This window comes from Ambystoma mexicanum, chromosome 5p (genome assembly GCF_040938575.1).
Source record: "Ambystoma mexicanum isolate Mex_15411 chromosome 5p, UKY_AmexF1_1, whole genome shotgun sequence".
NCBI lineage: Eukaryota > Metazoa > Chordata > Amphibia > Caudata > Ambystomatidae > Ambystoma > Ambystoma mexicanum.
Genome location: NC_090930.1, coordinates 877,414,085 through 877,702,442, shown reverse-complemented (window position 1 = coordinate 877,702,442; position 288,358 = coordinate 877,414,085).

Below are 288,358 nucleotides of genomic sequence, written 5' to 3'. Positions count from 1 at the left end.
CCGATGGCACCAGCAACATCGCAACTCCCAGGGAGGCTAGCGCAGCCGGCGGCGCGGGATCCAATGCACCGGTGCCCCAGCTGCCCCCGCTGGCGTCCATGACCGGTGTGCCGCGCCGCTCAGGGTCCAACAGGAGCCGCCCTCCGGCCGCCACTGTAGGAGAACCGCTCGCCATGCTGGCGGTTATCTGCGCGCTGCACGCCAAGTCACACGCGCCCCGTGTCAGGGAAGCTGAGTGGATTGAGTCCCCAGTGGTTCCCTTGTTGCTTTCTTTGCTGTTTCGCGGGGGCAAGCTTCGGTTTTTTTGATGTTGTTCTTGGTTTTCGTCCTCATCCGCCCTTTGCTCTCTTGGAGGCGAGTTCCCTAAACTGATTGGGTCTCTATGGCAGCTCTTCATATTCCTCACCTTTGGGGTCGATTTCATGTAAGTATTTATGTTTTTAGTGTTTTTCGTGTGTTTAGTGCTTCTGAGTCGACAGAGACTCAGCTCAGTGTCCATATCTGTATCCCTATCCCCATCTGTGGCTATGACTGTGTCATCAGACTGTTCTTGTTCTCGCTCCTTTCTTACCTTTTTCATCTGTACAAGCTTTATTTGCCTTAGAGATTTCTTGTTTGGCTCCATACCTCGCTTGATCCTCGCGAATCCTGCGGACTCCTGCAGACTCCAACTCTCCTCACAACTCCGCTCACCGCTTCGCTCTGGGTGGGAGTTTTTAAGTCCTCCCACAATGGTAGTAGGCAGGATAGAAAGACTGTAGAGACTCCTGCAGACTCCAACTCTCCTCACAACTCCGCTCACCGCTTCGCTCTGTGTGGGAGTTTTTAAGTCCTCCCACAATGGTAGTAGGCAGGGTAGAAAGACTGTAGAGACTCCTGCAGACTCCAACTCTCCTCACAACTCCACTTTAATGGAAAAAACCTTTGTTAAAGGGACGTTATGGTTACAAGTAAAACCGAAATCCCCCCCCAGAAATTTGCCAGTTATGGTAAGTTAAGGAACCATAACTCACACTGCCACGCACTGCTAAGACTATCACCCAGGACATGAAAGATGGCATCACAAATGTCATTGTTGACATCACTGATGACATCACATATTAAAATAGTGTTGATGAACAGTCCCTACAAGGGGTATTGTTTATAATGTTGGTAACAAGATGTCAGGGGTCATCAGGAAATCTATCATAAACTACTTAATGTATTAAAGAATGTTCTGATCTAAAGAAAACATTATATTCAAGTATTGTCGTTAATACAGGAACCTAATCATTCATACACAATGGTTGCAACATGTACCAAAGAAGTACAATATTTTTAATCTGGTAATTTACAATAATAAAATAATAAATGCTATCTTATCGAAGTTTTGCGTAATGGTCAACTTTGAATAAATAGCTTACAATTTCAAACTTACGACACACTTGTGTTACTACAGAAAATACATAAGAACACCCATAATGCATACAAATTAAAGCAGCATACAGGGAAACAAAAGCAAGGAAGAAAGAAACAGCACCAAGAAATGTCTATAACATTTGGGTTGATTATCATATATGTAAATTAATTGTATGTATTTATTTATTTATTTTGCATTTTGGTTAATACAAACCTTTGCAAAAACACCTTTGTTACAATTGCATTACGTTTAATATCAGTACATATTTAAAACCTTTTCAAACATAGAAATCATTCAATTTAAATGATCATAACATTACAGTTCATGGTATCAATTCATATAAAAAGAAAGCATTGAGGCACTCAAGTCATCAGGTATTTCCTACCATTTCGCCTAACGTAATTCCCAAAATTCTTAAAATGGACACATCCAAAGGTAGTTCGCAGCTATTCAAGATCTTTCCCCAAAACCCCTCAGTATTATTTAGAGCTATATCAGGAACAAAGCAGAACAAGAGCTTACAGCGGGTTTTAGAGAAAGCAGAGCATTCCAATAACAGATGACGACTTGTTTCGCTATTGTGAGAGCAATGCCTACATACCCTCAATGATCGTTCAATTCCCAGTCTCACACCTGTAACTTCACTAGTAGAAATTACGTTCAATTTAAAACGTAAAGTCTCGCAACAATGTTTTCTTGACGGGTGCTGTTTCAGATAAAAGGGCATATCATTAAATGCTCTAATTTCATATTTAAAATGATAAAATAAGTGATACCCCAGAGCTGACTCTCTATTCTTTACCCAGTCAAGCTCGAACATAGTTTTCTTTTTGTCAACATGATCCACTACCAATTTGTCAAGGTACAAGTCGTAATCAGCCAACAATTTTGTACCTTAGTGGAACCATCCTCTTAAGACTCTCAAGGAGATGCAGAAAAGCACTGTACGTAACTCTGCTAATGTACTATTCAGAGGGGGGAGCAGGAGAGCTAGTAAAATTTCAATAGCTTCCAGTTGGCCCACACTTGCAGTGAAACTAAGCCCACCTCGTGTTTGATTACTGCTATTGGTGTCCCCCATGGAGGGGGAAGCAGCCTTTTCCATATCAATTCTACCCCAGTTATCTGACAGAAGACCCGATTTCACTCCATGCAAGAGATATGGGACTACTTTTTGGTGGTAATGTTTAATCATTGGGTTTGCTGAAAATCTACCAAACTTCCGATCAAACAACAAAGTTTAGAAGGTATTCAATTTAGATTTCTTCACCATAATCATTTTGTTTCAATCTCCTTGAATTGATTTCAACCCCTAAATATTTGAAATATTTAAATATTTCCAAGCGTTCTTTTGCTATTGCCCACTTGAATTTAAGTTTTTTTTTTCTTGCCATAATTTAGCACTTGCATTTTTCATTTTTTAACATTTTATTGCAAATCTAGTGCTGCAAAATATTCACTGGTCGCTGTTAAGTCCCCTTGTAGGCCTATGGGTGTCAAATCGAACAAAACAAAGTCATCAACATACACCAAATAATTCACTGATAGACTCCCCAGCTTTGGAGGGAAGTTTCTTATCTGTTTAAAGCTCTTTCCCAAGTCACAGGTATACAAGCTATATAAAAAATGGGCCAACACGCATCCCTGATGTAGCCCACAACAGCTGGCCACCCACCTCGTATAATTTCCTTTTTGGTCCAAGCTCACCCTCACCTTGGTATCTGTATGTGAAGCCATCAGGATGTCCACCAAGGTCACCGGGCATTGCATCTCCCTGAGATATTCCCACAGGCATTGTTGGTTTATTCAGTCAAAAGCTTGTGAGATATCTAGGAAGGCACAATAAATCACCCTTTTTTCTTGTTTGGCCTGTATCTACAGGAGGTTGATTACAAAACAATTGTGGGCAGTACTCAATCCCTGGCAGAAGCCAGATTGAAATTGATCGATTAGATTATTCTTTTTGCCCTCTCCTGCAGTTTCTCCAAAATGATAACCCAGAAGATTTTGCTAGAAGCATCTAGAAGGGAAACAGGGCGATAGTTGGATGGAATAGCCCTGTTTCCCTTCTTGTAAATGACAACAATGTTGGCCCTTTTCCAAGAGGGGGGTAAGCTTTTCATCCTGACAATTTAAAAGAATAGGACATGTAGAAAGCCTACCCAGAAAATGGGATTAGACTTAAGTGTAGCATTTGCTAGGCCTTCCGGGCCTGGGGAATTTGAAGTCTTACTTTTCTTAATGGCTACCTTTATTGCCTGCAGGTCGATTTCTGCCTGCTACAACTAATTTCTATTAAAAACAGGCATTTCCTCCACCCCCTCCTTTGAAACATTCATGGTACAAAAGTGGGGTTTCCACTCAGCTGACAGGATGGATTGGCTTTGCAGGGAACACTGGTGCATCAGCTCTTTAATCAGTCTCCAAAAAAGGCTGAATTTGTACAGTTGAGTGAGTACAGCATTGCCTCCGAATCATTTATATACAGCAATAACCGATGGCCCCTTACCCAGGTTTTATACTTGAGTCTCAGTAATCTTGCTCTATCTTCGTAATCGGACAGACTTTATCTTAACTGCCTCATTGCTTTATTGAGTTTCCTCTTTCGATCTGCAAACATGGTATCGTATGTATGTCTATACCCTTGCTTCTTTTTGGCCTTCTTGCCGTTCTCCCCATTTGGTCGATATAGATTTCCCAAGGCCCGTTGGATCGCTTTATCAAATGGGGCAGGATTATACAGTTCACCTTCGTCATTTGAGCTCATATAAAAAATACACTCATTGAATCGGTGCGATTGTGCTGGCTTCCACACTATTGCACGAATCCCTAAATTAACCTCTACTGCCACTTTACAATTATTACTTTAGGTATCATTCACAGCTTCCTGCATAGGTAAAACTAGCATGTGATGGTCACTAGATTTTTGTGGCTTTACTCTAAGGCTATCGCATCTCCAAAATAAGTATTCAGACACAAATACATAATCCCAGAGTGGATCTCAAGGGGCCATTTTCCCATCTAAATTTGGCATGATTGTCTTCCATTAAGTTTCTATTTACTATATAAGTCCCAAGATTTAAGTTCAGATCTTATTAACCTCCCTCTGCTCCTCGCCATTGAAGTTGCCTAATACAATTATTTATGCAGCCTCTTTTTCCAGGGCATTTGCTACGAGAGCTGAAAGCGCTCCAAAAATGTTTCAATCACTACAGATTTCAAGTTAAAATATATATTACATACATAACATCGGTTTGACAAAGTTCCACGATAACCCACCACTTTTGCTATTTGGATGTCCCTCCTATGTGTTTCTATATTAGCCATTCCTAACCCACTACCATTTTTCACAGCGCACAAGAGCCCTCCTACTGGGCAACCCCACACTCCCTGAGTAACATCTACTGTTAAAACCACATAGCCATCTATTATAGGACATGCTGTCAACCAAGACTCCTGTAAACATAGCACAGCACAATCAAGCAATAGAGAAAGGTCTGACTCCAAAGATATATAGCCTTTACAGTTCCACAAAGCCAAACAAAGGTCCACTGATCATCTGATAAAGGATTGGGGATTTTCCCCTCTGTGTAGTGCAGACAAGACCGTGGACCAATTATGCTCAGGTGATGTTCTGCCAGGATTTTCCTCGATTTATCTTCTCCTTTCTTGGGCTTGTATATTTATGACTACTGAGAGTGGGTTTCAAGTAATCAATTTTTGAATGGACAAAGAAGGTCAGAAGGGCTGAGATAATAAAAGTTCATTTGGGGCTGGTTTTGGGTCCACCAAGACCTGCACCACGTCATATCCCAGAGTTAAAAAAGATTCTAGTTCTGACAAAACCAATGTCCTAATCATTCTTGATGAGCAGTGTAGTGTAGTACTGCCGTTTCTTCCTATCCCCTCCTTTTCCCCACATTCATGGATATAGAAAGAGGCCATAACGCCCCCCCCGCATTGCTTAAACAATAACTTGACCTTCAGCCCATCTATACAATCCATTGCTGATGTTGCCTCATGAGACAAGGGGGCCTCCTTCTAATGTCAATGGGATGATAGACATCATCATGGCATTACCCAAAATTCTCGAAGAAAAAACAAACTTATGGTACATTTGGTCGCATTTCAGCTGTACAAAAACTTCATACAGCAGAATATTTTGATCAAATCCACCATACGGTACCATTGTAGTGAACAAGAGCAACAGGGGTTGCCGGCTGTCCCTAACACCCTTGTTTGGTACAATGGTACTGAGGGTTGTGGGGGTGCCCCCCACTTCATGTGCAAAAAGTTGTAAAATAATAATACAAAAAGAGAACCCTGTGGGGCTGGTTCCCAACCACATAAGTGAAGGGAACTGGTGTCGCAGGGGAATGGGGGGAGTAGGCGGCACACAACGAGGCATGCTGGCAACAGGTAAGTACGGGGGTTGGTGAGGGGTAGGTTAGTAGAATGCACCAGAAATCATGCATGATTTCACTGCAGTGCATTTCGAATTCGGCCTTTTCAAATTCAAGATTTTGCGATGCAGTGAATTCACACAGATCCCTTCATCATCACAACTTTCTACAATGTCAATGTCAACATTACATTCTTCTGAACTGCTTACGTCCATCTCACTCTCACTGGAATCTTCATCTACAATGCAATTTGCTAGTGAGCCCTTCGAAAAGGAGGAAGAATTTGTTGTGATTTTCTGACCATCTTGTTCAGCTGAAATCACGGACCATTGAATGTGCGTAATGGTCAAAGATGCAGGGTTGAACGTAGGTATTGCCTTACTCAACTGGGGTTGCCTCACTAGCATACGATCACCTTCTTTAAATGCGGCTGGTTTAGCACTTCTTTTGCTATCAGCTCTGAGGCGTCAGAAATGAGACAAAGTTGTAGTGTTCTAATTGTCAGACATTTTTATTAAACAGAAATGTGTTGGATAAACACCTTTGTAACCATATCCTAAAGAAAAGTTGACCTGCCTAGGAAACTAAAACTAAAGATCTGTCTTTCTCAAGTCGTTAGAAACTTAAAAACCATCCTTGTGTCCAAAACATTCCAATCTGACCCTCACACTAGAAACAAATAACTAGGGGTGCAAGGAAATGTCTCTGACTTATGTTTAGTGAAAAGTGTTCATAATCAAAATATAGAGATAAATCCAAAAAAAAGTGTTTTCCAAGGAGAAACCCTTTGATTCAGAGGGTGGTTCCCTTTCCCTAGATGTTTAGGTAGGATGGCAAACGTGCTTTCTTTGAACAACAGTTTCTTGCTATCACAAAAGTGTCTCTTTATCCAATGGTTCCTTTGATTCTTTATGCTAGATTCAGAAAGTTCTTGTTCAAGCAATACATTCCATGACATCCAGAACTTTCTTGGTTTCTTTGTACTGCATTCCCAAAGTTCTTGTGCATATACTAAATTCCACAATATGCTTTATTTAACTTCTCTTATACGTTGATGGATTGCCTGATGCACTCCCCAGCAGGCATCCTCTTGTGAGCTCCTCGGATTTCCTAGTATACTCCCCTGCCAGGTATCTTGCCAACATGTTAAAAGTCTTTGTACAACTCCAAGTGCCTGGTGTATTTATCTAACAGGACTTCTTCCATGTGCTTCTCTGATTCCCTAGTAGACCCCTTGCCGGGTATCTTGCAACACAGTCAAACTTTCCTCTACATGTTTGGTGGATCACCTGATATAACTCTGATGCCAGTAATCCTCTTCTAGGTTCTTAAGATCCCTCAGTATCCTCCCCTGTTATCTATCTTAGCACAGTTTCTAGACTGTTCTTTACAGCTTTAGTTTATTGCCTGGGATACTACTCTGCCAGAATCCTCTTATGCGTTCTTCAGAGCGCCTGGTATACTCCCCTGCCTGGCATCCTGCCACAGTTTTTGGACTTTTCATTAGAGCTTAGGTGGATTCCCTGGTATGTTGATCTGCCAGGAATCCTCTTCAGGGTTTTACAGATCCCTATTATACTTTCCTGCCAGGTAGTTTTCCGCGGTTCTTTACAGCTCTGGTGAATTGCCTGAGGTGAAATCCTCTGCCAGAATCCTCTTATGGGCTCTTCAGATCACCTGGTATACTCCCCTGCCTGGCCTCTTGCCACAGGTTTTAGACTTTTCTTTACAGCTTAGGTAGATTGCTGTTATAGTCATCTTCCAGGAATCCTCTTCAGGGTTCAATAGATCCCCTGGTATACTTCCCTGCCAGGTATCTTTCCCCAAATGTCAACTGTCTGTGGTATTCCTTTTCCCAGGACTTCTTTTTTCACTATGCCACAGCCACACCAATTTTGTTATGTTCAATATGTTTACTTAGGGTAACACTTGCTCCAGCTTTCCCCCACATTGACATCTCATGCATAGGTATTTGCTTCGGGTTTTGTTGCTGCACTTTATCTTGTCGGTATTCAAACATTCTTCTTGTTAGGCAATGCTTTAACATCGGGTCTTGTCTGCATTTAAACCACTTTTGAGCGTTGTCTCTATTAGAAATCTCCTATAATTCATTCACTTGATTGCATGCATGTCGGTTCGCCCCAGGGTCCCCAATGACTCTGGGTAGACTCACTAACAGTTTGCAGCATCTCCGACTTATGGCGTGTCTCTGCAGTGAAGTTTCCTCTCTTTGTCAGCTCCTTACACAATGCAGACGTTTCTCCAACGTTTGCTGCATCTCTGCAGTCACCTGCTGGATTCCCCCTGTGACTTGGATTGAAGAATGCTGATTCCTGGCACGACTGTAACATCAGGAGCTCTATTGCAGCTCCCAGTGCTTATGTGGTACTTTAGCTGTGCCTGCTGCACCTCTCCTTCCTTCACACCATGCCGGTATGTGTGACTGGTGTTCGTGAGCTGCCACATGGATGTTCCGTCTTCTCTCTGTCAGCTTACTCCTGCACGGTTCTTTCCCGTACTACTCCCTTGTTGAGAGTGGATGCCATTTTTAAATGTCTTGCATACTTTAGGTTCAGCCAAACAACTAGTCTGCACCTTAGATTTTGGGCTTTGCTTAGTCTGCACCAACTCCTCCCTCCTCTTCTTCGTCTCAGTACTTGAGGCTTTATGTCCATATATGTTATTGGATTTCTAAAATTATGTTTTTCAAATGTTTTATATAGAGAAACATCAGAAAAAGGCGATGTTATTTCTGTGTTGTGAATGTTTGAGGTATAAAGGAATTGTGTCTAGAGTGACACAAAGGAAGGGGTTTCTGATTTTTACAATAAGGGGGGATTGTGGTATGTCAACAAGCCTTTAAGAACTTGGGTATTATAGGGTATTCTTTAAGTGGAAGGGGAGAATACCATGTCTCGTCTGATGGAGTCATGACCTCCCCCGACAGCTCTCTCCTCCCATGTGATCCTCCCTCATGCATCTGCCTGGGGGTCAGTATCCGATATCGACTGCCGTCCCCATGAACGAGTGCCAGCCAGGCATGTCCTTCCACGTTCCAAACTTGATACATTTATTCACAATTTGGAGTAGCCAGTCTTTCAATGATTCTTAAATGATGTTGTCCATGGGGGGTCCTGAGGTGGCGCATGATGAGCGACATAGTTAATGTATTGATCAGCCTTTGTGACTTTTACATTGGGGACCATGTTAGTGGGTGCCTCGAGAAATAATCTGCTGGGTTATAGTCCTTCCCAGGCTTGTGAATGATATCAAATCGATATTCCTACAATTTCAGTCCTGATTGTGCTATGTGGGGTGGCATACTTACATTATGCTTGCCATATATAGTGATTAGAGCCTCATGGTCAGTAATAATGGAGAATCTAGTGCCATAAAGGAACACATGATAATGTTCACATGCCCACACAGCTGCAAGACTTTCCTTATCTGCTTTCAAGTTGGCTCGTTCTGTACCACTGAGGCTCCAAATTGCACTTGACACCTTGCATCATGGCATTGGTGACCATGTCTTATGTTGTGCCAGTATGGCCTCTAAACCCACAGGACTGGCAAACACTGTTAATTCTGTGCTCAGGTCTGGATCATAATAGGCCATGCATGTGGCCAAGGAAATACATTCTTATATCAGTCAGAACGATTCCTGGCACTCCAAGGAGCATATTAATGAATTGCTGTATTTCGTTAGTAAACCTAGGGGTGTGCTGATAGTCACAGTCTTTAATATATCTGGTGCAGTAACTCACCAGTCCTAGAAAGGATCAAACATCAGACACATTGGATGGGCTTGTAGAGGACACCAGTGCTTGCACCTTGACCTGGTCAGGTTGTAATCCTTTGGTGGAGAAGGCAGGACCAAAAAATGTCAATTTACCAAACTCAAACTTTCAGCATTAGGAGTTAGTGGGGCCTCTTCCAAAGCTGAGGCATTTATATCTAAATAACCCGAGGTAGGTGGAAAAAGTTGTTATGTATCATGCGGAAGAGTGCAATTCCAGTTGTTGATATACTTTATTCAGGTCAAGTTTTGGGCAGGCAGTCTCACCATGCAGTAGATGCATCATGTTAGTCATTCGGGGTGCCAAATGTCCTTCCTTCGGTTCCATGTGTTAAAATTGCAGCAAAAATGGCCGTTTACACAAAAAATCACATCAAAAAGGCTGTGGTTTTGCCGCCACAATACATGTAAAGGATGCAGAGGACACCCCCGCAACCCCCAGACCCATTATACCATTTGAGGTGAGCGGGGAACACCCCCGCAACACCTCCTCCCCTTAAATGGTATAATGGGGTACAACTTTACCGGGTCAAACACAGCATTTCTGCCGCGATTTTTTGTAACAGCGACATTTTTGCCGCAATTTTATCACTGCATACCCTTCCTTCAGGATTGATTGGTTAGAGATGTGCATGTCTATGCATAAACAAAGGCATCCATTTGCATCTTTCTTAGGCAGGGGCACTATTAACGACACCCATAGTGAGGGGCCGCAAATTGGCTTAGTAATGTCTTGATCCAGGAGAGTCTGGAGTTCTTGTTCAACTTGTGCATATCTGTTTAAAGGTAATGTTGAGCGACCGATGTTATGGCGTTATCTATTTGTAGCTTGATTTGTTAGTCCTTGTGCTTTCCCAAACCATGTTTTTGGCAACCGTACTGTAGTGTACGATGTGTATCACACTCATTAAAAAAGGTGGATTTAAAGCTGAGGATACTGCCTCCTGGGACTTACACTTTTATATCATAAACGTCCAGTTTAGCCTTTTTGCCTTAATAGGTACAAGTCACTGAAAATATACCTTTGCATGGAAGGGCAGACCTGGAGCCATATGGGTTGATGTCTGATTCGCATGTCAAAGAATCAGAGTATGCTACATGAATTTGTATAGCCTTCACTGATCACATTAACCGTGGCTCCTGTATCAATAAGGAAATCAAGTGTATTTCCATTGCGTTGTAACAAGAGAGTAAGACTGTGTTCGATGGCTGTGTTCGATTCCCAGTGCGAACACATATCCACGTTTTCTGTCGCCACTAGATGAGGAATCTGTATTTTCTTCTTAGTGCTGTCAGGTTCTTTCTGGAGACCTGCGAGTGCCACTAGGGCATATATGCCATCTGTCTGACAAATGTAAGTGATATGTCAGAGATTAAAGTTGTTCATCTGAAGATTGCTTGCGAGACTTCTTTAACTGGATTGTGGTGGTCTATTAGGACTGTTTCCACCGCGGTGTGTGCGAGGGTTCAAGGTATATGCCCTGCACACGAAGCTGAAGTGGTTTTCTTGACCAACACGTCACAGGTGTTCCCAATCGTTGGACACGCACCCTTATGTGGAAATTCATATCTGCATCAATAGCATGTGCTATTGTTTTAGGGTGTTCTCAGATTCTGATGTCCTGTTAAGCCATGGTTAGGATTTGCGGGGAGGATTCACACCCATCAATGATTTGCAATGAGGTTGTCCTCATTAGAGTAACTGTCAAAGTCGCAATGTTTTTTGCAAGTATGCAAGCTCACGACAAAATTATCCAGCTTTTCACCTTTATTCTGGTGTGTGGAGTGAAACACATGCCTTTCATAATTCACATTCTTGTGGGGTGCAAATTACCTGTTTACACTTACTTTTAAATCATGGAATACGGCAGTGACACCTCAGGCAGTTCATATATAATGTCTCTTATGTTTGGGATCATTGAATGCATCAACATGCCTCTTGCCGGTCTGTCATCACTTAGACCCAAATAATCCACAAAACATGGAAGTCCCTCACGCATTGCGCCAATCTGGGGCCTAGATTACTAGAATCAGTAATATCAAATTGATGAGGTGCTGTAATTGTAGTGCTTCTGATGTGGAGTCATGCATGCGAGAAGATGAGGGCGTGACATGAGTGGTTGAGGACACATTGTCGTTTAAAACATGGTCGACAACATGGTCGAAATAATTCTATTTTGACATCGTCAGAGATCATTATTGGCTGAAATCGCTGTACTGCACACTTAGTGAATCTGCTGCTGGAATAAGACCTGCCCCTGCAGTTCTGTTCCAGCCTTGATTCGTGTTTGGGAGCACAAGGAAATTATTCATCTTGTCCCTGAGCCCCTGGATTGGGACTCACAGCACACTGAGAGCCAAGACAGCCATTGAACTGCTTCGAGCCAAGTTTCAAGAGCGTTTTGACACATGCAACCCACCCGGACCCTCTGGTGCTTCCGTTTGCACTCTCCCAATCTTCACATCACTTGCACAGTACCAAGAAGTCTTGGTCGATGCTGCCGGACCACCAAGAATTGCAATAAGGTACTAATGACTGCTAACCGCCCCCTTGGTCCGTTTCTCGGCCTGAGAGACTGGGTTGCTCACTTTTTCCCATTTTACACCCAATGATATATACTTTTAAAGAACATTGGGGTTATTACTTGCCTTACACCCCGGAATCATTAGTCAGAGTGCTGCATCTTGCTATCTTTGCTTATTCTGTGTTCTTTCCTTCGGGGTGGGCTGTGTGTAGTGTTTTTCTAGTTAGTTATATTGTACATGGTGTATTTAATTAAAGCATATATATATATATATATATATATATATATATATTTACAGAACCTTGATTGGACATTCCATTATTTTGGACCGTTAAACTTCTCTGTTTGAGATGCTACTGAACCCCATTCACACCCCTCTTGAGAGTACAGACTTCCCTCGGCCCACATTAGCGCAGAAGTTGATTGTGTTGGCTCTTGGTTTGTGGAAGTGTGATGGCTAAAAGGGCATTTTAGCCCCTTTTCATGCCTGCACTCCTGAACGCGGCTCACATTGGCACCTGGTAAATAGCAGGCACATTTCATAGGACTCTGTTATGAAAGGCTACCCGCAAAGTGTCATTTTCAGGTTGCAATTCATTGTTTACGAAATGGGGCATAAAAGTGAAGAGCAAAGGTTATTTTGTGTTGATTCCCTCTTCACAATTGCTTTGTCAGAGATATACAGTGCAAGCAGGGGACCCCACAGCACGTAAGTGCTAATGTTGGTGGTCCCCAGCTTGCTATACGCACTTAATTGAAAATGACACTCACAGAGTCCTGTTCTGATGTGAGCAGTGGCATGATGAAATGCCATTGGGGTGTGGATTGTCTATTAAGGTATCTGCATTCCATTGTGGTTGTTACCTAAAGAGGAGGTACATTTTGATATGCACCAGTTCTGGGAGGGGCATGTGTGTCACTCACTTTGTAGCACAGAAGCAGGAGGCAGGGGAAATGGTTGTCAGGTTGCAAACATCTGGTCCTGATAGTAAGCTGTTAGTCAAAAGCACACATAAAACAGGCCAATTGAACAACTGAGCATCTGAGCTGAAGAGAAGAAAGGTGCAATCTAATCCCCAGACATAGTGGCCTTCAATATCCATTGAAGCATTACCCACAGCACAGAGGGGAAGACCAATTAGACCAATACCTTGGAAAGCCCTTGTGTCGAAACACCTGTCCGCTGCAATTAGAGGACAATTGGATCACAATAAACCTCATTAGCGCGACCAACTAGTATATTTTGTCAAACTATATACAACTTATGAGGCTTTGGGTTGAAGCTCCTCATACTAGTGACGCAGCACGCCACACTGTACGCAATTAGGGCCTAAAGCGCACCAAGAGGTGGTCATACCCTGTCTTTTGTAATCCTGCATCTACCTACAGGTCTGGAAAAGATCCAGGGCTATGCTAATGTTGGAACTGTCTGGACTAGCTAGCCTTTTGGTTGTAGCCCCTGAGCCATCCGGAGCTACAACCAAAAGACCTGGGGCTATAGCCCCCCCAAAAGCCCCTCCTAGCAATGCCTCTGCAGCCAGACTACAACATTAGTAATGGATCTAAGAATGTATTCTGCTCGCTTGCCTGTCACATGACCAGTTCAAAAATATGTCATTGAATTTAATAACAACCCGCAATTCCATGTGCCATGGGCGGAGTTGGCTTGTGCACTGAGAAGGTTCATTCTGGAAAGTGGGCATTCGTTAACTTCCACTCTTACCATGGAGAAAATGTGTGGCTCAAGTAGAAAGGACAGCTATTATTCCAGACGGCCCCAGAGCAATTATTTCCACAAGGTGGCATGCCATGATTGTGCCCAGGCAGCCTACGGCTCGTGCAGTCCAATTGGTCGACCATTGGGGAACAAAAGCTTACAAGCTATTGGCAACGAAGAAAAAGACGTTGCTCAACATTCTATTCAAGAACAAGAGTCTTTTCATTGCAACTCATACTGACCTCATTAAGTGCACTGCTTGGTATTGTCCCCAGCTATTACGAGCAGCCTTTCAAATGAGGCGAAACCAGATGGGCGGACTGACCGAGAGGCACTTTTTCAAAAACCACTCCGAAAATTGTTTGTTTTTGTTCAACAAAAAAAGTCTTTTTTATAAAAAGAAAAGAGTGTGCAACCCGCCATTGAATTATGATATCGGAAAATATTACCCACCATATAATTAACCACAAAATAGGCTCGCTCGCTGATTCGAAGCTGATGTCAGCTGTGTTTTTATATGCATATGTACTCTGTGCAGTCTGTGGTATTGGATGATATCTGGAAACACCGTTATTTTATGAATTACATTTTATCCCGGGCATGTAATGTTCACTTTATTAAAATGGCGGCTGGGTGTATCTGTGCAGCGCTGTGAGTGATAGAGTATATGGATCCTGGCGTTGTCTAGCTTTTCTGCCATCTGCTAAAAATTGTGTAGGTTCATTTCTACTTTACTCTTGCTGAACACTATATCAATTCCTGCAATTTATATATACGCTTTACTGTAAGTCTAACTCGATTACATGCAGTATGGTTCATATGTTGTGCTCATGGGAGTACACCAGTCTATAGGTTGCAATTAACATCCAGAAGTTATTGTAGAATGGTTTGACTAGTTGGGATTAATGTTAAAAGCATAACTCATCGTAAGTACTTTTCACTTTGCTAAATATACATAAAATGTTCATGAAATGCGACTTTCAGTTTATTTGCACCAAACACTTTAGAAAAGAGAATTTGATGAACCCACAAACTCACTGTTGTGTTTAGATTTCGGCGACCATGGCACACATAATGGCTACAATTACCAAGGTTGCCAATGTGGGGGATGCACAACAATGACCACATATTCAAGAAATTCTATATAATTCACACTCTTCAGATGCTCCGGGTTAAGTCTGTGGTTACAGGACCGCAACATACATTGCAAAAGCTCATTAAAGCCTAATGAGAAATCCCCAGGCACTCACAAGGACTAAACCATGTTCTTCTCAGATGAGTGTCTCCCTGTGTCAGTAAAACACTTTCTTTTTGCATGGAGTAACATGCTTTAAATATTGCCTTGCCTTGCCTTGGGTGTTGCTTTTGAAATGCTCATAACTAAACAGAACATTGATTTAAACTCAAGAATTGTTTTTCTAGTTGTTGTCTGATGCTGATTAATGTATCACTTTTGTCTGTCTCATAAAAATGAGGGCCACCAAAAATACACATTTTTATAAGTAAAGTATGCTTGCTGTAAATAGTGTGCAAGACTGTGTGTGGAGTTGGAGAAGGCCATTTGGCTTGTTTTCCTTGACTAGAACCATTGCACGAAGACTTTCTTTTCATAGTATGTGCGGGTTCAAATAGGGTATACAAATGATATATTTGAGATTAGACCATGCACTCAGAGGTGGACTGGCCTAAAGGGAACTTTGGAGATTTCCCGGGAGGCATCTGCACCCTGGGCATCTTTTGTGTGGTAACCTATTTTATTTCCACATTTTCTCACAGGAAAAGGGTAGGGCTTGCTGAAAATGTGTAATATGGGTCCACTTTGAACATGATTTCCAGGGCCTCTTTTGGTTTTTTGATTCTCAGTCCACACCTGCATGCACTTCATTAACACAATACGTTACTTACCAGCAAAATCAGTTCTTGGTTTCAGTTCAGATGTATGTTACACAGAATTAAGACAGCACTGCTACTAGTCTAACTTTAACATATACAATTCCTGAGTTTTGTTTGTTAAATCTCTCAACTTACCATCACTTTAAAACAACCTGTTCCCTCAATTCTGCTTTATTATAAGACCCCATATTTTAGTATATGGAGAGAAAAATTTGAATATTAGACACAATCAAAACATGTTCACCTCTGAGACTGAGGGAGAAGAGTGTCCAAGGACTTGGGTACATGCAGTGGTCAAGCTTCAACACTCGCCTGGCCTGGGGATCTCATATTGCTCTATCAAGACCTTGATAAAAGTATCCTTGACTCACTATTGGTACCCGGTTCTGAGGGAAATACAGGGTACGGGAGAACACATTTATTTTAAAAGCAATAACATGGCAAGAATGAATAATATAAGGACCAAAAGTTAATTTATTTATTTATTTTTGCATTTTTAAAGCACACAAAACCTAGAGGCATGAAGGTGCTGCTGCAGGAACCAGTTACATGTGGCCATTTAGGCAAGGAAGCTTACATTCGTAAAGATACAGTTGCATACAGACACAGGTAGAGGAATACAACAGTGTGCTACATGTAAGCGCACAGAAGGTGGTTCAGCCACTATGTGAACAACCAGGTCTTGAGGATTCTTCAGCTCTCAATGCATGAGGGAGGGAGTTCCATTGTTTGGTTGTAATGGAGAGAAAGCTTGAACCTCCCGCTTTGGCGCATTTGAATTTGGGCTGGACCAGCCGATGGGTGTAGGGAGTTCTATTAAGCTCAGGCGAGAAGGTCTTGGCAATTTTCTGGGACAAGTAAGGTGGAGCAGATCCCGAGATGCACCTGTGGGTGATGGAGAGGATCTTGAATCTGATCCTTTCTTGGATTGGGAGCCAATGGACGGCTCTTCGAGCAGTCGAAATGTCTTCCTTTTTTCACATATTAAGTGCAGCACAAAGGGCGTTATTTTGGATCAACTCTAGTTTCTGTAAATTGTGTGCCGACGTGCCATCAAAGATTACATTGCAGTACTCTAGCCTGGAACCTACCACTGCACTAGCGATCGTTAGGCAACTATCTGTGGATAGGAAAGATCTGGGGGTATTTATCAGTTTGGTAGTGTATGCTGCTGAGGGAGAGATCATATTCACCTGGAAAGTAAAGGATAGGGTGGCGTCATGGTATACTCACAACGTTTTCACTACTGGGGAGACAGGGATCTCCGTGCCATCAATGTCAAATGCTGAGTATCATGAGTCATGTTTTTTTTAGCTCTGAGAATGGGCCGACCAGAGGAGCTCAGTCTTTTTGTCATTCAGGCACAGGCCATGCATTACCATCCATGCTTGGATGGTCGTGTAGGCTGAGCTCAGGGTGTTGTGTCATTGGTGTAGCTTCCAGATAGAGGCAGAAGAATTTGCGGGTCAACAGCATAGTTTTTGTAGGCTATGCTGAGGGAGTCCAAGCGGTCAAAGAGTGGTTTGGTTAATATGTTATATAGCATGGGAGGGACACATGATCCTTGTGGAACGCCACATTTTATTGGGGCTGGTGGAGTATGTACATTTTCAGCAAAAACCTTCATAGCTTCCTTCTAGGAAGGAGGCAATCCAGGTCATAACTTCCATTGAAAATGATGCTGAGGTGGTTAGATGATGGCGAAGCATTTTGTGATTGACTCAGACAAAGGCTGCAGATAGGTCATGGAGGAGTAGCTGGGCAGGCTTCCCTTCATCCCCAAGCTCGTCAATCTGTTTTTTAAGGTCTAGAAGTGCTGACTCAGTGCTGCGGCCTGGCTGGAAGCCAGACTGTCTGACCCCCAAGATGTGGTTAGATTACAGGTGGTGCTGGATTTGGACATGCGCTACTCTGTCCAGGATTTTTAGTAAGTAGGGGACTGTGGTGAGTGACTGGTAGTTGTTAGGGAGGGCTGGGTCAAGGGTGTTTTTTTAATAGGGGTAGAACCCAATCTTCCTTGAGGCTAGAGGGGACTATGCATGCATCAAAAGAAAGAGGCATTCATGAAGGCTGTGATGAGTGGCGTAAGGGCTTCCACACAGTCTTTGATGAGAGTGGGAGGGAAGACATCCTCTTTACATCTAGAGGCTTAGAAACGCTAGGATGTGAAGAGTTTCGAGTTCTGTGAGTTTATGGAACAGTGGAAAGCTAAGGCTGTTGGTTACTGGAGGGCGAGTGTCCGTAGTGGTTTGTGGTGGGAGATTCAAGACGGATCGTTTGGCGATGATTTTGTTATGTAGAGTGTCTATTTTTTTAAACAGAGGCTTTTGAATATTAGTACACCATGCTTTGTCTTTCGCAAGGGTTGAAGGCAGGGTACTAGGAGTTTCAAGCTCTTTGAGAATGGTGAAAAGTTCCTTAGTGTCAGATTTGGCATTAGTAATCCTAGCATTGAAGGTGTTAGCTTTGGCCTGAATAATGGCTTGCTTATAAATGCGAGCCTTAGGGCATCTGAGGAAATATTTCCTAAGATGTTTCAGCAAGTCTTTCTTTCGCACAGAGTTCAAGGAGGTCAGGAGTGAACCACGAGTTAATGTGTCCTGCCAGTTTAGCTTTTTTAAGAGTTAGCGGGCCGATATTATCGACTGCAGGTTTTAGTTGAGATGTATAGGTCTGCTAGGGTATTGGGATCTTGAGAGCGGAGGTGCTCTTGTTTGAGCACTTTGAGGTGAGGAAGGATCAGATCTTTGGTAAGTTTATGAGCGCTGGATGCCATGGTTGGCGGTAGTGTTGTGGTGGTGGGTTTGGTGTGGTGGTTTAATGGGATTTCAAATGCAATGATTTGATGGTCAGACCATGGACAGGGAGTTTTCGATTTGATAGAGATGGGGCATCTCAGGTCAGCGACCCAGTCAAGGGTGCGGCATTTGTCATGGATCAGCAATCTGATGCAGTGGCTGAATCAGAGGGCATTCAAAGAGCTAGCCAAGGAGGAGGCTTGTAGGTCAGTGGGATCGTTCAGGATCAAGTTCAAGTCACCAAGGAGGATAACGCTTGATGAAGATTTGATGTTATCACCTACCATGTGTAGGAGGTCTACTTCGAAGGTAAGGGTATAGCCCGGTGGGTGGTAGATAAGATGGCCTGTGATTGTGGCGAGAGGAGAGGTAGACAACTTTACAGAAATTAGGTCACAGTTCTTGATGGATGTGTTGAATGGCCTTAGGTGGTTTTTGGCTATGATTGCGACTCCATTTATTTATTTATTTTTGCATTTTTAAAGTGCAGAAAACGTAGAGGCATCAAGGTGCTTTATCAGGAACCAGTCACTCTGCCGTTTAGTCTGTCATTCCTGAGGAGGGTGTACACTGCTGGAATAGCCAGTGAGAGGGCAGAACCTGAGGCTGCATCAAGCCATGTTTCCTGATCATGAGTGCATCAAGGTTGTCTGTTAAGATGAGGTCATGAATGTAAAGCGCATGGGCTGGTAAGGAGCAAGCATTTACCAAGGTGACTTTGAGAGCGAGCTTTGCAGGTTAGATGCATTTACTAACGTTAACGTCATGTGGTTGGCTTTCCTGACAATTAGTATTTGAGCCCTGACCAGGGTGCCACAAAGGTACAGCGGTAGATATAGGATCTATGTCATTTCAGACTCAGTGAGTGTCCCTGTCTGGTCTGGGAATGTTGGTCACTGGGCTAGCAGATTGCGTAGTAGGGTGGTTTTGCATAGGTATTGCAGTTGTGGGCAAGGGCATTATTATTGGGTACAAGGCAGGCAGTGACATTAGGGGCATCCACGCTAGGTGTAATGCAGCTAGTGACATTAACAATGGTGTTGCTAAAAGCGGGGCAAGTGATCACCTTGACAGCGTTTTTATTATGTGCACGGCAGTCTATGACAGTGATGGTAGTACAATTCATCGTGGGGTAGGCAGATATATTTGCAGCAAAGTTGTTTGGAGCAGCACATGGAATGGCATTGGTAACATTAAAGAGAGATGCAAGGCAGACGGTCACATTTGACACAGTGTTGTTAAATACATTTGCAACAAAGTTGTTTGGAGCAGGGCATTCAATGGCATTGGTAACAGTATGGGTAGATACAAAGCAGACAGTCACATTTGAGACAGTGTTGTTAGGTGCAAGGCAGGCAGTGACATTAGCAGCAATACTGTTCTGGCAGATAGTAACATTTCCCACACTGTTCTTTGGATACTGAGAGGTAGGTAAGTTAACCGCATTGTGGTAGTTAGTGGTTGGGTTATCTCTCAAGCACAGGTCCCAGTGACAGTCTTTGGACACACCATTTGTGTATTGGGGAAGTTAGCCTTTCCAGGCTGGCTAGATGCGGTAGATGAAAAAGTTACATTTTTGGTAGGCCGAAACCCGCAGTTATAGTGTGGTAATGTTGTAGCATAACTGTAAGGGGCTCATAAGGAGCAAGCCTGTTTCCGTGAGATAAACCCCAAGGGCGAGGTGGCTTTGTAGGAATGCACATCTTTGCTGTGACTTTTTGGAGAAGTGACCCGGCAGTAGTGAGTTCTCAGTCACAGGATGTTCAGCGATGAACAGGGATGGAGTAGGTTGTTTCAGGGCAGGCTGTATTAGACATGCTGGTGTCTGAGCCTGGTGTGCTGGTTGGAGCATCGCTCGTCTTTCCCCACATGGTATCAGCGGTGGGGACCAGCAGATCCTGAGGCTCTGTATCGGTTTGGCCGGATGGTGGGGCAGAGGGAAGTCACCTTATGGGGAGCATGCTGAACGGCATAAGGAAGGGTGTGGGCAAAGGGAGGCGGATATTGGGTGCACCTGAGAGACGGATTGTGAAAATGCGTGGCCTCAAGTTATCAGTAGGGAGTGCTCGTATGGAGGAGAGTTTTACCTCGCAGGGCATCCCTTCAAAATATATCTTGTAGACGCTCGGTGGGATTTTCAGATGTATCGGGAGGCAATCGGCTGTGAAAACTGCAGGCGGCATGAGCGGCACACTGCAGACACTGGTAAAGACTAAGCAAGGCCTTAATTACTGGCCTTCGCTTTGTGCTGATTGCGCCGGCCGGCTAGATGGCACACTCTCATTTGTTGTAGGGGGCATCCAATGGGAATAAATGCTCAGCAGAACCTCGCGTCTAATGCTGGAATTGTTGACCACGGCGGCGTCCATCTTCTCCATCCAAGACATCAAGTAGTGCTTGTGGAGGGAGAGTAGCAGAAGGGGGCACATTGTTCTCTGATTGTGTTCCTTCCTTAATACTGATAAAGTTAATAAAACATATTATTTAACTATCACTACAATTGGATAGCCCCAAGATGATGGATACAGGTTTTTAACACTTGGTTAGTGGTTCCATGCCCATGCCACAAGACGGATGTCCGACTAACAGACAAGAAAGACACAGTAACTTAAATGTAAGAACGGTATTGGGTATTTGTTACAGACTAGGCAAAATAGAAAACGGAACGCTGCTTCTTGCAAATGATACCTACAGGGTAAGATTCACCATTTGATCAGTTCCCTTTCTGCAAGTATCCCATCCTATTGACCTCTCACTGGGCCTCCCACTACCTAGTTGTATCATGAGCTGCGTACCTCAGCATACCACCTGCTATTGACTCCCCAGAAATGAATGTGGACTTAATGTGACTGCACACCGATGCACACTATCGCCCTCCCCACACCTACCATGCTCAGAAACTGCAGATTAGGAACCTGCACCATTGTCAGACACCCCACTCATATCACCAGCCTAATTACACCCAAAGTAAGATGAACACAGCCACATGATAGCTGGCCCTCTCCATCTCTCGCTAAGCCCCTCACCTCTCCTCCAAAAGTTCGCCAATCTAAACCGTGCTTAGACAAAAACCCACAATCACCAGATCTTAAATGCACTCTGCTCAATGTACGCACTCTCCCCTCTCACACTCTGGAAATAAATGATATGCTACTTAGTCAAGACCTAGACATTCTAGGCATCACTGAAACCTGGTTTCATGAGGCATTGGGGCCCTCCATCACTCTAGCCTTACCAGCAGGTTACACCATCCTAAAACAGGACAGGACATCCAAAATAGGAGGCGGTTGCACTAATCTACAAAGATGCCCTATCCATCAGGCCCATCGCTCACCTCTGGGAGGGTGGTGTAGATATCCTATCGGTCAAACTATCGCTGTCACCTAATAATACAATCAATATCCATGTCCTATATCGGCCACCAGGATTTCCTGCAGACTTCCAGGGAAACATCATCCATCTACTTAGTGACAACCTTAAAAAATCCACTAAATCTCTACTCCTAGGTGACCTAAACCTGGGATTCAATGACCCCCAATGACAAAGCCACTACCACACTTGCCAAAGACCTCTCAGATCTGGATTCACCCAAAAAATTCTTAGCCCTACCCACGACAAAGGTCGCTCACTTGACTGGGTTGTTAATCACAACTGTAATTCCTCTATCATGTCCAATCTTGCCTATCCATGGACGACTACAATTGCATTCAATTCCCTATCCCCAGAGCCTCTGGCACCAGAATCACCACTCCTGCCCCCACCACACTAGCAAGAAGCTTCAAGAAGCTTACTGCGGATAAGATCAGACCATATCACCTCCTTTCTCACAAGACCCAAATATCCTAGCTGATATCTTCAGGGACACCCTCACCAATGTAGTAAATTCCATAGCACCACTAGAATTTAAGAAGGAGATAAAGTATTTTGACTCAAACTCTTGGTTCACAGAAGAGCTTCAGACCCGGCAGTCAAACAAATGGTAGGCTCTTAACATCTGGCAATCTAACCCCAGTGACTCACCCAAAGATAACTTCAAATTGGCTGCTCTGCAGTACAAATCGGCCATCTTCACTGCCAAATCTAACTCATTCAATCTTCGAATATCTAATGCTAACTCACAAACCAAAAAACTATTCACCATCTTTAAGGAACTCACTGCACCTCCCACCAGCACTGATGAAATCATTAAGGGTGAAGCTTGGTGCGCAAGCATTCAAGCTGCAATGTTGAACAAAATATACCTCCTCTGAAATAAAATCCAGGCTCACTATAAAGCTTTACTAAGTCAGAAGAGGCCCTCACAGGCTACACCAGATCATAAAGAACACCATCTCCCTAAATTCGCCTTTAAGGACATCTCAGAATCTGAAGTTATAGACCTTCTCAAACACCTTAACCATCGCTATGCAAGGGAGACATTTGCCCCCCCCCCCCCAAGATCATAAAAGACTGTGCCGAGGACCTTGCCCCTCTTCTCACAGCCTTTATCAACTCCTCATTCAAAACGTCTCTTCTTTCGGCATCTCCCAACACTTCTACGCTGATGACACCCAACTCTTTCTTTCCTTCTCTTCCTTCACATCAGAACTTCACCACTCTGTTTCTTCCTGTCTCAAAGCCATAAAAAACTGGATGTCATTCCCCTTTCTTTCCCTCAATACGGACAACACTGAGGTGCTTTCTTTCCCTCCTAACGCTCTCTCCCCTTCCCCCTCCTTTCTTCCACTTTCAACCTTCCAACCTCCCCATCTTGACCCACGCCCGAAATCTTGGCCTCCATTTCGGCTCCTCTCTCTCCTTCTCCAACCACTTCTTTCTAACCTCTCGTGCCTGTTGACACCACCTCTTCAACATCCGCAAAAGATCCGCTCTTCTCTCACCTTCCATGCTTCTAAACTCCTAATCTCCTCCCTTATTTTCTCCCACCTCTTCTACTGCTCCCCTCTCCTCTTTGGACTCCCTGTCTCTCACCTGACTCCCGTAAAAATCCATCTACCATTCCTCTATCCATACTCTATGTTTTTTCGGCCCTCAAGACTCTATTTCTTCCTCTCTCTCTCAACTCGACTGGCTTCCCTTCCTCTCACAACTGCAATTTCTATTCCTCTCTCTTGTCTACAAATATCTCAATGACCTGCCCCCCACCTTTCTTCCCTCCTCTCATTTTACTCCCCCTCCCGCTCTCTCTGCTCAGCGGATCTCTACCTTCTCACTGTACCCCCAAACCCATGTGCCGCCTCACGCTTCTGCTCCTTCCAACTCTTGGCCCCCCTCCACTGGAACTCCCTACCGCTCTCCATCCGCTCCACCCTTACATACTCATCCTTCCACTCCTCCCTGAAAGCCCTTCTTCTTCACCCCCCCCGACTCCCCTTCCCCACCTCTCTCCCTGTCTAACCCCTGCCCCCGTCCCCCTCCCTTCTTCCCCCTTCCCCTATGACCTCAAATTGGTCACTGAAACCACTTAGGGGCGTTGGAGGTCACCAGCACACTCCCTCTCCCCTTCCCCTCCCCCTTACCCCTTCCTCCCACTCCCCTGACCTAAAAAAAACATTGTAACCCCCATCAACTACCCCCTCTTCCCTCCCCTTCCCCCACTCTCCCCTCCTTTAAGTAAATTGTTCTACATATTGTTCCAATGATTTGTTTCATGTTTGTAAATATGCTTCTTTCACTATTGTACCTGTTGTTATACTGTGAAGTGCTTTGGCTTAAAGCGCTATATAAACTCAATAAACATAAACATAAAACAGGCATCGTCCCTGACAGTCTTGAATAGGCATGGGTGTGCCCTCTCCTGAAAAAACATACGCTAGATCCTGGCCAGCCCAAAAACTACCGGCCCATACCCACCGTCCCGTTCTACTCAAAATACTGGACAAAGCGGCTTATAGCCAGATCCAACTACACCTGGAAACAAACTCCATCCTAGGAAAGAAACAGTCCGTGTTCCACAAAGGGCCCTGAAACTGCCTTATTAGACCTAAAGAACCAAATCCCTAAAATTCTGGATAAAGGCAAGCCTGCCCTCCTCCTACTCCTAGACTTCTCGGCTGCCTTCGATCTGCTAGACCATAAAACTCACCGCTCACCTTACACAAGCAGCACAATTCTCCAAACAAGCGACTTCCTGGATCTCTTCCTTCCTAGAAGGCAGAGCAATGAAAGTATTTCCAAACATAGCAAATGCAGCACCTACCACCATTCACTGCGGAGTCCCACAGGGATCATGTACCGCGCCAACGCTATACAATCTTTTTACAAAGCCCCTTTTTGATAAACTTGATGCACTTGGGATTGCATATACTAACTATGCGGATGATACCCAAGTAATTCTACCACAAAACAGGCTCATATGACCAAGACGCGGCAGTACTACGCCAAATCTACACCACTATCCAAGCATGGATGGGGGAAAATGGCCTATGCCTTAATGGAGATAAGACAGAGATTCTTATTCTTGGTCAAAAGACCACTCAAACCGAGCTAGAGCATCTTTATTCCAATTTTAACATAGACAACTCCATCATTCCCATACTATCATCCGTTAAGACACTAGGGGTTCACATTGATGCCATGCTATCTATGAACAAGCAAGTCAATGCCATTGTCTCGGCTTCTGCCTTAAGCACCAAACTCATCAATGCCATAAAACCCTTCCTAACCAAGTCCAATTGCCTCTCAATAGCCAGAGCCACCATAGGCGCTAAGTTAGATTACTGCAATGCTCTCTTAGCAGGCACCTCTAAAAAAACCTAAACAGACTCCAAATCACTCAAAACAATGCACTAAGAGCAGAACTTAGCATTCCGAGTAGAGACCACATCTCACAAGCCAGACAGGCAGCTCACCTGCTCCTGGTCATCAACGGCATCACTTTTAAAATACTCACTACTGCTCACAAATGCATCAACTCTACGGCACCCTCCTACCTATCAGAAACACTATATAGAACCATCTCAGCCCGACCAATCAGAAAACGCTACACCAATCAAATCAGCATCCCACACATCAACAGGGCTAAAGCATGAGGGCTAGGCTTCCCCTACATAGCACCTAAGTTATGGAACTCGCTCCCTACTTCCCTCAGAGCTGAAACTTCACTCCTCACCTTTCGGAGTAATCTGAAAACCTCCCTCTTCAACTAACACTCTCCCTTCATCTCTCCACACCATCATCATACCCCCTACATCTCCCCACACCATTAATTCATTGTATATTGCAAAATGTGTAAAATGTATACCGGCTCACTACTGTAACTAAACTCTGCTAACTGTCTGTAACAAGCCCCACGATGCCCATGGGCTTCTGTGCGCTCTACAAATATGAATAAATAAATAATATGGAATAAGCTGCGCTAAAGTGGCAGCATGCTCAAGGCAAACAGGAAATTCCAAATCAACTTGGTGAGCACTGAATCCCTGTGTGTATATACTTTGGACAGCTGCAAGTGATTTGGATGCTCCCTGTTTATGTTTGGGTTTATTATTTTTGTCTCTTGCCCCTCTAATTGTGCACATACCAGAAATGAGTATATGTATGTGTAAAAACGCAAATTCCTAGGAAACTTCTATATGGTTCCTCAGGTAAGCTTTATTCTAGGTAGATGTCAAGCTGTTACAGTGAACCACTGGGCCTCCACACCCAAGCTATGCTTCTCCAACTGCTAACTCCTGGTACTTTCACAATATCCTCATCGCTAGTGTAGAAAAGCAGATTACTAGGACAGTTCTATATGGTTCCTCAGGTAAGCTTTATTCTAGTTACATCATAAGCTGTTTGTAACGTTTACCTCTGGTGCCCTGTAGGAGCGCCTGGTCCGGACTTTCTGGAGTGTTCCCCCTCTACAATGGGATGAGATGCTGATATGATCCAGTCCACTCCCTTCCCACTTTCCACTGAATGGCTATAGCCCAGTGACCAGTGCAGTTGGGAGTGGCCTGGTAAGGTTTCCTGGACCCACTACTATTTCTTATGGAACGGTCTGTATGAGGACCTAAGGGCAAACAAGTGACAAGTTCAATGTGTGTCCTTATACTCTTCCCCCACCTTCCTTCTATTTTTCCAAGGTTCGCTGACTGACACTAGCCCCCTGGCTCACTGTTAATATGAAGCTGTGCTCCAACATCACCAGGAATGCAGTCAATCCAGTTACTTCAGCTGCGGCATATGTGATGCTCTGGTGAGTAATGTTCATAGGTGAGTATGTATTCTTTGTAAAGTGGTAAGTATCCCCTCTGTGTAGCTTGCAGCGCGGAATGCACGTAGGGTTAAGAAAGTTCAATCTTTGTTTCTGCTCTATTGTCTCTTTACAGCGCAGAGCGCAAGAACATGAGTTTTATGCTAATTTGTCTCTGCTTGCCTCCTCTTGCAGGTGCTGTGCGCGGTTCGCTGTGTCTGCTTGGAGCCATGATGCGAAAAGCCTCCTGAACATTGATCGAGTGCAGCAGGATGACAGTAGTCGCGGGTAAGCGGGTTTGCAGGGTTTCTATAAAGCGGATATTGCTAAGGTAACGCTTACTGTAGGTAAGTACGCTTGCGAAAAGCGTCCAGAAGATGAGCTGTCTGCAGAGTTCCACTGGAGCAGGTAATTCGGTGTACTGAAGTCCTCTGAGCATGTGTACTTGGAAAGTGTATAAGTAGTAAGCGTTACACTGCTTATATGATGAGCAGAAGAAGCGCTAAGCACAGGGTGTGGCCTGAAGTGTGGTTTTCAAGCCTCGGGCTGCACCCTGCACACTAGACCACCATGGATATCAGCAACATGAGCCATCTGGAGGCCATCTTAGGTTCTACCTCATATCCCAACTTGGCGGCCATGTTGCTGGGGGCTGCTAATGGTTCCCAATCGGTACCTGCGCCAACTGGCAACCCTTAAAGTCCAGGCTTTGCCCATGGTGTCCTGCCTGTTCCTAAGGCTATGTGTGGGTGTGCCCTGTCTGTTGGAGGGTTCATGACAGCACTCCCCTCCAAAGTCCCCCCAAGGAAAGCCAACCCCGGCCCTGGTCGATTTGGGTGGTTGCGGTGGTAGCAAGCTAATAAACGAGGCGCATGTATGTTAGCTGCTGGTTCCCAAGGTCTATCAAGCACACCATATCCCTTCCAGTCAACCACATAATGGAGTTTTCTCCTAATTATTTTGGAATCCAAGATATCTCAAACCTTGTACTCTTCTTCCCCACCCAGTACTTCCACTGGAGGAGGCCTAGTTACGGAGACCCGAGTTCCAGGCTGCACAGGTTTTATTAAAGAAATATGGTTAACAAGATGTATTGATAGGGAAACAGGCAACTCTAACTTAACTGGAACTGGGTTGATGATGGAAGTGATCGGGTATGGACCTATATATTTTGGATGGAACCTTTTTGGGCATTTCAATTGGATGTATTTCATGACTAACCATACTTTATCCCCTACATGATAGGTGAGTGCTTCGGTTCTCCTTTTGTCTGCAAAGCACTTATGTGTTGCTTTTGCGTCCTGTAAAGTTTTGGTAGCCTTTTTCAGGGTCTCATTAATACCGTTGTGTAAAGAAGTGATGGCCGGCATTTCTAATGGTGCAGGTGGATCGAAGACAGTGGTACGTGGAACCCTCCCTTGTAGAAAGAAGAAGGGTGAATAACCAGTAGAACTATGGATGGTGTTGTTGTATGTATAGTCTGCTGCCCAAAGAAGATCGACCCAACTCTTGTCTGTTTGTACAAACATCAGCGCAAATATTGTTCGATGGTTTGATTAGTTCTTTCGGTCTGGCTATCGGTTTGTAGATGGTGGCTGGTGGATAGCCGAATTTCAATTTGAGCTTTGGCACAACAACTCCTCCAGAATCGGGAAATTAATTGACTTCCTCTATCGGATATCACTGCTGATGGAAAACCATGTAGCCTAACTATATATGCCAAAAACACTTGCACCAGAGTTCCTGCATTTGGTAGGCCCTTTAGGGCAATAAAATGCAGCATCCTGGTCAGAAGGTCAACAAACACTAGGATCATGTTGTAGCCGTTGCATGGAGGAAATTCAGAGATGAAGTCTAGGGAGATTGTGTGCCAGGGAGCCAGTGGTTGGGGCAATGGGTGAAGTAACCCTTGTGGCTTGGTCTTGGGTGTTTTGTTCCTTGCGCAAACATTACACGTTTTCATATATTGTATAACATCTCTTCACCAAGGAGGCCACCAGAAATATTGTCGGATCTTGGCCATAGTTTTTGTAATTCCAGGGTGACTTGCTGTAAGCGTGTCATGATAAGTATGAAGGACCTTCTGTTGTGCTATGGAGCTTGGTAGATACAGGCACTTCTGAAAGTAAGGAAGTCTGTTGTCTTTAGTTCGTAGAGGATTCTGGGAAACCCATACCTGAAATTGATCTGGCTTCATAGACTGCTTGGCCTCACCCCAAAAGGAGGTGAGACTGAACTTGTAATTCCCAGCAATTTGTCTTCAGGAATTATTGCAACATGTGCGGGAAAATCATAAACGTCTTCCCCCTCCATGTCCCAGCCAATACGAGATAGGGCATCATCTTTCCTGTTTTTTGCTCCAGCGCAAAATGTTATTGTAAAGTCATATTCAGTAAAAAACTGAGCCCACCTCAGTTGATGAAGTGACTGTGCTGTGACAGTTTGTAGGTATTGCAAATTATGATCGTCGGTAAACACTGTGATGGTGTGACGTGCTCCCAACAGATGATGTCACCATTCTTTAAAGGCTGCCTTGAGGGCGAGTAACTCTTTCTCTGTTATTGCATAGTTCAGTTCAGCCAGAGAGAATGTCTTCGACCAGAATGCCACTGGATGCAACTGGGTAGTTTTCTCGTTGCAACAGCACGGCACCCATTTGCAACACTGGGCGCATCAGTTTCCACTATATACAGGAGTTCTGAATCAGGGTGTTTGAGTACAGGCGCAGTGGTAAACTGCTTTTTAAGGTGTATAAAGGCTTGTTCAGTCTCGATTGTCCACACAAAGGTCTTGTTTTTCCGAAGTAGTGATGTAATCGGATGTGCTGCGTTCTGCTATAAACCGCCGATAAAAATTGGTGAACCCCAGGAAGATCTGGACCGCTTTCACCGAAGTAGAGGATGGCCAATGAAGGATTGCTTCAACTTATTGTCCATTTGGACTCCCTGTGGAGTTAGGTTGAAGCAGAGGAACTCTACTTCGGTAACATGGAAGGCACATTTCTCTCATTTAGCATACAACTGATGTTGTTGTAGCTTTTCCAGGACCGCCTTTACATGTTTTACGTGTTCTTCCAGTGATGTTGAATAGATCAGAATGTCGTTTGTGTAGACCAGGGCACAGACATCTAAGAGTTCCCTCAGGACATCGTTCATAAAGAACTGGGAGACGGCTGGCGCGTTACATAGGCCAAAGGGCATAACAGTGTATTTGAACATCCCAAACTCAGTATGGAAGGCCGTCTCCCATTCTTCGCCAGCTCTTATTAGCACCAGATGGTAAGCCCCCTTTAGGTCTAATTTGATGTAGATTTTGGCACTTTTTACTTGTTCCAGAAGTACTGGAATAAGTGGTAGGGGATATTGGTTTTTGATTGTGATTTTGTTGAGTCCTCTGTAATCTATACAGGTCCTAAGGTCTCCCTCCTTCTTGGTTACGAAGAAGAGAGCCAAGGATACAGGTGCCTTTGAAGGCCGAAAAAACCCATTAGCCAGGTACTGGTCCAAGTATTCTATTAAGTGTTGGTTCTCCTTCTCACTGTAGGCATAGATGCGGCTGTATGGTGCTTGTGATCCTGGTATTAATTGCATTTGGCAGTCATAAGGCTGGTGCAGTGGTAATGTGTTGGCCTGTTCTTTCTGAAACACATCTTGGTAAGATTTGTACTCCAAAGTTATCTGTCCAATGATGCCAAGTAATACCTTTTGGTCTTGGTCTGGGGTATCGAGAGCGACAATCAGGGGAGAAGACCATCGTATGAGTTCACCAGTTTATGACTGGATTGTGACACTCTAACCAGGGCATGCCTAATATCAGCTGGAACTGGGGTGCGTTAATCAGATCAAATACTATACGTTACCAGTGGCCATCTTGACACAGCAGTTTGACTTCTCCCATACATTGGTTTACTGGACCAGATGACAGTTGCATTCCATCAACTGAGACTACGTTGTCGATTTTTCCTCTCTGTTGTATTGGTACGCCAATCCACAATGCCACAGTAAGGTCCATGTAGTTTCCTACCGCTCCACAGTCCACATACGCCTCAAGAGCATGCATCTGCTGTGGGTGATTTGGACAAAGGAGGATCACTGGTGTGGTAAGATGTGAGACCGTTGTAATCTTCTCCTTCCTCGACAAGCCGATCTCTAATTTTCTCGAGTTGCAGAGTTTTTCTGAAGGCTTAATTGGTTTGACTGGTCCGATGTCCATTTATCCCAGTGGTTTTTGTGGCAATTTACTGGGGCAATCCTTCAGGAAATGTCCTGCCTTGCTACAGTACAAGCAAAGTTGTTGCCATCGGCTTCTCTCCTTTCTTCTTTCGTTAATAGCCCTCTAATGCTACCTAATTGCATGGGTCCTGGCGAGTTCTCTGTAGATCGAGGTGGATTTTCTTGTGGGCTTACATACAATGGATGTGCTTTTGAGCGAGACAGATCATTCCTTCTTTCCTGTAGCCGATGGTCTAGTTGCACCACCAAGTCTATGAACATCCTTGAGTTCACTACGGAGACCCCGGTAAAATAGAGTAGTCCTTTTCACCTCAGGCCAATTTTTCTCTCCCTCCTTTACGCTCACACACAAAACCATGAAAGGGAACACACAGTGGACAAACTAACCCAATGCAACTCATAAAAGGCTAGGAGCGTCTTCCCCAGCATACTCTGTATCCATACCCGGAATGTGGTTCCCCTTTCTACACTTGCTGGCTTTAATGCAGCACTCGTCTAACATGTAGGAATGTGTTCACATCCCTATCAACTAAGGTAGGTGCAAACATGCACATTCTGACTAACTAGGATGAACTAACCCAGCTAAGAAAAGAGGCTAATAAGAGCAGAACTTAATGGCTCGATAATGCTTGAATTTTTGCGCAAAGGCACACTCCCACAAGGACTTGTAGAGCGCAACGAACCGAGACTCTTCCTGGTCAATGAGAATTTATTTCTGCAATGGAGTTATGTGGCCAACAAAAGTGGTTGCGATTGGATTATTCTAATAATAGACACTGCCACTGAAATGACCGAAAAGGTCCTTATAGATTTGAAAACACTTGAGGAAGAGATCCAAACGGTTGTGCCCTTAGACCTCTATAAAAAAAGAATACATTCATTATTTTTGGAAATGAATAACTTCAAAGAAGAGACTCTAAGAGACAGAGTCCGACGTATGAATAAGGACCTCACAAATTTTACCCACGAAAAGGCTTTCCGGTATACATAGGATAACTATTACGTGAATGAACAACTAGATGATGCATCTAGTAACATTGTGGATGCACAAAAGAAGAAATTCAGATTTAGAACTACTTTGTCAGTTCGAGTGACGGAAGTAACAATGGTGGCACAGCATCCAGTCGTGGCAGATACAACTACCCCCACCATGGATGATGCAATAACTCACATGGTACAAGGAACGGAAACCGTGGGAACCAAGGAAGAAGAGGTAACGGTGGCCAACATTTTTTGAGAGGGGCCCGGAAGCGTGGGATCTAGATCCGAGAATAACACGCAGCATGCAAGCATTATGGTGAACTTATCCACTTACTGCCCAACTGAAGAAGAAACAAGAGTCTTGAAAAGAGGGATGGGTTTTGTACCAACTAACTCACATGACCCCTTTATTTTCCATCAGGAGTTTTTCAAATTCATGAGAAAAATACACTTTTGCCATTATTATCAGGACAAAGATTCTGATCCCGGAAGACTCGGATACAGGCATTCAAAATAAATCATTGTTTTGCGTACCGGCTCAAGCACAAAGTGCAGAAGCACTAGTGTTCCAAAAGAGGGTCTTGCATGACCTGGATCTCCTCGAGAAAAAATCTAAGGGGAAAAGAACTTTCAGTAACATCAGTAAGAAAGAAAATGTAGCAATGAGGGATCTATTAAACAAAAGACAAATTGTCATCCGGAAAGCCGACAAGGGAGGAGCAATTGTATTACAAGATAGAGAAGTCTATATAAGAGAGTATAATAGACAACTCTTGGATCTCAATTGCTATGAACTCCTCACAGAAGACCTTACCCAAAGACTTCAAGAAACCATCTCGCTTAAAGTTACTAAAGCAAAGCAAATTAGATGGATCTTGCCGAAAGAAGCTGATTTTCTAATCAAGGACAATCCTCAAATCCCACAGTTCTATACGTTGCCTAAGATCCACAAGTCTATGCTAGACCCCCCTGGGAGGCCCATCATCTCAGGAGTCAACTTAGTGTTGGAGCCGCTGTCACGACTTGCAGATGCTTTTCTGCAACCAATGGTACGCTACATGGCCTCATACATACAAGACACCACCCAAATTATCAAAGAGGTGGAAGGGACACATTTTGATCCTGCTGTGGATATATTACTTGGGTTGGATGTGGTCGCCTTGTAGACTAGTATTCTACAGAAAGCATCGATCGAGATGCTCGAAGAGAGATTACTTCAAGGCCACGGTGCCAGAACAACACCCATTTCCTTTATACTTTGGTGTGTGGAAATAACCCAGATGGAGAACTATTTTCACTTTAATGGCAAATCTTTCTGAAAAATCCATGGGAGAGTTATGGGGCAACCGAGCATAGCCAATCTGTATATGGAGGCTTTTGAGCTCTCTAAAATCATGTGTAGCCAAAATCTGTATGTTAAAAATATACACACCTTGAGGCGCTACATAGATGGCATTGTAGTCATCTGGAATGGCACTGCCGAGGAGCTACAGAACTTTTGTCTCTGTATCAATGCACAGGACAGATTCTTGAGATTTACTTCCAACTTTAGCACACACGAGTCAAACATTTTAGACATCACAATTACACTTGATCCTATCAAGAAAACATTATTTGTGAAACCATTCAACATACTTTCAGGTAGGGATTCAGTCCTAGACTATACCAGTTTTCACCCAAAACATGTGAGGGACAATCTTCCCCAGGGACAATTTCTACATCTCAAAAGTAATAGCACGAACAAAGATGACTTTAAAAAAGTGGTGAATAAGATGAAGGAACGCATGGAACAACAGGGCTACCCAGTTGAAATCACGGAAAAAGCACTGAAGCGGCCCAGGAATAATCACAGAGACTCCTAATTGGAATATAAGGACCAGTCCACGAATAAGGATAATAACAACAAATTAGTCTTTGTGAATATGTTCAGTCATATATCTAATGCAATCAAATAGATAATCTCCAAAATTGGAATATTTTGGAAAAGAGTTCTCAGCCCATCGCTAGACCAATAATAGCGTCCAAGAGAAGATACATTTGAAAGATCATCTAACACGAAATGATATAAGTTGGAGACCCATTAAACAAATGACGTTACCTCAACAATGGGGTTTGCCAGAGATCATTGGCCAACATCCCTGTGGACACTACACCTGCTGCCGGTACACCATCAAGAGCACTGAGGAATACATTAGTTTGACATCATGATGGAAGCAAACTCAACATACTAATTGCAACTCCTCCATTATAGTATACATCATCTGGTGTCCTTGTAATAAAATCTACATCAGCAAAACAGGTAGGAAAATCAAATTGAGGATAGGCGGACATAGAAGTTGCCTAATAAATCAGACACCTAATTCACCACGGGTAGACCATTGGATTGAAAGAATACACCAACCTGAGGAATTAAAATGGTCCATATTATACAAAGTCAAACCGAGTTTGGATGGCAATCGAGATAAATACGTGCTTTTGAAAAAAGAGCAGCAGTTAATTTTTTTGACGAAAAGTATGCAGAAAGGTCTCAAAGAAAAAATAGTTTGGATGATTTCAGTTAGGTTCACCTTTGCATCAGCTAAATACGATGTCCTGACATGCCGTGAAACACAGTGTAGATGCTGTACAGTACATGATGCCCAGTTGATCTCTGTGGTCGGGCATGTTGAAGAAAGGAACACATATGCTGATAGACTCTCATTCAGCCTTCCGGAAAGCCATCAAAACAAGGCTGTTTGTCTGAAAGTGTTCTATTTCCATCTGTCATGTATCTCTGTGTATGCATCTAAACAACACCCATCTAATGTATTTTGTAACGAAACAATCTGTACTAAGCAATACTCTGTCTGGGCCGCATTCATGTAACCCTGAATCAATCCTTCTTTCGTCTCCTCATAGCGTCTCGATGCTTGTGGGCTGTAGTGCGCTCTACAAATCCAAAATATAAAAATAAATAAATATGCAGAATCTGTTGCCCTTCGAGTGACAGGGACCCATTGTACACACAGTACTATGCACGCATTTGATTGATTAGATCTGAGCACGGGGCTCAACACACGGTTCACCTCAGCGAAAACAAAATAAGATTGTAGCTTCAGTGAGTAAACCAAGGAGGTGTGTCCTCAACACACCCTATCAGGAAAGAGATTCATACTCCTGTTTCAAAAACCGTAAACGTGAGTGAAGCCGTTTGGTTTGCACGACTGAGATGACCAGACGGGTGCCACAACACACAGTAAGGAGCGCTCGACAGGTAAAGAATTTATTGGCTTACCTGGTAAAGATCGTCTGTCTCAGACCTCTCTTAGCTGAAAAAGACACTGGTTTTATCCTGTCGTAATATAGATACAGCGCAAGCCGAGCGGGTAAAATGCAATCGAGCGACTCAGGGACAGAGCTCCTTTCCCACCGATATCTTGGCTAGAGAACCATAGAGAGCCATCTCCAGCCGATAATGTGGTGTTACATGCTGTGTTGTGGTTTATATTGGGTTTTGGCTTTGCATTACACCCTCCCTCTTGTGTAAGGGAACTTGGGTTTGGTAGCTAGGATGGGGATTGGCTGTGGGGATCTGATCCTGCATACGATTTAACGTCTTGCTGTGGGACGCAGTAATGGCAAATTTCTCCCCTTGGGTGGCCTTCTTCCTGACTGCAACACCCTGCCCCTTGCTTCAGGCCTTTTTCTGGGGGAAGGGAACTTTCAGAGTCATAGTTCTCTCGGCCGAGGCAAGTCACTAGTGTCTGCTGGACCACAGCCAAAAAAACTGCATCTGTCATATTGGAATTCCTAACTCCTTCTTCCTCTTTAGGTTGCTGGTATAGGGAATGACTGGGAACCTTTCAGATTTCCTGGCTTAGCTTCTTTCACCTGGTAGATTTATGGGTGGATTCTGTACACCTCATGAGTAGAGTTAGCGTGAACGCACTTCCTGCTCCATGGGACCACCTCTCCTTGATTCCATTGAAGGGAAAATGACACCAGACTAAGGGTTTACAGAATGGCTAGGACTCCTGTCAGTGGAGATTTCTGAGTTAGGTGAAGTTGCTGGAATATGAGTTCTTCCGACCCCAGGTTTGTCTTGTAAAGGATCAATATGACCATTAAGTGTTCTGCCATTACCTTGTGACTCCACCCCGTTCAGGTTTTCCTGGGTATCTTCTCAAACTGACACCAGGCACATAATCCATTGGCTCATGGAGGCAACAAGTCCCTTTGGTCACGGCACTAGAAATTCCCTCTGTCAGGGAGAGGACATTGTCACAATAAGTCTAATAATTCGTTATCATGTTCATTCAGGGAAACCATACCACCTGAAGAGAAAACATCTGGGAGGAGAGAAGGCACAAGTAGCCCCTATAATAGGTGAACAGCCCAACCAATCAATGGGATTATTGTTGGCATTTATGTCAGGCAGCCAGTATGTAAAGTGCTGCGGTGTAGGAATTAGAAAGGAGATCTGGAAAACAGATGTAGGAAGCAAGTGAGCCTTTTGAGTGCTAATGTTATATCCCTTTTCAGTCTTGGACAGGAAAGGAACCAAGTTGCAAAATAAGTTGTCCAAATCATGCAAGGGACAGAAAAGACTTGAAAGGAGAAAGTTTGGGTTCATGCCTGTTAGCAGTGTAGACCAGAGCCTGACAGTGAACCACAAAATCAGAGAAAGAATAGTAGTGGGCTCCAGTCATGATGGCAACCCTTGTCTAGTGGCAACCTTTGTCTAGTGGATGAGAATAACATTTTTCTGTAATTTGGGAGTAATTGCTGCTGGTAAGCATTTTGAGTATCCTATGGAATTATTTGGAATTGCAGGTTTCACCCTGGTATGCATTTCTGGTATCCCCTAAGGCAAGGGGGATCACATGTTTTGCCTTGTATGTGTGGCACAGCGTATACTTTAGGAACACTAAGACAATTTTTGGTTGGGCGTGAGGAGATGATTTTATTACACCCTACTAGGCCTGGATGAACTTCCTAGCACAAACCTTTAATTAATTTTTTGACCAAATGGTTTAAAGTGAAATATGTGCTTGGAATTCCTTATCAGTGTCTAGCAGCTTTCAGAGAGGTAGGAGGACATTGCCGGAGACTGGCATAGGATATTTAGGGAAGGGGTAATACACTACAGGGCATTTTGAGTAGTTGAGGAGTAAGAAGTGCAGGTAGAGGCAGCTTGTGAATGAAGAAACAGAGAGTTAGAGTTGAGGTTGCTTTTGCTTACACAATGCTATGTGACACATATTAAGGACTTGAAGTGGGCAAATTAACTAAGTGCAGTCACCAGCGATTCAGTGGTGTGGGTGTTAGTGACTCTAGTGAGTGTCTGTCTCTTGAAGTGAGTGGATGAGACACCTTATATTGGGCAACGCCTGGGGTAGGAATAAGCAGAGCTGAGAACCCCTAATCACAACCATGGGAGAGAAACACTGGCATGGAGCAGTGATCTGGATGAGTAGTACATGGGGGTACCTTTTCTTTTCATATTAAATTTAACAGGTGGACATGCTCCCCATTTCCGGTCTTAGTGCTGCACCTTTGATATACATTTAATGAACCCCAATTATTTTGATATCAAATGTATTGACCCCCCATACTTTTTGATTGAGCCCAAACATTTTTAATTTTGTTTTTAGATACATAGAATATAAATGTTATATAACATTGGATATACATTCTATATATAGTATAGATGACTTAATTACATTCCAGATGTTTGATGGCATCTAAAAATAACCCTATCCAGTTGAGATCGCTTAATGAAGCAGTAACATCAAACTTTGATATAAATGTAATATACATTCTGCCGTGATGACTGCCCCATACCTTGGATGGTGGCCAAAAAAAACATAATTTTGTATTTTCTTTATACTAAAGTGTGTTTCCCAGTGCCTACACAAAAGCCTGAGTTATTGGCCTTGACAATGCTTGTCCTTGCAGGAATGCACTGGCATTTTAACACCAAATAGGCATTTGATTTCACTTTATACACATAGAGGCCGATTCGTGGAACAAATGTGTGCCGAAATTTGTGGCGCAAGCTGGCGCAAGCTGGCGCAAGCGTGAAAAAGCAAGCGCACGTGAACACGTGCGATTCATGGAAGGCCCTGTGCGTGTTTTTACCGGGATGTGGGCCAAAGTCATGGGTGGCGCACACGGGCGCACATGTCACTGTGACATCCTGAACTCCATGCGCGATGCGCACAGCGAAAGCGCACAACGTGTAGCGCACACACCAAAAAGGGGGCGGAACACGTGGAACGGGAACAGCGCATGAAAATTAAGGCGTAACTGGGGAAGTACTGCTGGGAAATACATGGAACACCCACATGCACGCGAACAACACGTATTCATGAAATTGAATATGGGAAACCGGCACATGCCAAAAGACAGGCACAAGCGTAAACACGTCTGCCACACAAAGTCAGGCGGAAACATCCTCGCGCAGTATAAAAGTGCACGCAAACAAAAAACACGTATATACAACTACGATGAATGTCCCATTTCTCCCAGCACTGATAGTGGGACACCGCAGGAGAGTAGAATAGCAAGGCCCTGCATTTCTTTGCCCAAGACCAACCTTTTGGGATGCCTGATGATGAGGTCTATGGCAGGTATAGGTTTCCAGCTCGTATCATCCTATACCTGGTCATTGAGTGGGAGGATGACCTCACATCACCCACTATGTGCTCCCAAGCACTGAGCCCCTTGGAAAAGGTGCTCAACATCCTGCATTTTTTGGCCACTGGGTCATTTCAGTGGACAACTACCATAGTTGTGGGTGTCTCACAGCCCACGCAGTCACACTGCCTACACCAGGTGTTGGCAATCATCACTGCGCACCCCTCAGTCCGCAGGCACATATACATGCCCAGAACACCCGCAGAAAGGCAGGCTGTGGTCCAGGACTTTTACAGGGTGGCACACTTCCCCAACGTGCTCGGTGCCGTAGATTGCACCCATGTGGCCCTACGTTCACCTAGGGCCACTGAGCACATCTACCGCAAGCGCAAGCACTGGCATTGCATCAACGTACAGGTTGTATGTGATGCCCATGGAATCATCATCTCTGTCTATGCAAACTATTCTGGGTCTACCCATGACAGTTTCATATACAGAATGTCCGCCCTGAGCCGGGACCTGGAAGCTGGGAAGCATGGCAAAACATGGCTCATTGGTGAGTACAAATGTCTGTGCACATGCATGCATGTCACACAGAGACAAATACAGAAACCCAACTAAAGACAACCATCCTCCCCTCCCTAAGGGACAGTGCCTGCCCTCTGAGCAACCACATGATGATGCCAATACGGAACCCCGCCACACCACCCCAGGTAAGATACAATGCTGCCCATATTGCAACCAGGGGCATAGCCGAGTGCACATTTGGAGTGCTCAAGTCATGCTCCCGCTCCCTTGACCGCTCTGGCGTGCAGCTTCTATATGCACCCCCAGTAGTGTGCAGGATCATTGTGGCAGCATGTGTTCTGCACATTGTTGCAACACAGCGCAGTGTACCGTGGGCATGGTGGTGCCCCCACATCCCCAACCACAGGCGCTGCTCATGGGAGGGGAAAGGGCACGTGGCGAGGCAGCCCAGACCCAGCTTGTGGCCACATTTTTCACCTAAACTCCCACCCCTGCAGAGTACACACAGGCCTGGCACATACCAGGTGACAATCGATGATGACAAAGAGACAGTCAACTGTCACAACCTTACCATCCTGAGAATGTTGCCACGGAAGTGCTACATTGTGTGCATCCCTAGCTACTTAAACATAACCAATCCTGTGTGACCAAAAGGAACACATGCAAGGTGTATATCACACCACCCCCTGCAAAACAGGCCATGACAATCAGTGGTATGTCAACACATCACCCTTGTCGGCCACACCATGACATGGCATGCAACAGCAAAAGAGCAAACCAAAAGCACAACATATGACCAATTAGATAAGAAGTGACATGTGATAAATGGAAACAGGCCTGAGACAATCACACCTGACATGGAATCAGATGAAATGACTGACCAACAACCTCCCACACATACAAAGTCATACACAAATGCATGCCACCAGCTGTACCATCAACAAAAGACAGAATGCCTGTTGGCATGCACATTAGCCAATCCAAATCTGCAAATCCCAAACCTGTGTGCTGTGTGTGTCTCCTGCAACACACCGCTCAGCACACAGCACAGTGAGCAGCCATTGTGTTGGGGATACACCTTGAGCATCATATAAAAAGGACAAGCAACAAAAATAACCCAGTGACGCATGTACACGATCCGCAAATGGTAAGTGATCATGCACTGCAGGGACACAGCATGCCAGAGAAGGCAATCTGTGTGCAGGTGTGGGCATTAAAGGGTGGTTGTATGTGTGGTGGAGCATTGTGTAAGTGTGTGTGTCGGTAGGGACATGCACTCAATGCATGCATGTGAAATCACGTTACCCTCAGTGTCCTGTACACATCACATGTGAACATTGGCCATGTGTACACCCTAGTATGTCAAACCAACACAATCCCCTTACACCTGAAAAGTAAACCAACACAGGAACAGCCATTGACCAGAACACATCATGTACATAGTACCCCACAATGAGAATGTCAGAGATTGTCCAAACACTGTAGCCCAAGCGTACTGTCTGACAACAAAAGCCCATGCCTCATTTACTCATCACCATGACCTTCAGAAGAACTGTGTCTGGGGTTTGTTGGCTTCTTCCTTCTAGTCTACCTGGCTTCAGGATCCCTCTACCCCTTGGTTTCCTTGTTCTTCCTTTCATGTAAATAGGGTCCAGTCATATCAGAGGCCACCTTGACTGGTAAAAATACCAATTTGCAGAGAACTCCAAGGAGCCAAACCCCCAAACCTGGGAAAAAGCCTGCAGCCACCAAAAAACCCTGGAAGAGTCTCCAGTAGATGACTTGAGGTTGCTGAATATGGCCAAGCACATGTCCAAGCAGAATGATAGAATAACTACCAAGGTAGCACACTTGAACAATGGTTCAACAGGATGGGTAGCAATTTCAGTACACAATAATCAGTGAGGATGCCACAACTGATGGGTAGTGTCACAGCTCCGGTCTCCAGGCGCAGGAGTGGCACGAAGCAACCACCCATCCGCGGTCTGGGCGCCTGCAAGGTAAAACTTACACAGGCCTCAGAGACCCCCACGGGGAAAGAGGGTTAGGGATCCGTTGGTTGGATAGGCATTGGTATTTAGGATAACTGGAAAGAGGGTCAGGAGAGGGGAGGTGTATGGGCAAGGGAAAATAGGGAAAATACAAAATACAACTATTGACAATTACACATACTCAATCAGAGAAACCATGTGCTTCATGCACATTGTATAAAATGGCTCAAAGGTGAGCCAAAGAGAGACTTATCTCCTGGGTGAGTGCTAGCCTCCTGCCTGCGCACTCTCAGGTCCGGTAACAGGAGCAGTTCAATGCTGCAAAGAGAGCGTGAGTTACTATTCTGTGTGTGTTTTCCCCACACACACATAACAACATTCATGCCTCGAACTTAGTGACTCCTCCTCAAACAAGCACTCTTGTCTGCTGCTTCATTCATATAGTTTTGCTTGCCCCGTGATGGTTTATACACTGTTAATGCGGTAAGGTAGCCTCAGGTGGCCCCACGTTAAATGGAAGACCATGTGTTAAGAGTCACACATGAAAGAATGGGACTTGGATGTGTTGCTAGCCGCGTGTGGCAAGGTGTGTCTTCAGTACAAGTTGCGTTCTGCCAGCCGCAGCTTTCTATACTCAGCGCACTTGGCTAATTGCATATGCTAATGATATGCACTGCACTTGAGTTTGTGCATTGCTGGGTGCCCCCCCTTGTGCCATATTATTTTGTGGATAGGAACGCTACTGCGCTAATAACTTAGATTCTCGGGAGCAGGGGGTTCTCGAGGATATCAGCGACGTCCCCTGCATGTGCCCCATACAACTTGGAAAGCTTCTTGACATTTTCTCCTTAGCGCGGCTTTGCTGTACAGTGCACGTCTTCCTCAACACCTGGCTAAGCTCCCCAGCGCTGTTGCTACTTAGCTTGTATGTGCGAGGGGCCTGGAGGAAGGTCGGCTGGGGTGTGGCCCCTCGTGCTGCTCCCCTTGCTCAGAGCTCTTGGAAACACGTCTGCTTCTGTTGGACATCTGAGCACAAGATCCGTGCTTCTGCTCACGCGCGCATGCACACGTGAGCCCCACCCAACGTCGGCAGGGTTTTGTAGTTCTTGGGCCAGTGTCTGCTGGGAAAGGTAGTCTGGAGTCTCCTTTTCCTGCAGAAAGGGCATAAAAGGCTTTTATAATGCTGTAATCTCTTCTGTGTGTGTGTCTTAATGCTGCTTGTTACTGGGCCATGACTGAGACCTACATCCGACCTCCTCCCACACAACCCCAGGATTTGTACGCTGACAGGTAGAGCTGGAACTTGAGTAGAAAAATAACCAAGGAGGCTGGCACAACTGGATGGTTGAGCTGAAACACAATCAATCCGTGATAGCATGAACAAAGAAAGGCAGAGAAAGCACAAGTATGGAAAGGCACAGTGAATGCGAGATAGCCGGAAACAGCTGACAGCAAGTTAAGAGCTACAACAGTTGAATAGCATTGGTAAAAGCAAAAACTCAACATAAAGGCATGGATGTAATAGATGAAAGACAGGAGGAGTGACAGAGAGATGCTGTTGAAGTGTACTGAGGCAAACCGAGGCAGTGTAAGAGTATGTGGAAATAACTGCCTGAGAGACGGGCAGACAGATATGCAACAAGGACAGTAGCAGGAAGAAAAACAGGGACTAAAGACAACATAGTGTGAAAAACAAGTAAAAGAGCTGTAGACCAGCAGGAAAACTGTGCCGTCAGGCAGCATCAAAGTCCAAGAGGGAAGACAGATACAACGTGCCGTCTAAACGTAACTGAGCGTAGTAGTATAGGCGGACATCTGAGTTGAGGACTGGACCATGAGTTGTGCCTCTTGAGTCACATTCCTAATGCATCCTCCTTTGCCACAATCCCCAGGGGCTGAACTCAACACGTACCAACTTGACATTGTCAACACCCGGCCCCCTCCCACCATCAGTGTGACTTTGACAGCTAAAGTGTGCAGGCTACCGTCGACAGCATAAAGTGCATCAAGCACGTATACAGGCAAGAAATTAACATACATCACAATCAACATCAATAAATGGACAGTTCAAAAATGTACTCTCCAAAATTGATTGCAGACATGCCGTGGAGAAAACATCCATTATCCCCACTAGGGGTGTAAACACAAGTAGTACAGCAGCAGACAGGCCACAGATATGACAAAAGTCCATTGCCCTTGTGTAAATGGTTGTCACACCGAACCATCCTTGCAAGCCCATGGATAGGGGAATCAGAAGTGGCATATGTGTCAGGACCCCAAGCCACAAACACATACACGAGACAAGCTTGAATGGGCCCACCTGGAACAGACAGTGTATGCTTTCAAAAGCCACAAAGCACCACACCATCACATGAATGCACAATAGACAAACAATTTTAAACTAATTAAACTATTAATAAAAAATGGCCACATATGACCCGGGGGGGGGAGGCACCCACGAGGGGGGAGGTAAAGGTGCACCTCAACACCCACATGCACTGATTATGAGATCAAAATAAAAACCTCCATGGGCTCAACGCCTGCAAGGCCCGACCTGAGTGGGAGATAAGTTGTTGTCTGAGTCCCCCTCTGGATGGAAGGCGGACGTGGCACAGTACCCTGACCACAACTATGTGCAGCTTGCCCCTCGTCGGCAGCAAGTCTGCGGGACTGGTAAGCCTGGTCCTGTGCAGTGATGACATGTAGGTCAGCCAGCATGCAGCACCTTACATGATACGCGTGATTCCTCTTGCAAGGTAGCACGTGTAACACAGAGTTCTTCCTGCATGGCCTCGCATGACATCCGGAGCACCTCCCGGCATGCACGTAGCTCAGCCGAGATGGTATTTTCAAGCTGTTCCAACCTCTCCTCTGACCGCTCCCTCTGGGACATATTGAGTTCATCCCTCAGGGCCTTCCTGTGTGCCTCTGCGTGAGCAGCAAGTGCTTGATGCAGAGACACCATTTCAGTCCGGCGTGCCCTGTCTGAGGCCGTCATGCCCAGCCTGAGCGAGCAGGCCGTGGACTGAGCTACCCACTGCTGGAGATCCACCTGCCTAGCAAGGGGGAGCATGGATTGGGCCACACGTTCCATTCTCTGAGTGATCTTATCAATAGCTGCCCCCTGTTATTCGGAATTGGCATACATGGATTGCTCCCATTCAGTATACCCTGGTGGCGCAGGGCCACCTGTTAAACGAATCTTCACGGGATCGTGGTTTACCTCTTTTTCCTGTAGACCGTGGAGTTGAGGTTGCCAGTCTGTCGAAGTCTTGATAGCCGATGAAAGAGTAACGCGAGGAATTAGCCCAATCCCCTCCTGACGGTATATGACAGGATGGCACTGAACCAACTCCCAACGCCACGGGTGGCACTTCTCAGGATTAGCGTGACGTCGGGACAGTGTTTCCACTGGCTGAGAAGGCTTGATGGAATCACCGATGAAAACGGAGAGGAACTCAGGAACTTCCAAGGCAGTAAGGCACAGGTACCGGCAGGGCACAAGACAGGCAAAGGAAAGCAAACTGCAAGAAGAAGCAGTACTGACAGGGGTCCCCACTACTACTAGGAACCCAGACGAAACCTCCTCCACCCTGAACCAGGGACTGGCTAGTAACGAAAATAAGGGAAGAAAGGGTAGGAGGACCAGTAAGTAAGAAGGAGTAAAGAGAAGAGGCAGGACTGAGCAGGAAAGGTAGACCTGGAAACTGGAGGACTGAAGACCTAGCACCAGGGCTCCAGCAGCGCATACACAGTAACAACCGCGTTGAGACGCGTTGTCCCTGTGTATGCGATGCCTATTTATGGTCCGGGGTCAAAATGAGGCTTGGAACGCATGTTCCGATGCTGCGCATGCGCGGGACGTCGAATACTGACGATCCGCGCATGCGCAGATCCTCGCAAGATGGCGGCGTCCACGGCGCCCATCCGAACCGCGGGTCGGCGTGAAGAGAGTCGCCACCGCGGGTACAGCCTCCATGAAGGAGGAGACTGCTGCGGCCGTGGACCAGGGACCCAGGTAAGTGGCGCCGACGCCCGCGAGCGAGCGCGCGGCGTGACACCATACCCCCTCCCGGACAACCCCGGAGCACCGGGCTTCCAAGGAAAGCGGAGATAGAAATCCCGAACCAGGCGCGGTGCATGCACGAAGGAGCGCGGTTCCCAAGTGCGGTCACAAGCTGGATAACCCTTCCAGCTGACCAGGAACTGCAGAACACCGCGCCAAATTCGTGAATCACAAATCTCCTGCACCTCAAATTCAGGGACCCCCCGAACCAATAGCGGAGCAGGACGGGAACAGGTACGACCCATAACATCGGGCACATAGGGCTTTAAAAGGGAAACATGAAAGACAGGATGGATCCTCCAAGAGCGAGGCAAAGACAAACGAAAGGCAACAGAGGAAATACGCTCAGAGACGCGGAAGGGACCAAAAAAGCGGGGGGCTAGTTTCACAGGTAAGTTGCGTACTGGTAGATTCTTGGAGGATAGCCAAACCATGTCCCCAACATGAAGGACAGGCTCCGGGCTCCGTCTCTTGTCAGCCTGCTCCTTCATATGTGCTTGTGCCGCTGCCAAGGTACTGGCCGCCAGACGATGTTGATCGCGGATCAGGGACACCAGGGCATCTGCGGAAGGAACGGTGCTGGGATACGTTGGATGAACAGGCAGCAGGCGAGGATGAAGACCAGTAGAGCAATAAAAGGGGCTGAGTCCAGTAGCGGAATGAACAGCGTTGTTGTAAGCTGCTTCCGCGGTGTCCAACCATTCCGACCAGTTGTCTTGGGTAGCATTGGCATAACAACGTAGGTATTGCTCAAGGGTCTGATTGGTACGTTCTGTCTGTCCATTAGTCTGCGGATGATAGCCGGAACTCAGGGCTCGCTGAATGTCCAAATGTCGACACAGTTGACCCCAAAAGGAAGAGATGTATTGAGACCCCCGGTCTGACAAGATCTTCTCCGGAAGACCATGAAGGCGATACACCTCATGTAGAAAACATCGTGCCATCTGAGATGCAGTGGGCAGCTTAGGAAAGGGCAAGAAATGAGCCGTCTTGGTGAAACAATCCACCACCACCATTATACAGGTAAATCCACCGGACAAGGGCAGGTCAATGATGAAATCCGTGGCGATGGTATGCCAAGGGTACGGAGGCGTAGGCGTGGGTTTCAGAAGGCCAATAGGCCTTTTGTGAGGAATCTTGGTCTGGGCACATACAGGACAGGAGTCCACGTATTGCTTTACCAGTGTAGCCCATCCAGGCCACCAGTACTGTCGTGCAACCAGTTCTTGTGTTGTGCGGACTCCACGGTGACCGCAAACGACGGAATCATGGCAATTCTGTAGAATGATTTTCTGGAGTTCCAATGTGGGAACGTACAGACGATCCTTGAAGAACAACAAGCCGTCACGTTCCTTAATGTCGGCACGTTGTAGTATCTGTGCTCTTGTGGGATCCGTACGTGTGGCCTCAACAAACTGTTGGAGCCGGGGAGTCAGCATCAATAGAAAATGTTTGGATGCAATCAAAGGTTCCGGTTCATTGACACCTTCAACGTTGTTTTCCAAAGAACGAGACAAGGCATCAGCCTTCGTGTTCTGGGAACAAGGAATGTACGTGACAGTGAAATCAAACTGTGAAAAGAAAAAGGCCCAACGAGCATGACGGGAAGTTCTGCATTGCAAAGAGCGCAGGAACTGTAGATTGCGGTGATCAGTGCGAACCACCACCGAGTACCTCCCACCCAGCAAGTGATGTCTCCATTCCTCGAAGGCAGCTTTTATTGCCAGTAGTTCCTTTTCTATCACTGCATAGTTTCTCTCGCTCACTGACAATTTCCTTGAGTAGTATGCCACCGGGTGTTCTGTTCCTGTGACTGCATCTTGCTGTAGTAAGACCGCACCGATTGCGTAGTCAGAAGCGTCTGTCTCAACCACAAATGGTTTTTCATCATCTGGATGTCTAAGAACAGGAGCCGACATGAAAGATTTCTTTAATTCCAGGAATGCCTCCTCGGCCCGCGTGTCCCAGATAAAGGGCACCTTGGTACTGGTCAGGCGAGTTAGACTGTTGGCCAGTTTAGAAAAGCGTGGGATGAAACGCCGATAAAAGTTAGCAAAGCCCAAGAACCTTTGAAGCGACTTCACGCCATGTGGTGGTTTCCATTCTTGTATAGCTTGCAGTTTTGCGGGATACATCTGTACTCCTGTGTTGCTGATCACATAACCCAGAAACTCCATGCTTTCCTTATGAAATTGACATTTTTCGATTTTGGCATACAGGCCGTTGTGTATTAACCTCTGGAGGACTTCCTGAACATGCACTACGTGTGCAGTACGAGAGTCAGAAAAAACCAATATGTCGTCAAGGTAAACCCAGACAGAAATCCCAATAAGGTCAGAAAAGACATCGTCCATGAACCGTTGAAAGACTGCCGGGGCATTGCAGAGTCCAAACGGCATCACCCTGTATTCGAAGTGACCAATAGGCGTTTTGAAGGCCGTCTTCCACTCATCTCCGTTCTTAATCCGCACCAAGTGATAGGCCCCTCTTAGATCCAGTTTGGTGAAGATCTGTGCTGATTTCAGAGATTCGATGATGTCCCGGATGAGTGGTAACGGGTACCTGTCTTTCCTCGTGATTTCGTTTAATTGACGATAGTCGATACAAGGGCGCAAAGTGCCCTCTTTCTTCTTGACGAAGAATAACGGGAATCCCGCAGGGGATTTGGAGGGTATAATGTAGCCTTTGTTCAGGCAATCCGTAATGTACTCCTGTAGGATGCCTTTCTCGAGTTGAGTCAACGAATAAATCTTGCCGTGGGGAATGATCGCACCAGGCAGAATGTCAATGGAACAATCAAAGTACCGATGAGGTGGTAATGGTATGTCTTCAGGCTTGGAGAACGCCTTGTGGTAGTCAGCATATTCATGAGGTACCGATTGAGTGGCACATAGACGAGTAGACACGTCAGCAGGATTGAGGGACTCCATAACTGCAGGAAAGGTTTCATGGATTACGCAATCACTAGGGCAACGTGTCGAAGTAAACATCAAAGAGCGAGCGGTCCAGTCGACCTGGGGATTGTGATACAACAACCATGGTAACCCCAGAACCACCGGAAAAGAGGGGGATTTGATGACGTCCAAGGAGATACGTTCGAGATGCCCTTCTACAGAGAGCCACAAGGGATCAGAGTGTTGGCAAACAGGACCCGAAGACAAAGTAGAACCATCGATCACCTCGACCACTGTAGGTCGTTCCTTGTTATGTAAACGGATCCCCTTGGCAATCGCAAATGAGGCATCGATGTAGTTGCCGGATGCTCCGCAATCCAAAAGGGCCCAGGTCTGCACACATTTTCCAAGCCAGGCAACACCGATTTTCAGGATCAACAAAGGTACTGAATTCATGGGAGGAAGGACGGAATCAGAAGGGCGGCCCATTGCTGCCTTTGCCTCAAACAACGGGCCTGTTAGTTTTCCTGTTTCTTCAGCGGGCGCAGCGGACAGGTGCCTAAAAAGTGGTCAGAACCACCGCAATACAGGCACAAATTCTTCTGTCGTCTTCTTTTCTTTTCGGTCTCGGACAACGGACCACGGACGGCACCCAACTGCATGGGTTCTGGACCTACTTCAGTAGAAACAGCTGGTCCGGGGTTCTGTGCAAGAGGAATCGGTTGATACCTGGCAGACCTGCGGCGTTCACTCCGTCGTTCGGTCAACCTGTGGTCAATGCGTAAGACTTGTTCCACCAAAGCAGGCAATGTTTCTGGCTCCGGAATGTGCAGTAATTCATCCTTGTACTCCTCCCCGACGAAACAAGGTTTTTTGAGTAATTTCAGGCCATTGTGAATCAGTTGCTAATTGTCGAAACCGACTGATGTAGCGGATTATGTCATCTGACCCTTGCTTGATCTCCATTAATTGATTCTGAGCCATGGCTGCCAAATTGGGTGGTTTAAAGACGTCCAAAAAGGCTTTCTCAAAGGCAGTGAAATCACCCAACAGAGGACTGTTAGTAGCGACTAGAGGTGCTGCCCAGGCGAGTGCATTGCCGGTCAGATTGCCAAGGATGTACCCGATCTTGGCCTTGTCTTGAGCAAAATGAGTCGATCTGAACTGGAAATGGATCCGACAATGAGTACAGAACTCAGCCACTCGACGCGGATCACCATCATACTTCATCGGAGTCGTGTAAGCCATGGAGTTCTCTGGCGGTGTGACAGGTTGTGCGGGACTAGCCAAACACCGATCCAATGCCTGTCTGAGGGTGTTGTTCTCCTGGCGGAGAGTGGTCATTTCAAGACGCATGGCACGCATTTCTTCACGTAGTTCCTGTATGTCGTCCATGTCGGAACTGGGGTTAAGGCGTCTCAATCTGTTAAACGAATCTTCACGGGATCGTGGTTTACCTCTTTTTCCTGTAGACCGTGGAGTTGAGGTTGCCAGTCTGTCGAAGTCTTGATAGCCGATGAAAGAGTAATGCGAGGAATTAGCCCAATCCCCTCCTGACGGTATATGACAGGATGGCACTGAACCAACTCCCAACGCCACGGGTGGCACTTCTCAGGATTAGCGTGACGTCGGGACAGTGTTTCCACTGGCTGAGAAGGCTTGATGGAATCACCGATGAAAACGGAGAGGAACTCAGGAACTTCCAAGGCAGTAAGGCACAGGTACCGGCAGGGCACAAGACAGGCAAAGGAAAGCAAACTGCAAGAAGAAGCAGTACTGACAGGGGTCCCCACTACTACTAGGAACCCAGACGAAACCTCCTCCACCCTGAACCAGGGACTGGCTAGTAACGAAAATAAGGGAAGAAAGGGTAGGAGGACCAGTAAGTAAGAAGGAGTAAAGAGAAGAGGCAGGACTGAGCAGGAAAGGTAGACCTGGAAACTGGAGGACTGAAGACCTAGCACCAGGGCTCCAGCAGCGCATACACAGTAACAACCGCGTTGAGACGCGTTGTCCCTGTGTATGCGATGCCTATTTATGGTCCGGGGTCAAAACGAGGCTTGGAACGCATGTTCCGATGCTGCGCATGCGCGGGACGTCGAATACTGACGATCCGCGCATGCGCAGATCCTCGCAAGATGGCGGCGTCCACGGCGCCCATCCGAACCGCGGGTCGGCGTGAAGAGAGTCGCCACCGCGGGTACAGCCTCCATGAAGGAGGAGACTGCTGCGGCCGTGGACCAGGGACCCAGGTAAGTGGCGCCGACGCCCGCGAGCGAGCGCGCGGCGTGACACCACCGCGCTGCCAGGTATGACACCCGCGGGGCCCAAGGAGCCATGGTACTCACTGGATTGGCACTGCCCGCTGCTGCAGGACTACATCCCTCCGTTGATGTGATGCCCCAGGCACATCAGCAACTGGTGTGGAGTGTGACCGTGTGTCCCAATCCACCACAGGTAGAGTTCCAACACCGTCTGACCCCTCAGTGCAGGTGTCGCGGACAGAAGATCGTCCACATCAGAATCACTCACCGTCGACGAATGGACATGACGCACATCCAACTCAACATCGTTGTCAGAGTGATCATCCGAGCTAGACTGATTGCTAGCCCTGGACACGATGGTCTGGAGCACAAGTGGGTCCTCATGGCCTACCACCCCACGACCCCCACTTGTGCTGGGTTGCTGATGTAATGGCAACCCTGTGTCAGGAATGACATCACCATCCTCTGGCTCCATTGTGTCATCATATGTAATGTGGAAAAAACAAACACGAGTACACATGTCAGAAGCACATAACCCACACACACATAGACATCACATTGAGAGCCAACACATGAAGCAGACATGTCACACACAAATGAAATTCTGGCATGCATCCAGTGGCATTGATATGCAAACACATCCCAAATGCAGATATGGATGTGTGTAAATAACGAAGCCTACACATGAACTGAATGAAGTAAATCACCTCCCTCACACACCACCTGTGTCAGGCACATGCCACAGGCAGAAAAGACAGATGGCAACAAAGAGATGGCACATACCATAAGCATGTCTGAACTCCCAAATGGCCACAGCTGCAGGTGAATCCAAACACAACATGACACACGTAATATGCATGCACATATGGATCACTAAATCATCATCACCAATATAGCTACACCCATCTGCAGCTTGGCCTGTACCTGGCGTCATGGGTCATGTAGACATAGTGAATGTCCCAAACAAAGCGAGGGCCTGCAACCCAACCAGGCATGAGGGACCATAATGCCCAGTACGGTTCGAGCTGCCGGCCATTACGGCTCCAGGACAGCCCTCAGGGCCTGATTGAGCACATTGTGCTTTGATTGTGCCCTAAACCATTATTCAGTGTGTCAAATCATCATGGCCAGGCCCCACCAGAATAGCTTAGTGGGCCTGGGCATACACATACTGCACGACAGTGCACCTTCAGAATTGTGCCAGTTGAACATAACGGGTGCAATGCTGAAATCTCAGCAGCATTAATGTTAATCAACTAATTTGGGAGTGGGTGCAGTGGATGGTTGCGTGCTTGTACTGGGGGTGGGGGGTTTGGGTTAGCATTAGGGCCATGGGTCTGTTTTGTTATGACGTGGTGTTTGGTGGGCCATGTGTCGGGGACTGCTGTCAGGTGCCTGTTAATGCGGGGTAGGTGGGGGGGACTTGAGTCGGGGCCTTCTGGCAGGTGCCTGTCAATGGGAGGTGGGTGGGTGGACATGAGTCGGGGCCTGCTGGCAGGTGCCCATCAATGGAGGGTGGGTGGGGGGGCATGAGTCAGAGCCTGCTGGCAGGTGCCCATCAATGGGGGGACATGAGTCGGGGCCAGCTGGCAGGTGCCTGTCAATGGGGGGAAGGGTGGGGGGGCATGAGTCGGGACCTGCTGGCAGGTGCCCGTCAATGGGGGGGTGCGAAATACATGAGTCGGGGCCAGCTGGCAGGTGCCTGTCAATGGGGGGTGGGTGGGGGGGACATGAGTCAGGGCCTGCTGGCAGGTACCCGTCAATGGGGGGTTGGGTGTGGGCATGAGTCGAGGCCTGCTGACAGGTATCCATCACTGGGGGTGGGGGGGACAAGAGTCGGGGCCTGCTGGCAGGTTGCCTCAATGGGGGTGGGGTGGGGGCATGAGTCAGGGCCTGCTGGCATGTAGCTGTCAATGGGGTTGGGGTGGGGGCATGAGTCGGGGCCTGCTGGCAGGTGCCCATCACTGGGGGTGGGGTGGGGGAAATGAATCGGGGCCTGCTCACAGGTGCCCATCACTGGGGGTGGGGGGGCATGAGTCAGGGCCTGCTGGCAGGTTGCCATCAATGAGGGTGGGTTGGGGGACATGAGTCGGGGCCTGCTGGCAGGTGCCCATAACTGGGGGTGGGGGACATGAGTCGGGGCCTGCCAGCGAAATGCGTGTAAAACTCCCTGCACACCCCCAGAATATGCGTACCCCGCTCGCGCAAGGCCGGTCACGTGTAAAACTCCCTGCGCACCCCTCGGAATATGCGTACCCCGCTCGCACCAGCAAAATCATGTGGAAAACTCCCTACGCAACCCTTGGAATACGCGTACCCCGCTCGCGCAAGTGAAATCGCGTGGAAAATTCCCCGCACTCCCCCAGAAAACACGTATCCCACTCGCACCAGTGAAATGGAGTGTAAAACTCCCTACGCAGCCCCAGAATACGCGTACCCCGCTCATGTAAGGCCGATCGCGTGTAAAACCCCCGCACACCCCCAGAATACATGCAAGCAGACCATCCACCCTCCCCATGAACACAGGCAGCCCATCACCCCTGGGCATGCCCCGCAGGCAGCCCTACCCCCCTGGGCATGCCCCGCAGTCTGCCCATCACCCCTGGGCATGTCTCACAGGCAGCTCATCCACCCTCCCCATGGCCCACAGGCAGCCCATCACCCCTGGGCATTACCCGCAGGCAGCCCATCCACCCTCTCCATGGCCCGCAGGCATCCCATCACCCCTGGGCATGCCCAAAGGCTGCCCATCTCCCCTGGGCATACCGCGCAGACAGCCCATCACCCCTGGGCATGCCCCACAGACTGCCCATCACCCCTGGGCATGCCGCACAGGCAGCCCATCACCCCAGTCCATGCCCCACAGGCAGCCCACACCACAGGGGGGACTTTTTCTTCGCGATTTTGCTGGTGTGAGCGGGCTACGCATATTCCAAGGGGTGCGCGGGAGTTTTCCATGCGATTTTGCTGGTGCAAGTGGGGTACACATATTCTGAGGGGTGCGCAGGGAGTTTTCCATGCATTTTCGCTGGCGTGAGCGGGGTACGCGTATTCTCAGGGGTGCGCTGGGAATTTTCCACATGATTTTGCTGGCGCTAGCGGGTTATGCATATTCCGAGGGGTGCATGGTGAGTTTTGCACGTGATTTCGCTGGCGCGAGCAGGGTTTGCCTAATCCGAGGGGTGTGCAGGGAGTTTTCCACGTGATTTTGCTGGTGCTTGAGGGCTGTGTGGCGTTTTTAGCATGTTTTTGTGGTTGGGGGCTGTATGCTGGTCAACTGGTCTTTGCACCATGTACAGGATTTGTGCAATGTTTTGGCACACGGGGCGGGGTTGGGGGCATAACTGGTGCTGCTGCAGCGTCCCTGCGCCACTCTGAGCCACGGCTGGTTATGGATGTTAGTATCCATGAATACACTGTGCGTCAAAATGGGTTTTGGCGCACGCGGCTGGCACAGAATGGCGCACGCTCCCTCTGTGCGCCAGCCACGTGCGCCACTTCTGCGCTAAATTCTATGAATTACCCACCAAAGTGTCTTCACCAGCCCTAGACAAAAGTCTGAGCTTCTGGCTTTGGCACTGCATGTTTCTTTTAAATAATTAAAATAATTTTCACCATGAAACTTTACATAAAAAACGATTGGCTTTAACAATACATGTTTCTTTTAAATAATTGTTACGTAAACTTGCGTTTTGTTTTCATACCTTTATAACAATCCACATTTTATTCATCAAAGAACAATGATTTCACTGTCATAAAATGATCACATCACATAAAACATTGTATAAAAAAACAACATATAAAAGAAACACAAGTAAACCAGTATATGTAGGTCTTATTCATCAAGTACAACAACGACCTCTGCATGACACTTCACACTGGGGGCTTTTTTTTTGTTTTTTACAAACAGTTGTTATATTTGTCCTATTGTCCTATTGTACGCTAAAGGAGCCCTACTTGTACAAGTTTCTGTCCACTACAAACATATAAATGTAGGACATTCATCCGGGGCAAACGTTGTCTTGTGTCTGTTGTGTTAAAATTCTGAAGTATTTTCAAATTCATCTTGAAAGGTTTTTGTATGGTACTCTGTTAATTAAAGACACTTTATTTAGTAATAATTACTTGAAATAGATCTTTTGAATAAATCTTTGAATTCCCCAATTCCTAAAGGGGTTTAGGCATGCTATCAAATTACACCCTCATGGGCAAATTGGACATGTATCCCAATCCTTTTATATCTTTTTGGAATTGTCAACCTGTCGCCTCTTTTTACTCTAGAAAATAACAAAAAAACTCAGTTCAGCCCAAAGATGGAAATCAAAGACACATACCTAATCAAGAGGTGATTGCCTTTTGCGCCCCAAAAAGCTTCCTCTTACCTGGGGTGCTAGTTATAATGTTGTCCCTCTGGGCCCAGTGGCCACGAATAATGATTTCAGTTCTGTGTTCTTATATCATACACAGTCCTGCTCCAGACTGGGAAGATAAAGATGGAACAAATCAGTACGATAGTTCCATATTGTTATGTCCAAACATTAGATTTCTCTGATAGTGTATATCATAATTACAAAGTATTTATCATGGTCACAGTATATGACTTACTTATATAAAGCTGTTGACTTTGGAAACCACATCAGGTGGAAATACCATCTGTATCTCAGGTATTCTCCTTCATCAATATCTGAAAATAAATGATGAGGGGATGTCTAGATTAGAATATTGGTTGAAATCTAAGCTGCTAGTTTAGCAGCTGATAGGTGCATACAATTCTACAACATTCCACTCACCTCTTGATTTCTCATCTATTTCTCAAAGGGATGTCACCAAACGGTTCGTCTACTTCACAATCTTTTAGAAAATTGCAGCTTCATGTTAATGTTAAAGGACATTTGTACCGCGCAATATCACCACTGAAGTGGTCCCCTGGCGATCTGGCGGCTCTGAAAGAGGAGGGGAGGTTGAGTTAGTGGGAGGAAGCAGGAAAAGTGCAAGAGAGCAGTGAGCCCTGTTGGCAGCCTCAGCCCGGTGCGTCCGTCATGTATACATGATGTGATGTCATGACGTGATATGTCATGATGTCATCACGTGCAATGTATCAGCGGTGTCTGTCATTCTGGCGGGAATGCTTGGTATTTTAGTTCAAATGTTGCAACCCATCTAGTTGCGTCATTTCAAGTGTAATGAGGTTCTGAATACTTGCTCAAACACATAAACCCCTCGATGCACACACACCATTGTTTGTTTCTGAACATTAACTCAAAAACTGGGGCACGCCGACTGGCTGTTGTTCATATAGAGGCCAACTTATATACCCTAAAATATACTTTTACAAATATTTGAAATCTCATGAAGGAGATACTTCAAATTACATCGAGGGAAATGGCAAAAGGGCATTTCAACATAACCCATTTCCAAATATCTTTCATATCATTTCCAAAGAAACACCACTGGGGTCTCTCACGCCTTGTATGTTCTTTCATTATTTCCTCATTCATTTTTCTTCTTAAAAGCTAGAGTATGCTTAATGCCTCAAAGTGGTTTTGAAAGACAAAATATGCTTTATAACTCAGAGTACCACAACATATCTTTACCATCTTGTAATTTACATCACATGCATTTGATAGAGATCACCTGTTTGCTGCCCATAGATCACCATCCATCACGTAGGCATTAATAACAATTATCATAGTCATTGTTAGACCCTGACCAGATTGATCCACCACAGAGACTATCTTCAGGCATTACGCCATTCCACATTCGTTCAAGCCGTGAATATGACTTTTAGGTAGAAAGATGAGTTTCTGTTCTAATTTTAATAATTTCTTATTAACCTCATCTTGTGACTCTCCCTTGATATGTTTAAGAATTGTCCAATTGAAATCATCATGGGTACGTTTTTCCTCCAAAAAATGTTTTACCAAACGAGCCTGCTCTACTCTATTTTTAATACAACTTCTGAGTTTGATCATCTTAGTTTTACACTTCCTATTGGTCTTGCCAATGTACATATACTGGCACAGACACCTGATCAGATAAATCACATTATTTGTGTTACAATTAGTGTGGTCTGTGATGGTCCATTCCTTGTCCAAACCTAGATCTACTGATGTCATTTTACTAGTTTGGGTGCACATCACACAATTTCCACATGGGTGGTGGCCTACCACAGGGGGTAACCCCCACAATCTTGTTTGTTGAGTTTCTCTATTTCTACAACAGATATAATTCCTCATAACCAAGTTACATTCAGTAGTACTCTTTTTGAATGCTACTAATGGTTTATCACAGTCTTTTTCCATGATTTTACTCCAATTCCTGTTAATAATCCCTTTGATTTTATGGGATACATTTCTGAAGGTGTTCACAAATACTAGGAGCTCTCCTTGGTTTCCTTCTCCTTATGTGTATGTTGTTGTTCCAATAGGGCCTCCCTATTATAATTAAATGTCCTTTTGGCCGCTCGGTTGACCAATGGGTAGGGGTACCCTCGTTGAACCAATTTGTCAATGAGTACATTTGCTCCATTCTCATAGGACTCGTTTGTGCTGCTATTTTTCTTGAGGTGTAAAAACTGTCCAAATGGTAGATTGTTCTTGATGAGCTGGGAATTATGACTATTATAGTGTAGTAGAGCATTTTTATCGGTACTTTTGTTATAAGATTATTTGGAAATGTCAAGATAATTAACTTGATTGTTACTCAAAATTGCAGTGAATTTCAAATAACTGTTCTGGTCATTTAGCCATTTCACAAAACTATTTGCATCTTCCTCATTGCCCTTCCATATAACAAACACGTCATCAATATATCTAGGCCAGCACAAAACGTTTTCTTGGAATAGGTTGAGAGCAGAGTAGAAAACGGTTTCTTCAAACAAATTTACTAACTTGGGAGCCATAGCGGCTCACATTGCTGTTCCCTCAATTTGTTTGTAATTTTGTCCCATGAATTGGAAAACGTTGTTGGTTAAGGCCATCTCGGTACACCATTTAATGAAAGAATTTGGCACAGGATGATTGTTGCTTCTTTTGAGTAAGATTTCTTTTACTACTTCAAGGGTAGCTTGTTGAGGTATGCTAGTATAAAGAGCCTGTATGTTAAGACACATCATAAGGTCTTCACAGGGGTTAAAGACATTTCCCTCAATTTTATTTACTGCATCTGTAGTATCTTTGACATAACATTTCATACTTGATATGAATGGTCTGAGATAGTAGTAAACATACTTAGACAACGGTTCTAACACAGAGTTTATCCCTGATACAATGGTTCTCCCAGGTTATTTTTCTAGATTTTTATAAATTCTTTGGAGAATATAAAACACAGGTACCCTGTCATTTTCTTTGATCAGATATTCCCCTTCTTGTTTACTGATGCTTATCCTTGCAGGAGTGCACTGGCATTTTAACATCAAATAGCTTTTGATTTCAGTTTATACACAAAGTGTCCTCACCAGCCCTAGACAAAAGTCTGAGCTTTTGGCTTTGGCACTGCACGTTTCTTTTAATTAATGAAAATAAATAGCACCATGAAACTTTACATTAAAAAAACTATTGGCTTTGACAATACATGTTTCTTTTAAATAATTAAAATGGCCGGTGCGATGGAGCTTTGCCATGCACACACCTACACAAAAGGCCAAACCATCAGCTTTGGCAACACTTGTTCCTTAAGGACTGGCCCACACCGGCTCCTCCTGGGATGCCGCAGTCCACATCCCCACCCCCATCTCAATAACCCCTTCACTTTAAAGTTGAATAGTGCTCTCACATCTTACCCCCAAAAGCCTCTTGAGTCAGGACCAGGAAATCATCACAGTGGTATTCGATTCCCAGATTCCCAGCTTCTGAACTTAAACATACAGTGTGCTCATATGCAAACGCCCCTTAACTCCAGGGGATCGCCATTCTGCCCTCTTTCAAAACACAATGAGCCAACAAGCAGTCTGTAAATGCCCCCTAGGCACTACATTAAGCTGGGAGTCGACATATATAACAGATAGGTGGCAGACAATGACAGAAACAACTTGCAGGCTTCACAAAAGCATATTTAATGATAAACTAATGTTTTAATCACCTTAACATCTTTGCAACTAAAGTTATTTCCTTGAACATTTATGTATAAGCACCCCCATGTTGTTTTCTTGGGACCAGAGCTGCTCAAGGACTACCAGCCTTTTACCAGACAGATATAAATGAAGTGAACAGCCCTGAAAACAGGCATGTCCTAAAATGTGTAAAATCCTGCCCACTTAGAGCCCATCTGACAAGGCTGAATCCAGGCCCTCAGAGCCGAATCTCAGATGTTTCTAACAAGCAAGAAGTGTTTGCTTTTGAGGCAAGGATTTCAGAGCATGGGCTGCTGTGGGGAGGAGATGGGGCAGTTTGGGCTGAAGCCTGCCTCTGCGTTATCTAGAGAATACAAATGTTATTTATTTTTAGCCAGCTATTTGCAGCATCTGACACAATACAGTGACTCAGGAAAAAAGATATTTCATAATCTGTGATATAATGTGCATTTTTACTGCATCAGCAATAGGATGCCTGGGGTTGGCTGATAAGAAAGGATTGATTTTGCTGAGTTTCCTCTGCATGACCCCACTTCGACTTCCATGATGTGTAGTGCCCAGGAAAATACACACAGTGGCTGCTTATCTGTAGTCATCAGGGGTGACTAGGCTATTTATATCTTCTGATACAATGACTCACTAAAGAAGCCAGCTATTTCCTAATTTAAGTTGCAACTTGTGAATTTTTGCAGGAATTTCTGCAGCTTCATCAGTAAATATACAGGGACAGGATACCTGTGACTTGTTGATAATTGTACAGTCCTAGTGCTTGTGTGCCCAGGAAGAAGCAGGATATAGGATGCCGGCCTTCACCCTGAAGCGCCATGAGGCTGGCGGTCTAAATCTGTGGCTTGAATTAAATGTGGAACTTTTGTTTAAAATGTGTTTTGACTTGTGAAATATTTAGAATGCTAAAGAACAAAGACATGTGCATGGCCACTGGCCTCGACCATTGTAATTTGTGCACAGTAATTATAGGTAATGTAGGGGGAGTACACAGTATTTGTAATATGGTGGAATTATATCATGGAAGTGTAAATGGTTTTCATGATCATGGTACAATTGAGGATACTGCTTATGGAATCTGTAGTTGTTTCTTTGTGAAGATAAAATATATAATACTGCCTAAGGATAGTTAGTTGCACATGGTAATAAGGTTGGAATCTCTGGTTCTATTTCTGTTAAACAAGATGGTTTAAATCCTTTAATTGCATGCAATTGTACATATAGATTTTTCAAACCTCAGAAATAGTAACTTGTATGTACTAGGTCTGGTAGAACATTAGTGCATGGTACACTGTTGTTGTATTAACCTGAAGTATTCATTGGGTCATTGGGAAATAAAATCCAGAGTGTATTAAAAAAAAACTATTTTATTTACTTACAACTTTTGGCATTTACATGGTTTTAAAGAATCTACATGTTACAATATACATGTGTGTCATAGCATGGATATATTATATGAGTTTAAGTGTGATGATAGGACGTTTGTTTGAAATGTGTTGTAATTAAGGGTATGTTTAAATTAGTTATATACTGTTGGCGTATTCTAACTATATTGGATTTTAAAAGTACTATTGTAGCATTATGGAAGCATTTAGATACCCATTGGCATATTCTAACTCTATTGGATTTTCCAAGTACTTTTGTAGTACTATGGATGTATTATGCAAGTATATCTGTGATATCATGTTTGCAGTATATTATAATGAAGGGTATGTTTAAAGTAGTTAGATACCCGTTGGCGTATTCTAACTGTGTCTTATACTATAGTTTAGTGAGTACATTGGGTTGAAGGAAAATTAAGTAGGCAGTTGTTAGACTTGCTGATAACCTTTGTTTTGGAGTAACGGAAGTGAAGTTACATTCAAACCAACCACTTGTTTTTTGACATATGCAGTATAGTGACCAGAAGTGGTTGTGGCACCAGTGTTGTAGATTATGTCTATTGTTGTGAAGGTTTTCTTGGCAAGAGATACTTGGCTGTGTGTAAAGCTAGTGAGCGCGAAGTTACATTAGGAATGTGTGTGGATCGTCCTGTCTATTTATGGTGAATTGTATCATTCCTGTACAGTATTCCAATTCTTGCCTGATACATGAAACACTGTAAGTGCTGTCAGGAACATTTGTGGCATTTCTATGAAGGACCAGCATTTTCAAACACAACTGGTTCTAGCCGATTAAGTAAATGCTGTGAACAATTGGTAGAGAAGATTGATGGCTACATTTGCATAGCAATTTACTCCAGTTGTGTTTCTGAATTTAAATGAACCAGAGAGTTGTGCCTCTGTATCCTAAGATGGGCCTGCAGTTGATTTTTGAGAAGAGACATTTGTCTATTTTTCTTCTGATAGACATTCAGTAGTTTTTGGACCAGAGGGTTTTGTGGTTGTATTATTTGATGGAGCAGACATTGTTCTTTGTTTTTTCAGTGGTATTGCAGGGAGATCAGGCATAGTTTATGTTTATATTAGTTTTCCTTTTAAAAGTTTTATTTTTTGAGATACTCATCTAGATGGGTGTGTACAGTGCACGTAGCCTGTTGTATTTCAGGATGTAAACAATGTCTGCATTGACTTTGTTTGGATCAAAGTTAACTAGGAATAGACCATTGCGTGTACAAAGACGTGAAAGTACAATGTAACTCAGACCTTCTTTGAAGACTGTGCTGCCAGTGTCAATCAATGTCTGATCTAAGGTTAGACTAGGGAATCTGTGAATAGTGACAGCGTATGTAAGAGATAGAGAGAATTGTTCTTTGCATAAATATATGTCTTTGAAAAGAAGGAAACATGCTATTGTGCAGCGTATTCTTTTCATTTCTGCAAGTTTGTCAAGGTGGATGTTGACAAACTGAATGTTGTTGAAATGTGGATATATTTGGAATCCAACAACTGTACCAATTGCTCCATTGGGCCTCATTACACGTTAGGCGGTAAACCATGGCGCTATTAGCGCCCTGGTTCATGCCGGTAATTTACTGGTACCGCCTTGGAGGAAAGGGGAATTACCGCCCTATTCCAAGGTTGGGAAGGCGGTAATTCCTCCTTCCTCCATTGCCCTTCCCCATTCCCATTTTTGCCCAATATGGGTTGCATTGCTTTTTGAACATTGTACCGTTGAATTGACTACAGCTTGCAAGGGTTGACATTAAGAACATGCATTTTATATTTTGTTGAGTTAATTGTTCCATGACATCAGGGGCAGATGTATTTTGGCTGTATAACTCATGGATTAGTCTAGTTTTTAAGATGGATTTTGCATCTTTAATAAGACTAGTTCTAATGCTTTTAAAATATTAGCATAGGTGAGATCTGCAGACTGACTTATGTTTTGAGTTAGTTCTTTGTAGAGAAAATGTTGCCAGAGATTTACATTTCCAACGTTGCTGAGTGCATTACAGCATTCTATGTGTCCTAATGTTTTGAAAATAAGTTGACTTTTTACAGGTGTTAACACTAGGAGGTCTCCGGAAACAATAATGTGTTTTCCTCAAAACAGTGCATTGCAGTTTGTTTTAGGACTTCTTGCATTCTGAGATCCATTAACCCTTTAAGTGCCAAGGGCGAGGTATCTCGTCCTTGACAGTGCACACGCAGTGCCAAGGACGAGATAGCTTGTCCTTTTCGGCACCTTGTTTTGAGCGATCCCTGCAAAGCCCAAAACCCTACTGCCCCATCTATGGGGGGTCCTGCCCCACCTTTTGTGGTGGCCCTCTCCCCCCCACCCCAAATGGACATGGGGTGTACCTCACGGAGCCGTTTGTAGGAGGCCCAGGGAGGCCTGCATGAGGTGTCCCTGCCACCCATTTGGGGTGGGGGGGAGAGGGCCACCACAAAAGGTGGGGCAGGACCCCCAGTAGATGGGGCAGTAGGGTTTGTGCACCCTGGGGGCAGCTTGCCACACTAATGTGGCCATCTGCACCAAGCGAAGTTGGGTAAACAAAAAAAATAATACAAATTCATAGGCTGCTTTTAAGGGGGGCTGAGGGGCACCCTAAATTGGCAGCGAATGATGTACTGCAACAGGGGGTGGCCCTGGATGTTAGTATCCATGAATACGCTGTGCGTCAAAATGGGTTTTGGCGCACGCGGCTGGCACAGACTGGCGCATGCTCCCTCTGTGCGCCAGCCACGTGCGCCACTTCTGCGCTAAATTCTATGAATTACCCACCAAAGTGTCTTCACCAGCCCTAGACAAAAGTCTGAGCTTCTGGCTTTGGCACTGCATGTTTCTTTTAAATAATTAAAATAATTTGCACCATGAAACTTTACATAAAAAACGATTGGCTTTAACAATACATGTTTCTTTTAAATAATTGTTACGTAAACTTGCGTTTTGTTTTCATACCTTTATAACAATCCACATTTTATTCATCAAAGAACAATGATTTCACTGTCATAAAATGATCACATCACATAAAACATTGTATAAAAAAACAACATATAAAAGAAACACAAGTAAACCAGTATATGTAGGTCTTATTCATCAAGTACAACAACGACCTCTGCATGACACTTCACACTGGGGGCTTTTTTTTTGTTTTTTACAAACAGTTGTTATATTTGTCCTATTGTCCTATTGTACGCTAAAGGAGCCCTACTTGTACAAGTTTCTGTCCACTACAAACATATAAATGTAGGACATTCATCCAGGGCAAACGTTGTCTTGTGTCTGTTGTGTTAAAATTCTGAAGTATTTTCAAATTCTTCTTGAAAGGTTTTTGTATGGTACTCTGTTAATTAAAGACACTTTATTTAGTAATAATTACTTGAAATAGATCTTTTGAATAAATCTTTGAATTCCCCAATTCCTAAAGGGGTTTAGGCATGCTATCAAATTACACCCTCATGGGCAAATTGGACATGTATCCCAATCCTTTTATATCTTTTTGGAATTGTCAAACTGTCGCCTCTTTTTACTCTAGAAAATAACAAAAAAACTCAGTTCAGCCCAAAGATGGAAATCAAAGACACATACCTAATCAAGAGGTGATTGCCTTTTGCGCCCCAAAAAGCTTCCTCTTACCTGGGGTGCTAGTTATAATGTTGTCCCTCTGGGCCCAGTGGCCACGAATAATGATTTCAGTTCTGTGTTCTTATATCATACACAGTCCTGCTCCAGACTGGGAAGATAAAGATGGAACAAATCAGTACGATAGTTCCATATTGTTATGTCCAAACATTAGATTTCTCTGATAGTGTATATCATAATTACAAAGTATTTATCATGGTCACAGTATATGACTTACTTATATAAAGCTGTTGACTTTGGAAACCACATCAGGTGGAAATACCATCTGTATCTCAGGTATTCTCCTTCATCAATATCTGAAAATAAATGATGAGTGGATGTCTAGATTAGAATATTGGTTGAAATCTAAGCTGCTAGTTTAGCAGCTGATAGGTGCATACAATTCTACAACATTCCACTCACCTCTTGATTTCTCATCTATTTCTCAAAGGGATGTCACCAAACGGTTCGTCTACTTCGCAATCTTTTAGAAAATTGCAGCTTCATGTTAATGTTAAAGGACATTTGTACCGCGCAATGTCACCACTGAAGTGGTCCCCTGGCGATCTGGCGGCTCTGAAAGAGGAGGGGAGGTTGAGTTAGTGGGAGGAAGCAGGAAAAGTGCAAGAGAGCAGTGAGCCCAGTTGGCAGCCTCAGCCCGGTGCGTCCGTCATGTATACATGATGTGATGTCATGACGTGATATGTCATGATGTCATCACGTGCAATGTATCAGCGGTGTCTGTCATTCTGGCGGGAATGCTTGGTATTTTAGTTCAAATGTTGCAACCCATCTAGTTGGGTCATTTCAAGTGTAATGAGGTTCTGAATACTTGCTCAAACACATAAACCCCTCGATGCACACACAACATTGTTTGTTTCTGAACATTAACTCAAAAACTGGGGCACGCCGACTGGCTGTTGTTCATATAGAGGCCAACTTATATACCCTAAAATATACTTTTACTAATATTTGAAATCTCATGAAGGAGATACTTCAAATTACATCGAGGGAAATGGCAAAAGGGCATTTCAACATAACCCATTTCCAAATATCTTTCATATCATTTCCAAAGAAACACCACTGGGGTCTCTCACGCCTTGTATGTTCTTTCATTATTTCCTCATTAATTTTTCTTCTTAAAAGCTAGAGTATGCTTAATGCCTCAAAGTGGTTTTGAAAGACAAAATATGCTTTATAACTCAGAGTACCACAACATATCTTTACCATCTTGTAATTTACATCACATGCATTTGATAGAGATCACCTGTTTGCTGCCCATAGATCACCATCCATCACGTAGGCATTAATAACAATTATCATAGTCATTGTTAGACCCTGACCAGATTGATCCACCACAGAGACTATCTTCAGGCATTACGCCATTCCACATTCGTTCAAGCCGTGAATATGACTTTTAGGTAGAAAGATGAGTTTCTGTTCTAATTTTAATAATTTCTTATTAACCTCATCTTGTGACTCTCCCTTGATATGTTTAAGAATTGTCCAATTGAAATCATCATGGGTACGTTTTTCCTCCAAAAAATGTTTTACCAAACGAGCCTGCTCTACTCTATTTTTAATACAACTTCTGAGTTTGATCATCTTAGTTTTACACTTCCTATTGGTCTTGCCAATGTACATATACTGGCACAGACACCTGATCAGATAAATCACATTATTTGTGTTACAATTAGTGTGGTCTGTGATGGTCCATTCCTTGTCCAAACCTAGATCTACTGATGTCATTTTACTAGTTTGGGTGCACATCACACAATTTCCACATGGGTGGTGGCCTACCACAGGGGGTAACCCCCACAATCTTGTTTGTTGAGTTTCTCTATTTCTACAACAGATATAATTCCTCATAACCAAGTTACATTCAGTAGTACTCTTTTTGAATGCTACTAATGGTTTATCACAGTCTTTTTCCATGATTTTACTCCAATTCCTGTTAATAATCCCTTTGATTTTATGGGATACATTTCTGAAGGTGTTCACAAATACTAGGAGCTCTCCTTGGTTTCCTTCTCCTTATGTGTATGTTGTTGTTCCAATAGGGCCTCCCTATTATAATTAAATGTCCTTTTGGCCGCTCGGTTGACCAATGGGTAGGGGTACCCTCGTTGAACCAATTTGTCAATGAGTACATTTGCTCCATTCTCATAGGACTCGTTTGTGCTGCTATTTTTCTTGAGGTGTAAAAACTGTCCAAATAGTAGATTGTTCTTGATGAGCTGGGAATTATGACTATTATAGTGTAGTAGAGCATTTTTATCGGTACTTTTGTTATAAGATTATTTGGAAATGTCAAGATAATTAACTTGATTGTTACTCAAAATTGCAGTGAATTTCAAATAACTGTTCTGCTCATTTAGCCATTTCACAAAACTATTTGCATCTTCCTCATTGCCCTTCCATATAACAAACACGTCATCAATATATCTAGGCCAGCACAAAACGTTTTCTTGGAATAGGTTGAGAGCAGAGTAGAAAACGGTTTCTTCAAACAAATTTACTAACTTGGGAGCCATAGCGGCTCACATTGCTGTTCCCTCAATTTGTTTGTAATTTTGTCCCATGAATTGGAAAACGTTGTTGGTTAAGGCCATCTCGGTACACCATTTAATTAAAGAATTTGGCACAGGATGATCGTTGCTTCTTTTGAGTAAGATTACTTTTACCACTTCAAGGGTAGCTTGTTGAGGTATGCTAGTATAAAGAGCCTGTATGTTAAGACACATCATAAGGTCTTCACAGGGGTTAAAGACATTTCCCTCAATTTTATTTATTGCATCTGTAGTATCTTTGACATAACATTTCATACTTGATATGAATGGTCTGAGATAGTAGTAAACATACTTAGACAACGGTTCTAACACAGAGTTTATCCCTGATACAATGGGTCTCCCAGGTTATTTTTCTAGATTTTTATAAATTCTTTGGAGAATATAAAACACAGGTACCCTGTCATTTTCTTTGATCAGATATTCCCCTTCTTGTTTACTGATGCTTATCCTTGCAGGAGTGCACTGGCATTTTAATACCAAATAGCTTTTGATTTCAGTTTATACACAAAGTGTCTTCACCAGCCCTAGACAAAAGTCTGAGCTTTTGGCTTTGGCACTGCACGTTTCTTTTAAATAATGAAAATAAATAGCACCATGAAACTTTACATTAAAAAAACTATTGGCTTTGACAATACATGTTTCTTTTAAATAATTAAAAAGGCCGGTGCGATGGAGCTTTGCCATGCACACACCTACACAAAAGGCCAAACCATCAGCTTTGGCAACACTTGTTCCTTAAGAACTGGCCCACACCGGCTCCTCCTGGGATGCCGCAGTCCACATCCCCACCCCCATCTCAATAACCCCTTCACTTTAAAGTTGAATAGTGCTCTCACGTCTTACCCCCAAAAGCCTCCTGAGTCAGGACCAGGAAACCATCACAGTGGTATTCGATTCCCAGATTCCCAGCTTCTGAACTTAAACATACAGTGTGCTCATATGCAAACGCCCCTTAACTCCAGGGGATCGCCATTCCGCCCTCTTTCAAAACACAATGAGCCAACAAGCAGTCTGTAAATGCCCCCTAGGCACTACATTAAGCTGGGAGTCGACATATATAACAGATAGGTGGCAGACAATGACAGAAACAACTTGCAGGCTTCACAAAAGCATATTTAATAATAAACGAATGTTTTAATCACCTTAACATCTTTGCAACTAAAGTTATTTCCTTGAACATTTATGTATAAGCACCCCCATGTTGTTTTCTTGGGACCAGAGCTGCTCAAGGACTACCAGCCTTTTACCAGACAGATATAAATGAAGTGAACAGCCCTGAAAACAGGCATGTCCTAAAATGTGTAAAATCCTTCCCACTTAGAGCCCATCTGACAAGGCTGAATCCAGGCCTTCAGAGCCGAATCTCAGATGTTTCTAACAAGCAAGAAGTGTTTGCTTTTGAGGCAAAGATTTCAGAGCATGGGCTGCTGTTAGGAGGAGATGGGGCAGTTTGGGCTGAAGCCTGCCTCTGCGTTATCTAGGGAATACAAATGTTATTTATTTTTAGCCAGCTATTTGCAGCATCTGACACAATACAGTGACTCAGGAAAAAAGATATTTCATAATCTGTGATATAATGTGCATTTTTACTGCATCAGCAATAGGATGCCTGGGGTTGGCTGATAAGAAAGGATTGATTTTGCTGAGTTTCCTCTGCATGACCCCACTTCGACTTCCATGATGTGTAGTGCCCAGGAAAATACACACAGTGGCTGCTTATCTGTAGTCATCAGGGGTGACTAGGCTATTTATATCTTCTGATACAATGACTCACTAAAGAAGCCAGCTATTTCCTAATTTAAGTTGCAACTTGTGAATTTTTGCAGGAATTTCTGCAGCTTCATCAGTAAATATACAGGGACAGGATACCTGTGACTTGTTGATAATTGTACAGTCCTAGTGCTTGTGTGCCCAGGAAGAAGCAGGAGATGGAATGCCGGCCTTGACCCTGAAGCGCCATGAGGCTGGCGGTCTAAATCTGTGGCTTGAATTAAATGTGGAACTTTTGTTTAAAATGTGTTTTGACTTGTGAAATATTTAGAATGCTAAAGAACAAAGACATGTGCATGGCCACTGGCCTCGACCATTGTAATTTGTGCACAGTAATTATAGGTAATGTAGGGGGAGTACACAGTATTTGTAATATGGTGGAATTATATCATGGAAGTGTAAATGGTTTTCATGATCAATGTACAATTGAGGATACTGCTTATGGAATCTGTAGTTGTTTCTTTGTGAAGATAAAATATATAATACTGCCTAAGGATAGTTAGTTGCACATGGTAATAAGGTTGGAATCTCTGGTTCTTTTTCTGTTAAACAAGATGGTTTAAATCCTTTAATTGCATGCAATTGTACATATAGATTTTTCAAACCTCAGAAATAGTAACTTGTATGTACTAGGTCTGGTAGAACATTAGTGCATGGTACACTGTTGTTGTATTAACCTGAAGTATTCATTGGGTCATTGGGAAATAAAATCCAGAGTGTATTAAAAAAACTATTTTATTTACTTACAACTTTTGGCATTTACATGGTTTTAAAGAATCTACATGTTACAATATACATGTGTGTCATAGCATGGATATATTATTTGAGTTTAAGTGTGATGATAGGACGTTTGTTTGAAATGTGTTGTAATTAAGGGTATGTTTAAAGTAGTTATATACCGTTGGCGTATTCTAACTATATTGGATTTTAAAAGTACTATTGTAGCATTATGGAAGCATTCAGATACCCATTGGCATATTCTAACTCTATTGGATTTTCCAAGCACTTTTGTAGTACTATGGATGTATTATGCAAGTATATCTGTGATATCATGTTTGCAGTATATTATAATGAAGGGTATGTTTAAAGTAGTTAGATACCCGTTGGCGTATTCTGTGTCTTTTACTATAGTTTAGTGAGTACATTTGGGTTGAAGGAAAATTAAGTAGGCAGTTGTTAGATTTGCTGATAACATATGTTTTGGAGTAACGGAAGTGAAGTTACATTCAAACCAACCACTTGTTTTTTGACATATGCAGTATAGTGACCAGAAGTGGTTGTGGCACCAGTGTTGTAGATTATGTCTATTGTTGTGAAGGTTTTCTTGGCAAGAGATACTTGGCTGTGTGTAAAGCTAGTGAGCGCAAAGTTACATTAGGAATGTGTGTGGATCGTCCTGTCTATTTATGGTGAATTGTATCATTCCTGTACAGTATTCCAATTCTTGCCTGATACATGAGACACTGTAAGTGCTGTCAGGAACATTTGTGGCATTTCTATGAAGGACCAGCATTTTCAAACACAACTGGTTCAAGCCGATTAAGTAAATGCTGTGAACGATTGGTAGAGAAGATTGATGGCTACATTTGCACAGCAATTTACTCCAGTTGTGTTTCTGAATTTAAATGGACCAGAGAGTTGTGCCTCTGTATCCTATGATGGGCCTGCAGTTGATTTTTGAGAAGAGACATTTGTCTATTTTTCTTCTGATAGACATTCAGTAGTTTTTGGACCAGAGGGTTTTGTGGTTGTATTATTTGATGGAGCAGACATTGTTCTTTGTTTTTTTAGTGGTATTGCAGGGAGATCTGGCATAGTTTATGTTTATATTAGTTTTCCTTTTAAAAGTTTTATTTTTTGAGATACTCATCTAGATGGGTGTGTACAGTGCACGTAGCCTGTTGTATTTCAGGATGTAAACAATGTCTGCATTGACTTTGTTTGGATCAAAGTTAACTAGGAATAGACCATTGCGTGTACAAATACGTGAAAGTACAATGTAACTCATACCTTCTTTGAAGACTGTGCTGCCAGTGTCAATCAATGTGTGATCTAAGGTTAGACTAGGCGATCTGTGAATAGTGACAGCGTATGTAAGAGATAGAGAGAATTGTTCTTTGCATAAATATATGTCTTTGAAAAGAAGGAAACATGCTATTGTGCAGCGTATTCTTTTCATTTCTGCAAGTTTGTCAAGGTGGATGTTGACAAACTGAATGTTGTTGAAATGTGGATATGTTTGGAATCCAACAACTGTACAAATTGCTCCATTGGGCCTCATTACACGTTAGGCGGTAAACCATGGCGCTATTAGCGCCCTGGTTCATGCCGGTAATTTACTGGTACCGCCTTGGAGGAAAGGGGAATTACCGCCCTATTCCAAGGTTGGGAAGGCGGTAATTCCTCCTTCCTCCATTGCCCTTCCCCATTCCCATTTTTGCCCACTATGGGTTGCATTGCTTTTTGAACATTGTACCGTTGAATTGACTACAGCTTGCAAGGGTTGACATTAAGAACGTGCATTTTATATTTTGTTGAGTTAATTGTTCCATGACATCAGGGGCAGATGTATTTTGCCTGTATAACTCATGGATTAGTCTAGTTTTTAAGATGGATTTTGCATCTTTAATAAGAAGACTAGTTGTAATGCTTTTAAAATGTTAGCATAGGTGAGATCTGCAGACTGACGTATGTTTTGAGTTAGTTCTTTGTAGAGAAAATGTTGCCAGAGATTTACATTTCCAACGTTGCTGAGTGCATTACAGCATTCTTTGTGTCCTAATGTTTTGAAAATAAGTTGACCTTTTACTGGTGTTAACACTAGGGGGTCTCCGGAAACAATAATGTGTTTTCCTCAGAACAGTGCATTGCAGTTTGTTTTTAGGACTTCTTGCATTCTGAGATCCATTAAAGCCAGCATGAGTCTGGAAACCATGCTTACTTCATCAATCATGGGCACTTTCATTTGTTTCTGAATTCTGTATATTTCAGTGGCAGCTTCTGCTGATAATCTTTAGTATTCTAATTTGTTTTAGTGTTCTTCTGGGAGGAGCAGTAGTCAGTGTAAAGTTACAGGTTCTATGTTGTAGGCAGCTAGACCTAGCTGAAAGGTTGGTGTTTGGAAATTATTATAGAAATGTGGTGATTATTTTGATTAAGAACGTTTTGCCAGAATCAGCTTCACCATTTGCATACAGGATCAGAGGTTTATAATTTTAACAGCTACCAGTTTTAGCTTAATGTTTAAAACCAAGTTCAATTTCTTCAGTGACTTCTTGATAAATGGTGAGTTGTTCATCATTTAGCTGTGATTTGAGCACTGACGAGTCTTCTTCAGATTGTTTTGATTAATACATGCTATTTTCTACCTCAGACAAGACTATGGGCCTCATTACGAGTTTTCCAGTCCGGATACAATGGTACCAGTAAGCTTACCGGTACTGTTGTATCCGGTCCAGCAAACTCCAAGTTGTGCTTGCAGGTTCCTTTCATTCCATCTGGTCTGACCTTGCGGAATGAAAGGCAACCACGAACACAGCATTTCGGATGCACAGGGACCGTTGATAACTCCATTCCCATTGAGCCCTATTGAGCTCAAATGGGAACAAGTAAATAGCTTCTCCATTCCCATTGAGCCCTATTGGGCTCAAATGGGAACGGGGAAGAATTTTCTTCGGCACCCAGGAATGGGCAAATACTGGGTCAAGGCAAGGCTGCAATGACCCAGTAATTGCCCATTTCTGGGCGCCGGAAAAAATGCAACTCCCGTGGCAGCCGTGCATGTTTTACAGACTCGGCTACCTCCAGGGTTGTAATTAAGCCCTATGTCTGCTTCAGTTAGAATGATTGGTTCTCCAGGTGGTTCTTGGCTTCCTGTAAGTGAAGCTTCACTGCCTTCAGGAGTGTCTTTATCTAGTAGATGTTCAATTTCTTCCTCTTGTTGGCGTTTGTTGTCCAACATTTGTTAATATTGTTTGAAATTGACATTTGTTATACTGCTTTCATTTGCATTAAATGCAGCTTCAAATGAGTCAACCTCACCTAGTAATTCTTCTTTTCTCCAAGGTCTGAAAAGTTTTAGTAAAGCAATGTAATACGGTCCTCTATGTTGCAGAGATTTAAATTATAACTTTATATGATTACATAGACTGGTTTTGAATATTTGCCAATTGTTGTATCTGGCATGACATTATTCTTGTAGTAGTTTTGGTCAATGTTGTACAGGCACATGTTTTCCAAAGCAGTACTTCTGTTTGAGTAGAATGTGTCAATTAAATCATTTTTTTTAAAAAAAATGACCTGCCTGTTGGGGTCATTTGTGGCTATTGTTTCTATCTCTTAGTAGGATTTTAGTACACTTTCTCATGATGAAGCTGGAGCAAGGTTTAGCTAGACAATGTTTTCAGATTTCCCATATAACGATGTAAAACAGTTTGCAAATTTGCATTTTCTATGGGAGAACATTTTTATACCGGATCTTTGCAATTTCTATGACAGTGTTTTGTCAGATGATATGTCATCCCATAGGTATTTTAGCTTTGTCTTCTCAGCCTTGGTGAGATAGGTTTTGACATATCATGCAACTGCAGTGGAATTATCTGCAATGTATTGTATGTCTATATTTACATTCCACAAAAGTGCAATGATTACATTGTAATCATTGATGTACATGGATGCTACCTTTTTTTAAATGTTGTATGTGTTTTTAGGGGATTTACCTTTGACTTTTTCTAAGAGCAGACATTAAGCTATTTACTTGTTCTTTTGTGCAAACTAGTCTAGGAAAGCTAAAGCGACATTTGGTATAGTATTTAGCTTTGTTTTTTTTATCGATGTCTGCAGTATTTGCCACATTTATGTTTTTAGAAGCATAAGATGTGTGTATGTAGGTCACTATATGTGGTTTTATGAAGACATTTCACAGGTAGAATATTTTCCAATAAATTGTAAAACAGTGGCATCACTGTCATGGGCAAATATGGGAGCATCTTTTATCCACAAAAGCATGTGGTTGTGTAGTGCTCCTCTGGATTGATATCCTTTTTTCCAAAAGAAGTGTTCCACTTCTATGAGTGGAGGGGTAGTGTTATTGCAGATGAAGTGCAGCATGGCAATGAAGTGATGGTGAAAGTACGTGGATAGATTCACTGGGTCAAGAGAACAAAGTTCTGTGGTATTTATATATATATATTCCCTCTTTTTTTTGGTTTGCACTATGTAAGAACTCATGCGAGTCATCCCATGCGTATTAAGCACAACTAAAAGTAACACACTATGTGGTTGGAACTATGTTCCTTAGCATACAACGTACATCAGTGTGATGTCAGAACCAGTATTCCTTTGCACCATGTATTTTTGCCAAGATATTTGCGATACTTGACTGAAACACTTCATCTTTGTCTTTGATCTTTTGAAGCAGTTGTGTAGCGAACATGTTTAAGAAATTAGAGCCTGTGTTTGATGTGTGTGCAACTCCATAAGATAGAGTTGCTATTTCACTTTCAAAGCGGAGGTGAAAAATGTATACTACATTTTGTCTGAATATTGGGTCTTCAGAATACTTTCATAAAGAGAGATATTCTAATGTGCTAATTTGTGTAAATCTTTCCTCATATCTTCCTCCTTTTCCTGTAGGAAAGAATAGAGGAAAAGAACGTGCTTCTACACTTTTTCTTCCATTTACTTATTGGGGATCCTATGGGTGGCACATTTTATATGTTTCTAATGCTTCTTCTATGGTGTCTTTGGAATATAGTGGGTGAATTGTATACTGGACTAAAATGTCGGCTGCAGTAACAAGATCTACATGTACAAATTGTCCAGTTTGTGGTGAATCTTCAATCATTTGGTTGGTTTCTCTTACGTTTTCATCTGTTTATATCTCTGTAGTATTCATTATTTTCTTTGAGATGTTGTAGGGCTTGTCTAACTTTGTTTAAGATGACTAGTTGTTGCCAATTTTTTTTTTTCTTTTGTTGTTACACCATTAACTAGTACACTATAAGATATCTATTGGCCCTCGGACTCCAACTGTGTAAAAATGTACTTTAAGCGATAATAGCTAATATACTACTTTGCCACACATGCCTTTTAGTAACTTGGATGGAGGCAATTTGGAAGTTTTCGGTTGAAGGTGTATTATAGCTTGAAATGGGTGTACTTTTTAGATTATAATGCTCTCATCCAATTTAAGTTGTTGAAGAGCTTTTAGAAGTGTGGAAATGTCTAAGTTATTAGTGAGAGCATGCAATGGCATTTGGTTATTGTCAAGCTTTGTATTGCAGTATGTGCCAACTATTGAGGGGTCTGTTATTTTATTTTCTTCTGTTAAATATAAGGCTTCTTAGAACCAATGGAATTCCTCATTGTCCTCTAATTTGTAGGCCATATCTACTATTTTTGTGCGTTTTATAAAAAGTTCTGCAACAACAGACACATACTTTGCCTGGTATTTCAGCAGATGTGTTTTGAAACATTGCTATTTCTTTTTTTATGTGTTTGTAAGGAGGCTGGTATATGCAAGGTTTTCACTAATGTTTTCTAAAGTTACTGAATTTTCTGAATTAACTTCAGTTCCAAATAATTTTCTTTGGATGTGCTCTATTTATCAAATGAGTTTTTGGCTGTTCCATGTAGGAGAATGTTATTTAAATGTTGGAGTTTTAGAGCAGGATTTATTGCATAGTACAGTATATCCACGAGGTTTTGTATAGTGGAATGGTGTGTTGCTAACATTTTGATGTGGTGGAAGGTTCTTTTGCAAGCAGTTACTGAAATGCAGGCTACTGAATGTCCTTGCAGTCCAGTGTGGATGGGTACTGGGCAGGAGTCCATGGTTTGTACAGTTAACTCCTATGAAAGGCTAACCCATTTCAAAACATAAGAGTGGATGGATGTGGTGGTGGAGGAGGTATTGGTTTTCTACTACATTCATTGTTCTAGTTCACCTGCTGATCAGTGCTGGTGTTCCTAAGCTTTGGGATGGAACACTGTTCACTCACAAGCACTGTTTGCAATGATCAATATAAGGTTATTTTAATGAAAACAACTGTGTGGTTGCTACCTTTTCTATGGATTCTTGGGTGTCCTGAATGGTCATGGTTACTGTTTCTATCTGTGTGACTGTTTTGTTTCCCAGGTTCTTCCAGTTTACTTAACTAACCCAATTCTTTCTTGTTCTGCATTTTTACTTTACCTACCCCATTCACTCTATTGTAATTCCTTGGTATAATTTCCCTTGTGTGTTCTCACCCAGTTTATATATGTATGTTCATTGATTATAGTAACAGTTTTTATACTTTTATTATACCTCTCTTGTGTTAGTGAATTAGAGATAGTAATGCACATTATGTTTGGAGAGAGTCATTTCTCAATGGGCTAGTGTGGCATTTGCAGGGAGAAGCCAATTGTGGCATAAGCAACACATGACTGTCATAACTGTAACATTGGGAGCAGTACATCCGGAACAGATGGAATTGACAATGCTGCAAAAGGTGAGGGTTCTTTCATTATCAGTGTCCCACTGAAACTACATGTTTTCAAACTTTGAAATGGAACATTTAAAGGTACACGTCTCAGTGTTTACCTGCACAAGGTGCATAGGATTTTCTCATTTTTTGAAACAGTGTTCTTTTATCTTGAAATATTTCTATCTGCAGTGGTCTTCCTGGAGGTTGTTTTTATGTGGGGTGAAAGAAACTGCAAAAAATGAAAGAAGATTTGTTTGTTTGTTTGTTTATTTATTTATAGCACGCACCAGACCCGAGGGTTTCAGGGCACGAGGACAATGATATTTTCAGCTTACAAGGTTACAATTTGTTTAAGTGCTAGTGTTTATACCTGTGTGATTGTTTTCTATCCCTTGTTCTCCAAGTTTACTTAACCTTGCCCTTTCACTGTCCTGCAACCACCCAGTATAACATGCTTTGCTTATTCTCTCCCAGTTTATGTATCTCTGTATGTGCATTGTAGTGGTAGTTGTTATACATTTATTGTTAGTTTGCTGTGTGTTTTATTGTAGTTTATCCATGTATGCACAAGTTTTCATTCCTGTAGTCCTTTTATGTTGTGGGGATGGATTGGGAACCTACACTATTTTGTGATGACTCATTGCAGTTGGGTCACACATACCATCTCCTTCTGTATTATTACCTAGGCTATGTACCTGTATCCTCTGTACCACTGTGCACCATACTGTCATTATTTGTGTCCAACCCATCATTTCCCTGTCTTTGAACTTCAGCCACCCAATTGTCCTGGTGTTCTGAAAAAGCCTTTTCCCAACCATCTAGGGAAGAAGCTCTCATCTTGATACAGCTGTGACAAGTTTTACACATTATCGAACAATTTGACATATCGGGTGCATGCAGGATGGGATGAGGTTGGGTGATAGTTGGTGGGCAGTAAGTAGTGATAATATTTGAACAATGTGGTGCAGATGATAAATCCTGGTTTGCTGATTTTGTTCCGTGCTCTTTGACGTTATGTTTCTTATGAGCAGAGGCATAGACAGGGTATGGCCTGAGGGGCAAGGCCCACCCAAAATCTGTAAATGCCCACTCAGCAGCGGTGTGTGGGCATTTACAGATATTTTTATCAGTGCAGTGGGTGGTGTAAAGCGCTCTATAAATCAATCAATCAATCAATCAACTACATTAGCGTCAGGTCCCATTTGCTAGACAATTGTGGCTACGCCTCTGCTTATGAGCCTTAGTATATGATTCTTTCACTTCATTCCAATGTATGCAGGCAGCATGTTGAATAAACGTTGAGGTTCCCAAACCTTGCAACAGTTTGTTTGAAGGATACCTCTGTAAATCCTTTCCACAGAATTTGCACATCACTTTTTCGATCTTCTTTTGGCTGTGTTGCTACTTTATCCGGTAAAAGTCGCACTGTCAGTAATTGTTTTCTGCACACATTGCTTTTCTTATGGAGGTAAAGCTGAAGCCACTCACCGCAGCTCAGTCTTACTTCAGTTTGATGCATTGTCAACTGTCTGTGGTGGTATTCATTCTGCTTTGTCAGATGAGTTTAAATGTCTAGCAGAGGAGGAAAATATAAAATCATAGAGATAGGAGAATGGGCCTCATAATAAGTTTGGCGGTAGGCTTACCGGTAAAGCTGGCAGGCTTCCGCCAAACTTGTGAAAATTTCTGGCGCCTGCGTATGGGCAATTACTGGGTCATTAAGGCCCTGCCGGACCCAGTAATTGCCCATTTGCGGGCACCAGCATTCTGAATGGTGCCGGTGCATCCCACATGCTATGCTCGCGGGTACCGGTACGCCCACCAGGTCAGACCCGGTGGGCGGGAACGCACCCGCGAGCAGAACTCGTAGTTTGCCAGTTCGGGAACCACGGTACCGCCAAACTTACCGGTACCGTAGTTCCCGGGCTGGCAAACTTGTAATGAGCCCCAATATTACAAAAAATACTTATGTTTCCACCTGTGTGTTTGTTTTCTATCCCATGTTCTCAAAGTTTACTTATCCCACCCTATATTTCTCTTGCACAAGTTTACTTACCCTACCTCATCCATTCTACTGCATCTACCTAGTATAATCTCCCCTGTTTATTCTTACTCAGTTTATATATTTGTGTTCATTTATTGTAATGAGGGTTTGATACTTATTATTATATGTTTCTTTTAATCCAAGTTGGAGTTCTTTCTCCCAATGACCCAATGATTAGTATGTGCAAAGCAAACAACGGTGTACTGTGCACAAATGTATCTTATATTGTGTATATATTGCACTATATATGAGGGTCAAAAAACGTATTTAATTGTTTTTCATGTAGTGACTTCTTTAACAAATTGTGCTTTCTTTTTGCAATTATGAATATAAAAGCAATTTTTATGGGTGTGATAGATATCTCATCTATGGATTCTTGGGTGTACTGATTAATCATTGGTACTGTTTCTATCTCTGTGACTGTTTTATTTCACATGTATGTATGATTATTTTCTATCCCTTTTCCCCAAGTTTACTTATTACACCCTATTCCCTCTTGTGCTAATTCAAAACAACCTTTGGTACACAAAATTGGGATGAAGTTGATGAAGACGTCTGGCAGATACATTGTCATTAGAAAGAAAAGATCCTGGGAAGGCCTCTCGCTCATTGAATTGGTACTGTTGGGGATGGGAGTAGCACATCTGTAGACACTTCATCAAAAGCCTCCTTTCTGAACCTCTCTAGAATTTCTGATGACTCTTCAAATTGAGTGCTCCTGTGCTGCAGGTGTTTCAAGACTTTGGCTGTTGGTAGCAGCACCTTTAATGTGTGGAGGTTGATTCTGCACAACCACCGCCCACACCTCCAGTGAATAGGGACAACCACATGTAAGCCAAAACAGGCTTCAGCCCAGCATACCATCCAGAAGTATGTTTTTTTAAAATCCAAGTTATATTTTGTTCCCAAAGATTCAATGATTAGTACGTGCAAAGAGAACAACAGTGTACTTTGCACCAATTTTATATCTTTTATTGTGTATACATTTGGGCTCATTATGACTCCAGCGGTAGCCGTGCTGTTAAAACCGGCAGGCTGCCACCGGACCCATAGTGACTTACTGGCGCCGGACTTGCCAGAATTACCGGGGCATTACAGCCCCGGTGTTCCTGTAAATCCGGTGCGAGCAATTCTGTAAATCCCAATTCCCAATTCCCATAGGACTCCACGGGAATTGGCACAGCGGAAACACCAGCACCATGTCGTAATGGTGCCAGTGTTTCCGTGCATCTCTGATTGGGGGTGCTGTTCTGCCTGCCAGGTCAGACCTGGCGGGTGGGACGGCACCCGCCCTCAGAACTTGTAGTTTGCCGGTGCGGGAAACGGTGCCGGTACAGTTCTACCGGCACCATTAATTCCGGAGCAGCAAATTTGTAATGAGGCTCATTGCACTACATTGGAGGGTAAATTATGTATTTAATTGTTTTTTATTTATTGTGTTCTTTAACTACTTGTTTTTACTTTTCTTTGCAGATAGAAGGATACTCTATACCTTTTCAATCTATACCTTGTGGACTGAAAAGAGTTTTTGATGACATACGCCCTGGGTAGCCCTAAGATAGGCGCAAGGCCGACAATGTCATTAGCATACGCTCAGGATATAGTCCTTGACTATACCGCAGTCGGCCTAAAGCAACTTCTGAAAGCTCTCAGTGAATATACTAGAATCAACGACCTACAAATTAACCCAAAGAAATCTAGAATTGTGTCTTTTAGAATACCTGGAAAGTTCATTTCCCATTTTAGGTGGTCAATTGGAGAGTATGTGATTCTAGTTGAGAATGATGTAGTATATTTGAGCTTTAAATTTTTCTAATTTCGGACCTTGGTACTGCTTGAGTCAGAACTGTATAAGAAAGTGCTGCAACTCTCCTGCCAGATCTCTAAGTTATTAGTCACATACTGTACATTTCTGCCTACCCCGCTAATAAGATTTTACACTGCAAAAGAACTGACAGCTATTCTTTATGGTATTGATGCAAGACCATTGTATGAGAAAGTAAATTGGACTAAAATTGATGAGGCAATTTGGAAGAGGTTGCTGAGGATTCCTCAGAGTTTGCCGATGGCGAGCTTGATATATGAGTTAAGTATCCAATCCATGCAAATGCAAGTGGAGTGGAGGCTAGTTTGGGTCTATGGATTGAAAATGCCCACACAAGAAAACTCTTTGCACAATGATGTATGCATGCAGATGGGTAGGGAGACTAGAACATTCCTGCAGAATTGAAAAAACCTGGTGATCAGAGTCTTATAGGAATGCAAGTGTTCTGTGGAAGATCTTGTCTTTAACCCGATGGGTGTGAAGAAGGCGATGGGTAGAACTGATTAAATCGGCACAAATGGAAATATGTCTAAGTTGACTTTGGCCACATCTCTTTCCCCATTTGATAAGCCAAGAGGATTCTTGGGTAGGTACCTAAGAGACTTTCCAAATTCTAGGTATAGGCAGGAGTTCTTGAGATTCCACCTAAATTTGATTAATACGGGAGAGATCTTGTCTAGTAATAAGGCTCTGCAAGGTCCTCATATCTGCCCTTTGTGTGAGAATTAGGGTAAGCAGTCACTTAAGCACATAATGATCTAATGTAAAAGCTCAAGGGAAACGAGAGTTAAGATACTCGGGCACTTTGTGGAGCGCAAGATACTCTATCCTTTGAGATGTTTGGGAGAGGCTGATTGCGGGGCATGAAGTCCAACTCACCATGTGTGTAGTAAGGGCTTCATAATGCCTTATTTGATCAATAATGGGCCAGGTTTTATTGAAATTAAATGTGCATTATGAGTCATTTAATGCCGTTTTAACCTTGTTGACTGTAATGCAATGTGAAGTTGTATGAAGATGAATTGTTTTTTTCCTTCCTTTTTCTTTTTTCTCTCTTATTTCTCTCTTATTTATCTTCTTTTCCTTTTTCATTGTCTTTTTTGTCATATTTGATGTTGCACTAATTGTGAAAAGTCGATAATTCGACTAGAACACAATAAAAAAGATACTAATGTTAACCCCATGTTCTATATCCTAACGACTATAAATACAGTGCTTTCCTTATCATCATCTAATTTACATAACTGCATGAGCAGTCATATACTGTAGTGATACCTTTTAACTACCATTGTTTCACTACTGACTCTTTCATCATTCCTATTTTATGCACAGATTTTCTTTCAAATCTTACAACCGCGCCTATACAAAAAGGGTGCAATTGGTTTATTTAGGATTGCGCCTAGCCAGAGCAAGGGCTGGGGTGTTTTCCCGCAGCTTACCAGCGCCCACCTGGTGTGCAGCATTGCTAGCCATGGGTAAAATTGACACCCTGTGCAGCAGCGGCTTCACACTAGCAAATGGCACGTCTAGTGTTTGTGGAAGTGTCTTAGCCGTGGGTATTAAGAGCTGAACAGGCAAGGATTCTCTATAGCCATGGCTATAACAAGCACATGCTTGGACGCGTCAACGCTTTTTGCCATTTCATTGGTTTTTGTGGTAGGTGTGGCTATTATTATAGCTGCATCTATTGAACTATACATTTTCTGTGCAATAATCATATTTTTCATGTGGATGATATAGCTCAGAATGATATGTGTGTTTGTTATTTATGTTCTTAGGTGTTCCCTTGTCTTATTTGAAGTTTTGAAGGTTGGCTTAGTTTGATTTTGAGGTTGTGGAAAATATACATGTAGCCGCAGCTACAAGGCAACCTTGGTAGCTGTGTCAAATACAGATGGCTACGAGAGATGATGGGCAGGGTTTTGTATGGGTTTCAGTTTTTGTAATTGGCTGCTGTTAATATTGTAAATGTGTACTTCTTTGTGATAGGTTGCAGTGAATATGTATCGTCCATTTTATTAGTTTTCTTACAATAAAGTCCTATTTTTCTGCTTTTGATTTTGTAACGTATAAAACCCATAATTTTTTCTACGTGTCTCATTTTGACTGCAGAACTCACATTGTGCTCATTGTGCAGTTCATGTTACCTGTGACAACATAGTATTGACATTTATCTCTTGTTTGGGGCTTTGTGATTTTTTTGTATCTTACTGTATTTGTTAACAATGAAGTGGTGCTACTGTTTCTGTAGAACATGGGTGGGATCAATTGTTGGAAGTTGTTTATTTTATTTTTTATTTGTATTTTTATTTATTTATGTGCATTTGTTTTACAATTGAACCTTAAGCACAATAAAAACATTCAAATATCACATATTTAAGAACAAAACAATGTTAGATGCTAGATAAAAGTTTCATATAAAGATAATACAATATGAGCGGAGTTGTGAGGCTGAGGTGTGAACCAGTCTGACCACATAGTTTTGTCCGGAAGGTGCTATTTCTTCTACCTGACACCGCGGAGCGGTGAAGCGGAGTTGTGAGGCTGAGGTGTGAGCCAGTCTGCAGCAGTCCGCTGCAGACGCGGAGCCGCTCCCGAATGGAACCCGAGGTACGTCCCCCCGTTGGTATCCAGGACCCGAGGGCTGTCAAATCTACCCTAAAAGATCGACGCCCGGCGAAGACAGCTAAGTCTGGCCGTGGGAAAGACACGAGCCCGGGTAGAAGGAGGAGCAAGTCAGACTCGGCATACAGACTGCCCGCGACCCCGTCAATTTTGGAGCCTATAGCAACAATTCCAAACATCAAAACATTCAAACGGACTACATATGGTTTGGGCGAAAATATCGCCGACATTTCTGACAAGAATGAAGACAACCTACCCGAGCCTCGCAGCACACTGGACGGCACAGACAGCTCAGCGGACCCGCTGGAAACGGGGGTGGCGTCGCATGGGCAGGAACAGGCCGAGCCCAGACTGCGAATGATGGTTCCAGAACACTTTCTGATACACAATGGACTAAAATTACAAATTGATATACAATAATTTAATAATTCATGTTAATTTTACTCTGTTTCTTAAAAGAATAGTTACAATCTATTTGTTTCAGCAGATCACTCATTTCTAAATAGATTGACCATTGGTTGTATATTAGATGCAAATGCAGAGCATAATGACTTCACCACGTAATGGATTACAATGTATTTCCCTCATTCCAAGTTTAACCTTATGATATACTTGATTGTCGAGATATTTAGTGAGATTTGGTTTGCATTAAATATCTTATACCACAATTGTTTAGGCATTAGTAATCTAAACTCACTCAAGTATCTGTGGAAATGTTAATTCCTCCAGATGGTTAAGCTTGTGCAATTGGTCAGGAGTTGTTCTAAAGTTTCATTCTCAGAAGGTAGGGTAAAAAATCTGCAGGAAGTATCTAAAGAGAGCTTTTTGGATCTTGTTTCTGGTAAAGCTTTTGCTGGCCATAGATTGAATCATAGTCACATAATATGTGTTCTATAATTTTAGTCCGGGAATATCTGAATATATGTGGGAACTTGGTGAAGTGGTTTACTTGTAAATTCCCACATTGAAAAGCTTTATATTGGTTGCATTTATCCCATAGTGTTATCCAATCATCGTCTCCAAATTTCTTTTTGGCCTGTTCAGGGTTCTGTATTAGTAAGGAGTGGTCTATCTCAGCATCTTTCATTATGGTCATACAGTATTCTTTCCAGGATTTCAGTGACTTGTCGTACTTCTCCTCTAATGCGTTAGCAAGTGCTGGTAATAAGGTTGGAACATGAGTATCAGTTGTTATACATTTTCTGTATAGAGCTAGAGTTTGCCATACCACTATTGATTGCATTGATATAATCTCAATTCACATCTATTTATTTCAATTTAGAAGCTTTTAGGTAGGGATAATATTGTTTCCCAATAAAGTGCCCCAATCAAATTCCAATTATTCTGATTATCTTACTCTGTGTGCTATATATGACTATTGGTATGATTTTATGTTTATAAAAAAACATAATTGGGGTGCACAAGAATTTGCCATTTAAAAAAAAAAAGTATTTTAGATTTGGAGGTTAAGGTGTCCATTTAGTGTTTAATTTCATTTTTACATGCCATATCCTTTAGGTTATCATTGATATATTGGCCAAGACATGTAAGCTCATGGACTCTTTCCATAGCTGGAATGTCAATTGTCCACTTATGTAATAAGTTTTTGTGTTTCTTCATAGTCATTACTAGAATATTGGTTTTCTGTATATTAATCATTAGAAAGTTATCTTCTGCATATGTTTGTAATCCAGTGAGTCTCCTTTGTAGTCCTATGGGAGTTTGATCCACTATCACTAGATAGTCCGCATAGAGTAACCACAAAATAGGAAAACCTCCCAGTTTGGATGGGAATGACCTTATTCTTTCCAACTGGATATTGACGCCTTTAATGTAACAATTAAATAATGTGGAAGCAAGTATGCATCCTTGTTTTAAGCATCTATGGGTAGATATGGGCTTAGATAGTAGGCCCTCTTGATTCAGTTTTATCTGAATTGATGTGTTTGTAGAGAATTGCTGAATCAACTTAAGTATGTAGTGTGGACAGCCTGCTTCTATCAACTTTTGCCATAAAAGTTCCCTAGAGATGGCATACAACACTTGTCTGAAATCAGTAAAGGCAAAATAAACTGGTTGATTAGTTAATATAACTTCGTTTTTGATTGCAGATAAGATCAATAGATTCACCATAGTGCCTAAACCTGCTTCAAAGTCAGATTGATATTTGTCAACTTGAATTGTATTTTTTATCCACTTATCCACTTACTGTAACTTATGTTGTTTATAACGGTACCGGTGCTACCATCATGTTCTGCTAACGGGTGTCGATACGGCCACCAGGTCGAACCTGGTGGCTGCAAGGGCAACTGCGAGCAGAACTCCTAGTATGTCAGTACGGTAGCAATAACGGTGCTGTTGTTGCCTTACCGCCATACTTGTAATGAGGCCCATTGTCTTCATTTGTTATTTGTTTTTTCTTTTAATCCTAGTGTTTAATTTCATGAAAAATATGTTTGATTGGTTCTATTTTTAAAGATACACTCATAAAGAATACAGGAATTGTATTGGTTGTGCAAACTCCTATTATGTAAAAAAGAAATAGAATTTGTATTCCATTGCAAAGTGCTCCAATAAATCCAGGCACACTATCAGCTTCAGCAATGCAATTTGAAGAATAGGTTTGTTGTGCTTACTATTTTCATCCGTTTTTTTCTGTTTTTATTTTTGTAAAAAAAGGGGATAAAAAAAGTTGCAACTGATTTTTTATATACATATTTGTAGTGGCAGCAATTGCTTTGGTGTTCTAAAATAGCTCTTCTGTAACCATGTATGGTGCGATCTCACACCATGATGTAGTAATCATATTTCAAACACAGGTGTGCAGATTGGGTATAGGTAGGATAGGAGGAGGTTGGGTCGAGGTGGCTGGAACAGAGGAAGCAATAGAAGTGGAAGAGAGTAACACAGACATGCTTTTCTACAGCAGATATCTGTCCACAGATTAAATGCCAGGGGTTTGTACATTTTGATGGAAATTAGTCTTCCTCCAGGGTTCCTCCACATTGTCATAATGGAACTGGATGAGGTGCTGAATCAAATTAGAGGTTGCAAAGGTTTGGGATGTTTTATTGGAAACATGCATCTGCAATAGTTTACAATAGGAAGCACACTGAACCTTTTTAATGTCCTTCTTATTCTATTGCTACTTGACATAAAAATACTGACAGCTGTCAGCGACAGTTTTCTGGGCACAATGGTTCTTCCATGGAGTTACGGCAAATATTTAGCATACCCATGCACATTTTCATAACTTTCATTGCATTTTCTTCTCTGTGCCAAGCATGTTTCCTGTAAGGTCTGTGCAAGTGATTCGCAAATTCCCCAAGAAGGTGGCAATGTCTAATTCAAATTAGATATATCCTTGGTGTTTATTTTAATCATATGTGAAATGTGTCAGAATGATATGTAGTGGAAGATTTTTAAGCTAGAGATTTATATAAAACTCAAACAAAACAGGACATGTAACAAATGTTTATTTTATACCAAACTGGTGTTTCATAAAAGAGGATGGGCAAAGTTTGAAAGAATGAATAAAAATTATTTTTTTTTTAGGTGTTTCCTTGATGAACGAGTTGCCAAATAATGTGCCCTGGCCTGTTGCAGCCTCAGATGTTGCTAGCTCACTCAGTTTAGGATACATTTTTATTAGTATGGACCATTTTCTTTCCATTGTGATTATACTGTTGGTATTATCCAGTAGGAATATGGCTTTCAGGGCTCATCTCTTCAGAACCATAGGGTCTGTGCCACCCCTTTCTCTTTCGCTTTATCAGCCAGGTGGAGTATCTTTGTAATTGGTTCCAACACATCCAGTAATTTATCTTGGCATGATTTCCAAGATCCATCAAGCATTTCTTGATGTGTTTATTATATTTGCCCATACAGGTGAGCGTTCTTTTGTTTATTTCAGGTGTTTCAGCAATTCCTTCTGGCAGATGTTGCCTGGGACACTAAGTCCCTAGTTTATTTCTGGCTTCTTTGGCCAGTGGTGTTCTCATCCTCCTCATCAGGTACACTGCTGTTTTCATTGGCGGCTCCCATTCTGAGGACCAGGGATGGATGAGAGTGTCTCGGTCAAAGTCATCTCCATTCTCCTCCTAATTCTCCTGGGTCTTTCTTTTCTTGAGAGCACTTTTTTCTTTATCTTCACTGTAGACGACATCATTTCTGCCTCCTCTTTACTGGACTGCTCCTGCCAGCTGACGTTTTCCTCAACCAAGCTGTGTGAGGATATTTTCTGGTTCCTGCTTTCTTTCATCCTCGACCACAGTGCTTTTCTCTTGCCACCTTTCTCCTTCCATGCCTGGAGGTGTGTGGCCATCATTTGCCCCCAAGTCTTTTTTCTTCCCCCTTTTTCTCTTCCAGGCTCGCCTATACCTGTGATCTCGTCCACGCCTTGGGAGAACATTAACCAATACTACATGAGGGATAGATGCTACAAACTATGTCTGAAACTAGCACCTTATGCTTTCATCCTCGACCACAGTGCTTTTCTCTTGCCACCTTTCTCCTTCCATGCCTGGAGGTGTGTGGCCATCATTTGTCCCCAAGTCTTTGTTCTTCCCACTTTTTCTCTTCCAGGCTCGCCTGTACCTGTGATCTCGTCCACGCCTTGGGAGAACTTTAACCAATACTACATGAGTGATAGATGCTACATACTATGTCTGAAACTAGCAACTTAATCCTTCTGGACGGTCTTCCCCATACTGGGCTGCATCTTTTTATGGCTTGCATGTGGTCTTACCTCTTCACTGGTGCTCTGAGGTGATTGTGCAGAATCAACTTCCACCCATTAAAGGTGCTGCCACCAACAGCCAGAGTCTTGAACCATCTGCAGCACTGAAGCACTCTATTCAACAAGTCATCAGAAATGCTGGAGGGGTTCAGAGAGGAGGCTTTTGATGAAGTGTCTACAGATGTACTGCTCTCATCTCCAACAGTACCACTTGGATGAGCGACAGGCCTTCCCAGGATCTTTTCCATCTGATGTACCAAATTTTGTTTTTAATTAGATCATAGAATTCATTTTGCTTCATCAAAAAGTTTAAGCTTCATTTCCCTCAATTCATAGAACTGACAAAGCACTCGACTTCTTCAGAGCCAACAAACTTCAGTGTGCAGTAGAAGCATTCTAAACCTTGTCCATATTTATTCACAAATATGAGAAAATAATCGTGATTGATGAGGTCTACTTTTAATGTAATTGACCATTTGAACCACTTTGTCCAAAGGTTTTCTTAATTCATTTCCAATGGTTTGCACGACTAGTATCCATTTTATGGGTAATTTAACTGCAATTTAATGAATATATATATGTAAATTCCATTTTAGTTTTAGCATGAACTAAATATGAAAATAAGAGGATTATTTGTAGCGTTTATGTTTCTTTGTTTCGCTCCAACACCGACAATCAGGTGTGTTCTACCACAAGACAGCACATGATGTTCAAGCAGCTAAGCCTTCTTGTTGATTTAACATTAGCTTTAACATTAGCTGTTTTAGGAAGTTGTGGGGAGGGGCAGAGGGGAGCAAATGTGAGTAAGGGAGCACCACGGTTTTCTTCCACACAATTCTCTGCATTTCATGCAACACCCCCACAATACTGACATTGACACAGTAATGTGTTGCAGCACACAGTTTGGAAAGCTTTGACCTACATGGATGAAGACTACAGTGGACAGACGGAAGTATTTTTGAGTGAAACAACAATTTTCCATAAAAGAGGCTGAAGACGTGCAATGCACTTTGTTTGAAAATATTCGGAGATGTGGCACTTCCAATGTTCCATGCTAAACTTTACCAACATCAGTGATGATCAATTATGTGGTAATGGTCCACTGGGACAGTGTGGATGATGAATATAGAAAAGCGCATCACCACCACAAAATGAAAATGCATTAACCTCATTCACTACATCGTCGACAAACAACACTTCATCTATCAGCACCTCCATATTTCACCAGAACAACTGCCATGAACACCCAACTCAAAACGGCAACTGCTGGTAGCTGAAATCCAACTGTTGCTATATTATTGGTATCTAATGTATGTTTAAGACCCAATCACACAATGCGGTGTATGATTGGACATCGTGCGCTGTTGACGTGTCTCTGCGTCTTCGTGCTTTGTGCGGCAGAGAATCAGAATCTGTGTTGTGTTTATGTGCCTGAACATGACTCTTAGCCGGGTCAATGAACTGACCAATCGCACGCTACGGTGCATTGATGCGGCTACGCCCATGCTGTATGACAAAATCCGTGCATGCAAAAGTGACCAAACAGGATGCATGGCAGTGCGTAACCGTGAATAATCACCCCACCCACAAAAAAAGTTTATCTTGATCACTGCTACTAGTGCTTGTTAGTGAAAGGTTTACCAAGTAACTGCAAGACCATTTGGTGCTTTAACCCTTTAATTGTTCCTTCTTTTTTACCCACTTTTACCCTAATCCTCTTTTCCCTTGTCTTGTCATTTGTTCAGTTTGTCTATTTATTGTTTTACTTTTTTTTTACTTTTTCATTTTTTGTGGCATTGTCTTTTTATTGATGTCATTGTTGTTATCTGGGTCCCCAATCCTTCACCACCCAGGTAGAAAGCCACAGGAATAAAAACCCCTGCAGACAGTTGGAGATATTTCAACGTCAAAGAACGCTGCTCTAGAAAGGAGGCAGAGGATATTCAGTGCACATTTTGCATGAAGACTCTAAGACGCGGACAATCAAATGTGCCATTACAAAACCTTGGAATATCTGTGATGATCAATCATCTGTTGAGAGTGCATTGGGATGATGTAGATGACACATATTGTAAATCACATGAACGCCACAAAACTAAAATGCATGGGGCTCATGCATTACGTGCACTGAAATCGGCACCACGTCCAGCACCTGATCCACCAGTGCAACACCACCGACACAGAATGAACCCTCGACTTCGTCAGCATTGTCAACTCCACATGTTCCAATTTTACTGGCTCCCAATGTCCAAGTTATGAGAGTCATGTGTGATCTATGCCACCAATGGGTAGCCATGGGATTGGGACAAGTTAATACCTGAATACCAGATTAATTGTCATCCTTATTTTTTTAAAGTGGCAGCCCCCCCTATGTTTATGAAAAATAAAAAAATACCCCCAAAAATATGTTCTTATTATTTAATTCACTTTGTTATATGTTTCTTCTTTATGTTTTTTTCCCCTGTTCCACCCCACTGTTTCCTTCCCCCAAAACAGCCCTTTTAATGGCCACCCTACAGAAATAGATTAAATTAAACACAGACTGCACAACTATATTACAATATCTATTGCAATTTATTTTGTGCAGTTTTAGTAACTAAAATCCCCCAAAATGTATATTTGTAACTGCATCAACTAATGAGGTATTTCCTTATTGCTTGATGCTGCCTGCCCAAGGAACCATGCTGGTGTTGCCTGACAATGAGAACTGTAAGTGGAGCAACTACCTCCACTTTTCTCAAGCCTAGAAATGCCCATATCACACCAGGAAAAGAGGATGAACTCATCTGCACACCAAAGTAAGCATTGCTAGGTGGCAATGCACCAGAAGCCTCCAATGCTAATTTTTTAGTTTTTAACAGTAATTACATTGTATGTAACAGATTACAGCAGTAATGGCATTAGACATAATATTCTTTAGAGGTTAGCTTACAAAAACGTTCAATTTCTATAACCATAGCCTACATTGTAATTAAGAGGCCATACTGTGCACATGCTGAATCTGTTGGCTGATGTAAACATCTGTGGATCGTTTGGATATGTATATACTAAGTGTCAGTAAATATTTAGAGCTTTATTTGCAATGCAAACATTGACACAGCTAGACACACTACCCATGACTAATCAGGAGACACTAGATTCCATATCCATGAGTTATCACCATACCCAAAGTAAATAACTTTATATTGATCATGGCTATCAGTCCTTCAAATAAACCATCTGGTATGAGCCCACAGGAACAATGTAAATGATGAATACTGAAAACAACCTTTTTTGTTGCATTATCTTTAACATCTTCCAATCTTTGTTGTTTTATATTTCCTCCCCTGATCGACATTTAAACTTGTCTGACAAACATATTAGCAGTGATGACGACGATGTTGTGTGGATCTCCAGTCCAACCCCACCCCAGAAGAAAGCAACTGCAATGAAGTCCATCGTAGATAGTTGATGTTACTTCAAAGTAACTGAACACTGTTCAAAAAAAGAAGCAGAGGATATCCAATGCACATTGTACAGAAAAACACTGAGATGTGTGTTCAAACCTTCTCTTTGAAAGCCTTGGAACATCAGTCCAAATAAACCATCTGTACAGATCCACTGGGACCATGTGGATGATGAGTACTGTAAATCCTGTGAGCACCACAAAATAAAAATACATGGGACTCATTCATTACGTCACAGAGAATCAGCACCACCTCTAGCAACGGCATCCACCAGTGGGACACAACCTACAGACAGTCAACCCTCAATTTCTGCAGATGTTGCTTCAATTCCACTTGTTGCTATATTACCAGCAGCCAATGTACCCATTATGAAGGTAATGTGCTACATATGCCACATTTGGTTTGCTATTAAAAGGATTTTAAAAATTAAATGTCTGCCATGGAAATGAAGACGAGTATCTTCTCCCTTTCTATGGCAGCCATTCGCGGAAGGAACACTGGGGGACATGGCGGCGACCAGTGCCTTGCCAGGTTGTTAAGGACCTGTCCAGGGCCAATCAGAGTGTTTGCATCACTTTGATTGTCCCTCATTGCGTACTAATTGTACTTTAAAATATCTACTTGGGTAACATTGGGAAAATGAACACATTCAAGATATAGTGGAAAATGAAAACTGTTACCTACAATGTAATTACTGTTGTCACCAGTGATGGCAATAGTGATACAATCTGTGATGTGAACAGTGATCTGATAGGACATGTAATTAGTGATGTTATCAGTGAGATCATCTGTGATGTCATCATTGTGGCCATAGGCTGCGCAACAGAGAGCACAAAGTTAAGGAGGCTTTAATTGAAGGTATATATTCAGTGAAAAAAACTTTGTTAAAGGGATGTTATGGTTAAGTTGCACTAAAAAGAACATATGAAATTCAGTGAAAAACATTAACGGATTGTTATGGTTACAAGTAAAACCGAAAACCCCCAGAAATGTGCCAGTTATTGTAAGCTAAGCAACCATAACTCAAACCACCACTGTTCACTGCTAAGACTAACACCCAGGAAATGAAAGATGACATCGCAAATGGCCTTGATGACATCACATTTTGATGAAAAGCCCCTACAAAAGGTTGTGTTTATAATGTTGGTAACAAGATGTCAGGGGGTGATTGGGAGACCTATCATGAACTACTTCATGTATCAAAGAATGTACTCATCGAAATAAAACATTATATTGGAGTGTTGTTGTTAATATAGGAACTTAATCATATATACAGATAGGCAACTGCCAACATATTAAACTTCCACATACCAACTGCCACTTAAGAATGTGCTAAACATCTTTTCCATCTGCTTTTCTTTTCTTTTACAAAAAAGTTACATTCAGTTCTGCTATAAATGCACATCTGCATTTTCTTATTTTCATGAAAATGCTCCTAAAAGAAACGTTTAAATGGTCAGCTTTTTATATTTTACATTCCGTATAAATGTCAGACTTTCCAACCTCACTCATTACATTCCTTACACTGCTACCATTCTCCACCTGCTTACACATATTTGTATACCACCAAAGTATCTATATACAACACTTCACCTTACATGTAAAGTACTATTCTTTCCCAACCTCTACTATAAGACACCAAACACTACTGCAACAACAATCCACCATTGTATTACCACTGGGCCACAGTTTGCCTATTCTTTAAAACACTGCAACACATTACAAATCGATTACACCACAAACACAGCACTTTTTTTAAATTAAAATTAGCAACATAATAATAAACTAGATATTCACCTTTTTTCTCACACCCATTTTTGCCCTGTTCCTTTTAATGTCCCAAACAGCACTACTCATACTCCAATTGTTCTAACAACATAGTTAACACACTTTAGTACACCACCCATAACACAACTAAATTAACTCTTTTTCCCAACAAACCCTCCTGCCGTCATAAATAACAACCTCGCTTACGTAAAGTACTTCTCCATTAACACATATTCCCACTAACTTTCTTTTACAATTACAGGAAAGGAAAAGATTGCCGAAGACAGCAACCAAAAAAAGATCACTCTTCGCATCGTAAAAAGTAAGTACATTAATATAGCATGTATACCTTTTTAATTGTAAAAATGTACTTTCACCATATATTAGCTTATAGTATTCTTTTTGAATCAACAACATTTATTTCAAACTTACTAATCATATTGCAACCCTCACACTCTTTCTATTCACATCTAAACACCACCATTATAACACCCACTGTTTTCCTATAAACATCATAATGTCCCCACTTATTTAATCACACCACCACTCCCTTACTCACTAACCTAAGCACATCACACCTGAACAGACTCTTACAACCTTCCCAACTACACCTATCATCCCACTACACAATCACACATCACTCTCTTCATCTCTACAATCACACCCACACACCCATCCACAATAAATGCATATACATGCCACAACTTTTAAACCCAAACTTTTTTTTCCAACAGACTGAACAGAATGCCTACTAAAAAGTAACTCTATAGAAAACAAAGAATAAAATACAGTAGATAAGAATAAATGCAAGCCACATAGTTATCCACCTCTAAAACAATGTATAGAAAACATTAAAACAAAACAGCTAGCAACCTCACTCAACAAAACTAAACCAGCAACCACTAAAAAAATAGATGTACAAACAAAATGAGACCTACTACTGAACCTAACCCTATATCTACCAATGTGAACGGAGCCACAGTAAAGCTTTCCAAAACATTTATATTACAAACAATGTTCTACTGTAGATTTCTTCACAATCTTATAAAGACAACTGAAAAGTCACAATCTACCCTTAAAAACGACAGCAGAAGACTAATCCTCGAAGCTCTTATTGACATTGCCTCTCTACTAAAGAGTAAGTTGTTTATATTAATTTCAAACAGAATGAAACCACTAACCAAATTAATCAATATATTACAAAAAGTACTTCTAAACATGCGCAATGTCAATATAGATTTTGTTTAACTTTTGTGAAGGTGAATGGATTCACACAAGTAGTACAAAACCATATTTCAATGGAGAGGCTTATAAACAAGAACAGAAAAAAACAATTGCCATAGACATTAATGGCCGAGGGTATTAAATAATAGAAGACTACATCATGGCAAAAAAAACCTTAGAGAAAAAACATCCACGCAGTTCAATGCAAAAGCACCTTCCACCACATCAAAATGTTAACAACACACTGCACTGCTATACAGAATCGTGTGCATAGACAATACTATGCAAAAAGTCCTGCTGTAGAACTACAACATTTAAATGATATGATATGATATGATATGGCATTTGTAACGCACCTATACACAAGTGTTTCAAGGCGCGACGAGGCAGGGGGGGGAACAAGGGGAAAGACAGACAACGATCCTACTAGGCCAGGTATCATTCAGACCGCGCAAGTGCAGGGGTAGAGGAAGGGAAAAGTGCAAGGGGAAGGGGAGGGGGAAGTGCAGTACAAGTAAGTAGAATAAAATAAATAAATAAATAGGGCCAGCTGGTGGCAAGTGCAAGGTAAGTGCAGGCAAGTGCTGGGAAGGGGGGGCTGTAGGGATACAGAGACAGTCCCGCAATGCAGGGGATGCAATGCCAGGGAGGCAGTGCAAGTGGAGAGTGGCTGGGCCCAGGACCGAAGTCGGTGAGAGTGACCCAGTTGCAGATTCAGTGCAATTTCAGTGTAGAATTTAGCAGGGGAGAGGGACAGAGAAAGCAGAAGCAAAGAGGAAGGTTTTGAGGTGCTTCCGGAACCAGAGATGGTTCTCCTCAAGTTTCAGGGAGGCAGGAAGGCTGTTCCAGAGGGAGGCCCCTGCCGCGGAGAGAGATCTACCCCCAGCTCGTTGCTTTGAGAAGCGGCTGACCCTGAGGGAGTTGGAGACGAATGAGTGAAGGGCTCGGGAAGGAAGATATTTAGGGAGAGAGAGTTGAGGTATTTTGGCCCCAGGCCCCAGAAGGCCTTGTGGATAATGCAGAGGGTTTTGAACTTAATCCTCGCAGCCACTGGGAGCCAGTGTAGAGATTTCAGTCCTGGAGAGATACGGTCCCTGGACTTGAGTGCCATTTTACTACATGGAACAGCCAAATAACTCCTCTGAGACATAGAGCACATCCAAAGTAAATAATTTGGAATTGAAGTTGATTTAGGAAATTCAGTAATTTCAGAAAATATTAGCGGAAACCTCCCAAACACCAACCTCCTAACAAACACATACAAAAAAATATTGCTAAGTTTCAAAACACATCTGCTGAAATACCAGACGAAGCATGTGTCTGTTGTCGCAGAACGTTTTATAAACAGAGCACCCATAGAGTAGATATGGCCTACAGAATAGCTGATAATGAGGAATCCTGTTGATTTCAATTAGCTTTATATCTAACAGCAGAAAATAAAAACAAAATAACTGACCCCTCAATAGTTTGCACGTATTGCAATTCAAAGCTTGACAATAACCAAATGCCATCATGTGCTATCACTAATATTCCCATTTCCAAAGGCTCTCCAAATCTTTAACTTGTATGGGATCATTATAATCCAAACAATACACCGATTGCAAGCTTTAATACGCCTTCAACCGAAAACAGCTAAATTGCCTGCATCTGAGTTACTAAAAGGCATCAGTGGCAAAGTAGTATATTTGCCATTAGATCTTAAAGAAACTGTAGAAACTCTAGGAGTACAACAGCCAACAGATCAATCTTTGATTGTACTAGTTAACTGTGTACCAACAAAAGACAAAATAATTGGCAACAACTAATCACTTAAATAAAGTTAGACAAGCCCTATAATATCTGAAAGAAAACAATGAATAGTACAAAAATATAAACATAGAGGAAAACTTAAGAGAAACCACCAAAATAATTAAAGATTCACCAGAAACTAGCCAATTGGAGAGTGCAGATCCTGTTACTACTGCCAAAACATTAAACCAGTATACAATTCACCCACTATGCTCCAAAGCCAACATTGAAGATGCATTAGAAACATATCAAGTGCATCAAGGCAAAGTACCCCCAATGAGCATATGGGCAAAACATGTAGAAGCACAATCTTTTCCTATACTCTTTCTTCCTGGAAAAGGGGGAAGATATGATGAAAGATACACACAAATCGGTGCATCAGAATATTGCTCTTTACAAATGTATTCTGAAGACCCCAGATTCAGACAAAATGTAGGATACATTTTCCACCTACCCTTCGAAAGTGAACTAGCAACTATATGTTCTAGAGTTGAACACACATTATAAACAGGCTCTAATTTTTTTAACATGTACGCTAACCAACTGTTTCAAAAGATAAAAGACAAAGATGAAGTTTTGCATTCAAGTATCACAAATCTCTTGGCAAACATGTGTGGTGCAATAGAATACTGGTCTGAAGTTATGCTGATGTATGTTGTATGCTAAGGGACATAGGCCCACCCACATGTATTGTTACTTTGAGGTGTACAGATTAGGCATGGGATAACTTGCACAACTTCTTACACATTGCAAACCAAAATAAAGATAGAATAGATATAGAAACACCAGGAGAACTGTGTGATCTTGAACCTGTCAATGTATCAAGGAACTTTTGCCATCACGTCATTGGCACGCTGCACTTCAGCTGCAATAAAACTACCCCTTCTTGAGAGAAGGGCAACACTTATTTTGGAGAAAAGAATAACAATACAGAGGAGCACCACATATCCACATGCTTTTGTGGATAAAAGATGCTCCCAGTGATGCCACTGTTTTACAGTTAATCAAAAAATATACATAAACCACACATAGTGACCTACGTACACACATTTTGCACTTCCATAAACATAACTGTCGCAAATACTGCCAACGTAGATATAAAAACAAAGTTACATACTATACCAAATGTTGCTTTGGCTTATCTAGAGCAGTTTGCAAAAAGGAAATTAAATAGCTTGATGTCTTCTGTTAGACACAGAGTAAAAGGCAAACACCCTAAAAACACATCCAACATAAAAAGCGACAACGCATTCTAATACATCAATGATTATAATGCAATTATTGCCCTCTTGTGGAATGCAAACATAGACATGAAATGCATTGCACACAATTCCACTGCAATTGCAAGAAATGTCACAGCCTATCTCACCAAAGCTGAAGACCTCTGGGATGACATATCATCTGACAAACCACTGTCACAAAAATTGTACAGGTTTGGTATAAAAATGCTCTGCATAGAGAATGAAGATGCTACGATGCTGAAGACCGTTTAACAGGTAGAGCCTTATATGGCAAATCTGAACACATTGTCTGGCTAAACCTTGCTCCTAAAAAGAGTACTAAAATTCTAGCAAGAGATTGAAACAACAGCCACAAATGATCCCAACAGTGGACATTTTAAAAACAATTTAATTGATACATACTACCCAAACAGCAGTCCTGCTTTCGAAACCACGTGCCTGTCCGGCATACCCCAAAACTACTCCTACAAAAACAATGTCTCATCAGATGACACAACTAGCAAATATTCAGTCTCAACTTATGAAGGAAGCCTAGTGAAACTTAACAAACCCAGCCTAATTAATCATATAACGTTATCATTTAAATCTCAGCAACATAGAGCACTTTATTACAAAGCCCTACTGCAACTTCTTAAACCTTGGAGAAATTATAAGCAATTATAATGCCACTATGACTCATTTGAAGCTGCATTCAAAGCAAATGAAAACAGTATAACAAATGTCAATTTCAAACAATACAGATAAATGTTGGACAATGAATGCCAACAAGAGGAAGAAATTAAAGCTCAACTCGATAAAGACACTCTTGAGAGCAGTCAACCTTCCCTTATAGGAAGCCAAGAACCACTTGGAGAATCAATCATTCTAAATGAAGCAGAAATAGCCTTCACTGGGGTATAAAATACCATTTATCAATCTAAATAATCTGAAGAAGACTTGTCAGTGCTGAAATCATTGAAGAAATGAAACATGATTTTAAACATGAAACTTAAACGTTTAGCTGCAAAAATGATAAACCTCTGCTCCTGTATGTAAGAGATGAGGTTCTGGTAAAACATTCTTAATTAAAATAATCCGCACATTTCTACAAAACTTAACAAACAACCACCTTTCAACTGTTGTAAAGCCCCCACAGGGTTAGCTTCCTACATAGGAGGTGTAACTTTACACTGACTACTGCTCCTCCCAGTAGAATTATAATAATTATAATTGGTTATTGACAACATGCATAATACCCAGAGATTTCTAAGCATGGACCTGGGGATCGAACCTGTGTTTCTCCTCATTGTCTTGCTTCCAAGGTGAGTGCGTTGCCCCTGAGCTGTCCTCCCGAGACTAACCAACACCAAAACAAATTAGAATACTACAAATTATCAGCAGAAGCTGCTAGCGTAGTACGCAGAATTCTTAAACAAATGTAAGTGCTCCTGATAGATGAAGTAAGCAGGGTTTCCAACCTCATGTTGGCTTTAATTCACCTCACTATGCAAGAAGTCCTAAAAACTAACTGCAAACAACTGTTTGGAGGAACACACGTTATTATTTTTGGAGACCTCCTAAAGTTAACAATAGTAAAATGTCAACCTATTTTCAAAACATTAGGACACAAATAATGCTCTAACACACTCGGCAGCATTGGAAATGTGAATTGTAACATTTTCACTACAGTGAACTTACTCAAAACATGCGTCAGTTTGAAGACCTCACATATGCTAACATTATAAAAAGCATTAGAACTGGTCTGCTTACTTAAGATGCAAAATCCATCTTAAATAGTAGACTAATCCATGTGCTATATGCTCCTGATGTCTTGGAACAATTAACTCAACAAAATATAAAATGCATGTCCTTAATGACAACCCTTGCAAGCTGTAGTCAATTCAACGAGACAATGGTAAAAAAAGAAATGCAACCCATACTGTATATTAGCTCCACAAACTAGAAGTGCAGAGCAAGACATTCCCTATGTGTGAACAAGCAACAGCACAACTAAATAGCTTAGAAAAATGTATCTCCAACACAGATGGATTAGGAAAACGATTAACTCTGTATAAACAGCAGAGTAATTTTAAACTGGAACCTTGATGTAGAACATGATTTCGCCAATGGAGCAATCGGTACAGTTATTGGCTTTCAAACATATCCACATGACAACATTCAGGTTGTCAACATCCACTTTGAGAAACTTCCAGAGATTAAATAAATTGGCCAAACAATAGCACATTTTCTTCTTTTCAAAGACGTACTTACGCAGAGAACAATTCTCTCTATCTCTTGCATATGCTGTCACTTTTCACAAAAAGCAAGGCCTAACCCTAGATCATGAATTGATTGACATTGGCAGCACAGTCTTTAATGAAGGTATGAGTTATGTAACACTTTCGCGTCTGCGTACACTCAATTGTCTATTCCTAGTTAACTTTGTTGCAAACAAAGTCAATGCTGACATTCCTTGCATACTAGAATACAACAGGTTAAGTGTTCTGTAATTCCCATCTAGAACTGTACCCTGTACCTCACAAAAGTGAACCTTTAAAAAGAAAACTAATACAAACACAACCTATAACAGATCTCCCAACAATATCGCTAAAGAAACAACGAGCAACTGCTTCTCCATTAAATAATACAACCACATTTCTAGTACAAACTCAACTACTCATCCATCAGAACACAAAAAGACAAATATATATTCTCAAAAAACAACTGCAGGCCCATCAAAGGATGGATGCAGAGGCACAACTCTCTTGGCCATTTAAAATAAGCAACACAACTGGAGTAAATTGCTATGCAATGTAACACTCAATCTTCTCTTCCAGTTACCACCAATTGTTCACAACATTTACTTAAACGGCTCGGACCAGTTGTTTTTGCAAATGCTCGTCCTTCATAGAAATGCAACAAATAATCCTGACAGCACTTACACTGTCTCAGGTATAAGGCAAGAATTGGACTACTGGGCAGGAATGGTAACATTTACCATAAACACTCAGGAAGATCCACAAGAATTACTAACGTATTTACTACAAGTACGGGAAAACAAAAACATCCCTATAAATAAAATCTTCCAGATTTCATACACGTGGAAACATACATGCACTCTCTGCAACCATGTTTCACAAGAGCACATCCCTAATGAACGATTTATATATGTATCCATACAAAATGTGAATCCATTCCATTTCATCAGCTTCCACAGAATGAAAATCATATTATGCCTTTTTTGCAATTCAGACAATCATTCCAGCATACAAATAAGCTCACATTGCCAATATGTCATACTAATGCTTCTAAGAAAGAATGCAGATGTACCAAAAATAACTGTAAGCTCACTACCTTTACACAAGGCTAAGTATATCTTGCCAAGAAGAGCTTCACAACAGAAGGCTTACTATAGCACACTGGTGCCACACTTTAGGTCACTATACTGTTTCTGTGAATAAATAAAAAGTAGTTGGTTTGAATGTAACAAAACCTCTGTTACTCCAAAACATAGCAAATCTAACAAATGCCTACTTAATATTCCTTCAACACAAATTTACTCACTGAACTGAGGTACAATAATCAGTTAGAATATGCCAACAGGTATCTAACTAAATCCATAATACTGCAATAGTACTTTTAAAAAGTCAAGATAGTTAGACTAAGCCAACAGGTATCTAACTACTTAAACACTACCCTTCATTGCAACACACTTCAAACAAACATTCTATCACACTTGCACTCACATAATTATAATATGTTTTTATCCTCTATGGATTCTTTTTCCCAATGACCCAATGATTATTTCATGTCAGTACAACAACAGTGTAACACACACTAATTATGTACCAAACATAGTACATATAATGTACTGTTTTTTAGGGTAAAAAAAATGTATATATACAATTGTATGCAATTAAAGCTTTTAAACTATCCTGCTTAACACATTATATTGTTTTTTCACAGAAAAAGAACCAGAGATTCCAGCTTTATTATTGTATGCAACTAAGTAGTCATAGCAAGTATAAACTAATACATATTCCATAAGCACTATCCTCAATTGTACTATAATCATAAATAGCATATACACTTCAAGTATATCATTCCACCATATTACAAATACTGTATACTTTCCCTACTCTACCTATAATTACCATACACATATTACCATAGTGTGTGGCAAGTGCCCACATTCTTTGGGGCACGGCTACAACCACCACAATATAATTAAACCATATAACAAGTACGTACAATACACCTTCAAATAACAAAACTCACCCAGAACCCCCTGCCATCCAAATGATATCCACGGACACCAAAATTGACAGTGGACTTGGCAGCATCTACAAACCTGTGGAACATTTATTTTGGCGGAATGATTACCATGCAGGGGAGGCTCTACATGTACATATGTTGTTGTGGATTAAAAGCACTTCTCAGCTTGGTAAAGAAAGTTACAGCTGTGTTTTATGGAGTGTATACAAAAATGTGTTCCTTGTTCCATCCCTACTCAGCATTTCAATGGTGATCTATGGAACAAGGTTGAAAGGTTTTAAAGGCACTTGTGTGGAAAGTACTATGAGGGTAAATGTAAAAGTAAATACAAGTACTACGCTCAGTGCAGATTTGAATTTCCTAGGTGCATTACACCAGTTGGCTGAGCAAATAGTCCTATATCATCTATTCGACAGCATGTGACTGGAAAGTCACCAACCACTTAAAATGATATTAGGAATGCCAATTCATAAATGATTACAATCCTGTCATTTCTCGGTTCTGGAATGCAAATACTGATGTACAGTATATTGCAGATAGTACCACAGCTGTTGCTTGCTATGTTACGAAATGCATGACAGCAGCGAAAAAGTGCAATGCAGCTGAAGTGTGGGCAGACGTATCAGCTGACAAAAGTCTTAGTCAAAAACTTCTATGCTTTGGTCTGAAGATGCTATCTCACAGAGAGTGTGGAAGCTACAAAGATGCAGATCAGCTTATTAGTTTGCCTCTGTGTGGACGTAGCATAAATGTAATATGGTTAAGTCTTAGCCTACCTACTACTGGAACTTGTGCACTAAAGCCTTTGAGTGAAATTCAACAGTTAGCTGAAGGAGTACCTGATAGTACAGAGATCTTGAAAACCAACTTAATTGATACCTATTATTCAAATAGGTCTGTCATGTTGGAAGATCATTGTTTGTGTGAAGTAGCAGAATGCTGCTCATATTGAAATATTGAAACAAACAATGACAGAGGATGATTTAAAGTACAATGATGTACTAATTGTCCAGTGAGACATGAAAAGGCACGTCTCATCAACCACATGAAACTGTCTGCCAAACACTAGAGAAAAGGGAATTGTTTTTGTCTTTTGCAGTTGTTCTTCCCATGGTATGCAGAGAGTGATTTGCTTGGAAGTTTTGAAACTTTTGAACAGCCATTTTTTTAAAAAAAAAAAGAAAATATTACATATCCATAGTTTAAACAGCAGTTAGAGCTACTGGAAAAAGAACTGTGCAAAGAAGAACTTTTGGCAGATGAATTGGCAAAAGAGACTCCTGAGTGCAGTCAAGGTTCTGCAGAAGGAAGTCAAATGTGTTAGGCGAGCCCATTATTCAACTGATGTTGAGCTCGCCATGGAAGAAGTAGAGACTGCAATACAAAATACTGCAGTTGCATACCCAAATTATGACACATTAATAAGTACACTAAATGAAGAGCAGAAAGAAGTTCATGGTAAAATCAAAAATAGGTTATTACATGGTTTACTATATGAGAAGCATGAATGTTTTGTGTCCAATGCAGACCTCTATTGAGTTTTGTTAGTGGATAAGTGGAACTAGAAAATATTTTTTAAATCATGCACTGAGAGCAATGATACAACATGTCACTGATTGCTCTCGCCCATGTGTTGCAACTGCTCCTACAGGCTAATGTGTTGTAACTGCTCCTAGAGGCTTACCAGCATTCAATATAGGTGGTGTTACTATACATCGATTGTTGATGCTACCAGTGGAGCATGATAAGACATTTGAATATCGAAAACATGCCTCAAATGCGCACAATAAGTAAGAAGAAATGTAAGAAAATGGAATGTGTTGATTGCAGGTTAATTGAGCACGGTATCTAACTTGATGCTAGCTTTCATTAACCTGTGAATGCATGTGGTCTTGAGGACTGATTATGATGTTTTGTTTTGAGAGAAACATGTCATTGTTTTGGGAGATTTGTTACAGTTAACTCCATTGAAAGGTCAACCAGACTTGCTGCAATCTGAAACTATAGGTAGCATTAGTAATGTGAACCTTTGGAATTACTTTGAATTCAAGGAACTTACCATTAATATGAGGCAATCTGCAGATTTATAATATATAGAAATGAAAAATAAGAAATGCATAAGTTTCCTTCAGGAGAATACAAAAACAGTCTTAAAAGGGAGACTGATTTCTAACATATTTCATGCAGGTTGCACTGGACCTGATGCCATGTTGAATCTTCAAGATAACATCATTTCTTGTGTAGCTTTGATGTGTACACTCACAGAGTCTGACAAGTGCAACTCTACTAGGCTGCTTTCTGATAAGTAAGACATTATAGAGATAAAATCGTGCAATGTTTTAGATGGGCAGTTTATGCTTCTAGAATTAGATAATAAAGTAAAGCACAATTAATTCAATTAGAGAAATCAATTTCAAAAACAGCAGGTCTAGAGTCCATTTTAAAATTGTGCATCAATTCTGAAGTAATTTCAAAGCAGAACTTCAATGTAGAAATCCTGTGAATAGAGCAATGGGATGAGTGGTTGCATTTCACACTTTTCCTCACAATACAAACATTGAACATTTTCTCTTGAGGTTTGATTGTGTTCAGTAATCTCACTTGATTTCTCATACCTTTGCACGCTTCATCGTTTGTAAGGCTATCTTTGTAAAAAGAGCACAATTTCCATTGTGCTCTGCGTATGTAATTACTGTGCTTGAATACCAAGGATTGACGTTAGAAGCATCATTGATTGACATTAGTCACAAAGTGTTTAAAGAAGGAATGTCATATGTGACACTGTCATGTGTAAAAAATATTGAAGGTGTGTTTTTGATAAACGTTGACAAATCTAAAGTGACAGCTGACATTCCATATATTGAAGAATATCATACATTACATGTTTTATATATTCCTCACCTTGAACTTCTTTCTAGTCTTGCAAACCATATAATATGGAATAATAAGCAAAAGGTAAAGCTACATTCAAACAAAGATGTTCCTCTTAAGTCTATAAAAGAAGACAATCTACAAGTGTTGGAAAGTCAATCAAACATGACATACTCCCACTGTAGATTTAGTAAATGCTTTGTGCATGTTTTTTCAAATAACACCACTGATGCAAGAAATAGCTTCAACAGCAGAGAAAAAATATTCAGAGAACTTTCTATTATTAAAGTATCAGCAGATGGAAGACCACACAACAACCATTCGACAATGTCAATCTGAATGTAAAGAGTGGACGAGAGCATTTTTCTGAAAATACTCCGAAAGATAGTCATTCATTTTGAATTACTATTTTTGAGATGTTAGAGCACAAAACAGTTAGTGGAGACTGATATCTAGCAATGTCTTATGAGTGGAGCCATGGGTGTTCACAATGTCACAAACAGGAAATTACTCAAAATCTTAAAGAAAGATTTCTGTATCTTCCTCTCCCAGATCAGAAAAGTGTGAATTTTTCTGATCTAGTAAAAAAGCAAACCATGAAATGAGATGCAGTGAGTATGCTTGTAATTTAGAACCAACACTGCAAACATTAATTTATAAACAGTACAATTTAATAATGTTTCAAAGATACAATATGGATGGGAGGAAAATTAGCACTGCTGTGTTATATTTTGTGAATAGGTTTCCTTTTGTAAAAAAGTATGTAACATGTGCAATTATTTTTCATGAGGGAGCATCAATTTACTGTGGAAATGTCACTACATGGGTAAATACAAAAGTAGATTGGCTTGCCTGCTATAACTCTATAGTAGGACACAAAGCTAGATTGCCAAAGGTTTACAGAATGCTTACTTATTGTTGCTAGTACCTAGGTTTTAAAGTATGTTGTATATTCATTATGAATATAAACATGCAATATGGACATTTAAAGAGGTAAAATAGGTAATAAGTAATTTCTAATAACTAAAGAATAGACATTTACTAGGATGCAACATAAAATCACTGCAAAACAAATGCATATAGTACCCAGTCAACATCTTATACATTTTAAAAAAAGAGCATTCTGCAATCTTCTTTTTTTTTCTCATGTAAAACACTATGTATATTTTAACATATGGGTGTACTTCCATGTAAAACCTCATAAAAATAGCATGTTGGAGTGCATGCAAAGATCACTATATCACACAGTCATTTCAGTTGCATCTGTGTCAGAACATCTTCCTAGTTTAACTAGTAGTTGGTGGATTCTCTGAAGTACCTCCAATTCAACCGTGCCTCTTTCTAGAAAAGTATGGAAATGTATGTTTACACTCTGGACTCTGGATTTTCTCCAAAATAAACTATTTAAAAATAAGATACTTTTTCATATATACAAGTTTAATTTTGCAATATACATTATTAAAAAAGTATCTTCTTATGTGTGTAGGTGGCCAAAATAAGGATGGACACAATTTAGAGAGCGTTAGTATACTACTAACTACATTTTAAGGTATGAGAAAAAAAGGAATCCACTCTACACCCTGGACCCCTAGTGTTATCTTCTTTCCAGGTGAACAACCAATTTGACTGCTAGTTCAGAATGGATGCCAAAATACCTATTTTCCAAGGCCCCTTGAGCTGCAACAGCTTGAGGAACATTGTATTGTTTAACCCCAGTTGGTGGAGTTCCTGAGTTACTTCAACATTTTAGTTTGTCATTTGGTTGACAAGTTCAGGAAGGTATTCTGCAGTTACATTCAAGCCCCTGTGTGCATGAAGGTATTACAAAAGCAGAGAATTTAATAAAAAAGAGATTGAAAGATGATTTATATATTGGTGAATGTTGTCATTAACTGCTTATGTGTGTTGGTGGCCAAAATAAGCATGCACACAGATTTTGCAAGAAGGATTCAAATTACATTTCAAAGATAGTTAGTATAGCTTGTAGTAAATATTCATGTATTTAAAAAAGGGAAGCGTTTGCTGTCTACCTATTATTTTAGATAATAGTATGACTATAAAAGCTTTACACTCAAAATAATTGTACAATGTTGGCATGTACATATATTCTTTTTGTAAAAGTGATGAAATGGTTACGTTATATTTCTCAATTTCCTTTTTAAGGTGGCATAAACTATTCACATTTTGTATGTTTAAAAATAAAGGACGTGTGTACAGACATGAAAGATTGGCTTTGTGCATATAGTTACATATTTACATATTGGTATGATGGTTTCATTGTACGCATATTCTGTAAAAAAAATGTTTCATTGATAAACTGGGACATTAAGTAGGGGAAAACTTTTTGAAAGATGTGCCTACAAAACTGCCTTTGGCTGGGGCACAAACCAATAAAATTGCTGCAAACCAGTTCGAATTTGGTGAAGCAGGACCAGGTTCACAGTAACTTCAATCATTATTGCAGCCGCCCTACCCCTGCACTGCTGTTGTAGCTATATAATGTGGGTTTATTGCAAAATGAATACCCACTAGGGGCATGGTCTTTGCCTCCCAGCCAGTTATGAGGCTCAGTGTGGGGGCTTTACCAAGCGGTAAAGCCCCTGCTCTGAGCCTCATCTGAGCTGGAGGCTGCCATCTCCAGCTACTGAATGAGGTCAATGCAACCCCGCACCCTGGTTCCCACCCCTTCCAGCCTCCCCCTTTTCCACATGTTTCATCCACTTTCCACCCCTGCTCCACTTACCTTCCGCTTCAATGTCCATCATTGGTGCTGGGAACAGTAGTGTTCCTGGCACGTCCCGACTGATGACTTGCCACCATGGAAAGGGAGAAGAGACTATGGGCCTCATTACGAGTTTGGAGGCAGCCATGGAGCCATTGCTCCATGGCTGCCTCCAAACTGGGCTCCTTTACCGGGTTCTTGCAATGGGGACTTACCGGGACATTCCGACATAGGAGGACCCGGTGAGTCCTCCTTGCAGGAACCATTCCCCATTCCCATTTGAGCCCGCATAGGGCTCAATGGGAATGGGGATGGAGGTAACAACGGGCACATTATAAGTGTCCCGTTGTTACCGTCCTCTTCCCCTCGCGGGACACGGAAAAGACGTTTGGTTTTACCAGACGTCTGACCCGGGTCCCACAAAAGGAACCTCGTAATACGCGCTCCCGGAATGAAGGGGGCCGGTCCCGTATCCGCCCCCTTCATTCCGGGAGCGCAAGAGTCGTAATGAGGCCCATATGTGTAATTCCCTTTTCCCCCGAATCCATGGCAGCCATCTCTTTTTGCATTTTTTTAAAAGTTGAGAAACACAAACGTGTCCTTTCTCAACTTTAAAAAGAGCCATTATTAGTACCCCTGTACAACATGCCACGGTACTAATAGCAATATTACCCCTGCAAGGGGGACATTACTGGACCAGGTAATGACCCGGGCAGCAGTTACAAGCCTGAGCAAATACATCTGCCTGAGCAAATACATCTAAGTATTGAGATAACATCATTGGGAAAAGCTGGAAATGTAAGTCATTTGGCATTTGAGGCACTATACCTGTGAGTGTGAATAGGAGTGGAACTAACGGAAAGCAGGGTCTGTAATGCAGCGGAAACAGGGAGCAACATTTTATGTTTTCAGAAAATGATCCAGAGAGATTCTTTAGAAAAACACATTATTTTAATGAATCAAAATATGAAAATGAATTCACGTATAAATGAACAATATACAGGAGGGGCAGATAGCAAAACTGAATGTTAATGGGCTTAACAAAATAAAAATCAGCCCCAAAAAAACAGGACAAACATCCCAAATGCACTCTCCTCATACACACATCATTCATGATGTCACTACCAAAAATAAACAGTTGAACAATAATATTCCCAAACAATGCAAACATATAAAAAACAAGCTTAAATGGGCAAAAGGAAAAAGGGAGATGTTTCAATTTTTCATATTTCCATTCTATGGGCCAAAACACTAATTTGCTGCAGCATTCTCCAGCTGGTTTCGACATATATGAATAATGTGTCATGTCTTCATCAGGGAATTGCTTCTAAACACAATAGAACCACGATAATAAATAAATGACTCTCTACTCCCCAATACCACATTACTTAAATACAGACTATTACAATGAAAAACCAGTTAATTCCTGTGTTTCCATTTCACTTTAAGGGTCTGGCTCAATTCACTAGAACAATCCCTGAAGAACCATAGCTAAACAGTGTGATGGTGACCCCTCTAATTGGTGCAAATAGGACAGCCTACGCCCCACAGACAAGACAACCCCCTACAACCCATGCAAGTGAGCATCGCCTCTTGAGTGCCAGGGTTAGCCACATCCACAGGGGTGGAAGGAGCCACAGGGGAGGAAGGATAGCTCAGGTGCAACGGGTTTGTCTTGGAAGCAAGACAACACGGTGCAACACAGGTTTGAATCCTGATCCCGCGCTTGGAAACCACTCACTGGTATTGAGCACAATATAAAGGAACAATTAAATCAAATTAATATAAATCAAAAAAACAATATATTGCTTGAAAGACAGTGAACAGGAGTGGGTCACAGCAAATGCTGCAGCAATGTTGCAGGATACAATTGAGAAATATTGTGCCAAACCACTGAGCGACCCACCTCTCATGTGTGCATCTGCACTTTTTAGTTCTGCAATATAGGCCCAATGTCCATAGAAATAGAAAACGGTTTTAACAATTTAACAGCAAGATCTGCACTTTGCAGTCACATTCTTGCAAGTTAAAGACAATGGCCCTCATTACGACCTTGGCGGAGGACCATGGTGCAATTTGCACCATGGTCCATGGCGCTAAGCTGCCAACATCCGCCATGGTGGTTGGCGGACTTACTGCCCCATTTCGAGGTTGGCGGGGCGGTAAGTCCCCAATCCCCATTTACCCTTCCCCATTCCCATTCCTGTCCCCATAGGGCATAATGGGAGTGGGGAAGGCGTTAATTACGCCACCGTAAATTACGGTGGCGTAATTAACTACAAGGTCCCTTAGCGCCATGGATTTTAACGCCTGCTAAAAGCAGGCGTTAAAATCACCATGGCGCTAAGGGAACTCGTACTCAGGCGGTAAGGTACGCCATGGTTTACGCCGGCGTAAACCCCTTTCCGCCAGGGTCGTAATGAGGGCCAATATAATAAATGTTGCTTAGTGAGTAGTTATAAAGCTACTCTGTACGAAAATGAGCTAGTTATTCTGCTGAATACATTAATAACATAACAGGAACAGGGCACTGTGCAGCTTTCATCAAATATAATTCGAAAGGCCTAATTTCCAGCTCCCAGGGCTTGCAGAAAGCCATTAGTTGGATCAGTAACCCCTGCATGGGATTTGGCAGCTGGCTCCATTACGTCTGGACGTTCTATTAAGGACTGTGGTGTGGATTTAATCCCGAAAAAGGAAAAATTATGGAGTGCCAAAGCTCCCAAGCCTTCCCAACTGCTCAGCTTTTTAGGTCAGCAATGCCAATGCAAACATGTCAATGTTTCTAGCAGACACAAAAGTGAAAGCAGCGGCTACAGGTGACTGTGGCGCTGGACACAACAGGGCATCGCCAAAGGAGCTGGTGAAGCCCCAAGGCCGTGATTCTGAGGTGCATGCAAATACCTTAAAAGCACCATATTCTGTTAAAGTGATAATGTGGTGACTCGTGGCTGACATCAAAGCCAGGACTTCTGCAAATGCCTGATATACTGTTTGACAACAGAGGAATGCAGGATAGGCACTGCGAGGTGGTTCTCCTTTCAAAAGCACTGGTTGTGCACATTAACTATGACACCTCTAAGGTGTCATTATCCTCGACTGCACCCTTTTCCCTGTCTTAAAATAGCATTTCCCAGACTGCAGCACCACTTTTATAAATCGCTGAAGACTTAAGGGCACTTCTGTAAATTAAAGTGGTAGTCTTTAAAAAAATGCTCCTACTGCGACTGATGCATATGTTTCTCCTACCCACAACGAGAGATTTTTGCAGCTTTTGCTGCAGGAAAGCGCAACATCCGGGACGTCATTTGGGGGTCACCAGGGTCTCCCTTGCTGCCCCTGTAATCTCCCTTGCTACCCCTAAAAAAAAATCATTCTTTTTTAGATGTAAGCTCCTGGGCTGGCTGTGGCCAGTGCTCTTTGTTTCTGGAGTGGCTGGCTTTCTTGTTCAGGCCTCTTAAGAACATAAAACAAAATAAAAAAACAGGGGGTTGCACTAGTGTAACACTTTGAGCAGTGACCCTAAATAAGAAAGAATAGGAATAACAAATAATTTGTCTTTCTGGAATTCGATACAACAATTGCTTGACTCCTTAAAGGTTTATTTCAGGCACACTTCAGGGGGTGAGTCCCTGATTTAGTCAGTTCTTAAACACCTCAACTCAGCATTTCATCCTTCTGAGGTCGATAAATGAGTACCAACCCAGGTTGTGTGATATTGTATGTATATTTGTTTTATATAAAGCACTCAAACATAAGTGCTTTAAAATAACACATCATTATCATTTGACCTTGGATGTCTGCTTGCGTTCACAGTAATGTGGTAATGTGGGCCTATACACACTGATATTAACGATACCTATGGAGATCCATTCTTGGATGACATGTATACCACGTTATACTGATGTCATAACCATATTTTTCATTGTGTACTTAGGAACAATCCTATGTGATGCCCCTTCCTGTTTTGTCAAGGGTCGAAAGGTCATGTTGCTGCGCTTCCTGTGATGCTACTTCGAGGTTGGGTCAAATGACATCACTTCCTGTTAGAAAAGGGTTATGTAATGTCACTTCCGCTACCTCAGGCATTTTGGTGAAATGACATCCCTGAGCAACATCTCCCCCCCAATCCAGGCACCCAACTCAGAGTGTCAATGCTGGAAACTGGAGGGAAACATGTCTGCTTGCCAGACAACTTTTATCACAAGCTCAGAATCGACCCATCAGTGGACTCCAGTTTCATGTATTACACGGGTCAGCCGAAATGATTCATATTAACACTTTTTTTATTACGAGCTTCCGAATTAACCACAATTAGCGACCACTTTTATTATCACAATAACCGTCTTAGAATCCTTCCCATAACTTAAATAAGCTATTAGAATGGAATTTATTATGCAAATAAACTTTTGGCAAACGATTTTCCCATCAACTTAGTTAATGGTTGTCCCTTACAATGATTTTTTAAGTAATGCAGGAAAAATATGCCCTTAGTAGTCAAGGGGTGCAAGCTCACACTTACAAAAAGGTTGAAAGAGGATTCTTAAATATCGAGGGTCTGTTTGAATTAGAGATGTGCAAATCTCCGCAGCGAAAAAAGATGCTGCACTGATTTTCAAAACTTGCTCTCAAAGTAGTCACCGACCCACGCAATTGCAAAACCGATGTCGGACTTAAACCCAGCCCTGTACCTCTTTTTGAATATTCATGAAATCGCTGTGCACATCCATTGCTCAAGATGGGTAATAAATCATATCTTTTCTGTACAAATGCAAAACGCAATGGTCATATGTGCATCTACACATACCAGGGCTGTTAATGAATCCCACAAATTAATGCATGTGATGGCACAACCTAGATTTGTATTTCTGAAACGGGTCTTAGTGATTCTGGTTTCCTTCAAATGTGTAGGAAAATAGATGTTCATACAACAATTATCTTCAAAGTAACATGCACAAGTCACTTATGACATGTATGGAGACTTGGGGACACAGGTATATTTCTGGACAACGGATATAGACATTGAGTGTAATACATCTACATCAGATAGGATTTAATCAAAACAAAAGTACAATTGAGAGAATAGTGGGTTGAATGCAATCCAGTGTTGGAATTATGAAAAAGTCTTGACCAGAGGGATTTATTTTACAGTTGGTAACAATGCCATATTAAAGTAAAAGCTGAGGCACATGTGTTAATGTGGTTATTTAGTAATAGCTATCCACAAATGGCCTCTGATCTGTTAACCATGGGATAGCCATTGATTTCATATTGCAGCCCACATTGTACCTCCTGGAATTTCAAGTGTTATGGTAGGGCTGTATATTGTTAACAATGTTAACATTTCCCTTCTCATGAAAACAAATGAATGCGCTCTAAGACAATTATAGGATGTGTGAGCCTGTGACGACTGTCCTTAATTATAATGATTTCCCCTGCTCTTATCAGTACATAGCTTTAACTGGAAAGGGCAATAGTCTAAAATGCAAAACTCAATATCCTGATCAGAAGATCATTGGTAATGTTTATAGATTGAAAACAATAATAGCCTTTGTGTGATTTTCTATTAAAAGTTAACATCCTCTTCTTAGCTTTGTAGTAGTAGATCTTTCAAATCCAGTAAATCCAATAACTAATTTTATTATCCTAATAAGTTTCCTTTATGTATGTTAATATCCTCTTATTAGCTTTCAAATACATTCTTTAATTCAAATAGATGCAATATTTCAGGTAATTTTACTTATATGTTTCTTTCTTTTTCAGCACTTTCCTCAATATAGGGAATCGATGTGATATATGAACGACATAATATAATTAGCAATCCATTAATTGTTTAGTTTTATAATTGTTTTTGTATTTGTTTTTCAAAAGATGCCCATCCATGTAGTATTTTGAGCTCTTCTATGTATCTTTACCAAGGTTGAATTTCCCAAGGAGACTGTCTCTGAGAGGACATCAAACGCGATGTTACATTACATGAAGGGCCATGTGGTTAAAATGTAGTGTAAAATAAACGTTCTTCATAGATTACCATCCTCAGACTAATGGCCTGGTTTAAAGGTTTAACAAAGCATTGAATAATATGAGCAGTGCTTTGACAGTGCCCCCACAAGCAAATAGTACCTCCTCCTACTAGGTTTCTTATTTGCATATAAAGAGGTAACAAGAGAAGGTGTTGGGTTGGGCTATTTGAGCTTCTCTTCGGTCAGACTGTGATAGGCCATTGGTATTATGTGAGAAAGGATGGGACTCTCCGAACTGCTGATGTAATGAACTGTGCTCTGGGGATCAGGTGGGGGATGGCAAACATGGTGACAAATGACAACCTGAAGACAAATCAGGCTCTAATTAATCTGTGGAATGTTTATATGCCATCTCAGTTGGTGTTGGAACTAGGGCAGAAACATGTGGTTAAAGTGCCTACAAGGCATATGGCTTTTATAAAATTGTTGGACTGTCCCCCTACAAAGTTGATTGACATCTGGGCAATGTCAACTACCTTATTGGTATGACTGTGCCCAGAGTTTTCCACATCAACAGGCTCAATCTATATATAAGGCACTACCAAAAGGTACCCATTCTCCGAACGGGTTCTGTGGACCTACATGAAAACATTCTCATAAATTGTTGAAAATCAATGATCCTGTAGGTCGCTGTTCTGATTTGCGTATTGCTTGATGTGCTTTGCACCCTGAAGTAAACTTCCCTTTGAATGGGCATGTGTGGCTGGCTGACATACCCCAGAGCAGACATTGGGGGAGGCGGTAGTTGATGTGCTGCTGCATACTGAGACCTACTATACTGCCTCCCCACCTGTTGCCTCACCCTGGCATGGTGCTGTTTGTTGTGGTGCATTGCAGTGCAAATGTCCAGAAACTGTGCATTCTAGGGTTGAGGTCAGGTCCTTTTATAACCACATTGATGTTTCTCTGATTTCAGGCAACCGTCTCATGTGTGAAGGTGCTGAAATCCAGGGAAAGGGGTGGGGAGTCCAAATGTTATGTAGTCAGTATTGTCCACAGGGTCGTAACAGGTAACTATGCAAAATTTGAGGCAGATTGGTGTAAATGTATGCAATTGTATCAGGAACATCGCTTCGCTAAGCCACAAACCCACAAAGAAGTTTAACTTTTTGCTGAAATCCAGGGAATGGGGTGGGGTGTCCAAATATCATGTAGCCAGTCTTGTCCGAAGGGTCTTAACAGGTAACAATACAGAATTTGGTGCTGATTGGCGAAACGGTGTGGAATTGTATAAGGAATAATGCTTTGCCAAGCCACAAACCCACACACAAATGTTGACTGTTGCTGAAATCCAGGGAATAAGGTGGGGTGCCCACATGGCATGTAGCCAGCGTTATCTATAGAGTTCTAACAGTATGCAACATTTGGTGCAGATTGGTGAAACAGTGTGGAATTATATAAGGAAAAATGCTTCACCATCCCACAAACAAACCTTCACATTTTCACTTTTATAAATTTAGATGATCACGTGGCTTATTTAGCTTTGGCCTCAAACCTGGAGAGGGAAGTGAGCCTCTCCCAGACCTCCTCCAGAGCAAAAAAAGATACTGTTAAGTGGAAGCAGTTACACTCTATTGCAACTTATTTCTAAGCAACAGGAAGACTACAACCTTTTGCTCCAGCCTTATATCTTCCCATTTTTACTCACTTGCTCCCTCCATCATCACCCTTTCTTTTCTATCCCACTTTCCTCCCACATATCCCCAATTGAATTCAGATTGACCTCTGCTCAGTCAACTCATCCTGTGTTCCTATTGATCCGTTCACACTCCCAACTCTTGTATTGTATGTAAGGGTATTTATTTAGGGGACAGTATGATTAGACCAGTAACACTTATAAAAGAAACTCACAAACAAAAGGGCTGTCGTATAACAGGAGCCTTACAATAGTAAGATGGGTGGTGAACAGTTGACTCTTAGGTGGTGAGGGAATGATGGAACATAGACCAGGGATGTTACAGACAAATAACAGGTTGATGTATTTGGGGCTGTTGTAGTGCAGGGCCTCTCTACAAATTAAGAGAATATTTGAAGGAGTGAATCATAGTTAAGCTTCTGTTGTGAGGAAGAAGATAGTTCCAGTGGAAAGGGGGGAAAGAGGGAGAAGAGGTATAAGTGAGAAGAGGCATGTTTGGGTGGGGAATAGAGAGATTATTGAGTGTACTAAAGAGAGGTGGACATGGTGGATCATACTAGGGTGTAGTATCAGAGGGGTAGGGGGTGCAAGGCCATTTAAAGATTTTAACACAAGTAGAAGGAACTTGTAGTGGGATCAGTGTTTGATGAGGGATAGGCTAAGAGTTTTAGTAGATAAGTGAGGTGGGCCACATTTTCCCAATATCTATAAATTCCATTTTTCTGCTGTCAATGTAAAAGGTGTGGGGTGGAAAAGGTGAAGATTACTGTGAAACATAACTTCGAAATAGTGTGCCTCACAGGAAGGAAAATGTACATTTGATGGGAATGTGATTGGTGATGAGTGGAAAGGTAGGGCACTGAAGGCAGGGAGATAGATTACTTTAGTCTCAGGGGACTTAAGCATTAGACAACAAAGTACCATCCAGTGAAGAATAGCAGACTGATAGCCAGAAAATTCGGTAATAGAGCTCTGGAATTAAATTAGGAGAAGAAGATCTGTGTACTAACAGCAAACCGTTATTAGGAGAATCCAAAGGTGGAAATAAAACACTTATTAGATGAGGTGAAAATTGTTTAAGTGTTATACCCTGGATTCAAAGGCTGGTGAGGATCAGACGGAACAAGGATTGATCAGTCATGTTGAAGGCAGCTGAGAGATCAAGAAATCTGAGTATGAATGATCATTTGTAGTGGTGTCCAGAGGTGAGAAAGCTTGAGACATGGTTGAGAGGTGCTTCCAGCACATGGTCACTTCAAACCCCAGATTGGAGTGGGTTACTGAGATTATCAGAGTGAAGGTAAGTGGACAACCTGTTGAAGACAAGATGTTTGAGAGTTTTTGAGTAGTGGCAGAGGAGAGATACAGGGCAGTAATCGGCAGGATTTTAAGAGTCAGTTGAGGAATTATTTAGTATGGGAAGGAAGGTTGCTATTCTGAAGCATTGGGAAATTGCCATGGGAGAGAGAGAAATTGAGCAGGGAGGAGAGATGGGAACAAGTGAGGAATGCCAGTTCTTTGATCATCTTGGGGAAAATGGTTCAGCCAGAACTCACAGGAAGAGTTAGCTGTCTTTGTGATTGGACAGGGGATAGACATGAAAGGTATGGCAGGTAGAGGGATAACAAGAGGTTGGGGGGATGGAAGGGCTGTCAGGGTGTCTCAGATTTTGTGATCTTAGAAAAGGCACAGTGGTCAGAGGAGATGGTGGCAGGAAATAGAGGCAAGTGCATGAGTTGGACTGTGGAGGAGAGTTTATGAGGGTGAGAGTGCAGAGTGGTGACACAGTTGATGAAGCAAGATGTTGTGGCTGAGTTAAAGGTTGCAAAGGAGAGCTCTGTTGTATGTTATGAGAAGAGGAGGACAGCAGTATTTGCATGATTTATGTTGATATATTGGAAAGGGACTCTACAAAGGCTATGCCGTCATCATTTCTAATTTGACCTTTGTACATAATTTCTGTTTGAAATTACAACCTTTCTTTTAAAGAAATACACATACTTGCTGCAGGCCTTACCCCATGGTGAAACATGACATAGTGATTGGAGATAGTGTTCTGGTAAAAGTGAGAGATCACATCAAAGAGGAAGTGATCAAGATGTTAGTACTTCGGGCAATAGAGCCCTCTACCAGTGTGTTGTTCTGGAAACAAAAGCAGCAACCAAAAACATACGGTTCTGTGTAGACTATTAAGGACTGAACCATGTCACTAAGACTTATGGACATACATGATGATGCAAAATGTGTATACACCTTTAACCTCACTTTAGGATATTGGCAAAGTAACCTGTCAGACAGTGCAAAGGAGAAACTGCATTTAGTACACCTGAAGGCATCTACCTATTCGGGGTAATGCCTTATGGTTGAAAGGTGTGTGAATCCTGGACTAAGTGGTTGGATTGAATAACATTTATCCTGTATTCGAATAACATAGCTGTCTTCAGTGCAGAGCAAGTGGGCCACCTTGAGAAAGTGTTGCAGACCATCAAGGGATCACATGCTAGTTTGGCCAGGGCTTAGATATCTACCATTGGCACAAGGTAGGTGGGGGTAGCATCCAAACTCTCTGCAGGAAGGTCAAGGCTGTAAAACACTCATAGACTTCTCACACTCAAACCCAGTCAAAACATGTTAAGGCTGACCGGATAGTACAGGAAGTTAATGGGCGTCTACTGTACCTACAAATGCAGAATTTCAGTTTTGGGTGTCTGTCTCTCTAACTTTCTGTCTCCACTAAACCTTTTGCTGGCTTCCTTGGCTGTTTTAACTTTCTTTTGTGGCTAGAAGGACTTTTGCAGAAGTTCCACGCCACTGCAATGCTTTTTCTGGTGGTATTTTCCTATGGCTACTAGTGCATGGCAGGGGTACTTTGTAAGGAGCCTGTTTTGATTCCAGAGGGATTTTATCACCCTGGAAGTGTGTTGTGGAGTAGGCTAGTAAAGACAGTGATTTAGTTTTTGCTACATCACGGTGCAGACACCTATAGTGCATTGTGGTATCTGGTGGTCATTGGGTACTAATTTGTTTTCAAACCAGTTCTGGGCCATTTTGTTTTCTTCTGACTCTTTATCTATGTGGACCATGGTCAAAGTGGCTGTTTTGTTGGTATAGGCTCATTCTAAGCTCACAAAGACGGTTCAATGTGATTTTTCATTAATTAATTTACAGAGAATGAATTTACAACGAAACTTTAATAACGAAAATATATTGAATATTTTTTTTTTATTTGGCCCCCCAAACCTCCCATGTACCCATGCTTTTAAACCCACCCCGAACCTCTCCCCGCCCGATTTAACCCCTTACCAGACCCCATGTATAGTTTAAACAAAAATGTGATATTCTTTCGTTGTTAATGTTTTCGTTGTAAATTCATTCTCTGTGTTTTATTCATTATAATAATTGGATACCCACGAGAACACCCTCAGATTCAGTTTAAAGTCTTCTAGACTTACCAATCTACCTCCAATGTGTGTGGGCCAGTATGATTTTTAAGGCCATCCTGGTTGAAAACCTTTGTGTGATTGCATGTGATGTGACTGGAGGGCTGTATTATCAGAGTGAGTCTGTTTGCTAACCTTTTATGAACTCCTTTGCTCCTTCTTTTAGGACTTGTATAGGCCCAGAACTCACATGTTAAGTTAGTTCATTATATTGTGCATTCTGGGGTGAATTGGAACGACTGCCCCATACTCTTACTGTTGTTTTCTTATTTACACCTGCATTGTGGTTTAGCTGCTAGGGACGTATTTGCCAATAATAATGAGGCAATACTAAATACATCCCTATCTGGCCCGGCATCTGCTCCATCCTGGCACAGGAGTGCCAGCAAGAAACATCTTATGCCGTCTGCAGCCACAGGTAAGCCCCTTTGGGCCCTAACAATTGAAGATAATTTGCCATGCTATCATGGCCGCAGGCATTGACAGGACCATTTCACTTGGTCTGGACCCCTTTGTTGTTACGCCTTTGCCCTCCACCCATTGACCCGCTGTGTTTTTTCAACAACTTCCTTTCAGGAGCCGGCAGGCGACGCTAGCCCCATAAAAGACCGTCATTTAAGGCTTGTTCTTCACTTCCCTGTCTGGCCCTGGCCCTGTCCAGCCATTCCCGCCGTCATCGCTGACTCCATTCATCATGTACGTCCGCTCACATCAATAATTGTACATCCCGCAGAATTCTTCAAAGACTTGTCAGCTACACTGACTGTCCCGTCCCGCTTTGTCTCTTCCGCCACCCGGCACAACTTCGAGTCAAGTATCTGGGATTGCAATTTCCCCCCCAACCTACAGCCCGACTCGCCTGCTACTTGCCCTGACCTATTTCAGGCTAGGGATGCTCAGGCAAACCTGCGTTCTCTTGTACCTTTCACACCCGGCCTGCACGCACATCGTATGCATCTAACTCCTATCTGAATTCGCCTGCTGAAATATGGATCCCGTTGGCTCGACCATCCGCTACAAACCTGACCAAATTCCCTCTCACTCTGATGTGGCCCCAATATGCCAGGCGCGGCTTTTCCAGGGTATGACACTATTACTGATGTTTCTTTCGCCTTTCAACATTCTTACTTCCTGTCCGGCACCAGTATATCACCATACTAGCCTATGCCCACTGGACATTTGTTTGTTGTGTTCTTACACACCTCCTGAGCATTTTTAAAGACATTGCTATCATTGCTTAACGTTGTTGTTTTTCATCATTATTTATCAATTGCTTCATGTGTTTACCTCTCCCATTACTAGCCTGCCGTGTCCACTACCATATTCTACCTGGTCCCTGTAGGCAGGACATGTGAGTTACACTCTCTTAGAAATGCTAATCCTGATTATATACAAACCTGATGTAACCCCTGTATTATGAGGTGAGGCTGCTTCAGTATGTGTTCTCACACCAATTATGTCTCTTATGCTTGTGTACACCCTGAGGTAGCCCCCGTACCATGAGGAGAGGCTTCTCCAGTATGTACTCTCACACCAATTATGTCTCTTATGCCTGTGTACACCCTGAGGTAGCCCCCGTACCATGAGGCGAGGCTTCTCCAGTATGTGTTCTCACACCAATTATGTCTCTTATGCTTGTGTACACCCTGAAGTAGCCCCCTGTACCATGAGGCGAGGCTTCTCCAGTATGTGTTTTCACACCAATGATGTCTCTTATGCTTGTGTACACCCTGAGGTCGCCCCCGTACCATGAGGCGAGGCTTCTCCAGTATGTGTTCTCACACCAATTATGTCTCTTATGCTTGTGTACATCCTGAGGTAGCCTCCGTACCATGAGGAGAGGCTTCTCCAGTATGCACTCTCACACCAATTATGTCTCTTGTGCTTGTGTACACCCTGAAGTAGCCCCCTGTACCATGAGGCGAGGCTTCTCCAATATGTGTTCTCACACCAATGATGTCTCTTATGCTTGTGTACACCCTGAGGTAGCCCCCGTACCATGAGGTGAGGCTTCTCCAGTATGTACCCTCACACCAATTAGGTATCTTAAGTATTGTTGTTTGCATCCTGAAGTAGCCCCCTGCTCCATGAGGCGTGGCTTTACCAGACTGTGCACACTCACTGATCATATCCTTATGCCTGTTTGCACACCTGACATAACCCCCAGCACCACGAGGCAAGGCTTTACCAGACCATGTACTCCTACTGATTTTGTCCTCATACCTATTTGCACATCTGTAGTAGCTCCCCCCGTACCATGAGGCATGGCTCTGCTACACTGTGTACTTCACTGTAGCTTTTATTCATGTTATAGCACTGTTTAACTGTACAATGCACGTTCTGTAAGTATTGCCTAGATGCCTCTGGGTTCTGTGTGCTGATATAAAAGCAAAACATAAATACATTAAATAAACATATTCAGAATATTATGTGTAATGTATATTAGTGTACATGTTCCTGACATTAATTGTATTGTGGAACCAGCCTATCCACTCCTACAAGTAAAGTATGACTGTTCTGCTAAATGACCCATTGAGAAGGTTTTGCTCTTGTATAAACCCTGTTTCCTAGTCAGAATAGGTCTCTTCACAGCCTTGACAAGAGGAACGTGGTGATGCCTCACTAAAAGTGTGATTGCAGCCTCTTACAGCAATCACCTCAAAAAAGTTCCAAAGAAGTTTGGACCGAGGAGTAGCCAAAGGCCTACCTCAGGCTGAAAGATGCCCTCTGTAGCGTTCTAAATCAATGGGGTGAAAATTCGTTTTAGAAACTCCTTTATTTGACTTGCAGTTCAAATCTCATCTGCCCATAAAACACCCTTGCCCTGTTCAAAATAATGAAAACTGCGAAGGAGCATGAAATGAAACAGTTCTAAAACTCAACTGTCCAAAGGATTGTCCACTAAAATGTTTTAGATCCTCAGAAGGAAATTAAATCAACACACAGCACCTTGCCTTAATGAAAGAAAACAACTAAAGAGATCAGAAATTAGGCTCAGACAAACATGACAAATGTGTAATTTGTTATAATAAACATTAAATAATAGCACACTCAATTTTGCAGGTAAATACAATATGACATGATATTAATATTAAAAATGCACACTAATATTTTGATCCACCCAGACCCTCATGTCTATCTAAGCGCCCACCCTTCAGAGTCACAAACATCTCTTCTACAGAAACCTCCTGAATGTAGTTCAAGGGCCACCCTCCCAAATCACCGTTGCTTCCTCTTTAGACTTACAGCACTGCTTATTGGTGGTATCCCCCAGGGGTGGACTGGCCCATAGGGAACTCTGGAGATTTCCCGGTGGGCCTCTGCACCCTGGTCCTCTTTTCTGTGGTATTTCCAAATTTTCTCATAGGAAAAGCATTGGGCTTGCTGAAAAGGTGTCATACAGGGCCACTTTGAACTTTATTTCCAGGGCCTCTTTTGGTCCCCAGTAATTATTTCCAGGGCCTCTTTTAGTTCCCAGTCCAGCCCTGGTATCCCCCATGCACACCCTTCCACCTCGAACTACACCACCTACAATGGAGGCAGAGACTGGCCTGTACCTACGCTGGACTTGCTTCAAAGCATGCTCTTGCATTCAAATATGGCACTTACAAACCACTCATATATTCAAAATACAGGAACATACAAACACACATTACTTTTGCGTTTGAAAATGTTTAATTGTTTAAAATGTACGAATATCCCAGCCTTCATTAAAAAAAAATTAAAAAAACATGTTGTAAGAAGGTGGCCACCCACGTGGAGAGATGAGGCAATGCTGCATCAGGGCAGCAAGGGCCCAAGGAAGATCCAGAAATGTAAGCCATCAGCAGCCACACAGCCTAAGATCTAGAGAGGTCTCAAAAATGTTCACTCTCAATGGCAAGACTCCCACAAGACACAACAAGCATCTGGTCCAAGACTGGAGAAAGGAACCCTGGATAACGTAAAGAAAACAAGTCTCCCACACCCCTTACAGGAACACCCCAAACTACCTCCTTAACACTGGGTCTGACTACTATCCCTACAAACCAAAACAGTTAGAGTTTGGGGGAAATGTGAGGGCTAAGAGCCAGCAGGTGTACAGTCGACAAGGAAGAGGTGGCCGGGCTGACCTGGCATGCACACAGCCATGCAGTGATAGAGAGGGGGACATCCATGTGGGACCATGGATATTCGATCTACAGAGGGGAAGTGCAGGCTATAGAAGAAGAAAACACCACAGTCATGGCATTGTTTGTGTCTACTAGAAGGAGATGCCAGGTGACAGTGACCCCAAGACATTCACTTGGGCCTAGTAAGGCTGTGAACCCCTATGTGTACACTTCATACATTGACACCAAGAAAGCTGTTTTGGAATGCATGAGCTCTGACATGGAAACCTACCATCAACAATTGAGTGTTGCCAGGTTTCAGTCCAGAGAAGCACTGTAACAACTCTACAATTCTACTTCAAAAAGGAGTGGGCTGACAAATTGCAACAACTCATAACCTCTAATCTTCATGATGTAGTATACAAATACCACTGCATAGTTCATAGAGTATCTACCTCCATCAATTCAGTGATGGGTTAACCAGAACCACAGACTGAGGCTCACAGGAGCCCTTAACATGGTATCTGCTTTAAAAACCAGAGTGGGCTAACTCCTGACCATAGGAAATGGGTACATATAGGACTCACAGTTCAATCATTTGCAGGCATGGTTAACCCTGCTGACGAACCAAGGATTGGAAAAGCATGGGAAGGACAGCCTCAGTTACCAGTCAGAGAGATGGGAGACCGCAGAGGGGAAGTTGAATCTTCAGAGCCAACCCAACACCCTTGGCAACCACAATGTTATGATTGTGGAGAATGTGGCCACATAACCCAGAAGTGCCCCAATCTACCTAAACTGGAGACAATGGACATCAGAGTATTTGACTGCTGCTTTATCAGAGAACTGACAAACCAGAGCTATGACTGATACTATCTGTATACATGTGAAGTCATAGTGGACAGGACCCCGTGCTTGTCCTGATAGACAGTGGAAGCTTCTAAACCACTATAAACACAATTGGGCCAAATTGTATAAGATAGGGTACCACCTGTATGCATCAGGTGCATACATGGGAATGTGAACCAGTATCTCTCCTATAAGCTACAGCTAAAAGGCCCAAAGTATTAAAAGGAGGTACTAACAGACATTCTCCCCTCTTTCTATCTGAACACTTAATGAGCAATTTCAATGTGCCTATGTTTAAGCACTGGATACAGGCAGCGGAAGAAGACTGGTTGGGTATCCTCCCATATGCCAAGGAAGGTATAGCTGCTCCACCCAACCTCGGACACACTTGATTGGGAAAAGAGATGAAAAGAAAGCCTGGAGGATTAATCAGGGAGAATTGTGGGATTAGACTGAAGGTCATGGCCAAACATCTTACCTTCTGGGTGGCCCAACCAGTGGGTGCAACTGTACAGCAGACCCGGGAACAAGCCAACGCCAACAAGTCTTCTAACCAACTTTAAAGACTTCATGAAGAAAACGTCCATGATGTCGGTGGATAATGGTCCATGGTTGCCAGACCATCAACCAACTGTGGGTACCCAATTCACATAGACATAAAATGTTACAGATGGTTCATTGAAATCTGGAGAGTGGTGACCAAGCAGCCAAAATAAACCTAGATAATACTGCACTTATATTATCTCAGAGGATACGCAGAAGCCTAGAAGTATTGCTCAATGTGCCCTTTGAGGCAATTACAGAACAAGCCAGTAATTCATAAGGCACCCCTCCAACCAATGGCCGTAATCAAGGAACCTTTTGATCAAATAGGATTGAACCTTGTAGGCTCCTTTAACCCTGCAGTGATGGCTACTAAACATACTAATTATCATGGGCCATGCCAGCCAGTATCCCGAAGCCTTCCATCTGAGAGGAACCTCCACTCAACAATTATGTAACATGTGTATCACTTTCTTCACCAGGATTGGGCTGCCTCGACAAATCATTTCAGACCAGCCTACACACTTCATGTCAAATATCCTCAATCAAATGTGCAGGACACTTGAGATCCACCACATTTGGAAATGTATATACCACCCACAAATCAACGGCCTGGCGGAATAGTACAAGCAAACAATAAAGTAAATGCTATAGAAAGCCATGGGCTCACAGGCTAATAACTGAGATAAAATCCTCTCCTTAACATTAATGGCCTTGAAAAGTACCCCCACAATCATACACTGGCCCTATGCCCTTCGAGCTTGTGTTTGGATGAAATTCCCTTCACCCTTTTGGAAATCCTAAGGGAGGAATGGGAAAAGGAAAATACAGATGAGAATGTGCTTGTTGAGTATGCAGGCAATCTTTAAAACCAAAATCTCAAAATGCACGAAGGACACACGAAAAGTGGTGGTATGATAGTAGCAGTTTATAAACCTTTCAGCCAGCGTGTAAGTGCCTGATCGTGAAGCCACCGGCATTCTCCAAAAGTCCTATTACCCAATTACCTGATGGATTAATCTTAACCTCTTGTAACGACTTCAGAAAAGTGAGCAATATCTACCATTACAAGTCCTATACCAAACCATGTATTGACAAAATGCTGGATCAGCTAGGAAAATCCAATTGCATAAGTACGACTGACATCACAAAGCGATACTTGCAAATTCTTCACTAAGTAGAAGAAAAAGGAAAAATCGCCTTCATCATCCCCTAGGTCCTCTACCAATTCTCATCCCCAAAATCCTCTACCATTTTTCTGTATTCGCATTTGCACTTAATGGCATCCCTTCCACCGTGCAACACTTGATGGATTTCATGCTGCAAAAATATGGGGAGTACACCCATCCTATCGGTGTGACATTATAGTTGTCAGCCCTGATTCAAAATCCATCTGACATACCTAGAACAGTACTGACAACCTTCAAGAAGTGGGTCTGAATATCAATTTCCAAAAGATCATCATAGACCGAAATTAAAGGAAACACCTGCAACGCACCATAGGCAAATGGTTGAATCACCCTCAACAGGAAAAAGTGGATGCTATCAAGTTGATTCAATTTTGCAGAGATTCAATTTCGCATGTGACTTTTTGGCATTTGCCATTAATGGCACTTTATCCCAGACTTTGGGATATTGGACACACCGCTAACCAACATGCAAAAAACATCAGAGAAAACCCTGAGAGCCACTTATCAAGGGACCGACAGCCTTTTTGGTCTCTGAAGGAAGCACTTACAAAAATCACATTTCTATAATTTCAAGACTTCCAACTCACTTTATTCTGGAAACAGTTGCCTTTTGTATCTGTCTATGGGATGTTGTATCTCTGGGGCTTATGAGTGACCTGAAACCAGTGGCGTAAATTAGCTGAAAACTACTACTACATCACAGAAAACTCCAAGACCTGTGGAACAAGTGGCTGACAAGCTTTTCGGTATCTTAAGGAAGCCCTGACAAGGATCCTAGTTCCATAATGTCTAGACAGCCAAGCTCTCTTTCTGGAGACAGTCACCTTTGGTATTTTCTTATGGACTGTTCTATCTCAGGGGCTTATGAGTGACCTGAAATCAGTGGAGTTCTTTAACCGAAAACTCCTTAACATTATCAGAATTACTCTACAATTGAACAATTATTCTTGGCCATTATATGGGCCCTCAAATTCTTGCAAGGCTACCTGTTGGGATGAATATTCACCATGACCAGGAAAGCCTTCACTGGCAATGTAACCTACAGATACTTCAGCGGTGCATAGCTCTACAACCATTTTCCTTTACAGTGTTTCACCACACCAGAAAATCTCAGACCAATGTCGACTGCCTGTCCTGCCCTACCTTTCCTGACTGAAGGAAACCATGGGGTACCCCCTAACTGAGAAAAGAGGTGTGTAGCAGGGTCTGCAGGGCAATAGGATGCCAGTGAGCATGAGCACTAGAAAAATACAGCTGTGTAATTGTGCTGCAGAAAGTGCCCCCAGGCGACGCAGAGATTAGTAAAATCAGCAACTGCACTGCCTGTGATCATGAGCAATCCTACAAATCAGGGAGGGGACTCCTGCAAGACACATGGAGCATCCAGTACAAATTCATAGAAAGGAACCTGAAATGTCACCAAGGAAACAAGTCCTCAATACCTCTCACAGAAAGCAGTCCAGCATACCTCCTTAAACACTGGGCCTGACTTCTCTCATCATGATCCAAAGCAGCCAGAATTCCAAGGAAGATATGGGAGGTTCCGGAGCTGGTGGATGGACAGCCACAAGGTGGCCAGGGAACAAGGCCTCTCAGTCACAAACTGCCCAGTCGAAACCCACACAGGATCAATCAGAGAGGGAAGAAACATGTTATGTTTCAGCCATTAATATAGAGCAACATTTCCTCAGAGGCAACTTGGCACTGGCAGTAAGTGGGTAAAACAGATGGGATTTTAAGGACCACCTAAAGGACAAATGGTTGTCCATAGTATGGAGTGACAGAGGAAGAGAGTTCCAAAGCATAGCATCTGCTATGGAAAAGGCTTGGCCACCGACACAAGAATATTTTACATGGAGAACTACAATTAGACAGGCATTGGCAGAGCAGAGAGACCGAGTAGGAACGTATGGGAAGAAATTATCCTGTAGATACTCCCAACCAGGGCCATGAAGAGCATATTGCGCCAGGCACACTGATTTAAATTGGATACGCTTAGCCACTGGGAGCCAATGGAGATAGCACAGAACAGGAGTGATGTGGGCACTCCTGGGCATCCCAGTGGCTACTGCCACAGCTGAGTTTGGCGTAATCCTGCAAATGCCAGATGAGATAGGTAGGTTGTGCCAGATAAAGAGAGTTACAATAGCCGAGTGAGGAAAAGACACACCAAGGGCCTTACATTTGTCCAGTATGAATGGGAGAACCTTGTGCAAGATATTCAACTGGAAGTAACCCTTCTGACACAGAGCACTGAACTGATTTTCATCAGAAAGAGAAGCCAAGATTTTTGCCCACAAGTCTTTTATAGCCACAACCGGAGTGGGAACAGGCCAAGAGAGGGGGGCCAGATGATCAGAAACCAGAAAGCCAAGCCCAAATGGGGGCCCACCACAAACACCTCGGCCTTGTCACTATTCAGCTTGAGACAGTTATTGCTCATCCACTCCCCACAGCACCCGGGCAGGCTCTAAGCCTGGACGCAGTATAAGCCTGGGTCAGGTCAAGGCACACAATAATTGTGCATCATCTGCCTAGGAGTAAGATAGGAAGCTGTGAGAGAAGAACAGCTTGGTAAAAGGCTGAGTGCAGATGTTAAACAAGATCTGGGAGATGGTGGATCCTTGAGGAACACCACAAAGAAGAGGCACAGGAGCAGAGCGAAAAAGGTGGAAGAGAAAGTGATTGAGCCCGGTCAGACAGTAAGGAACTAAACCCGGCCAGAACAGGACCCAGGATGCCAGCGCCCCCAAGACGCTTGAGCAGGAAGACATGATCAATGGTGTCAAAGGAGGCAGAGAGGTCAAGTAGAATCAATCCTCTCACACCGTCCTGATCCTGAAGACGTGTCAGATCATCAACAGCAGACGCTAGGACTCCCTTGGTGCCATGGTGCAACATGGTTGCTTCATGGGTATCTGACCTGTAGCGGGATAGGGTGTGGTATAAAGAACACATCACCATATCATGGACTTTTGTTTGTCTCCTAGTTGGAATATTGAAGAGGCAGCAAGAAAACTCCTAACCCATCAAGAGTGCAATGTTGCCCCTCAAGGCAACTGAACAATGGTAAAGCTTTACTGAACCCACTGATTAAATAAATAATGTATCAGCGGCAACTCGGGATGATCCGAATCTGCTCGAGCGATTCAACTGCTTGAAGCTGAAGCTCTAAATGGTTCAAACCATTTGATACAAAATGTGTGCCCCTCATGTAGATATGATTATTTCATCGTTCTACCCCGCTTGAATAAACCTTTATAGTAATATTGAATTCTGTGATACTTACTGGTTGCTAAAGGAAAGCTGCAATATGGCCATCATTTCCTGCCTGGAGCTATTTTGTTGTAGTGAGAGAAGAGGGACAGAGCTCTAGACCTTGTTCGGAACATCTAAGGCCATTCTTTCTCCAAATCACCATCTAGTTTTAAAAAATGCACTTTATTTTTGCAATTGAAATCTTTTATTTTATGACAAATAGTTTTTTTTGTTTTGGTTTGCTTTTGTAATACAAAGAAAATACATCAGATCATAGTTCATCGAGTCACTGCTTAGTCAGAAAACTACTGGGACCTTTTTGTGATGTATTACAGTAATTTTAGAACATTGTTCATAAAAGGCATTTTTTCTGTTATTTATTTTTAATTTCATTTTGAAACTAAATAGCCTTTAATTTAATCTGTTCCTTTGAGCTGTGAGTTGTTTAACTCTTTTGTACAAATATATTTTATTTTTCCATTTAATTTGTTTTGATTTCTTTTAGTTATCTATTACATTTACTTTGCTTTTATTCTGGATAAAAGGTAAATGCTGATGCGAGCCATTGTTTTGAGATTTCTCTTTTATTTCATTTGTTATTAAATGTTCTATTTTCCTGAAAAAAAGCTTTCATTTTACTTTTCTATACACAATAAAAACAGATGTTCAAAGGGATCTAGGGCCGAATTGGTATTTTATCTGGATAAAGATCTCTGTCGTTCAACGTAGAAGCTCTATAGAAACAGCTCATTCTTCTTCAGTTAATATTTGAAGCAATTTGTTTAGCAGGCAGCATATTTCCTTGTTCCTTTCATTCTCTTTATTTCAAAACCCTGTCCCTTGACCATTGAAAAACATGTAACTGGAAATAAAACATATCCTTCAAAAGTTGCTACTGGCTAGCAAATTGTCAAAGAACTGAGATATTTGAGAGAACAGCATTTCCACAGGCAAATGCCCTTGCAAAGTTTCAGAGTGCAGCTCCTCAGTGAGGGAGAGCTATAATAATTTGACAAAGAAGATTTTCTGTGAAGGAGTGCCATCAAATGTTGAGGGTGTGGGTCTTCAGTGAGGGAGTGCTATTACCATTTTTCTGCATGCAGCTTTTCTGTAAGTGGTAGCCATCATAGTTTTACAGAGATATGTTTGAATCAATAGTTTTCCAAGATTCAAAAAAGGTCTTACCAGAACCTAATCATTATATGTCTATATTTTGAAAAAGCTTAACCCAAATCAAACCAAAATGAATTATTGGCTCGAAATGGAGTGAGCCGATTCAAGACGTGTCTAAGTTGAATAGGACATTCATTGGCTCACCAAGATTCAACTTGTGAGCCATCCCAACAGAGGAACAAATGTCTTGAGCAGATTCAAACCATTTTTAGCACTCTTTGAAATGGTATTTGAGTCAAGCACTTTAAGGCTCGCCCATTCCTACCAGCAAACTCTCTCTGAGTTCTTCCGTACCATCCTTGTGCCTTCATACATGTTTATATGTTACCATCTGTGAATAAACCATTTTGAACTAAATTGCTTTTGGCATAATTTTCTGTTTATTGAGGGTTCAATTATTTCATGTTTAATCCGTTGAATTTGACTGTAATCTGATCATTTCAATAATAAATGAACAATGTGAGGCAATATCCTTCGCAAGTCTCTAGATTTGATGTCATCTGTCCACAGTGAGCACTTTATATTATAGTGCAGCCAGATTAATCTGAAGATGGAATAGGAGCAGACTTGTCCCAACTGCATAAGGAGGGTAGGACATTTCCTGTAATTGCCATCTGTCTCTTGCTTAAACATGCTACTTCCTCATTAATACATGTTTTGTTATGGAAAATGTACTTTGCAAATAATCCTGAATAAATGTTGCAGGAATTTAAAAAGAAATATATATTCAACATTTTGCCTAGCTGTAACCACCTAATGTGACTTTCACAGACTTGCGCTGTGCCGAATTTTGCCTACCTGTAACCACCTAATGTTACTTTCACAGACTTGCGCAGTGCCAAATTTTACCTACCTGCAACCACCTAATTTGGCATTCACAGCCTTGTGCTGTGTCTCATTTGTACCTTCCTGTAATTATCAAATGCGAACTTGCACTTTCTGTAACTAGTGCCTAGATGCCTCAGGGTTTTGAGCGCTGTAACAAATGCCAAATAAATAAATAAATAAATACAATAAATGGGGCATGTGTCAAGGGATTGCCAAAGTCGACCGAAATTATTTTAACATAGGTCCCCTCCAGACGAATGCCCAAGTATCGCCCTATGGCCCGAACTCTGTGCCATTCCAGCAATCACAGGTTGATCAGAACCGGGGAATTAGGTTGGCACAGACTCATGCCGATCCTGTCATCCCAGGCACCAGTACAGGCTTAGGAGAAGAATTTTCAGCTGAATGGGACAGTCAACCATTACACTGGAGCAAGTGTACTTGGAGGAAACCCTTTTTCGCATCCTGGTGCTCAAATGTATCAGGAATAGGCCAGACCCCAGGTATCTCTGATGTGTCCAATTCTATTGGTTACTACAGATCCGGAAGAGGAAGCCCAGATAGGTGTAAAGGTAGGTGAACAGCCATTTTCTTTCAGGATCGACAAAGGGCCAAAATATCCTGTATTAAAGAAGGTGGATTTCCCATATCAGGCAAAGCAATGGACACACAGGTATTTTATGGGGCTGTCCTATTGGTCCTGTACACTGAAGGTTTGCGTATCAAGGTAGGTAATCAAACTTTATCTGCTCCCTTGTTATACTGAAAATATACTCCAGCAAACCTTTTGGGAAGGGACCTCCTGAGCAAGCTTAATATGTTGATCACGTTTTCAAAGGACAGCATACTATGCTCAACTCCAGGATTGTACCCATGAAGAGAAGCATCACTTTTCCCCACGTATTGTAGCGACAGCATGATTAAGGAGGTACCAGTACATTCTGCATTATTCTTGTATGGGTAATGACAGTGCTGAGTAGGGTACCCAGAATAAGAGATCGGAAATGGTGGGTGGATAACCCTAGACTTTTTGTTCCGGTCTGCCGATTCGCAAGAGATAATGCTAGGGACTATTGTTACCATTCTTCTAGAAGCTGTGGTTGTGAAGAAGGACAGGGTGGTTCTTTCAGGCACCGATGAGGAAGGAGGCCAATGGCACACAGTGTTGTTTATTTATCTGACCTCAAGATTAAGAGACGTGTCCGGTGAGCAATTGTTTGAGGTCGTGGAAGACGCAGGTGAAATGGATTTTGGGATTGGGGTGCCTTGTCAGGTAATGGTGGAGCAAAGGGAGGTGCCACAGACTATATTAATCAAGAGAAAATCATTGCCATAATGGAAGGAGGATTTGGAGAAAGTGCTGAGTCACTTATGGACCAGTATGGACCAGTAATCCCTATGATGTGAGGCTATTGAAAAGTGTAGAGGAAGTGCAAATAACATTACAACAAGGAGCATGTTTACCAAGGGTTAGGCAATACCCAATGTCTAAGGAGGGAGATGAAGGGGTTTGTCAGACCACTATGGCGTTGTTAAAGCAAGGCATTATACAACCTTCTGTATCCCCATGTAACAAGGCCATTTAACCTGTGAAGAAGGTAAAGGGGTCTAGTTTGAGGATGGTTCCATATTTGTGGACTCTGAACAACATTGTTGAAACAGAATTTCTGGTGGTACCAAATCCTGCTACCATTCTATGTAACATCCCTACTGGGTCAACCCACTTCACAGTTATTGATTGGAAACATGCCCTTTTCTTGGTTCCTTTGCACCCCGATTCCCAGTACCTCGCAGCATTAACCTATGATGGACAGAGATTTGAACACACAAGGTAACCCCGGGGGTACTGTGAATCTCCAAGTGCTTTTAACAGAGTTATTCTGATGGATTTAGGGAACTTACAAATGTCCAGTACTGTAATTAAGCACATGGATGATTTACTTGTTCTTGGTGTTTCACAGGAACAGTGTAGAGCTAACTCATTCAGACTCCTCACACTGCTTGTGGACAAGGGGTACAAAGTGGACAAAGAAAAACTGCAATATTGTCAAACGGAAGTAGTGTATTTGGGACAGGTACTATCATCCAAAGGGAGAAGGGTAATGCCTGAGAGAGCCACCACAGTTCAGAACACGCCTCAACCAACAACAGTAAAACAGATGCATCAGTATTAGGGGCTGTTACTATTGTAGGTCTTGGATTTTCATCTACTCTAGTTACATGAGGCCCCTGCTGTAAGCTCTCAAGGAAGCACACAAAGAGAACAGTCCGATCGAGTGTTCAGAAGAAATGAGAACTTGTTTTCAGGAGCTCAAGGCTGCGATCAGTAATGCTCCAGTTTTGGCGACACAACATTACCAAAAGCCATTTTTTTCTTTTTTCACATACAGATGGGAAGGTCATGACAGCGGTCCTAACACATAAAACATCATTAGCTAACAAACCCATGGCCTATTATAGTGGGTTGTTAGACTCAGTTATACAGGGTCAGTTTTCGTGTGAGCAATCACTTTGCAATACAAAAGTCATCAGCCATTATTATGGGCTACCCGGTGACACTGTACGTGGAGCATGAAGTTTTTGTAATTTTGGCTACTCAGAGAGTTTCTAGATGCAAGGTTATTTTGTCAAATGCTTCCAAACAACCACTGATGTGTCACGTAGTAAACCCAGTGACTTTTTGGCTGACCCAGTGCAGCCTGTTGATGATGTTCATGATTGTGTGACGTATGAGGGAGATGAGAGAAAACGTACGTACAAGTGTTAAAGAAGATGCTTTGGAGACAGGAAGAACACTTTTTGTGGATGGATCATCAATGATTGTTCAGGGCACTGGTGAGAGACATACAGGAGCAACGGTTGAAAGTCTTGTGGGTGGTGATTACCGGGTGGAGGTGGAGAAGCGATTTCCATCACATTACTCTGCGCAAGCAGCCAAGTTGGTGGCACTTATAGAGCCTCTAGTAATGAGTAAGGGGAAGACAGTCACCATCTACTCTCACTCTACTTATGTTACCACAACAATACATTCTGGGTTATCGAGATGGCAGAGAAGAGGGTTTAGAAGATCTGATGGGACCCCATCCAGCATGCTACACTGCTCTCATGATGAATTGACGCGATAGTATGGACTATGGAGTTAAGGGTTGTTAAATGTGCTGTGCATACTAGTAAAATTGATTTTGTAGCACTTGGTAACAATGCTGTAGGCTGATCGGAAAAGGCTGCAGCTTAATTGCCCCTTCCAGATATTCCAAAAATTTAAATGATGTCCCAACAGGCACAATTGCCAGTCCCGTATACTGCAGACCCCTTGTTACAAATTGTTGAACTGCAGGGAAAAGCACCACAGGCAGAAAGGGAGCTTTGGGCGAAGAGTGGGTGTAAGCTCTCACCCCCAGATTTGTTGTGGAGGCAGGACCTGACGGGGAAGGTAGTGATGCCTATAGAGTTGCTTCTTGTGGCTTTGGAGCAACTACATTTCCTGGCACATACTCCTTGTGACAAATTGCAGCGGAACTTCAGGAGGCTTGGTTTGTGCCCAACCTCTCTAAGCAGGTGAGTAGGTGTATTGGTAATTGCACACTATGTAAGAAATTCAATACCATGAGGGTGGTAAGAGAGGTTTATACCCCGACCTTCAGGTCCTTTTAAGGAATTACATGTTGATTTCATTGATTTTTTTTTTTTAACTTCTTTTTATTGGTTTTACAACATAAAAGGAATGGGAGAGAACAGACAAAACAGAAACAAAAGTCACCCTCCCATTTTCCTTTCCCCCTTCCTCCCCCCCTCCCTCTCCCCAAAGGCTGCCGCAGTATGTTCGTGGTCCGTTGCCGCCTCGGGGCCGGCGCCGGCCGTTGTCAAGTTCGTAGCGGAGGGGCCGGTCTCCCGGTGGCCTCCCTCCTTTCCCTGGGAGTTTCCCTTGGTCCTGTCCTTGCATGTGTTTGCTGGTCTTTCCCAGTTGGATTTGCACTGTTCAGAGTCCGCGCTGGTCACGACCTCGTCTCTTTCTTCCCGTTAGTTCTCTTCCTCTGAATTATGTAGTGCCTCCCGACGTGGGCGGTTCAATTTCATCGTTTCCTGAGTCGCCTGGATCACTATTGTCAGTCGTATCATCCTCGCCTCCGCTGCCAAACAGGTCTTGCACCAGGGAGTTCCATGCTTGTAGTCTGGCTCCGCTGTCGCTCTCTCCCCTTTGTGTAGCTCTCGCCCAGACTGCCGTCTCTGCTATTGCCCATTTTTGTAGGTCGGCCCACCATCCTTCCTTCGAGGGGCCTTCGCTCTTGTTCCATGCCATCGCTATGCGGCGTTTCGCTAGTATTGTCATTAAATCCTTCATTTTTGCCACGTGTGTCATCTGCCGGTGCCCCCTTGGGAACAGGCCCAATAGGTATGTTGCTGGCGTTCTTGCTGGCATCCGTATGTCTGCTGTCAACGCCTTTTCTCTCACCGTGTTCCAGAAGTCTGCTATTTGCGGGCACGACCAGAACATGTGCACCATGTCGGCCTGTTCGTCTCCGCACCACGGGCAGCTCCGGGTTTGTCCTTCTCCCATCTTTGACATTCTCTTGGGAGTTAGATATGCTCTATGTACTATGTATATCTGCAGTTGTCTGAACCTGGCGTTTCTGGACACCTTTTTTGTGTACATGAGGACTTTGTTCCATTCCTCGTCTTCGAAGGGTTGTTGCAGTTCCTCTTCCCACTTCATCCGTGCTGTTAGTGTCTTTTTGTTGGTGTGTCCCAGTATTTGCTCATAGAGTCTGGACACCGTATGACCTCCTTCGGATATATCGTACCATGCCTCTAGTACCCCTTCGGTGTCCTCAGGCTCTGGCATAGTGCTCCACCTCTTCTTTATTGTCCGAACTAGGCTATTGTGCAGGATGAATTGGCCCCGTGTACATCTTGTTCGTCCATCAGGGTCTGGAATTCAGCCCACTGTCCGTCACGCCACAGGTCCCCAATTTGGGCCACACCTTTGTCTTCCCATTGTGCCCTGTACGTGGTCAGGCTGGCCACTCGGGTGTCCACCAGCCCCGCCAGTGGGATATGTCTTGAGCAGGGGTCTCGTATGCCCTGTGTCTTCCAGGCTCTTTTCCATAGTGTTCGGCCTAGTTGGGCTATTTTGGGTAGGTCTTTGGCTTGGGCGGCATTGCCCCATAATAATTCTCTCAGGTAATACCTCCGGAGTGTTGGCCCAATAATTATTGCATCTATTGAGGTCTCCTCGCCCAGCCATCGCACCACAAATTGGAGTTGTGCTGCCAAATAGTAATATTCAAAATCTGGGAGTTTGATGCCCCCCCACTCATAGCTTCTCTGTAGTGTGCTTAGTGCCACCCTGTTTCGCCCCCCTCCCCATAGGAAGGTTCTCGCCATAGTGTGTAGGCGCTTGAAGAGGGGCCTTGGTATGTTGTATGGGATGTTCGTGAAGTAATATAAGAGTCGGGGTAGGACTGTCATTTTTAGTAGTGCCGCCCGGCCTATCATGCCCAACGGTAGCGTCTGCCAGAATTTCATAGCCTTTTCAATTTTGTCTAAAGCTACTTGTGTGTTACCTGCGTGTGTTTCCATGGTGTCGTGATAGATGTCCACTCCCAGGTATTTGAAGGTGTTCGGGGCCCATGTGATGCCCAGAGGCGGTAATTGATCTGACGGCACTGCGCGTAGGCCTGCCAGGGGAAACAGCAAGGATTTTTCTCTGTTGACCACTATTCCAGATAACCTACCAAACGCGCGCAGCGCCTCTAGTAAGTCCTGCAGGTGGGTGCGTGGGTTCTGTATGTAAAGGAGTATATCGTCTGCGTATATGGATATCTGGTGTGTTTCCCCGTCTATCTCTATGCCCGTGTCTTTGTAATCCGTTCTTAGGAATACTGCGAACGGCTCCAGGGCCAGGATATATAACATTGGGGACAGGGGGCATCCCTGTTTTGTGCCTCGCTCTATGCCCCATTCCCTAGAAACTTGTCTACCCGTCTTGACTCTCGCTCTCGGGTCTTTGTATAGTAGTTCTATCCATCTTGTAAATCCTTGTCCAATCCCATAGTGGGTGAGCGTTCCCAGGAGCCAGTCCCATCCCACCGAATCGAATGCTTTGATTGCATCCAGTGAGGCTACAGCACACTCCCCTCCCTCCTTGTTTGTCCTTTCTATAACATAGTGGAGTCTGCGCAGGTTCCAGGACGTGTTCCGTTCTGGCACGTACCCTGTCTGGTCCGTGTGGATCAGGGTGGGTAGCACTCTTTTCAGGCGGTTGGCTAGTGCCGCCGTCAGGATCTTGGAGTCCTGGTTTATTAGGGAAATCGGTCTGTAGGAACCGCATTCAAGGGGGGGCTTGTCTGGTTTAAGGATCGGGATTATTATAGATTCTGACATACTACTCGGGAGTCTTCCTTTCTCGTATGCTTCTTCTAGTGTTTCTAGCAGTCTCGGGACTATGTCATTTTTATATTGTTTGTAAAATTCCCCCGGGAGCCCATCTGGCCCCGGAGATTTCCCTGTCGGGAGCTGGGCGATTACCTCCGTTAGTTCCTCTACAGTGAGAGGGGCGTCTAATATTTGGGCCTGCTCCTCCGTCAATTGTGGGAGTCTAATTTCCGCGAGGGCTTCCTTCAGGTCCCCCTCCTCTGCCTCCTGGACCCTGGAGTATAAGTCCTCGTAAAACTGCGAGAACACCTCGTTTATTCCCTCTTGGGATCTTATCACCTCTCCCTTTCTGTTCTGAATTTCATTAATTGGCTCCCGCTTAGTCTCCTGCTTGGTTAGCCAGGCCAGGAGTCTGCTAGGCTTGTCCCCCTCAGCATGTAGTTTCTGTATATATTTCCCATAGTCTAGCCGTCCCAATCTTTCCCAGGTCTCCACGCACTGTTGTCGCAGGGTGGTGAGGTTCTCTTGTTCCGCCCCCTTCTCCCCCGCTTGTCTCTCAGCCTTCTCGATTCTCCTTTCTAACTCATCTAGTTGTGCTAGGGTTTCTCGTCTGAGACCTCCCATTTTCCCCATCGCCTCCCCTCTGACTACCACCTTGAAGGCCTCCCAGACCGTTCCTGTGCTTTCCACACTACCCTCATTATGTTCAAAATAATCTTCTATTACGCTTTGGATGTGTTCCTGGAAGCCCGCGTCCAATAATGCCTCTGCCCTCAATCTCCATGTTGGTATAGGGGCTCTCCTGTGTGTGTGCGCCCATGTGATCGTCTGGGGGGCGTGGTCAGATAGGGTTCGCGCGTGTATGTGTGCCTCATTGAATTCCCCCAGTGTCTCCTTGCCCGTAAACAGGTAGTCTATCCGTGTGAATGTCTTGTGTGGGGCACTATAATGCGTGTATTCCCTCTCTTCCCCATGTACCTTCCTCCAGACGTCCCCGAGCCCGAGCCGGTCCAGTATCTGTTGTAGTGCTCTCGCTGGCGGCGCCGCTCTCTTGTGCTTATTGTCCGACCTGTCCAGCCGGGGGTCCAGTGTGCAATTATGGTCGCCTGCCCAAATCATCATTGCATTCCTGTACGGGGCCAGCCGGGGCGGGAGCGTTCTGAAGAAGGCTGTAGCGTCGTGGTTAGGGGCATAGGTGTTCACGAGGCATATCTCCCGATTTTCTAGCATCCCATGGACTACCAGGATTCTCCCTTCCGCGTCTTTCTCTTGGTTGATGAGCTGGAATGGGACGCCCGGGGCGACCCAGGTTATGACTCCTCTAGCGTAGTTGGAGTATGTTGCACTATACATCTGGCCTCCCCATTTTTTCTTTATTTTGGCCTGTTTTTCCGCCGTCAGGTGCGTCTCTTGCAACAGTGCAATGTGGGTCCTTGTTTTGTTCAACCAGGTATAAATCCTTAGCCTCTTGACATATGCGTTCATCCCCCTGACATTCCACGTGACAATTCTTAAGACATCTTGGTCCTTGTGGGGACTAGCGCTTGCGGCCTGTTCTTTCCCATGGGCTCGCTCAGTGTCTTATTCTCTCGGTGTATTCCTGCCGGGGATCTGTGTCCCTTCCTCTGGCTGTTGAGTTTTGAATCGTCCGTTCGTTTTCTCTCTCGGGTCGTTTCTCTCTCTGTTGGCCGCTCTTTGTTGTGGGCGGTCTTGCCTCGTGCTTTCCGCCAGCTTTTTGTTTGTGGGTACTGTCCCCTGAATTTGTTTTCCTTGCCGATTCTTTGTGTGTGACAACTGTTAGTTCCTCTTCCGCTCTCCTCCTTTCTTTGCGGGCTTTGCCTTAACTTCCCAACTGTTATAACTGTTAACCCAAATAACGTCAACAAACGCCCAGCCTCCCCTCCTCTGCTCGGGCTCCACCGCTTTCCAGGTGCCGCTTTTTCCTCCTCGGCCTTGCCTGTCGCGGCGTAGTGTCTTGAAACTGACACTATAAACATTGTTTTTACTGGGGCTTCTCTGTGGGTCTTGACGGTTCCCCTTCCCCGAGTCTTGTGCTCCCTTTGTAAGTCTCTTTACTGTGGGCTTTTCAACTTGGAGGCTGTCGGTTGCTCCTTTTCGTTACTTCCCGGTAGGGCATCTCTACCGTCTTGTTCTTGCTCCTATAGCGTTGGGTGTACTTGTCGTGCCCGGTTCTAGTCTCTATTTTGCCGGGGGTGGTTTCTGTTTCGCTCGTTCCTCTCTGCCGACTGTGGAATCCCACGCTGGTCCATCCACTCCTGGGCGTCGGTCGTTGTCTCGAAGATCTGTGTTTTTCCGTCATGCAGTATTTTTAGTTTGGCTGGATACAGCAGCATGAATTTCACCCCTGCCGCTCGAAGGCGCTCTTTGGTCTGCCAGAACTGGGCTCTCTGCTTTTGCACAAGTACCGTATAGTCTGGATATATCGTTATCCTGGCCCCGTTCCTTGTGATGTTCCCTCCTTCTCTCGAGAAAGTCAGGATTTTTTCCCTGTCCTTAAAGTTCATAATTTTTGCGATCATTGGTCTTGGTGGTGCTCCTGGGCGCGGTCTTCTAGTCAGCGCCCGGTGTGCCCTTTCTACCACGAAGCCTTGGGATAGGGTCTCTGCTCCCACTTCTTGGATCAGGAGGTTCTCTATGTAGTTCGTGGGGTCCCTTCCTTCCTCCCCCTCTGGCAGCCCCACTATTCGTACGTTGTTGCGCCGGGCCCTGCCTTCTGCGTCTTCAGCTCTGCGTTCTAGTATATTAATTCTTTCCAGTGCTTCCGACATTTGTGTTCGCGAGGCGGACACTTCCACTGAGTTGCTCTGTGCTTGTTGTTCCACTGTTGTCATCCTTTCCGCCAGGTTTCTCGTATCTTGTCTAAGGAGTCCCACATCTACCATCACTGCGTCCAACTTGCCTTCTATCGACGTCTTTAACGCCCCTATGGCTTCCAGTATGCTGCTTTCCACTTGCCTGATCTCTCCTTGCGTGGCGTATGACTCCGGCGTGTCTTTCTCCCCAGCCTCTGGCTGCTGGTCGTCGTTCTTCCGGGTGAATGTCTCCATGACTGTTTGTCTCCCTCTGCCGCTTTTAGGCTTGTCTGGCATGTTAGTACCCACTGCTCTTGGCCTGTAGTTGGGCCCTGTTCAGTCAGGTTTCGTTTGTGCTTCAGTGGGTCTTTGCTCAATTCTCACACTCGCTTCCACTCTTTCCTGCGTGTGTTGCCTTTTTAATAAGCGATTTCTCTCTGTGTCTTTACCCTCGTTGTCCGTTTGCCGTGTCTCTCTCCGGTGTTCTCTTCCCTCTCGCTTTTGGGTGGTTGGAGTCTGTGCCTTGCGTGAGGCGGCTCATCCCCCAGTTTCTGCCTGTGTGGGGGGGGTCTGTTTGTGCTGGATGGATTTGTGGTTCGTAGTGACTGTTACGTTCTCTCCCCCGCTTGCTGGTTATCTGTGAGGCAGCTGGTTGGGGTGGTGTCCGGGTCTATGTGTAATTCTTTTGCTCTCCTCGTTACGACGGCGGCTACCTTCTTCTCTTATGTCGTCTCTGTTAGGTCTCGGCTCTCCTGACCTGCCCCGCGGTCTGTCTCTTGTTCCCTGGGCCTGGTTCCTGTGTCTCGGCGTTACCTCCCTTCTCGGGATCTCCCGCTGCTTTGCCGGCTCTTCGCTGCTGCTAGTCACCTCTGCGTCGGCAGGGAAGGGCTCTTCTTCGGTCCGATCTGTGGGCCGCTTCCTGTCCGTGGGTCTCGACGCCTTCTTCCTTCCCAGTTTGGTGTCGCGCTGTTTCTGTAGTGCTGTCTCGGGCTCCTCTTCCTGTTGCTGCCGTCGGTGCCTTGTCTCGCTGCCGGTCGGGTGATGCTCCGATCCTGCTTGGGCTGGGCGTTGATCTGCTGTCTCCCTCGGTTCCGCTCCGGACTGGCAGGTAAGGGCTCTTCTTCAGCGATCCGGTCTGTGGGCCGCCTCGTATTCTTCACTGCTTCTCCTATCGGGTTCCGCTGCTGCTACGCACCTCTGCGTTGGCAGGGGAGGGTTCTTCTGGGTCTAGTCCGTGGGCCGCCTCTCGTTCTCCGCTGTCTCTCCTCTCGAGGTCCCTCGTTGCACTGCTGGGTCTCCGTCGTTGCTGCTCACTTCCGTGTCGGCCAGGAGAGGCTCTTCTGTGGTCCGGCCTATGGATCGCTCTTCGTTCTCCGTTTCCTCTCGTTGTGGGATCCCTCGTTGCTCTGCTGCTGCTCACCTCCGCTTCGGCGTGAGGGAATCTGCCTCGGTTCGGTCTGTGGGCCGCTTTCGATCCGTTCTGCCTCGCCTTCCGGGTTCTCCGGTTATTCTGCTGGGCCTCCGCTGCTTCTACACTCCTCCGCGTCAGGGGAGGGCTCTCTTGGTCCGGTCCACGGGTCGTCTCCCAGTCTCCGCCGCCTCGTCTCTCGGGGTCCCACGTCGCTCCGTTGGCTCTCCGCCGTTGACGCTCACCTCCGCTCTTCTGAGGCTCGGTCTATGGGTCGCCCCTCGCTTCCGCTGCCTCACCGCTCAGGTTCTTTCGTTGTTCCGCTAGGCCTCCGCTGCTGCTGCTCGTCTCCGCATCGGCTGGGGAAAGCTGTTCTCCAGCCCCGGTCCGTGGGCCGCTTCCTGTTCTTGAGCCGCGCCGTCTTCACCTTCTCTGGGTCGGTGTCGCGCGGCTATCTCCGCAGTTGGCGTCTCGGGTTTCTGCCACTCTGGTGGTACTTCGGTCCTGCCTGCGCTGGATGTTGATCGGCTATCTCGCCCGGTTCTACTCCTTCCCTTCGGCCTTCTTCGTGTGTTGGGACGCGGGTCTCTTTTTCAGCGTTGCGCGCCCGCCATTTTGTTGGTGTTGCCGCGCGTCTCTCCCTCTTCTCGTTTTCGCTCTTCTGGCCTCCGTTTTTCCTCGGGTCTTCTCCCGTGTGTGCCTTGGGTCTTCCGACGCCTTTTCCTGGCGTTTGTTCGGGTTTTTTTGTCCTAATATACGCCTTTCTCAGGATCTTTGGTCGGATCTGGTGGGAGCCTCTCGGAGTCTGCTCACTCTCGCATGGCCGCCAAGCCACGCCCCCATGTTGATTTCATTGATATGGTATAAAGGTGCAGCACCTATTGTTATTTAATTGTGGTGGTTTCTTCATTTTCCTGATGGCTTGAGGCTGGACCCTGCATGCACCCTGATGCCAAATCAGCGGCCAGATTCTTGGTAAGGGAGGTATTTCCACAGTGGGGTATTTGTGAAGTGTTAAGGTCCGATAATGTGATTCACTTCTTTAATGCTTTGTTCACTGAAATGACTTCACTTTTGGGGACACTGCACAGGTTGTGCTTGTGTACCACCCTCAGGCCAATGGGATTGGGGTGCATCTCAATAACTTGTTGAAAACTCAATTGTCAAAAATGTGTTCTGATTTGCATAAGTCATGGCTTTACTGCATTCTAATGACACTGTTTTGTTTGCGGAATAAGCCTGGAAAAGATCACCACCTCAACCCACCTGAGATGGTGACGGGTCATAGAATATTTACACCTCTCTCACCCGCACACATGTACTGATGCTCATAAGTCAGCAGAGATTGTTTGAAATGAATTTGGGGACTCTCTTATGGCTTTAACCAAGAGTGTCAGAATTGTGTCCTCACAGGTTAATGCATCTCACCAGCAAAACAAGATCAAAGGTGGCGTGGGACCAAACAAGCATCAGCATCCGTTTTTAATCCCCAGGGACTAACCCGGGGAGAGGGTCTTCGTTCACTCTTTTGTTCGTTGCTGGAATGACCGCCGATTCCACAGACCCCATAAGGGCATCTTCTCCACTCATATGGCTGTAAGAGTTGAATGATTTAAAACTTGGGTACACCTCCACGATGTTCGGGGAGACACTGGTATGCCACCACTGATGCCTGAGGAACAGGAGTAATAATTAAGTTAAGTAGAATCTAAGGAATCACGGTTCGTTCCAGCTGACATGGGGAGCCTATGAATTTTTTTAATAAATTGCCTTTTTTAATGAAATTGTCTTAAAGTGTATAGTTGTTTTAGTAGGAATTGGTTTTAGAAGGACAATGTGTTCAGCAATGTATAGAGTTCTTTCAATTTTTCTTTTGGGTCATATGTGTTGGATAACAATGTGGTCAGGGGGAGGCAACATTGAGACATTTGGGTAGAATGGACACACTATCAGAAATGCAACAAAGTTTTAAAATTGATTTTGCATCTGATGATCTTAATGGGACTTTAGAAATTGTAAATGATGCACACAGTTTTGCATCTGATAATATATGGTACCAGCACATGAAGGGAATGGGAAGGGATATAGTAACTGAGTCATGTTACATTTGCTCGCTCATTTCCCACTCCTCTGATGTTCCTAGATTATTTACTCCTGATGAGGTAGAAGTGGTAGATGCACATTGTTTGGTGCACCTAACCCTATGCAGGGTTCTAGGGCAGTTTCAGGGGAATCTATAGCAGCTTCTGTCCTTCCGATCGATGAAGAATGTTCAAACTAAACTGGGGAAGATCGGAAAGATGTTTATCGTATGCAAAGAGTGCAGCTTAACCTTGAGGGTTTGATACTTGTGAACTACAGATGGAAGCAATGGGTAATGAGTTGCAAGGCTGGAGGGATGGTGGGCTCTCTGAAGAAGGGGTGGCACAAACTAATTTGCCATGTGGAAAAGTTTGGAGAAAATATGTGAATTCCTTGACATGGCTCAAAGCGCCTGAGAAAACTCTTAAAATCCGGTTACATACACATTTTATTTTGTGTTTTAAGGGCGATGGCACAGTGCCTGTGGGCATAAATCAAAACTGTGGCACCACTCTGCATATTCCTGATTTGGCTGGAGGTACGGTGGCAATTCATGACTTACTACACACTTGTGCTAGTACAAACAATAGATATGAAGACTCACAATGCATACTCAAACGAAAAAAGATCACAACACTGGTGTTTCTATTGGCAAGCTCAGAATATGCGCACACCTCTGTACAACTGATACTTCATCAAAACATACTGCAAGGTATCATTGGTTAGGATACGAAGACACATGACATGATGTGAAACAATTAAATTCACTTCACTCCCGATTCACAATTCATGAAATGTTTTTATGAATTCATTTGAAAATCACCAATACAATTCTAAAAATCATAAGTGTATCGCAATATTGCAGTACATTACACAATAACCATATCCCATTCCCTGAAGACGCACTCCAAACATACCTCACTCATACACAAACAACTAAACATGGTTGCACAGAGGTGTGGGGATATTCAGAGCTTGCCAATAGAAACACTAGTGTTGTGTTTTTTTTTTCGTTTGAGTATATACATCGGTTCGTTCCTGGACAGATCACAACACAGAGATATACCTGGTATCCCCTGTTACTTTTGTTTGTTACGACTCACAATGCATACAAATCAGAGGCACATGCAGGGAAACTAAAGTAAGGAAGAAAGAAACAACATCATCAGAAAATGTTAATAACATTAAAGTTTATCTTCATGTATACAAATGAATTGTGTGTTTGAGGCCTGCTTATTGCCCCATGCATGTGCACCATGAGCTGAGGCAAACCCTAGGAAAGTACTTTAAGAACATATGACAAGGTTAACATCTAGATATATAGCACCTTTTGAAGTTTAATATTCTGACTGTCAGTTAACAGAACCACCTGGTCTAGATATGTAAGTGAACAGAAACAAGGGGTTCGGATGTGTGATCTCATCAAGGTTGTCATCAATGACTTTTGTGATGCCATCTTTGATGTTCTGAGTGTTAGTTTTAGCAGTGCATGGTGGTGGTGCGAGTTATGGTGGCTTAGCTTACCCTAACTGAGGTTTTTCGGTTTTACTTGTAACCATAACATCCCTTCAATAAAGTTTTCCATTGATACATATATATTTGACTTGTGATTGTATAAAATAATAATACAAATTGATGGTAGGTCTTTGTGATCTCAGTGAAGCACCAGATTCTTCTTTTTTATTGTTTAATGATTCTAAATCTACTGTTTAATTTTCTTTATAGTGCCAATGTATCAATCTAAGTGTTCTTCGCCAGAAATACGTTATCTCCTTTGTGACATATGTGTTATTTGAACAACCCGGGATCTCAGAAAACTTTCCCACTTGGTTTTGTGGGTCAACACTGTTTTCATCTGGGTCTATACTGTGAGCCACAATTGGTTGCTTCTTACATTTTCTTTGATTATTCAGATAATAGCTGAACTCAGCAAGCCAAAGTCTTCTGTGTTTCCGTTTTTTAAGGTGCTTTGATATTGGTGAATGTGAGATTTTCAGATGCAAGTGTGCAGGTGTGGAGGCTACAAAGCCGTCGAGGTTTGTTAGCTCCATTCACATGGTTTTCAACAAAAAGCTGGATAGCTGACCTTAAATTATATTCTGAAATTAACTTTGTGAGATACTGAATAGTCCTTAGGCGGTGGTCTCTGCTGTTTCACTCTCCCCTTCATTTCTCCTGTCATTCCACTCTTGCTGTGCTCTTCAACTTGAGGTTGTAGCATCCTGTATAGTTTCTCTGGCAAAGTATTCACGTTACTGAGGGTAGTCTAAGATTTTCTTTTACCAACACCAATTGATCTGCACTGGCAGACCCATGTTTCAGGTTTCCATAAACCTCCTTGTTTCTTCTTCCTCATTGTGCTTTGTTTGCCTACCAATTCCTAATTGAGATATCCTTCCCTCCTGGGCTCTGGCTTTCAATAGTGGAAACTGTCCTAGGTGCGGAGGGGATCATGTAAAATGTCCCTGGGGCTGGTGGGAGACTGTGCCACTAAGGCCTTTCACTTTGTGGCTTGGTGTTTTCCTGGTGCTACTGCTATCTCTGCAAATACGTCATTCTAGTTGGAATGTAAGGCATGTACAGGGGCATAGCAAAGTCCCCCACAACCTCTGCAGTGCGTGGTAGTGTATTTGGCCCACAACCACAGCTTCGGTAGGGATCACTCAAACTGCAGCCCTCCCGCCCCCCCTTCCAGTCACCCTGGACAAAACAAACACCTTTTAACTGAGCTCGTCTACTTCATAACTAAATGACTAGTGGTGTGACCGCAGAGAGCTGGCAGTTCAAACATAGTTAAATACAGAGTGAAATCCTGAAAGTCTTTGGATTGCATTTCGTTGTTGGTAAATGAACCATGACATGCTAAACATTGAGCTGCCTGCAGAACAATCTCTGGCACCAGTTTGAAGTCCGGTTGCAAGGAGCCTTGTCTTTCGAAAATAAAAAATAAAGAAATAGCAATAGATTCCTTTCGTCCTTTTTAACCTTTATTATATTAAGTTGTCTGTGTGTTTTTGACAGTGCCCACTGGATCATGGAGCCAAATAAAGCTTTGACATTTTGCTGCGTCGAACGCCCACATATTTATAAAATGTTAAGAGGCAATTTGCACATTTCTCAAAATAAATGATCGATGTCGGATTACAAGTAATAAAACATTTTTAGATTTCCTAGTTGCAGGAACACCTTGGAATCTGCTTTCTATTGTGAACCTGTCCATGGATTATACCATTCAAACAGTGACTCTGTTTATGCTGAGTCTGTAGCTCAGTGGGTTAGTGGATCCAGTTAAGGGATCTCTGTGGTGATCTTTATGGTCACATGTTCAAGTCCTGCGAGCTCCACTCAGCTGTTCTTCCTTCGGAGGTTAATAAAATGACCACCATTGAGTTGGGAAGCGATAAACATTTGTACACCCCAGGCTGATGGGGTTCTGTTAGCAGGACAATAAGAGTAATTCAATCTCCCAGTGATAATCGCTTTGCTCTGGGAGGTTTGGGGATCTCTGAAAGGAATAGATCACTTGTACCTTTTCTTAGTGGGTTTTGTTAGGCAGTAGGAGCAGGAGTGCAGTAGCCAAGCCAATGAGCCATGTTTTAGATGTGTTTAGTGGAATTTGGAGGAGCATGGTGATCCTCTTTGCAAGTGCATTAGATGTTAGTCCTTTTTGGTCTCTATTTGACTCACTGTTTCTGATTGTACAACAATTGCCACAAAGGTTTGCCTGTTCTTTGCCTGGTTTGTTTTCCCCATTGTGTCGTCACAAAAGTTTAAGCAAGAAAATAAAACATGTTCCCTTTTTGCATTGCTTCTCCTATTTGGCTATGTTTTTGTCCTACAGGCCCTGTGCCAAATCTTCCATGTGTTTCCCTAATCTTGACTTTAGCTCAACAAAAACAGAAAAAGAAGAAAAACTGTTTCCTTTTGTACTCCTACTTGTTTTGAAACTTAAAAATCCTTCCCAATTGTGTGTGAACCAGAGAACACTTCCTATGCTTTACTCACCTTGCTTTGTGTGTCTGAAACCCCCCTGTGAATCCATGTGTTTGCACTAGACAGTCACTTGTTCTCATCTTTATGCTATTGCACAGGCACCCTTCATGGGAAGGCCTCCACCATTTGTAAATGTGTTATTGTAAGTCATTTCCAATCGAATTCAACATCCCTGTTTTTCAAATAAATGGAATATAAATAATTGTCTTTGTTGTTTTTTTCCTTACAGTTTGTATAATTAAAGAAATTAAAACCATGAAGTTAGGCAGGATTTGGTATTTGAAACACAGCAAGGTGGTGGATGAAGTGAAGAGGAGGTTCAGTTCTCAAGGTTCACTGATGTTAATTTCCAGGTGGAAGACTAATGGTACAACACCTGTGGTAGTAGGCCAAGCAAGTGCCAGATGCCCACAACTTCAGCATGGGTTGCTTGAGATTGGAAGATACTTGAGGGGCAGCCCAGGAATAGCAATAGGAGAGAGGGCCCCGGCCACACCTTTAGTTCAAGCTGCTCCTTCCTCAGGAGAGAGGGTTTGCTATTGCCACATGGGGAGGAGAAGCAGAAAGGGCTAAGGAGGGTTTGCCACTGCCACAGAAGGAGGGGGTGGTGGAAAGAGAGGATATCAGAGGGAGCCATGCAGGCAATCCTTCTACCATATGTGAGGAAAGGAACTAACAAGTAACGAGGCATATGCAGTCTCTGGGTGGCCGTAGCTGACTTGATATAAGAGGGCATGAAAGATAAAAATACACTAGAGTTTTTATTGGGAAAGTCCCTAAACAACGTTGCAGTCAGGTAAGGCAATCAGCAGGGAGACTGTGTAGCAGAGGTGTGGGACTTCCTGAAGATGGAAAGGAATGGATGCAGGTGCGCCAGGAGATGGAAGAGCAGCAGTTGGAGGAGAAAGAGGTTGCCCCCAGAAGATGACTCAGGGGGAGGAAGAGACTGTGTCTTCTGCACATAAGCCTGCTCTTACATATTGGGCAGGGGAATGCACAGGTATTCATGGTCCAGTTTCAGGCAGGACAGGGAACATCCCAACCAAGGATCAAGACACTGTACTTCCCATTATGGGCCTTGGACCACTGTACCATGCTGAAGGGGAAGGCTGTGGGGGATGAAAGACCGTGATATATACAACATAACCACAGAAAACGTACGGTGGGGTGTTCATTTTTGGAAAGACAGCAATGCACAAACGTATGGAACGGAAGTATGATCTGACTATGCCTAAGGGTTGAATATCATCCCCCAAGGAAACCTATTCCACAGCACCCCACGTTAGTGTAGAGGGCAACAATGCAGTGTCCTGACAGTAGCGCACACTTGCTCATCACTGGTCCAGGACACAGAGGCACACAGAGACATCAGTTAGCCACACCTCTCAGCCTACCCTGCACCTCTACTCTCAGTACATTCTGTGCTAGTGCACCATCCACCAGCAGAGCCTTATTGACACTGCCACTACAGCCCGTTGCTGGTAGTGGTAGCCTCGTGTGTGTGGCTTTATGTGGACAGGCATGGATGAACCACCTGGAGCATCACGATGGCAAGTACTGCCTTTATTCCCAAATGACAATTATTCAGTGTGAGGTGATCCTTTAGGCTGGTGGTGGATACCACAAAGAAACACAGGAACAAGCACCAGTCCACCCTCTTCTGACTGGTCATTGGGAAAATGAGTAGTAGAAGGGCAAGTGGAGAGATTGCATTTAGAACCAGAAGGATTGTCTGCACAAAAATGTAAGATGCGGTTCTCCAAATGTGCAAGGGGGCACAATGAGTTACAGAAGATGCATTGCTGCACAGCAGTCTGTAGAGTTGTAAAGGGGGTGAACTAGGTCGAGTAAGATGTTAAGGAGCTAATTGAAGTTAAAGCTGCTAAAACAAACCGGAATCAAATGAATGGAGCAAAGGTTAGCATGTAATAGCACATGGCTGGGATTAGTGAAAATGTGACCCTGTCATAAAATCCTCTGTTGATAGACATTCAAGCTATTCTATTCCAACTCTTAATAATTGCTCGGTTTTTATATTCACTACACGCACATGTCTATTCGCTAAGAATGGGCCTCCAGTGTGATGTAATTGTTGACATGGTGGAGACATATGGAAAATGCATGGATGCTATTATTAACAGGGCTGGATAAAGTGGAAGGTAAGACATTCAAGATGGCGTGAAGTGATATCACTCAACAGATATTCTCGTGAGACTACTTAAACAAGATACCTTAGTTCTAGGATTTTTTATCCTGTTATTGTTGTCTTGGGGATGAGGGTGTGTTTTATAAAGCAATGGTTCCAATATCTGTAGTTTGGGGAAAGCAGAAGAAAGCTGTTCCTGACATAGTACATGGAAATGCACTACAACAAATTATTGCAGTCGAAAAATTGCCTCACATGTTTCTGGTCTGATTTATGTGCTCTGATATAACACCACAGCCTTGAGTAGCCCAGACATGCTCATGTTTATAAATCTCATTTAACAGGCAGAATGGAGAAAAATACCAGCGGTACTACAGTCTGCCCTGTTAGAAAGAGGAGTTCTGTGCATTTCTATAGTTGGAAAATAGCAGGAACAGGGCCAAACAAAAACCAGTAGTAACACAAATACTAATGACATCTATAACTGTTAGAGGTAGTTTCCGCAATAGCCAATCACAGGGTGAGGATGGTATGATAACTGGCGACTGGTGAGAGGACTGCAGTAGAGAGCGTCTTGCTTCATTCATGCCCTGTGCATCAAATGGAACCCCAAAGATGCGACATCCAACATGGCCCTACCCTCTGCCCGATATACAGCTTTATTGGACAGAGTACAAGTGTCAACATGTTTTTTTTCTTTGTCCTATTGTTTAAAAGACTTGTGTACTGTGGACATGTTTGCTGAACCAAATGCATGTGTCTTATTCGCATCTGCATGCAAAGGTGCTGGTGGTTGAGGTGGTGCTGTGGATGCAGCACACTGACATTTTGCACTTTGAGACCTGATAGGCTTTCTTTGAAAGGCCCTTTTCATACGTGGTAGAGGAGCATTGTTTCCCTCCTGTCTCATATGTGTATTTATTTATAAAGCAGCAGTGTGGCATGGTCCCACGCCTTCCCCTCATCGATATCACTGTATTCCGAAATCATGTGTTTCAGCCTAGACTGGGATGGTCAACTTTATCTTGGTCATATTCATGGATGTGTGCTGTTCTCCAAGCTATTCATAGACACATTCTGTAATTACTATACCCCTTCACACCCAGAGACCGTGCACTGCATGTAGCCCTTTGCCCGGAACCTTTAAATGCTTCGGATATGTCATCACTCCAAATGGCAGCTTATCTGTAGTTGCATTTAGAAAGCACATGTTGTACACTCAGTCATATAGCCATTGCACTCCCCTGCTTATAAGAACATATGGTTTTCTTTTATGCATTTTTATTTTCTACCTGTCTCTCAACTAAAGCCTTGTTTACATGCTTTGGGTACATTCTTTATAAATACTTGAATAATTTGTTGGACCAAGAATGTAACCTAATAAAACCATGGCATGACTGCCCCAAAACCTTTCTTTGCAGCTCTTCTAACCCCCACCAGTCTTAGGGAATAGAGGAATTTTATTAAATGTTTACTACAAAAATGCTCTTGACAGTGAAAGAACCTCCCCAAAAGGGGGACTGGACATAATGTATTTATGGCATTCATGGTGTTGCAACTAAGGACAGTGGGTGGTTCAGGATGTATGACTAACAGTGAAACTCTTTGCTTTTACTGGCCTTTCCTGGCAAAGTCTTGGTCCTCCCTGTTTTTTCATATGACCGCTTTTCAGGATCATCATAAAGCAACTGGATTGACTCGTACTGGCAAAATAAATTGTTCAAGTTCATAGAGTGGTGAAAAGTGGTTTCCTTTGAGACACCTAAGATACGGACCAGCCACATCTTTTTTCCAATAATATTGAAATGTCCAACGAGCTTGAAACACAGCAGAGTCAGATGAATAACCAGCCTGATCTTAAGGTGTGGACTGGCATGACGGAATGTTTCAATAGAGACACTGCATATTAATCAAGCAAAGCATTGTACTTCCATTACCTGGAGCACCCAGTGACATTAGCCATTAGGGATATTAGGCAGAAAAAGCTGTGGAAGCCTTTATTCACTCCTTTATTCATCTGCTATCCCCCAGAGCTCATCTTCAGTCTCATGAATATTGGTGAAACAAAATTGACTGGTATAAATTGCTCTTTAAGATCTCCTACCACCAATCTTACATGATTAGCATCCTTCTTTACATCCTCCTCTAACTGGATTAGCTAATGCTCCAGATGTTTCATAGTTTTTATTGATAATCTGCAACTGCTTATTCAAGAACGTTATTGTGAAGCCGTGAGGAAAAGATGTCTATAGGATTTCAACATCCAGCGAACCATTTAAAAAAAAAAAGTTATACTCAAGTGGATTTTTACCCATGTCAGCAAGCCACCAAGCACTCGCTCTCTCACTCCTTTAAAACCTTTGGTTACATAGCTCGAGAAACCTGGTTTATAGGAATTGTTGAGCAAACAGGCTTCCCTCATAGACTCCACCTCACTATATCAATAAAGGAATGCAGATTAGGATCTCCCAATATAGAGATTAGACAAGATTCGTTCCGTTCGAGGATCGTTAGGTCACTGCAACTTCAGTATGGTGTCGGTGCCAGACTGAGTGTGGTGAAGGGGGAGATATGATAATGATACAGAAGCTGTCAATCTTCTACTTCTCATTAGTTGTCAGAGTTGCTGTTGTTTGTCTTTTTTCAATCTGAAGGGAACATATAGTAGTAGCTTGCTGATGTTAATCATTTGGTTGGACATATCTTTGAAACTGAATCCGTGATCCCTCAAGTGCTGAGTATCTATAATCCAAAGTTAACACACACTCACAGACATAATCATGAAACAGCCATTGCTGTATTATATTATACTTAAAATTGCTTATCTCAGAGAATCGTATTGCCTTGAAAATGTCTTTGTGAATCGGTGATAAACAGCCTCTAGAATATCGAATCCAAAAACCATATTTATTGATTAAAATAATCGTCAAGCTCATAACTACCTTTAGTGAGTTTTGTAACGCCTGTAATGAAGATTGTTTGTTACAGGAAGGTTTCTGAAAGCTAACATCAAAAATGAAGATCCTTCCAATGCTTCAAAAAACTATAAAAAACCTGGTTCTTTAACCAATTCTAGACAGACGATGATTTACTGTAACTGTAATTAATGTGTCCATAGGTCGTAATCTACTTTTTCTGTTATATGTATGTACCTTGATTGCTGTCAAAGTATACTTAAGATGTCTGTAACTATGCCGTGATACCTCAGGGATTGGGCGTAAAATAAATGCAATAAATAAATAAATAATAATATTAAGTCTTTTGGATCTGTTGCTGAGAGAGGCGGATTGCTCTATAAAGTGTTAACTTCAGGCGGCAAGGGTCTTGTGGAAAAGCGTGAGTTTTTGGCTAGTTCCTAGTGTTATTTCCACAGTATCACAATAAAAACAATGGTGTTTAGCATAATTATAGTTGCATGTTGTTATTGATAAACATTGAATAGATGTAGGCAGATTAACCAAAGAAAGTTTTGAGTGCAGCACATTGATTGCGATTGACACACCATTGGATATTTAAGATTCAACAAACAGACATTCTAATGCATTCACTGCATCTGGTCTGTGTAGACCAATTATAGTTGGAGTTGTATTATATTCCTAAATCTAGAGAATTCCTCTCCCCGAATAATATGTGAGTATAGCATAGCTACTTAGCTCTTCAGTGATGCCATCTCTGTAGTGTACATGAGAAAAAAGACAAATCAGATTCCTGAGTACTTTGTGCAAAACGTGATTGGGTGTGACAAAAACCTTGTGTGTCAAATAAAGTTAATGGTTCAAAAAGATTATGAAAAGGCACAGTAGGAACCAAAGTTGACACTAATTGCGAGGAGGGCAATTGGTCCACTAGCTGAGGTTCACTTGCCAGAGGACAAAGAGGCTCTGTTGCAAGGTATGAGCAACATTTAACTTCTACTGTAACAGCATATAACTTGTTTCCCTCTTGATGTGGAGGGTGTGGGACCTCAGTGAACTTAAATATTTCTTCTTGGTAAAAAGCTTTAAGCTATCTTAATCAGGGAAAAGCTGTTGTTGATTGTTTTAATTGTGGATTATTGCTCACAGGATGTCCACATTCGCCATATTTGCAGGTTCACTAATGGAGTGTTACTGTTACTGAAATGCAAGAATTACTCTTCCCAATGTGGTGCTCAAGATGTTTGCCATAGCTAGCCTTCTCCCCTAAATTATGGAGTAAAACTTTGATCTAATTCATCAAGTTGTTTGCCTCAGTGATAGGTAAGGTCAACTGTGATCATTTACAAATATTAATGTATTATTTATGTATTTATTTATTTGGAGAAAGATGTGTGAAGTTGCTTTCCGCGTACCCACTAGTATCAGCTACGATCTGCTGATTATTGTCCTACCTTCCTCAAAAAGATTGATAAAACATTACAAAATTATAAGTCCAAAATGAGTCGTGTGCGTTAGAGGGGAATGCCCAATTGGCTCAAAGAGCAACCATATTCTGACATTGCTCCACCCCCCACCCGCACAAACTAGAACTCCAGAAATTATTAAGTAGTTACCAAGAAAGTTATTGCTTCTTCCCATAGCATAAATAGTAGTGTAATTAAGATGATTAACGTGTTCACTTCATTTACATTCAGGTTAAATATATAATTTTTGCTTCAATGAGTGAGATAATTATCCACTTCTAATTGATACACTATGGCCAGTCCAATAGTGTAACAAAATAAGGGGTGGGTGTTAAGAACTATTCACACAATGGAGGGAAGCATGTAACCTTATCCAAGATGGAGAGTTGCAAGGAAAAGCATTGATAATTAAGTGTTAGTTTAACCGAAAACAATACATCACCTCTCAACCTTACCACCGGTGCCGGTGAACGGCAGATTGTGTTTGCCCGTACTTCACTGCAGCTTCGCCGTAGACTGGTGAAATTATGGCTCAGATCATGTGGCACCTAGATGGATGCTACTTTCTTCTTTCACAGATAGGACACCATTGGGCAGGAATGCGGACCGCTCTTCAATGCGTGTTATCGCAGTTGGGTGAAATGACAGCTGGGATCATCTGGAGGGATCTTCCTTCCTATTCCCCTGTACAGGGATCTGGTGGGCATGAGTGTAGAAATCAGTATGCTAGACTAAACTAAGTTTACCCCATCCATCTCTCGAAATGCTTGAAAATCTTAAGGAAGCAAGTAATGTTTTCATCATGATCATCCTCCAAATGACGATTCAGAAGTCTACAGCATACTTTGGTAAAAAACGGCCCCTAGGTTGATTAAAAGGTATGCTCTAAATATTAAAAATTAATGAGAAAAATGTAAAAGCCTTGTGGAATGCCAAGATCTACAACACCACACTTTATTCCCAGAAATAGGGCAATTTAGTTAATCCCATTTCCTGACCCCTCCATCACGTCCCATAAACACTGCAGCAATAGGAAGTGGTCAACCGTGTTACATGTGTGGAGCAATCTAGTGGCATGCGCCTCTGCCTTGATCTAGAATCTGAGGTAGATTTTGCTTTACATGTAAAACAACAGGTTCTGTGCCTTTGTGGGTGCGAAAGCTGATCGCTGGTCAACCAGTAGACAAAGTTCATCCACTACCTCTGAAGGTTTTTGTGGACAAATCGACAAATTTTAGGTTCGATGGCACATTAGCAAGGGCTTTAATTTGCACAGAGCTCGTGATCTAAAGACTTTTTATTTTTTTTATTTTTTTAAATAAAATGGCCTTTTAATTGTGGCAGCAACTTAGACTCACTAATGGTGACATTAGCCAGTTTTGCAGTTCTACGGCTCTGATATTACATGCAATCTATAGTCACAGCAGAGGAACAGGGGTATCCTGGGCAGCTGGTCACATTAAGACGCCCACAATGATGATGGCTTCTGTGGCCATAATGGATTCAAATTCATGTTGATTACTAGGCCTCGGACTAAACACAGGTAGACGTATGGGTGCCAAATCTGAGGTTCCATTGGCAGTGTTCCTCTTCCTTGTGCTCCCTAAACTGAACTTGCTTGACTTTTTCATTCTTATATTCATGATGTTATCCCAAAAAAAGGTTTGGATTTGATTACACCAGGATATTGAGGGCTGAACACTAGTTGGTAAAGTGCAAGCTTTTTCTAATTTTCCCAAAATTGGAAACAGCTTGTTCGTAGAATGTGCAGCAGCCTCCATTTCTTCGATGTACAATGACTTATTTGCCGCTTACATAGCTTGTTTACAGGTGGTACGACGTTGACTGAGATTGTCACAGTCTGATCACTTTGTGTATTTCAATATCCTTCTTGTACTCCTGGGGGCAATTTAGAATTGGTTAAATCTGCCAGTAGGCCATTTGTTGCTTTAACACGGGAAATAATCAATATGGATTTAAGTTCTGCATCTTCATGTATGGCGTTAGACATCACAGAAGTGTATATGTGCACAACGTGTTCTGATGATGCAGCAATGTGCTTTATCTGATGATTGCTGTATGTTTCTGTTTGTCACTGAAGGAAATTAACACTTGTTTAGATATTTTGGAGTAGGGAGAAATAGATAGGGGTGCCCAATAAAATGGTGGCATGACCTGATGAATTCAATAAGATAACTGCCTGCTCAAAGGGAGTCATTTTGAAGGGATGCCACAAGTTTAAGCTGTGGCCCTAGATGTGAGCCAAAATGAAAGCCAAATCCCCATAGAGCATTATCCAGGAGGGTGGCATAAGTCAATGCAGCCATTAAAATCAATATTTAAGTCATCTAGTATGATGCAGGAAGTGGAAAGCTTCATCATTGATAGTAAACTGTCTAAATGTTGGAGCCACAGTTGGCGGGAACATAAGTGATAAGTTACTTAATAGAAAGGAGCCATGCACGATGACCTTAGTGCTCAGAAACTCACAAGAAGGAACCACCTCCTTTTATCTTGATTTGGGTGCCACTACTTATCTCTTCATGATCATATGCATTGGAATGTATCTCTATTGTCACCATCAACACTCCACCAGATAAGGGAGCACTTCTGGCTCTGATCCACTGTGTCAGCAAAAGATACAACCATTGCAAGAGTAAAAGACCACAACCATGAAGGTCTCTAGACAGACGGATGCTCTTTGCAATGTCTCACATGTATCGTATCAAGAACACAAGCTCCTGCTAGAGCACATATGGATATGTAGGGTGATGTGAAGGAAAAAAGTAGGAGTAACATAAAATGGGTGTCTAATCTCACCGAAGAACTGACCATCAAAAAAAAAAAATGTGAAGAAAAGGGACGAGGATGCTGCTCCTAACCTTCAAATGAAGAATACATTGAAATGCTGATAGACAACATTGATAAACCATCGACAAAGACCAGTTCAGTAAATACTGCATCACCGAAGCACTGCCCTTTTCCACTCTCCAGCCCCAAATACGGATGTTGCATTTGACCATAGCAGATACAAGTTTCTCCTTTAAAGTTCCAGAACATTTGATGCCGCCCACCGTATGATAAATCTGGTGGTTCTATTGTGGATGATAGCAACCATGGGGATGGTTTAGGTCCATATCTCAGTTCTGATGAACTCCTAAAAAGTGAGGGTAGGGCTCACCCGTTGAGAATGTGAGGCAGGATAAAAGTAACATTCTATTTACCTTGCCTTCACCACTCCTTACAACCACAGACTCCACTAAGAACTCATACTCACTGAGATTGTTAGTGGAAGCAACAGATCAAAGGAGCCATCACTGGCCATAACGTTCTGCCTTATAAACTCCAACCACTCTGTTATAATAAGGAACATTCAGTCAAGCTCATTGATCTTGCCAACAGCCTGAGGCACTCCAGCCCACCCAGTTATGACATTAAAGAAGATGCTGAAGGATCTGATCCTCGGAATACCTGGACACACATTGCCAGCTTTCTTCAAGGCTTCCTATCCAATTTGGGCCGATGGGGCTTACATTACAAATCACAAGGTGCTCATTGACCACGTCTACACCTAACTCTAAAGGCAACATTGACAGGCTGATTATGTTTCCGTGAGGACAGCACAAGTGCAACACAGTTGACTTGGGAACAGCCTTTGTTGAGGCTCTCGGAATACTTCATCATCTCAAAGTTGATAAATTTAATACGATAAGTGGGCAATAATGGGGTCACCCATTATTGCAGCGTTTAGGAACTAGCAAAGCCTGGTGTGCAATTATTATTGTTATTGTTATTATTGTTATTATTCTTATTATTCTTATTATTATTATACTACTACTTTGGCAATTTCCTTTCTCAACAGGACATGCTGCTAATGACGCACCCAAAAAAGCTAGTCAGATTTTCTAGAGCAGACTTCAGCCTGGAAGCTTTAGAAAGGCAATAGTTGTTCAGGTCTTACTTTGATACATTCCAGACTATCGCCCTCATTCCGAGTATAGTGGTAGTCATGGCGCTATTTGCGCCATGACTGCCTTCCATACCGGTACCGACTCCGATTTGGTTCAATGGGGACTTACCAGTCCATTCCGACCTTGGAGGGACCAGTAAGTCCCCATTCACCAAACCATTCCCCATTCCCATTTGAGCCCCCGTAGGGCTCAATGGGAATGGGGAGGCCGCAAATAACGGACCGGCGTATGCCAAGCCGTTATTTGCACCTAGGTCCCTTAACGGGTCCGTCCTTAACGCCTGGTCAGACCAGGCGTTAAGGAAGGGACCCGCTAAGGGACCTCGTAGTAGGGCGGTAAGGAATACCTTACCGCCCTACTCAGAATGAGGGCCTATCGGTGCCAAAGAATGTTTGCAGGTCCACCACGTTTTAAGTCACTCATACTGAACAAATATTACATGAATTGTCAATCGAATAAACGAGCAACAAACACTACTACAATGCAACATTTGTAGGGAAGGGGCACGCACTGAATGCTTTCTTATCAAGGATTTGGGGTGGAGGGATGACACATGGAGAATGTGGCAGGACGGAGCCAGCGTGGTTGTCATCAGAATGCAAGTGGGACGAGTAAGGGCTCATTTGTTGGGAACATTAGGGAGAGGTGGCGAAGTTTCTGGAGAAATGCACGAAAAGATAAGTGTTTGGGCGTGTTTTTTTCTGGAAAAAGGGGGGTGGGCTTGATTTTGTAGCTGCTATACTAAAGGACTACTGGAGGATAAAGGTAAGATACAACAATGAGCTTATGAGGTTGGCCGTTTCTGCTCAACTATTCTATGTCGTCATGGAAACTATCTGTCTCCCCCTGATAAGAAAAGATTAGAAAGTATGTGTGTCCAGCACAGTAAATGTTTGCAAAATGAGTAGCAATAATTCTATTTGACAAAGATGTTAAAATTAAAATAAAAAAACTATAGTTGTTGCAATTAAATAACAGATGTGTCATCAGAGGTGTGTGTGGCTGCTCTGTCCGTGGAAGAATAAGGAGGGAGTTTAGTTGGCCCTCCCTCCCTCACTGATGCTGCAACCAAAGGCCACACTGTATGTACTACCATTGCTGGCTGCAACATATCTGTTATCTTAAAATGCTTTCTCATTTAGTGCAAAGAGCAAAGTGCCAGCAGAGCAGAACACATGTAGCAGGAAAGCAAACGTGCTCATAGGATGTACGGTACACTACTCGTGCCCTAGATACATACAATGTATTTCCCTTCGCCAAGAAATAAAAACCAAACAGCGCCTTCTTAAATAACAGTTGGGATTTATTAAAGGGAAGCAAAACACTGCTTTCCGCAGACTGCACATGAAAATCATAGCTGCCATTCAAGTAGAGTTTGACAGCTTTTCACGTATGATGGAGGGCTGTGGGTTTCAGTTAATCCTGGTTTTAATGGTTCTTGTGTCAATGCTGTAACCCGACATGAACCTTGAACCTCCTTCCCAATCCCGCTTCTTTTGTGACTTCATCTTTGCACAGCCCTCACTGAGGAGATGCTTTATTTTATTTGGGATATTTACTGTATGCGAACCTAGCTGAGGGAAGCAACCTACGGATGTGCATTGGAAGGGTTACAGGAATCATTTCAATGGTTACAGAGAGGAACCGTTTTTACAGTATAGCATTTCATAAATGCATAACATTCACAGTCAGCGTGAACACCTAGCCGGGAGGAGGGGGGGGGGAGTGTTTAAATTGTGAGGGTGTTTGCCAGGACTCAGCCCGAACACTTATTTCTGAGGCCTGGCACTTATTTTCTCACTCAGTCTGATTATGATGAGAGTTTCTGTAAACTTTATTATTTTAAATCTCACTCAGTAGTTGTCACACAACAAGCAAAAACAGTGTGCACGAGGCGCAGTCTCTTCATTCATGATGATGCGTTCAAAGTATCACTCAAACATTCGCCTTAAACTAGTATGTTAAGTTATTTTATGTCGATTGGTATCTATAAATTGCACACCTGCCATGGGTAGTGCATCCGTCACCCGCAATAGCCGGTAGCAGTTGCAGGTTATACCCTAAATATGCGAACACTTTGGGGCGCAGCAGTAGAAGTTGCACCAGTGGTCCGGGAGTTGCCTGCCCTGATATGTACCAGAGGTGCTAGACAATATTTGGGGCCTGGTACATATTTTTATTTACAAATTAAGCACTGTGGGGGGGGGGGGGAACAAAAGTGCTCTTAAAGACGAGAATCTTGATTTCTTTTTGAATTGCATGAGAATGAGGGTGGGCCTCATGTTGATGGGTATAAGGTGCCATTGTCAGGATGCTTAGAGAAGGTTTGTTTGCTGTTTTTTGTTTGTATGTCTGCAGCTTTAGGCTGGCAAGGTCCTGGGTTCTGGTGATGCACTGACCACCAGCGCCAGTGATTTCTGTCTACATGCTAGAAGGGAGCATGCATGTTGTCAGTTTGTATGTGCATGAGCCAGTAGCCAGTGATGTTCAATGAACATGGCTGCTATGTTGTTTTATTTGCACAAATATTTGCTGAGGCAAGCTGTAGCGTGGAGGACACTTATCAGAGGTGCTACGGTTGTGGTGGTGGCTGACGAGCTGGTGTGAGAGGACCTGGATGTGTACGGTGGATTTAATGCTGGTATCTGGTTGAAAGGACTCGTTTTTCACAACAGGATAGTTGGTGCCATACTGTCTCAGGTTTGTTCACTCTGTGTTTTGAAAGATAGATGGCTTTCTGTGTGGTATTCCGCAAACTTGGAGCAAGGTGTCAGCAGCGGGAGGAATTGCATGAGGTTCATTACGGACAACCAGGCCTGGGCGGGGGACCGCTCATGTTGTGTATTAGGAGCAGGTGTTGTGCATTGCTGGGCTTCAGTTTGGAGTGGGTCTTGGACATCCTTGCCTCGATCAAGATGAGACTAACATCGAGATGGCAAATTGCTTCAATCAATGACATTTATAAATAGTGTTGCATATCGACTGCATATTTCTGCGTGTGGATGTTGTGGCTGATGTGGAAAGTGCCCATGGAATGCATGTGGATGTTGTACATCGTGGGTGAGAGGATGGACCACTTTGGGATGGTGATCAGGCGATCTCCATCTAGATAAACTGATGGATGTCTTCTAAGTAGGTTGTGAACCAGCTGAGAACGTTTGCTCATGCTGTTGTGCACTATGTGGATGTCGGCTTCATGCTCTACTTGTAGAAGGACGTGGGAAGATGATGGATTACTAGGAGTCGGTGGTGTCAGCCATGGAGGAAACAGAACATTGTGGCTGTCTCAATGCTACATCTGGCGGTGAAGCCTGCTGTATACGTCTGTAGGAGATTGTTGGCATGGGTGTGTGCTTGAAGTTGAGTGGTTAGAGCTCTTTAAATGATCTTGCCAAATAAATAAAATGTGCGCAATGGGGCTCTACTTGCTGATGTCATGGGGATCTTGGATTCATGAACAGAAAGATGTGTCCCTTTTTAATGGCAGTGGGGAAGGTGCCCCAAGTGAAGGATGCATTAAAGATTGCCAGGTTGGGATACACAGCTTCCCGGGTGTGTGTCTTGAGAAGGAAGATTAAAAGTTGCAACTCAGCTGAAGGTTGCTTTGTTGATTGCTAGTATCCTTGACAGGTCTTCTGCAGAGACTATTTCAAAGGTATATGTTGGGTGTGTTGTTGTTTTGCACATTGGGCCTAGCAGAAGGCGCTTCACTTGCCGAACCGCCCATTGCAAATGTGCGCAATGGGCGGTTTGGCAAGTGAAGCTGGATGAACAGCTGTAGGCTGGCCTACACAGCGGCTCAGGGTCAGGAATCGTTGTCTCAGTGCTGTCCGGTGGTTCTGCAGCACTAGGCGAGACATCTCAGATGTCCTTAAATGACTGTGGCTTGACAATTGTCAACATTGCAATGGGTTGCAACTGGAAGAACTCAACTGGCTTGAAAATCTCATTTAAGGCAGACGTTGGTAGATGTTCATCGAGGCACTTCTCCCAGCTTCTTCAATGGGCTTGTCTGCAATAGAATCAGCGCTTCATTGGATATTGTAAACTATGTCAATGACAAAGTTATAGATCCATCTTGCCACCACAGCTCTTTCCAGCATTCTTTAGCTACTGAGGGGACCACAACTGTAAATATTGGTTAGAAATATAATTGAAGCGAGGTGAAGCTACACAACATAAACAAATGATCCATTCACTTGTGTGAGCAGACAATATTGTGACAAATCAACTTCCGGGGCACCAGTGGTCCACAGGTGAATATCGGTTTCTAAACCATCAATCAACCCCACACCTCTAATACACCAGAGGGGCCCGAACAGATTGGAAAAACAAGCAAATTATAAACCTCCTTGTACAATTTTGCTAACGTGAACGGAACAACAGGCTTATCCCTGAATGGTCCTGGATCGTTAGTTATTTGCAACACAGCAAAAATACAGTTGTTACCCAATGATAAAAGGGACTGCCCAGGCAGGGTTGTATCAAAAATATCTACCTTATTATTATCACAACAGACAGTTATGATATGATATGATATGATATGGCATTTGTAACGCGCCTATACACAAGTGTTTCAAGGCGCGACGAGGCAGGGGGGGAACAAGGGGAGACAGACAGCGATCCTACTAGGCCAGGTGTCATTCAGATCGCGCAAGTGCAAAGGGTAGAGGGACAGGGAAAAGTGCAAGGGGGAAAGGGAGAGGGGAAAGTGCAGTACAGGGTTAATAGCATACAGCAAACAGGATAAATAACAAGGGCCAGCTGGTGGCAAGTGCTGGGAAGGGGGGCTGTAGGGATACAGACACAGTCCCGTAGTGCAGGGGTTGCCATGGAGGCAGTGCAGGGGAGAGTGGCTGGGCCAAGGACTGAGAACGGTGAGTGGCCCAGTTGCAGATTCAGTGCAGTTTCAGTAGTATTAGCAGGGGAGAGGGGGAGAGAAAGCGGAGGCAAAGAGGAAGGTTTTGAGGTGCTTCCGGAACCAGAGATGGTTCTCCTCAAGTTTCAGGGAGGCAGGAAGGCTGTTCCAGAGGGAGGCCCCTGCAGCGGAGAGAGATCTGCCTCCAACTCGTTGTTTGGAGAAGCGGCTGACCCTGAGGGAGTTGGAGGCGGATGAGCGAAGAGCTCGAGAAGAAAGATATTTAGGAAGAGAGAGTTAAAGGTATTTTGGCCCAAGGCCCCAGACGGCCTTGTGGACAATGCAGAGGGTTTTGAACTTGATCCTCACAGTCACTGGGAGCCAGTGCAGTGATTTCAGTCCTGGAGAGATATGGTACCTGGGCTTGAGGCCAAGGACAAGTCTTGCAGTCCTGTTCTGGATAAGTTGCAAAGGGTGGAAAGTAGAGCCGGGCAGATTTAGATAGAGCCTGTTACAGTAGTCCAGCTTCGAGAGAACCAGGGCTCTAGAGACAGTGAGCTTCTGGGGGAAGGAGAGGAAAGGAAGGATACCTCTGAGGAGGTGTAGCTGGTATTGTGACTTCTTAGAGATGTCGGATATGTGAGGAGAGAAGGAGAGTGTGGAGTCGAAGATAACCCCAAGGTTTTTTGCCTTGCAGGTAGGAGCAGGAAGAGGGCCAAGAGAGGCCGGCCAGAGAGCTGCAGGGAAGGAGGGAGTGGGTGTGGCGATGAGTAGAATCTCAGTCTTACTGGCATTAAGGCAGAGGTCGTTGGCAGCACACCATTCCTGGATAGCAGAAAGACAGTTAGAGATGGGGGAAGGAGAAGAGGAGGTCGAGGGAAGACTGAAAATGAGCTGAGTATCTTCCGCATAGCACTGAAAGTTGGGGCAGAGAGCAGCGATGCGGTGGGCGAGGAGTGCCAGATACTGGTTGAACAGCCAGGGAGAGAGGTTAGATCCCTGGGGGACACCACAGGTAGAGAAAAAGATGTCAGAGAGGAAAGACCCCAGTTGGACCTGGGAGGGTCGATTGGAGAGGAAAGAGGTCAGCCACGCCAGAGCCTGACCAGTGATACCCAGGTTATCACGGAGACGGTTGAGCAGGATGGTATGGTTGACAGTATCAAAGTCAGAAGAGAGAGCAAGCAAAATGAGAACACATGGAATGTTAGAGTCAAGGTTCGAGAGCAGGTCGTCACAGATGTTCAGTAGAGCAGTTTCCGTGCTTCTGGCAGCCCTGAAGCCAGACTGATGGTCATGAACACTACCAACAGATTCAGCATGGAGATTGAGCTGGGAGATGGCCAGTTTCTCCAGGAGCTTGCCCAGGAAGGGGGTGATAGAGATTGGGCGATAGTTAGCTGGGCAGGAAGGGTCAGAAGAGGGTTTCTTAAGAAGGGGGTGCACAAGGTGGGTCGGATGACCGAGAAGGAAGGTGGCAGTGATGGGGGTGGCTTTGCCTGTGGGGTAGGGAGGGTGAGGTGGGAGGAGAGGAGAAAGTGATCACTCCAGGAGAGAGGAGTGGAGAGAGGAACAGAGAGGGGAAGGTCAGAGGAGATCAGGGCATCAGGAGTGTGCCCTGCAGAATGAGTCGGCCCAGACGGGAGAATAGAGAGTGAGAGCGAGTTGCAGAGGTCTTGAAAGTGTCCAGAGGGGGGACAGGAGGTATCCAGGTGGATGTTGAAGTCACCAAGAAAGAGGAGTTGAGTGGTTGAGGACAGGAGTGAGGAGGAGAGGTCCGCCCACTCGGAGAGGAAGGAGGAAATTTGACCAGGTGGCCGATAGATAGTAGCCACGGTAAGGGAGTGGCTAGGAGAGAGAGAGTCGGCAGACAAGACATTCAAAAGAGGAGTAGGTCTGCGTGGGAGTAACAGTGGCAGGAATCCACTCAGGGAAGATAAGGGCCACACCCCCCCAGCACGGTTGGGCCTGGGCACGGAGAGGATCTTGTAACCGTCAGGTAGTAGTGTGTGAAAGGTGGTGACAGAGCTGGCCGTGAACCATGTCTCAGTGAGACAGAGTACGTCAAGGTCAAGTTCCTCAAGAAGGCGGCAGATGTCAGAGGAATGTTTGACGGCAGAGCGAGAGTTAAGAGTGGCAATGTGGAGAAGGTTGCCATCTTTGAAGGACTTCTTCCGGGGAGGGGTACAAATCAGAGGTACGCCCTGCGGAGGTGAAGAACGAGCAAGAGAGGGGGTGGGAGGGGAGGGTAGAGGCAAGGTAGCCGAGGACAGATTAGGGGGCACAGCAGGAGAGGAAAGGAAGTTGAAAGGAAGTTCTAGCAACACTACAAAATAAAACCCACCCTTTTATGGAATGCAGAGGACAGACAGTTTCAAACAAGGAAAAAGGGTGCACTCTGGATACTGACAGGAGGGTCGTCAGTATGGTTAATAACCATAACAGTTTAAGGTTACTTGGCTTCAGTACAAAGGGAGCAACTTGTCTTAATGTGTTTCTAGGGGCCTTCCAGGAAGGACCAGATGGACAGAACCACAATGTACCTTGTGCTGTAGGTGCAATTGGTGTCGACCGGTGTCGAGTCGGCTGCAGGGCGCTTCAGACGCGAGTCAGCTGCAGGTATCAAGCGGCAAGACGGTTCGGCAAGTGAAACTGGATGAACAGCTGTAGGCTGGCCTACACAGCGGCTCAGGGTCAGGAATCGTTGTCTCAGTGCTGTTCGGTGGTTCTGCAGCACTGGGCGAGACATCTCAGATGTCCTAAAATGACTGTGGCTTGACATACCTTAATGAACTAATCCTGGGGTCCCTACCAACAATCTCCTGTATGTGTGAGGTCATAACTAGAGTGCTTTGCAATAGGAAAGGTAAAGGGGCGAAAACAGGAACAAGGTTTGCTCCAGTACTAAAATGATGGAACCCTTCTCTCAACAGAAAGATCTCTGAACACACTCCCTTGTGATAGTAAGTTCCACCCATCTTCCTGTCTTTTGTGGATCAAAGGGTCTCTCTGGTTAATGGATCTCTCTGTGGTTCCTAATTTAATTGACAGTCTTCCTTGAAGCTGCAGCAAGAACAGACTCTCTGGCTTCTGAAAAACACATTCTCGTACCTTATGAATGGGGACCCCCATCGTAGTGGCCTATTGTAAATAACAGACCCAGACATGACAGTTCAGTGCTATTGATACTGAGAGGATGGAGCTGGCTTCCGGTTGGCACAGTTACATATGAAAGGTTGGGATTCCTGTCTCCTTTGTTAACCTCTGTAGCCCAGCCTCATTTGGGCCTGTTTGAAGTTCAATCTTAATGTATGTTAATCACTTCCACCAGATGTAGGGCTTAACAAAAGAGCAGGGTGGTGGATGCATGGAGCCTTTGTCAGTTAATTAGGCTGACCATGGCAGGGGGAAGGTTGGCCCTCCGCCTTCCTGGAGATGACTTTGTGCATTCTCGGTTGACACATTCCAACTTGATATGACTGGGGAGAATGGTGCCTGTAAATGTTGTCCAGCCTGCAGTAAACAGGTCTATGCTTTGTCATGGTGTGAGCATGGGAAAATGTGTGGGAAATGTGTGTGGATTAGCCCCACACATTTTCCCAAGGTTGGTCTACCATTATTCCTTTTAATTAAACATTTAAAATAAGCCCTGGTGAGCGCACACCCACCGTGCAGTGGGTCGAATCCCTCACAAATATTTAATACATTTCTGAATTTTTTGCAGTGTACCTTTTCAAGGGAATGCATTCTACAATGTTGCAGTGTTGTGCCCTGAGGTGTCTTACTCCATGCATAAATGCAAGAGGTTGCCATAACCAGGTAAGCCATGAGGGAAACAAGTGAGGGGGCAAGACACTAAATGGTGTGGCTTTAGGATGAAGACATGGGCCTGAGCTACACAATGATCTCCACTACTTGATGGAGAAGTCAAATTCTGAAAGCATGAAAAAGGAGTGCATTTTGCATTTTCCCGAATTCACACAAATCAAACACTGAATGCGCAAATTACTCGCATACCAATTTAAACATATGCAACAGAGGTAATTCTAACACACATGCCTCAACACATCCCTGATTCAAAAATGTAATTGTTTAGAGATGCACTCCTCCTGCTGCACCTTACCATTGGGATGCATCTGCCCAGTACCCACCCAGGCGAATGGGAATGTCCAAATCAGATCGTCATATTTTCAGTCTCTCACTTGCATGACAATGCCCAAAATGTAAACAATGATACATAACATGAGTAATTTGATTCATTTTTTTGTAATTACGTCATAAAACCGGTGAAAATGTGCAAAACTAGCGTTGCAGATGAAGGCTCTTTAAGCACTGTCATCTGCAATGCACAACCAAGAGCCCCATGTGTGTAACACAGGGAACCTGCTAACGTCACCCATTAGTGCATGAGCCAATCACTGCCTGGGTGTTTGAGACACACCAACACTCTCAGCCCAGTCCCACTTAGGCTCGGGAGTATAGCTCATGGCCAACTTGCTTGCCACGGAGCACACAGGTTCGATCCCCAGGTCCGCGCTTAGAAACCTCTGTGTGTTAAGCGCTTTATAAATGACTGCCCCGGGTCCGCGCTTAGAAACCTCTGTGTGTTTAGCGCTTTATAAATGACCTATCATACATAGGCAGTTAGTTTTCCTTTTTGAATAAGAGGTCCTGAATGTATACCCTGCAGGCTGCTTAATGCACTGAACATCCTGCACAATTTACACTATATGAATTGAGGTATAATGCAATAGCAATGAGGTAAACATAATAAGCACACATTTCTTACCTGTTATCCCAGATGTGCATCCGTATTCCATATTAACAGGGTGTTGTGCACCTGGTGCATTAAGAGCTCCCGTTGGGTGTCTTAGGTCAGCACTAAAAATGTTAATTACCTCTGGATGGAATAATAGAGCTGGGAACCAAGCACTTTCCCCAAGGTACCACTAGGAATTCACTTTTATACTAGTGATACCTAGTCTGGCCAACCATCCCTTATTTTCCAGGATTGTCCTGTTTAAAAGGTTTTATTTCAATATTCCACGTTCAACCTGAGCAGAATGGAGAAACATCTCTTGGTTGCCCTGTCTTCTCACCAGCATCACCAGAGAAGTGCAAGATGTGTTGCTCAGGCCTTGTCTATCTAGCTGCCTCTCCTCTACTGTGTGTCCAAGGACTATGGGCTCTTCTGCATGCTCAGGCAGCCCACATTTTGTGCTGACCTTTTTAGTTTCAGCTATAAGGTAGTGCTTTCGGGGCACCTATACGCCCAAACTATTGCATTAGCGTACAGGTAAGAGAAGATGGCATATGAGGAGGGACATAATGCTCCAGGTGTTGTTTGGTTCTTGCCTACCCATTGAATGCCCGTGGCCTGCTAATCCCTAAGGCCATTCCCACGCATGTTCTGCCTCTCCCCACCCAAAACACACCGTCCCTTGGATCTCATTGACCTAGACTTATCAAGCCTTAGCACCAAACTTTCACTGAAACTGTGTGTATGTTGTTCAAGGAAGTCTTCTGACTGCTAATGGTATAAATGGAGCTGTAACCACACTACTGGTGTTTAACCTGATCTGCCTTCAGCCATTCGATCTACACGCATAATGTCCTTCACTGAAGTCCTTCTAAAAACAAGCATTGGCAAATCCAACAGCTTTGGCTTGTCTATAGGTAGTCGACAGGCATTTGTCAGGCACTGCTATTTTATGCCCAAGTACTTGCCCCATTGTACAGCTACTTCTTTTAATTGCCAGTTACCACCATTACAGCAGTGCTTGGAAAATTACAACCTCATGTCTACACAAAATGAGAAAGTGTTGACATTGCCAAAGCTTGTTTTTTTGTAGAATATGTCTAACAAATCATCCATCCATGAGAATAGCTCGGCAGCATCCTATCCTATATATATACATATATACATTATCAGTGAAAACTCTTTGTTAAAGGGTTGTTTTTTATGTTACAAGTAAAACAGAAAACACCAAGAAATTCGCCAGTTATGGTAAGCTAATCAACCATAACTTGTGCCACCACCTTTCACTGCTAAGAATAACACCCAGAACATCAAAGATGATATCACAAATGTCATTGATGACATCATTGATGACCTCAAATATCTGGGCCACTTGTTTTTGTTCACTGAAATATCAAGGCCAGATGTTTTCTTTTCGCTGACAGTCACAACATGAACATTGAAAAGGTGCTATATGTCTAGACATTAACCCTCTCGTATGTTCTTGGAGTGCCTTCTCTAGGGTTTGCTCTCAGCTCATGGTGCACATACATGCGGCAATAAGTAGGCCTCAAACACACAATTAATTTGTATACACGAAGATGAACTTTAATGTAATTCACATTTTCTGGTGCTCTTGCTTCTTTCTTTCTTACTTTAGTTTCCCTTTATGTGCCTCTGATTTGTATGCATTGTGGGTCTTCGAATGCATTGTTTGTACTAACACAAGTGTGTAGTCATTCTTGAATTGTTAGCTATTCATTCCATGTTTAACATTACTGAAAACTCGGATTAAGTAGTACTCATTATTTTACTATCCAGAATTACCATATTAAAAATATTGTACTTGATTCCCTAGATTTTTGTATTAACAATAACACTCCAATGTAATGTGTTGTTTACATAAGTACATTTTGTAACACATTTAGTAGTTCATAGTAGGTCTCCCAATCACCCCTGCCATCTTGTAACCAACATTATAAACACAACCCCTTGTAGGGACTTTTCATCAAAATTAATTTAATATGTGATGTGATTAGGGATGTCATGAATGACATTTGCGATGTCATCTTTCATGTCCTGGGGGTTAGTCTTAGTAGTGCACGGTGGTGGCGCTAGTTATGGTTGCTTAGCTTATCATAACTGTTAAATATATGTGGGTTTTCAGTTTTACTTGTAACCATAACGTCCCTTTAACAATGTTTTTTCACTGAAGTTTATAGGTTTTTATTAGTGGAACTTAACCATAACGTCCCTTTAACAACTTGTTTCACTGAAGTCCATGGGTTTTTACCAGTGCACCGGAATTTGCTACAACTTCCTAATACAATACTTACCCCGATATAGCCACATTTTCGACCGATGTACAAAGTTTGAACTTAAAAATGTGGCATTTCCCACTCCTAGGAAAATTTTCAACACTTCTGTACACTTTTTGCAACTTTTTGCACTGTTTTTGCAATTAGCTATGTTCGTGAACATTTGACGTCACAGCCGACTTTCTGGACACTGTCATGTGACCTCGCGCATGCACAAGGCATGATGACGTGTTCGCAAATGCGTCCGCACTTTGCGAACGGGTCTGTGCTTCACGAACAGTTTGAAACTGCATTTTCATCTGATCTAGGACGTTTTAAACTGAAAATGCACACTTGCACAGCTCCTACACCTATTTTTACTGATTATCCATTTGCAGTCTAGGACACAGCACGTGCTTGGAAGAATATGGCATCAGCTATTGCCATCCCTCCTCACCAGGAGTCACCACCACCACTACCACGTGCTGGAGGGCCAAGACAACGGAAGAAGCACAATAATTCAGAAAACAATCAAGAGGACCAGGAAGATGAGGTAGAGGAAATGCCTACACCTAGCATCCAGAGAGAATCATGGGTGTGGCGGTTCTTTACCACAGTTGGGGGGTGTACCAAAGGCTAAAGCTACCAAGATTAAATGCACTAAGTGCTTAGTCATGGAAAACCTGGGCAGTAATCCAATGGAACCACCTCCATGTGGCGCCACACCAGTCCAACCACCGGGATGCTCTGAGAAAGGCTGTTCTTTCTCAGGAAGTAGAAGGCTGTTTTCCTCTACCTCATCTTCCTCAACCAATACTGCCACCACACATGCTACTCCTGTGTGGCAGCAGATCCCACCAGCTACCTTGCAAGGTAAAAAAGAGTCGGCTGATCCATACCTTTCGAAGACAACTGCACACTGTATATACTGCAACACACCACTCTAAAGTGCAATCAAGGAGCATGAGAAACACTGACCCCTACCTTATATTTAATGCATGCCCAACATATTCCCCTGTTTGCCTGCTTACTTCCTGGCCTCTCCTGCAAAAAAAAACAAATAAAAAACACCCCAAAAAAAGGTTCCTTTAGGAACCACCTTTCACGGTTAAAAAATAGAAGTAAAAAAATATAAGCTTATAGACTCCATCTAGTCTACATTTTTCAGTAAAGTAGTTAGACTCAATAACATTCCCATTAGCATTTCCACTATGCTAATGGTAATAATGTACAATTGTATAGGGAGAAAAAAAAAAAAAACCACTGAAAGAATTTCTGTCACAAATACTTTTCTCTAGCATCCAATAAGGAGCATAATCCAGGGCCCTTCATGACTATCCGTAGTCTCTGCAGTCCCCTTTCTAGACCATGCTTTATTAAAAAACCCAGATTGCATGGGCACACCATCGCAAAAGACAGCCCTTCTACCCTTTTCACTGTTATGTTTGTACCACTCTCTCTTTGCCTGCTTTGAAACTGTCACGCATATATCCACCGATTATTTAAAAAAAATTCTACAGATAAACCTATCAGCATATTAAACTTCCACACTCCAACTGCCACTTAGAAATGTTGTACAAATCGTTTTTGTATGCATTTCCCTTGCTTATCCAAGACAATTGTACCCATTGCTGCTGTAAATGCACATATGCATTGTGCAGTAAAAGAGAAATGCATGAATGGAAAGAGGACCAAGTCCTCATAGAAGCCCATAAGGAATGTACCAAGACATGTCAAAATGGGAGGCCACTAGCTACCTGCTGGTGCAAAGGAGTCCCAAGGTTGTGGTGCACAGCCGCCAGGCGGTACACCCACAAGGGTAGTGCTGAAGAGTGGAGGGGTGTACTGGTGCCGACTAGATGTAGGGCCTGAAACCTGTGAGGTTTATGAGGGACCAAGCCACCAGTGGCAGTGGCAGTGGTATGTGTTAGCAGGAAAGGGATGAGGTACAACAGGAACAAAAGCACAGGTTTCAGTAGTTTTCGGACCTTAAGGAAGTCCAGCTCAAGTATAAAAGGAGCAGGAAGGCTGTTTCAAAGAGAGGCACCACCCGAAGACACAGACATGCCTCCTGCTCTCTGTTTTAAAAAGATTTTCACAAGCAGAGTATTGGAGTTACAGCAGCGCAGTGCTGTAGTAGTGCAGTATTTAGGGAAACAAAGTTGGACATAAATGAGCAGGACCCAATGTACACATTTTTGTGTTGCAGCAATACTATCCCTGGGCTTCAGGCCAAGGATAAGTCTTGCAGCCCTAATCTAGATTAGCCGAAGGGGTTATAGAATGGGGCGGTCAAGGAAGAGGCTGTTGTACTAGTCCAGCCTACACAGTACGAGGACTCTACAGATGTTGAGCTTCTGGGGGAAGGTAATTAATTGTAGAATGCCTGTTAGGAGGTTAAGCTCAAACCATGGGCTTTATTTATAAACTCCAAATTGTAAGGATTAAAAGAGAGAAAAGATTTAAAGATATCCCCAAGATTCTTGGCCTCACAGAATGGGAAGAGTAGACAGCTGAAAGACAGCAGCCACCAGATAGGAGAAAAACAGGGAACAGGTGTCATAATAAGAGAGATCTCCATCTTACTGGCATTGAGACAGATATTAGCCGCACACAATGCCTCAATGGCGGTCAGACAATTAGGGATAAAAATCAAGGAGAACAAATTAGATAAAGGAAGTTTAAGGAAAGCTGTTTGTCATTAACATAACACTGGAAATGAGAAAAGAAGAAAGAGATCAGGTGATTCAGCGGGAAGAAATACATATGTAATTGCCACAATAATCGGATAAAACCCTAGGGTACTCTGCATGTACACAGTGAGGTGGTGGAGTACAAACAGCCCAGTTGCAGCAGAGAAGGGCGGTTAATGGGGAAAACAAATGAGCAAGTCCAGTGCCCGGTCCTTTTTGCTAAAGGTTTCATGTAACCATTTAATAAGGATACAATGGTTCACCATGTGAAAGGTGTACAAGACAGCAAGGAGCACTATCCTCAATTGTACTACAATCATAAATACTATATACACTTTAATTATACCATTCCACAAATACTGTATACTCCTCCTACATTAGCTATAATTACTATAAACATATTACTATAGTGTGTGTGGCCGGTGCCTTGATTCTTGGGGGCATGGCCTATGGCCATGCCCCCAAGAATTTGGGCACTGACCACAGCCACCACAATATAATTAAACCATATAACAAGTATGTACAATACACTTTCAAATAACAAAACTTGCCCTGAACCCTCTTCAATTGAAATCATGTCCACAGACACCAAATTTGACTGCGGACTCAGCGGCATGCGCAAACCCTTCTTTCACCATTACAAACAGCTCAATTTCATCTTTATTTCAATCCACTGCCCACTCCATGCCCTCTTTCAGCTATCAAATAACTCCAAATGTGTTTTCAAAACTGTTTGTTGTCAGCGCTGGCTGTGGACTGGGCGGTACCCGCACCCACAATTTTCATCTAGGGAAACAGCTCCATATCATCTTTATTACACCTCTCACCCTCTTCAGCCCCTCTTTCACCACCAAATAGCCCCAAATGTGTTTTCCAGATTTTTTCCCCACTGCACTGTCCACGGATTGAACATGTTAACTGTTTAAAAAATATGATGCACTTCACACATTTTACCATCCAATCAGCGGGTGCGTCCAATGTCTGGGGACATCACGAAGGACCCTGATTGGTCTAGAGGGTGTCCGTGGACTGAATAGGGAAGTGAGTGCGTGGACCGGACCCAGATATCACTATTTTTTTTACCTACATTTTTGGCTGTTTTTAAAACAATGAGTGGACGGATTTACACCAATTTGCAAAAGCACACTTTCGGGAGCAAGCCACTGCTCCTGGCGCAAATTTGATGAAAATCAAAACAGCGGTTTGAGCTGTAGGTGCGAGCAAACATTTGTTTCCATTGCGTCTATGAGGATTTCTACAAATGTTGGGACCCCTCCTAAAACTTTGTCCCCCCCCTTGATGAAACCACACCAAACGTTGCATAATCATAACGAGTGGGCCATATTTTTTTTGCAAAGTTTAGTGAGGATTGTTGCAAGGGGTGCAAAAAAGTGCTCTTTGTATGAGTTGAACAAGTTAACCATAACTACAGGGCTGCTACCGCAGGTCCTGTAATATATAAAAAAAAGGCTAAGGATGTTTTTGTAAGCTCTGCCCCTTAGACCCTTGCCAGATGGCAATTCCTCACACACAGTGATGGGACATTTCCAAATGAAAGACCCCCACACACTCCTCCAGTTACCTAACAATCTGTGTCTGCTACCAAGCCAAAGTGAGAAACACTCAGTACCTCTTATATATTAATTTATAATGTATATCCATGAGGCCTACAAAAACAGGTTTGATTCCATGTGGCTAGTCAGATATTCATAAAATCATGCAGATCAGCAAGCTGGACGTTTGTGAGTAATAATCGTTATTCCCGGGTGACCTTACCACACAATATTTTAGAATTTGTCTTCAACAGACCCCCAGCTAATAGCAGATTCACAATTGCTAAAACACGTGCAAAAATTGGATATTTCTTTTAAAGGTACAAAAAACTGCAGTTTTAAAAATAAATAAAAATAAAGTCATGCAAATATTGGACAAAAGAGAGGGGCTGTGGTGGGCCGGCGAGGGTTTGATGGGCCAGAATCCAGAGATGCAGCATTAGATCAAAGTCCAGGGAGGCAGTGGTGGGTCAGAGAAGGAGCAGTGGCCATTGGGACAGAGGCCTGATAGGGAGCATTGGGCATTAGATCAGAGTCCAGAGAAGTAGAAGTGGGCCAGAGTCTGTCGAGGGAGTGATTGGCCAAAGTTCAGACAGGGAGCGATTGGCCAGAGTCCAAATAGGGAGCAGTGGGCATTGGGCCAGAGCTCAGAGAAAGATTAGTGGGCATTGGGACAGAGTCCGGAGATGGAGTAGTGGGCCAGAGAGTGAGCGGTGGCCCAGAGTCCAGACAGGGAGTGATTGGCAAGAGTCCAGAGAAGGAGCAGTCCGACAGAGAGAGAGAGAGGGAGATCGAGAGATAGAGAGAGAGTGGTGTTCATTGGGCCAGGGGAAGAGGGAGCAAACAGCAGCTTGGGAGAGAAGATGGGAGGGAGAGCACAATAGAATGGGAGAAAGGACAAGGCATGCAGAAGGAGCAACAGAATGGTGGTATAGGGGGACAACAATGGGACAAGGAGCTAGTGAGAAAGAATTAACTACTGGAGAGTCCAAGAGGAACAGGAGTTTTTAAGGTATGTGATTGGGAGTGTGACAGATACTGGAGAGTTTGACTGCTACTCAGTGTGCAAAGGACTGGCAGAGTGAGAGGTATGCTAAGGTAAGTTGTGATGGAAAATTGTTAAATGTGAGGGGTGTTGGTGAGTATTAAGGGTGTGGGTTACTGGGAGACTGGGGGATTGGAGAGCATAGAAGGGGAATATTTCCATAATTACAAGTTATAACAACCATTAAGGTTAATAATATAAAACAGACCCTCCAGCTTATTGCGATTTTGCGATCCCGCAAAATGCCGCGAAAACGGCCGTTTTGCGCAAAATGCTGCAAAAATGGCCGTTTTGTGCAAAAACAGCATCTTTTAAAAAAAAATTTTTTTTTTTTCTTTTTTTTTTTAAGTAATCTGCAAAAATTACTGTTTTGAAAAAAAGAATCCTCAGGGTGCCAGGTGCTCAACTTTTTTTTTTTGTTTTTATTTACACAAGAAATGAAATCACTTGCGCCCCAAAAATTGCAGCCCAATCCACAAGGGACACATGAATGGGCACATTTTATATGCGCGCCCATTCAGATGGCCTTTTTCACCTCCTTGATCAAATAAAGTGGCGTTTCTGTCAATTTAAAAGCACATCCCTCATTTCCAAGCAAGATGCACTTTTAAATGTGCAGAAATTGTAGGCAACCCTACGCGCACGGGATGTGGGGCTGCCACTGCATGACAGGGTCTTTCCTGACCCTGTCATGCATTTCTTTCAAGGTATGAACCGCTGCTGAGTCGCTTGCATTTCTGTTCCTCAAACAGGATAAAAATGCATTTTTTGGGTCACATTTTACAGTGGCAGGCACCTAGAGTGCCTGTCCCTGTGAAAGGCGCTGGGAGCTTGCAGAACACTGTCGGGAGAGCGATTCTATTCAAAGTACTCCCCATTTTGATGACAAAAATCTATCGAATGTTACAATTTGACCAATTACGTGCAGTACTATTCGATCGATTTTTATAAATACTGAACATGTGTTGCGGGGGTGTCACCCGCTCCCCTTGTTTAGTATTTTTGGTCTAGGGTGGTTGCAGAAGTGTTTTCCCCTTTTTCCTCAAAATTGGAGGGGGGGACAGAAAAAAAAGGAAAATAACGAAAAAAGGACCCTGCAGAGTCGGATCCGACCCGCGTTAGAGGGACGGATCCGACCCGCGTTAGAGGGACGGATCTGGCACCGCAGGGTTGCAGGGGAAGCTGCAGCGACCAAGCGGTTAAGTAGGAGAGGGGGTCGGGTGGTGGTGAAAGGTACATTTTGGGTTGTTTGGCTGAAGTGCAAATCAATTTGCAGCAAAATTGACTACGGTCAATTCCGCCGCAAATAATTACACTTCGGTCAAACAACCCAGAACACCATTCAAGGCAGCTGCCAGCGCACAATTTGCGCTACAGCTCAAGCCTGTGGAAATGCGCCGGTCACCTTTGAGAATAAGGTGACCTGCTCATTTCCAAAAATGGGTTGTCTAAAAATAGCATATCCTCCGTTCTTTTTTTAAATGCCCCCTCATTTGAGGACCTGGGACAAAATCTGCATTTTAAAAAAAATAATAAAAATGGTTACACTATGAGAGAGAGGGAGAGTGATGGGTGAGATGTGAAGTGATGGGCAAGAAAGCAGAGGAAGAGCAGTGGGTCAGAGGAGGAAGTGCTGCACAAGAGAGCAGAGGAAGCAGTGATGCGGTGAGCCAGAAATCTGAGAGCGAGCAGAGGTACAGAAAGTAGAGGAAGCGGTTGGCCAGAAAGAGGCAGTGAGCTGCAGATTGGGAAAAAGGATGAGGGAAGAATGTGATAGAATGGGAGAAAAGATGCAAGATGCAGAAGCAGCACAAAAGAATGAAGGACTGTATATTGAGGGAGGAATTGTAGAGTGTAAGGTGTGAGTTGGGAGTATGATTTGGAGTGTGGCAGGGGCTGGGCAGTGCAGATTGTGACTTGACAGTGTGACATAGCACGTGAGTATTTGTATGACAGAGTGAGAGGTTAAGGAATGTAAGTTATGATGCAGAGTTGGTGAGATGTTTGTGGGTGTTTGGGGGATTGGAGAACATAGAAGGGGAATATTTTCAGCATTACAATTGATAATGATCAATTTAGTTAATACTATTAAATAGGCATGAACATTAAACCAGAAATGTAGCCAAATCAAACACTGTTCTGCCAAGCCAGAGACATCTGGGACTCTTCCTATTAAATTAATACAAAAGACACATAATAATGATACCCTGGCTCTCTTCTAGCCTTGCACTCTACCTATTTCCTGCAATGTGGCATCTTACACCCTCCAGTTAATACAAAATGTCCCGCAAAAATGCCGCAATAAATAAAGGTTTGTGCCGCAAAATTTGCCATTTCATGCCGCAAAATTTGCCATTTCATGCCGCAAAATCCTGGAAGGTCTGATAAAATAGACACAGACATCAAACAGAAAAGGTAGAGCAAAACAAACAATGTTTTGTCAAGCCTGACACATCTAGCTCTTTCAATCAAATTGATAGCAAAGACAAGATACAAATGGTTTAAATAATGGCAACCTGGTTCTCTAGCAGCCTGGTGCACACACTTCCTCCTTATTGCACCTTATTGCAGTCATTGAAAGCACAATCTTAAATATCTGTCCCATGTAAATCTTGAAAGTATGTGGTTAAGAGCCAACATTGCAGGGTGGGTTAAAATAATGGATTCTCTGCTAAATCAAAATGTTTGATCCCAGACAAAAATTGTAATAGGACGATGACTCAACTGCAAACATTTAAATCCTTAGACGTTCCCACTATGAAAGAAGATCACTTCCAAAGTGGCAGATGCAGTGATTAAAGAGACAAATTGTTCATGCTCCTCTGTTAGTTGCCCTTGAGACCGTCACCAATAATGATGTTATTGTTGTACTGGCTCTCCCTCTATACCATAACACTTGATTTGACATTCAGATATGTAGAGGAAGAGCCAAATACCCCTAGCAGGTGTGATGTCATCTTTGATTTCCTGGGTGTTAGTCTTAGCAGTGCACGGTGGTGGCGCGAGTTATGGTTGCTTAGCTTACCATAACATGTGATGTCATCAGTGATGTCATTAATGACATTTGTGATGCCATCTTTCATGTCCTGGGTGTTAGTGTTAGCAGAGGACAGTGGTGAGGGAAGTTATGGTCGCTTAGCCTACCATAACTGGCGAATTTCAGGTTTTTTTTGGTTTGGTTGAACCATAATGGCACGTTTGAAACTTTTTTAGTGAAGGGCACAGGTTTTAGGTAGGGCAACTTAACCATAACGTCCCTTTAGCAAAAAAATGTTTAGTGAATATATATCTGTATAGTGAAGCACTAGCCGAAACTTCACTGGTTTAGTTCAGGTGCGTTTGCTCGATTCAATCGAGGGAAAACATTTGCACCCCTCCATTTTACAAATTCACATGTTGCAACTGAGCTCCATGGTAGTGGCAAGGACATTGTCAGAATGGGGCATGGACGCCTATAACGATGGCTAGGTAGGTCTTGCTACCTTCTTTGACCACAGATTGGGAGAACCTGATTACCTTCCTCAAAAAAAAGGTTTCCATTGTTCCCCCTCCGCCCCCACTCCTGCCATGTTGAGTAATCACCGGGAGCAAAACCTAACTCATCACCAATTCGGTTCTCCTTCTGCGCCCTCAGACTTTATTCCAAAGCTCTGCAGTCACCTTGGTACCGGCGCATGGCTTCCATTCACTGGAGACGCACATGCCCTTGATAAGTATGAGTAAAAGTAGCTCTTCCCAAAAAATACATGCTCATGTTGTTGGATTAGAAGCAATTATGAGTGCGTCACAGACGGCGAGATGTGCTTCTTTATCTGGGCTTGACATGTTTCCACATTCCGACTCCCATTCAGAAAAATAGGGGTGTGGGAGGGGGCCTCCACGTTCGAACTACACAAATAAAACGTTCATTTTTCTTTAAAACATGATGTTAGTTGAGCGCATTTTCAGTCAGTTTTGCATGCTTAGGTTCGCAGGTATCGTTTTCTTTGTGCGCGCGTCGTGGCGGCCCATCGCGATAAATCACACGAGATCTCGGCCACTGATCTGCAGTATGAACTGCTAAAGAAAAGCAGGCCCAGGAGTGCAGGAGATGACCCCAGCAGAGCAAGATCTTTTTTCCTAGATGAGAAAAGCATTTTAACAGTGCTCGGCAGACGCTCAAAAACATCTTGATTCATTTGGAAAGTACTTGGTCTTACTCAACCTAGAGGAGCTCAAGTCTGAGCGGACGGCGGCAGTTTATTTATGTCCTGAGGGATGGCGTCAAACATGCTTTATCTTTTCTGCAGCCTGTGGGCTGGCCACAAAATAGTTGGAATAGCTGGGGAAGGTTTCTCAGTTCATAATAAAGCATTGCTCTTCCACTGATGGAACGGACATGATATCAAATCTGTCCCTTGTCATACAATCTAGACATAGGACCGCAGACTCAGCACTATGACACAAAGCATATCCCACATTTTCATTTATAACAAACATGCAATCCCAAAATTAGAGAAATATTTCAATCATGAAATCGTGGCACTGGACTGACCAGTTACTCTGGAACACTCGTTCAGGTTTATTTATTTATTTATTTTTAAATTTCTACAGCGCCTAAACCCTGAGGCATCAGGGCGCTGTTGCGAACCAGTTACGTGATACAAAAAGCTTCAACAGAGGAGTGTCATATCGCCCCTGACACACCAGCAGGGTAACAGTACAGAATGGAGCGGTAGTCCTAGGTTGTGTCTAAGAAGGACCTCTAGGCAAAAAGATAGGTTTTCGGGGCCTTGTGGAAGGCCCAATAGGAGTCTTCTGCTCTTAGTTCTGGTTATCAGCAAAAGGTTGCTAGCTTAGAATGTAAGTTTAATTGGTACCAATGCAAACTAGGAAGAGGTAAAGGAGGAAACCGACTCTTAACAATGTTACCACAGTTTCCCTTAGTATTTATTTGATGTATGCATATATGTAGCTTATGTAATTTAAATATTACAGCTGGTGGCATGCCATCCCTTACGGCTGTCAATACAGCTGGATTTAATTAGCTTATTGTACTGAAAATGCACAGAAAAGAACACCTTATTTAATGGTAATAGCATGAATAAATCAAATGCTAGGCAGGGAAAAAATGTACTTCGAGAAACAGTGGGCCTCATTACACGGATGGCAGTAAGGGTTTACCGGTACCAGTATTTTACCAGTACCAGTAAATCCTTACCGCCTTACTATGAGGTCCCTTTGCTGGTTGGGGAATTTAACGCCTGCTTTTTGCAGGCGTTAAAAACCAACCCGCAAAAGGACCAGGGAGCTAATTACGGTACCGCAATTTGCGGTAACGTAATTAGCGCCTTCCCCATTCCCATAGAGCCCTATGGGGAAAAAATGGGAATGGGGAAGGGCAATGTTGGAAGGGGGAATTACCGCCCCGCCAGACTTGGAATAGGGCGGTAATTCCCCTTTCCACCAAGGCGGTGCCGGTATTTTACCGGCATGAACCATGGCGCTAATAGCGCCATGGTTCACCGCCATCTGTGCAATGAGGCCCAGTGTGTCAGAATGTGAGTGTTTGGTGACCCCACCAACCCCACACCTCAGGTAGTTGTACCTGCAGTTGCTTTTTGACCTAGAACCAGGTCTGAGGTGATCCTAATTTTAGTTGTAATAAACATTATTTTTCCGTGAAATGTTGCTCTAGAATGGGGATTTTCTGGAGAAATTGAATTACTGTATGCAAATGAACAGTGCAACATAGCATAGTCCACATTACTGCTGAATACGTGTTCCACAGAAGCCAGATATGAGGATATGAAGATAGATTATTTTCAAATCTGATGCACATACTTTGTAAAAGAATTTAAAGCACTTTTAAAAAAGATGTGTGTCCATTTTTCTTGTTTTCTCCTTAGTTACCGTCAGTGCATCATCTTTATTTAAAGCGTACTCATTTATTTATTTTAGCACACTAAACCCAGAGGCATCAAGGCGCTGGTTACAGGAAATGTAAGTGCAGTCAAATCAAGTCCTCAGTAGAAGGTTCAGAAGCATTAAGTCCAAACTTAGAGAGAAGAGCAAAGTCGCTAACTGTTTCCCGAAGACCCATTATGATTGTTCAGATCTTCGAGTCAGCGGTAGAGAGTCCCAGTTTTTCAAGGCAATGACTGGGAAACTAGAGCCTCCTGCTCTAGTTATGTTATGTTATGGTAGTTGCCATTTATATAGCGCTTTATATATCATTGGTAGGACCTCAAAGCGCTGGTAGGTTGAACGCCCTCAGGAACACCGTAGTTCAGGTCAGTAGAGAGAGATGGAGTCGTGTGGTGTGTGCGTGCACTGGATATGTGTGCAGCTGGTGTAATTGTCGGATGGTAGCAGCTCCTAGGTATAGGTGGTGCTGATGCTATCATTTGGATGTGTGCAGTCTGGTGGGTGGAAATCCAGACTGGGTTCTGGCTGTGTTAGGCCTGAGGAACGCCTATGTGAGCCGCAAGGCCGGAATGTGCTCGGCTAGTTGAGTTTTATTAGGGTGATGAGGTGTTCATGGGGTAGTATTCGTATATGAGCAGCCAGGCCGAATTATCAGGGGTATAGCTGTGCTCTAGTTGAATGATGGTGTAGAGTAGAGAGTGACCGTAGTGGTGTGATATGGTGGTTAAGTTTGTTTGAATCTTGGGTTAATGAGTTGGCAGGTGTGGAAGGATCAGGTAGGTCTTGCTGATGATTGTGCTTTGCGGAATCTTTGAACAAGGTATCTGGTATACAAGCTCACAAATAATAAATGAACAGAAAAAAGCTCTGATTAACAAAAGAACTTTGCTTATCTCAATGCCATCCCTACAAAAGGAAAGATGAACATTTGCATTGCAATGTGCAAAATGACTACAGTGCCTGTTTGCATGTCTGAGCATATTTCCTTTTCAAATGGCCAAATTGGCTGCATCAGCCACACAGTTTGGCTTACTGCACAAAAACCCAGACTCATTTAAAAGTGGAAAAGGTCGCTTTAATGTGACAGGCCAAAGCTTACAATAAAACGCTTACCTGGCTCCATGGCCTTACAGACTAACGAAATATTTAAACAACCAATTAACTAATTACACCTTTTCATTTCCCCCAACAATTAAATAAGTAAATAAAGCCATTTCCTCCCTATCTGTCCCTTGGACCGTACCATCTCCTTACCCCTTTTCCAGGCATCCCGCTTTCTCCCTGGGGCCATGCCCCTCCAGGCTCAATACCTGTTCCCCCGGGGTGGCCCGCTTGTGCAAACAGCACCACCCCATCCTTTCCCGTGTCATTCCTCCATTGTGCTTCCCTCCCTCCACATCAAAAGGGGCCATACCCCCGGAGCCCAGACCCACTTCAATAACCTCTCAAACTCCCTTCTACACCAATCTCCCCCTTCCTATGACCTGCAGCCAGTCTGACCTGCCACATCAGCAACAGTAATTACATCACAACTTCTCTAATGCCCCGACCTGTCACACAAAACTACCAGCCCATCGCCCCTTATCCTACACCAAAAACCCCCAAACAACTCGCCCTGAGACGTAAAAAAACCCGTCCATACCAACATACAATGGTCCACCCCCCATTCAATAACCAAACCCCAGACTTAACCCAAAAAGAAAGGGGTGGGCGGGCGGGACAATCGCCAAGTCCAACCGTCACCTGCCTCCCGAACCTTCCCTGGCCCCTTAAATACCCCAGAGGGGCGCTCTGCCACCCACGGCCACTCGCTGGCCATGTGCAGCGCCAAAAACTTCCCCCGGGGGAAACACTTTGCGTTCCCCCCGGGGCCCCCTTTTCGACGCTGGCATGGCACCACTCCATCTTTGATATTGTTTCTGCTTCTTCTTTTGTGATGCTGTCTATCATTCCACCAGTAGGTGCTACTTGCCATTCAAAGCTGTGGAACGATTGTGAGGTAGGCATCCTTTTGAGCACATTCATTCAGACACTTGTTACAATCTTTAGCAACGAGGGCTGCGGGGCTGAACGCCTACCTGGGTTCTTGTGATTGACTGCGGTCCAGAGATTGAATCTAGTGTGAGCTTTATATAATGGGTGAAAACCTCATTATCAATTGGTGAACCCTCATTTAACTGGGTCCCAGTATTCAATCTGCTGATACATGTTTATATGTTCCGTAATCCATCAATTTTCCACCTGCAGCATTTGTTGAAGTATGTATTGTGCTTCCAGGTTTTGGTTCGACCCCTTTTTTTAAAAAGTTTTTTACTGTAAAGGTTATCTTATTGTTTTTGTATAATAATAGGTTGATGACTTCAAAATAAAATCACCAAAATACCTTTTTAAAAGGGTGTTCATTTGTGTATACTCTTCACACTTTAAGAATGTATAGTAAATAAAATATAGATGTCCGAAGAAAGTGGTCATTAACATTGCTTCCATTGTTGTGCCCCGTCCAACAAAGACGTTCAAGGTTTTGCGTGCGAGAAGGAGGGTGTGTGTCTGTGTGTCTGGAGATGCATAGTGAACTCCCCAATGTGTGCTTGGCAGCAGCTCCCAGCCCCTCCCTGTGGTTATGGATGGGGAAGAGGGCAGGCAAGACAGTTCCAAGCAAGTCTGCATATCATTGCCAGATTTTAACACCAAATGGCCAGGCGCTCACACCACTGTTTGGGACTGCACTCAAATGTGCCGGTATATAGTTCTCAGCCCTCATTGCATACTTACACCCTGGTTGATAAGGATGTACCCACAGACCTTCTGCCTGGTGTATTTTCAACCCACCCACTGCCCTGAATGTCTACTTGAATTCTCGCACAGCAAAGCAGCTTATTCACAACTGATAGGTTTCACTTTCCAAACTTGCCTTCGACATCTTTAAGTTACAATGTTAAAACAACTTCTCTATAAAATAAAATAAAATAACTGGTCATATAATTTTCAAAAACCTTCCGCAACTGCATTTTAAAAATTCTAGTATTAAATTCAAAATAATGCTCACATGAAATACATTACAATTCAATAAAATCGTCGGGAGAGATACACACAAAGTTTGCTTTCAAGAGCAACACGCTCTCTCGTCGAAGTTTCTATTACCCCCTGATGCCCTCCTGCCCCCCACCCAAAGTACAGTTTATGGTTTTTCCTGTATAGGCTCAGGAAAGTATGCCTTTGTGCTGTATTTGTTGACTTAACAACAGCACTTGACGGAGTGCCCGGGAAGTTCTGCGGGGTGTACTCATGGATGCTGGCATACCTAGGCAGCTCTTGAAGGCAATACAAATCCTTTACACAAATAATATGACAGCTGAATGCTGGAGCCTAGCAGAGGGAGAGTACCAAAACATTTCCGGGATAGAGAGGAGTGAGGCACAGCTATGTGCTGGCCCAGACCCTCTGTGGTGTCTTCATCAAAAGTGTGATTAAACCCCTACTGTTTTTAAAAGCTGAGCCCCCCTCCCCCTAAAACTGGAAACCAACCAGTGGCGGCTGCTATTATAGGGCGGCCGGGCGCCGCCCCCCCAGAAAAGAAAGAGAAAAGAAAGAGGAAGCTAAAAGAGATTCAATCAGAGAACTTCTCTGATTGAATCTCTTTTTTAGCTTGCATTTCCTTTGCCAACAGCCGGGGGCGCTGTGGCAAGGCAACACCTGAAGGGCTGGGCCCGGCTGCTTACACAGCAGGGCGCGTCCCGTTTTACTCTAATTTCTTTAATAGTAGAATGCGTGGAGCTCGTAGCTCCACGCACTCTTCGTAAACCCCTTTAATTAGAAGGCTGGCGGGGCGCTTCAGGGGTGGCCCCGCCGCCAGTCTAAAATGTGCGCAAACAGCGCACTAGGTCAGTCCCTCCCCTGCATGGACACAGTAATGTCATTGGCTGTTTGCCAGCCAATGACAACCCTTGCATTGGCTGGCAAACAGCCAATGACATTACTGTATCTATGCAGATCTCGTGCTGGTGCAGGGCGTGTGGGTGCGCTTGCGCCACCTTCACACTCTCCCCTGGATTCTTTGGAGTCAGACGAGTAACGATGCGAGCTCAGCTGCCCCTGACCCCTGAAGACCACCAGAGACAGCCTGGACCACGACGCGACGAGTTGCCGGTGGGTAAGTACCAGGTGGTCCTGTCCCAGATGTTGTTCTGTTTTCTTTTGGGCCTGGGGTCGGGGACGTGGTCCACGGCCACAGTCAGCAACACTGAAAGACGTGTAGGCCAGGGCCTACGGCTTTCAGTGTTGCTGACTGACTGTGACTGGGCCCGGCCTTGGTGGTAGCGGGCCCGGGCCTGCCTACCCCCAAGGTGGGGGCCAAGGCAGGGGCTGCCTGGCCTGGGCCTTTCTTTCCCCCGGTCCGTGGATCAAGGCCCTAGAGCCTTGGGCCACGGACAGCAAGGCAAGGCCCAGGCAGGCGTGCTGCTGCTGCCGGGCAGTGCCCGTGTAGAATCTTCAACATCCAATGTGCCGTTTTATATTTTCGGCATTTTTCGACAAAAATGCTGAAAATATAAAACGGCACAAGTAGAGCCCTGGGCTGCTGCTGCCTCAGGTGATGCAACGAGAGCGGGCAGGGCTTTAATGAGGCACACGCCCAACTAGTCCGGGCTTCTGCGGTGTGATTGCGGGAATCAGTATTCCCGCAATCCCGCATCCAGTCCCACACAAACAGTGTAGAAAAAAGAAAAAAGAAAAGAAAAAAAAATAATAATTTGGCTACAAGTGTTTGACAGTTAAAAGGGGCTTCTTGGTTATGTCACGTGTAACCCAGGTTCTCTGAATGGCATGTTATGACTCTAGTCAGTCTAGTGATGACAACAGTGTGTGCAATGGGCAAGAATTTGGCACAATGTATTGGGAGAGCTTAACTGGCAGCGTGATGTGTGTGTGTAAACTCAGCCCTGATGCAGAGTTACAGATGCATACAGCGCCGCTTCCTTCCTTCCGCTCACCTCTTAGCGCTATGGCCAGGCTTCAAGTGAAGGCATATTGCAGCTGTGCGATAGTTCGCGTGCACTCGCCGCCTCGAGATTTCTGTGAAGGCGCAGAGTCAGTGTGCGACTGCAGCTCTTTCAGCGGCACGCCGAGCCTGTAGATGTCACAAGCAGGGGTGGGGGCTGCAGCCAGACCGGTGCTCCAGGAGCTTGTGATTCACAAGTAACTTCTGAAAAGGCAATAGGCAGGGTCTGACAGCAGGCGTGAGGATGGGCTGTTGAGTCGATTGCCTTCATGACAATTGTGTTCCTTCGTAAATGGATCTGAGTGCAGTGCACCATTTTCCATCAAGTTGTTCGCTTCGCCTGATACTGGAATTCACTGGTGACAGCACTGCCTGGTACAGATTTGGCTTGCTCGCCCTCTGTGCGAGTCGAAGGTTGTTGTTGGTGCAGTACAATTGCTGGCTTAACTTACTAGCGCACATACCACATCATGCGTTGGATTTGAAATGGGGGGGGAAAAAAACTCCTGGCAAAGAGCGTGATGGCGATCTGCTCTTAAAAACGGGACCAGCACATTATGGGACAGAAAACAGTCATAGCGATTGTTCAATCAAACCAACCCGATTACAAACCCCTTCGCTCGCTCCAACTTCTAAGTTCACCTGCATGTGACGGGGAGCGGCTAATCATTAAACAGAGCATGTTCACCAAGTAGCAGCAGTATTTCTGCATAAACTCTCAACCAACTTGAGAAGTGGGCTAATTACAAGTTAACCTTCAAGCAGTGGGGTGAAAACTACTGCTTAGCGGTGGTAGTTAAAGCAAGGCCTGGGCCCACCTGCAACAGACACTGGGATCACAGCAAAATCATGTGTTTATAAATTCCCAAAAATATTATAATGAACAGAGGGCAAGGGTGAGTGTGCTACTCCGTAAACCCATGCGCATGTCGCTGGGGTATGGCTGCTGAAACAGCATTCACTGAAATCTTAAGATACGGCAGGGTGTTGTGGTTGTACACAAATCCACACGGCCGGGCTTTTTATTTTATTATTATTATTAGGAGGTGAATGGACACTAATCATTTAAAATCATATTGCTCGTATGATCATATCCACTGAGAGTGCTCAATCTGTGCTCAAACCCTAATGTTCAAGACCCATCATTTTCAGAACTGAACTGGCCTGATAGCCACGCAACGAAACGGCTAGTTCTTACCAACAGGGCACCCAGAGAAACCATTTGTACTGTTATGTGAGCTCAAAGGAAGGAGGGAAACTCATTTTGCCGCTATTGGTATGTGTGTGATACTCAAGGGCAATTGAAAATATCAATGCCCGACTGCCGTGCTGTTTATTGCAATCTGGCAATTTGCGTCTGTGAAGCCTGCTACTTTAAATAGCATTGGGTTTGCACATGAACATGCTTTTAGACAGGTGGACCCTGTGTGTATGTTACTATTTTCTTCTATGGCTTATATACTTTAAATCAGGATGATAGTTTGATGAAAATGTAAAGAAATAAAAATCATAGGAACACATTTAAAACAGTGTTTTTTTTTTAAGGAAGTGTGACATTTCAATTTTAAACGTGGATTTAATAAATGAAGCAAGCATTCGGCTTTGTTTGGCTTCAGCCGTATGATTGACACACTGTTAGATATTCGTCGGAATACTACATTTGCTTCTTGATACACATAAAATAGGTAATAATAATCCCAGCAGCCAGCAAAAGTTATGCATTACACCATAGTACCAGTTATTCTCAATACAAGCTGATGTAAAATACACCATCACACTTGCACACGTAAGAATAGTGTACCACCATTAATATGTAAAACCGAATGCTTTTTTCATATTTCGGTGGGTTTTTTGGACAGTAAATTGAACATTTTGTAGGCCCTTTTTTCCAAAAATTTTGTGGCGGGAGAGCCCCCCCCTGCTCCCTCCTTGGGGGGGGGTGGGCTTGGGCGCTTTGCGCGCTCGCTACTAAATTCACCCTTGCAAATTTACGCCCCACCAGCTTTAAAACTCACCAGCCGCCACTGAAACCAACTGTATATCTATTTTACTATTTGCTGATGATGCAATCTTACTTTCCATGACCCCTCGTTCTCTAAAGAAGCAACATACTGCCTTTAACGAATAGTGCTGTAATATGGGTCTCGAAATTAATCTAACAAAGACGAAAGCTATGGTTTTTCACCCCAAGCATAAGAAGCCCCACAAGCTTAATATGACCCTAGGTGACATCAGATTAGACCAATGACGATTACTTAGGTATTAAATGTCGCCTTTGGGCGAACCAGCCATGCAATATCCAGGTCTGCCTAATTACACAGCAATGCAGCTCTGACCCCAACACTAACATTTATAAAATGCAGGCGATATCGGCTGTAACGTATGGGGAGGAGCTGTTGGGATAATCAAAAATACATGAACTAGCTTTTATTGAGAATAGTTTCTTAAATTGAACACTGCTTCTCCAGAAGAGTAGACCAAATAAACCACTACACATGGAGACCAACCGGAATTTTATTGCAGTTGGTATAGCCCTAAAACCATTACTCATTGTATACGCACTTGGGTTTCTCCAGAACTTCTAAAATAGAGAGATGGTATACTTGTTATTTTATTATCGAATGTTGTCTAGTCACTTGCTTGGTTTTAGCACATGAAAACTATCCTAGTCTCCCTCCGTCTGCTGTACCTGTGGTGCTGCTCCAAGACATGACAACTGCGACTCTCTCAAATAAAGAAATTGTATACACTATACCTACAAACACACCACAAGGCTGAATGCAACCGACTGGCATTGGGACAGGGCTATTGTTTGAGCAAACTGGAGCCAATGTATGAAGAATATTTGGACTACATAACTCCACCTTTTGCTCGGTCCCTGTTCCTCAGGTTTTCAGCGGAGCATCCTACTCATTGTGGTTTTTACAAAATCCTGGAGCTCGCTACAACACACATACTGTCCGAATTGCAACACTATAGAAGAGATGATTCTTTTGTACTGAATATGGATTCACTATTCAGTCAGAAGTTCTTGGAACCTGAACTCAGGCTCCACAATGTCCGTGACACAAGTAATGCAATGGCCATCTGCAAATTAACATCATTTAGGTATGCGGGCTGGGCTGTTGCAAAGTATTTACACAGGGCATGGCTGAGAAGACATATATCCTTACAGAGATTCAGTCCAAATGTTTACCCTGTTATCACAATGGGAGATTGATCATTAAAAATCTTTCACATTGGTTCATTTAACATTGATCAAACATGCTAATCCAACTGACGCAGTAGGCACCTTGATTAGAAACGGTATAATTCTGCTCACTGCAGTACATTTGCGCTTGAAAATGAAAGCAGTATCTCCCAGCTGATTTAGATTTGCTTCTCTTTATCACAACAGGAAAATCTATCAAATATATTTTTGGGAGTAGTCGAAACATCATTGAGAAAGTGTGTTGCTCCTGAAAACAAACTTTTCGTTTATCTCTGCCTAAGACTTTATTGAATTACAATGAATTCCATGTGAGCGTTATTTCGAATACAATTTCAGAACTTTTAAAAGGTCGTGGAAGGATTATTTAGTATTGATAGAATATATTCATCTAATAGTTGTATAGATAACTTTGATTACCAATGGCACAATTATGCTCACTCCGCTAAATTAGCACTTTAAAATCGAAGCCGTATTTTGCACCTGACCTTGCTCTGCTTTCCTTTACCACAACAGGAAAACCCTGATCCGTTGTAATCCTTCCTCTTTTTTAATGTAAAGTCCTTACAGGTGCCAATGGTTACCACTCAAATTGCTATTGGACGTTTGGCAGCAGTTATCAATTTAAAACTGTGGGTGTGGCGGGGACTACAGCGCACACGTTTTGTGGGAGACTTAGGCACAGTCAACGCTAGACATTGGCATAGCAGCCCACCCACACGACTCTTGCAGCGCATTGGGGTACTGAAACGAGGTGTCCCTTACATCGGGAGCCCCTTACTGAGTGCTCTGGTATTACTAAGGTCATGACAAATAGTCAAAGTAAATTTTCTTGTGTGCAGTTACTTTACAAGTTGTGCAAGGAATTCATTTGAATGAGGGTGATTTACTCACCGGTTGAATTGTTTATATACTGTACAAAAGAGTGCGTTATTCACAGACTGCGTTTTATTTACAAGCTGAACCCTAGAGATGTTTTTACAATAAGCAGACTGCATGCATCTAATACGATGTGACCAAAATACATTTTTGCAGGGTGTCATGGTTTATGGTTCGGAGAATGTTTTGCGATGATAAGCGGCTTTTCACAGTGGCCACTGCTACGTCTGGGCATCAGGGTCATTATGCAGCCACCCACAATGTTTGATTAAAACATATACATCTTTCAGCTAGTGCAGCACACTGTGTGCACATTAGGCAGATTGATTACAATGTGCTTTATTTACGTGTGGTGGGTCAGGCCAGCCCAGGTGTCTTTGGAGCAGAATGCACTTCTTTTTGGTTTTGTAGCAGTGTAAAAGGAAACGGCATGCTCAGAGTGGCAGTGACCATGCTGTGCTGTGTAAAAGGAAACGGCATGCTCAGAGTGGCAGTGACCATGCTGTGCTGTGGTACAGTGCAATGCAAATGTCACCTTGTAGAAGACCACATTGTGATTGATGGGGATACGTTGATGTTCTTCTATGCCTCTCCTAGATTCATTTTCACAACATTGATGGTGAAGAGGTGCAAGAGTTCATCTCCAGGGGCTGGAGGTCAGTGGAGCTATGTTGAATCTCACCATCGTCAACACCTTCTTGAATTGGCCTTTTTTTCAATGTATTTTGATACTTTTGTTTTGATGTCCTCAAGTAATCAAAATACAGAAATAAACAAGAAAATAATACTAGTAACAGGTGTGGCTAATGGTCACATGTCTTTTCACCTAATTTCTTTCACCGAAGACATTTTTCCTCGAAATTTTGCATCTAAAACATTTACATCGAATGTCTATTAATATAACTAAAAGTGTTTATTAACCGAAAATAATACGGGTTCGATGAAATATAGAAGGGTATGAGGAAAGGACCGTATCTTAGTAAGTCTTGGGAACTGACAGTCGGAAACAACGGTTCCTTTGCATTCACCTGCTGTTCTGTGAGTGCTGAAGCCAGCTCAGTTTCAGTGATTATAAAGGAGTACAGGTTAGTGAGGATTCAGAGTAGTAGTAAATCAGAAAGGTGTATTATAATCGATATATAAAGCAAATAAGAAAATAAATACAAAATTGTCTCTTAAGGTAAAACATGTTTCTCTCTCATTTCATAGGGTATCAGAATGTCAGATCCAATGGAGTTAGTTGTTTCGAAAAAGGGGCAAAACACAACTTGTTTTTAAAGAATATACTTACAAGGAAAAAGAATTTAAGGAAAAAATATACTGGAAATTTTCAGATTACCATAACAACAAATGTAAAGGAAGGGCTGTAACCCATGGAGATAACCTAATCCACAAGGTGGAACAGAACCACCTACCGGATGGTGCTAAAATCTTAGTTTAAAAAACCATAACAGAAATGAGAGAGATAGTTGAACAAAATGTGGATGAATCAAGTGGCTTGGTGATTAAACGTGTATGCTCCCAACTCCCTTTTCACGTTGCTGGTCAGATGCCACAGATGAAAATCTTACAAAGGCAAATATGTAAGCATAGGCAGAAGAAAACCAACTTTCCCAAAGCACCGGAAAACTTTCAAGACATACAATTACCACCGGAAATGACAATAACTAAAAAAAAAGCAGGGGCTCTTATTGCTAAATAAAGAAAATAATGACCAAAGATTACTGATTTTTGGAACATCACAAAATGTGGATTACTTAAAAAACTGGAAACAGTGGCGTGTTGATGTAACATTCAAAGTATGTCCAAAGCCTTTTTCTCAATTTTAAACTATACATGCAATGATTGATTAAACCTATTTTTTTATTCATTTGTGAGAATATTTCCCCTAATTCACCAGAAATCATTGTTCTTAATTATGAAATACAGCAAATTAATGACATTTTTCCATCATGCACAATCCAGGGGTGTTTTTTTTTATTTTAAGCAATCAGAGTGGAGAAAATTACAGCAAAATGGCATGCAATCAAGGTACATAGATGATTTGGAATTCCAGCATAAGATAAAATTATTGTTTTCATTAGCATTTGTACCAACTGATCATGTTGAAGAATATTACAAACATTTGACAGAATCAGAATGTTTTAAGAATAATTAACAATACTTAGAATCACTGCTGGATTGTTTCTATACAACGTGGATAGGACAGTTAACAAGAAGCGGATCAAAGAGACGAGAGAGATTTGACAAAACAATATGGAATTGTTATCATGCAGTGGTGAAAAGACATGCAAAAACAAACAATAAAATAGAAGGGTGGCATAATGGATTGCGACAATCATTCAAAACGAATAATCAGAGCATGTGGTCATTTATCAAACATTTAAAAATCGAACATGCACACCAAGAAATGCAGTTTGCACAGTTTATGGGGCCGATTCATGGAACAATTGTGCACTGAATTCGGTGGTGCAAGCGTGAAAAATCCAGCGCATGCGTGCAAATCGCACGCAAGAGATTCATGGAAGTCTGTGCACGTGTTTTTCCAGGGAGCTGCGCCGAAACCACACGTGGCGCACACGAGCGCACACGTCACTGTGGCATGCCGAACGCCGTGCACGACGAGCGAAAGCGCACAACGTGTAGTGCACACACCAAAAAGGGGGCGGAACACGCGGAATGGGGAACAATGTGTGAAAATGAGGGCGTAACTGGGGAAGTACTGCTGGGAAATACATAGAACTCCCACACGCTCACGAACAACACGTAATCATGGAATGGAATAGGGGAAACCCGTGCACACTAAAAGACACGCACAGCCGGAAACACGTCCGCCACACGAAGGCAGGTGGAGGCATCCCCGCACAGTATAAAAGTGAACGCAAACAACAAACACGTATATATAGCTACGATGAATGTCCCATTTCTCGCAGCAGTGAACCTGGGACATCTCAGGAGGAGGAGAATAGCCAGGCCCCGCATTTTTTTGCACAGGACCAGACTTTTTGGGATGCTTGATGACCAGGTCTATGGCAGGTATATGTTTCCACGTCATATCATCCTAGACCTGGTCACTGAGTGGGAGGATGAGCTCACATCACCCTTCTTGTGCTCCCAAGCACTGAGCCCCTTGGAAAAGGTGCTCAATGTCCTGTATTTTTTGGCCACTGGGTCATTTCAGCAGACAACTGCCATAGTTGGGTGTGTCTCACAGGCCACACAGTCACGGTGCCTACACCAGGTGTTGACAATCATGACTGCGCGGTGCCCCTCAGTCCGCAGGCACATATACATGCCCAGAACACCCGCAGAAAGGCAAGCAGTGGTCCAGGACTTTTACAGGGTGGCACACTTCCCCAAAGTGCTTGCTGCCATAGAGTGCATCCATGTGGCCCTACATCCAACTAGGGCCACTGAGAACATCTACCGTAACCACAAGCACTGGCATTCCTTCAACGTACTGTTGTATGCGATGCCCATGGAATCATCACCTCTGTCTTTGCAAACAATCCTGGGTCTACCCATGACAGTTTCATATACAGAATATCCGTCCTGAGCGCGGACCTGAAGCTGGGAAGCATGGTGACACATGGCTCATTGGTGAGTACAAATGTATGTGCACATGCATGCATGTCACACACAGACAAATACACAAACCCAACTAATGACAACCATCCTCACCTCCCCAGGGGACAGTGCCTACCATCTGAGCAACCACATGATGACGCCAATATGGCACCCCCACCACACCACCCCAGGTAAGATACAACGCAGCCCATATTGCAACCAGGGGCATAGTGGAGCGCACATTGGGAGTGCTCAAGTCACGCTTCCGCTCCCTTGACCGCTCTGGCGGGCAGCTACTATATGCACCCCCAGTAGTGTGCAGGATCATTGTGGCAGCATGTGTCCTGCACAATGTTGCAACACAGCAGGGCGTACCGGTGGACATGGTGGTGCCCACAAATCCCCAACCACAGGCACAGGCACTGCTCATGGATGGGAAAAGGGCACATGGCGATGCAGCCCGTACCCAGCTTGTGGCCACATTTTTCACCTAAACTCCCACCCCTGTGGAGTGCACGCAGGCCTGGCATATACCAGGTGACAATCGATGACAAAGAGACAGTCAACTGTCACAACCTTACCACCATGAGAATGTTTCCATGGAAGTGCTACATTGTTTGCATCCCTAGCTACTTAAACATAACCAATCCGGTGTGACCAAAATGAACACGTGCAAGGTGCATATCACACCACCCCCTGCAAAACAGGCCATGAAACTCACTGGTATGTCACCCAAACCATCGAACCCCCATCACCCACGTCGGCCACACCATGACACAGCATGCAACAGCAAAAGAGCAAACCACAAGCACAACACATGACAAATTAGATTTGAAATGCCACGTGATAAATGGAAAGAGGCCTGAGACAATCACACCTTACATGGAATCAGATGAAATGACTGACCAACAACCTCTCACACATACAAAGTCATAAACAAATGTATGCCACCAGCGGTACCATCAACAAAAGACAGAATGCCTGTTGGCATGCACATTGGCCAATCCAAATCTGCAAATCCCAAAACCTGTGCTGTGTGTGTCCCTTGCAACACACCGCTCAGCACACAGCACATTGAGCAGCCATTGTGTTGGGGATACACCTTGAGCATCATATAAAAAGGACGAGCAACAAAAATAACCCAGTGACGCAGGTACACAATCCCCAAATGGTAAGTGATCATGCGCTGCAGGGACACAACATGGCAATCTGTGTGCACGTGTGGGCATGGAAGGGTGGTTATATGTGTGGTGGTGCATTGTGTAAGTGTGTGTGTCAGTAGGGACATGCACTCAATACATGCATGTGAAATGAAGTGACCCTCAGTGACCTGTACACATCACATGTGAACATTACCAATGTGGACACTCCAGTTTGTCAAACCACACCAATCCCCTAAACCAAACACAGGAACAGCCATTGACCAGCAGAAGACATCATGCACATAATACCCCACATTGACAATGTCTGAGAGTGCCCAATCACTGTAGCCCAAGCGTACTGTCTGACAACAAAAGCCCCTCCCTCATTTCCTCATCACCATGACCTTCAGAAAAACTGTCTCTGGGGTCCGTCAGCTTCTTCCTTCTAGTCTACATGGCTTCAGGATTCCTCCATCCCCTTGGTTTCCTTGTTCTTCCTTTCATGTCAATAGGGTCTAGCCCCCTCAGAGGCCACCTTGACCGGTAAAAATACCAAATCGCAGAGAACTCCAAGGAGCCAAACCCCCAAACCAGGGAAAAAGCCTCTACGCACCAAAAAACCCTGGAAGAGTCTCCAGTAGATGACTTGAAGTCGCAGAATATGGCCAAGCACATTTCCAAGCTGAATGATAGAATAACTTCCAAGGTTGCACAATTGAACAATGGTTCAACAGGATGGGTAGGAATTTGAGTACACAATAATCAAGGAGGATGCCACAACTGATGGGTAGAGCTGGAATTTGAGTAGGAAATAACCAAGGAGGGTGGCACAACTGGATGGTTGAGCTGAAACCCAATAAGTCCTTGATAGCGTGAACGAAAAAAAAAGGCAGAGACAGCACAAGTCTGGAAAGGCACAGTGAATGCAAGATAGCCGGAAACAGCTGACAGCAAGTTAAGAGCCGCAACAGTTGAATAGCATTGGTAAAAGTCCAAAGTCAACATAAAGGTATGGATGTAAGAGATGAAAGACAGGAGGAGCGAGAGAGAGATGCTTTGGAACAGAAGTGTACTGAGGCAAACCGAGGCAGTGTAAGAGTACGTGGAAATAACTTCCCGAGAGACGGGCGGACAGATCTGCAACAAGGACAGTAGCATGAAGAAAAACAGGGACTAAAGGCACCAGAGTGTGAAAAACAAGTAAAAGAGCTATAATCCAGTAGGAAACCTGCGCCGTCAGGCAGCAGCGAATTTCAAGAGGGAAGACAGATACAACATGCCGTCCAAATGGAATGGAGCAGAGAAGTAGTAAAGGTGGACATCTCATGTGAGGACTGGACCGTGAGTTGTGCTACTTGGGTCACATTCCTAATGCATCCTCCTTTGCCACGATCCCCAGGGGCTGAACTCAACATGTACCAACTTGACATTGGCACCACCCGGCCCCCTCCCACCATCAGTGGGACTTTGACAGCTAAAGAGTGCAGGCTACCGTCTACAGCATGAAGTGCATCAAGCACGTATACAGGCAAGAAATGAAAAAACATCACAATCAACTTCAATAAATGGACAGTTCAAAAATGTACTCACCAAAATTGATTGCAGACATGCCGTGGAGAAAACACACTAGGGGTGTAAACACAAGTAGTACAGCAGCAGACAGGCCACAGATATGACGAAAGTCCAATGCCCTTGTGTAAATTGTTGTCACACCGAACCATCCTTGCAAGCCTATGGCAAGGAGAAGCAGGAGTGGCATATATGTCTGGATCCCAAGCCACAAACACATACACGAGACAAGCTTGAATGGGCCCAGCTGGAACAGACAGTGGGCGGAGGCGATGATGTTGCGATAAAAAAAAAACTCCATGGGCTGAACGCCTGCACGGCCCCAACTGTGTGGGAGATAAGTCGTCGTCCTACTCACCCTCTGGATGGAAATCAGAAGGTGGAGGTGGCACAGTTCCCTGACCAGGCCTATGCGCAGCTTGCCCCTCGACAGCAGCAAGTCTGCGGGACTGGTAAACCCAGTCCTATGTGGCGATGGCATGTAGGTCAGCATGCAGCACCTCACGTGATACGAGTGCTTCCTCTTGCAAGGTAGCACGTTTAACACAGAGTTCTGCCTGAATGGCCTCGCATGACATCTGGTGCACCTCCCGGCATGCACGTGGCTCAGCCGAGATGGTATTCTCAAGCTGCTCCAACCTTTCCTCTGACCACTGCCTCTGGGACATGTTGAGCACACCCAGAGTGACTCTGAGGGATTCATGGTCATCCCTCAGGGCCTCCATGTGTGCCTCTGCGTGAGCAGCAAGTGCTTGACACAGAGACACCATTTCAGCCCGGTGTGCCCTTTATGAGGCCGCCATGCCCAGTCTGAGCGAGCGGGCCGGGGACTGCGCTGCCCGCTGCTGGAGCTCCACCTGCCTAGCAGGGGGAGCATGGATTGGGCCACATGTTCCATGCTCTGAGCGATCTTATCAATAGCTGCCCCCTGTTGTTCTGAATTGGCATACATGGATTGCCCCTACTCAGTATGCCCCGGTGGTGCACGGCCACCGCGTTGCCAGACATGACACCTGCGGGGCCCAAGGAGCCGCGGTCCTCGCTGGATTGGCATTGCCTCCGACTGCAGGACTACATCCCTCCATTGACATGATGCCCCAGGCACATCAGCAACTGGTGTGGAGTGTGACCGTGCGTCCCGATCCACCACAGGCGGAGGTTCCAACACTGTCTGACCCCTCAGTGACAGTGTCACAGACAGAAGATCGTCCACATCAGGATCACTCACCATCGACAAATGGACATGACGCGCATCCAACTCAACATGGTGCTCAGAGTGATCATCAGAGCTAGACTGATTGCCAGCCCTGGACACAATGGTCTGGAGCACAAGTGGGTTATCATGGTCAACCAAACCACGACCCCCACTTGTGCCAGGTTGCTGATGTAATAGGAACCCTGTGTCTGGAATGACATCACCATCCTCTGGCTCCATTGCGTCATCATCTGTACTGTGAAAAAAATAAACATGAGTACACATGTCAGAAGCACATAACCCACACACACACATAGACATCACATCAACAGCCAACACATGAAGCAGACATGTCACACACAACTGAAATTCCGGCATGCATCCAGTGGCATTGATATGCAAACGTATCCCAAAAGCAGAAACGGATGTGTGTAAATAGTGAAGCCTACACATGTACTGAATGTAGTATATTACCTCCATCACACACCACCTCTGTCAGGCACATATCACAGGCAGAAATGACAGATGGCAACAAAGAGATGGCATATACCATAAGCATGTCTGAACAGCCAAATTGCCACAGCTGCAAGTGAATCTAAACACACCATGACACACGTAATATGCATGTACACATGCATTACTAAATCATCATCACCAATATAGCTTCATCCATCTGCAGCTTGGCCTGTACCGGGCGTCATGTGCCATGTAAACATAGTGAATTACCCGAGCAAAGCGAGGGCCTGCAACCAGGCATGAGCGACCATAACGCTCAGTACGGTCTGAGCTGCCAGTCCATGAAGCCTCCAGAACACCCCTCAGGGCCTGATTCAGCACATTGTGCATTGATTCTTTTAAAAAAAATATTTTATAACAAAACACCAAACATTACAATAATTTGGACTTCCATGTTTAAGTTTAACCACATAACATTACAGAATACACTCTTCTGTCCTTCTCCCTCCCACCCCATTAACTCGAGCCCCTGTATCCATGTCATCAGCCAGTTCTTCTTCAGGCGGGTCTGTTGTCAGTGTCTTTTCCTTGTCATCATCACTGTAATCGGTCTGGGAGGGGCCCGCCATTGTAGCCACCAGTTGCCTCCATTCTATTAGGGGTCCCACCTCCTCCTCCCCTCCCCTGCTGACCGCTTCGAACCAAGTAGCCATTTCCGCCTCTGCCCACTTCATGAGGTCAGCCCACCACAACTCTATCCTAGGCCTATGGGCTGCCTTTCAGCACATTGCAATCCTCTGTTTGGCCAGGATGTAGACCAGGTCTTTCATCTTACTAATGTGCCTCAGATTACATGGTCTAGGAAAGCCCCCAAGCATGCGTGCCCAAGCCGACTCCACCTCCAGCATAATGCCCTTTCCTGCCAAGCATATCTTCAGTTCTGTCCAAAACCTTCCCACCTCCGAGCAAGCCCAGAACATGTTTAACATCCCAGCTTGCTCCTCCCCACACCTGGGGCATCTCTGAGTCAACCGGCCACCAAACATGGCAATCTTACTGGAAGTCATATATGCTCCATGTGTGTCATATAGTTGGATCTGCTGGAGCCTTGCGTTCCGGGAGATCTTCTTATGATACCTTTGGGCTCTATCCCATAGCCCATCCGACATGGGTTCTCCCACCTCTTCTTACCAAGCTTGCCTCAGTTGGAGCAATTCCTTCCCCACCTTGGACCCCAGTAGCTCATACATGCGGGATATCTCATGCCCACCCTCAGAGATGTCATATGTCGTCTCAATGGTGGCATCAGGTTGTTCTGCAAGCACTGCCGCTGGCCACTTTTCTCGCACTCGTTTAACGATTCTGGAGTAGGTAATGTGTTGCCCTTTATGCACCCCTGTGTCCTCTTTTAGTTTCTGGAATTCCAGTGCCTCCCCCTCCTACCATATATCTCCCAGGGTAGCCAGGCCCATCGGTTCCCAGTATCTGTGGACCCCTTTTATCAATTGCGGGTCTTCTCTGCATAGCGCCACCAGTGGCACCCGCATAGAAAACAGAGCCGGGTATCCTGCAATCTGCCATGCCCTGTTCCACACCTCCCAGCCAAGCACCAACAGCCTCGCCATCTCTAGTACCTTTGTTTTTGATAACCATACTATCTCTCTAAGGAAGTAGGGAGCAGGATCCATACACAGCAGCCTGGTTTCAGCCATTTCTTCTTCAGACAGCACCCTGGCCACATATTGCAGTTGTCCCGCCAAATAATTTAACTCAAAATTCGGCAGGTGTATACCTCCGCTGTCACACGAATTCTGTAATTTCCAGAGAGCCACCCTGTTCCTGTAGTTATGCCATATGAAGCCCCTGCACAGGCTGTGGAGACTGGCAAAGAGGCGCCTAGGGATCACATACGGTATATTAACAAATAAATTCAACAGTCTGGGCAGGACTACCATATTAATCAGTGCAGCTCTCCCCATCATGGCCAGGGGTAGTCTGGACGAAAATCCCATGCTATTTTTAATGCTTTCAACTGCCTTTTCCGTGTTGTGTTTGTGTTCTTCTCCTGTCATGTGGTATATGTCAATTCCAAGATATCGGAACGGCTCGGTTCGCCAGGGTATTGGCAATACCGGTAAACTCCTTGGTAGGGCACGTCTATATCTTCCCAGGGGGAACATGATAGATTTCTTGGGGTTTACCGCTATGACGGAGAGGGTAGAGTATCGTTCCATCACCTCCAGGATGTATTGTATGTTCTCCTCTGGGAAGTGCAGATACAAGAGTATATCGTCAGCATATAATGAAATAAGATGCAAACCACTCGCAGTGTGGATCCCTATCTCCCCATATTGTTGTCTAAGACAGACTGCCAATGGTTCCAATGCTAGTATATACAACATGGGCGACCAGGGGCATCCCTGTCTAGTGCCCCTGCTAAGTTGCCATTTATCTGAGATAATGGCGCCCGTTTTAACCCTTGCAATTTGGGAGCTGTATAACATTTTGACCCTCCTAAAATACCCCAGCTCCATTCCGTATTCTCTAAAAGTCGCTAACAGCCAGGGCCATATTACTGAATCGAAAGCCTTGACCGCATCCAGCGAGACGATCGCCAGTTCACCAGGGTTCTCCTCTGTCTGATCAATAATATGGTGCAGTCTTCTATGATTATCAGTTATATTCCTGCCAGGGACGTAGCCCGTTTGAACGGGGTGTATCAATCTGCCGATGACTCGCTTAAGCCTGTTTGCTAGCACTGCCGTGAGGATTTTTCTGTCCTGGTTAAGTATCGCTAGGGGTCTATATGACCCGCCTGGCTTTAAAAGAGGGATGATCACTGCCTCCCGTAAGGACTCTGGCAACCTGCCATGCTCAAACGCCTCGTTAAGCATAGGCAGCAGCGGGGGAAGCAGCTCTTGTTTATAGGTTTTGTAGAATTTGCTTGGGAGCCCGTCTGACCCCGGAGCTTTATATGTGGGCAGGTGCTAAATCACTATCTCTAGTTCTTCTGATGTGATTGGGGCATCCAGGTCTGCCTGTTCTAAATCGTCTAAGGTGGGCAAGCCTATCAGGGTAATTCATAGAATCCAGCGCACAAGTAGCGCACGCGGCTGGCGCACAGCGTGCGCCTGCGATAGTCTGCGCCAGGCACGTGCGCTAAAACAGATTTCCGCGCACAGCGTATTCATGGATTTCAAGCTCCCAAACCAGCCGTGGCGCAGAGAATCGCAGCGAGCCTGCAGCAGCGCCAGTAACGCCCCCAAGAACGCCCTTGCGCAAGGAAAAGCCATCAAAATCGCTAAATCATCGCTAAGGGCTGCGCTAACCCTGGACCACTTCACAGGGCAGGCAAACAAGGAAAGCAAAGCGGGCAATCTTCAAATCAGGAGTACGCGGGAAGTACTACACGCGACTAGGCAGGGAACGTGAATTACAGGGGTACGCGGGAATCATCACACGCGAACAGCCAGGGTGCGTGTATTACAGGGGTAGCGGGAAGTTCAACACGCGATTGGCCAGGGTACGTGTATTACAGGGGTACGCGTGAAGTAGAACACGCGATAGGCCAGGGTACGTGTATTACAGGGGTATGCGTGAAGTAGAACACGCGATAGGCCAGGGAACGTGTATTACAGGGGTACACGGGAATTATCACACGCGAACAGCCAGGGTGCGTGTATTACAGGGGTAGCGGGAAGTTCAACACGCGATTGGCCAGGGAACGTGTATTACAGGGGTACGCGTGAAGTAGAACACGCGATAGGCCAGGGAACGTGTATCACAGGGGTACGCGGGAATTATCACACGCGAACAGCCAGGGTGCGTGTATTACAGGGGTAGCGGGAAGTTCAACACGCGATTGGCCAGGGTACGTGCATCACAGGGGTGCGTGGGAATTATCACATGCGAATAGGCTGGGTGGGCCCTCACAGGTGTACCCTGTACACTCTCCACGGCCCCTGCAGGCAGCCCACAAAACAGTGGACTACCCTGCACACCTGATCATGTCCCCCTGCACCCCCATCCACCAGGGGCACCCTCCACCAGGCCCCCACCCATGTCTCCCACCACCCCCACCCCCCAGCAGTGCAGGGGCACCTGCCATCAGGCCCCCACCCATGTCTCCCATCACCCCCACCCCCCATCCACCAGGGGCACCCTCCACCAGGCCCCCACCCATGTCTCCCACCACCCCCACCCACCAGCACTGTGGGGCACGTGGCCAGCAGGCAGTCAGGCAGCAGCAGATGGCAGGTGGGAGCGTGCTCAGGGCTCTGGGGGACTTTAATTTGGCCTCCTGGCCAGGAGCGTGGTCTTTCGTGTTTGAACGCGTGGACAGCCTGATAGGGAGTGATTTTGCACGTGAAAACCCCACACTCAGCGAATCGCGCGAAAACCCGTCACCAGCATATGTGCGTCTATAGTTACCTGCACGTGCAGTGTCAAAGCGTGTGATTGGTGAAAATGGATCTACACGCAGGAGTGACAAAGCGTGTGATTGGTGAAAAGTGAGCTACACGCAGGAGTGTCAAAGCGTGTGATTGGTGAAAAAGGATCCACACGCAGGAGTGACAAAGCGTGTGATTGGTGAAAAGTGAGCTACACGCAGGAGTGTCAAAGCGTGTGATTGGTGAAAAAGGATCCACACGCAGAAGTGACAAAGCATGTGATTGGTGAACATGGGCCAAGCACGTACACGCCGTAACTGACGCTGTACGTGTGGGCCTGTATATAAGGTAGTGTTGAACACCATTTCCTTGTACGTGCTTTTCGTGGAGAGCGAGTGGGTGAATTCTGTACTTCTTGTAGTTTCACACGCGATTTACTTCACGGCGTTTCCAGTTCGTACTCCCTGTTACCTCTGACAGCTTTTTCTCTTTTTCCTCTTGTACTGGTTTACCTGGGCCTGTTCCCTCAAACAGTGTCCCCTTCTACTGTTGTCCTGTCTCCTCAGACAGCGTACACATCTTCTTTTGGCGGGGGTGTTGCCAACCAAACGTGCTCATTTTTCACGCTCTTTTACCTGGCAGACGGTGAGTCACGCACGTATCTAACTTCTGTGCTTGCCCCGTGTGTAGCCTACCCCTTCAGAGGTCATTCTAGGCTGCGTGTGACACGCATATGTTCATTGTGTTACTGGATGCCACAGCGTAGTGCAGGGTTTTCCATCAGCACACGTGGTCTAGGAGGGGTATTGTGCACGTTCCTTAACTTTTTTGGGGTGCCTGTGCGTTGCGTGACCCGTCATCTTTCCCCAGGGGTGTCATATAGCCTTGCCACTGCACTAGGGTACGAATACCATCTGGTACCCAACCCCTTTGACACCCAATTGCCCAGGACAATTGTGCACACCGACTCCCATACGCACAATACCATCAGTGCCATGGTTGGGAGGCGTGCAAGCCGTAAGGGTGGCAAAGGTGGCCGAGCCACACGTGGTGGCCGTGGAGGATCCACTAGGGGATGTGGTTGTGACTTGCAGGGTGCCCCTGTCCCCCCCAGTCTGGAGGACCAGTCAGGGACACCCATGCCCCCCCCCCCCCCAGTTGAGAGTCATGTGGCTGATACCAACCCTGATCAGCCCTTGTCGGACCAGGCCATTGTGGCACCAGACCTGTCCGAGGGTGATCCCATCGCTGACATCCAGGTCAGCAGGTCCACTGCACGTGCACCGGTGCACATTGGTGTCATCAGGGCACGCGCATCTATGCCAGATAGGTCATCTGCTGGCCCCCGTAGCCAGGGTGTGGCTCCATCCACCCCACCTCTCATACACCCTGCCAAGACTGTGTCGGTCCTAGTTCATGCACCTCAGATCAGGCCTGACCCCATCCCACTACCCCCAATGCCTGCACCTACTCCCATGCTGAGTGGGCAATCCCACACACCCAGTACTGAGTCCACCACGGCTCCTGCCCCTAGTGTCCACAGCGGCGTAGGACACTCTGGATCCCCACCCCCTTCCAAGCGCAAGAGGAAGAGTGCACGTCCGGCACAGGCTGATGCCCCAGGCACGGCTGCACAGTCCGGCCCATCAAGGAAGCCAAGCTTCACAGACGCCGAACTGAATGCACTTGTTCAGTATGTGTCAGATCATGATAGGGAAATGGTCATCGTTGCAGGGTCCAAGACCACACATGCCAGACGCCAGGCACACTGGCAGACCATTGCTGACAGAATAAGTGCCCCTGGAGTAGTGAGGCGCACAGCTAGTGATTGCCAGAAGCGCTGGAATGACCTTAAGCGCAGGGCAAAGGATAAGCTGGCCTCAAGTCATGCCGCAACCTTGGTGACTGGAGGTGGGTCCCCAGCACAGGAAATAGAACTCACACCACACGAGTCCGTAGCTGGATCCTACGTCACCGAGGGACAACTCCAAGGTGTGGGAGATCTCCCTGATTACGAGGCATCATCCGGTGAGTGCACATGCATGTGTGTATTATCCATGTGCATGGTGTGTGTGTGAAGCATTCATGTTGGGTGCCTGTCAAGGGTGTGTGTGGCAGAGTTGATAGTGGCACCCATGTGCCTCATCCAGTATGTTCAGTGCAACACCATCTGCCCACAGCACTATCCCTACTGGCAACAGTGCACATATGGCCCGACACCATGGAAGTTGCCCTTGAATTGTCATTTTGTCACTACATTGTTGCTCATACTCCCCTGTCTATTCATCTGATGTCTTACATACCATTCCTATACGTTCCCCCAGCCATTCAAGTTTCATCTTCACATGCCTGACATGCAATGATACCACATGCTAATGCGTCCTCTGTATATAAATGCCAACCAACATGCTGTCATACTGTGGATGTTGCCTTGACATCCACCTCCTACCTGTGGGCTTTGGTACCGTCTGGTTTCGAGCCCCATTCCCTCACACTCCATGCTGCTCTTCATGGTCTATCTTCCATGACTTCTACAGTTCAGACCATCGTGCCCTACTCACGACACCTGCTTGCCAAAAGTCAAATGAGGGCACCCTGCCCTCCAATGCGACCCACCCTATTGCTGACCAGTGCATCTGAGCCTACTCAAAGCTAACTCTCACTGACATCTGCTCATACATGCCTTTGCCTGTCCCATAGACCCTTCACATGGTCCCTGTCCTCTCTCCTTGCTCCTCTTCCACCATCAATGGTGGGACCCGTTGGGGTGTACTCCTGGCCTCCTTCCAATCCTCAGAGGCCACTATTGATGTGCATGGTAATGGGAGCGTCTCAGTCCAAGGCCCTTAGGCCAACCTCAATCTCCTTGAGAAATGCTACCCACATCTCATCAACTTCCTTACCTCTCCTGCTGTCCCCCCTCCTCTCTCCTCATCAATCCTGCACTGCCTCCCTGCACCCTCCCATGAACCTTCTCCGCCTCCCACTCCAACTCCTACACATGCTGCACCTCTGATCTCTAGCACTCCCCGTAAGTCCTACAAGGCTGTCACCCTCCTCCACAATTACACTCCTTTCACTGCGGCTGCATCAGGCATTCCTCCGATATCTGTCACTTACATGAGGTTATGCACCTTGACATCCTTGGTCTCATGGAAACATGTCTGACGGCCAGCTCTGTCTGCATCCTTCACACACTCCTACCTGATGTTCAGGAGACCCTCTCCTTGGCCCGCCACTACTGTGCAGGGGGGGTGTGCCCTTGGCTTCCCTGAGGGTATTCCTGCCACTGTCACTCCTACTTAGACCTACTCCACTCTGGAATGGCTTGTGTGACGTCTCTCTCCACCACACCTTGACATTCACAAACTGTGCGTACTGTGTCTGGGAAAACTGGTCAAATGTACTACTTCCTTTCTGAGTGTCCTCACCTCTCCTCCTCACTCATGTCCCCAGACACAGAAATCCTCTTCCTTGGTGCTGTACGCATCCACCTGCATGCTTGTTGACGCCCCCACGTGACCTTTCTGTGACCTCAGCAACTCCCTCTCACCCTCTAGACTCCCGTCTGTCCCTACTCATTCTGCAGGGCACACTCTTGATGCTCTGATCTCATCTGACTTTCCCCTCTCCATCCATCTCTGCACTCCTCTCTCCTGGAGTGATCACATTCTCCTCTCCTCCCAGCTCACCCTCACCACCCCACAGGCAAAGCCACCCTCACCACTGTCACACACCTTCTTGGTATTCCGACCCATGAAGTGTGTGTCAGTCGAGGCTCATGCTGCCAAAATCTCCCCCCCATCCAGCTCCCCCTTAGGCTCACTCCCATCCTGACAGGGCCCACTCCATGCTCCACTCCATGTCAGGTACACTGGATGTCTTTGCCACGGTCATGACCACCTGTCTGAAGCCCCATGCCAATGCAGAGTCCTGGCATGACTCGGATCTTGTGAACCCAAACCACAGGTGCCGGGTGGCAGAGAGGGAATGTCCTGCATCATGGCCATCCTCTGGCAAACTGGCCTGCCACATGCTCCAAAGGCAATAGCGCCTCACCCTTTTCACCAAGATGAGATCCCCAATCCAAGGGCACATATCTGCGGCATGTGACAACTCTGCAGGACACATAGAAATCTGCAAGGACCTTGCCGAGCCAGATGCAGTGTGCACCTCCCCTGTCCCCTCCGAGCCCACAGCACTGCATGATTGTCTCTGTACCCCTATAGGCCACCCCCCCAGCACTTGTCTGCGCCTAACACCATCTGCCCTTGACGTCAAGTCCTACTTACCTTGTACAGCACTTCCAGCCGCCACTTCCCCTTGCACTTCATTGTGCCACCCACCCCTGCACTTGCGTGACATGAATGACACCAGCACCAGTAGGATTGTTGACTGGCATCCCCTTCTGCCCCACCACCCCTCAGTGCTCCGCTGTACCTTCATACATTTCTGGACCGGTGCTTCACGAATCCAATATGAATCCTTTACAGGTGATGGGGAGGTGGAATCACATTGTTTACTGCATTTTGTTGATGTAGACAAGGCACTGTGCATCGTGGCCAATTTGGACTAGCAGATCCATGTACAACATGTTTACTTATTGATGTGACGATGCAATGTCAGGACCAGAGTGGTTGAAATCCAAAAAAGTAGCCCTCCTCTCCCTCTTCACTTGGTGGCTATGTCACATCCCATGTGTGTGATGGCATGTGCCTTTGACATGGCAATCACCGGCCAATGTGTGATGGCAGTGCTAGGCAGCATGGTGAGCAGGCGTTGCTCTCCAATCTGTACATTGTATGCCCTGAGCCTCCCCTACAGACCCAGTGATGGTGAATGCATAGGAGGTCTCCCAGTCATGTGGGACATGTGTCGTAGAACTACTGCCTCTGTTGTTCATCAGCCCTTGTTGCATGCCATGGTGCTAATGCCTGTTTCCATTTTTCTCTTTCATGTCTTTGCAGGGGACGAAGCACTTGTTGATGCTGGGGATGTGGTGGTTGAGCCGTCCCAGGAGGGCAACCCGGGCCGACCTACCACAAGTGAGGGACGTGGTGTGTTTGTGGGTGAAAACCCACAAGTGCTGCAGGTCGTGCTGTCGAGGGGTGTCTCTGGGGGTTCCTCCCCCGAGCAGTATTCAGGTGTAGACTCGGAGGATGACACCTATGTGCAGTCGCAGGTGAGTGTTCTTGGGAGAGAATCTCCTCTGTCCGACCCACCTGCAGCCGGGCCATTGCCCTCAATGGGGATGTCAGTGTCGGCAGATCAGCCTCCGGTGGTTACGGATGCAGGGCCACACCACCCAATCTCTGATCCTGTTCCTGGGGCTGCAGATCAGAGAGGGAATGCAGTCCTGCAGCCTGAGGCCTTGCCGGCACAGCAAGGCGCAGTCCGCCTTGCCCCAGGCAGGTGTGGTGCCCGTCAACGTGGTGGCCGTATGCCACCTGGCAATACCGTTTGGGAGCAATCCATCTACGGTATGGCCACCCAACAGGCAGCATCATCCGAGATGATTGCACAGGCCATGGATAGGGTGGCCACTTCCATTGTCCCCCCAGAAAGGCTGATGGAGCGACTGGAGCAGGCTACAGAGTCCATCTGCCAGGCACACAGGGAGGATATGTTGGCGTCCAACATGGACAGGCGGGCGGCACTGGCGACTCTGCGGGAATCACTTTCCATGGAGTCCCAGCGCCACAGGGAAGGCCTGAGGGAAGAACTCCGTCACCTCAGGTCGACCCTGTTAGAGCTTGAGGCTTCATCCCATAGAAGGACAGAGGAGCAGCTGGAGCGTCTGACACGGACGCTCTCGGCCGAGATGCAGGCAACTCGTGCGGAGGTCAGGTCATCCCGGGAGTTACTGCATGGGGACCTCCGCATGATTATAACCCAGAACCAGAACTACCAGACCCGCCTGCTTGCAGCCATGGAGGAGCAAACTCGTGCTTTGCGTGGGCTGCCTCCCATTGTCACACCATCTTCTGAGGCAGCTCCCCCACCTCCAGAGTCAGCTGCAGGGTCTGGCCAGAGCCATAGCGACTCATCTCCCACAACAGAGTAGCCGTGTGGGCCACGAGCCTATGGGGTGTTTTAGTTTCCCATGATCCACACAGGTGGATTGTGGCGTGCATCCTGTCCTCGGACCTCATAGGTGCCCCCCCCCCCCCGCCGGCCCTTTCATGGCCATTTTTTCTCAATTTTATTTTTATTTTGCAAGAGTGTTGCCTTGTGTGGGTACCTGGGCATACACTGTATTGTGGCTGGGCACATGCAGGCTTGTCCTGAGTTTGGTTTCGATGCTTGGGTAGCAGACATCCACACCCCTCCTGCTTCCGTTTCCATGGGCTTGCAAAGGGTGTGCCCAAGTGACAGCAAATTACACGGTGACATTGGACTCCCATGAGCTGTTGGCCAGTCCATAGTCAATACTGTGTAGACATTCATAGTGTTCATTGTTGTTGCACCTAACTATGCATGATGGTTTGATATGTGCCTCTACTTACATATGTTGCTCATGTTTTGCAGGAATTTCACACAGATCTTCACAAGGGCATACTCTCTGGAGTCAGACTACATGTCGGTAGATGTGCACTGACACTTTTGCATGGCGCCATCACTGTACATCTGGACGGTGAGGACATACCAGCAGAATCAGGTAATGAGACTACCATTGATTACATGCATTGTGTCTTGTTTGGGTGGGCTTCAGGGTGGGTTGGTGTGTAATTTGATTGAAATTACTCTTACACAGGTGTGTAGTAGTGGCTCCAGGGCGGTTAGCTGCTCGAGTGCGGCTATGTTCCATTTGGGGCACTGCTATTTGTGACACTGGTGTCATGTTGTGATGGCCAGTTTGTTTGCTGTCACATACCATGACATGGTGTCCTCAGTGGCGGGACTGTGAAGGGAATGGGTGACATGGCAATGTTGTCATGTAGTGAATCGCCTGTGGCAATGCATATTTGATTGATGGAGTTGTGTCTTTGCGTTGTGATGCATTGCTGGTGTATGTGTAGCTAGGGGTGCACACATATTGACACTTCCATGTTAACAATCTCAGGCTGATGTGTATCTGACAGTTTATTGTCAAGTAATTTTCAGACATTGTCAGGTAGTGTCATCATTGATTGTCAGATGGTATGTGCCAGAGCAGTGTGCACTAGCCAGCACTGTGATTCCTAGGTGAAGAAGTTGGCCACCAGTTGCGTACGGGCTGCCTCCCCCCGTGCCCTTTCCCCTCCCATGCGCAGCGGCCGTGCATGTGGTTGTGGATGTGGGGGCACCACCATGTCCACGGGCAGGCCCCGGCGTGTTGCAACGTTGTGCAGGACACATGCTGCCACTATGATCCTGCACACTATTCGGGGAGCATATAACAGCTGCCCGCCAGAACGGTCAAGGGAGCGAAAGCGTGACTTGAGCACTCCGAATGTGCGCTCCACTATGCCCCGTGTTGCAATGTGGGCTGTGTTGTACCTTACCTGGGGTGGCGTGGTGGGGTTCCGGATTGGGGTCATCATGTGGGGGCTGATAGGGTAGGCACTGTCCCCTGCGGAGGTGGTGATGGGTATCATTAGTGGTGTTGTGTCATGACCCAGTATCTGACATGCATGCATGTGCAGTGGCATTCATGCTCACCAAGCAGCCATGTATCTCCATGCTGGCCAGCCTCTAGGTCCCGGCATAGGGTAGACATTCTGTAGATGAAGCTGTCGTGGGTGGACCCTGGATAGTTGGCATATACTGATGTGATTATTCCCTTGGCATTGCATACAACTTGGACGTTGATGGAATGCCAGTGCTTGCGGTTTCTATAGATGTGCTCTGTTGCCCTGGGTGGACGTAGAGCCACATGTGTGCAGTCAATTGCACCAAGCACTTTGGGGAATTGAGCCACACCATAGAATTCCTGGATGCACGTCCGCCTTTCTGCATGAGTCCTGGGGAGATATGTGTGCCTGCGGACTGATGGCCGTGCAGTGATGATGTTCAAGACCTGGTGTAGGCAGCGTGACTGCGTGGCCTGTGACACACCACCCACTATGGCACTTGTCCGCTGAAAGGATCCAGTGGCCAAGAAGTGCAGTACATTCAGGACCTTCTGCAGGGGGCTGAGTGCTTGGGAGCACAGGGTGGGTGATGTGAGGTCATCCTCCCACTCACTGACCAGGTCCAGTATGATGTGTGCTGGAAACCTGTACCTCCCATACACCTGGTCATCAGGCATCCCGAATAGGCTGGTTCTGGGTGTGAATATTCTGGCCCTGACTCTCCTCCTCCTCCTCCTTTGGTAGCCCACTGCCACTGCTGCTAGGAACGGTATGTTCATCCTGGCATCTGGCTTGTTTATTGAAAAGTGCGCAAATTAATGCCTTGCGCGTGTTGTAGGCGAGCGTGTGAGCCTCGCACCCCTGGAATCGAGTTCCCACTCCAATCGCGTGTGGAAATTCCCACGCATCAGGCATACAGGTGCGCTGACGTACTTGCGTGTGTAAGTGGCCGCGCACCCCTGAAATACACGTACATAGGCCAATGGCGTGTACGCGCACTTTTGGCCAATTACACGCGATGACACTCTGACGTGCAGTATTTCCACGTGTGCTCCGTCTTCACGTGCTGAGTGGGGAACGCCCGTGCGGATCACGTCAGACGCGCTTACGCGATGAGGGACTCTGGTCCAATAGAATCGCGTATGCGTGCTGACGCACTTACGCGCTAAGGGCCTTTCCTCGGATTTCACGCTGACGTGCAGGAATTTCACGTGCCAAATCACTCCGTATCAAGCTGGCCACCCGAAAACACACGGAACACCACGCTCCTGCCCCGAAGGCCGAGTTACTGCCCCCCCAGTGCCCTGAGCAGCCTCCCACGTGCTATCTGCTGCTGCCTGCCTGCCTGCCTGCTGCCACCGTGCCCTGCCATTTGGTGCCTGCACATCAGCCATCTGCAGGGGTCCAGTTGCTGTGTCCACCCCTGCTGGAATTGAAGACTCCCAACTGGGATTACATCGCTCCACAGCCCAGCCCCAGGACCCAGTTGCCCACCCACACCTGCCTCTGGGGTTGCCATGTCGGGCACTTCCACATCTGGCACCAGTGGCAACCCCAGGCCAGAGGGGCAGAGGGGCACCAGCTTCACTGCCACCGAAGTTGGTGTCCTGGTGGAGCATGTCCTGGGGCAGTATGATGCCCTCTTTGGATCGTCCCGCGCCAGCAAGGAAGGACGGGAGAGGATCTGGGCCGACTGTGTGGTTGCCATCAACGCGGAGGGGGTGGCAACCCGCAACGTCTTGAAGATCAAGAAGCGCTGGGAGGACTTGAGGTCCAGGACCCTTGTGAAGGCCCGGCGCCTCGTGGAGGGGGGCCGGGGCCGCATGAGTCCCATCCAGAAGAGGGTCCTGGAACGCGTACGCCCAGCGCTCCACGCCCAGATCCTTGAGAGGGAGACCCGTCTGGAGTTGAGCGGTAAGTGTCCAAGCATTACTGTGTGAGACAGGGCATGTTGCGGTGTGCTGGTTCTATGATACTTGCCTGTATGTGTGCCATGGCCCATGTATGCATGTATGTGTGCTGGGACATCATGGTAATGCATGTGCGACCAGTGATGTGTGACCCACATGGTTGTTGCATGTGTTGAAATGCGGCATGGGGAGCACTATGCAGATTTGGGACATGAGAGCATGCCAGTCTCTGTACCTGGACATGGATGGGGGTGAGGGATGGGTGCTGATGCCAGGTACATATATGGTAGCCATGTCTGTGTGCCTGACCTGTATGTCTGTGACTTGTGCATGCCATGGATGCATGACACATGTGTGTGACAATGCACAGATTCAGTGACGCACCCAACTTACCCTTGTTTCGCCTGTGTTCGGTGTGATTGGGGCCAGATGGATGTGACTGAGGTGAAGTGTGTGCATGTGATATGCATGAGCCATGATGCATGTGAGTGACATATCATTGAATGTTTCAAGAGTCAATTGGACATGCATGGAAATGTGCATGGCATGCACCATGCCTGTTACTGTGTGTGTTTTGCCTGGACTGACCCATGTGTTGTGGAGGGACATGATGGAAGTGTACTTTGACAGGGGTGCTCATCTGCTATTGCTTCCTGTCTAGGGGACCATTGTACAGTAGCCTGATGCTTGTGTCCTTTGTCTCCCTCTACGCAGCGGCTAGTGAAGAAGAGGGCGGAGACGGCGCTGTGGAGCAAGGCGGCGGGGATGCCCCCACGGCTGCAGCGGAAGGGGTGGGTGAGCCCCCACAGGGGCCTGCTACGGCGGGAGACGGTGAGGAGCCATCCAGGTTGGTGGTTTGCACAGAGGAGGAGGAGGCCGACACTGGTGCACACATGGGGCCTGGTGGGAGCATCCCTGCTGGTGCAAGTGGTGCAGTCCAGGGCCAGGGGCAGGAGGCAGCACAGGTCACCGTGGAGGTGCCTGTGCATGTCGCTGTCCCTGACCCTGTGAGTGCACCACCATGCACCAGCAGGGATGCCCCGTCCCAGGCCCGTCCGCAGGTAGAGGGGATGTCCATGTCAACTGACTCCCCTCCACCTGCGGCCGTGGGAACCCCTGGCCGCGTGGAGCAGGTCCTGATTGGGGTCGCGATGCGCACGGCTGTGATTCGTGATGCCGTGCGTGCTTCCCGGGAGGAGCACGCACGTCATCACGAAGTGCACCGTGCCGACGTGGCCCAATTGGGATCGGCCATGTTCGGGGGGTTCCTGCATGTGTTGGCCAATCTGACGGCCCTCTCCTCCTCTGTGCAGGCTATCCACCGGTCGTTCTCCTTGCCGTCTTCCGGCCCAGATGCCACCATGGCCCCCTGTGGACCTGCCCCGACCAATGCAGCCAGCTCGGTGGGGATCCCATCCCTGCCGCAGTTGGGAGTCGGAGGTCCAGCAGGGGTGGACAACACAGCAAGTGGACCCCAGCAGATGGAAGATGTGCCGGCATCATCGGGCAGGGCACGTGCACGACGGCGTCGGTGGTTACCATCAGCCTGGATGCCGTCGTGCTGGCAGAGGCAGTGGCGTCGGAGGCAGCAGCGGGCTCGACGTGGGAGGCATCATGGCTCAGGGCCATCAAGATCTGAGGGGCAGGCATCGGCCGGAGGGCAGGGCAACCCTGGCATGGCGGTGTGTTCCGTGTGGGAGGAGTTTGGCCAGCGGATAGGTGCGGAGCGGCAGCGGGCGGAAGAGGAGCGGCTCGCCATGGCCAGGGCGGAGATCTCCATGCGTCAGGCATTGAGGCGGGCTGAGTGCCTCGAGGAGGCTCGCAGGGATTTTGGTGAGCACATGGGGTTGTCCCTGCGAGACCTCGGGGCCAGGACTGAGTCCCGCCTCCAGGACATTGACATGGAGTTCGAGGATGCCCTGGCCAGCATCACCAAGTGAGCCGCAGGACTAGCCCGCTGCCTTTGTATATAGTTTTTAAGTTAGTTAGTGCTAGGTTTCCTTTATTTATTTTTATTGTTTTGGACCGCTTGGACAATGGCCACTTTTTTGTACATATTTTTTTAATTAGTTAGTATTAGGTTTCATTAGTGGTGTTGGGCTCATGGACCCTGGAACATTCCTGTATATATTGTTATTTTTTGGGAGCTAGATTTTTTTAATTTCATATTGTTTACACCATGTCGTAATGGTTTTTCTTTGATTTCATACTACATGTGTTTGCTTTGGACAAAATCTATTGATTTTTCTATCCTTTGTTTTTTGGTTTATCATTTTTGTTCTCGGACATGGACCTTTTATTTACTTTGCCAGATAGTTGTATTAGTTTACTTACTTTTTGTTTTTAATACATTTTTATATTATCTTACACTTGTGTCATTTTTTCTTTGGTTTCTTACATGTCATGATATGGGTTTTGACATTCACTTGCACCCATTGTGTATGTGTGTGTGACGGACATGTGTTCTTTTGCATACTTGCATTTGGGGTTGTGTCATGTGATTGCATTCACTATGTGGGTGCATGCAATCCTTGCCTGGGTGTTTGTGCTGGGTATGCTGGCCATTACTGCCATTATTGTGTATCGTCAGGACCTGGGGCCAGGGGGACATGGGTGGGGGCCTGGTGGACGGTGTCCCTTGTGGATGGGGGGTTGGGGGTGGTGGGAGACATGGGTTGGACATGGGTGGGGGCCTGCTGGCAGGTTCCCCACAGTGCTGGGGGTGGGGGTGGTGGGAGACATGGGTGGGGGCCTGGTGGAGGGTGCCCCTGGTGGATGGGGGGTGGGGGTGGTGGGAGACATGGGTTGGACATGGGTGGGGGCCTGCTGGCAGGTTCCCCACAGTGCTGGGGGTGGGGGTGGTGGGAGACATGGGTGGGGGCCTGGTGGAGGGTGTCCCTGGTGGATGGGGGGTGGGGGTGGTGGGAGACATGGGTTGGACATGGGTGGGGGCCTGCTGGCAGGTTCCCCACAGTGCTGGGGGTGGGGGTGGTGGGAGACATGGGTGGGGGCCTGGTGGAGGGTGCCCCTGGTGGATGGGGGGTGGGGGTGGTGGGAGACATGGGTTGGACATGGGTGGGGGCCTGGTGGAGGGTGCCCCTGGTGGATGGGGGGTGGGGGTGGTGGGAGACATGGGTTGGACATGGGTGGGGGCCTGCTGGCAGGTTCCCCACAGTGCTGGGGGTGGGGGTGGTGGGAGACATGGGTGGGGGCCTGGTGGAGGGTGCCCCTGGTGGATGGGGGGTGGGGGTGGTGGGAGACATGGGTTGGACATGGGTGGGGGCCTGGTGGAGGGTGCCCCTGGTGGATGGGGGGTGGGGGTGGTGGGAGACATGGGTTGGACATGGGTGGGGGCCTGGTGGAGGGTGCCCCTGGTGGATGGGGGGTGGGGGTGGTGGGAGACATGGGTTGGACATGGGTGGGGGCCTGGTGGAGGGTGCCCCTGGTGGATGGGGGGTGGGGGTGGTGGGAGACATGAGCAGGTGTGCAGGGTAGTTCCCTGTGGTGTGTGCTGCCTGCAGGGGCCGTGGAGGGTGTACAGGTAATGCCTGGGAGCACACAGCCAATTCGCGTGTGCAACTTCCCGCGCACCCCTGAAATCCACGTAGCCGGCCATATCGCGTGTGGAACTTCCCGCGCACCCCTGGAATCCACGTACACAGCCATATCGCGTGTGCAACTTCCCGCGCACCCCTGGAATCCACGTACCCGGCCATTTCGCGTGTGGAACTTCCCGCGCACCCCTGGAATCCACGTACCCGGCCATATCGCGTGTGGAACTTCCCGCGCACCCCTGGAATCCACGTACCCGGCCATATCGCGTGTGGAACTTCCCGCGCACCCCTGGAATCCACGTACCCGGCCATATCGCGTGTGGAACTTCCCGCGCACCCCTGCAATCCACGTACCCGGCCATATCGCGTGTGGAACTTCCCGCGCACCCCTGGAATCCACGTAGCCGGCCATATCGCGTGTGGAACTTCCCGCGCACCCCTGGAATCCACGTACCCGGCCATATCGCGTGTGCAACTTAACGCGCACCCCTGGAATACACGTAGCCGGCCATTTCGCGTGTGCAACTTGCCGCGCACCCCTGTAATCCACGTAGCCGCCCATTTCGCGTGTGGAACTTCCCGCGCACCCCTGTAATCCACGTAGCCGCCCATTTCGCGTGTGGAACTTCCCGCGCACCCCTGGAATCCACGTACCCGGCCATATCGCGTGTGGAACTTCCCGCGCACCCCTGGAATCCACGTACCCGGCCATATCGCGTGTGGAACTTCCCGCGCACCCCTGGAATCCACGTACCCGGCCATATCGCGTGTGGAACTTCCCGCGCACCCCTGGAATCCACGTACCCGGCCATATCGCGTGTGGAACTTCCCGCGCACCCCTGCAATCCACGTACCCGGCCATATCGCGTGTGGAACTTCCCGCGCACCCCTGAAATCCACGTAGCCGGCCATATCGCGTGTGGAACTTCCCGCGCACCCCTGGAATCCACGTACCCGGCCATATCGCGTGTGCAACTTAACGCGCACCCCTGGAATACACGTAGCCGGCCATTTCGCGTGTGCAACTTGCCGCGCACCCCTGTAATCCACGTAGCCGCCCATTTCGCGTGTGGAACTTCCCGCGCACCCCTGTAATCCACGTAGCCGCCCATTTCGCGTGTGGAACTTCCCGCGCACCCCTGGAATCCACGTACCCGGCCATATCGCGTGTGGAACTTCCCGCGCACCCCTGGAATCCACGTACCCGGCCATATCGCGTGTGGAACTTCCCGCGCACCCCTGCAATCCACGTACCCGGCCATATCGCGTGTGGAACTTCCCGCGCACCCCTGAAATCCACGTAGCCGGCCATATCGCGTGTGGAACTTCCCGCGCACCCCTGGAATCCACGTACCCGGCCATATCGCGTGTGCAACTTAACGCGCACCCCTGGAATACACGTAGCCGGCCATTTCGCGTGTGCAACTTGCCGCGCACCCCTGTAATCCACGTAGCCGCCCATTTCGCGTGTGGAACTTCCCGCGCACCCCTGGAATCCACGTACCCGGCCATATCGCGTGTGGAACTTCCCGCGCAACCCTGGAATCCACGTACCCGGCCATATCGCGTGTGGAACTTCCCGCGCACCCCTGGAATCCACGTACCCTGCCATATCGCGTGTGGAACTTTCCGCGCACCCCTGGAATCCACGTACCCTGCCATATCGCGTGTGGAACTTCCCGCGCACCCCTGGAATCCACGTACCCGGCCATATCGCGTGTGCAACTTACCGCGCACCCCGGTATGCACGCACACGTTTATTTTTTCTCTCTGCGCGTGTCTGTGTTTGTGGGTACCCCTTTGTACGTCATTTGTCCTGGAGCGCCACAGTATTGGACATTGATCATGTCTGTATATAGGTGCTATTTGTTGGCGCACCTTTTAGCGCACATTTCTTGCAGGCGCAGAGACGCTACCGCCTGCTTTCTTGAGGCGGTCGTGTTTGTGCCTGTTTGTGCCTGTGCGCTGCTTTGAGCGTGCGCTTTTTTGCCCTATTCTATTCCATGAATACGTGTTGTATGCGAGCGTGTGGGCGTTCCGCGCACTTGCCTCCTAAACTTTCCCCGTGCCGCCCACATTCTTCCCCATTCCGAGTGTTGTGCCCCATTTTATTCCCCATTCCGAGTGTCCCGTCCTGTGTCCCGCCTACTTTAGAGCTGTGCGCTGCGCTCGGAGTGATGGCGCAGTGGCCGTGGCGCACGACGTTGGTTGACCTGTGCGCCGGCCTGCGCCGCACGCTTTTTCCGCGCACGTCCTCTGCTTTTCTTGCGCAGGGACTTCCATGAATCGACGTGCGCTGGTTTCCCTGCGCTTTGCGCTAATTTTCGGCGCAGCGCACGTATTGGCCCCTCTGCGCCGGGATTTTCGGCGCACATTTATTCCATGAATCGGCCTGTATGTCTTCAAGCGTTTCCTGGATTTCTTGGTCCCTCTCTTCGCCTGGGTCTTCACAGAGATGTTTGTAATATCTGAGGAACTCTTCATTCACTCCCTCTTGGGTATCCAGGATCTGGCCTCCCTCCCCTTTAATTTCCCTGATCACCGGCTGTGATACTTCGCTCTTATATAGCCAGGCCAGCAATCTGCCCGGCTTGTCTCCCCCCGCATGCTGCCTCTCCACATATTACTTAATTTACATAATCTGTCCTAGTGCTCACTGCTAGCTTGTTGTAACAGTCTCATCCTGACCCCATCTTCCCGAGAGGTGCCTCCCCTACGCATAATGTCTTCCAACTCCCACTCTGTTTCCTGCAGCTCTAGTTCTATGCCCCCCTGGAGCCCTCAGGATTTTTATATAGCTACACCCCGCACCACCACTTTAAATGCCTCCCACACAGTTCCCATAGATCGAACACTTCCGGTGTTGATCTCAAAGTACTCAGTGATCGTTTCCCTTAGATCCTCCCAGAATCCCGAGTCCTGCAGGGCCTCAGCTCTGAGTTGCCATGTCGGAATCCGCGCTCTGGGGAGTTGGTGTCGCCACTCTAGGACCAGGGGGGAGTGGTCCGAAAGCACTCTGGCCTTATATTCTGCGCCTCTCATCTCGCCTATCAACTCAGCGGCAGCAAATACGTAGTCCAGCCTCGTGTGCAGGTCATGTGGTGCCGCATAGTGTGAGTACTGCCTGTCTGCTGGGTGCAACTGCCTCCAGACATCTATGAGTTCAGAATCTCTCAGGAGGGCCTGTAGAACCTTTGCAGCCGGGGTGGGTTTGTCTAGTTTACCATCTGATCTGTCCATCTTAGGATTCAGTATACACTTCAAGTCCCTGCCCCATAGGATCATGCCACCTAATAGGGCGCTAATTCTGCCATATAGGGTCCGAAAGTAAGCCGCTGTATACTGGTTAGGGGCATATAAGTTTATAATACTCACTTCCCGGTTTTCCAACATCCCCCGCACTACTATCATTCTGCCTTCTGCGTCCCCCGTAGACTGAAGCAATTGAAATGGTACATGAGGTGCTACCCATGTGATAACTCCTCTTGCGTAGGCCGAGTATGTGGCTCCCGCAATGCTCCCCCTCCACTTTCTCTTGACCACCTCCAATTTTTCCCTGGTAAGGTGGGTCTACTGTAATAATGCTACGTCGATCCTCATCCTTCTCAGGTACATCATTACTTTATTACACTTCAAGTAGCTATTTAGGCCCCTGACATTCCTGGTGACCACTCTAAGGCAACCTGATGCCATTGATACAATATCCTGCCTCCCATCCCGCCAAATATGATTCTCAGTTTGGCTCATTCCCCACCCTCTCCCAACAAACTCCCCCTCCCTCCCTTTCCCAACAACAAACCCAAACACACCGCCCCTTCCCTCCCCCCTCCCTGCCCAACTCCAACAAGTGCCCAGCTCCATCCCTGGATCTCGGGCGACCCCGCGTTTGGTCCTGCCTCGGAATGCCGAGGACAGGAACCCGCAGGGTGTCACCGGACAGTCGGTGACCTAACTAAGCTTCTCCTTATGGGGGTATGAGGACTGGCTCTGCAAGGCCCTTGTGCTCTTATCAAAAGTCTCGGTGCTCATGGATCATACACACTTATATCCCAGACCATGCACGCCCCTAAGCTACATCCTATACTATAATCAAGTCCCATTGTCTTAGGCTGCGACACCCTTGGTGCCACAGACTCAGATTACTTATCTTCTCCTTCTCCTTCTCCTGTCTGGATGCCCGACTCCTGGGGGCAGCCCTATGTGTCGAGCCACCCCAAAGCGTCTTCCGGGGTTTCGAAAAACAAGGTTCTGTTTTTGTGGAACACCTTCAGCTTTGCCGGGTAGAGCAGCATATACTTGTGGCCTGTTTCACGCAATCTTCTCTTCACAGTCCCAAAGTTAATATGACTACGCTGTACCCGCAGGGTGTAATCTGGGTATGCAGTTATGTTTGCTGTCCCTCTTTGCATTGTTCCACCCTTCCGAAAATGTTCAAGGATTTTTTCTCGATCTCGGTAGTTCAGGATCTTGGCGATCACCGGCCTAGGGGGGGTTCCCGGCGGCAGCCTTTTCATCAGGGCCCTATGTGCCCTTTCCACCGCAAACCCCCTGAGTCAACACTCCTCCGGTTATCTCCTGCAGCAGCATAGATTCGATGAACTCTGTAGGGTTGGGTCCCTCAGCTCCCTCTGGCAAACCAACAATGCGGATGTTATTCCTCCGGGTGCATCCTACCGCCTCTTCCGCCCTACTTTTCAGGTTGCCCACACGCTGTACTAGGGCATGAAGTTCTGATTTATGAGTTGCACAGTCCACTGTGTTCGGGGCCACCTCTTTTTCTAAGTTCTCTGTGAGTTCTGCCAGCGACCTGATATTTTGCTGGAGAAGATTCACTCCCTCTTGTACCGCCCCAACTTTGAGCTCTAGTGCCACTTTCAATTCGGTCATAGCCAGTCCAAGTTTGGTCTCCCAGGCCACTTTCAGGTCAGCAATCGCAGCAAGGATCTCCTGGTTCGTGCCCATGGCAACTGCGCTCCCAACAGGGGTTTTATCTTTACTCCTGGCTCCTTCCGCACCCGGTGATGTTCTGGCGTATTCGTCAAGCGTGGGTTGCTTGCCCTTTGTACTTAGAGATTTGTTGGACATTGTGTCGTGCCAGAACCGTGTAGGCGAGCCCCGCCACTTGTGGCTACCAGCCCCAGCGGGGTTAGACTGCTATTGGCATCGGGGCCCAGACAGGCCACGCAAGGGTGTCTTGAAGTTACTTGTATACTCTAGGAGTGGGTTGTGTCCAAAAATGTATGTTTATTTAAACCTCTCGAACCCTGAGCTCCAGCCACAGTTGGTCTGGACCTTCGGGCGTCCCTCCAGAGCCCGCGGAGCCCACCTAGCATTTTGCTGGCGCAGCATGCATCATCCCAGGACCCCAAGGATACTTTTGCCTCTAGCCCAATGGTGGTCACGTGTCATGGACAAACTGTGTTGTAAGTACCAAGCGAGCCCCCAGACCAGTCCTTGAGGTGGGCTTTGTCATCCCACATAGTAATACGGGCTATTCTGGGCCCCAAAGCTGGAGCCCCGTCCCAGCGGCTCTACTTGCATCCACAACAATCTGTTTCTCGTAAGCACTTCACTGTTGGCTCCATGTCCAGCACACGGCCAGTGCTGATCCAAGCATGCCTGCAGGGCTAAACTTGCCTTTGTGTGTTTGCTGCAGTTCCTGCTTTTAGGTGCGGGTCCCGGGCATGGGCGCTCACCTCTGCCTCCAGGCGTTCATCCGTCTTGACATCCCACTTCTGTAGGCGTCCACGTGCAAGGCAGCAAGTGTCCGTGGCCACGCGCCTCGCTGAGTCAGCCTTGCTACAGTTGTATCTGCATCTGCCCGATTCCCTGCCAATTGCACACCTTCCAATGTGCGCTCCTGCTGGAGCCCTTGAACGGAGAAATGTGACTGTCCGAGCGGGCCCGGCTTCTTCTTATTTCGCAGGTGGTCTTCGCTCCGGGCCCGCCAGCCCCCGCCGTCACTGTGGGTCTGCCGATTTAATTAATGTGTGTCCAGGTCTGCTGCGGGCCCAGGCAGGACCCCAAGCCCACCTCACATGTCCCGCTCCCTGCCCCAGCTCCAGCCCGGCTTCCTTTGTTGTGCGGCACCCGCTCACTCGCAGGGTCCGCCTGGTTACAAATGTAGCAGCGCCGCTCAATTTCCAGCTACAAGCGCACCTTCTGATGTGCGCTCATGCCGGAGCCCGCGAACGGAGACCATGTAACACTCTGAGCGGGCCCAGCCTTTTCCTTATTTTCACAGGGCACCCCTGCAGCCGGCAGGCTTCGCTCGGCTCCTGCCTGCACACGCCGGCACTATGGGTCCTCCATTGCGATCACTGACTCCACGCCCAGTCCTCTCTCTGGCCCGACTTTCCCTTTGTTCTGCGGCACATCATGCAGCAGCCATTTTCTTTTCGTGTGTGCCGCGGGCGCCCGCACCTCATTCAGGGCTCCAGCTGTCTCCTTGGAGCCGGCGGTCCACATCCGGTTTCATCAATGTGTGCTCCGCTGCTTCCCCTGCTTAGCCCTCTGCTCTGCGGGCCTGATGGTCTAGTTCTACGGCACGAATTCACTGGATTATTGTCGGATCGCCACAAGCTCCAGCAGGACACGTCAACCTACATGGCTTCTTAGCCACGCCCCCCAGCACATTGTGCATTGATTGTGCCCTAAAACATTATTCAGTGTGTCAAATCATCACAGTCAGGCCCCACCAGATTAGATAAGTGGGCCTGGGGAATTTAAGTGATTTGGCTGCAGCAAAAACGGTTGCCAGTCAATTCGTCGAAAAAAATTGGTCGACCAGACAAATGGTCGAATCAAATTGGTCGAAAACCATTTCGTCGAATTTTTTTTTTTTTCTATTTTAACCCTTTTTTTTTTTTTTTTTTGGGGGGTCCCCCCCCAACTCCCTTTTTTTCTCTAAAAACCCATTTTTTAACAAAACGAAAACCCAAAAAATAAATATATAAATAAAAAAAAAATTTCGACGAAATGGTTTTCGACCAAATTGCGTCGACCAAATTGCAGTCGACCAGTTTTTTTTCGACGAGTTGACTGGACACCGCAAAAACTACCACGGCCGAAATGTTTGCATGAGAAAGGTGCGAACTACCAAAAGTTTGCACCTTTCTCATATGAACACACATACATACTCACACCCACACACACAGCACACCCATAACACCCCCCACCCACACCCTCAGCACACCCCCACCCATACCACCACCATAAACAAACCCCACTTCATCTTCACGCTGGGTTCATGCAGTGCCAGTTCCCTTTCACTTCCGTGATCGGGAACCGGCGCCACAGGGTCCTTTTCTTTTCTTTCTTTATTTTTTTTAACGGAAGGCTGCGGGGCTACCCGCAACCCCCGCTCACTATACCATGAAGTGTAGTGAGCGGGGCGATGCGGAGGACACCCCAGCAGCCCCCTTTTTTTTTTTACAATACTACCACCAAAGCTTCGAACTTTTGGTTTTCGAACCTTTGGTGGTAGCATTTTTAGAAATTTTGGTCATTGCGACCATTTTTTGTCTGTAAAATCGGCCTATACCGGCCTGGGCGTACACATACTGCATGACAGTGCACCTTCAGGATTGTGCCAGTTGAACATAACGGGTGAAATGATGAAATCTCAGCAGCATTTACGTTAATTAACAACATATTAGTCATTCAACAAAAGAGCTGTAGAGAACATGTGTAAATAAACACTTTCACACACACATAAGTGAGTAGCTGCAACATTGAAGCTGCTTGCATATGTACATGTGAAAGTACAAGTTCACCCGTATGGTGAATATGAACAGCATCCTATACAGCAAAGCAAGCAGCTACAATGCTGCTTGCTTTGATGTATGTGAAAGTGTACACATACACATGTGCAGGCAGCTCCACAGTCATTACAACCCGATTGGCAGGCTATAATCAATCTGCAGCCTATACCAGTTAGTATAGGCCGCTGAATGACCAATCAACTTTGCTAAACACCCGCTAGGGTGTTCCAATGTTGAGTACATGTGTCACAGGATGCACCTGTGCCTGTGCCTTTCATGACAGTGAAGGGATGACAATCTGACCATACATGCCAGGTCACTTTGACATTGCAGCAGTGAGTAGGCATGTAGAACGGTGTAACATGGCTCAGAAGTGGGTTGGTCCAGTGCAGAATATCTGTACATTACCGACTATCTACATCAAGAAGTACATTATGATGTCAATCAGTAAACATAAAGGCAGTGTAAGGGTAAGTTCAGGCATGATGTGCAATGTGCATGCAATGGGTTGCATGGCTACAGGCAACCCCTCCCCTTAGTGAAAATGCAGGGAGGCATTGCATGGCAGTGAAAGGTTGACCAGAGAACAATGTATTGGCAGACAGTGTTGAGTAGCATCAATTTCATCATCTGAGTCAACTGACACCACAGCAGATGGGAATGGGACAGTAAGCAGGACACACGATGAACCCTCTGTGGTACACCCATGTGTGCTGAAGGCACTACACCAGTTGAACAGAGTCAGGGGGCCTGCAACAGGGGGAACCCTGTGCCCCACACAGGCTATGACACCCTAAACATGTGCATGATGCAGGACTGAGCCAGAGTGAGCATGGAATGGATGAGCAAATGCCATTATATGTATGTCATCCTGGACACATACTACAATGATCATCCTTCCAAGGTAACATGGGGGCATGCATGGAATGCACATGGAGCATGAATGGGCACTCATGTCCCCGGGGAGCATCTGCCATCAGCACAGTCCGAGTGAGACACCCTGCATCAAGGACAAAGGATGTACCCCACAGTATGTGTCTGGCAGGTTGGCAAGGGGGAAGTGTGCATGTGCACAGGAGCGTGGAACAGGCCATTGCAGTAGTCCAATATGTTACCCACCAGTGCCATGGTGAAATTGAGGTGCAGGGAGGTGGAGGGGCAAGGGAGCATGCCCGCGTGGAGTATCCGCATGTCGGCAGAACACACATGCACATCAGTCATATGATGGCATAGTCCGAGTGCTGAGTGGAAAGACACCCCACGCTACATGCAGAAGTGCCAGTGAGCTGGAACATGGACCGGAGGGGTAGCCGGGTGACTAGCATGTGAGTAGGGTGCAAGTGTGGTGATGAGGACAGTCCCCATCTGCTCTACATGTCCAGCATGCAGCACAGCAGGCACGAATTAGTGAAGCATTGCATGACTTGCACATGAGAACCATGTACACATAGCATGTAGTGGCAGTTAAGCACAACACATCACACAAGCAAACCACACATGGGCTGGACAAACATGCAACAACACTCACCGGATCGGCCATCAAAATACAGCATCTCTCCAACTACTTCGGCCAGTTGAGCCGGAATCAACTCCGCAGCGATCACCTTGTGCGGAGTGAGTTCTTCCTCGTAAGATTCTGGCCCATTGCCAGTCACCTGAGTCATGGCATAATTGAAAGCACCCTTTAGCTTATCACAGCGTTGGAGGTCATCCCAATGCTTTTTGCACTCCTGAGCTGTGCGTACCTCATGTGTGAATGCACTAACACCCTCCACAACATGTTTCCAGTGGTCCCAACGCTGGGCAGGTGTAGTGTGACAATTTGGGCCCACTAGCATATCACGGTCGTGTTCTGACACGTAGCCCACAAGGAAGTCCAGTTCCTGCTTGCCGAAAGGCTTGTTCCTCGACGTGCCTGAAGCCGGAGCCATGTCTGGGGTCTCAGCCTCTTGCGCAGGAGCAACCTTCCTCCTCTTGGGTAGTGGTCCGGACCCTAACTGGAAAATGCCACCCTGATCACTAGGGGCAGTGGCGCTGGTGGACTGGACCAAGGGAGTAGCAGGTGGAACTAGGACGGAATCCCTGACTTGCGTCAGTGGCTGCTGGGTGCTCTTGACTGGACCCAGCACAGCAACAGCCGCTGTGCCAAGATCTGTGACCCAGACTGTCCTGGCTGGCAGACTCACAGATGGTGGCTTCTGCCCATGCAGTTGCCAACACCCGGCTGGTCGGGGCAGCAGGTGACAACATTGCCCCAGGGACATGTGCCTCGGTCGGAGCAGCCCAGCGCGCACATGGCCTGTGCCTCCTGACCACCTGGAAATCCACCTGGGAGTTGTCAGATGCCAACGCATAATGCGTTGGCTGACCCTGAGCCTGGGTGGTGGTCGCCACAGCTGCACCTGCTACTATTGCGACTGGGGTAGTCGATGAAACTGACTGCCGGGTCACATGGGCACCCGTGTCAGATGCAAGAGCTGCATCTCTCGGAGCCGCAAGGGGTAGTGGCATGACTGCACCAACACGTGGCAGAACATCCTGCCAAAGTGGCGCACCCCTGCCTCTTTCCCCTCTGCAGCCACCCTGGGCACCCTGGACTCCCCCTACTCCCTTGTCACCCCGGCCACATCCCTGACCATGCCCACCACATGGAGGATGCACAACTGAGGTGCCCCTCACCTTTCGTGGCCTCCCAACCATGGCACAAATTTAGTAATGCCAATGGGAGGTGTACACGACAATTGTCCTGGGCAATTGGGGTGAAGGGGGTGGGGTACTAGATGTAAAGAGCACCCCTGTGCGCCTGCAAATCTGTATGTGAACCCGGTGGGAAAATGACGGGTCACGCAGCGCTCAGGCACCCCAAAACTGCAGTAAAACAGTGCATGCAACCCCGGTAGCCCACGTGTGTGGAATTAACCTCTTGCAGTACGCGGTGGCACCCAGGGACACAAAAAACACATACGTGTGGGACCTCGAAAAGGGATAAGCAATAGACAAGGGGACTCACAGTGGGAAAAATAGTGTGCGAGACTCACCGTTTGACTGGCATGGGAAAGAAAAACATGTGTAGGCAAGACCTCTGCCAAAAGAAGAGGTACGTCCTCGATCCGCTGTGAAGTGAAACAACAAGAAGTAGCAATACACACGTTGGTCTCCACAAAAAGCACGTACAGCGAATTGCTGGGTCACACTCACCTTTAACCCGTGCCGAGGGTAACACCCGCACGCCTCACGTCACCTACGCGCTTAGGCCCTTTCCTTGAATTACACGATTCACACGTGGACGTGCTGTTTTTCCACATGCGGATTCACTATGCACCCATACCGAGGGAAAAGCAAGTGTGCATCACGTCACTTACGTGCTCACGCTCTAAGGCCCTTTCCTCGAATTACACGCTGATGTGCTTTTTTTCATGTGGCAAATCACTCTGCATCAAGCTGACCACGCGACAACACACAGAAGACCACACTCCTGCCCATAAGGCCATTTTCCTGCCCCCCAGAGCCCTGAGCCGCCTCCCACGAGCCATCTGCTGCTGCCTGTCTGCCTGCTGGCCACACGTCCTGCTATTTGGTGCCTGCGTGTCAGCCATCTGCCGGGGTCCAGTTGCTGCGACGACCCCTGCTGGAACAGAAGACTCCCGACTGCAGTTCCATCGCTCCACAGCCCAGCACCAGGACCCAGTTGCCCACCCACAACTGCCTCGGGGGATGCCATGTCGGCCAAAATCCATCTGGGACCAGTGGCGACCCACCGGCAGAGAGGCAGAGGGCTGCCAGCTTCACTGCAGGAGAAGTTGGCATCCTGGTGTAGTAAGTCCTGGTGCATTATGATGCCTCTTCGGATGACCGCGCACCAACAAGGATGGACGGAAGAGGATCTGGATGGACATCAGGGTTGCCATCAATGCGGAGGGGGTGGCAACCCGCGACCTGCAACACGTCCATAAGCACTGGGAGGACTTCAGGTCCAGGACCCTCAGGGAGTTCTGGCGTCTCTTGGACGCAGTGGATGCAGTGGGGTGCTGATTCTGCCTTACCACTGACCAGATGAGGGTCCTGGAACGCATTCGCCCAGAGCTTCACCTCCAGGTCCTCGAGAGGCAGACCCATCTGGAGTTGAGCGGTAAGTGTCCATGCATACTCATTGGACGCAGTGCATGTTGAGGGGTTCCAGGAGTGTGCAGCTTGGATATATGTCTGAAATGGCCCATGTATGGATGTGTATGTGCAGGAGATATAAGGGGGTTTAACCAGAGCGAACAGGATGACAAGGAAAACTATTACTTACTTCTAAAAAAACATTTTATTTATTTAATACAAAATAATCTAGACATGTTTAAAACAATGCATGATATTTAAACAATTTCTACTAATCAATAACACTATTCATCCACTTCTAACCCAAAACACACTCATCCCTACACATCTCTCTCAGTCACTCATTCTTCCCTAAATGTATAATGGCAACAAAAGCTCTCTCTTCAGTACTTTGCGATATTCTAGTTCATATACCGCTATCACAATCATTTTTATCAGTTTTTCAACCCGAATGTTAATACAAGTGTTTTGTTGTTCGTGTTACTTTAGAACAGTTTTGTACTCGTCGACATATGTTTCGGTCTTTTTTGGGGTTTACACATTCACCCCCTCGTTCTCGACCTTCTTCAGGACGTTTTTACAAAGAACTTGTTGACTCTTTGCCTCAAATAGACTGATATGGGTTCCTTCACCTAAATAAAAACATATAGACACTATTTTAAAAACTACCTATACATCTTGTCATCCATTTTACTTTTTCCACACTTTAATTGTGTACCACAACATTCTGACTTAGTTGTTTCCACCTTCACTCACCTCCACATCTATTGTAAGAGATGCTTGAAGGGTTAAATTGGAGTAGATCCGTCACTAGGACCACACTGGTGACTTCTTCACCTGGGCCTATAAAATAATACAACACAGCGCATCAGTCAGTGGCTTAACCACAATGTTCACTTGTATCATGCTACCTTCTAGTAACCACACGCTCCCACTGGTCACTATCCTTCAGTACCTGTAGCTTTATCCGCACTATGATGGTAACTTGCTTCTACTTCTGGCTTTCTCATGACTTCCACCAGGTATGTCTCCCTCTTTTCTTTGGTCAACTAACTGGGAACATAGAAACTGTATCAATCACCTGTGTCCCTTCTTAACAATTTCACTGGACCATTGTTTTTCTCAGTAACTCACCACAATCTAGTCGAACTCCAGAACGTGCTCTTATTAACAGTCCTGCTTTTCATGCACTGTTACTGGACGTCATTTTCCTGTCCTCAATTATCAACATTTACCTAGAGAGAACGAAAAGATTTTTTATACCCTCGTTTTCCCACTCCTGTATTCCAACCGAATATGACAATAATTGTGTCCATAGTGTGCATACATTTCTCAGCGTTTTCCCACTCTTGTATTCCAACCAAAAAAGACACTTGTGCTGTCCATAATGTGCACACATTTCTCGCCGTACGGACTCTAAGCCCGAATATTAACGCTGTCCTATCCTCTTTCTAGCTGCTTATATTCAGAGCGCCTTGTGCCGCATCCCAGAGATGCCTAATTACTTGCATATCGGGTTCCAAAAAACTCTCTCTGCTATATAATTCTCGTGTGTCTATTTTTCTATCTACAGCGGACTGCTTACCTTGAGCGTTCGATTTTTCACCAGCACCTCTCCGTGGCGTGTCTTGCAACTGTTTACTTCCTACTCCTCCTCAATTCCAGTCACAGACAGAAAGGAAGGACTCCTATTTATGAACATCATGGCCATAGAAGCAGGACTGCAACGTGCGCGCCTCGTACATGCTGTGTTCTACCGTCATAGAAACAGGACTGTTTTATGTTTCCACTCACGTGCTGGAGGCCAGCACTAATATTGCTTTTAAATGTTTGATGTTTGTTCACTTTGTGTGACACAATTAGACATCAAATTGTGGTGTATACTTTGAATCATGGTATATATTTCCTATGCCCAATATAGTGCAAAAGGGCACAAAAAGGCAAAAACATAGCAGAAATAGATATGGTCACTCGCTGTCAAGTGTGTGACCGGACTACCACGGTCCTCTCTGGTTTAGCACACCTATTGGTGCTTTTAGCTTGTTAGTAGGGTGTTCCACTCTACCGATATATTGAGACCATGGCGTACCATATCTAGATTATAAATCCATCTTTGTTCGATTTGATGTAGTATGGTACCCATGTCTCCTCCTCTTTTATTCGCCACTACTTGCTGTAACACAAACCATCTAAGGTCTACATCACTATGATTCAATTTTGTGTAATGTTCCACCATTGGTTTGTCCGCCACTCTGTTTCTTATACATGACCTGTGCTCTGAGATACGTTGACGCACCTCTCTGGTTGTTTTACCCACATATAATAACGAGCATGGGCACTTGATAATATAGATCACATTTTTGGATAAGCAATTTGTGTGATGTTTCATTTTCCATATATTGCTCCCCCACTTGAACTCATGCATTTTTTCTGTGAGGGGGCACACCACACAGTTCCCACATTTGTGGTGTCCAGTGATTGGTGGTAACCCCCACTGATTTAAAATTGTCGGGTTCTTAGGCACATCTCTATATGTATGCACAAGTCTTTGTCTCAAATTCTGACTGTATGTGCAGGGCCATGACCGTGCTGCATGTGAGTGCAGTCATATCTGATGCCCAATGTGTTACAATGCATGATGCCCAACTGCATGTGGAGATGCACACATGTTTGCATTTCTGTGTATGTGTTATGCCATGGTTGGGGTGTGACACATGGATGATGGTTCCACCTTCATGTATGTGCACGGCGTACATGTGCGTGTGCGTGTTTGACATGTGTACGACTGTGATACACCATGCATGCATGTGACCCCGACATGTAGGTACCTGATGGCAGATGTGACTTAGTTGCCGATTATTGCACTGTAACAGGTGTTGGAGATGTACAGATGCATGTCTGTCTGGTGTCGTGTGTGCATGTGATCAGCACTCCCCATGTTGCTTGTGACGTAATGCCAAGCTTTGGTTGTTCATGCAGTTACGTGTGTATGGATGCTGATGCCTATTGCACAATACCAGTTTATTTGTGCATGTGTCTGGGTTCAAATGATATGAGTGTTGGGGAGTGTGATGCCATCTGTGAAGTTTGACATGCCACTCATGGGCAACTGTCATGTGTGTATCAGACCATTGTACAGTGCCCTGATGACTGTGTCCTATATCTCCCTGTCTGCAGCGTCGACTGATGAAGAGGGCAGGGACGGTGCTGTGGTACACAGCAGAAGGGATGCCGCCAGCCGGAGACGCAAGGCCCAGCTTCCCTCCCAGGTACTGATATCTTCCGGGAGTGAGGAGTCTGGTGCTGCGTCCATGGCCGCAGCTGCTGAAGGAAGGTCCAAGAGGTGGAGGTTGGAGGTGGACTCCTCGACAGCAGAAGGGGCAGCTGAGCCCCCACAGGGGCCTATGGAGGAAGATGGCATGAGGTCATCTCGGTTGGTGGGGGGTTTGGTTGAGGAGGAGGGCATGGAAGCCCCACGCACGGGGCCTGGAAGGGGGGATGCTAGTGGTGCAGTCCAGGGGAAGGGACAGGATGCAGCACAGGCCACCGTGGAGGTGCCTGTGTGTAATCCTGTCCCTGATCCTGTGACTGCATCATCCGGCACCAGCAGGGATGCCTCCGTCCAGACCCGTTTTCAGGGAGGGGATGTGCATACAACAACTGGCCTTCCTCTCCCTGCGTACGTGGCATTCCATGACCGGATTGAGCCTGTCCTAGCTGGTGTGGCATTGCACCAACGTGGTATTCGGGATGAGGTGCAGGGTTCTTGTGAGGACAATGCACATCATTTCGAATACCTGTTTGGCCGCGTCGACTTACTAGGACAAGTTGTCGGCACTGGGTTCCTCCGTGTGCTGGATCTTCTTGCGACCCCCACCTCAATTGAACCCCCTATGCACCAGTCGTCCTCCGTGCCATCTTCCCACCCAAGTATCACCTGGGCCCCCTGTGGAGTTGCCCCTGAGCCAGCGGCCAGGCTGGTAAAGGACACATCCCTGCCACAGTCGGGAGTTGGAGGTCCAGCAGGGGTGGTCACCCCACCAACTGGACCCCTGCAAATGGAGGATGTGCAGGCATCAAAAAGCAGGGTACGTGCACGGCAGCAGCAGGCTCAGGGTGGGAGCGATCATGGCTCGGGGCCATCAACATTCCAGAGGCAGGCATCGGCCGGCAGGCAGGAAGACCAAGGATTGGGAGTGTCTTCTGTGTGGCAGCGGTTGGGTCAGCAGATAGATGCGGAGCGGCGGCAGGCAGAGAGAGCATGGCTCACAATGGTCAGAGTGGTGAACTCCATGCACCGGACTTTGAGGTGGGCTGAGTGCCTCAAGGCAACTCGCAGGGAGTTGGAGGAGGCCATGGCTGCATCCCTGCGAGACTTCGAGGCCAGGGAACAGGCCCGCCTTCAGAACATCGACATGGAGTTCAATGATGCCATGGCCCGGGACATCAATAAGTGAGCCGTCACACTAGCCCGCCGCCTTTGTATATAGTTATTTAGGTTTAGGATTCATTTGGTTTTGATTATGATTTGGAGTCCACGGACTTTGCTCCACTTTTTGTATATAGTTGTATTTTAGATAGGGTTTTTGGTAGGTTTCCTTTTGTTTTTGGATAATGGACCCTTCAGACTTTCGTTTCAATATTTCCGGACATGTACATACTTTCTTTTTTTAATGTTCACCTGGAGTAATGTTTTTTTATGCTTTTCAACTTAGGATTTCTTTCTGTGGACTTTGCGGATGGACCACTTTTATTTTTTCATGTTTTGGATTTTTATTTTTCCCTGGATTTCACTTTCTTTTTCATATTGCAATCATTATTTCTTTATTTGCATGTGTGGTTTTTATTTTCTCATTTGGTTTTCTCTTTAATACATTTCATTATTCTTCATTATTGGTGTGGTCTACTATGATTTATTTTGTGCATGTCTCCATGAGCATTGACTAAGTCATGTGTTGCCACTGTGTGGCTCTGTAGGACATTTGTTGATGGGCATGCTGGTTCTTTTCAGACTCTCATGGCATGGGTAATTTACTAGGGAGTGGGTGCAGTGGATCATTGGGTGTTTGTACTGGGGGGTGGGATTTGCATTGGCATTATGGCCATGTGTCTGTATAGTTATGAAGTGGTGTTTTGGGGGACATGAGTCAGGGCCTGCTGGCAGGTGCCCGTCACTGGTGGGGGGCGGCATGAGTCGGGGCCTGCTGGCAGGTTGCCGTAAATGGGGGTGGGGTGGAGGGACATGTGTCGGGGCCTGCTGGTAGGTTGCCGTCAATGGGGGTGGGGTGGAGGGACATGTGTCAGGGCCTGCTGGCAGGTGCCCATCACTGGTGGGGGGGACATGTGTCGGGGCCTGCTGTTAGGTTGCCGTAAATGGGGGTGGGGTGGAGGGACATGAGTCGGGACCTGCTGGTAGGTTGCCGTCAATGGGGGTGGGGTGGAGGGACATGTGTCGGGGCCGGCTGGCAGGTGCCCCGCACTGGTGGGGGGACATGAGTCAGGGCCTGCTGGCAGGCTACCGTCAATGGGGATGGGGTGGAAGGACATGAGTCGGGGCCTGCTGGCAGGTTGCCGTCAATGGGGGTGGGGTGGAGGGATATGTGTCGGGGCCTGCTGGCAGGTACCCGTCACTGGTGGGGGGGACTTGTGTCACAAGTGCATGGTGCCATGTGGACTGCCTGCGGGGCATGTGCAGGGGTGATGGGCTGGCTGCAGGGCATGGTCAGGGGTGTAGGGGGGGCCTGTGGTGTTGGCTGCCTGTGGGGGATGGGGGAGAGGGGAGGGCACACCCGGGAGGGCACACACTGCCAAATGGCGTGTAATTCTCACTCCCGTGCCCCGGAATACACGCACCCCACTCACGCAAGTGAAATCCCGTGTAATTCTCACTCCCATACCCCCAGATTCACGCAAAAGTGTGGTGAGGAGCCACATTCACCTCCTGCAGCCAGACCACACCACAGATGTCAACCCTACGCCCCTCCCCATGCCCCGCAGGTAGCCCATCACCCCTGGACATGCCCCACAGGCAGCCCATCACCCCTGCACATGCCCCACTGGCAGCCCATCACCCCTGCACATGCCACGCAGGCAGGCCATCACCCCTGTACATGCCCCGCAGGCAGCCCATCCACCCTCCCCATGCCCCACAGGCAGCCCTTCACCCCTGCACATGCCCTGCAGGCAGCCCATCCACCCTCCCCATACCCCGCAGCCAGCACACACCACAGGGGGGACTTTTTGCATGCTATTTACCTAGCGCGAGCCGGAATACGTGTATTCCGAGGTGTGCGCAGGGAGTTTTACACGTGAGTGGCCTGGCGCGAGCGGAGTACGCGTATTCCGAGGGGTGCACAGGGAGTTTTACACGCGATTGGCCTGCCGCGAGCGGAGTACGCATATTACGAGGGGTGTGAGGGGAGTTTTACATGCGATTGGCCTGGCGCAAGCGGGGTACGCGTATTCTGAGGGGTGCGCGGGGGGGGTTTACACGCAATTGGGTTCTTGCATGAGGGCTGAGAGGCGTTTTAGTGCTTTTTTGTTGTTGGGGGGCTGTATGCTGGTCCACTGGCCTTTGCGCCATGTAGGGGATTTGTGCGGATGTTTTTGGAGCACAGGGCGGGGGCCTAACTGGTGCTGCTGCAGGGTCGCTGCGCCACGCTGTGCCACGGCTAGTTATGGATGTAAGTATCCATGAATACGATGTGCGTCAAAATGGGTTTTGGCGCACACAGCGCTTGATTCCATGAATTACCTTCTTTGTAGCATGAGAAAAAACGCAAACTCAGAGAAAAGAATTTCAAAGACACAGAAAAGATTGAAAGAATGTGTTTTGGGATTCGGAAAATATGACAAAATGAACAGCATTGCTTTCAATATAAAGTGTTCAATAATGTAAAAATGTCTTACCACTGCATTCAGGAAACCACGATTCAATTAGAAAATCCAAAAACCAAGTAAATCCAAAGAAAAGAAAACAGGTAAAAAAAATAATAAAACTCAAAAAAGAACCCAGATTAAAAACAAGGCATCCAACAAGAAATCAGCAGCATGAAATCCGTAAAAAAGACACAGAAAATGAAGTTCAGGGAAAATTCCACAACCAAGGAACCCAAAAAAACAATACATCCATGTAAAAAACCGGAACAAAAGCCAGGAGTAAAGTCCACAAAATTTCCGAAATGCAAGAAAAATCCAGTGAATCCACGAAAAGAAACCATTCCATTCCAAAAAACCAGCATCCTCGGAAAAAAAAAACATCCCAAAAATCCAGGAAACAAACCAAAACAGGAACTCCAAAGGAAACGTCCGAACAGGAAAGTGTAACATCCAAAATGGTGGAGACGTATTAACGTCAATAGAAATGTATAGAAACAATGTACCGCACAGCGACCCGAGGTGATAAAATCAAATATCTACAGGAACACTAGTTTTATTTTAGACATTAAAGTTAATATATTAGGAAATAAAATGTTAAGAGATTAACAATGTATGTTAAAAAAGGTTATGAAATAATCACATGTTTTGAAATACACAGTTGTATTAGAAAATACATTTCATGTTAAAAATACAATGAATTTGATGTTAAAAACTCGAATTAATGGATATTTGAATGAAAAAGCATTTCAATAAAATAATGTAGGTAAAAAAAACTCGAGGACATTTTTTTAGGTGAAAAGACTATACAGTGGCAAATCTGCTGATATCACCCCGGTTCCCCTAAGTGGAATCCCTTCTCAGGTGGCCCGTGGGTGGTAAAATGGAGAGATCACGAGGGGAGAAGAGACTCACTCGCAGGAACATGGTATCTCCCTTTCCACTCATGGTATGACGTCAACCCCTGTAGTTCCCAATCCTGTATGGCCTAATGCAAAGTAGAACCAGACCATCCAATTTGCACTAATAATAAGAATATTTCCTATACTTTTAGTAAAAGGACTGGGATGAGGAAGAGCATACGAGCAATACTGAGCACAGAAGCCTCCCAACCAGAGATTTGCTCTAGTTGTTGGATTGATCCGATAGATGTTGGGACATTTAAAAACCCTGCACAGTGAGAAAGAGGGAGTTTCACTACTTCTGACGCGGGTTGGGATGGCGAGGGAGAAGCCAGCTGCAGCAGGAGAGCTCCAGAACGGCATATTCATGAAAGTCTTAGAGGTTGGAGGTATGCTGCATGGAGGCCGGCAGCCAGAGAAGCCATAAAGAGAAGGCTGAGGTGTAGCAGGTACTGCAGAGTGGATGGGTCTCCAGCAGAAGGAGGGGCACCCCACTGGAGGAGAACACTGCAGCAGTCACAAGAGACTGGTGAGCCCAGAGAGGGGAATTTGGGAGCCTGGGCGCATTGTGGCATATAACGCACATCAATAAGAGATCGTAATACTGATGGGGCGAACCTGAGCAAGGGAGCTGATACGAGAAGTACTTTAGTAATTGAAGAAAATGAAAGAAGGGCAAAGACCCAGTGCCTGAATAAGTCAAACTCTTACATGTTGAGAAAGTCCTGACAGGAGAGTATACCAGGCAACCAGATTGCAAGTCTGGGACCTGCACCCAACTTTAGGTAAACACTGAGAAAGTCCCGGCCGGAGAGTATACCAGGCAACCTGTTGGCGAGTCTGGGACCTGCATCCAAATATAAGAGGACATTTAGAAAGTGCTGACAGAGAAGTATACCAAGCAAGTCTGAGACCTGCACCTAAAACTGAGAGAAGAAAGTAAAGTGAACATTGAGAAAGTCTTGACAGGAGAGTATTCCAGGTAGTCGTGGTGAGTCTGGGACCTGCACCCAATTATGTTAATGTAATGACTCAAGGGAAGGTCCATGGCCCTTGAGAAAGCAAATTGTAGACTTGTAAAGGACCAAGGGAAGGGGCATACCCCTTGGCAGTTTGAGAACATTGCAATGCCAAGAGGAAGGAGTCATCCTCTTGGCATATTGGGAACCAGCGAACATTGAGAAAGCCCTGGCAGAAGAGTATACCAGGCAGTTGTGTTGCATCGGGGAACCAGACCCAATTATGTTAAAGTAAGGACTCAAGGGAAGGTCCATGCCCCTTGAGAAAGTCAATTGTGGACATCCACTGTGAAATTCTGGAAGTTATGGCACTCTTTAGTGTGTGAAATTCAGGTGAAGGGAATCATACCCCCTGGGTTGGAAAATTGCATATTGTGGAAAAGAAAGAGAAAGGGAAGAACCATACCCTATTAAGCACAGTGAACTGTAAGGTGCCAGAGAAACTCAGGCGAAGGGAAGCCCCTCCTGAGAATTGTTATTGTGAACCATAAAGTGCCTGAGGAACTCAAGGGAAGGTAAGCCTCTCCTGAGAATTATGATTGTGAACCATAAAGTACCAGAGAAGCTCAGGGGAAGGGAAACAGCTTCTGATAATTGTGATTGTGAACTGTAAAGTAACGGTGAAGCTCAGGGGAAAGGGACCCTGCTCCCTTCTCCTGACAATTGTGGAACTTTGATTATTAATTTCTTTTTGCACTTTTGGAACTTTTATTTTGAAGTGTTGAAAAACTACCAATGGCGAGTTGAGAGACTATGGGCCTCATTATAAGGCTGGCGCACCCGTAATGAAAGGGGCCGGTATGGGACCAGCCCCCTTCATTCGGAGAGTGCCGATTACAAGCTTCCCACTGCAGGGCCCGGATCGCACACCTGGTAAAACCAGGCGTGCTTTCCAGGTCCCGCGAGGGTAAGAGGGAGGCAATAACGGGCCAGATGTAATCTGCCTATTATTACCTCCCTCCCCATTCCCATTGAGCCCTATGGGGGCTCAAATGGGAATGGGGATGGGTTCCTGCAAGGAGGAATTACCGGGTCCTCCTATGTCGGAGTAACTCGGTAAGTCCCCATTGCAGGAACCCGGTAATGGAGCCCGGAACAGAGGCAGCCATGGAGCTCAGAGCTCCATGGCTACCTCCATTCTTGTAATGAGGCCCTATATCCTGTTTCACTTTATTTTGAGTTTAGCATGTAAGAATCAGGTTAGGATTTTGGACAAAGGACGGAGAACTCATTACTTTTGGACATTCTGACATTGACATCCTTCAGTTTCATTGAGGCAGGGAAACCATGCATAGAGATAGGGTGAGACTGTTTTTCCTCCAACCCTCTTTTTACTTTGATAAAAGTCTAGAACAATCACCACAATGACCCTGTGTCCGAGTCTTAGACCTGATTCCTTATACAGGCTACTTTGTGTATGCTTATTTATACTTGAAGCAGCATTATCCTTCACGGCTTGGTTTGACAAGGGGTTTCTGTGAAATCAATTGCTAGCTGGAGATAATGTCTCCTTATATTAAGATGCCTAGGGGCGTTTTCAAATAATCCCTTCGGATATCAAATAACATAAGCTCAGGCCTTCTTGAAAACCAACATCGTTTTTTGCGTTTTCAGGAAAATAATAATCGCGATGGAGTCTCTTTATCGTGACATCTTTATTGAAATGTGTGCTACAGTTTGGGTTGCCCTTTTTCATTTCCTATCTTTCTTAGAGTACTTTTACATTTTACGGGTTTGCAGGCTATTTTGTTGGAGATGTTATTCTCCTGCAGAGTGATCAATACAGTCTCTTTCACAACTTGCATCTCGTCATAAGTGGCTCAGTTACTGTCAACTATAAACCCCTAAAGGATGGGAGAGGATGTGTATTTGAGCAATAAAGACATTTTTTAAATGTTGTCCTAAGAGTTGCCCAACTTGCATCTCTGAAAACCTGGCTCAGGCACAAGCTAAGGCATAGGCAGCATGTTTTTCATGGAGTGAGTTGAGAGGTGTGATTACTTTCTCTTTGGGAGTATGGACATGGGGAAAAAAGAAATAAACCAAGCTGATGTCACTCGATGAGACAAAGGGTTTTGCATCGGGGCCTAGGTCCCAACACACGTGAGCTGATATTTCGGGTCAAGAGTACAAGCACTTTCTATTGCATGTGGGTTACGTCCTCATTGTATGTCAAAAAGGTATCAATCGTTTTCATATGTTTGTGGGGCTTAAGCTCAGATAAAGCAATAATCATTTGCCAGGTGTAATTAGTCCATGGTGGATGGCTTCCTCTGTATTTGGAGCACCACTCGGTTCTGGGAGTTGAAGGCAGCATTATTCGAGACTGTTGTTTTAACCCTTGTCATTTAGCTGAGTGGGGATCATAAAACAGCCCCGACTTCAGGATGGGGAAAAAGAAGTATGTATTGTTACACAGCAGAATCTCTGAGGCTATTGAAAGAAAAAGGAAGAAAGAATATGCATTGTCTTTTTTCAAATGTCATCAGTTCAAGAAAGTTACCTCCAACAAAATGTTCACAAGTCTTTTAGGGTAATTTACCTATCACTCTCAGTCTCTCTTTCGCTTGTCTGAAGGTACATCCGAGCACAGGTCTCCCATCGAGCTTAGAGTGCATTTAGCTCTGATCTTCGCTTCCAACTCTGGGGAAGCTGTTTTACCTCCACCAGCAGATGCAACAACAACTGCAACTTTGCTCCTGGTTCTAAGTTGACCCACCTAGGCCTACCAGGCCAAGTTTCTATAAATGTGCTCTTGAGACAGGTAAAACCACCATCCCTAGGGGCTCTGAGGTCTATCCTCTGCATCTCCAGTTTAACATTCCATACCACATGTGTGTTCCTCCTCCCACTGTGGAGAGGAACCCCTTCAGATTGTGGCTTCAACCCTACTCCCTGTTTTGAGTAATGGGTGCCCTATCATTCCATCGTATTCTCACTATTCCCTTGCAATCTATGTATGCTTTCCTCTGCCCATCTAGCCTTCACGTCTTACAACCTGCTGTTGCCCTCCTACAAACTGATTTCTTCCTCTTCCCAGTGCAGCAAACTGTTGTTCTCCACTTGCCATGTGTCGTTCTACCCATGCAACCTGATGCTCTTCATCTACTCCCTGAGGTTCTCTTTCCTGCCATCTGATGTTTGTCACCTGATGTTTTCCTCTTGCTACCTCCTTACACTCCCCTATTGTCACCATCATCTTTAGCTTTCCTCTTGCCACAACCTCCACATGTTCCTGCTTCTCCTCCTCCCCAGAACTCTCCTCCACTCCTCTCAAACCTCCTTTCCTCGAGTGAATGCTAGATTCCAATTCCCTGCACAATACTCTTGTGAGAAACTCCCAATCTATCCCTTTCCTTGTTGCCTCTTTTATCCCCTGTCTGCTCCTCCCCTTGTGCCATGCTCAAGATAAGGGACTTCAGGTGTGTGTGTTTTTTTTGGTGTATTCTGCTAGGTACTTGCTTGATAAATCCCTTGTAGTGCAAGCGTTGTGCATGCTTGGTTTAATAGGGTAAGTGGAAACTGAACCATGGCTTTAAGAGACTGGTTCACCATTTGGGGACTGTGTAGCATTTCTCCCCACCATATGCATGGTTTCTCTCTGCTTTGAGAGAAGAGCTGCATCTGACCCTTTCTCTCTTGTAAGCATTCGCCAAATATGAGCTGTGGGGAGATATAACGCTCATGGATTTCATGCTCCCTGAACGATAGGACTATGTGCAGATCGTCTTTTATTCACGCACAATATAAGAGGCATTACTCTTGGAGGCTGAGTCATTCCATACATTTGGATATGACCTGCGTTGCTTCAGTAGGGGTTTTGTAAACCCCTGTGCCGTAATCCAGCGAGCTGATACAAAGGAAAAAGGCTTGGCAAACACTCAGGGAGGCAAAGCAGGACATCTGGACAGGGGGAGCCCAATGATCCCAGCCTAAGGTGTCTATCTATGACCCTACAAGATTCGATTATACAACTTCAGGCTCTGAAACCCAATAGTTAACAGGGTAGGACAACGTGACCTATTATCATGGAACACTAGGGGCCATTGGTTTTTAAAAATAAACTCCTGTGCACCCCTGCAATATGTTCCCGCTTAATGAAGTATTCTATTGTTTGTTTGCAAGAGATCTGGTTCACTGTTGCCTATGTCCTAGATGGATTTGTAGAATATTCTGAACTAGCAATAAAGGGATCACGGTGTAGACCACGGGGGCTTACAAAAGCAATCCGAACGGATGTGGGGCCGACAGTTCTAAAGGTCTTCCGTATTCCAAAATGGTGTTTAGCAATAGACTAGTGAACCTTTTAGTGGTTAACATTTACTGGAGTCTCAAGATAAACTTGACTGATTCCCTACTACTGCTCGGACAAGTATTTGTAGAATGTCGTGAACTGTGTTTATATCTTGTGATCATTGTAGCGGGCGGCCTAAATGTGGAAATTCCTGGGTACGGGAGAGGCGGAAACGCTAAAGGAAGACATTTGGGTATACTAACTTACCTATCAAATAACACTATTGTAGGGTGACGCCCTGGCTGTACATCAAAACTACTGCAGGGGCAACTATGTGGCAAATTCTTTGAAGAATGGGGTCTCTATAATGCCAGTGATTTACAAAGTAAAATCTCAGACACAACAACATGGTTTAATGGACATTTTTCTACCACAATAGATTATATATATATTTCTAAACCATTGTTTGAGCTAGTGACCACATTGAGTCTAAAGGGTACCGATTGCAGTGATCACAAGATTTTAGAGTTGGTTTTTGGTGGGGAATGGGGGAAAATTAATTATGAGACATGTTCCTCCGCCTTACTGGTTAATCATGCAAAGGCTTGTATCGTGTGGCATAAGGACAATGTGGTTAAAACAAATGTTGTTTTTCTTTCAGATTTTAACATCTCTAATTTAGGAAAGAAGCTAACCCTGATTACCTCTGACACTTTCTGTCATTACGTGCAGACCACAATAAAGAACACAACGTCCCCCTTAGGCCCTAATCGAGGGAAAATTAAACATGTACACACTTATGACCCTACGGTCGGACTTCTAAAAAGCAGCAGTCTAAGCGAGCTCAGACATCTTGCAAAGTTGGGGCTGTCTCCGACAGAGAGAGAGGTGTGGAAAAAAAAGATTAACAATAAATGGAAAAATAAAAGCCCATCGAGCCACTCTCTATCAGGTAGATGGTGAAAATATGCTTACCGCCCCAAAGGATCCCACATCCAGATTGTTCTGGGCATTGATAAACAACAATATCTTACCTCAAGTTGTTGTGCAATCTGCCACTATCACTGAGGACCAATGGGCAGGCCACTTTAGCGCAATATATGTTACTCCAAAGAACCAATGTCCATTTCCATTGGCTATTAAAAATTCGGAGTGGAATTGTGTAATTGCACATGGTGATAATAAAAATCTGACATGGGAGGCCTCTACATCCCCGGCAGCCGGGCCTAATGGTTTGGCTAATGACATTTTTAAAGAAAATGTAGATTTGTGGTCAAAAATCTTATTAATCCCGTTCAGAGATATTGTAAGGGTTCGGACCATTCCAGCAACTTGGCACATCTCCTATATAGTACCTGTGTACAAGAAAGGGGAAAGGTCTTGTCCAGCCAATTATAGGCCCGATTGCACTCTTGGATACAGACTCAAAGATTGTATCTGGCCTCGTACTGAAGCACATCCAAGAGTGGGAGGATACTAATAATATCTTGTGCAGGTTTCAGTTTGATTTTTGGAAGAACGTAGGAACTGATGCAGGGGGATTATTGCTGAAGATAATGCAGGACAAAGCTTGGAAGGTCAATAGTGCTCCTTTCTATCTTGCATCAATAGATCTTACAATGGCTTTTGACATGGTAGGTAGACAGGAGCATACTTTGGGAAAAACTTAACTAAATTGGTCTGCCACCCCCTCTACTTTCGATTCTGTATCATCTACATGAGGGGTCAAAGATACAAGTACGTTTTAACAAATCTGGAATGTTGTCCATTCCTATTAATGCTTCAAATGGGTTACGCCAAGGGTGTGTGTTTGCCCCGTCAATTTTCAATTTATATGTGTCTGATGCTAGTGCAGTGTTAGAAGCTGCGGCCTTCGCTTCATCCCTGGTAGAAGGAGTTAAGATCAGCTGGACAGCATATGCTGATGATTTTATGTTGTTCGATAATACTCCACGTGATTGCAGCGTATGCTGATTGCATTCAGAGATTACACACTGACCAACTCCCTTTTGGTTACTGCTAAAAAAACTGTTATTCTACGCCTACACTCTAGGCCCAGTATGCTGAAGTACACTTGGTACACGAATCACGAAAAATTGGTAGTCATGCCATATATTCGTTACTTTGGATATCCGATTTTTGGTGATAAAAAGAAAGTACAATGTAGGCACTATCTAGAAGGTAAGATCGGCACAAATAGCTCGGTTAAAAAAAATCAACACTAAATTTGGGAAATTCTCCTTTTGACCAACTCTGCATTATTATAAATGTAAGTTAATACCACACTTTTGTTATGGCCGAGAGCTTATTCCTGTGTGGATTAAAGATGAACTAGTAAAATATGAAGCACGTATATTGAGGTCAGTTTTTAAATGTCTACCTAAATGTGTTCCTTTGGCCGCAATACGCTATGAGTTCAGACAATTTTCTATGGAGAATACAGTCATGTGGTAAAGGGTCTCCCTCTTTAGAAAGTTGATCACCAGCCCAAAAGCTACTCTGTATGATCTGATGGGGATCTGTCTACGTAATGATGCCTTTACCTCAGGTTACCTGAGAGATCTCAAAGCTGAATGCTTGGAATTTTTGGATAAACTGGGGGTAACCTGTGAGCTCCTAATCGTTAATGCAGAGAAAGTTAAAAAAACTCTCGGAGTATATGGATTGGAGCATTACAATGAAAAAGGTCCTAAAAACACGCTTATATAAACATTTGGTTTCACATTTCAAGGGAGGGGGAACCTTGTAGCAATACTCGATCAAATTCCCTGATAAGTGATTGCGACAAGAATTTATGCCATTCACATTTAATGTGATATTGACAAGAGAGATGATAGATCTGAGGGAAAGGGGGAGAGATACCCTGTCCTTATGTAGATTTTGCAGTGTTACTGGTGTGACAGAATCATTGCAACATTTATTAATTGATTGTACTTCACTGAGAATGGAACGCATGGGTTGTTTCCAAAGGTTTGTGCATAATGCAGAACATGCAAACCTTGATAGATTATGGTGTGAAATGCTCCATGGAAGTAGGGTTTCTCTACAAATTGCAGTTGTGTGGTTTTTAAACTACACCTGAAAATTGGCTCCTAAAATACCTCCAACAGCCGACTGGCTTATAAAGCGTGAATCGATATCTATATGTCGCATGCGGCGTCGTATAGATGAAATCTGCTGCCTTACAATAATAGAAAATAATATTGTAGCCAAAAAGCACTTTGAGCCTACATATGATGTTTTATATTGTTTTTAGAATGTATCTGATGGATTCATATTGATATCTCTTTTTTTCTTCTTTTAATTGAATGTAATTGAATTTATTCATTTTTTTTCTGCCAATATTATGTTAAGGTATGTTTAGTTGTTAATTATGGAATGCTGCTGTCCTCTTGTATTGCCTTGTTGCTCTATTGATTCTTCCTGCTTCTTATATTTTCGGTTTTGTAAAGGGTAAGTTTTAACCAACACAAATAAATAAATAAATACATAAATATGAGCTCTGTGAACAGGGTGATTGAAAGCTTTATTTTCCTTCATTCTGCTTGTCACTGTACGCTAACTGAGTTTACGTTTTCTGGTCTCTGATCTTGATTCCACACAGGCCTATCACATAAAGGGCCAGAATCAAATCACAGCCATATGGTATGGTTCCATGCAAATTGGAAGCAACTAAATGGGGGTGGCCAGGGGTTCCTCCTACGCTAACTTCAGGCCCATCAACCACTGGCTCAGGGATGCACACAGAGCTCTGTGTCACCTAACTACAAGTCCCACAAACAAGGGAATTTTCACTCCCCTGAAAAATCTCTTAAAAATGCACCACTATTGTATACATTTCCCTGCTCGATTAAGGCATAGGTTATTGCGAAGGAGGACACATTATAAATGATGCACCTTGCAGGTGCATGCGCTGCTGCGTGCAATGAGGTTTACATTCAAACCCAGCCTCAATAGTATGCCTGGTTAATACCTCATTTAGCATAGGTTCTTTACCTTGAACATGATTTGTAAATAATTTCCGGGGCAACGGACTAGCCAGGTCATAGCACTGTATCTACCTCTCAGCCTAGAGATTGGACTCTTGTTCACATAGAAGGAGCCCTCCAACCTCTCACTGCCACCCAGAGGCAGACTAAGCAATAAAGGAAAACAGATATTTAAAAACAAACTGTTGAATTTGAGAGCAGGATTGGGCTGGGGCAGTGTCAATCACCTGCTACTTAACCTGAAATATGACTGATTCTCCCCAGACCTGTAGGATTCTCAATGGCACTTGTGGGATGCGGAATCTTCCAGGTTCCCAATCGTCCATTCCACCACTTTGCCTCTGAATTTCACCAATAGATTTGAGATCCCTGATGAAGCAACATTCCAATGAATTTGGGAATTGGAGAGATCAATGTGCCAGTAAAATAAAATATCTAAGTATTGCACCATGACAACGAACATCCACCATGACTGACATAGAAGGTTGCACTTATATTCTGTCCGATATCCACTAAGAGTGCAGGCCTTATCTACCAAGGACCAGGGAAGATCAGCAGACAGGGTACTTGAACAGAGGGATTAGTTTGGAAATCTAGTTTCTCTGTTTCTGCTGCCCCCATCCACTGGGTCATACATTAATGATGAAGAGATGGATGATGATCACGACAAAGATTGCACTCCAGTGAGTCTAGAAGAAGCAACCATTGCTATTAGAAAGGAGCGATACCGAGGAGGCAGAGAAAAGAGACAATTGAGATGCAGAGTGTGCAACATTAATAGAAATGCAGGCCCACCTATATACAACCTATTTGAGAACCAACCTTCCTGTCGCAGATTAGAATGTCAACTCATTAAGTGACATCCAGTACACCACCTGCACACCACTGCCAGCACCATCATGACCACATGACCCCAGCGTTCCCATAAGCACGCTATGTAAGTCAAAAGTGTGGCATTCCTTGACAGATTATACACAGCAGCCAAATCTGGACACTTGCACACTCTGCTGGAAAAGAACGTGCTAAGGGAAGCCAGGCACCAATTTGGGGACCACACCTCTGTTGTCTTATGTGCAGTTGCACCAGATATTGACTCTGGTCAACATCACACACGCTTGGGAGACAATCTTCCTTGGAGTTCATTTTTGAGGTTGTGCCACAACTGCGCTTTGAATCTGACTATTCTGATCATGAGAAATTCTTAAACACGGCTTTTCTCGAACGCTGCTATCCATTGTTTCTGCTAAAAAACAAACCGCAAACAGAGCATGGCCCACAGACCCAGATTCCTTATTTGACACTAATCAGTTGTGTACAAATTTTCGGGATTTTTATTTAATTTAAGTTCATGTGGCTAACACTTCAAGCCATTTGCACTGTCTTAAAACACACGTAAAACATATGTAACAAACGAAAGCAGAAACAAATAATAAAAACAAAAAATAATTATTTAGGTTCATAATAATGATAAACTATATACTGCAGATATCGTAAAACCAGAAAAAAATCTCTTAATCGAGCATCATACATTACCTATCTTTTAAAAAACCTAAGTTCGTAATACAAAGAAAATGTAGCAACTAATGATCACATTTATTAGAGTTCATTAAACTTTAGTAAGGCCCTTTCCTATACATGTAGAGCTGTTGCGAAGAGAACCTGAGAATCAGCCGAGTAAATTGCTGCCCAGAATTGATCAGAACACATATGAATTAGAGTGCTATTACATTTTCCATATCCCTTCAATTAGAATTCAGCCAGGCATAAACAGTTAGTTAATACGTCTAGGAGCATCAATGCATAGGTTACAAAGACGTCACATTCTTTGCTCTTGAGGAATACCAGCCCGTGCTCCAATACATCCCTAAACAGGTAATATGTTGAATCGTAGATATCATATCAAATGCCTTAGAGTCGGGCTGTAGAGTTTCAAAAGATAACTACGCGGCTGTTCGGGGAGAAACACTGCTTAGGATACATCACATATCTTTTCTTGGTTATCAATATCACAATTGATTGGGAGCGCTCCCATCCCACGGTTTTAGAGATTTACTACCATGCTCAAACAAATGGTTTAGAGACATTGGAACACCCATTCAGTATTAGGTATCACCGACACAAAGCTTCTAATTGCACTGAAAAGGGATTCAAACATGGAAGGTAAATTGGTTCACACAATACACAAGCCAGTAGTACCTCATTGCACTATAGCACAAGGTTTGGATTGTCAAAGCACAGGACTAACACAGCATTTTCCATGTGGGAACTGCTCAATATTCAGATTTACTATTAACCTGACAACCTTCACCCATAATAGCTTACTGTAGTGATCAAACAGCTCCACTACTTGCCAGAGTTAGAATGCAATCAAGGCCATTATTTGTCCGTGCAGATTGTGGGACATTCGGATGACACCATGCCCAGCATCAATATGTTTAGCAGAACATAGATAAAAAATCTGAAACACTTTAATCCAGGCACCCCTGTGTAAACACGACCAAGATCATCATCATACTGGAAATGACCTGGAGTGGTTTATTATTGAATGCCTGCTTCCAGGTATAAAATAGTACTCGGTCAAGAACCGACTCTACAAATTGGAACTATACTGGCTTCTCAGACTGAACATCCATTACAATGGTTGCAATGAATGTTGACACTGGGCAGCTTTGCTTCCACGCTGACAAAGATAGATTTTGTTTTCTCTACTAAAGAATCCATCAAATTTAATCGGAATTCCTACTTTTCTGAGAGAATATCTATGTCAGCATTCTTTCTTTCGAGCACAGGACTGTTTTTTTAATTTTCTTTTACATACATGAATATTCCTATCGTAAATTCTGTATGCTTTACCTGCTATTGAGTTAGTTGGTGAAGTTTCAGATTTCCAATTTAAAGTTTCCATGCTGTTTTGGGTCAATTTTGTAATCGTACAATTCAGTTACTTGTGGAGAGAACTTCTGAAAATAAAATGTGTGCAGCTGTACTTTGCACTGTTCTGTCTATTAAAACATGTTTGGCATATTGTCACATTTGTGCAGTGTGTTTATCTAAAGATCCACGATCCTAAAACCCACATAGGAAGCAATGCGTCTTCTTACTTGATGCCAAACAAATCATCCTTCTACCTACCAACTGCTCTGGTGCAGTTGCCACAAAATTCAGTTTTACACATTGAAGGCAAGCCCCTAAACGCTCACACCAAAGAGAAAGCGACCCCCTAGGGAAGAAAGGCCTAAGTCAGTCTTGTAAGGATGACAAGTTTTAATCTCACATACAGATGAGAGCAACAGCAAAGAACTCTGCTGCTAAGAATGTTCTGCCGAAAAAGGGTACAAACAGAGGCTTAAGAGGAGAGACATCGTCTGTGTGACTGGTTGGTGTGTGTGTGTGCCTATACAGGATCTGCCTGCCCCATAAGGGCCATGCCAGGTCATTTGTTCCAGCCCAGTCCGTCTATCTTCCATCACGTGGGTGCTGTGGAGGAGATCATCTTCTTCTCACTGACAAATGTCAAAGAACAAATTAACTACACTTCTAACACAATGCTACTTTATCATTATACTGTGCACCTGGCGAGTTTTAAGACTGGCACAAAGGAGGTTCTGGTGCACTCTAACCTGAACACACACATTTCACTCACTCCTTTCCGCGCCATCCGGCTCCAAGGTCTCCACCCTCGTTTTGAACTATGATTTATCTCTCCCAGCACCTCGCAATACAAATCATATTATTGCAGCTCAAAGACGTGCAATGCACCTCCTCTTTGAACATTTCAGGACTTGTTACTTTGGGGTTGGTGGTCAAAGGGCACCTGGTGCCATGGAACTCAGGGATCTTGAAGTTTAGTCAGTTACATGGGCTATAACTCTTGGTCGCCTGGGGATGGGCCGGGTCATGCTTTGGCCAGTGTAAGATAACATGCAACTCAAGTACTGGTCTATGATTGCAGCCTTGTATGGCACATTCTTTGCACACAGAAAAACATCTTTGCAACACTGTTAGAACAATAAATGTGTTTTATGGTATTTGGGGGTGTGGGTTGTCTTCATGCGAGCTCGGGCATGGCTGGAGATGTCCCTTGTCTCGCAATTAGGGCCTAGTGCATGAAATGCTGCATTCGCAGCACTGGCCTTGTCTCCAAACTATGGTTACTAACATCTACACAGAATGTACTAACATACATGCAAAATGGCAGTCTTGCTCATGCCTTGGGCTACACTATGTGGGTTGATTATATTGGGGTGGGGTCCTACTGCTGCCCCCCCCCTCTGGCACATCATAGTGCTTTGAATGCCACTCCCTTACTATAAAGCGCTTAGGGGGTGGGACAGGGTCACCCCCTTCCCAACATTCCCCTTTCATTACTTCTACAGTAACAAACTCCTTAATACCCCTGCGCTCCCGCTGTATCCTCTCTGCTTCCACATATGGCTGTATTACCTTTATTAGTACCCAAGCCCTGCAGACTGACCGCAAACTCTCCCTCCTACTGTCACAATCCATGCCCCTGACCCCCTCAGGTATAACAGCCCCCTCGCAAAAGTGGGGCTAAAGCCCTTCACACTGGCCCCAAAGGCCTTAAAACTCTATCAGAAACATACATGAAGTCAGTCCTGGCGCCTTTGGCACCAGGCTCATTATCAGGATTAAGAAATACCAGTTTTTGGACTTTAATCCAACATGGAGGCCTATCACACAGCTCAGTTCTTATGAACCAAGCCATGCGGTCTAGTGATTTGGGTGTGGCTGGGCCTGGAACTACTTGGCTTGGAACTACTTTACCTGGGCTATTTAAACCACACCCAAACAGCAGAACACGCTTCGCGTTATTCTGTACTCCTGCAGTGTAACGCTAACTGTGTCCATCTCCTGCTCATCTGCTTCTCCAGCGGCCTCGATCCTGAAGCCCTAGATCCAGATTCCATTAAGAACCTGGAAGAACAAGAACAGCATTAGCGAGCAAGATCACTTATTTGTGAAGTAACCAACCTTGAATCCATCATGCGCTTCGCTTACCTCGCCCATCTCCGAAGTTCACCGCAACCTGCAAAGGTAAAGAAACAAGGACAGCATTAATAACAATTCTCACTTGGGCAAACAGCGAGTCCCGGCAGCACTCTGCGCTTCTCTTACCTCACCCATCTCCGGGTTGCACCGCAACCTGCAAGGGAGAAGGAACAAGGTCAGCATTAACAAAGCACTTACCTGGGCAATAAGAGCTTCAATCGCTCATCACTCCGGAACATCACTGCAACCTGTACAAAGAAGAGAAGAGAACACAGGTTAGCAATTAACACCAATAAACAGCGCAGCGTTCCACGCATCAATAACTCACTGTGATATTTGCCATCGGCGCGGCAACTCCGAGATCGCCATCATCCCTGTGAAAACAAAAAGAGACATTGTTAGGGAACAGTGTAGTGGAGCAAGACGCCTGAGAAGACAGAGAAAACGGAGGGAAAGAAAGTGACAGAATAAAGACGGAAAAGACATTATAACTCACCCAGAAGACAGCAAGCAGAATCAGAGTCACAGCCTGTCTGGACCCGACATAACGGCACATGGACCAGTGAAGCAACTAGGTTCACGGAACGCCCGCACCATCCATGCGCCTCTGCACAGAGACACAGGAGGGAGAGTTCAACACACAAGAACCTAAGGTGAGCAATAACCCCAAAGGAGGGGATTTGGACCAGAGGGTGGTGGGAGTCCACCCATCACAGAACCAGTATCTTAACCCTCCATTCTCCTGTTATAGGTGCTACCAAATGTCTGGCACATAACCAAGCAGAGAGGGGTCCGGGATAGTGCTTAGACCTCCATCTAGTATCGTGTGGCACCCCCGTATATAGCAGGTGAGCGTAACAGAACACGAAGCCTCAAATAAAGCATCCACCTGGGCGTCATGGAAACATCAGAGACTGACCAACTAGCCCAGTTCCTGGGAGAATTACGGGCCGAGGTGCACTCCCCCTGGCAAGAAACCAACGCCCTTAGGAGGGTGTTGATTGTCACCAAGGACCACACTGATGAATTAGCCAGACAATTGCTCCAAACACAGGCTGGGCAGGCTCTGTTGCCAGGAATCATTCTTTCGGTTCCAGCCACATTCGTCAATCCAGTGCAGGTGGTCCTCCCTGAGGCAGTTCCTTTGGCCCCACCAGAATATTTTACGGGGGACCCAAGAAAATATGCAGTATTCATGAACCAGTGCTTCCTCCATTTTCTTAGTAGACCCGGAGCCTTTCCTAACTATCAGTTGCGGGTTGCCTTCATTCTGTCATATCTAAGTGGCAGTGCCGCGAATTGGTCCATATCATTAGTAAGCCAGAATGACCCACTCCTGCGGGATTTCAGGGGGTTTCAACAGGATATGGAGAAGCTGTTCGCCCGACATACCCAGGGCCAAGCTCTGGATTACGAACTTCTGTCCCTCCTCCAAGGCAGCCAAGATTTGTTAACATATATCGCCACTTTTAACAGACTTGTTGAAACTGGGTGGCCTGAGGAGAAACGAACAACGTTATTCCATCGAGGATTATGGGGGGAATTGAAAGACGTCCTTGCTCAGGTGGTAAACCTGCCAAAATACTAAGCAGAGTTTATCAACCTTTTGGTGCAGCTAGACCACAGGCTGCAATATCAAAGGACATATCGAGCCAGAACAGAGAATCGGAATATGTATGTATGCTCGAAGGAGAACAGTACAGTCCACGTTCATCAGAAAACACCTTGGAACCCATGCAAATTGGGGGGTACAGAGCACATTAACCAAGGCCGAAAGAGATAAAAGGAGACACCAGCAATTATGCCTGTACTGCAGGAAATTAGGTCACTTCCTCAGGGAATGTCCCATAAAACCCCCTAGGGGAACAGTTGGAGCTACAGAGAAAGAAAGAGGAGAACAAGAGTCGGAAAACTTCCAGGCCCGGCAAGCGTAGAGGTCCATTTGTCGAGTGAAGGAAAAGAGCCACAGACCTCACACCTTGCCCTGCCTGTGATTTTGATCAGTCGCCAACAACCATCTCGGATGCATGCTGTGGAGGCATACATAGACAGGGGAGCTGTTGGTAACTACTTAGATCAAGGCCTGGCAACAAGGATGGGGCTTCCCCTCTGTCAGAAAACGACAACTGAGAAGGTCACCATTGTCGACGGCATGGAGATAGCTTCTGGTCCTGTAACTCAACGCACAGCAGAATTGACCCTTCTGTGCCAAGACGGACATCGGGAAGCCATTTCCTTTGACCTTATCAAGACCCCTCAGTTCCGCGTGATTCTAGGGATGCCGTGGTTGGTGGCTCACAATCCTAACATCGACTGGTGAGCAAAGAAATTAGCCTTCTCCAATGAGTGTGCTGATGCATGCTACCAAGTTGAAATACCATCGTCTGACCCAGTGACATCTGTCCAAGGTAAGGAGGCATTGGTACTAGGTGTAACAAGTACACTACCAAGCGAATACCATGATTTCCAAGACGTTTTCCAAAAAGAACAGGCTAATAGCTTACCCCGTCACAGGCCATATGACTGTCAGATCGACCTCGTACCTGGGGCACAAATCCTGTGTAGTGGAATTTATGCACTCACCGAACCTGAGAATCTCCACTTGAAATCATATCTGTACCAATACCTGGGAAATGGTTTTATCCGCCTGTCCAAATCCCCGGCAGCCTCACCCCTATTCTTCCAGTTAAAAGCCGTTATCCTCTTCCCCTTATCCCAGAACTGCTGGACCAAGTCAAGGATGCCCAAATTTAAATCAAATTGGACCTCAGGAGGGCATACAATCTCGCGTGTTTAAAGAAAGAAGACGAATGTAAGACCACCTTTCGTGCTAAGTATGGGCTTTACGAATATCAGGTGATGCCCTTTGGGCTTTGCAATGCTCCCGCCGCATTCCAGTACTTCATGAACGATGTACTACGGGAATTGATCAACATATGTGCCCTAGCTTACATCGACAACATATTGGTGTACTCCTCTTCTAAACAGGACCATGTCAGGCACGTTCGCTCCGTTCTTGCAAAACTCTGACAGCACCAGCTATACGCCAAACTTGAAAAATGCTCCTTCCATGTCACCGACGTCGAGTTCCTTGGTTTTGTCCTCACTCCCAGAGGCGTCTGGATGGATATGCACAAAGTAGATGCCATCCTTAGCTGGCCACCACCAGTATGCTCGGCTTTGCTAACTTTTATCGCTGATTCATCCCGGGTTTCTCCCAGATTGTGCACCCGATCACTTCTTTATTACGAAAAAACAACAAACTGTTCCAATGGACAGAAGAGGCGGAGAAGGCTTTCCAGGAACTAAGAAAAGATTTACCTCAGCCCCGGTGCTATGACACCCCCACCCAGATCTTCCATTTGTAGTGGAAACAGATGCCTTCAGCATGGCAATGGGGGCTGTTCTTTCCCAAAGGGATCCCGAAACAGGCCAGTTACATCCCGTGGCCTTTTGGTCGTGAAAATTTACTACACCTGAACTTAACTATGCAATAAAAGAGAATTAACTCCTTGCGATCAAGGCAGCCTTTAAGGCTTGGCGGCATTACCTCCTAGGCGCCAGACATACCATCACAATAATCAACCATTGCAACCTACAATACCTCAAGACGGCAAAGGCTCAATCATCCCGTCAACTCCGATGGGCTTTATTCTTCGCAGAATATGATTACATAATCACGTACCGACCTGGAGTCCGGAACGGAAAAGCCGACATCCTATCCCGCATGGGTATTGATGAGAACGCATATTCAATCCCAGACCCGGTGGCCATTATTCCAGGTGACAATATACTAGGACTTACAACAATGTAATCTCTGGACGAACTCCAAAAGGAAATTCGGCTCCTAATGAACACCAAGGCTCTACAAGGCTGGACCACTCAAGGTGAACATTACACAACAAAGAACCAACTCCTATATTTCAGAGGGCGTTTATATCTACCGAATAAGGCACTACAAGAACAAGTCATTTCTGGTTATCACAAACCCCTGATAGAAGGACATCCAGGAATCGCCAAGACCCTAGCCAAGGTGAGAAGAAATTATTGGTGGCCGACCTGGCGAAAGGACATTAGGCAGTTTATTCTGTCATGTGGCATTTGTGCACAGAATAAATCCCAGAAACAAAGACCTGCAGGCCTTCTTCAACCCCTGGAGATTCCTCCTGCACCTTGGCACACACTCTCCCTCGATTTCATCAAAGATCTGCCTCAAGGGTTCAACACTATCCTAGTGGTTGTTGACCTATTATCTAAAATGGCCCATTTCATTCCGCTTAAGGGTCTACCAAACGCATCCAGTCTGGCAAAGGTCTTTTTAGAGCAAATTGTATGATTACATGGTTTCCCCTCCATCCTGATTTCTGACCGAGTGAGTCAGTTCCTGTCTAACTTCTGGAGGAAGAGTTGTGCAATTGCCCAAATCGATATTCGTCTGTCCACTAGTCACCATCCCCAAACTGATGGCCAAACGGAGCAGACAAATCAGACACTAGAGCAATACCTATGGTGCATGTTACATCAAGTGGGTGAAAGCTGGAAGGATGTGCTGTGTATAGCTGAATATGCCTACAACAACTCGCTACACACCAGTACCGGACAGAGTCCATTCTATACGATATATGGAAGGCACCCACCTACTTCCGAAATAGGTACCCCCATGGCCTTGGAAATGCCCGTGGTGAAGACTTTACATACGACCATCACTCAAGCCTTCAAAAAGGCAGCAGAACACTTGATCCAAGTCAAAGAAAGACAGTAAAGATTCTCTGATCAACGCCGAAGAAAAGCCCCAGATTACCAAGTCAGAGATGAAGTCTGATTGGCATCTCGGCACGTGCCCATAAGAGGAACTTGAACATTTCATCGCAGACATCTAGTGACCTATACCATAAAGGCTATTATAAATCCAGTGGCAGTAAAACTAGCTTTACCACCAAATATGCAGATCCATCCCGTGTTCCACATGTCACTCTTAAAACCTGTTCAGCCTCGAACTCGGTCAAAACGCCACCAAATCTCGTAATGGTTAACAGAGAACCTGAATTTGAAGTCAAGGACATCCTAGATTCTAAACTCACCAGGTCCAAGTTATATTACTTAGTGGACTGGAAGGGATACGGCCCTCAGGACAGGACATGGGAGCCTAGCGAACATGTCCATGCGCCAAGCCCGGTAAGACGATTTCATCGGAACCATCCGACCAAACCAGGGCCAGGCGGAGGAAATACCTTGAGAGGGGCCTTAGGGGGGAGTGCTGTCACAATCCATGCCCCTCACCCCTCAGGTATAACAGCCCCCTGGCAGCAGTGGGGCTAAAGCCCTTCACACTGGCCCCAAGGGCCTTAAAACTCCATCAGAAACATACATGGAGTCAGTCCTGGCGCCTTTGGTGCCAGGCTCATTATCAGGAATAAGCAATACCAGTTTTGGACCTTAATCCAACATGGAGGCCTAATACACATCTCAGTTCTTTAGAACCAAGCCATGTGGTCTAGTGTTTGGGTGTGGCTGGGCCTGGAAATACTTGGCCTGGAATTACTTTACCTGGGCTATTTAAACCACACCCAAACAGCAGAACACGCTTCGCGTTATTCTGCACTCCTGCAGCGTAATGCTCACTGTGTCCAGCTCCTGCTCATCTGCTTCTCTGGCGGCCCGATCCTGAAGCCCTAGATCCAGATTCCATTAATAACCTGGAAGAACAAGAATAGCATTAGCGAGCAAGAACACTTACTTGTGAAGTAACCAACCTTGAATCCATCCTGCGCTTACCTCGCCCATCTCCGGAGTTCGCCGCAACCTGCAAAAGTAAAGAAACAAGGGCATCATTAATAACAATTCTTACCTGGGCAAGCAGCGAGTCCTGGAAGCACCCTGCGCTTCTCTTACTTCACCCATCTCCGGGTTTCACTGCAACCTGCAAGGGAGAAGGAACAAAGTCAGCATTAACAAAGCACTTACCTGGGCAAGCAGCGCATCGATCGCTCATCACTCCGGAACATCACTGCAACCTGTACAAAGAAGAGAAGAAAACACAGGTTAGCAATTAACACCAATAAACAGTGCAGCGCTCCGCGCATCAAAAACTCACCGTGGTCTTTGCCATCGGTGCGGCAATTCCGAGATAGCAATCATCCCTGTGAAAAGAAAAAAGAGACATTGTTAGCGAACAGGGTAGTGGAGCAAGACGCCTTAGAAGACAGACAAAACGGAGGGAAAGAAAGAGAAAGAATAAAGACGGAATAGACATTATAACTCACATGGAAGACAGCAAGCAGAGTCGAAGTCACAGCTGCTCTGGCCCCGACATAAGGGCACACAGACCAGTGAAGCAACTCGGTTCACGGAATGCCCGCACCAACCATGCGCCCCTGCACAGAGACGCAGGACGGAGAGTTCAACGCACAAATACCTAAGGTGAGCAATAACCACAAGGGCGGGGATTAGGACTAGAGGGAGGTGAGAGTCCACCCATCAAAGAACCAGTATCTTAACCCTTCATTCTCTTGCTATAGGTGCTACCCAATGTCTGGCACATAACCAAGCAGAGAGGGGTTTGGGATAGCGCTTAGACATCCATCCAGTATCGTGCCACGCCCCGGTGGATACCAGGTGAGCGTAACACCTACATACCCATTCCTCAGGTGAGCAAGTCATTTCTATTCATCCCCATAACCCGTCAGGCCCACTCAAACCTCTGTATAATTCTCTATATCGGGGAATGGGGTAATGATAGTGTGTTCTACGTGGTCAACTTCATGTCCATGCAGAATGGGGAGCATTTCATGCTTAGGGCCACACTGTGGGAGATCAGTCTGTACTTCAATATTTTTTGTCTTGCCAGGTGCTTTTGAAACCCCAATTGATACCATCATTCTTGCACTATTGGGTGCCACATTGAAACAACATTGAAGGCCCAGTTGACATGTGCAGAAAATAACAAGGATGAACACGATGATGGGTATCAACAACTTCATGATCTCTCTGAGCCACGACTGGTCGCAGTCAAATGCCATGGTGAACCAGTCACTCTCCTGTACTCCTTCCTCCTTCTTCATATGGACACCCAAGCCATGGACGGCTGCGATGATGTGAGATAACGACATGTTCTATGCATCCTCTGAAGGCGCGAATGTGCAACAGAAATCACCAAATCTTTTGCAAACCCTGCCTTCGATTGCTGTTAACATGTCCAGCACATAGCGGTTTTGCATTGTCGTAAGTCTCAATGGATGCAACTCAACCTTGATCACATCAAACCTGCTCTCTGTATTTTTCGCGAGCTGGGCCAGCTCCCAGCGCACGGTCTGAAACCATTTGGCGTTTGCTGTGGCCTGCACTCCCGGCAACAGTAAAGATGCGAAAAAGGATTCTGCTGAGCTGAAGAGCCTGTATTCTTGTGGTATTTCAGTAAGCAATGCAGAAGAGTCCCTCAAAATGTAATTTGCTTTTTTGTTCTCTTTAGTTGTTGGAACTGTCCTTTTCTTGGCTCTTGTGTGGACATCAGGTTTTTTTCTTATTCTTTGAATACGGAAGGGCTGGCTGGCTCCTTGGCAGGCAGTGCTCCCCGTTCAGGTGTTCTTCTGGGATTACTAGTAGCACTGAGTGCAGGGTGGCTAATGAACAACAGCCTGTCCTTGATGGAAGGAGGTGGAAGTAAACTTGTTGGCCAGAGACCCGGCAGTAATCCATTACAGCTGCCATTCCCTTCTTCATATCTGCAATCAGGAGAGTCTTATTGCAGTATTCATTCAAGCCGATTGCAGATATGAAGAAGGGAACGGCAGCTGTAATGGATTACTGCTGGGTCTGTGGCCAACAGAGCCAGCTAGCCCTTCGGCCCGTCAACGGAGTGTGACATCGTCATGTTTCATGCCTGGACAGGCCGGTGAGGTAGATATGGTGCAGGTACTACTTCAAAAAGGCAGCAGAACACTTGATCCAAGTCAAAGAAAGACAGAAAAGATTCTCTGATCAACGCCGAAGAAAAGCCCCAGATTACCAAGTCAGAGATGAAGTCTGATTGGCATCTCGGCACGTGCCCATAAGAGGAACTTGAACATTTCATCCCAGATACCTAGTGACCTACACCATCAAGGCTATTATAAATCCAGTGGCAGTAAAACTAGCTTTACCACCAAATATGCAGATCCATCCCGTGTTCCACATGTCACTCTTAAAACCTGTTCAGCCTCGAACTCGGTTCAAAACACCACCAAATCTGGTAATGGTTAACAGAGAACCCGAATTTCAAGTCAAGGACATCCTAGATTCTAAACTCACCAGGTCCAAGTTATATTACTTAGTGGACTGGAAGGGATACGGCCCTCAGGACAGGACATGGGAGCCTAGCGAACATGTCCATGCGCCACGCCTGGTAAGACAATTTCATCGGAACCATCCGACCAAACCAGGGCCAGGCGGAGGAAATACCTTGAGAGGGGCCGTAGGGGGGGGAGTGCTGTCACAATCCATGCCCCTCACCCCTCAGGTATAAAAGCCCCCTGGCAGCAGTGGGGCTAAAGCCCTTCACACTGGCCCCAAGGGCCTTAAAACTCCATCAGAAACATACATGGAGTCAGTCCTGGCACCTTTGGTGCCAGGCTCATTATCAGGAATAGGCAATACCAGTTTTGGACCTTAATCCAACATGGAGGCCTATACACATCTCAGTTCTTTAGAACCAAGCCATGTGGTCTAGTGTTTGGGTGTGGCTGGGCCTGGAAATACTTGGCCTGGAATTACTTTACCTGGGCTATTTAAACCACACCCAAACAGCAGAACACGCTTCGCGTTATTCTGCACTCCTGCAGCGTAATGCTCACTGTGTCCAGCTCCTGCTCATCTGCTTCTCCGGCGGCCCGATCCTGAAGCCCTAGATCCAGATTCCATTAATAACCTGGAAGAACAAGAATAGCATTAGCGAGCAAGAACACTTACTTGTGAAGTAACCAACCTTGAATCCATCCTGCGCTTACCTCGCCCATCTCCGGAGTTGGCCGCAACCTGCAAAAGTAAAGAAACAAGGGCAGAATTAATAACAATTCTTACCTGGGCAAGCAGCGAGTCCTGGAAGCACCCTGCGCTTCTCTTACTTCACCCATCTTCGGGTTTCACTGCAACCTGCAAGGGAGAAGGAACAAAGTCAGCATTAACAAAGCACTTACCTTGGCAAGCAGCGTTTCGATCGCTCATCACTCCATAACATCACTGCAACCTGTACAAAGAAGAGAAAAAAACACAGGTTAGCAATTAACACCAATAAACAGTGCAGCGCTCCGCGCATCAAAAACTCACTGTGGTCTTTGCCATCGGTGCGGCAATTCCGAGATAGCAATCATCCCTGTGAAAAGAAAAAAGAGACATTGTTAGCTAACAGGGTAATGGAGCAAGACGCCTTAGAAGACAGACAAAACGGAGGGAAAGAAAGAGAAGGAATAAAGACGGAATAGACATTATAACTCACATGGAAGACAGCAAGCAGAGTCGAAGTCACAACTGCTCTGGACCCGACATAAGGGCACACAGACCAGTGAAGCAACTCGGTTCACGGAGTGCCCGCACCAACCATGCGCCCCTGCACAGAGACGCAGGACAGAGAGTTCAACGCACAAATACCTAAGGTGAGCAATAACCACAAGGGAGGGGATTAGGACTAGAGGGAGGTGAGAGTCCACCCATCACAGAACCAGTATCTTAACCCTCCATTCTCCTGCTATAGGTTCTACCCAATGTCTGGCACATAACCAAGCAGAGAGGCATTTGGGATAGCGCTTAGACATCCATCCAGTATCGTGCCACGCCCCTGTGGATACCAGGTGAGCGTAACACCTACATACACATTCCTCAGGTGAGCAAGTCATTTCTATGCATCCCCATAACCCGCCAGGCCCACTCAAACCTCTGTGTAATGCTCTATATCGGGGAATGGGGTAATGATAGTGTGTTCTAGGTGGTCAACTTCATGTCCACGCAGAATGGGGAGCATTTCATGCTTAGGGCCACACTGTGGGAGATCAGTCTGTACTTCAATATTTTTTGTCTCGCCAGGTGCTTTTGAAACCCCAATTTATACCATCATTCTTGCACTATTGGGTGCCACATTGAAACATCATTGAAGGCCCAGTTGACAGGTGCAGAAAATAATAAGGATGAACACGATGATGGGTATCAACAACTTCATGATCTCTCTGAGCCACGACTGGTCGCAGTCAAATGCCATGGTGAACCAGTCACTCTCCTGTACTCCTTCCTCCTTCTTCATATGGACACTCAGGCCATGGACGGCTGCGATGATGTGAGATAACGACATGTTCTCTGCATCCTCTGAAGGCACCAACGTGCAACAGAAATCACCAAACCTTTTGCAAACCCTGCCTTCGATTGCTGTTAACATGTCCAGCACATAGCGGTTTTGCATTGTCATAAGTCTCAATGCATGCAACTCAACCTTGATCACATCGAACCTGTTCTCTGTATCATTCGCGAGCTGGGCCAGCTCCCAGCGCATGGTCTGAAACCATTTGGCCTTTGCTGCGGCCTGTACTTCCGGCAACAGTAGAGATGCGAAAAAGGATTCTGCTGTGCTGAAGAGCCTGTATTCTTGTGGTATTTCAGTAAGCAATGCAGACGAGTCCCTCAAAATGTAATTTGCTTTTTTTTTTGTGCTCTTTAGTTGTTGGAACTGTCCTTTTCATGGCTCTTGTGTGGACATCAGGTTTTTTTCTTATTCTTTGAATACGGAAGGGCTGGCTGGCTCCTTGGCAGGCAGTGCTCCCCGTTCTGGTGTTCTGCTGGGATTACTAGTAACACTGAGTGCAGGGTGGCTAATGAACAACAGCCCGTCCTTGATGGAAGGAGGTGGAAGTAAACTTGTTGGCCACAGACCCGGCAGTAATCCATTATAGCTGCCATTCCCTTCTTCATATCTGCAATCAGGAGAGTCTTATTGCAGTATTCATTCAAGCTGATTGCAGATATGAAGAAGGGAACGGCAGCTGTAATGGATTACTGCTGGGTCTGTGGCCAACAGGAGCCAGCTAGCCCTTCGGCCCATCAACGGAGTGTGACATCGTCATGTTTCATGCCTGGACAGGCCGGTGAGGTAGATAGGGTGAAGGTACTACTTCAAAAAGGCAGCAGAACACTTGATCCAAGTCAAAGAAAGACAGAAAAGATTCTCTGATCAACGCCGAAGAAAAGCCCCAGATTACCAAGTCAGAGATGAAGTCTGATTGGCATCTCGGCACGTGCCCATAAGAGGAACTTGAACATTTCATCCCAGATATCTAGTGACCTATACCATAAAGGCTATTATAAATCCAGTGGCAGTAAAACTAGCTTTACCACCAAATATGCAGATCCATCCCGTGTTCCACATGTCACTCTTAAAACCTGTTCAGCCTCGAACTCGGTTCAAAACACCACCAAATCTGGTAATGGTTAACAGAGAACCCGAATTTGAAGTCAAGGACATCCTAGATTCTAAACTCACCAGGTCCATGTTATATTACTTAGTGGACTGGATGGGATACGACCCTCAGGACAGGACATGGGAGCCTAGCGAACATGTCCATGCGCCACGCCTGGTAAGACGATTTCATCGGAACCATCCGACCAAATCAGGGCCAGGCGGAGGAAATACCTTGAGAGGGGCCTTAGGGGGGGGAGTGCTGTCACAATCCATGCCCCTTACCCCTCAGGTATAACAGCCCCCTGGCAGCAGTGGGGCTAAAGCCCTTCACACTGGCCCCAAGGGCCTTAAAACTCCATCAGAAACATACATGGAGTCAGTCCTGGCACCTTTGGTTCCAGGCTCATTATCAGGAATAAGCAATACCAGTTTTGGACCTTAATCCAACATGGAGGCCTATACACATCTCAGTTCTTTAGAACCAAGCCATGTGGTCTAGTGTTTGGGTGTGGCTTGGCCTGGAAATACTTGGCCTGGAATTACTTTACCTGGGCTATTTAAACCACACCCAAACAGCAGAACACGCTTCGTGTTATTCTGCACTCCTGCAGCATAATGCTCACTGTGTCCAGCTCCTGCTCATCTGCTTCTCTGGCGGCCCGATCCTGAAGCCCTAGATCCAGATTCCATTAATAACCTGGAAGAACAAGAATAGCATTAGCGAGCAAGAACACTTACTTGTGAAGTAACCAACCTTGAATCCATCCTGCGCTTACCTCGCCCATCTCCAGAGTTCGCCGCAACCTGCAAAAGTAAAGAAACAAGGGCAGCATTAATAACAATTCTTACCTGGGCAAGCAGCGAGTCCTGGAAGCACCCTGCGCTTCTCTTACTTCACCCATCTCCGGGTTTCACTGCAACCTGCAAGGGAGAAGGAACAAAGTCAGCATTAACAAAGCACTTACCTTGGCAAGCAGCGCTTCGATCGCTCATCACTCCGGAACATCACTGAAACCTGTACAAAGAAGAGAAGAAAACACAGGTTAGCAATTAACACCAATAAACAGTGCAGCGCTCGGCGCATCAAAAACTCACCGTGGTCTTTGCCATCGGTGCAGCAATTCCGAGATAGCAATCATCCCTGTGAAAAGAAAAAAGAGACATTGTTAGCGAACAGGGTAGTGGAGCAAGACGCCTTTGAAGACAGACAAAACGGAGGGAAAGAAAGAGAAAGAATAAAGACGGAATAGACATTATAACTCACATGGAAGACAGCAAGCAGAGTCGAAGTCACATCTGCTCTGGAGAGGTGAGAGTCCACCCATCACAGAACCAGTATCTTAACCCTCCATTCTCCTGCTATAGGTGCTACCCAATGTCTGGCACATAACCAAGCAGAGAGGGGTTTGGGATAGCGCTTAGACATCCATCCAGTATCGTGCCAAGCCCCTGTGGATACCAGGTGAGCGTAACACCTACATACACATTCCTCAGGTGAGCAAGTCATTTCTATTCATCCCCATAACCCGCCAGGCCCACTCAAACCTCTGTATAATTCTCTATATTGGGGAATGGGGTAATGATAGTGTGTTCTAGGTGGTCAACTTCATGTCTACGCAGAATGGGGAGCATTTCATGCTTAGGGCCACACTATGGGAGATCAGTCTGTACTTCAATATTTTTTGTCTCACCAGGTGCTTTTGAAACCCCAATTGATACCATCATTCTTGCACTATTGGATGCCACATTGAAACATCATTGAAGGCCCAGTTGACAGGTGCAGAAAATAACAAGGATGAACATGATGATGGGTATCAACAACTTCATGATCTCTCTGAGCCACGACTGGTCACAGTCAAATGCCATGGTGAACCAGTCACTCTCCTGTACTCCTTCCTCCTTCTTCATATGGACACCCAGGCCATGGACGGCTGCGATGATGTGAGATAACGACATGTTCTCTGCATCCTCTGAAGGTGCGAATGTGCAACAGAAATCACCAAACCTTTTGAAAACCCTGCCTTCGATTGCTGTTAACATGTCCAGCACATAGCGGTTTTGCATTGTCATAAGTCTCAATGCATGCAACTCAACCTTGATCACATCGAACCTGCTCTCTGTATCATTCGCGAGCTGGGCCAGCTCCCAGCGCACGGTCTGAAACCATTTGGCGTTTGCTGCGGCCTGTACTCCCGGCAACAGTAGAGATGCGAAAAAGGATTCTGCTGAGCTGAAGAGCCTGTATTCTTGTGGTATTTCAGTAAGCAATGCAGAAGAGTCCCTCAAAATGTAATTTGCTTTTTTTTTTGTTCTCTTTAGTTGTTGGAACTGTCCTTTTCATGGCTCTTGTGTGGACATCAGGTTTTTTTCTTATTCTTTGAATACGGAAGGGCTGGCTGGCTCCTTGGCAGGCAGTGCTCCCCGTTCAGGTGTTCTTCTGGGATTACTAGTAGCACTGAGTGCAGGGTGGCTAATGAACAACAGCCCATCCATGATGGAAGGAGGTGCAAGTAAACTTGTTGGCCACAGACCCGGCAGTAATCCATTATAGCTGCCATTCCCTTCTTCATATCTGCAATCAGGAGAGTCTTATTGCAGTATTCATTCAAGCTGATTGCAGATATGAAGAAGGGAACGGCAGCTGTAATGGATTACTGCTGGGTCTGTGGCCAACAGCAGCCAGCTAGCCCTTTGGCCCGTCAACGGAGTGTGACATCGTCATGTTTCATGCCTGGACAGGCCGGTGAGGTAGATAGGGTGCATGTACTACTTCAAAAAGGCAGCAGAACACTTGATCCAAGTCAAAGAAAGACAGAAAAGATTCTCTGATCAACGCCGAAGAAAAGCCCCAGATTACCAAGTCAGAGATGAAGTCTAATTGGCATCTCGGCACGTGCCCATAAGAGGAACTTGAACATTTCATCCCAGGTATCTAGTGACCTATACCATAAAGGCTATTATAAATCCAGTGGCAGTAAAACTAGCTTTACCACCAAATATGCAGATCCATCCCGTGTTCCACATGTCACTCTTAAAACCTGTCCAGCCTCGAACTCGGTTCACAACACCACCAAATCTGGTAATGGTTAACAGAGAACCCGAATTTGAAGTCAAGGACATCCTAGATTCTAAACTCACCAGGTCCAAGTTAAATTACTTAGTGGACTGGAAGGGATACGGCCCTCAGGACAGGACATGGGAGCCTAGCGAACATGTCCATGCGCCACGCCTGATAAGACGATTTCATCGGAACCATCCGACCAAATCAGGGCCAGGCGGAGGAAATACCTTGAGAGGGGCCTTAGGGGGGAGTGCTGTCACAATCCATGCCCCTCACCCCTCAGGTATAACAGCCCCCTGGCAGCAGTGGGGCTAAAGCCCTTCACACTGGCCCCAAGGGCCTTAAAACTCCATCAGAAACATACATGGAGTTAGTCCTGGCGCCTTTGGTGCCAGGCTCATTATCAGGAATAAGCAATACCAGTTTTGGACCTTAATCCAACATGGAGGCCTATTACACATCTCATGTCTTTAGAACCAAGCCATGTGGTCTAGTGTTTGGGTGTGGCTGGGCCTGGAAATACTTGGCCTGGAATTACTTTACCTGGGCTATTTAAACCACACCCAAACAGCAGAACACGCTTCGCGTTATTTTGCACTCCTGCAGCGTAATTCTCACTGTGTCCAGCTCCTGCTCATCTGCTTCTCTGGCGGCCCGATCCTGAAGCCCTAGATCCAGATTCCATTAATAACCTGGAAGAACAAGAATAGCATTAGCGAGCAAGAACACTTACTTGTGAAGTAACCAACCTTGAATCCATCCTGCGCTTACCTCGCCCATCTCCGGTGTTCGCGACAACCTGCAAAAGTAAAGAAACAAGGGCAGCATTAATAACAATTCTTACCTGGGCAAGCAGCGAGTCCTGGAAGCACCCTGCGCTTCTCTTACTTCACCCATCTCCGGGTTTCACTGCAACCTGCAAGGGAGAAGGAACAAAGTCAGCATTAACAAAGCACTTACCTGGGCAAGCAGCGCTTTGATCGCTCATCACTCCGGAACATCACTGCAACCTGTACAAAGAAGAGAAGAAAACACAAGTTAGCAATTAACACCAATAAACAGTGCAGCGCTCCGCGCATCAAAAACTCACCGTGGTCTTTGCCATCGGTGCGGCAATTCCGAGATAGCAATCATCCCTGTGAAAAGAAATAAGAGACATTGTTAGCGAACAGGGTAGTGGAGCAAGACGCCTTAGAAGACAGACAAAACGGAGGGAAAGAAAGAGAAAGAATAAAGACGGAATAGACATTATAACTCACATGGAAGACAGCAAGCAGAGTCGAAGTCACAGCTGCTCTGGACCCGACATAAGGGCACACAGACCAGTGAAGCAACTCGGTTCACGGAATGCCCATACCAACCATGCGCCCCTGCACAGAGACACAGGACGGAGAGTTCAACGCACAAATATCTAAGGTGAGCAATAACCACAAGGGCGGGGATTAGGACTAGAGGGAGGTAAGAGTCCACCCATCACAGAACCAGTATCTTAACCCTCCATTCTCCTGCTATAGGTGCTACCCAATGTCTGGCACATAACCAAGCAGAGACGGGTTTGGGATAGCGCTTAGACATCCATCCAGTATCGTGCCATGCCCCTGTTTATACCAGGTGAGCGTAACACCTACATACACATTCCTCAGGTGAGCAAGTCATTTCTATTCATCCCCATAACCCGCCAGGCCCACTCAAACCTCTGTATAATTCTCTATATCGGGGAATGGGGTAATGATAGTGTGTTCTAGGTGGTCAACTTCATGTCCATGCAGAATGGGGAGCATTTCATGCTTGGGGCCACACTATGGGAGATCAGTCTGTACTTCAATATTTTTTGTCTCGCCAGGTGCTTTTGAAACCCCAATTGATACCATCATTCTTGCACTATTGGATGCCACATTGAAACATCATTGAAGGCCCAGTTGACAGGTGCAGAAAATAACAAGGATGAACACGATGATGGGTATCAACAACTTCATGATCTCTCTGAGCCACGACTGGTCACAGTCAAATGCCATGGTGAACCAGTCACTCTCCTGTACTCCTGCCTCCTTCTTCATATGGACACCCAAGCCATGGACGGCTGCGATGATGTGAGATAACGACATGTTCTCTGCATCCTATGAAGGCACGAATGTGCAACAGAAATCACCAAACCTTTTGCAAACCCTGCCTTCGATTGCTGTTAACATGTCCAGCACATAGCGGTTTTGCATTGTCATAAGTCTCAATGGATGCAACTCAACCTTGATCACATCAAACCTGTTCTCTGTATCATTCGCGAGCTGGGCCAGCTCCCAGCGCACGGTCTGAAACCATTTGGTGTTTGCTGCGGCCTGTACTCCCGGAAACAGTAGAGATGCGAAAAATGATTCTGCTGAGCTGAAGACCCTGTATTCTTGTGGTATTTCAGTAAGCAATGCAGAAGAGTCCCTCAAAGTGTAATTTGCTTTTTTGTTCTCTTTAGTTGTTGGAACTGTCCTTTTCTTGGCTCTTGTGTGTACATCAGGTTTTTTTCTTATTCTTTGAATACGGAAGGGCTGGCTGGCGCCTTGGCAGGCAGTGCTCCCCGTTCAGGTGTTCTTCTGGGATTACTAGTAGCACTGATTGCAGGGTGGCTAATGAACAACAACCCGTCCTTGATGGAAGGAGGTGGAAGTAAACTTGTTGGCCACAGACCCGGCAGTAATCCATTACAGCTGCCATTCCCTTCTTCATATCTGCAATCAGGAGAGTCTAATTGCAGTATTCATTCAAGCCGATTGCAGATATGAAGAAGGGAACGGCAGCTGTAATGGATTACTGCTGGGTCTGTGGCCAACAGGAGCCAGCCAGCCCTTCGGCTAGTCAACGGAGTGTGACATCATCATGTTTCATGCCTGGACAGGCCGGTGAGGTAGATAGGGTGAAGGTACTACTGCCCCTCCTTTTAAGTTAACTGAAGTGCTGATGTGCTGTCTGGAGGTGCCCTGTGGATGTCAGAAAGGTGGACCCAATATCGCGAGCCTTTTACCTTCAGAGCGAGGAGAGTGCAAAACATAGCCTCTGAAACACTTGTGTATGAGTGCGATATAAATAAAATATAATTTCATATCATTTCACCTCGTAAAACCCGGGGTACTGAGGGTTGTTCCACCTATGCACGAAATTGCAAATGTACAGAAAGTTACCAGGCCTCATCGGTAGTGTGGTCATGCACTCAGAATCTGTCGCCATTGTGGTTGCTACATCCTGTGTGTCTGTCGTCTCAATTCTGGTAGGTGTAATCTGTTGGGAGACACATTTAGTTACACAAGTTAGTGTGGTCAAATAGTCTTTGAACTCATCCCCTAACACTGCTGCTGCCCTGCTTGTGCCTAATGCTCTTCTTACAGGGATATGGGGGTGTGCATATGCCAACCAGTGACTACCTCGTGAGGTGACAAATGGAGACCTTTGCTGGGCTGTGTACGCAGACTGAAGAGGGCCAGGGGCAAACAGTGCACCCAGTTCCTATTCAACGTGGTAAACAGTTTAGACAATTTTCTTTTCAGGAACCCGTTGATCCGCTTCATAACGCTGTTGGCATGTGGGTGGGAAATTGAACAAATCCAGTGCTTAATGCCAAGTAGTGCTGTGATGTGCTGAAACAGTGCATTGAAAAAATGTGTGCTGTTGTCTGAACTTAAAACCTTGCACACACCCAATCAAGTAAAAGTCTTGCATACAAGAATCTAGCAGCACATTTGGCATCCGGATGTGTGCAAGGCGCTGCTTCCATCCACCTTGAGAGAGGGCAAACCACTACTACGAGGTACCTGTATCCATTGCAATGCTCACCCATGTCAGCATAATCTATATGTAATTTGAGGAAGGCACAGTAGGGTGGGGCAATGTGCCCTATAATGTCCGTAGTGTCATCTCTGTACTCAAACTTTGACATGTAGTGCATTGTACAACCATTTCTGTGATGCTTTCCTGAACATTTGGTATAAATCAGTCCTCCTGTATATCTGTTGTGATGTGCTGCTTCGAACTCTGGGATGGGTAAAGTAACTGTTCAAAGGCTACTGCTAACAGCTTTTGGGGATTTACTGTCTTCTGGTAGCTCTCTTGTCTCCACAATAGATCTGTTGGTGATTGCTTGCATCCCCTCCGTAACCCCAGTTTGTTCTCCTTTCTGGCACACTTCCTTGTTATTCAATTATTTGGGAGATAAGCAATGCTGTATAAGATATTGTATATTTGCTGGCTGGTGGGGTGGTCACGATGTACTCAGCAGGCATTTTATTTGGCAGATACGCCACCATTTTGGCTGCTGCATCGGCGGCTGTGTTCCCAATTGATATTTCGTCTGTCCCGTTAGTGTGGGTGATGCACTTGACGACTGCCACAACAAACGTCTGGGATAATGCTTCTATCAGTGTTTCATGCTGTACTGGGGATCCATCTGCCCTCGAAACTCCCTCCTCTTCCAGCAGGATAGACCAGCATACACAGTTGTTGTGACCTATGCTGATTCTGAATATATTGTGACATGGCACCGTTGGGATGCTCTCAATGTTTCAATGAGCATTATGAGTTCTGCCGCCGGTGCAGAATAATGCATGGGCAATCTTTTCATAACCACTGTCTCGTACTCTGCTTCCTCAAGTTGTACCACCTCTGCCCCTATATGTCTTCGTCCATCCTCCTGGTCAATTGTGGATGACTCATTAATGAAGAGTACCTCAGCCTCTGTCAATGGACAATCTTTGGCTCTAGGGATGTCATCCTCCTCCACCTCGAATGTGGCGCAGTCGTGCACCATTAGATCTTTGGCAGTGGGCATAACTGTTAGTAAGTTAGCAGGATTCACTGTTTTGCATCTAACCACATCTGGGGTTTTGAAATAATAATCTCATACACCAAAGATCTCTGTGTAGTCAGGGTGGACTTTGACCTTTCTAGGAGGGCAGATAGAAAATGTTCTACATACAGCGTAACTGAACACCCCATTACAACAGCAGAACTTTTTTCTATTGCAAATGTAGCAGCTGATAAAAAGCTTGTTTGCACACGTACTGACCTTGCATCACTGAATCATGCAGTGTGCCGCTGTAATAGGCCAACGGCTTATGGCCCATAGTACTTTTCTGTGTCAATATTGCCGTCATGAGCTGGCCATCTGAATATGAGAACAAATAAAATTCCTGTGTGTAGTCTGCGGTGGCCAGCACGGGTGCTGAACTAATTACTTCTTTTAGATCATCAAACTGTTTGATCATAACTCCATTTCACTGTAATTAATGATCCTTTGTTTTTTGTATTTCCTTAAGGGCTTGCAGAATTGGTCTTGTGTATGCCGCATAATCTAAAATCCATGCCCTACAGTAGTTGCCCAGCCCCAAAAACATCTGCATTGCTTTAACTGAGGTGGGTCTGGGTGTTTCGTACTGATGCTGCCCTATCTGGTAGTGTACTTTTATCATTTGCTAATATGAACTCTCCCAGATAGAGCACCTCCTGTTGGCAGTTTTGCAACTTAGCCTTGTTGACCTTGTACCCCCTGTAAGCCAGCAGTGTAATGGAATCCCTTTGGCAGTACTGGTCACTGTCACTATATACTAACAGATCGTCCACATACTGGATAATCATGCTGGGCACCTGAATGTTCCCTAAATCAGCGTGCAGTATTCTGTTAAAGATGCTCAGGCTCTCACAGTACCCTTGAGGTAACCTATAATGTTCGAAATGCGTCTGGCCCTGTGTGAATGTCGTGAGGTACCTGTACTCAGGATGCAGTGGAATCAAGAAGAATGCGTTATTCAAGTCCACTACAGTGAAGTATGTGGTTTCTTTGGGGACACAATAAAATTGTCACAGGATTCGGAACGATTGACATTCTTTCTGTACCATGTCATTTAGGGGGCGCAAGTCCTGAATCATTCTCCACTTGCCCCCTGTTGAATTCTTGACAGGGTATATCACAGTGTTGCATGGAGACGTTGATGGCACAATGATACCCTGGTCCAGTAGGACCTGTATTGTCTTTCTAATACCTTCCATGGACACCCTTGATAAAAGATATTGTTTTACCCTGGGTAGCACTGCACCTGGCTTCAATGGTATATGCAAAGGGGTCACATCTTTCAGTAATCCCAGATCATGTGGATTTCTAGTCCACAATTGCGAAGGCATGTCTTGTAAATCTTCGTCAAGAAATAGAGGTGGAATTAGTACTGCCATCAGGGGGCACTGCATCCTTCGGTGCTGTGCCATTATGTCGCAGGGGATACAAATCTCCCAATTTTTGTCATTGCTCTCTAACAGCTTGTCATCCGTCACTTCCTTTAATTGTACTGTTGGATCTATGCAGAGCACTCTGCGCCACTCACACCTGTCCCTGTCAATTCCTAGAATGATAACCCTCTTGTCAGAGACCATCAATCCATCTAAATCCAGCAACAATATTGTTCCCGCCACCACCTCAGGTGACACAACTGGATGAAAGATGAAATCTGTGGGCACTTGCCAACACTGTTTAGCAATCTGAGGCACCAACTCCAAAAGCACAGTAATACCATAAATGAACATGCCTGGGTCCACGGGAGTCCTGCGAACCATCACCTCCCTCGTCATTGTGTGCATTATCAACATCACCCTTATTGCGCACATCCCAGGAGTGGAACAAACTATACCGCAATCTGTAAATTATATTGGGCCTCATTACAACGTAAGCGGTAGGGGGTTAACGGCGCCGGTAGAGCTGCCGGCGCTGTTAACCCCCTACCACCTCATTACGAGGTCTGCTCGCGGGACCTGCTAAGAATGCCTGGCAAAACCAAGCATCCTTAGCGGGTCCCGTAAGCAGACCAGGATGCTAACAACAGGCTCATCATTAACGGGCCCATTGTTAGCATCCTCCCCATTCACATGGAGCCCTATGAGGGCTCAAATGGGAAAGAGGATGTACTGGGTCCAGGTTACTTGAATGTGGAAATAGCAGGCCCTCCAAGGTTGGAATGGCCCGGTATTTCCCCATTCAAGGAACCCGGACTCGGTACCCGGTATGGGGGTAGCCATGCCGCTAAAAGAGGCATGACTACCTCCATACTCAGAATGAGGCCCATTGTCATGTTTAATTTGCTGACAGGTCCCAGCCCAGCAAATTGACAGTGGAACTTTCAGAATATAGTAGGGGAGCCCACATCACCTTCCCTCCCACCTTTACACCCAGCTCCTCAGTGTATTGAACCGTGGAAACAGCCCTAGAAAATCCCTGTGTGTCGAGCAGGGGTGGACTGGCCTATAAGGAACTCTGGAGATTTTCTGGTAGGCCTCTGCACCCTGGGCCTCTATTTTTCACATTTTCCCATAGGAAAAGGGTTGTGCTTGCTGAACATGTGTAATATGGTGCCACTTTGAAAATTATGTCCATGGCCTCTTTTGGTTCCCAGTCCACCCCTGGTGTCGAGATATTTGCCTGATAATGAGATATTCTAGGCCACGATGCACGATTTTGTGGCACCTGAGTCCTCCATAAATACGGACTCCTACCTCCACCCCCACCAAGGGTTCCTCTTCAGGGTGGATGATCGTTGACAAGACCAGACATGCAAATGCTCTCTGTGGGCTGTCCTAATTGGGATATGTGTTTGTTCCGGGGAAGGAGAAGGGGCTACCCCCACCAATGTTGCTCCTCCAAAGGGCACAGTAGTCCTTCTTGGGACCCTATTGACCAGGGCCACACCACCATGCTGTTGCTGCAGCGGGAGCCACACTTGTGTGTCTGATGCTTGCAGCTGCTGGTTATAGATTTAGGGCCTCATTACAAATTTGGAGGTAGCCATGGCGCTATTGGCGCCATGGCTGCCTCCAAAATCATGTCTGGGTTCCCTGAATGGGGAATTACTGGGCCATTCTGGGTTTGGAGGGCCCGGTAATTCCTCCTTCAGGGAACCCGGGCCTGGTCCTTCCCGATTCCCATTTGAGCCCCCATAGGGCTCAATGGGAATGGGGAGGGAGCTAACAACCGGCCCACTCATAATGGACCCATTGTTAGTTCCCTGGTTCCCTCGAGGAACCCGCTAAGGACATCTGGATGAACCAGAAGTCCACAGCGGGTCCCGCGAGGGAACCTCATAATAGTGTGGAGTGGGTTTAACGTTGCGCTGGCACCATTACCGGCACCGTTAAACCCATTCCACACATCTCATAATGAGGCCCTAAAAAATACCCTTGATTCTGATACCCTTGACCCTGTTGCGGATACCCTGGCCTTTGAGGCCTCTGGGACCGTGATTCATAATTATAAGCCATTTCAGGCCTGCTTCTGCATTACCTTGCAAAATGCCCCCACCTCAAACAATTCAAACATTGTGATGGTCTGAACGCACCCCATCTGGGTCCAAAACCTCCCCCACTTGCTCCTCGGAATCCCCCTCTTCCTCACTGCGGTCCTTCTTGCTGCCACTGTGGAATGTGGTACAGGTGCCCCTCCCACCCCACTGTCCTTGTCCTTCTTCAGCCCAAAGCACAGCAATAGTGGCACTCACGACCTGCTGGGTGCTCTCTATCCCTTGCACCTGTACTGGTGTCGACACAGGTGCCTGGAAAACAACCTTTGCCAATTTCTTTTCAAGCAATTTCGCTTTCTCTGTTTGACACCTTTCGGCTGTTTCCCTATCCCGCTCCTTGATTCTTTTGCAATGGTCCACTATTATACTCTATATCTCCAGCCACCCCTTTGCTTCCATACCCACAATCGTATCTAATACCTTCTGCTCTTCTTTTGGCAAACCCCTCTTTATGATAAAATAGAAGAATGGTATCAAACGATCCTACGGTCCTCCCGTTTCAGCTCTCCACATCTCCTGTAATTTAAGAATACGTTTAGGGGGGTCCTCATCATCATTAATGGTACACTGCATTAGGGATTGTAAATCAGGGGTATCTGGGAAAGCCCTTCGTAGCCGATAATATATCTGTGCTCTAATTCCTTTGAATTATGCTTCATCGTGTGCATCGTCCCTTAGGGTTATTCCAGCATACCCAGCTTTTACCGACATATCCCCTGCCTGGTCCCCAATTGTAGCAACCATCAAGCTCTTGATGTCCCCTTCTGCCAGGGGCACCCCCGCTGTTTGCTTTTCAAACTCATATATTCACTTACTTGCCCGTGCTGTGAGAGAGCATTAATCACGTTGTTTGTATCCATCTGGGGCCCGGGCACATACTGTGTTCTCCCTGCCCCCTTATGTTTGAGGGGCACCTGCATCTTTGCCCCACTTCCCACACCCTTCTTCATACTTCCCCTCTTCCTTGCCAATGCTATCTGGCCAAACCTATTTCTCAACCTGCCCACCCCACTCAACCGCCTCTTCGCCCCCTCCTTCTTCACCCTGTCCCTCGTTAAATGTGCCATTGTCATCCTCCCTCTCATTATTTCCCAACAGCGCATTCTCCTTTCCCCAGATTGTCCATTCACCTTTCCTTCCCTCCTTCTCAACACATACACTTCTTATTCCTTCAGTATCCATCCTGAGCAGTAGCTCCCCTTGTCCCCATTCTCCCAATCTTTTTTCCGACACCCCTACATCTCTCACTTCTCTTGAGGATGCCTGTATCATGCTCAGCTCTGCCAACCTATCTTCGAACTCCCTTGACCTGACACCCGCAGTTGCTGATACTTCAGGTGGGTGTGCTTATGGGGGTAGGGGAGTGGTAGCCTGTGGTGTTACTGGTATTGAAAGGGTCCCTACCACAGTGGGTACATGGGTTGGATTTGTGTACCTGTCTGCGGGACATGCTGTCAAGGGATATAATCCCCTGCGCTCCGCTAATGCCCCACCCTCTCCTTCTCCCCTCTGGCACTTTCCATCTTTCTTTATCTGGGCCCGTATTCCACCCCCTTGGCCCTTTGTGTCCTCAAACATTCACCAGAGGTCTAAAAAAATGTTATTTTTCTGTAGCTGTTTCCGCTTATACATAGCTACTACAAATGTGGACATGTGTCCAAAGAGGCTCTTACTGTGGGAGCCCTGCTCTGGCCACAGGCAGGGTGTGCCCCCTCCTCCTATCTCTGCGATTTACTGCTTATGGTATTTCTGCACTATGTCATGATACAGTAGCAGGGCCTTTTACATATACTCTATTGGTGTTCCGATTCCCATGATGGGGCTGTCTGTTTTAGAAACCCTGCAAAGCCCCGCTGACGTGCCAAGCACGCTGCCGTTGCTTGTGACAATCGACAAAAAAAAAAAAATCAGCTCCCACCCTTTTCTGTCCCCCTCAACCATGTACACACGCTACTCCACAAAACCATCCAATGCGACACCAGGCTGAAACACACACAATTACCGCCCCTTGTAGGGCTGGTCTTCATCCAACAAAACATAAATACAATAAACTGAAATAACACGCTAAAATAACAACCACTAATTGTTCTAGGCCTACCGCTTATATGAGAACACTGCTTTTATTTCCATATTCCTCCTTTAAATAATATTTTTTATCATTGCACCACCTTCCCTAGCCTTCCGAGGAGGGGCTCCCTGCCTTACCTTTACCTTAGCTTTCCCTTACCTTATAATGCCTTACCGAAATAATCTCTTCACAGTGTCTATTCACATGTGCATGCTCACCCGTACTCCTCCGTCAGAGGGTTCCATCACCGACGAAGGTCACAGAACAAATTAACTACACTCTTAACACAATGCTACATTATACTGTGCTCCTGGCAGGATTTAAGACTGGCACAAAGGAGGTTCTGGGGTGCTCTAACCTGAACACACACATTTCACTCACTCCCTTAAGGTCTCCACCCTCATTTTGAACTATAATGCATCCCTCCCAGCACATTACAAAACATTTGATTGTAGCACAAAGACGTGCAATGTATGTCCTCTTTGAACATTTTAGAACTTGTTACTTTGGGGTTGGTGGTCAGGGGGCACCTGGTGCCATGGAATTCAGGGATCCTGAGGTTTAGTCAGGCTATAACTCTTGGTCACCTGGGGATGGGTCGGGTCATGCTTTGGCCAGTGTAAGATAACATGCACACCAGGCCCGTTCTATGATCACAGCCTTAAAGGGCACATTCCTTGCGGATAGAGAAACATCTGTAACACTGTTAGAACAATGAATATGCTTGATGGCGGTTGGGGCTGTGGGTTCTCGTCATGAGAGCTTGGGCATTGCTAAAGATTTCCCTTGTCTTGTGAAAAAGGGCCTAGTGCATGAAATGTTACATTCGCCGCGCAGGCCTTGTCTCCAAACTATGCTTGCTAATGTTTTAAGGTTCTGAAGGAGAATGGAGGAGAATAACTTTCCCAGAGGATCCAGTAGGGCGATTGGTCAAAAATTTGCTGGGTCGTCTCGGGATCCTTGTTTGAATATCGGTACTATAGTGGAGGTCTGACAGGAGGGCGGGATTTGATTTAATTTGTTGATCAACGAGATGATGTGAGCCATAAGGGTTGCCCAAGTTTGTGGATCCTGTTTGATAGTTACGTTCGAGATCCCGTCTAGCCCGGGAGCATGTGATGTGTTTAGTTTTTGTATCAGCGTCAAGATGTTTTGTTTAATCATAGTTTATGTGCCAGTTGTTTTTCTTGTCTTTTTTAGCTGGTGCAGTGTCAGAATGTTGTGATTTGTATATGTCACAGTAGTGCCGAAACCATCTTTGTTGTGAGACATTTTCAGTCAGTTTGTGCTGGTGTCCAGAATTATTGTTCAGGAGATTCCATAGTTCTCTTAGGTTGTAGGTTTTGTAGGTTGCTAGGATAGCCGTCATTTTGTTGCAAGATATTACAGTGGGATTTTCTGCAGTTAGTGTAAGCCTGTTTGGATGCTTTTATTCGAGCAGCTTTGTCTTCTCTGTTGGTGTTTCTTAGTTGTTGGAGTGTCTTTCACAAGCTCTTTTTTTCTGCTAGATCTGTGTTGTACGCATGAGGGTGTAATTTTCTGGCCTGCGTTGTCGTCTGCTTGTAGAAGGGAATCGGAAGCCATTGGTAATCAAGTTTGTCTGCATCATCCATTGTTGTTTGTTGGAATTGGTGCAGCAGAAAAGTGATTTGTTGTTGGCTTATGTACAATCTTCTACCTGTTGAGGCGACTTCTAGACGAATCTTCGGTTGGGTTTCCACAGGTTGTCCCATGTCTTGACCTTGTATGATCAGCTGATTGTGGTCACTTTTTGTTGTTAAGATTGTAGATACTTTCTCTATTGATTCTCTTAGATCTGTCGATATGTAAATTAAATCGATTACAGCTGTCGATTTCCCAGGAGTCCAAGTTGGGATGATGTTATTCCCCTCATCCATTGGATGAGCGATGAGTTTGAGATCACAAATGTGAGTTTCTTTGGTCCACCTCCTAGCGCGTATTGTCAGGTCTTTTTGGTGATGCAGTTGGCCGTTAGGTGCATAAAGATGGAGATTTAGATCTCCACAGATGATACATTCAATTGCTTTGTGTTTGTTGATCAGCTTGTCAATTGAAAAGGTTACCTCGTCGAGAAAGGTGTCATTGTTTATAGCTGTGGGATTCCAGTACAGATTCATGATTGAGATTACTTTTCCTGCCGCTGATGAGGGAACTGGAGGTGTTGGTCGGTCTTGTAGGTTTTGACTTTTATTACAGTGTTCTGTGTCCAAGAGTTGATGTTCTCTGAGTGTAGTACAGTCCACGCGGGGTCGATCTTGATCAGTGTGAGTTGGCCTGAATATGGTCCCCTCTGAGTTCTTTTTGGTGCCAGGTTGAGAAATGCTAAAAATCCATCACAGCAAGGTGGTTCTGTGATCCATGTTTCTTGTAGACAGATAATATGATGTGATTCAAGTTCAGGCGATGGGCAGTTGAATAGATATGCATTTCCTCTTGTGTTCCTTGAACATAGGGACCAGGATGTTTTATTGGGGGTTAATGGTTATGAAATGTTACTTAGGTTGTTGTGAGTATATTCCAAGTGTCTATCATGGGCATCATATTCTCGTCTTCTCGGCAATCTTTCAATCTCTGAACAGTTCTTGTTCTGATCGTTTTTCTGAGTGGAAAATTAGTCTTGAGTTGGTAGAGTCTCGTTTCTGTGTGTGTAGAGAGAGCTTTGTTGTGAATTTCTTGTGCGTGATCACGGCTCCTTTCATCTAATTTGAATGTATCTGCATTGTCGCTGTCTGGTATTCTTGTGCACTTGAAACCTAATTTGCACATTTCTTTTTCCATCATTAGGATCTTTTCCATGACCTTCTTTTCTTTGATTTTCAGACACATTTTGTCAAGGCATAGATCGTCCTCGAAGATAACCAGGTCAATGTCTCTCGTTCTTATTTTATTCAGGTGTGGTATTGCTTGAAGAAGTAATAACACGTTGGTCCTGTTTAGTACTAGAGGTGTTGTTCTGGAAGTTATGTTTTTTATCCGCATGGTATGAGTTTGTGTTTGATGAAACGGATGAACAAATGTGTGGTTGATATAGATCTTCGTCCATGTTGATATTTTGTTTGAGAGAGTCTGTGGAAGATCTAATGTTGGGTTGCTTTTTGCATAGTCGTCTAGGTGTGGTTGTGGTTCCAAGGTTACTGGTTGTTAAATAAATCAACGAGCTTGATGAAGATTTCTTCATAAGTTTTGCTGTAATTACTTAATTTGCTTGAGTGCGCCAATGAGATATCTGAAATTTCTTTGCATGAGAGGTCGGAGATTTCACTGTGGCTCATATTGTATTTGTCAATGATTATTAGAGTGGAGTCGGTTGTTTGGTTATTTGGCTGTATCGCTTCCGGGGGATATGGGTCCATGTGAGTTGATAAATTGAGTAAATCTTCGATTGTAGGAGTGACTTCTTCATTGGTTGTCGTATGAGGAGATTAGTTTTTTCTGGTTTGTACTCACTGGCAGGTTTGTTTAATGACAGAGGTTTCCTCAAGCCTTTTTCCTTTCCTGGTGGTGGTGCATTCGGATGGCGCAGAAACACTTGTGATCCAGTTTGTTTGGTTGGACGTTTGGTTGGCTTATTCAGGTGATAGCGGCTTGTATATTTGTTGTAGGGTTAGAGGATTTAGAATTGAGGGCTTTGCAGTCATCAATCTATGGAGGTCTTTTGTGGCATGGTTTGGTCTGGGTTGATCTAAGTTTAGCTGTTCTGGAACCAGACAGTCCACCGCTTGGTTGGCGTTTCCTAGTGTGGTTGGGTTGGAGGTTGGATGATGGGTGGTTGGGAGGTTGTTTTGTTGGGCGTTAAGCCAAGCCATTAGTTCGGTGGATAACTGTGATTTTTCCTCCCGTTCTCCTCTCGCAATCTTGAAGAGTCTTTGTTGCCAAATGCAGGATTGTTTGGCTTCCAGGTCTAGTCATTTTTCAATGGTGGATATGAAGTTTTCTGTGTAGATATGCTTGCAATGGATAATTGCGAGTAATGATGCTTGGTCTCGGATGCTGTCTTTGATGGTTTTGTGTAGTTTGAGGAAAGGTATCATCGTTTGAGAGATGACTGCAATGAGCATGTTTTGGAGATCTAACTTTGTGGTTGGTATACTGTGGTTGGTTTGATCACCTGTTTGCTATTTTTGGTTTGGGAAATATTCAGTGTCATATGTTAGGGGTTTAGTTGGTATGTCTGGGCGTTGACTCTCGTTTGTCTGAGAGGCAGTGTGGAATGATTCGACTCTGGTTCGTAAGCAAAGTGGGTTGCGGTTGGTTCTTTGGAGTGCAGTGGTTTAATGATTCCGGTTTTATGTGTGGTTTGTTAATCTTTTGTGATATACTGGGTTTAATCAAGGGTGTTGAAGTAGAATTTGGGTATCTTGATTGTGCAGATTCGCCCATTATTTCCTTCCTTCTTTCTGCACTATTCATGATGGATTCTATTTCAGTAATGTCCAATGATAGTCACGCAACTTTGGTTGTTGTGCTGTTCATTAGTTTTAGTGCAGATTCTCTGGCAAGTTTTTGGGCTGTATGAGAACGAAGCCACTGTAATTTCACAAGTTAGGCTTTTTCTTTCTTTGTTATCCCAGCTGGGGGAGAATGTGTTGTTTGGTTTGGGTTTGTTGCATTAATTAGGCTTCCAGGAAGTTCTCCTGTTGAAGCTGTATGATCTATCATTGGTTGACTTTTGTGGTCACTCTCTGGTTCTGGGAGAGGAGGGTGTAGTGTATTTGTGTGGTTGGTTGCCCGGGTTGGATCAGTGAGCGGGCGCTTAGGAGTATTATTTGCAGTTAGGTCCTCAGAGGAAGTGATGTCTTGGAGCTCCGCTGGAGTCCTGTTGTTGAGACTCTATGTACTTTGGCGGCATCTTCTTTTACGACTTCTGCTAGGTTGAGTATGGTCAGAGTCGAAGTTGAACCTGTGACTGTTTCTATATCAGTCACTTCAGGCGGGGTAGGGATGTCCTTATTGGCCTGCATCGGTCGTTGGTGCTGGGCCATGGCTTGTGCTGTCTGATTCAGGTTGTGTTGCAGGATCAATGCTATCAAAGTTAGCTTTTCTTGTTTTGCGCTTTAGAATGGCTTGTTCCATTGTTAATTGGGTTGAATCATTGTTTAGTTCTAGTTTGCCCCGCTGTCTTGTTTCAGGGCTAACAGTCTGGATTGATTTGATCTGGTTGAACAAGGCCATTCTTTGTGCTTAAGTTAGAAGGGTCAAGTAGCTCTGTAGGTTTTGGAGTGACTCTTTGTTTAAGTATTGTGGTCGATGGTGGAGCCACAGAGCAGCAGAGCTGAGGGCAGTGGACGGTGGGGACTCTTAGGTCCTGGTCTATGATCTTCTGATTAATTTACGTATAGTGTTGTCACTAGGGGTGTGGGGTACGGGATCAAAGGGGTATGGCCACTGCAGTCTCCCATATCCTATTAGCTTGTAGTTCAGTGAATGGGATCAAAGGACGGGTGCGATGCAGTCTCCCAGTTCAGTCCTCGTTAATTCTTGATGGTAGATGCTGTTGATGAGGAGCAGGCTGAGAAGCAGCTGTGCAGGTTCACAAGTGTCTCTTCGCTTTATGGTCTTGATCGCTGGTAGAGTCACGGAGGAGAAGAGCTGAGGACAGCGGGTGGTGGAGACTCCCAGGCTCTGATGCAGGTTGTTCTGGTTCTTCACACAAGGAATATGGGGAAAGGGATCAAAGGGGAAGTCCCCCCGTAGTATCCCAGATCCTGTTAACTTATAGTTTGGTGGGTGAAATCAATGGGCAGGAGCCCTGCAGTCAGTGCCTTAAGTGCCACCACAAAATGAGCCATGGCTCATTGAGGGGGCATGGCCTAACGACGGGGGTCCTGCTGGCCCATTAGGCCATGCCCACCGACGAGCCCCGGCTCAGTGGACTACTGGCACCCTTCCAGGCAGTCTTTTGTAGAGATCACCACCTGCTCCCCACGTGGGAGAGGGTGCTGATCTCTGTCTTTATTTTCTAAAGGCTTGCCTGGCAGGGGACATCACCTCACCTATCCAGCCTTAATGGTGGCGGTGCCCCTCGCCAGCTGGGGAGGGGCAGCATCACCAGTAATGCTGAAAAGGTGAGGCTGCTGGAAGCAGAGGCCCTGTTCCTTTAGACTGAAACTCCTACGAATCCACGGGAGCTTCAGTATCTAGAAAGCAAGGCCTCTGCTTCCAGTGGCCTCACATTATCTCCATAATGGTGGCTCCGGCCCACATGCATCTCTTGTTGCTTAAAGGGATGCCTCACAGGTGCGGCGCCACCATCATGGTTGAAAGTCATTTTTTTCTGAAAACTGAAGCTCTCACACACAAGCTTGCGGGACATGACACTGCTCTCCTCTGACATGCGCAGGACCTACAACACTTCTCGCCTTTCTGACATGCGCGCTTGACCTGCAGTATACGTTTTTAACACCACACATGCGCACTAAGCACCAACAGTGACACAGTTCTTTCTAACTTTGAAGAAGAGCTGTCGCCGTCGTCCATTTTCGCTTCCTACTGATCAGGTAATTTTCTAGCCACATCCCCCACGGACCTCAAACACTTTATGTGCTGCAGCACAACCGCCTGTTTCTTAGTATTTATTTGCACGGCACACTCGCCTAGCCCTAGCCCATTCACCAACTTGCGAACCTAGGTCTCACTCATCGTCACAATTTACCCAAATTGCCATGGCGACTGATAGACTATTTTTGTGCATTGCTAGCTTCCTTCACCTACCTGTAACTAAATGTTTAGACCTCACCTTGAGCCGATCTCACGACCATTAAACTGAGGTCATAAATCCCATTCGGCCTCACTGCCCGCACTTTCGGCCTTTTCCAATACCTTTTAGGCACCACCTAATCGATTTGGCCTGCACTTCACCAACAAACAATCCCAGCAGCAGAGTCATCACGTTTAAATAGCAACCTTAGTACTTCTTGGATCAGTCTCCAACACGACGGCACTGCTTAGCATTTTTAATTTAGCAATGTGGCCACCAGCTACGCACCTGATTCACATCTTCTGATTACTTAGATCCAGGCCTCTGACATTTGCAGACAGCCTCCCAGTTCTAAATCGCTCGCTGGAATACCAAGACCTCGACTAAGGCGCCTACTCACCTGAACATGGTAGGTCCTCCCGTTTGTACTTTCTTAAAAACACCCAGACACCACTTTCAGTCAACTAACCCAGTCCCCTGTCATTTATAGGCGGACGCCCCTCTCTCTTAACATCGACCCTTCCTGAACAAACTGTCCTGAAGACCGTTCGGTACCTCTCAGCAGCGCTCTCTTAATCTATACAGCCACTGCCACCTGCCATCCATACCGAACCAGAAACACAAAATCGTGTGTCGACAATGTTATATGTATTGTCATTTAAAACAATACATGTAATAAACACTTTTTGTCACTCTGCCTACTAACTCACAAACATGCAGACCAAAATGTGCTCAATAATGCATATCTTCAGCGCCACGGCGCAGTTTGTAAAATTGTTTTGTTCTCTGTTAGTGTAAATTAAAACCCTCTTTTTGTCATTTCTGCATCTTCAGGTGTTTTTATCTATTGAGCTAGCAGTCATCTAGCTCCACTGCAAATCTGGTGACCCTATGTCACGCCTTTAGTTAGGGTAGTTTTGACTCACTTTCTCTTCTACTGTACCTCCTACCCTCTCGAGTCAAGCCCCCTTATAAAAAACAAGGGTCCGCCGGCTTATCTCTCATCCCTTCAGACAACCCCCCGGTTGTTGGGCATCACTCATTTGATAAACATTACATGGAGAACGTCAATATTGTCAGTTTCTCCGATGATCTATATAAGAACCTTTTAGATACGCCATCGCTCCTAGGTGTAACTACAACACCAGCAGCACCGGTAAAAGACCCGGCACTCAATAATATAGACATTTTACTACAAAAAAAGAAAAAACTTGTTCGTACAGAATCGCATGGCCAACTAATGCTGGAATACCTAAAACCTGGCGTCATCCCAGAGAGCCTACAGTTAAAAAATATACCTCGGGTTTTCCTGGATAATCCACGTTTTATGACACAATTCAGTGGCGTTGGGAACATTCACATGACTGGGTCATCCTAGCAATAAAGACAGCAGAAGAAGAAACCAAGGCTCAGAAAGAAGAACTTACAACACTAGAAGACAAAATCAAGAAAGACTCTGTAATTCCCGATATAAAAACTCACCTTGACAAGATTGAAGAAGAAATCAAGAAATTTCAGAAATTTCCAATTGACAAAGAATTGTAGAAACTTCAAATAGATATCAAGAACTATGAAGAGGAGAAAACATATCCATACTTGGTCCCGGGTTTCTACAACCAACTAAACCTGAACGGATACAGACAAAACCCACGTAGACAATGGAGGAAGAAATTTGTGACATTTTCCAACAGTTCCAACAGTAGCGACTCAGATTCAACAACCGGTGGATAAGCAAACCCTCAGCAGGCTTCAAGTTTTCAAGGGAGGGGACAACAAGGCAGGCCCCGCTACCAAGGCCAACATCCAATGCGAACACGGCAATGGGTCCCACCACAACAAACACGGTGATCCCGATCTTCAACCTGAGTGACCCCACCTTGTCCTCTAATGAAATAGATGTCCTGACAAAAGGTCTTAGTTTTATACCAAGTGCAAATGCTAACCTCTTTACCTCAGAGGTTGAACTACGATTTTTTTTTCGCACAATCCGCCTCCAATATTTCTTCAGAGATAGCACTGAAAAGGAAACGCCAAAATCTACCGGCCTAAAACCCCCATACAATTTCACCCCTCTCTCTTCCATGGTATGTCCCGAAATACTGTCTTTTGAAAACCGCATCATCCTGGAACTACACAAGACTTTTGCAAAAAAAATACATTTCAAAAACAATCTATCAGCCGCCCAGAGACTTGCACTACAGGCCCTAGAAAATAACAAGGCCTTCCTTATCAAACCAGCCGAAAACGGAGGCGGGATAGTCCTCTGGAGTCAGACCCTATACGACAAAGAAGTCAACAGCCGACTTTCCAACAGTTACCCACCAATCCGACTCTTAGGATATTGTCCGTAATAACGAGTCTCATGAGCCACGCACACGACGAGGGGTGGATAGATGAGGATGAGAGAGCATTCTTGGTCAATCAACACCCCATCATCCCAGCATTTTATTTGCTTCCTAAGATCCACAAAAAACAAGCAAACCCACCGGGCAGACCTATTGTGGCTGGCATCGGATCAGTGTTGGAACCTTTATCCATATACATTGACCACTTCCTAAGACCCTTCATCAGTAAAATGCCCTCCTACATCCAAGACACCACGGCCATGATAAAGAAGTTGGACACTGTACAAGTGGAACAAGATGATCTACTAGTAACACTTGACGTAGAATCTCTATACACGTGTATTCCCCAAGTTCTTAAAACTTACCTGGATGAAAGAACAAAAATAGAACCACCTACGGTATTCTTGCTTGAATGTACTAGAATAGCCCTCATGGAAAACTACTTCATTTACAAACAGACCTTCTACCAGCAGTGTCACAGAACCAGCATGGGGGCAACCTTTGCCCGTGATGTAGCTAATCTATTCATGGACGCTTTTGAAAAAGTCTCAATTTACAACAAACCCAATCCTTTTAAACAATCAATTGGAAGCTGGCTAAGGTATATAGACGATGTGTTCATGATTTGGAAAGGGACAGAAGATGATCTACTTTCTTTTCTACAATGGTTAAACTCACAGAACAACTGCATAAAATTCACTATTGACCACAGCAAAAACCACATACCTTTTCTAGACCTGGAAATATACAAAAATCCAGACAACGCTTTAGGCACTACTCACTATCGTAAACCTACATCTAAAAACACCCTCCTAGAATACTCAAGTTTTCACCCTTCAGGACTCAAGATGAATCTCCCGTATGGTCAATTTCTACGAATGAGGAGAAATTGCTCCACACTCTGTGAGTATGCATCAAAAAGCAAAGAACTAGCCATCCGGCTGAAAGAAAGCGGCTACCCCAAACACATAATTCGCCAAGCCCACAAGCGCGTGAAAAATACAAATCGAGAGTCCTGCTTAACGCCAAGCAAAAGAGATCAATCAACAACTAAGATGACCCGCGTGACTACTTTTACTCCACTGAGTAACTCCATCAGAAAAGTGATCCTCAAACATTGGGATCAACTCCAAACTGATTCCTTCAGACCAGAGAAGCCCCGCTTTGCGTTCAAACGCAGCCGGAACCCGAAAGATCACCTCATGCACACATACACAGAAGTCGACGTAACAAGCCATCAACAAACCACGCTATGGCATCTCCCCGCAGTAAAAGGGCTTTTAAAGTGTAGCTCCTGCTCCGTCTGTTCCTTGAAAGCCAATCTCAAAACCATTGATCTAAAAGGAAATCCGTGGACTCTCAACTCTTTCACAAACTGTAGAACCAAATGGTCAGTTTACATAATCAAATGCCCCTGTGATCTCATCTATGTGGGAAAGTCTAAAAGAGAAATAAGGCAACACATTTGTGAACACCGGTCCTGTGTACGCAACCAAGTTGAAGATCACACCATTGGTGGCACATTTCAAAGCTAAGAACCATACTCACAATGACATTTTTTTGGGCAATTTTACAAACAGTGGGCAACCCGTTTCGCAGAGGTGACAGAGACCTGGCCTTACGCAAGCTCGAGCAGAAATGGATCTATCATTTAGACTCTGTCAGAAAAGGTCTAAACATTTCAATTGAATGCAACCTTTTTTTCAACAAATAACGTGACCACTGTTCTTATATTATCAATCTTATCAGATCAGATTGAACATCATACTTAGAATAGACTTGTGGATCACAGATAATTCTGCCTCACGGTTATAACACCTAGACACTGGGCCCACCTCTGTATAACCTATAACTGCTTTCATACTGAGACGTTCTGTCACCCTGGTTATTTTTCCCTAAAAACTTGTTCTAGGTACCAACATTTCCTTTTGTCTGTTACATGAGTTTAAGCAACAACACAGAGATAAGATTTTGTCTTTCTCAATAACACTTTTAGGCAAAAAATATGTGTTTTTCCTTTACTTCTGTTCACTATGTATGCTTACATGCACCAGCATGTCTAAAACCACGAAACAGGCATGTGAAACTGGCCTATTGTATCCTAATTATGATGTTCAAACCATTAAGCCTTTTTCCAACTTTTTCACTTCGCCAGTGACAGTATTTCAAGTCACAAGTGCTTTTCCTTTACTTCCGTTTGTTATGTATACTTACATGCACCATCATGTTTAAACTATCAAACAAGCATGTGCAACTGATTTATTCAATGCTAAATATGATGTTCGAACCATTATGTATCTTAGAAGTGTTCATTTCTCCAGTGACAATATTACACTTGTTCATGTCAGTTTGGCACGACCACAAGTCTTTTTTCAGAAAATGTTCAGACTTTTCCAAACGGGAATTACAACGTGACATGACTCACTCCATTTGAGCCACATCACTTGTATCCCGGGGCATGACACTGCTCTCCTCTGACATGCGCAGGACCTACAACACCTCACCTTTCTGACATGTGCGCTTGACCCGCAGTAAGCGTTTTTAACACCACACATGCGCACTAAGCGCCAACAGTGACACAGTTCTTTCTAACTTTGAAGAAGAGCTGTCGCCGACGTCCATCTTCACATACTACCGATCAGGTAATTTTCTAGCCACAACCCCCACGGGACCTCGAACACTTTATGTGCTGCAGCACAACCGCCTGTTTCTTAGTATTTATTTGCACGGCACACTCGCCGTCACAAAATGTTCCGATATGCTGCGGGTAACGATAGACAAGCTTCGTGCACCCTAGCCCATTCACCAACTTGCGAATCTAGGACTCACTCACCGTCACAATTTACCCAAATTGCAACGGTGACTGACAGACAATTTTTGTGCATTCCTGGCTTCCTTCACCTACCTGTAACTAAATGTTTAGACCCCACCTCGAGCCGATCTCACGGCCATTAAACTGAGGTCATAAATCTCATTCGGCCTCACTGCCAGCACTTTCTGCCTTTTCCAATACCTTTTAGGCACTACTTAATCTATTTGGACTGCACTTCACCAACAAACAATCCCAGCAGCAGAGTCATAACGCTTAAATAGCAACCTTAGTACTTCTTGGATCAGTCTCCATCACAATGGCACTGCTTAGCCTTTTTAATTTAGCAATGTGGCCACCAGCCACGCACCTGATTCATATCTTCTGATTACTTAGATCCAGGCATCTGACAGCCTCCCAGTTCAAAATCACTCGCTGGAATACTAATGTGAAAACTAAATCAAAATATCGAGGCTGAGTACCCCAAAGGAAATACACCGAACACGGGTTACAAAGGAACATACAAAGATCTTTAATTTATACTGAACAGTTACAGAGAAAAAAGGTAACAGATAGCTATCGGCCATCAGTACAACACAACAAACTCCAGCGTGGTTCAGTGTGTTCAGTGAGAGACGCTGTACATTAGAATTTTTTGCTCTTTTATACCATTTGCGAACATGATGTCCAACCCTACTTCGGTTAATATTCCTCTTATACATTACTGATCTAGGGTTCATGGCGAGTTCATACCACTATATGCATAGGGATTGCCTTTAATACATTCGCCTACAAGGTAACAGTGTATTTTAGGATTTCTCATAAAGGTCTTCTCAAACATTAATACAATGTAGTTAAACAAGTGTTCTTAGTTCAGTATTTCGATACATTGTTCTTAACATATGCTCGCAGATTAGTTACATTGACACGAGTAATCCTTTACACACAGGTCAACGAAGGACAAGGTCTCAGTTCTCGACCCCAATAAGTGGCCTGCAGGCAAGTTACATATTAGTTACACACAGAGGTCAAGACGGCCATGTTGTATTTCGGAATGACATCGTCCACCATTTTAACTCACAGGATGACTTTACAGAGAGAACCTAAAATGGCGGATTGACCTAAAATGGCGGCTTACATTGATTCTAAGGTCAGGACCTTGCAACATGGAATTCCTCACAAGTGGCTTATGAGCAGCTTGGCGTGGGCCAATATACATATATTCGTTGAAATAGGAGGTAGGATATAATTTTCCGTTTGACAAACTCTCCTTTTGGCCTATGCCAAGTGCTAAACTACTTCGGATCTCCTTGCAAATAACTCCATGCATCATCGTCCATGCACCCTGAATCGCTGTCAGAAATATCTATTGCCATCAGATCATTTGCTAAAATTTCCTTTAACACGTATTCCTTGGAGGTTTTATCCGGGGCATACACTTTATGTCCTATCATACCTATCGCTTGTGCGCAACATCCCCCTAGCATCGAACATATACTAGGTAGACACTGGATACAACAACAAAGGAACAATGGAATTCCCAAAATGATCAGTAAAACCGAAAGTACCTTCCAACCCCAAGATCGCAAGAAGTCCCAGAACCAAGCGCTAAAATCCCAGTTTCCCTCGGGAACATGCACTTCTGAACTAAGGACATGCAGATTCTGTATTGCCTTGAAGATAGTTGGGGAGGAATCTGGCAGGAAGACACAGCAAGCGGACCCCACTAATTTACACACTCCACCACGTTCAGCCAGAATGACATCTAATGCCATACGGTTCTGAAGCGCTACTAGTCTTCTGATGTCCTTGGAATCCGCTATCTGCCCCCAAAATGCCACAAATGATTTTGCTACATCTCCCAAGACCTGTGCTGGAGTGTCACCATTCTCATCCCGCCGTGGACGAGCCTTTGAAACCTCTACTGTACTAGCTATAAATACCCCAGGTAACAGGATCCCTAAATAACAGGTTCCCTGCCAATCCCTGGGCAACCATGGAAATGCTACATTACCGCAAACAAAGTAGACAGGTTCGCCTACATACAAAGGTCTGTCTTCCCCAGTCATATTTGCAACGTTGGTACAACCTCTAAAATCTCCCATTGACTGAGTACCATTCCTCTGTATGCAGAAAGAAACTGAATCGGGGCTATGGTTAACAGTGTAAGAAGGAGGCATGGCATCCTTATTGCCTATCGGAGCAATCTTAAAGGAAATCAAAGATTGAAAAGGACGAGACAGTCTATCAGAAGGCCAAATAGAAGCAACGTTGAGCTTACTCCTATTTGCGAAAAGCGAGCATCCCAGGGGAGCCAGAACATGTTTCTCAAAGCTATTTAAATTAGTGCCATCAAAGTTCCCCGAGATGCTATCATTCCAACGGCCAAACAACAGTGCTCTAAGAGAAGCATAACAAGCAGTTGTCAAAGGTAAAAGATGAATATACCAACCCAGCCCCTTATCCCAGTGTTGCGGTAAATGTGAGCAGACCCAACAATTGGATTTATTAAAAATGGCATGCGTGGCATTCATGATAAGTAACAGAGTATTATTGTGGTACTTTTGGAGTCCCTAGGGGACAGGGTATGCAAATGTACAAAGGGAGTAGGAACAATAGGTACATTTTTAGTCGGTAACAAGGACTCTAAAAGACGAGTTTCCTCGAGGTACCATAAGCCTAAGACAGTGACTATTATAAAACCAAATATTATTATAAAAATACAGCAATACGTTTTCGGGGCCCAAGAACTTTGTCCATTATCCCGGTTGGTCACACAATCATTTACAAGTCCCATACGAGCGGTAGCGGTGGCAGGCATTGTAGTCTTCAAACGGAAACCCCCAATGTTCGTTGCTGGCGACCTCCCAGCCGTGCGACTTCTTAGTCCTTCCACAACCATAGCCAACAGAATCCCCTTTCTTAAATTTGGGCAAAAACAAGCTCTCAATGATCCTTTCCTTCTCCAAATGCACAGCCGAACAGTGCCGTAAATCTATCAGATGCACAGCAAAACCGTGCCGTAAGTCTATTTTCTTGGACTCAGATTGTACCTTGCTTTTCCCGGTACTGATTGATCCGGAAACAATGTGTCGTCACTTCCTGTTGGAAGCAACGTATAAGAAACAAGTGAAGATGCTGAATTTGAAACGACAGTTTCCGAAGCAAAACTTTTGGAGAGTGCGGAGACAAAATGGCAGGTTTCCCAAGCCTCACGGACTCAGAAAGATTCTCCGATACACTCTCAGCACTATCAACTGCTTTGGGATCGTTGGTTGCAGCGTTAGCAAGGGGTTCTGTTTCTTCTATATCGGGTGGCACTGGGTGAGGAAGTTTCTTGACGTGCGACGCGTGGATCCAGTTCTTTCTGCCAGAGACCTGCACCGCCGTCTGTGTAACCAACAGGACCTGGAATGGGCCCTGCCAGCGGGGTGCAAGGCAGGAACAACGCTCAAATGCCTTGATGAGCACCCAGCTCCCAGGCCGTATGCTGTGGCCTGGGCCCTCGTATCGCACAGTTAAAGCCTCTCGCAGCTGGTGATAAATCAAATACAGGTTTTTAGTCAATTGGCTGCAATAATCTGAAAGTAATACATTTTCAACATTTCTCAAAGATCTACATTTAGGAAGGTTCCAGATATTGGCAGGTCTCCCCAATACCACCTCAAATGGAGAGAGCCCAGTCTTAGTTTGAGGGGTCGTACGCATGGCTAATAACATGATCGGTAAGGCGTCCGGCCATTTTAATTTAGTGCCGGCGCACGTCTTAGCGAGCTTGTTCTTGATGATACCATTGTGTCTTTCTGCTAGTCCAGCGCTCTGAGCGTGTCTGGCCGAATGGAACCGTTTGTCGATCTGTAATGCCGCACATATCTGCAGAATTACAGCAGCGACAAAATGTGGACCATTGTCCGACCAGAGGATTCTTGGTAGCCCGAACCGCGGGAAGCATTCTTTTAACATAGTCTTTGCAGTTGTCATGGCTGTAGCATCTTTGACAGGGAAAGCCTCAACCCATTTACTAAAAGCACAGATGACCACTAATACGTACTTCACATTATTGCACCGTTCTATTTCAATAAAGTTGAAATGGATAACTTTGAAGGGGACAGAGGGTGGCCCAAAACTTCCCCTTGGAGTTGCTGTCCCCTTTCCCACATTATGTTGTAGGCAAATCATGCAGTCCTGAACATAGCGTTGGGCAATTTTCAAAATGTTGTCATTTGCCCAAACTATCTCTAACATTTTCGTGACTTTCTGGGCACATACATGCGTAGGACCATGGGCCATGATGAC